The sequence below is a fragment of the Rhinichthys klamathensis genome, unplaced genomic scaffold, assembly GCF_029890125.1.
Source record: "Rhinichthys klamathensis goyatoka isolate OS25496 unplaced genomic scaffold, OSU_Roscu_1.1 h1tg000281l_1, whole genome shotgun sequence".
In the NCBI taxonomy this organism is placed as follows: Eukaryota; Metazoa; Chordata; class Actinopteri; order Cypriniformes; family Leuciscidae; genus Rhinichthys; species Rhinichthys klamathensis.
The window spans coordinates 6,894,496-7,182,853 of record NW_026606800.1 but is presented as its reverse complement, the minus strand read 5'-3'; the positions used below and the strand labels follow the sequence as shown (position 1 = coordinate 7,182,853).

At 41.3% G+C, this 288,358-nt stretch overlaps 5 protein-coding genes and 2 long non-coding RNA genes across 8 annotated transcripts; 1 reads left to right on the top strand and 6 right to left on the bottom strand.

Moving 5' to 3' along the window:
- Positions 1–156: 156 nt before the first annotated feature.
- Positions 157–957, top strand: LOC130102953 (uncharacterized). Its single transcript, XR_008809304.1, has 2 exons — positions 157–297; positions 730–957. It is a non-coding gene; the product is annotated as an uncharacterized LOC130102953 (long non-coding RNA).
- A 22,051-nt stretch (positions 958–23,008) lies between these two features.
- Positions 23,009–35,962, bottom strand: LOC130103057 (adhesion G-protein coupled receptor F1-like). The gene is made up of 10 exons (XM_056269242.1): positions 35,951–35,962; positions 33,108–33,172; positions 32,849–33,003; positions 25,891–26,063; positions 25,612–25,782; positions 23,843–25,195; positions 23,548–23,589; positions 23,361–23,423; positions 23,198–23,264; positions 23,009–23,109 (listed from the first exon to the last, which is right to left on the bottom strand). The coding sequence occupies exons 1-10, from the start codon at positions 35,960–35,962 to the stop codon at positions 23,021–23,023; spliced, it is 2,190 nt and encodes a 729-aa protein (XP_056125217.1). The 3' UTR covers positions 23,009–23,020.
- An 18,990-nt stretch (positions 35,963–54,952) lies between these two features.
- On the bottom strand, positions 54,953–245,950 carry LOC130103056 (fibrillin-1-like). The gene is made up of 23 exons (XM_056269241.1): positions 245,840–245,950; positions 244,909–245,055; positions 244,704–244,732; positions 242,579–242,696; positions 242,337–242,483; positions 235,949–236,095; positions 235,634–235,780; positions 229,079–229,225; positions 228,763–228,909; positions 222,545–222,691; positions 221,949–222,095; positions 219,808–219,954; positions 219,419–219,565; positions 219,104–219,250; positions 75,381–75,527; positions 74,968–75,114; positions 74,517–74,669; positions 74,248–74,406; positions 73,741–73,887; positions 73,481–73,639; positions 73,189–73,335; positions 55,285–55,431; positions 54,953–55,116 (listed from the first exon to the last, which is right to left on the bottom strand). Exons 1-23 carry the CDS (start codon positions 245,898–245,900, stop codon positions 54,953–54,955), a joined length of 3,195 nt encoding a protein of 1,064 aa, XP_056125216.1. The 5' UTR covers positions 245,901–245,950.
- Positions 156,733–179,545, bottom strand: LOC130102939 (adhesion G protein-coupled receptor F5-like). Of its 2 annotated transcripts, none has more exons than XM_056269083.1 (10): positions 179,351–179,545; positions 163,072–163,275; positions 162,830–162,970; positions 159,322–159,500; positions 159,046–159,216; positions 157,552–158,898; positions 157,415–157,456; positions 157,230–157,292; positions 157,070–157,133; positions 156,733–156,964 (listed from the first exon to the last, which is right to left on the bottom strand). In XM_056269083.1, the coding sequence occupies exons 1-10, from the start codon at positions 179,541–179,543 to the stop codon at positions 156,876–156,878; spliced, it is 2,493 nt and encodes an 830-aa protein (XP_056125058.1). In that variant the 5' UTR covers positions 179,544–179,545; the 3' UTR covers positions 156,733–156,875. The 2 variants fall into 2 exon arrangements, with proteins under 2 accessions (XP_056125058.1, XP_056125057.1); XM_056269082.1 differs by having other exon boundaries at positions 157,067–157,133; positions 179,351–179,544.
- LOC130102952 (uncharacterized) lies at positions 179,701–218,396 on the bottom strand. Its single transcript, XR_008809303.1, has 4 exons — positions 218,128–218,396; positions 215,989–216,098; positions 179,920–179,984; positions 179,701–179,831 (listed from the first exon to the last, which is right to left on the bottom strand). It is a non-coding gene; the product is annotated as an uncharacterized LOC130102952 (long non-coding RNA).
- Positions 245,951–250,617: 4,667 nt separating the features above from the next.
- Positions 250,618–262,185, bottom strand: LOC130103055 (protein jagged-1b-like). The gene is made up of 14 exons (XM_056269240.1): positions 262,048–262,185; positions 261,592–261,744; positions 261,323–261,481; positions 260,848–260,994; positions 260,588–260,746; positions 260,292–260,438; positions 256,299–256,445; positions 255,864–256,010; positions 255,409–255,561; positions 255,140–255,298; positions 254,665–254,811; positions 254,405–254,563; positions 251,721–251,852; positions 250,618–250,628 (listed from the first exon to the last, which is right to left on the bottom strand). Exons 1-14 carry the CDS (start codon positions 262,082–262,084, stop codon positions 250,618–250,620), a joined length of 1,857 nt encoding a protein of 618 aa, XP_056125215.1. The 5' UTR covers positions 262,085–262,185.
- Positions 262,186–262,505: 320 nt separating this feature from the next.
- LOC130102938 (fibrillin-2) lies at positions 262,506–277,889 on the bottom strand. Its single transcript, XM_056269081.1, has 23 exons — positions 277,802–277,889; positions 277,263–277,370; positions 276,801–276,910; positions 276,127–276,175; positions 275,771–275,914; positions 275,490–275,654; positions 274,667–274,816; positions 274,394–274,567; positions 274,267–274,296; positions 274,000–274,143; positions 273,817–273,923; positions 270,580–270,628; positions 270,101–270,247; positions 269,841–269,999; positions 269,544–269,690; positions 269,116–269,262; positions 268,630–268,776; positions 264,265–264,417; positions 263,996–264,154; positions 263,517–263,663; positions 263,257–263,415; positions 262,960–263,106; positions 262,506–262,678 (listed from the first exon to the last, which is right to left on the bottom strand). The coding sequence occupies exons 2-23, from the start codon at positions 277,273–277,275 to the stop codon at positions 262,521–262,523; spliced, it is 2,805 nt and encodes a 934-aa protein (XP_056125056.1). The 5' UTR covers positions 277,276–277,370; positions 277,802–277,889; the 3' UTR covers positions 262,506–262,520.
- Positions 277,890–288,358: the final 10,469 nt, after the last annotated feature.

Sequence of the window (288,358 nt, the reverse complement as noted above, 5' to 3'; positions counted from 1 at the left end):
CATGTCCTCTATTTCTTCACTGTCACTTTCCCTTCTGTGAGTGTCCTCATCATTTTTTCCCTCAACCTTTGAAACTGATAGAGGCAGAATACATGGTATTGCTAATTTTAAATATTCAAAATATCACATAACTTCAAAATTAGAAATATTACTAGAAATAGTTCTTACTTATTATATATGTCACCTGTAATACTATAGCTGTGATCAGCTGTGATGTGCTGTATGTTTACAGTTCTAGGGGTGCATCGTGGTGCAGGGGCCCTCCTCTTTTTGACCACAGGACGATGCACAAAGATGGTGGGAATAGCATCTGGTCTCAGCCTACTCTAGAAATTTTTGGTCATGACAAATAGGTTTGCCTCAATGTGCCTGCAGAGAGTGACTTGAGTTTAGTTTCCACACACAACTATTTTTTTTCTCTTTTTTTTTTCTACCCACATACTGTACATATCACATGGTGGTTAAAGGCACAGTTATAGGTAACACTGATGACTCCCTGCAATGAGACTGCACCCTCACCATGAGTCTCAGCTCCCTGGGTTTTGCAAGGCTTTGCTTGTTCCTTATTTCTAGTAAATCATTTTCCCATTGGGGTGTTTCCATGTGAAAAAGTGCAAATAAATTTAAGTATAATTACCTCGCAATTTTTTTTGTTGTTGTAATTTTTATTTAGATTTAGATTGCTCCTGCTGACTTGAGCCAACCATTTTTTTATCCTCTTCATGTCAGTGGGGAAGCCATACATTCACACACCTTTCTCTGAGCGATTGGAGCATCCCTATGCAGCACAGCAAACCATGGTGGAGACTATGCAAGGACAACATGAAAGAAAGGACACATACAAAATGCTTGGCATGCTACCGGTATTCAATTTATTAGAAATGTATTCATGAATTGCTGTAAATAGTTAAAAGCATTTATTTGAATAAAAATACAAAAAAGTAATATCGTAATATATTATTACAATTTAAAATAACTGTTTTCTATTTTATGTATTTTAAAATGTAATTTACTCTTGTGATGCCAAGCTGAATTTTCAGCATCATTACTTTTGAACGGCAGTGTACGTTTATATATGAGTATGCTTAAGTTGTTTTAAACCTGAATATATTGTGTATATGAATAAGTATTGTAAGAATTATACATAGATATATAATATTTATAATAAATAATTATATTACTATATATAATTGTAAGAATTGTAAACAATAAGCTTAATTTCACAAAAGTTTACATTTATTTAACATCACGTTACTGCTGCTAATAGTTCATTGACCCATTGTGCGGTGCGAGCTGAAAATCACCTGTCACCAGCCTGTCTCTGTACTATCTGAAAGTCATAAATATGACATTAGTTACCATGAGATTAGTAAAAACAATGAACACGAGGTAACTTAAAAAGGCAACAGCAACCCTAGCCTGAAATAAGTTAAGGCAAATAACGGTAATCGAACCTCCGCTTCGCATCGGGGTCCTCATCATCCTGTCGGGGGTTATTTTGAGAGAACCACCGGCTGGATGTGCGTTATCCCTTACATAAAAATTAGTAACCTGTGAAAATGAACCTTAATGTAAAGTGGAAACCTTAACCCATTTTTTCATGTGTTATGAACACTAGTAACCTGTGAAACTGAACCTTAATGTAAAGTTGACCCACCCAGGGGAACTCTCTGCACATACTGTAGCCTATCTGTGCGAACTAGGAGAAAGAATGCACTCATGCTGTAGAATCCAGCAGCGTGAAGGAGGTGAATGAATTGGGAGGTGAATAAATTGTTTCTCTTTTTGAACTAAGAGACACTGACATTCGGCTCCGAAGAATAAAGTTAAACGAGTGAAGCATGCCAGCCCTCTTTTATGTAAGGTGATGTGAACTTTTTTCTTCTAAAGAGTAGGAAACTCAGAAGCGAAGACCAGGAGACTTGGTTATACCTTCAGCAGGATTCTTTATTGAGAACACAAGCCGTGGGTAGCTGCAATCATCGTCAAGTCTAGTCTAAGGGAATCTTACATTGTAGTTTATATACTACATGGTATATATCTTGGATCGTGATGTGGCGATCCAAGATGGCGTAAGGTGCAAGACACACTATTTTCTGTCCAGTGTATAGTCCCTGTTTGTTATCTTTATTTATTGTATCCACTTATTTCTTTTTACGATCCTTCCCAAAAACACAACGGATCACAACGGATTTCTTTTGGAAACTTATTTTTACCACACCGGGAACCTTTTCAAATATATGCCCAGCCGGCATACCTGTACAACTCCGGCCAGCCAGCCTGTGTGGTATACTATTACTTTAGTGCCTTCGGACTCACACTTTACCTTTCATCATCAGGAACACTCACGGCTAACCCAGCTTATCGACTATCCGCGTTGTTAACAGAGCTAACAATAACATCACTGGCTAACGACATGGCATTAATGCCGAGTTCAGACTGCACGATTTTCAAAATAATCGGGTCACTGTTGTTTTCACACTGCATGACTATCTGGGGTAACATTCAGTTGCTGCTGTGTTCACACTGCACGATGGATCGGCGACAGTTTCACACTGCATGACTTTACAAAAGAAAGAATCGCCGACAACTTCTGCCTGGTCCGCAAAACTACGTTTCACAACCAAACAAACGCGAGAAGTGATTGGAAATAACGGAAGATCACGCGTGCGTGAGACCGGAGTTCTCGCGCGACACTGAATTTATTATTAAAAATGATAGCCTACAAATTGTCTGTGCACTGATTTGTAGCGAAAATGAAAAAATAATAATAAACAGTTTATGCAGGAAATGGTTGGGAAGACGAGGGGAGCAATGACTGTTTTGCAAAGAGAGTTGGGGGTAAATAAATAATTTTGCAAATGTCCTGCTGTTGCTGCTGGTCATGCAAATGTTTGTGCTTTGTTTCTGTTTGATATAATTGTAAATATAGGCCTATCTATTAAAATACTGATAGTCTGGTCTATAACTCCTCTTCCTCCTCCCTATATCTTGCTCTCTCATTGGCTGTCGGTCATCGCCGATGTAGTTTTCAGTCAGAACCTGGTCAGAACACATTCACACAGCAGGATTGTGAATCGCCGACAGGTCCAGATATTTAGCATGCCAAATATCTCACGGGCGTCGGCGACTTGTCGGCGATTCTCTCAGATCGCGTCTTTGTTCATTCACACTGCGTGATTGTCACTCGCGTGAACGAGCACCGATTTGCCTGTGATTTCGGGCATTTGTCGGCGATTTCTCAAAACCTGTCGGCGAGCCAAAATCGGGGCTAAAATCGTGCAGTCTGAACTCGGCATAAGTTCGACATAACTTCCACCTGACCAACGAGGTGATTTGTCCCGGGGGATTCCCTGACGTTCTGGTGCTGTGCTCTTCGTTGCTCCGGCTAGTCCATCCGTTGCCCCGCTTGATAGCTGACTGCCGTGGCGGCGCCGTTTGCCCGGCTGGCCGCCCCTGTCCGGGCCCGATTCGGCGGCTCTCTGTCCTGGACTCTTTGGTCGGCCGGTCGGCTGCCGGTCCCTCTTTGTTGGCGGGACGCCTGTACTCTGTAGGTCTGACTATTGCCTGGATCTCGTAAGCCAAAGACATTGCTAATTGTTGCGAGCTAGTTTTGTGCTGAAGTATTTCTTTGATTTTCCACGCACTGAGTGCGCATGCGCAGTATACTCTAGAAATAATTGTTGTTATTGTCAAATTGTCATTGGACATAATGGCTTGCCTTTGGTTGCTTTAGTTAACTTTTATAGTTTGTCTTTATTATATATATGTCCTTTTCACCAAACCCGAGATAAATTTATGATCCCTCCTCCAATTTTTTCTGTGACTTATTCTACCTCATTTGTTTTTTCCAGAGAGGCGGCCTCCTTCTTCATTACTAAACACCTTGGTTTACCATCACCCCAGGGGGGGTGGCTGTATTTTGTAGGGATAGTTTACAGAGTTCTGTTGTCCTATCTAAGTCCATGGCTAAACAATTTGAGTTACTCGTCTTGAAAATTAACCTTTCTAGAAATAAGTCTTTCATTGTTGCTGTTTGTTACAGACCACCTTCAGCCCCTAGTTGTACCCTTGACACCTTATGTGAATTGTTAGCCCCTCACTTATCCTCGGAGTTCATATTATTAGGTGATCTAAATTGGGACATGCTCAACATTCCTGCAAATGTACAATCTAAATTAGATGCCCTTAACCTCACACAAATTGTCAATGAACCAACCCGGTACAACCCGAAAAACGTGTCCAAGGGAACCCTTATTGATATTATTTTAACTAATATGCCCTCAAAATATACCTCTGCTGTTTTCAGTCAGGATTTCAGTGACCATTGCCTCATTGCATGCATTCGTAATGGATCAATAATCAAACCACCTCCACTCATTAGAGTGAAACGCTCACTGAAGCACTTTAGTGAACAAGCCTTCCTCCTTGATTTAGCCTGGGTACCTTGGAAGAACGTTGACCGTATACTGACAGTTGAGGATGCATGGTCATTTTTTAAAAATGCCTTCCTCTCTGTTTTGAATAAACATGCTCCTCTCAAAAAGTTTAGAACCAAAAATAGATACAGTCCTTGGTTCACTCAAGATCTTTCTGCCCTAGCCCAGTACAAAAACACCCTGTGGTGTACTGCTCTAGTCTAAAAAAATCCATACGACATGCAACTCTTCAGAGAAGTAAGGAACCGGTAGACACAGGCAGTCAGGCACGCCAAGAGTAGTTTCTTTAAACAGAAATTTCAGCCTGTAGTACCAACTCAAAAAAGTTCTGGGACACTGTAAAGACCATGGAGAATAAGAACATCTCCTCCCAACTGCCCACTGCGCTGCGGCTAGACAAGATCATCACTACTGCCAAAACTGCTATAGTTGAAAATCTCAATAAGCATTTTGCCATGGCTGGCCACGTGCTCAATTTGGCTACTCATACGGCCATACGTTTTTCACCCCCTGCATCACCTTGCCTTAGTTCCCCCAATTTCTCCTTCAGGCAAATTCAACCAGCAGATGTCATGAAAGATCTGCAAATGCTTGACCCTTTTAAATCAGCTGGACTAGACAATCTTGACCCGTCCTTCTTGAAACTCTCAGCAGCAATCATTGCAACTCCCATTACCGGTCTGTTCAACCTTTCCATCGTATCCTCAGAGATCCCTAAAGATTGGAAAACAGCAGCAGTCATCCTCCTTTTTAAAGGTGGTGACACGCTGGACCCCAACTGTTATAGACCCATATCCATCTTGCCCTGTCTCTCCAAGGTTTTCGAAAGCCAGATCAACAAGCAGATGATCAAACATTTTGAATCCCACAACACACTCTCTGCCATGCAATCAGGTTTCCGAGCTGGTCATGGCTGCACTTCGATTACTTCAACTACTTCGATTGGTTCTCGATTGGTTCACCAACTACTTTTCTGACAGGGTTCAACATGTTAAATCTGAGGCTCTGATGTCTGGACCTATTGTTGTCTCAATGGGGGTGCCACAAGGTTCGATTCTCGGGCCAATACTACTCTCAGTGTATATTAATGATGTTGCTCTTGACACTGGTACCTCTCAGATCCACCTCTATGCAGATGACACTATTTTATACACATCTGGTCCTGCATTGGACACTGTGCTAACCAATCTCCAAAAGAGCTTCGATGCAATTCAACATGTATTCTGGGGACTTAAGTTGCTTCTAAACTCCAGCAAAACTAAATGCATGCTGTTTAATCGCACACTGCCCGTACCCGCCAACCCGACTAGTATCCTGACTCTGGATGGATCTAGACTAGATTACGTGAACAACTATAAATACCTAGGCATCTGGTTGGATAATTCACTTTCTTTTAAGTTCCACATTAACGAGCTTCAAGCCAGAATTAATTCTAGAATTGGATTTTTGTTCCGAAACAAAGCCTCTTTCACTTATGCTGCGAAACATACGCTGATAAAAATGACTGTACTACCAATATTGGACTTTGGCGATGTCATTTATAGATCTGCTTCTACCTCTCTTCTGAAAAGGTTAGATGTGGTCTATAATAGTGCCATCCGTTTTGTCACCAATGCCCCTTTTAACACCCACCATTGCAACCTATATGTATTAGTGGGCTGGCCCTCTCTAAATACTTGACGCCTGACCCACTGGTACCATCTAAATCAATTCTACGCAAAACCCCTCTGTATCTGAACTCTCTACTCACCATTGCCCTACCCGTCCGTAACCTGCGCTCTAGCAGGTACATCTCACTAGTAATCCCAAAAGCAAATACTTCTTTCGGCCATAGCTCCTTCCAGTTTGCAGCTGCATCCGACTGGAATGAGTTACAAAAGACTGAAACTTGAGAACACCATCTCTCTCACTTCCTTTAAAGCACTATTATCAGAGCTTCTGCCTGTCCGTTGCACATGTTGATCCCCTTCCTATAATTTCACACTCAACTTACCTATGCTCTAGTGTCCTTTAGTCCTTTGTCCTTTGGTGCCATGCTTGCACTGTCTTGTCCTACGTATTATCATATGTGTTGTATGTTATTTGCACAATATCTACTTGCACAATTATGCCCAATATTACTTACTACTTATGTAGTTGCCCTGCTAGATAACAACCTGATCCCTTTATTATAGATTATGTACCGACCCTGTTTATTCCATTGTACAGAAAATTTGTATTTTACTTAAATTTTAATTTCCTTGTGTATTTAATGTGTAATTTGTTTAATTTTATGTGTAACTATTTGTTATCTCGCACCTTCGCTTTATCTTGGCCAGTTCGCCGTTTCAATTGAGAATGTGTTCTCTATGTGCTTACCTGGTTAAATAAAGGTTAAATAAAAAAAATAAAAAAATAAAATATATATTTCAACTAGGTGGGATCAATTACATAAAAAATTACATAAATTACATACATTATCAATTACGTAAATGAGTCCTGATCTCATCAGCATAACAGTGTCATGTATAGATGGTGATCCAATCAACCTGATTAGATCACTCAAACCTTAACATTATCATGGAGACAAAGGCCCAGCTGTACTTTGAGAAGTGACAAAGGGTTAATGTCAGCAGGCAGGATTGCTTGCATTAAATCTCATCATTCATGCCTCAAAGTGGAAAACACTGTGTACATTTTAAATACTATTGTATTGGAACCTAATTAAACATTTAATACATTTCTAACACTACATTGTACATCCAGCCGGTGGTTCTCAAAGAACAGGGTGATGAGGATCCGACGGTCTTAATCACCCTGAAGAGGGTTATTTTGAGAGAACCACTGGCTGGATGTATATTATCCCGCTTATTACACAGCTACTTGCCACATAAGTAAATAATTAGACACAAAATATTGATCTGAGTTGAAATATTTTATTATATTAAATATCGTTCTTAAAGCATCCGCGGAAAAGTATAGTTTGCAAAAAACTGCTTTGAACCTTTTTAGTTCAGACAAGACGGACAATAAAGGCATATCGTACAGTCATAAAGGCATACAGTCGTAACACTAAAAAAAATTGGACACAAAATATTGATGCAAAAGATTTTATTAGCTCATTTGTAACTAATTTAAACTATGCCCTGTCACGGTCATAATCTCTCTGGTTTCCAGTCGTGAGAGGAGTTGCAAAGCCGTGCTTCTCAAGCTGTGGTTCGTGTGAGAGTCCAGCTGCTTTGCTAATTGCAGACATCATCATGGCAAGGTAGTTATGTCCCATTGGTTCCCTATAGAGTACCACACTGTTCTTTCATTCAGTACATCCTGGTTTTGTCGTAGTGGATGGAGATAAAAAGAGTCTGCGTTCGGCGGACAGAGGTCCAGGAATTTTTTTAAACTAGCAACGGGGCACTGTGGGTTCTTGGGTTCTGCAAATTCGCAACCCCTGTAATTTTCCTTACATGGATCTTTCGGGTCTTTATGGTTCTTGGTCTCCGCATTATGTGACAGAGTAATGTAGCATTTTTGATAAATGAGTCTCTTCTTAGGTCTCGGTTTCTGGTGACAGCAGGTCTGAATTTTTAATGTATAATTACATTGTAATAAATGTATAATAACACTGTAATAAATGTATAATTACATTGTAATAAATGTATAATTACATTGTAATAAATGTATAAGACTGTAACAAATGTATAATTACATTTTTTACACTACTTTTTTCAAATAGAATTGCTACTTTTTCAAAAAGAATAATGTAACAAAATAATAATGTAACAAATGTATAATAATAATAATGTAACAAATTTATAATAATAATAATGTAACAAATGTATAATAACACTGTAATAAATGTATAATTACATTGTAATAAATGTTTAATTACATTTTAATAAATGTATAATATATTTTACATTGTAATTTACATTGTAATTATACATTGTAACAAATGTATAATTACATTTTTTAACTACTTTTTTCAAAAATCACTACTTTTTCAAAAAGAATCGCTACTTTTTTCAAAAAGAATCACTACTTTTTCAAAAAGAATAATGTAACAAAATAATGTAACAAATTTATAATAATAATAATGTAACAAATGTATAATTACATTGTAATAAACGTATAATAACACTGTAACGTATAATTACATTGTACTAAATGTATAATTACATTTTAATAAATCTATAACATTGTAATAAATGTATAATAAGACTGCAACAAAAGTATAATTACATTTTTTACACTACTTTTTTCAAAAAGAATCGCTACTTTTTCCAAAAAGAATCGCTACTTTTCCAAAAAGAATAGCTGCTTTTTTCAAAAAGAATCGCTACTTTTTCAGAAAAGAATCGCTACTTTTTAAAAAAAGAATAATGTAACAAAATAATTTTAGTGACAATGACTTGTTTTAGGGAAATTATTAACTCAAATGGGGGTATTATTCATAAGATAATGACTATGTATTATCGCATACACCAATTAAATTATCCCAAATAGGGAATAGGCTAAACCTCCCGTATGTGAATAATTAACACGATTGCTCGTAGTAATTATTACTATAGGTCGGTAAAACCAGATCAATTATCAGGGTAAATTTTAATGTGATTCAAATTTAGTTTGTCACGCAATCTGTCCGTCCGCCGGACTGGAGGCGAGACTTCCCTATCACACTTTACCGGCCTGTAAACAGCGACAAATAACCCTAATGTGGCCACAAGGAATGATATTAATCGTGTAAGGCACTTTAGATATCTCAAAAGTTTAACCAAGTAGAGCTTTGTAGCTTAAATCAACATTTTCAGGGACTTCAAGTTTATGGAACAATGAGACAGATTCAATTCAAAGGATTATGGAATTTAATAAAACAAACAACTAAAGATTACATGGACTACTTGAGTAAATATGCATAGCAAAACAAACAATTTCCAAAATGATTGCAATACGAAGTGTCATGATGCGCTGGAAAATAGTCAAGGATTCAGATGCGAGTGAAAAACGCGTTTAATTTTGGAGACATGAAATGCGGGATAAATTCTCTTGTACGCTAGAGGCAGGTTGAGGCGGACTGTCACCGGACTAATAATCTTGGTGATAGTGAACGGGCCAATGAATTTAGGAGCTAACTTATTGCATTCGCTAACTTACATTCGGTTAACCGTCAGCACATCAGCTACAAATACCAAGGATTCACTCTAAGCATGGAGAGTCTGCTTTTAGCTATTATGCCAGCCGCAGCTGGAACCAGCTTCCAGAGGAGATCAGATGTGCTCCTACAGTAGTCACATTCAAATCCAGACTCAAAACACATCTGTTTAGCTATGCATTTACTGAATGAGCACTGTGCCACTGTTCGTCCGACTGTTTTTACTGTACTTTTTTATTTTTTATTCTAAACTGTTTTAATTATTCTTATTTGTTTTGATTATTTTAATTTATTTATTCTAAACTGTTTTAATTATTGTTATTTCTTTTTATTTTATTTTATTTCTTCTATGTAAAGCACATTGAATTACCATTTTGTATGAAATGTGCTATATAAATAAACTTGCCTTGCCTTGCTTTGCCTATTAGAGATGGAATGGAGAGGAATGTTCTTAGTAGAAAGCCACACCTTTTGACCAGCGACGTATACGGGTGGCCTCGACCGGTGGCGAACGGCCTTAGCCTTGGTGCGTGCCCCCACTTGGAGCAGAGTCTCACGGGCTCTGGTCCATGTGCGGTGACACCTCTGGACGAACACGTGAGCGGAGGGGACCGCGACTTCGGATTCCAGACTGGGAAAAATTGGTGGCTGGTAACCTAAACTACATTCAAACGGAGATAGGCCCGTGGATGACACTGGTAATGCATTGTGGGCGTACTCCACCATAGAGATATGTTGGCTCCAAGAGGAAGGATTCCTGGCGGCCAAACAACGCAACACTCTCTCCAAATCCTGGTTGGCTCTCTCGGTCTGGCCATTGCTCTGGGGGTGAAACCCTGAGGACAGACTAACGGTCGCTCCCAGTGATTTACAAAACTCTCGCCAAAATTTGGGAGGCCATGTAAGCGAAAGACGTGATCTACAACGATCACCGCTGTCTCCTTGGCTGAGGGTAATTTGGGCAAGGGAATAAAATGAGCCGCCTTCGAGAATCGGTCCACCACGGTCAAAACTACCGTGTACCCTTGAGAGGGTGGGAGGGCGGTGATAAAATCTAGCGCAATGTAGGACCAGGGTCTCGAAGGGACAGGCAGCGGTTGGAGTAACCCATCTGGGGGTCGATTGGAAGTCTTACCAGTGGCACATACAGAGCAAGCCAAAACAAAACTGTGAATGTCGCGTGCCATAAGTGGCCACCAGAATCGTTGCTTGACCATAAAACTGGTGCGACTAACTCCTGGATGGCAAGCTACGTTGGAACAATGCCCCCACTGAATGACGTCTGACCGTAATCCCTCCGGCACAAATAAACGATTCGGTGGACAACCGGGCGGAGGCGTTACCCCTTCTAAGGCCGCCTTGACCTTCGATTCGACCTCCCATGTGAGTGTGGAGACAAATAGGGTCTCGGGTAAAATGCACTCGGGAGTAGACGGGCGTTCGGAACGTTCAAAAATACGCGATAAAGAATCGGGTTTGGTGTTCTTGGAACCCGGGCGGTACGAGAGGGAAAAATCAAAACGTCTGAAAAAAAGTGCCCACCGAGCCTGCCTGGAGTTCAGTCTCTTGGCGGTTCTGATATATTCCAGGTTCTTGTGATCGGTCCAGACGATAAAAGGTACCCCCGACCCTTCTAACCAATGACGCCATTCTTCCAACGCTAACTTCACTGCCAACAACTCTCTGTTACCAATGTCATAGTTGCGTTCGGCAGGAGATAAACGGCGAGACAAAAACGCGCAGGGATGCATCTTGTCGTCCGTGAGAGAACGCTGGGAAAGCACTGCTCCTACCCCCACCTCTGATGCGTCGACCTCCACCACAAACTGACGTGAAGAATCAGGAGCTATCAAGATGGGAGCTGAAACAAAGCAGCTTTTCAGTTTGGCAAACACAGCCTCAGCTGTGTCTGACCACCTGAACGCAGTTCGGGGGGAGGTCAAGGCAGTCAGCGGCGCGGCTAGTTGGCTGAAATTGCGAATGAAACGCCGGTAGAAGTTGGCGAACCCCAGAAACCTCTGTAGGGCCTTAAGGGAATCTGGACTTGGCCACTCCACCACAGCCTTAACCTTCTCAGGATTCATGCGTACTCCCTCTGATGAAATGATGTACCCTAGGAAAGGAACAGACTGTGCATGAAAAGCGCATTTCTCCGCCTTGACAAAAAGCCCATTTTCTAGCAACCTCTGAAGCACTCGTCTGACGTGTTGAACGTGCTCCTGGAGAGACGAAGAAAAAATCAATATGTCATCCAGGTAAACATATAGAAATTGATCAACCATGTCTCTCAACACATCATTGACAAATGCCTGGAAGACCGCTGGGGAGTTCGATAAACCGAATGGCATCACCGAATATTCAAAGTGTCCCCTGGGAGTATTGAAAGCGGTCTTCCACTCATCCCCCTTCCTGATGCGAACCAAATGATATGCATTACGTAAATCCAATTTTGTGAAGATAGACGCTCCCTGCAACCTCTCGAAAGCCGAAGACATCAACGGCAAAGAATAAGTATTCTTAACCGTGATGTTGTTCAACCCCCGGTAATCAATACAAGGTCGCAGAGAACCATTCTTCTTCCCCACAAAAAAGAATCCCGCTCCCGCTGGAGAAGAGGAAGGGCGGATGAACCCGGTAGCTAGAGAATCAGAAATATATTTCTCCATAGCCTCCCTTTCTGGAGCAGATAGTGAATATAACTTACCCTTAGGCGGAGACGTACCTGGCAGTAAATCTATGGCACAGTCATAGGGACGATGAGGAGGAAGAGAAGCAGCCCGAGACTTACTGAACACCTCCTTCAGGTCGCGGTACTCCGGTGGCACGTTAGACAGATTCACTGACTCCTCCTGCAACACAGAACGAGAAACAGACGGAACGGCAGACAAAAGACATGAGGCATAACAATCATTACTCCAAGCAGAAACAGAGTTTTGGCCCCACTCTATCCTAGGTCCGTGCTTCACCAGCCACGGGTGACCCAGGACAATAGGAGCATGGGGTGACTGAGTGAGGTAGAGTGAAGTCCTTTCAGTGTGGTTTCCCGAGGTAATGAGTGTAATAAGTCCAGTGGAGTGAGTGATACCCGGGAGTTCTTGCCCATTGAGTGCGTTGATGGTGATCGTGTTCTCTAACGCAGTGATGGGGAGGTGAAGTTTGCATGCCAGTGAGAAGTCCATAAGGTTTCCTTCTGCTTCAGAATCCACCAACGCTTGACAGCTGAAGGAGTGTTCCGCCCACTGGAGTCTAACCGGGAGGAGAGTGGCGCTCGAGGGTCCGATCATGGAGAACCCGCCCGACAGTAGCCGCCGTCCTACCGCCGGGCTTGGTCTTTTAAAGGACAGGTGTTGATGAAATGGCCGGCCTCCCCGCAGTAAAGACATAGACCCCTCGAGCGGCGGTGTTCTCTCTCCTCCCGGGAAAGCCGAGCTCGACCTACCTGCATGGGCTCAGGATCGTTAGGGGGACTGACCGCGTTCATACTCCGGGCACTGGAACTCATGGTGAAATCGGCCGTAGGCATCCGGTACGGTCGGCTCTCTCTCTGTTGAAGACGAGCATCGACTCGTAATGCTAGCTCGATCAGTCCATCCAGTGTCTTGGGCAGCTCCAGGGTATAAATCTCCCTCTGAACGTGATCAGCCAGCCCATGCAGGATCATGTCCCACTGCGCCTCCTCGTTCCATTTGCACTCGGCCGCCAATGTCCAAAACTCTATGGAATAGTCAGAGACTGACTGTTGGTCCTGGCGAAGGTCGGCGAGTTGGCGGGCCGCCTCGCGTCCAGCGACGGCGCGGTCGAACACTCGTGTCATCTCTAGCTCGAGTGCCTGGAACGAGGAGCAGCACTGATGTTCGTTCTGCCACTTTAAACATAACATAATGTTAACATAATAAACATATAATTACATTGTAATAAACGTATAATTACATTGTAATAAATATATAATAACACTGTAATAAACATAATAAGACTATCAAAAAGAATCACTACTTTTTCCAAAAAGAATTACTACTTTTTCAAAAAGAATCGCTACTTTTTCCAAAAAGAATGGCTACTTTTTTCAAAAAGAATCGCTACTTTTACAAAAAGAATCGCTACTTTTTCAAAAAGAATCGCTACTTTTCCAAAAAGAATCGCCACTTTTTCCAAAAAGAATCGCTACTTTTCCAAAAAGAATCGCTACTTTTTCCAAAAAGAATCGATACTTTTTCCAAAAAGAATGATGTAACAAATGTATAATAACACTGTAATAAATATATAATTACATTGTAATAAACGTATAACACTGTAATGTATAATTACATTGTAATAAACGTATAATTACATTTTAATAAACGTATAATTACATTGTAATAAACGTATAGTTACATTGTAATAAACGTATAATTACATTGTAAAAAATGTATAATAACACTGTAATAAATATATAATTACATTGTAATAAACGTATAATTACATTGTAATAAATGTATAATTACATTGTAAAAAACGTATAAATACATTGTAATAAATGTATAATTACATTGTAAAAAACGTATAAATACATTGTAATAAATGTATAATACATTTTACATTGTAATTTACATTGTAATTATACATTGTAACAAATGTATAATTACATTTTTTAACACTATTTTCAAAAATCACTACTTTTTCAAAAAGAATCGCTACTTTTTCAAAAAGAATAATTTTACAAAATAATGTCACAAATTTATAATAATAATGTAACAAATATATATTTACATTATAATAAACGTATAATAACACTGCAATGCATAATAACACTGTATGTATAATTACATTGTAATAAATGTATAATTACATTGCAATAAACGTATAATTACATTGCAATAAACGTATAATTAATTTGTAATAAATGTATAATAAGACTAACAAATGTATAATTACATTTTTTACACTACTTTTTTCTAAAAGAATGGCTACTTTTTCAAAAAGAATGGCTACTTTTTCAAAAAGAATGGCTACTTTTTCAAAAAGAATCGCTACTTTTTCCAAAAAGAATGGCTACTTTTTCAAAAAGAATCGCTACTTTTCCAAAAAGAATCGACTTTTTTCAAAAAGAATCGCTACTTTTTTCAAAAAGAATGTAACAAAATAATAATGTAACAAATGTATAATAACAATGTAACAAATGTATAATAACACTGTAATAAATGTATAATTACATTGTAATAAACGTATAACACTGTAATGTATGCAATAAACGTATAATTACATTGTAATAAACGTATAATTACATTATATTAAACGTATAATTACATTGTAATGTATAATAACACTGTAATAAACAATTACATTGTAATAAATGTATAATTACATTGTAATAAACGTATAATTACATTGTAATAAATGTATAACACTGTAAACAATGTATAATTACATTGTAATAAATGTATAATTACATTGCAATAAATGTAAAATAACACTGTAATAAACATATAACACTATCAAAAAGAATCCCTACTTTTTCAAAAAGAATCGCTACTTTTTCCAAAAAGAATCGCTACTTTTTTCAAAAAGAATCGCTACTTTTTCAAAAAGAAACGCTACTTTTTCCAAAAAGAATCGATACTTTTTCCAAAAAGAATCGCTACTTTTTCAAAAAGAATCGCTACTTTTTCCAAAAAGAATCGCTACTTTTTCAAAAAGAATCAATACTTCTTCAAAAAGAATCGATACTTTTTCCAAAAATAATTGATACTTTTTTCAAAAAGAATCGCTACTTTTTCAAAAAGAATGTAACAAAATAATAATGTAACAAATGTATAATAACACTGTAATAAATGTATAAATACATTGTAATAAACGTATAACACTGTAATGTATATTTACATTGTAATACACGTATAATTACATTGTAATAAACGTATAATTACATTGTAATAAACGTATAATTACATTGTAATAAATGTATAACAACACTGTAATAAACATAATTACATTGTAATAAATGTATAATTACATTGTAATAAATGTATAACACTGTAAACAATGTATAATTACATTGTAATAAACGTATAATTACATTGTAATAAACATATAATAACACTATCAAAAAGAATCGCTACTTTTCCCAAAAAGAATCGCTACTTTTTCAAAAAGAATCGCTACTTTTTCAAAAAGAATCGCTACTTTTTCAAAAAGAATCGCTACTTTTTCCAAAAAGAATCGCTACTTTTCCAAAAAGAATTGCTACTTTTTCAAAAAGAATCAATACTTCTTCAAAAAGAATCAATACTTTTTCCAAAAAGAATCGATACATTTTCAAAAAGAATCAATACTTCTTCAAAAAGAATCAATACTTTTTCCAAAAAGAATCGATACTTTTTTCAAAAAGAATCGATACTTTTTCAAAAAAAATGTAACAAAATAATGTAACAAATGTATAATAATAACAATGTAACAAATGTATAATAACACTGTAATAAATGAATAATTACATTGTAATAAACGTATAACACTGTAATGTATAATTACATTGTAATAAAGGTATAATTACAGTGCAATAAACGTATAATTACATTGTAATAAACATATAATTACATTGTAATAAATGTATAATAACACTGTAATAAACATATAATTACATTGTAATAAACGTATAATTACATTGTAATAAATGTATATTTACATTGTAATATATGTATAATTACATTGTAATAAATGTATAACACCGTAAACAATGTATAATTACAGTGTAATAAACGTATAATTACATTGTAATAAATGTATAATAACACTGTAATAAATGTATAATTACATTGTAATAAATGTATAACACTGTAATAAACATAATTACGTTGTTGCAAACATAACACTGTATACAATGTACCGTATATACCCGAATATAAGACGAGGTTTTTGTCCTAAAAATAGGCTGAAAAATGGGGGGTCTTAAATTCAGGGTCATCTTATATTCAAGTGGAGGAATCGATTGATAGCCTTTTTCTCCCGCTTGGAAAAAACAAGCATTATAAATATATAATTACATTGTAATAAACGTATAACACTGTAATGTATAATTACATTGTAATAAACGTATAACTACATTTTAATAAACGTATAATTACATTGTAATAAACGTATAGTTACATTGTAATAAACGTATAATTACATTGTAAAAAATATATAATAACACTGTAATAAACATATAATTACATTGTAATAAACGTATAATTACATTGTAATAAATGTATAATTACATTGTAAAAAACGTATAAATACATTGTAATAAATGTATAATTACATTGTAAAAAACGTATAAATACATTGTAATAAATGTATAATACATTTTACATTGTAATTTACATTGTAATTATACATTGTAACAAATGTATAATTACATTTTTTAACACTATTTTCAAAAATCACTACTTTTTCAAAAAGAATCGCTACTTTTTCAAAAAGAATAATTTTACAAAATAATGTCACAAATTTATAATAATAATGTAACAAATATATATTTACATTATAATAAACGTATAATAACACTGCAATGCATAATAACACTGTATGTATAATTACATTGTAATAAATGTATAATTACATTGCAATAAACGTATAATTACATTGCAATAAACGTATAATTAATTTGTAATAAATGTATAATAAGACTAACAAATGTATAATTACATTTTTTACACTACTTTTTTCTAAAAGAATGGCTACTTTTTCAAAAAGAATGGCTACTTTTTCAAAAAGAATGGCTACTTTTTCATAAAGAATCGCTACTTTTTCCAAAAAGAATGGCTACTTTTTCAAAAAGAATCGCTACTTTTCCAAAAAGAATCGACTTTTTTCAAAAAGAATCGCTACTTTTTTCAAAAAGAATGTAACAAAATAATAATGTAACAAATGTATAATAACAATGTAACAAATGTATAATAACACTGTAATAAATGTATAATTACATTGTAATAAACGTATAACACTGTAATGTATGCAATAAACGTATAATTACATTGTAATAAACGTATAATTACATTATATTAAACGTATAATTACATTGTAATGTATAATAACACTGTAATAAACAATTACATTGTAATAAATGTATAATTACATTGTAATAAACGTATAATTACATTGTAATAAATGTATAACACTGTAAACAATGTATAATTACATTGTAATAAATGTATAATTACATTGCAATAAATGTAAAATAACACTGTAATAAACATATAACACTATCAAAAAGAATCCCTACTTTTTCAAAAAGAATCGCTACTTTTTCCAAAAAGAATCGCTACTTTTTTCAAAAAGAATCGCTACTTTTTCAAAAAGAAACGCTACTTTTTCCAAAAAGAATCGATACTTTTTCCAAAAAGAATCGCTACTTTTTCAAAAAGAATCGCTACTTTTTCCAAAAAGAATCGCTACTTTTTCAAAAAGAATCAATACTTCTTCAAAAAGAATCGATACTTTTTCCAAAAATAATTGATACTTTTTTCAAAAAGAATCGCTACTTTTTCAAAAAGAATGTAACAAAATAATAATGTAACAAATGTATAATAACACTGTAATAAATGTATAAATACATTGTAATAAACGTATAACACTGTAATGTATATTTACATTGTAATAAACGTATAATTACATTGTAATAAACGTATAATTACATTGTAATAAACGTATAATTACATTGTAATAAATGTATAACAACACTGTAATAAACATAATTACATTGTAATAAATGTATAATTACATTGTAATAAATGTATAACACTGTAAACAATGTATAATTACATTGTAATAAACGTATAATTACATTGTAATAAACATATAATAACACTATCAAAAAGAATCGCTACTTTTCCCAAAAAGAATCGCTACTTTTTCAAAAAGAATCGCTACTTTTTCAAAAAGAATCGCTACTTTTTCAAAAAGAATCGCTACTTTTTCAAAAAGAATCGCTACTTTTTCCAAAAAGAATCGCTACTTTTCCAAAAAGAATTGCTACTTTTTCAAAAAGAATCAATACTTCTTCAAAAAGAATCAATACTTTTTCCAAAAAGAATCGATACTTTTTCAAAAAGAATCAATACTTCTTCAAAAAGAATCAATACTTTTTCCAAAAAGAATCGATACTTTTTTCAAAAAGAATCGATACTTTTTCAAAAAAAAATGTAACAAAATAATGTAACAAATGTATAATAATAACAATGTAACAAATGTATAATAACACTGTAATAAATGAATAATTACATTGTAATAAACGTATAACACTGTAATGTATAATTACATTGTAATAAAGGTATAATTACAGTGCAATAAACGTATAATAACACTGTAATAAACATATAATTACATTGTAATAAACGTATAATTACATTGTAATAAATGTATAATTACATTGTAATATATGTATAATTACATTGTAATAAATGTATAACACTGTAAACAATGTATAATTACAGTGTAATAAACGTATAATTACATTGTAATAAATGTATAATAACACTGTAATAAATGTATAATTACATTGTAATAAATGTATAACACTGTAATAAACATAATTACGTTGTTATAAACATAACACTGTATACAATGTACCGTATATACCCGAATATAAGACGAGGTTTTTGTCCTAAAAATAGGCTGAAAAATGGGGGGTCTTAAATTCAGGGTCATCTTATATTCAAGTGGAGGAATCGATTGATAGCCTTTTTCTCCCGCTTGGAAAAAACAAGCACGTCGCTTCCATTATGAGCGCGCATACTGGGCGCCTACATTTGAAATAACGAACTTGAGCGCGCAAAAGACGCGATATGTGAACAGGGGGGGGGGGGGGGGGGGGGTCTCTGCTCGCTTGTCTCCGTCCGCTCTGGCATCCTCTGTGAACGGCGAGCAGAGGGAGAGAGAGAGAGCGGGAGCCGGATGGTCGTCGAAAACGGCCAGAGGACCCGTTTTCGAGGATCGCAGGTGTCAGGGCAGCCGCAGTCATGGCCAATCAGGAAGCGCATATGTGCCGGTCTCCGCCGACGAGCGGGCCTCTACACGAGGGACAGGTGATGCGAGGCATTTGGAACAACGCCTCGGAAATTTGCTCTTAAAATTATTTTCTGTTGAAAACCAGATTTTTTTCCCAAAAATCTATTTTTCCCCAAAAATAAGTCTGGAAAATGGGGGGGTCGTCTTATATTCAGGGTCGTCTTATATTCGGGTATATACGGTATAAATACATTGTAATAAACGTATAGTTACATTGTAATAAATGTATAATAACACTGTAATAAACGTATAATAACACTGTAAAAGAATGTATAATTACATTGTAATAAATGTATAATTACAACCTTGAAAAGAATCGCTAAATTTCTCGAAAAGAATCGCTACTTTTTTACTTCAGAAGTATACAGTGTAGCTGACTTAAAGGGATAGTTCACTTTGAAATTAATTTTTGGTATGTTTTAGCTTACCTCAAGGGCATCTAAGATGTAGGTGTCTTTGTTTCCGCAGTAGTTTCAATTTTGATATTTTTAGGTCAAACCGTTCTTGTCAGTCAGTCATGTAATGCAGGTCTATGGTCACCACCTCAAAGAGCATGCACAGAGAAGTCCAAATTAAACATGATTTAATGACTCGTAAATGTAAGTACACATTGATGGCCTAAGACACGATACGAGCAGTTTGTGTGAGAAAACGAACAGTATTTATCGTTTTTACCTCTTGTAACCACAGCCACGTCCAAGTAATCTGAGGGCGCGGGCGCTTCGGTCTGCGCAAGCGCTGGAAAGCGCAGGAAGTTTAATGTTTAGCTGACAGAATGTTTTTTTTAAACCACAATTTTTAAACCACAACCCTCTCTAATGTCAGAATGTTTATTTTTAAACCACAACTTCAATGTATGCTTCTTTTACAGATATATTTAACGATATCTTTTGCATTTCTAATCCAAACAATGTAAAACTCGGCACTGCACTTACTCGTGCCCTAGCAAGACACCTGTCAAGTTTGAAATCCATCGGACTAACAGTTCGAGAGATATTCGAGTAACAGACAGACACACAGACAGACAGACGTTCCTGTAATTTATAGATAGAGACATGAACATGACTGACATTAAATATTTTATTTTACCTGTATCTTGGTCATCGAGTAATTTACTCTTCATGGAGTTTAAAAGGTTATGATAAAATAAATGACTCTTTTCATCACCACTGCCACAGGAAAAACCGCACATTGCACCCTGTTTCAGAAAATTGTTTGGTGCCATACAATTCCAAATTTAGGGGAGCCAAGCTTGTTGACATGGGGACACTTTTTTTTTACTCATTTAAAGTTCTTAATTCATAATATGAATCATATGTAAGGATTATTCAATTCATATTTGATTGAATTTGACTAAACAATTCAAATTCATAAATCTTAAAAAACGGGCTTATGTTTGTATTCATGTTCATGAAGAAATTAGGAGACATTTTTGTTCAATAAAATTATGATTTTTAAAAAAAAAATAATGTGCTTGACCATATTTAATTGATGATGACTGTTTGCATATCATCAGAGCTGTTGTGCAGTGAACTATGCACATGCTGGGGACGTTTATGAACTGGGATCACACCAAATACTAAAGGCAAAGCTTCACATTTGCTAAAATATATTAAAGTATTCCTCTACTTATTGTTTTATAAAGATCTAATGCCAAAATATACTTACATTTTGTAAAGGTCATCAACTTTCTAGCACAACTGTAAAAAAAAAAAATTCTATAAAAAATGTAACATTATAATTGACAAAGCTTTTAGGCTTACTTGTTTTAGTTGATCATTAAGGTGTGTGTATGTTACAGAGAGTCTGTGACTGTATGCTCATCAGATATGATCAAAAGTGTTAGTTTTGCTTTAGGGAAACGGGGTTTTTAAATACATACAGACAGAACTAAAAGAGATGCAAATGATTCAGAATCAAAGTCCTCACTTATACTTAATGTATAATATTACGCAGGTGAGGTTGACCAAGCTCAAATAATTGTGAAAATTAATAAGAAACTCTAACCTTAATACTGTGATGGCTTAAAATAATAATCAATTATTTGGAAACATGATCTATTTCATTATTATTGTAAAATGCATTGAAAAATAATACAATACAAGAGAGCTACAATGCCATGATTTTCAACTCCAAAATAAATGTAAAATAAAGAGGCATTTCATTTCTGGTGTACCTAACAATACAAATTGTATTTAAAACAAAAACAAAAAATCCATACAGTGTAGAACAGCATAATACATGTAATGACACCAACTGGACAAGAAAACAGATGATTTAAAATGGCAAAGAAAAAATACATTAAAACTATTTCTCTAGATCTATATTATTGATATAATTGTTCTGTTATAAATGAAAGTGCATACAATCATGCAAATCACAGCATTACAATAAAATGTGTCATTAATTACAGGTTTTCTCAGTCGCTTTGGTACATTTCTCAGATCAGAATTGAAATGCTCAAAACTCTTCACTGTTCAATCTTCACATCATCATTGTGTCACTTGTGCACATCAAAAAAGCAGTTTCTAATTTCTTTGAACAAGTTGCAAATGCTTTGGTACATCCATGCAAATGATTATGTACAATTCTCTGCTGTTTCCTACATTATCAATTGCTAATGTGATGTTGATCAAAATGTCTCACCCCCCACAACTTTTAGGTATTAGTTCATAGCATAAGTCTTTACATGCAAAATGTTTGAACAAGTTGTCATAATATGTCAAGCTTATTTATATACATTTCCATTAGACTTTTTTTTTCTAAATCTGTCCTATTCACTGTTCTTTTTTTTCTTTGTGCTATGCAGTCTTTTCCTTTCTGTATCGCAATGATATGGTCATTCAACAAATTACAGTACAAACAGTAAAAGTGTAAATGTGAATCTTGCAATCAAACTCCCACATACACTAAGGTGTAACCTACAATTTACAATAATTGTCATCAAAACTTTAGCCATAGTTTACATCAGAACATTCCTCCAGCACTGTTATATTGACAACATGACTAAGCAATTTGACTTATCCGTACACAATGACACAAGGACTTGTCATTCTGATGGCACTGACATGTTCATTGACACAGATATTTACTTTTGAGAGATGAACTAAGGGGTTTGAGCAAGAGACTGGCTTTTGAAGGTAATCCATGGTGTTTTGCCATTTTTACAAATTGTTTTGAGAAATGCACTTACTGTTTTGCAAATGTCGAGGATGATTCGAGAGATGTACCAAAGCGACTGAGAAAAACTGTAAAACATTAGATCTGTAGACTGTAAGCCATTTTTATTAATACTTCAGAACATTCTTTTTACAATTTACTTCAGAAATTAGTAACATTGTACAGTTTACATATACTTGCAGTGTTGAAAACTTGTTTGGAAAAGGCTGTTTAATATTTAACAAAGTAGACTAATAGTTAATAATGAAGTAGCTGATTATTGATTCATAAAAGTATCTGAGCCACCAGAGCTGTTTGAAGATGTTGCTGCTGAGATAGCGCTGGCTTCAGATACGTTGAACATATCTGCAAATAATTATTTGCATGTTACTTAAAGTAATCTTGTCATATCATAGATAAATTAAAATGTATCAATTTTAATTGCAAAACTTACTTCTTCTCCTACGTATCCTTTCAAAGAAACCCGGCCCGCTTGAAGATGATGGTCCTGCACTAGTACTCTGTAATACAGAGATTTAAGATATCAGTTGTAAACTGAGTACATCTATCATTAGGAAGAACTCACGGATCAGATGCATTGTTTTGTTGGCATTTACCTTGGTACGGTTAGAGCTGGTAAGGTTCCTTAGTGACAGCCTTTCTGCCAGTGCCTCACGGATCTGTAACCATACGTGACAAAATGAATTAAAGCACTGCAGTAGAACTGAATGCTTATAAGATCATTTTAACAATGATTGACACAATGGTTTGTCAAATTGCAAAGTGATAAAAATCCATTCATACCTTGCTGTCTAAAAGCGTTCCAAACACCAATATAAAGAATCCCTGCAGAAGTGTTACAAAAATATGAGAAAAATATTTTTGAGTAAATAACAATAGATGCAATGCTGATTAATTTCATATCTCACAACATTGGAAAAAACTTATTGCATTTTTGTGAGGCTTTAAAATGGATTGTTGTAATTACAGAATATCATAATTGTTGCATTATTTGTGTAACAACTATTGCTTTAAAGTTAGCATTTAAAAAAGCTAAATATTACCTATAAAGTCAAAACAAAAAGACAGAAAGTGATACCTGCAGTGAATTGAGGAGTGCAAACACCACATGAATGCCTACTTTACGGGACACCATGGTTCCAATTCCAAATCCCCATGTTAGACCAAAGATAGGAGTCAATATGGCCACACATCGGGCAATGACCACCAGGGCATGTTTCTCATCCGGTTGAGTTGTGGTAATAACTCCTCTCCTCAACATCTTATACAGAACCACAATCAAAACCACAAGGTTTATGGCTACAATAGTGAGAGCTGGAATCACAAATGCCAGCAGGGCCTTAGACTCATCCCAGTTCAGCCAGCATGCATCTTTTTTCATGATATATTTCTGAGGTCCAGCTGTCGACGCAACAGTAATGGCCGCTATGAGCAAAGGTGCACCATAACCGACTATGAAGGCAATGGCCATCATTCTGGCCCTTGACATTTGGGAAAAGACCATGACTGTACGGTAAAAGAGCAACAGCGCTGAAATTAACATCCAGAAGAAAAGGGCCAGGTAAAAAAAGTGCATGAAGAAAACCACTGAACTGCAGCGACCCACTGATGTTGGCTGCTCTTGTTGCGCGACTGCGGCTCCAATGATAAAACAGATGTTTGCGAACAGCAGGGACACAGCAATGTTGACTATGGACACATGTCGAATGTAGGATGTGTCATTTCTTGTCATTGACTTCCACACGATAATCTCAATAATGAGGCACAAAATCAAGCTGACCATTGAAATAGCTACGCCAATATATGTTATGTAAGCCAAGAGATCACTTTCATCAGGAAATGGGGACATCAGGATTGAAAAAGAGGTTGTGTGGTTGCATTCACATGTAATCTTGCCAGGTTTGTTCACTGAGGGCTTTACTTCACATCCACTGGAATCCCATGCGTCAAGACTGAAGTTCCAAAAGACACACTGAGGATTTCCCAAAGATGCATTCGTAATGTCAAAAGTAAAATAAATGTTGTTAACCATTTGGTTAACCTTAACAACTACCACATCTCCATTGATGAGGGAAACTGATTTCTTCCTGTCATTATTACTAATATTACGAGTAGGTAGGATTTTGTCAAGATTTGAGAAGACGATAATGGTTAAGGAGGTTGGTTTAAAAACCTGTGGTATCAGAATCTCAGTAGTTGAGTTTGACAGTTTTGATGTTCCACTATATGATGTAGTTACTACTGTTCTGTTCAACTCAAGGGATTTTGTGCTATTAATCGTAAAATTGTCCTCTGCGAGATTTTTACTCATATTCTCAATAGCGGCCAGAAGTTCAATGCTGGTGTTTCCTGATGTGCTGTTATTATTCAATTTTTTCCATGAATTAATGGTATCATTTGATACAAGGATGTCCACTGTTTGAAGAAAACCCTGTAAAAAGTTATTAATGTTTAGTAGAAACAGTTGTATTTAATCAGATTGAACAATAAAGATTATTCAAATCCAGTAGTTAATTGACATTTTGTAATGCATAAATATATATTCGATTTTAAAATAGAGAAATGATAAACATTTAACTCATGAGAATCAAAAGAGTTCAAAAGATTGTTTTAAAAAAAATCTGTATGATGCATCAATATGACTAATGACCTTTTTTTCAATGGAAACTGAAAAGATTTGCATTATCTTTTTGCTTTTGAAAAATACTGCTCATGTTATATGATATACATGCTATATGTATTCAATATTCATATTCAATACACTAGATACAACAAGCAAGTTTTATACAACACGTTTTTTTTCTGTGAGGAACACACAATTTGCACAAAAAACTTGAATATACATACCTCTATCACAATCTTATCGATGGTAATTTTTTGTGAGACTTTAGCAATTTGTACAAGTATCTCAACAATTGTTTGGACAGTCACAGGAGACTGTGTTATCTCCTGATTATTCTTCACTGTAGCATTACTGAGCTGAGCCACAAAATCTGGTATCTGAACCTCAGTCAAGAACTAAATTACAAATATAAAACAAGAAATTTGAGAAATATTTCAAATCGATCATATTTTTCTTTCTTTCTTTTTTCTTTTTTAATAATAAATAGACAACCAATAGATTACCTCAGCTTTCCTTTGAAGGTCTTTGATGTCTTTAACTACACAGTTGTCCTCCGTTTTACTCCATCCCTCTGATGTACACAGATAAGTTATGTTGCCTTCTTTGGTGTTTTCACAGGCTCCTGTTACAGTTTCACCTATTTTTCCAACTCCATTCAAGTCACTACAGGCAAATGCTGCAAGTCAGAAAAAATCAATTATTTGTTTTAGACAACTACAACAGATAAATGAACTTGCTGCTGAATCATGTAAATAATGAAACACTTAAGGCTTACTTTCTTTGATTGTGCCAACTGTGACACTTTTCCAGCTATAACTGAAAGTTTGTACTGCTGGTTGGTTCTTGATTCGACATGTAAAGATGTTTTCCCCACAATTATCACTGTGGATTTGATAATTGAATACGAGACATCTGCTGCCATCTGATTGCATAAAATGGGTAAATACAATCGTTAAAACATATTTAAAACATTCCCTGATTTTTTTCAGTTTTGTAAGACTATATTGCAATATATATAAATATCTGTATGTACAACCTTTTGAAGTCTCATTATCCCACACAACACCGTAATTATCTTCACAGCAAGACAGTTGAATTGTCTGGGCAGTACACTGAAGCTTTGTATCCATCATATTCAACAGGATATTGGGACGTGGTTCAAGAGTTATATTTTGCCACTGAATATAAGGTAATGGGGCCCTTTTAATAATACAGGAGTATCTACCTGCAAGTGAAAAAATGCATACATATGTGGTGGCAATTTTAATGATATTCATTGATCTTTAGTTAAATATAGATGATTCAAAGAATGTCACATGTGTGTCTCTCACTTGTAGTGAGAGAATATTCTGTTTATGTACCTGGGGAGGCAGAAGAGGGAGACACTCCAGAGAACAGACGAACAAGGACCTCTGACCTAGATGTCAGAAGGCCATTTAGTGCAGGGGAGCTTAGTGGGCCAACTAGTGACGTCTATGGAAAACTACTGGGAGGAAGGCTCTGGGGGGAAGAAGGCCTTGAAACTAAGATAAAAGCTAGTTCAGTCTGTCTGGGGGTGTGTCACTCTTCTGCACAGGGTAACAACTGTGTATTAGACTGCTCCTATTCTTGCAAGAATAAATACTTCTATTTTATATAATTTGACTCTGAGTGTCTCTTACGCAGTGATGTTTGTTTGAGATGAATTTTTGCCACAACAGTTTTGGTGTCAGAAGTGGGATTCCTTGGACGTGCCTCCTGGACCTGAGATCGGACGGTGTTTGGCCACCTGGACTAAGTAAGTTCCAGCTCTACCTCGTAAACTTGAGAGAGAGGGGCCGACCGATATCAGGGCCGGGAGAATCGACCACTGGAATCTAAAGAACCCGCAAGTGGCATGAAACAACGTCTCTGGTAAGGGTCATTTAAATTCGGTTTAATGGGAAGAAGAGTGAAATTGAACCATATTGGCTGAAGGCTGTTTCTGTGGTACGTAATCTGAGATTAATTGAGATCTATATAGATCAAGAAATTTCAAACAGATACGAGGGAAAAATCTGAGATTAATTGAGGTCTGTAACAGAACAAGAAATTTCAAGCAGATAAATAATCTGGGATTAAGTGAGAACTGTAACAGATCAAGAGATTTCAAACAGATAGGTACCCTGAAAATTAGTTGTTCCACGACGGAGAAAATTGTTTTTAGGTACTGAGGCTAATTAGGGGGAACCAGAACAGTTTTTGGTAAACCTTAATTAGGAGGGCACTAATAGTGCAACCCGACCGATTTGGGTTAAAAGAAAAGAATCGGATTTGTTTAGGGACGCCTAACAGATTAAAGAAAACGCGCGTTGAAGAGAAATCCACAGGGAACAGAAAACAGCCAGTATGGGGATGTCTCAAAAGCAAGCTTGCGAAATTTGATACACCGGTTTTCTGTAGAACTAGGAAAGTATGGGGGAAATGTATGTTTTAGATATTGGGGAAAAAACTGAGAAAATACCATGATCATGAGCTACCATGAGCACAAATAGACTAAGAGTGTGCGAGAATCAGTGGAACAGGGCAGCGGGACAAAAGGTTGTTGTGGCTGCGTTCAACATGTGTGTAAAAAATGTGAACAGATAATGGATTGTTCAGTTGAAGATAAAATGTCGAACTGCCAGGAGAAATAATGTTTTTTTTACTTCTTCATCCAGTAAATGGATGCATGACATTAGATGTCTATAGAACTTAAATTTATATGACAAGGATTGAAGTAGCAAGAAGCAATAAGGCTGTCTGTGTGAAATAGAGGGAACTGTAAGTGAGACTTGGTGGAAGAGGGAAGTGAAAAAACAAAAAGGTTGGTGTGTGAGACGTGTGTGTGGGGATTGTTCAAACAATCATGTACTGGTTAGATAATGAAGGAACTGGCATGTTTGAGAAAAGAAAGGAGAGGATAATGAAGGAACTGGCATGTAGGGAAAAGAAAGGAGAAATATAGTAGAAAACTATATGTGATGAAAATAGACATGGTCTGACAGAATTTATGGAAGTCAAATTAACTGTTTAAATGATATGAAAAGTTTTAGAATAAAATAAGGCATTGTATGATTGACAGGGATTAACATGATATGAAGAATGTAATATTTTTGTTTCAGAGGCAGAGAAAGATGTCTGGAGGGAATTTGTCTGAAGGACAACGTTTGGGTTAGTGTTAAATTGATGCTTGAGTGTTGTGTCGTGCATCAAGAGGGAGATGGTATAACAATTGCCAAATATGGTTTATTAAGGGGTTAACATTTGCTGAATAAATGTTGGGAGAACACTAGGGGTAATTTGATAAAAGCCCTGAAAGAAGCCATTTTTTCTGCCTAACAAAATTGATGTCTGTGAGTGTGCACACACCAATAACAAAGATTGTTTCAACAGGAAACGCCAGGGCATCGAAGGACACGGGAGAACAGTAGACAAAAGAAACTACGTACTTTACTATCTGACAATAACTTCGAAATTTGTTTCTCTTTACAGAGACCATGCAGGATTGGGAGACAGGGCAAAATGTGCCAATAAAATAATGGTTATGGATGAATTTGGCTAACTATCCTGGCCTGGGTTATTATTGTGGCAGAAAGGTGCTACACCTGCGCAGCGCATAACTTAAAATTTTCCTTTTACAGAATGTCAGGATGGATTGGATCCAACAGAACTAATTCTGTTCCAAATGTATAAATATTGTGTGGACATGAGCAAAGTGGGTTGAGTGTTTTTCAGGGTAAAAGGACCCCGAGTGCTATTAAGTGAGCAAGAAATTATCCGGAGATAATGTTTCAGGTTGTTGATTCCACAGGTCACACCAAAGGGGACGAGCGGCTGTGAAGCGGTCACTAACAAAATACTTAAGGTCTCCATTCACAGGTGACAGTTCACTCCAGTGTGGGTGTGGTCGTGATATAAGGGAAAACCTTATAAGGATCAGAAAATGGTTGGAGAATGTGTCACCTGGGTCCAAGCCTCTCACCTTAGACAACACCAACAGGCCTCAAGCATCCAATAGAGCACAAAGTAAGGGATTCAAGGACGTGCTAGTAACGTACCTCCCGAACCTACGAGGGAAAGACCATTGCAACGGCACGCAAAGTGTCACCCTGGCGAACACGGAACGTCTGTGGGGCGAACGAGATGATCAACACAACTGATGGTTTAAGTTTAATAGAAGAATCTGTTTTTGTGATGATTTTGTTTGATTGAATCAAACTAGGTATTGATTTGATTGTAAATGTAGAAAATATATTGATTGTGTCTGTAATGGAAATATTAGAGTTAATATTGAACTGCATTGGTTAGAAGAATGGATAAAATTATAAGACTTCTCTGGTTAGATTTTGTTAAATATGGCATTAAATAGGGCTTACTAAATTGAATTAGAAGTGAACAAAATATGGTTAGGAAAACCAAGGTGAAATATGGAGATGGGCGTAGATTAATGGAAAAGGCTTAATGATAGGAGTTAGGATTGTTATTGTGATAATTTTGTTATTCATGGGTGAATATGATTACAGAGACAGGTGAGAACCTGCTGTCTGTTCAATTGGTAAAAAATGACAGTCTATCCCAAGGATGAACAAAATTATGCGACGATACAGTTAGCGGGAGCTACAGTGAGATGTGTTAAATGTATGTTCTGTTTGTTTTTCTTCTATTTGTTTATTTTCTGAGAAAGATTAAGGGCAAAAGATTTAAAGAGGGTTAAAAGCAGCAGTCATCCGTGTTACGAGATGGCGTACAAAGATAGGGTTTGAAACTGAGTGATTTTTATTATACTTTTATCTGTTTGTTTCCTTACTATGTTATAACTACCTTTTTCCTTACTGGTGTGACTGAGGGTCTGTTTACAGGAGCGCAGGAACAGAGATTTCTCGCTTAGCCCGGCACCGTAAACATGTTTACTTGCTAGCTAAAATATTACGGGGCCTTTCCCCCACAAAAACAGCCTTATGCTTCTTCATTCTAAACTTTTCTTCACAGGTTCAAGGAGAGTGATCATTTATGCAAAAATCAGAGATGAAGAGTATAAGTGTGATGATATGACTTAAAATTTGTCTTATTGTTTATTATTGTGATTATGGGTAATCAGAATGATAAAAAGTGAGGAGTTGTGGTGGCAATTTTAATGATATTCATTGATCTTTAGTTAAATATAGATGATTCAAAGAATGTCACATGTGTGTCTCTCACTTGTAGTGAGAGAAGATTCTGTTTATGTACCTGGGGAGGCAGAAGAGGGAGACACTCCAGAGAACAGACGAACAAGGACCTCTGACCTAGATGTCAGAAGGCCATTTAGTGCAGGGGAGCTTAGTGGGCCAACTAGTGACGTCTATGGAAAACTACTGGGAGGAAGGCTCTGGGGGGAAGAAGGCCTTGAAACTAAGATAAAAGCTAGTTCAGTCTGTCTGGGGGTGTGTCACTCTTCTGCACAGGGTAACAACTGTGTATTAGACTGCTCCTATTCTTGCAAGAATAAATACTTCTATTTTATATAATTTGACTCTGAGTGTCTCTTACGCAGTGATGTTTGTTTGAGATGAATTTTTGCCACAACACATACATAAGTTATTATTTTCTAAAGCAAAAAAGGAATGATTTTAAATTGGTTTACTTTCTTTAGTTTAGTTCTTCTGTTTAAGATTTTTTATTAAATATGCTCAAAATGAAAACAATACATGCCTGAAGTTGTACAATAGCATGATAATTCTGTCAATATTTACCTAACTTCTCATAACTCTAACCCTGTATGATTTTTGTGTGCGATAAATCCTAAAATTAATGTTGTTATTCTCTTATTTACGGTCATGTGACATGCGATTACATTTTCTCCCCCGAAACACACTTTTCTTTTATCTCACATCTTTTTCGGCTGATATTCCTATACAGTAAGCTACAGTAGGCTCTCTAGCTAGCAATAAAAAAAATAAATAAAAAAAAATCTGCTACAGGATATAAGTCACTATGGTTTTAACACCTGGCATTATTTAAAACAGCTAAAGGTGCCTTAATATGCCCCTTACACTATCCAAGTGTCTATTCATGCATCTATTTAGTCAACTAACTTATCAAACTAGTGAAAACATAAATAATGTTTTTTTTGTGCTTGTGAATTGAGCAAAAATAACATTACTAATCAAATTTATTTATTTACATTTCAAGTGAACTTTCTATTATTTCTAATCCAGCCCGTTCTCATCCCAAGGCGTCATCTAACTGACACTTTTGACCATGCGTCAACATGCCGACGCACATGGTACCCCTTAAGCGTCAATATGAGACGCACCTCCTAGTGGTCTAACCCTAACCCTGCCCCAGACCTAAACCTACCCATAAGGGAAGCATCATCTAACTGACGCTAAAGCGTGCCATGTGCATCGGATTTAGACGCATGGTCAAAAGCGTCAATTAGATGACGCCCGAGGATGAGCGTCTCATATTGACGCTTAAGGGGTACCGTGTGCGTCGGCATGTTGACGCATGGTCAAAAGTGTCAGTTAGATGACGCCTTGGGATGAGAATGTGTTGTTCTAATCATATCCTAATGTTAAATTGTGGACATTTCAGTTTTGACATTTCTCCTTCTAAACTGATCTCTGGGTTATTTATTCATTGATATTAAAAGATTAATATAAAAACTGAGTTTAAAACGTGGCTTAATTTTTGCAAGACAATACATCTCAAGCACATCTGCACAATACACAGGATTTCAGTTTATGAACAGTACAAGGGGAAGGACTGACTTATTAATATTAATTAACCCTTGTGCGTCAATTTAAAAGAAAATGTCTATGTTAAGAAACTAATAAAAATTTGAAGCTTGGGAGCACAAACTTAAGTTTGGTATAATTTTAAAGAAGAGCACTGGCAGATTGTTGAAGTAAAACATTTTTTTTTTTTAAAGTGAAACAAAAAAAAGTTATAGAGGTTTAAGTTTATGAATATGATTTATGAACAATATTTTATATAATGTTATAAAACATTTAATACAATATTTTATATAAAATTTAATCTATAATTATATTTTATGAAACATGTTAAACTCTAAAACTGCTAGAAAATCAAAGCCATAAATCTAAACAAGTCGTGTTCCAAATTTGAGGTTGATATCTGATCAGTCAGTCATGTAAAATATCATTGATAGGACAAAGATACATTATGTGTGACTCACCATTGTCTCTCTCGGTAGCATTGTTCACAATGAGAGTGCTACGGTCAGGTGAAATGAAGTATCTAAGGGTGTCTAGTGTAGGATCTTGGCCATTCACTGTCCATGTCATTTCACCCTGAACAGACGCTGGGCGAATACATCTCAGCTCCATCTTTTGAAAGGGATACCATTTTTCTGCAGTTGACAGGTTCTTTTGTTCTGAAAGCAAAACTCATACAGATTCATAGGGGAGAATAGAACTGTGTTTAAAATGTTTAAGATTAGATAATGACAACCCTTACCACTTTCAGAAAAAGCACTCAGAGCTACAGGGATTCCAGCCTCCTGGAGAGTTTTAAAAACATTTAAGTTTGCTGATGTAAAATCATCGCCGTTGAGGTCGCTGAGGCTGTTGGTTTTTACATTAAATTCATAGTCTGCTATAATGCTACCAGGCCTATGGAGTAACACACAAACCACAACAACGAGAAAACACTGTTTTAACAAGAGGTAAAAACTAAAATGGAACTTTTTGAGTGAATGTTTAATTATAGACCTTACCTGAAGCCAGTGACTCTTACTGAATCCTTACTGTAGGAAGACACAGTTTTGTAACTTGTATCAATCTGTAAAAAGTAAGTGTAACCAGTGTACATTAGAAAGTAAACCAGATCAATGATAAAACTGAAAAAAAAAATATGATATAGTTTTCAAGATTTAATTACGAGAACCAGAGATATATCGATTTTTATAAATTATTTATCTAATTAATTAATTTATCAAATTAGAGGAGTGTAAAAATGACTTTAGAAAGATGGCAGCATCATTATTTTATTTTTACACAGAGATTGGTAGGTCTATTTGTAAAATCTGTTGACTTTAGCAATCTTTGTTTAATTATATGCCAACAGTGACAAAAATGACAAAAAGCACCTTTTTTTTTGCCTCAAGTTTGCATGCCTGTAACTCAATAATTATTAAAGATATCTTTATATCCTTTTAGATTATGGTTTTTAACAAACTTTTCTTTTGGTATCTTCTTTTAAAGGCCCTCAATGGTTCAATCCCAGAGAAACGAGTCTCTGTAAATGAGTCATGAGTAAATTGGTCAATTTTCAGTGGTCAAAAACCAAATGTGGGTCACTTTGCATACAGCTGATACATTTTTCTTTTAAAGAGGAATATCTCCTCTTAGCACAATTGCATAGAACATACCTGTCTGAGTGCCATAATTTTTTTTTTCTAAAGTTGCCATGCCATGCCTGGAACTCTAAAAGTATTCAATATCTTAACATCCTTCTAGATTCTCATTCTTAAAGGGATACTCCACCGTTTTTTCATATTAACTGTTATTCTCTTATCTAAGACGAGTTGATACATACCTCTCTCGTCTCAGTGCGTGCACTTAATCGCTCTGTCGGGCGGAGAACTTTGAGAGCAGTTAGCTTAGCCCCATTCATTGTACATGGGCCAAACAGAGATGAAGTTAGAAGCGACCAAACACATCCACGTTTTCTCTATTTAAATATAGTTACACGAGTAGTTACACGACCAAGTATGGTGACACTAAATAAAATGTGGCGCTTTTTATAAGCGGGTAAAATGGATAACTATAATGTATGGCGGAATAGCACTTATTGGGAGCACTTCGACTCGGCGCTGTAATATCTTCACTCGTGAAAAGTCCTCTCCCCCTCTCCCTCTCCCTGATACTTCGTCAACTCTGCACAAAAAACTACTACTACTGCAGGCGTGCAGGTCACGTTGGTTCTATTGACGGAAATGACAGGGAGAGGGAGAGGGAGAGGGAGAGGGAGAGGGGGGAGAGGGGGAGAGGGAGAGGGAGAGGGGACTTTTCACGAGTGAAGATATTACAGCGCCGCGTCGAAGTGATTCCAAAAGAAAAAAGTATTAGCTGTATGCAAAGTGACCCTCATTTGGTTTTTGACCACTGAAAATGTGTACAATTGACCAATTTACTCATGGAGCCGCATTAAGACCTCAATATCTATGGGATTGAATGAACCATTGAGTCCCGTTAAAATGAAGATACCAAAATGAAAGTTTCTTAAGAACCAGAATCTGAAAGGATATTAAGATATCTTCTTGAGTTGCAGGCATGCAAACTTGAGGCAAAACAACACAAGAACTCACTGTTGTCATATAATGAAACAAAGATTGCTAAGGTTAACCGATTTTACAAATAGACCTACCAATCTCTGTGTAAAAATAAAATAATGATGATTCCATCTTTCTAAAGTAGTTCCCTTTCAAGGGAACTTCGAGCTGCGTCAAACGCTGTGGGAACGCCCCTGCGTTGTGCGTCATGAAGCACGTATGGAATCAGCCCAATGGAGAGACGGAACGTCATAGGCGGGTGACATCATCGACCAGGAAACTATAAAGCACCCCAAAAACACAAGCGCATCAGCTTCTGTGCCTTCAGTCGCGCTATATGTGAATCTGTCTGAGTGTAAACACTGTGTCTGTCTTTAGTATTTGCTAGGCAGGAGTTATCACATTTACACCACACAAACAATTTTGTATGAGAGACTATGGCGAGCGAACGGCATTTAAGAAGTGTGTTCCTCCCTGCTCGCGCTATCTAACGGGCGGGGATACACACGTTCTTTGTGTCGTTTGTTTGGAAGTGCAGCATGCCCAGTCAGCTCTCGAGGGGCTGGCTGCGAGCATTGCGAGCGTCTGCCTTTATGGACGCTCCGCTACCGCCGGGCGCTCTCTGAGGAGAGTGCTCGGTGCGCGCTCCCCGCGGTTCGAGTCCCGCTTCTGCCGAGGCTGAGCGGCGACGCTTATCGTGGGGATCGCAAATGGATCTTTCAGCGGGGTTAGAGACGGGCTCTGCCTTATCTCTGCCTTTACCTGTTAGATCCAGTGTCTCAGCCCGGTTTGGAAGCACGCTCTGCGGTTTCTTCCGCCCGGGCTGAGGCACCAGTACTGCAACTATCGTTATACAGTTATAAAAACTAGGAGATAAAAATAGCAGTATTGACGAGGGAGATGTGGAGGACTCGCCACCTAACACTCCCGAAAGCGAAGAGCTCATGGAGGTTCTCACTCGAGTTGTATTAAAACTAAGCATTGAGTGGCCAGTGGCTAGGCAGGAGTCTGTTATTAAATCTAAGTTAGATGAAAGATTTCTCCCTTCCCGTGTGCAACCTCCATGCCGGTGCTTGCCGTTTTTTCATGATCTCCATACTGAGGTGTCGAGATTATGGAAGAAGCAGGCTTCTGATATAATTTTAGCCCCCAATCATTCACATATTCAGATTTAACGGGGGCTAGGTTTTTGAAAAGAAAAGACGGCGCTTTGCCGCGGGTAGAAGAGACGCTTGCGAGCTATCTCTCTTCCGAGGCTGCATTGTCATTTAAAGCACCGGCATTACCTTCCAAGCCATTATGAAATATTTCGGCTTTGTAAAGTGTATTTGGCGGCAGGTCAGGCTGCAACGTGTCTGCATACAATGTCTATATTGCAGGCATACCAGGCTGATTTGCTAAAGGACGTGAGTGAGGAGGCAGTACTGACGTGGTTCGAGAACTGCGTCAGGCTGCCGATTTGTGGTAAAATGATTTTTTTTTCCAACATGAAACAGAAAGAGAAAGCTTTCTTTTAGATGATCCTCTCTCCCTTGCGGGGTTATTCAGTGACTTAGTTAATACTGTCATTGATAATTTCAGGAAGAAAAGAAGCAGGCAGCAGCTTTTAAAAGGTTTCTTCCATTAAAAGTTCACGTCCACGGGGCTGCTGGGCGGGAGCAGCCCCGGCCGTCCACGAGCTCATCGCATAGGCGCAGCAAAGCAGAGTATCGCGTCCCGCGCTCCCCCTGCATGACAGTGGGACCAGACGCGGCACCCTCAGCCAAAGCTTTTTGAAAAATAAATATAATATTATATATATATATATATATATAAAAAAGCAATAGAACTGATTTGAGGACAGTTATATTGGCTATGCTGAGGGCGGTCCCCACCGAGGGAGAAAGGTGTTCACCTCTTTTTACGGTGCCCATTCTTCCTCGGTGCCCTCAGGGGCCCGTTCTGCCAACCCCGCCTTCATGCCGGGGCGCAGACGGTCCCGGCGAGCGCTTTCCCGAGGGACGCTCGCCTCCTCTGACACCGAGGGTGGTCCCCATCGAAAGAGAAAGGTGTTCACCTCTTTTTACGGTGCCCATTCTTCCTCGGTGCCCTCAGGGGCCCGTTCTGCCAACCCCGCCTTCATGCCGGGGCGTAGACGGTCCCAGCGAGTGCTTTTCCGAGGGACGCTCGCTCCCTCTGAGGAGGGTCTCAGAGCGGTCAAACCAGTTGTTCCCTGCCGGTGCGCCGTTACAGGGCGCTGTGTTTGCTGCTCAAATTACACCAGAGACCAGTCTCGAGAGACTGGTACCCTTAGTAGAATATGTTTGGCAGAGTGGAAAAGCCTTCCAAGAATATCTCAGTGGGTCCTGCAGACAGTAGTAAGAGGTTATGCGATCCAATTTAGGTGTCGTCCACCGAAACTCAGAGGGGTTCTGCCCATAGTGTGGGCCCCGAGCAGGCTCTGGTAATGGAACAAGAGGTGAAAACGCTCCTTCAAAAGGGGGCTATAGAACGGGTTCCTCCTCCCAGTTTGGAGCTAGGTTATTACAGCCGATATTTCATCGTTCCAAAGTAGGATGGGGGGTTGCGTCCAATTTTAGATTTGCGCCTATAAAATAGCTCGGTAGGGAAGCTCAATTCAAGATGCTCACTATCAAGCAGGTCGTGTCACAAATCAGGTCCGAGGGCTGGTTTGTCACGATAGATCTAAAGGACGCTTACTTCCACATTTCCATCCTTCCACAACACAGGAAGTTCCTGAGGTTTGCCTTCGGGGGCGAGGCATTCCAATATAGGGTTCTTCCGTTCGGTCTAGCTATCTCCCCGTACTTTACAGAGCAGATGGCGGTTCGACATCGAGATGTCGTCCTCGCGCATATCAGGAAGTTGATGAACGCGAAGAAAAGTGTTTATCTCCTTCCCTGGAGACCACTTTTCTGGGCGTTGTTTGGGATTAGGTCACCCGCATCGCTTCGATTCTTCAGCCTTGAAACAGTAAAGCTAGACCAGCTACTCACTGTAAAGCAGTTTCAGAAACTGTTGGGTTTGATGGCAGCAGTGTCCAACGTTATACCTTGGCCTGTTGTACATGAGACCGCTGCGGTGGTGGCTCAGGACCAAGGGATTCTCCCCGAGGGGAAATCCACTCCACACGATCAAAGTCACGCGGCGCTGCCTTCGTGCTCTGGTCTTGTGGAAAGAAACTTGGTTCCTATCCAAAGATCCTGTGCTGGGGGCTCTTTGTCGTCGCATAAAGCTAACGACGGATGCTTCCCTCACAGGGTGGGGGGCGGTCATGAGTGGTCGTCCAGCCCAAGGTCTGTGGCAGGACCATCATCTATCATGGCATATAAATTGTCTAGAGATGTTGGCAGTGTTTCAGGCTCTGAAAAACTTCCTGGCAGACCTGAGAGGTCATCATGTGCTAGTTCAGTCAAACAACATGTCGGTGGTCTCTTATATAAATCGTCAGGGGGGCCTGCGGTCTCGCCGGCTTTACAAGTTGGCCCGTCAGGTCCTCCTGTGGTCCCTAGGGAAGTTACTATCACTAGCAATGTATCTTCCTGGGTATTTGAATTTGGTAGCGGACTCTCTGTCGAGGCAGGGGCCGAGGCCGGGGGAATGGAGACTCCACCCCCGAGGTGGTGGAGCTCCTTTGGTTGAGTTTCGGTCGCGCCGAGGCAGACCTATTCGCTTCCAAGGAGATATCGCACTGTCGTCTGTGGTTCTCCATCAGTCATCCAGCCCCTCTGGGGTTGGACGCTATGGTGCAGCCGTGGCCGAGGTCACGTCTGTACGCTTTTCCCCCGATTGCTCTGCTACCAGGAGTTCTGGAGAGGGTTCGCCAGGACGGGGTCAGCCTACTATTAGTAGCCCCGTTCTGGCCGGCCAGAGTATGGTTTGCGGACCTGGTTTCTCTCCTGGACGGCTCTCCTTTGGAGCTCCCGGTCAGGAGGGATCTACTCTCTCAGGCGGGCGGCATGATATTTCACCCCCGCCCAGAGTTATGGAAACTGTGGGCTTGGCCTCTGAGGGGGCCCAGCTCTTAGATTCCGGTCTCTCAACCGAGGTTGTTGAGACCATCCTTCACTCCAGAGCTCCATCCACGAGGAAGCTATATGCCTTTGAAGTGAAAACTTTTCACTTCTTGGTATGGAGAACACCTGTAGGACCCAGTTAACTGCCCAGTGGGTGCAGTGCTGGAATTCCTGCAGGAGCGTTTCTCCACAGGGTTATCCCCCTCCACACTAAAGGTGTATGTGGCGGCACTGTCTGCTTACCACGTCCCTTTCAGTGGAGTTTCTCTTGGGAGACACCCGCTTATAACTCGTTTCCTTCGTGGCACTTTGAGGCTGAGGCTAGCAGTTCGTGCCTGGAATTTTCGCCTGGTATGGTTAAGGCTTTTCTATACCCTAGGCCAGGTTATGTTCCTAAGGTCCCTACTAATGTTGTTAGACCTACAGTTCTGCAGGCTTTCTGTCCTCCTCCATTTCTGTCGTCAGACCAGGAGAAACTTAATTTGCTCTGCCAAGTGAGGGGGTTAGACGCTTATGTCCACAGAGCTGCCCTGTGGAGGAAATCAGAACATTTATTTGTATGTTTCGGGCCACCCAGGAAAGGGTGTCCTGCGTCTAAATAGAGAATGAGCAAGTGGGTGGTCGAGGCTATCTCACTTGCTTATGAGTCGGCTGGTCAGCCTTCGCCTTTGGCTGTACGAGCCCGCTCTACTAGGAGTATGGCTGCATCCAAAGCTTTATTGTCAGGAGTTTCCCTGAGTGAGGTTTGTGATGAGACTGGATGGTCTTCACCGTGCAGGTGCTCTCGTCCGCTGTGCGCTAGATCTCACATGACGGTCACTTGGTCCTATGGCGACGTGGGTATTCGCGTTCCCACAGCGTTTGACGCAGCTCGAAGTTCCCTTGAAAGGGAACGTCTCGGTTACGTATGTAACCCTAGTTCCCTGATAGGGAACGAGACGCTGCGTCGTTCTGCCATACTCCCGGCATTCCCGTTAAGCGCTCCTTCAGGCCTATCAGAAGCTGATGCGCTTGTGTTTTTGGGGTGCTTTATAGTTTCCTGGTCGATGACGTCACCCGCCTATGACGTTCCGTCTCTCCATTGGGCTGATTCCATACGTGCTTCATGACGCACAACGCAGGGGCGTTCCCACAGCGTTTGACGCAGCGTCTCGTTCCCTATCAGGGAACTAGGGTTACATACGTAACCGAGACGTTTTTAAACCCCTGTATTTTGGCACCAAATCTCAGGTGAAAATTGTAATTTTGAGCTCCCTCTACTGGATTACTCAGTAAATATACATCTGTGACATTTAATATTTTGGCTTTCATCAATCATCACTATTTATGTTTGTCTTTGTACAGAAAAACAAAATAAATTTTTTTAGCCATGGGAAGTTTCTGAAATTTGATTCATTTGACATGGAAGGATTGTGATTTAGCATGACAATTTCCTTAAAAAATGGCTCTGTTCTGGCCAACACTCTGACTAGTTAGACTGTGATGTACATTTTTATTTACATGAAACAGATGAAAGGTTAAATAATAAAAATTTACCTAAAAAAATACACTCTGTATTATAAACCTTGCATTAAAGGGATAGTTCACCCAAAAAAGGTCAATTTTGTCATCATTTACTCACCCTCAAGTTGTTTGAAACCTGTACGAGTTTCTTTCTTCTATTGAATACAAAAGAAGATATTTTAAAGAATGTTGGTAATCAAACAACTGACGGTAGACATTGACTTCCATAGTAGGAAAAACAAACAAACATGGAAATCAATGGCTCGTCAACTGTCTGGTTACCAACACTCTTTAAAATATCTTATTTTGTGTTCAACAGAAGAAAGAAACTCATACAGGTTTGGAACAACATGAGGGTAAATGATGACAATTTAAATTTTTGAGTGAATTATCCCTTTTTTTATGCAGAAACAATCAATATATTTAATATGCAAAATTTGAAATACTTACCGCTGACTCAATTGTTTTAGCATAGAGTTTGTACTTATTACTATTGGGGTAGCTGAGACTGGTGTCAAAAACTTGATCTATTGTCATTGACCCTTTACGAACTAAAAAACACACAAAAAAACAAACAAGTGCATTTATTTATCTATTTCAGTCATGCGATTATTTCTGTTAATTCGCCATATTTATGACAATCAGTAGGGTAAAATAATGGCAGTGAATATGAAAACACTTTTTTTTTTGTATTTACGGCCATATTGAAGCCAGTAAGCAAATTTACATTTAAAAAACCCGCTTTCAATTAAATTTTGTGCAAAATTAGCACTTTACTTTAAAGAGTTGACGGGACCGCTATCAAAATATGAAGCTATTATTGACATTTTAATAACTACAATTTTTTTTATTTATTATATGTGTTGTCATGACATTCATTTTCTGGTCATTTGATTTTACAGTACATACCTGATAATGGTTCTACAGTTGCAGGTGGTGGTTGTGGTGCTAGTGTCAATAAAACCAAAATCAATCAATCAAAAAATACTAATTCTGTGCAAAATTTGCACTTTACCTGAAAGAGTTGACGGGACCGCTATCAAAATATGAAGCTATCATTGACATTTTAATAACTATAAAAAAAAATGTATTATATGTGTTGTCATGACATTCATTTTCTGGTAATTTGTTTTTATGGTACATACCTGATGTTGGTGCTGCAGTTGTAGGTGGTGGTTGTGGTGCTAGTGTCAATAAAACAAACACAAAAAAAAAAGGAAAAAAGAAAGAAATTATCCAATAAACAATAAAGACATCTGACCATTCCTGAACATGTTAACAATAAATCAGTTTCAAAGTAAAACATGTTTGCATTTGTGCAATTTCTTGAATTGCACGAAGCCAACTATCCAATTTATGGTTAAAAATACAAACAACAAATTGGTACTTCATTTCATTAGAGATAGGATTGATAACTAAATTTGAAGCTATCATTAATAACTTAAAACTTCTAATAACTGTTAAAAGGTTTAGTATATGCATGTTGTCATCAAATACAATTAATAATAATAATAATAATAATCGAATCTAATTACATTTATATAGCGGTTTTCTCAGAACACCCACCACAAACCATGCAGCTTATTGGTGGAGAGGAGACAGAGTGATGACGCCAATCATATGGTGATGAATGATTAGATGGCCATGATTATGGACAGAGGCCAATGGGCAATATGGCCAGGATGCTGGGGTTAAACCCCTACTCTTTTACAAAGGACATCCTGGGATTTTTTATGACCACAGAGAGTCAAGACCCGCGGTTTGACTTCTCATCCGAATGACGGTACACAGGGTGAGCGCCCCCTACTGGCCTCACTAACACCTCTTCCAGCAGCTACCTGGTTTTCCCAGGACATCTGGAATCATCCAGATTCTATTATATGTGTGTTGTCATCAAATACATTCTGTGGTAAATCAGTGGGGGTTTTTTTACAGTACATGCATTTGTGCAATTTCTTTATCTTTAATTCCACAAAGCCAAATATCAAATTTACGATTAAAACAAAAACAACAAATAGGTACATAACTTGTTAAAAGGTTCTATTATATGTGTGTTGTCATAAAATACATCATTTTTTTTTACAGTACATACCTGGTGTTGTATGTACATAAGGCAAAGCTAAAAACAGGTAGCATTGATACACGTTTTCCCGTTACCATCAGTTACACTGGGATGAAGGTGAATTTCGTGTAAGATTCATACAGTGTTTTGCATGTAAGAGCTTCCACGATAAAAGCACTGTTGGCTCTGATGAGGACTACACTCCGGAGACAAGTACCGCATCGTCGGCTCAAGGACAGGAGGGCAAAGCAGAATACTGTCTTCCTTTTTTGCCTTGTTTGCCTTCGCTGACTGTATATGCAGGTACTGGGAATTTTGACTGCTCTTTCTCTGCCATAATTGTGATTCTTCCTTCCGGCCGGTACGTGCCTCTTTCCCTCCTCAAGTCAAACAGGTGCATACATGTGGGCAGCTCCTGTAGCAGCTGGGGTGGTAGCCATGGTAGCAAGGGAGAGTGACAGTCACAGAGCCAATCATTTCATTCGTTCCGAATGGAAACAAGTAGCTGTGTTTATTGCAGCCCTGAGACTCTCCTTTTCAGAGTACTTGCATTTCAATTATGTATTGGTATACAAAGACAGTTTAAACAAATTTGGGAAAAAGTTTTTTAGAATAAACCTGCCTACCCTGCCTTTAATGCATTTTTGATGTCGATTTAGTGTAGAACTTTACTCTTTTTTTCACATAAACCAACGTAAATTTTATGTCACAAGCGGCAGGGATGCATGAGATAGAGCGCTGGTGTGCAGTCGTAGTGAGAAGCTGCTCACTGAGGAGCAACTGGTGGAGCTCACGTGGAGCTCCTCCTCGCTAGAGCTCCAGGGAGGAGGAGTAAATGTAATGTGGGTCTAATGGGTGGAGCTAGAATATCCAACCACACCCTAACCCTACCCACAACTCTACCCCTCTATCCCTCCACCCCCTTAAAGCTCCAGAGAGGAGGAACTGGAGAGGACGTCATTTGACTCAGTGAGTACCACTTGGTCGTAGTGGCTCGTGTAAGGGTATTCTAGGGCTGCATTATCAGCTGAATTTAAGCTGGAGTTTATAATAGGCCTACTTTTTATTGTGATCGGACGTTATCTGTAGCTGTCTGTGCGGTGATAAAAGCTATGTCCTTTGCATTCCATTAAACATATGCTTTATTCTCATGAAAATGCATTATATGTCTGGAGGAGAACAAATAGAAAATATATTAGGGCTGCACGATTAATCGAAATGAACGCACACGATTTGACAATGGCTGCGATTATTTTATGCGCAGCTTGTCAGTGAAGTACGGCTCTGTTCTCAGTACACTGTAAAAAGTGCTACACCCACAAAGTAGGTTTTATATATTTTAAATATTTGTAATCTAGTTTATTTTATTGGTTTTATACAAAAAAAGGATCAAAATACTTCCTCTCTACTTAAAATATATCAGTTTTTATATAACAATATATTTTAAATAAAACCCATGCAATTTATTTGGGTAGTTATTTGTATGTGGTTGTTGTGTACAATAAATGTAATAAAAGTGAGTTGACAATGCACAATTTATTTGAGCAGCTGTCGATGTGACAGGTGTGTTCATCAAACGTAAATATTTTAAATTTTATAAGTTGGCATTATCCCTTTTTCACTGGCGGGGACTCCAGGCAGATGCAATATCTTCCTCGGGACTTCAACTGTTTGGTCGCTGCAGCGGATCTGAATTTCAGGGTCTGATTAACACGGTAAGTTGAGCAAATTTAGCCGAATGACTGGTGATGTAAACTAAAGTCACGCAAAATCGCTTACTCCACTAGGGAGCTGAGGTTAGGTTTGCTAATTGTAGCTAGCTATCCTGCACACATGGTAAGCTAAGATGGCTGCACAGTGTGGTCGATCGGCAGACAACAGCAGCAGTGTTTAAAAACACATACAAGTTACGTATGTAATAATTAGTTGCACAAATGCCCTCAGTTATATTTTTAGATTGCACAGATTAAATTTCGGGATCATATGCGATCGAAACGGTCGCAATTTCGAGCCTTCAGGCAATAGTTGTGCGGGCAAATAAGGGAAAGTAAGATGTGGTGTTTTATGGACAACACTTTGTTTTGTGTGTTGTGTGACTTTGACAGGACTCAGAGATTATGTTATTATACTTTTGCATTACTAAAGCAGATGCACAGATTAGACTGTAGAGATGTATGTTTAGTAGTCTGTCTGATTTTAGAGATTTGATCCACGTTATTTTAATGCTGCATAGTCAATTAATGACAGATTTTTGGTCTAGATTTTTAAACAATTTCTAACCTATTACTTAAAGAAGTTACATTTACAACTGATTTTTTAACCTTATTTCTAACATCTAACATTTTCCTGGTCTTTAGATACCCAAGCACTTTTGTTACCTGGGGTCTTCGAGCTTCACATCCAGGTAAGACAAACTTCAGAATAGATTCAATTACAATTTGATCAGATTATACGTGTTCTGTAAGTCCAATAGACGTTCAGGGAACCTCCATACAAGGTTAAAAACTAGTTCAGATGTGGACATATTTTATGTAATTTAATGTCTCATTTAGACAATTTAAACTGTTTCTGGACCAAATAAACACTTTCAGGATGCATTAAATTAAAACACATGTTTATTTCAACGTAATTTCTAATTGCCAAGCAACTCACAGACAGTGTGTGTTTTTCCAAAAATCATGAAATCATTACTGTCTACTTAGGGCAGGCAGCTTAAGGTCCCTGGTTCGAATCTGATTTCTCTCACGATCCAAATATGTATAAATTAGAGATGCTAAGCTGTCTAAAGGTGTCAGTGCGTGTTTGTCCAAAAATCATGAAAAGAAACTTCACTGTCTGTGAATTGCTTTGCAATTACACATGGAAATTACATTGAAATAAATGTGAGTATTAATTTAATATATCCTGAGAGTGTTTATTTGGTCTAGAATAAGTATAAATTGTCCAAATGAGACCTTAAATGATGTTGAAAATTGTCCACATTGTCCACATCTGAACTAGTTTTCAACCTTGAATGGAGCTTCCGTGAACGTTCATTACAGAACACCTCAAAAAAAGTCGTAAAAACTTTCATTCTGGCTCCTCAGTGGACGTCTTTTCAATGTACGTCTTTGTGACAAAGACGTTGAAAAGATGTCTTTTGGACATAATTTTGCTTAGTGGGTTTATTAATATTGTGATGATATGGGGTGATTACGTTTGCTCTTGAAAGATATTTAAACTCTGTAGCTTAATTAACAGTAATGTGATGACCAATCAGGTACAGGCAAGGACAATTGGATTTGTTTTATTGTATGCTTTGAACCAAAAAAATACAACACTCATGCTAGAGATGTTGCTATGGCATTGTCATGGTAGACTTCACTCTGGTCACATGTTCTAGTCACAGTATCCATCTTGTATCCACCACCTTTAGCAACAAAAGTACAATTTGGACTTTGTGTCTTAGCCTATCTCTTCTACCTGTCTGCTATATTCATCTCATTTCCTATTTGTCTGACCAAACTCTTGTTTCTTTTTTTGTCTCCACCAATAGAGTCGGGCTGAAACAGAGGTGCACGCTGAGCTTGGCAGTTGCCCACTGAAAATGTACATGTGCCATCACCCCGACACGATTGGGATTATCATATAAGGACAGCCCGTGGTCAGAGGTGTGCCAAACCTGTCGAAAGCATGCTGCCTCCTGTTTGAACTTACCTATGCTCTCGACTTCAAGTATCCCTCAAAACTGCTGTATACTTGAGATATATCAGAGGCTTTTTGTAGGATTGGACTCTGTGCGTCCTAAACCATCATCATGTAATTTTTGACATTGCAGTTCCAGTGTGATACAATGTGATGTTATGGCTCACATTTACCTTGATCCAAACATTTCAGATTGGGCAGTTTGGATATTTTACTGTACTGTTCAGAACAGGTTGAAAATACACTTCTACAGTGTTTGTTTTATATTAGAGTGTACATGTGCGGCCACATTTATTTGCTGTTTTGTAGTCACTGTTAAAAGTGACACTGGTTGACATTGAATAAATTGAATATTGTCTTCAATCTATCTTCTCATCTTTTTCTTCTTCAATTGAGTTTGTAATTGTTATTGACAATTAAAATAAATAAATAAAATGTTTATTCACATATGATTAAGTTAAATTTACTAAGAAAATAAAGTTCATAAAACCTAATTAAAATGAGTACAGGTTACTTGTAGCAACCCATAAATAAGTTACCTGTACCAAGAAAAGTAGGTTTATCCAACTGAGTAATACTAGTACTATTAGTTAACTCAACTTGATTTTGTTGTGTTTGTATAAAGTAATGTTAAAGTGTTCAATATACTTAAAAAAGGCTGCAAGTTGAATCAACATAAAACATCCAATGCAGCCACTTGCCTCACTTTTTATAAGTTAGATCTAGGTATTACTTTTTACAGTGTAGTAAATGCTGCTCCATCGGAAAGCCAGAGAGCGCTCTCGCGCAGAAACTCCAAATTTGCCCCGCCGCAGAAGTAGATCCAGAAAATCCCTATAGGCAATGGGCATTATACTATCGCTGTAGCTGAATAACCAGAAGATTGAAACACTTTGATTGATTTATTGAATGTTGTCTTTTGTTGGACAAGAGGTTCATAAATGCTTCTCATGTTTGGGAAGTTGTTTGACGTGTGTTGCTTTTTCAAATGCATTTTAAGCAACTCAAACTCGCTGTGCATTGAGATGGAGCAGCATTTACTACTGATCACAGAGCCGTACGTTACTGACAGGCTGCGCATAAAAAATAATCGCAATAAGCCAAATCGGTTTAAACGCATTTTCATGTTGATTACGATTAATTGTGTAGCCCTAATTGTAGCAATCGTGCGCTTTGATTTCATGTTCCTTCATGTCTCTATCTGCGTTTTATTCTGATACAGTGGTATCTGGATTAGGGATTCCTAGAATGTCATAGTGTTAAGACTTGCCCTCTGGCTACAATTATGAATAAAACGTATATGTGTAATCTCGCTAAAGCTCACAACACCATATTTTGGGTATCTCAAAGGTTTGTACGCAATAAAGGTTTGACTTGCTTTTCGACAGCAGCACTAATTTAATTCCTTCCTAAATTCGACCAATTTAACATTAAGGCTATGTTTACACGGAAACGATCTGAAGAGAAAACGCAAAAGTGGCGTTGCGTTATCACTTTTTATTCTGCGTTTAGACGAGCGTTATGGTTGGGAAATCCGCGTGCATATGGTGGCGCAAAAGTGTGTGAAATTCGATGTAGTATGCACTCCAGGCGGCTAGGTGGCAATCACTGATCTATATAGAATGACTGGATAGCTCATGACGTCATAAACAGTGAAGCCACCGCGCCGCCATATTGTGATTCACTAGTGAGCTCGCGCGTTCAATTGAATCAATAGGAAATTGTATGATTTGACTGAGAAAACATTGCATAACGAGACACCGTCTTTAAATCTAAAGTCTCCCTGAACAGTCTTACAACGCAAACATCCTAAGCATTTAAATGGGTATTTGTTTAAAGTCGGAAATTATTCCTGCTTACTAAAAATTAAGTATATGTGAATTGTGAACTTAAAATTTAGCTCTTTCTGATTGTGTTTTACAGATAGATCAGTAGTCTGTTCAAGTATTTAAATAGTTAGCAAGAACATGTCCAGGAAAAGCATAATACAAATTGTATGGGTTAATGTACACCTGTTTCACCTCTTATTTACCCCTTATTTACACTGCACACGTCTGCGGCGCGTTTACAGCTGCGACACGGCTACTGGAGCTGATCGCGCCCACAAATCGGCAAATCACGTGGAAATGCTCCTGGTGTGAGTTGACACCGCGTGAAGGTAGGAATAAAACATTGTCGGGGCCATAATGCGCCGCAGATGTGTGCAGTGTAAATAAGGGGTTTACACATAGGCCTACTCCGTTTGCAGTGCATATTTTTACCATACCCATGTCAACAGGTTGGAGCTTTCACTGCACGCGAATGCCCGTCCTGTGCGGTGCGTGCAGAGATCGTTTGTGCTGCAGGCGCTGAATTAAAGTGACAGCGCATGGTTCGTGGTCAAACTGAACACGGATATACATGAAAATATTAAATATATGCATTTAATTAAATTTATAAGAAGTAATGCATTGAATAATACGTTTATTGGGTTTAAACTTGAATACGTCTGTGAAAGAATGCATAGTAGGCTATACATTTTTTTTAAACAACACGGAAATAGCGACAATTGTGCATATAAATTACTATATGGGCTTAAAGTACAACCTGTGAGCAGTTTTTCAAGATCCTTTTGTGATCTTCGTTTTACACTTGTTGATGCGCAGCGGGTCATCTTAAAAGTGCCGTCGGAGCTACCTATCTCTGTATAACGGCTGTTGGAGCCCTCTGCTGGTAGGGAATCGTAAGATGGCCGCTCGAACACTTCCGGTGGCTTCACTGCCTGGTGGCAGTTTAGAACGTCATGAGCTATCCAGTCATTATATAGATCAGTGGTGGCAATGTGAAGCACTGCCACACAAGAACACCAATATCTTAGAATATTTTGTACAACTGCTGAAAAGACTTGTATGTTTTTCAGAGCTGCTAGGGCAACTTGAAGGTCCGACGTATGGAAATAATCTGACATGTTGGTTGTTATTTTCCTGTACTGGCGCATGCCTTTGAAGTAAATGCGTACGCGACGAGAGCCACCGTGAGCAGATTTGCGTTTTTACTGCTTAGACGGGAACGCGACGGTGGAGCGTTTTTAAGATTTCCACTCTGGAGGGGGGTTTCACTTTTTTGCGTTTTTAAGCCCCCAAAACGCCGTTGCCGTGTAAACGAAAGGCACATCCGATAAAATATTTTTACGTTTTCACCCGGAATCGTTCTCGTGTAAACGGGGCCTAAGATTGCATCCCGAACCGCACCCAAAATAGCAACATTGGAACCATAATATTTATTTAAATTGTCTATGAATACAGAAAGCGAGCAATGTGCACTCCATTTATTAACAAACTGTCAAACGCTTGTTCAGCTAAATTCCTATTCTTTAGCGAAAACACCCATTATAGTCTAATCTGACTATACTGCACCATGAACAGGGTTGGGTATCGGTTGGGTTTTATCCGATACCAGTACCTACTCGGTATTTTTTAAACGGTTCCGGTGCTTAAACGGTTCTTGAAACGGTACTTAAGAAAACGAAACCGCACACACTTTATCAAAAAATAATACCCTTTTATTTACAGGGCCAAACTGGACACAATATTAACTTAAATCTTTAAACAATATAAATACAAATAATAATAAAACCAATATAAAATAAAAATTCACATTTACATAATATCAAATAAAACAATATTGTATCAAACAATGTAATAATACTGGAGATTAATAGAGATTACTAGCAGGCAGAGCTGCCAACTCTCATGCATTGACCGTGAGACTCACGCAATTGACCCTTTTCACACGCTCTCACGCACGCCACACATCCATTTCATCCATTTCATAAATTGGCTTGATTCTATATGGATTCAGACCATCGGCACACCCAGAGGGCGTTCTGACCCCAAGGGGGTAATCCACCAGCCGGAAACTGAAGTCTCCCCGGGCGCCGCCATTGGCTAACAAGCCTTAACCTGCTGTTAGCATTCCATTGACTCCTATTCATTTTTGCGTCACTTTGACAGCGAATAACTTTATATTTGAGACGTTTAAAGACTCCATTTGTCCATTATTTATTTCTAAAGAAACACGACAATGTATAAAATGCTCCATTACCTTGTATCTTACATTGTGGCCCCGTAGAAGCAGTTTTTGTAAAAATAGGCTAACGATTGGGTCATAACACGCGACTCTCTGTCGCATAGAAGAGAAATGACCGTAAAGACAGATGTAGAAGCTCACGCGCAATCGGGGGACGTGGAGGCATTAAGTCAAGGGAGAAGCCCATAGAGAGTCATAAAGTTGCTCCTGCTGCGAGCTCATGAACAGCTAATACTCACGATCTCCGGCTCTGCAAGATTCAGAAGGGAATGATTCAGATTAATCTTGGCACCGCTACTAGAAGGCGTACAACTGTCAGTCAGGTTGCTCACGTCACAACTACGTCTTCAAGCTCAGTTTGAGCCTGCGCAGTGCGCTTGGCAATCAGGAAGTGAGTGCTTCTATTTGACTTCACTTTTCTCCGTTGAAGTCTATGGGGTCGCTGTGTCCATTTCTTTTACTGTCTATGGTTCTGACGCGTAATTTTACACGTGAAATGCAGCCAAACCTTGCGAGCAAGAGCGCGCATGCGAGACAGAAGAGACTGTGCGTGTGTGTGTGTGCGTGTGTGCCTAATTAAGTCAGGCACCGAAATCAGGCACCGAAATTGTCGTTCTTATTCGGTCTGGTTACTACCGTTTACGTCGGAACCGGTCCCCTATTGGCACCGAGTTTCGGTACCCAACCCCTTACATCATGATCAACTGTTCAACTTTGTTGGTTATGAGTGTATTCACAATCAGATTTCAGCCAGTGAACAAGCGCCGGACCGCTGATCTTGATTGCGTGGATTCTGCACTTACGTAAATTCCTCCGATATGCCATTGCATTCATGCGCTCAACAGACTGTGGTTGGCTATGCTCAACACTGCAAAACGCATTGTAAACACAAACCTTCGACTGTCTTCAGAACACAAACACAATTTACACAAATATGCAGGGGGGTGTTTGAAAGCAGTTAGAATACATGATTGCATATAAAGAATACATGATTGCAGTCTTCTTTGACATAGAAAAAGCTTATGACACCTTGTGGAGGAAAGGTTTGCTAATAAAATTGGAATAGGTGAAACATTTTACAACTGGGTTTTAGACTTTTTATTTTGTGCACTTTTCAGGTTAAAATTGGATAAGAACTATCAGCTCCATATAACATTCTAAACGGAACTCCGCAAGGTAGTGCAATTAACCCAATATTGTCTAATTTAATTATTTGAAAGTTTAAAAACCAGGAATAGGATTAGCTCTTTATGCAGATGACGGAGCAGTATGGAAAAGAGGTTGTAATATTAAAAATGTAGTTAAAGGCATACATGAGTCGATTATGTCACAGTGTCTAGTTGTGTTTCCCTGGGTTATCACTAGAGGTCCTCGTTCTCACGGTGTCATTAGACTACAATTCCCAGGATTCTGTTCTGTCACTTATCTGATTATTGCACTCAGCTGTTTCCCGTCACCTTGTTAGTTCTGTGTGTACTGTATGTATGCCTGCCTGTTCCTTGTGTTTGTTACGGTGTCCTTGTTTACAGTCACCACACTTCGGTTGTTCTCGTTCTCTCTACCTTGTGTTTTGTTTCTTGTTTTGGCCTGCTTGCCTGGATTTTGACCTCTGCCTGAACTAGTTCCCTTCCGAAGGGAACTCAACAATACGTCATCGACGCTATGGGGAACGCCTCAGGCATGACAGGTGTCTGAAATCACTATCAAATCACGTCAATCACATTTACCGGCGACAGCCCGTGAATCATTAACGTGAATGATTAACGTGCGACCTGGAAGTATATAAGGGCGCCTTGCAAACATGACAAATCATCTTTTCGTCTTCAGGGACTGTTTTGTCTGTAACTGCTTTGAAAATCAGGTAATTATGAAATGCTTTCAGAAGTGTGCAGACCCGTCCTCAAGATATCTGAAGCCGGGTGGCACACGCGAACTGTGCATTTTTCTGTCTGGGAAGGAAGACGCACACAGGCAGTTCTCGAGGGAACTGCCTGTACAAATTGTGATTGCGCCTGTCCCTCTTCTCGAGAGAAGAGGGTTCAGCGTCTGGATGTCACAGATGAAGCCCGCCGATCGCCTTGAGAGGGATGTAATCCTCTCAGACGATGCGGCGGCTGATGAGAAGCTGCAATTGGATGAAGTTTTTCAAAAAAAAAAAAAAAAGGGGAAAACTTAGTCCGGCAGCAAGCGCTCTCCCGGACAAACAGGAGATGGCTGATGAGGGTGGTAATAATAAGATATTTTCCTGTATTTTCTCAGCCACCCTGCCCCGTGTATGCTGAGCTGGTTGGTATTATAGAACGCGCCGCGGGCAGGCTGCAGCTGCCATGGCTGCTCGTTGGGGGAGAAATCGCTCGCGATGAAAGCGTTTTTTCCCCGGTCATAGAACCACCAGCTCAGGTGAGCCTTTCATTTCTTCCCGATCTCATACAGATCGGGAAGAAATGAAATACAGGCTGTATTTCTGTATTTCTATGCTTACAGGCTGGCCCTCACCAGGGCCGCCTCTGTAGCTGGCCTAGGCTGTGCCAGGGATATTAGAGGCGTTCTGCTAAAATTAGCATTTCTTCCTCTGAACCTTTACTTTGTGAATGTAGGTTTCTGGCATCCCTGTATAATCAGCCTCCTCCCATGGGAGTCGTTAGGCCAAGGCCCGCCCCCTTCTCTGCATTCTGGGGTAACTAGAGTAATGCAGCGTGGTGCAGAGGATGGTTTATAAGGACGTGGTAGGCCTCAGTTAGGCCTCCGTGGTATATAAGTCCTTTTGAGGAGGGTTAGGCCGTCTTTTGCTTCACGAAGAAGACTGGGTTTAAACCTGCCCGACCCTGCCGTGCAGAACTGGCCTACGGATTTAGGCCGCCAGTATGGGCTTCACTTACCTTGCTGAGCTACTGCTCGAGCGCCGGGTTGTAGGTGGTTGGCTTTCATTCAAGCCCCACTCCCCTAGGTTGGCCACAGATACATTTCTGTCACCCCTAGAGCCGCTGGCAGGCCCGCCCCCTGGTAACCTCAGGGTGAGGTGTGAGTATTCCCCTGTGATTCAGGGTAGGTCTGAGTACTTCACTCCCAGTTCTATTTATCCTACCTCGCACCACTATGGCTCGGGTCGAGTATGAAATAAGCCTTCACTTCTTCTTTGGTCGAAGTACGCTCCCCTGTAGCCAGAGCATTGCCCTGAGCTGACGCCCATGCATAGATGGTAGGCCCCTGACTAACTGGGGCCTCCGTTGAGCCAGAGTGTCGTATGTTGTACTCCCCTTGTTTTTAAGGGTGCTAAGCTCTCTTGCTGAGTACACTGCCATGGGCAATGTGATTAGGCACCAGGATGCTGTAGGCGCTGTGTAAACAGCTTATCTGCCAACGAAGGCTGCACCATCAGGTAGTAGGCCTCAGCAGGCTTCCTTGTATGGGCAGCCCCCAATAAGGCGCTGTAGGCCACTTCTCGAGAGAAATGGTTGGCCTTGGTGGTTCAGGCAGTTGGCTCACCGGTGGGTAGTAGGCCTTAAACAGGCCTCCTCGGAGGTGAGTCCCAACATTGTGGGACATACTTTATAGCCGCTACAGGTAGCTAGCCGTACTAGGCCGCCTGTGGGTGGGCCCAATAGTTACGTTGGTGTAGTGTGGTTCCCAACAGTGTTCCTTTGTAGCAGAATTGACTTGCTATCAGCTAGTAGGCCCAACCAGGCCTACATGTATGGTCAACGCCGCCGCTGCACACGGGAATTGTCACAGATCGCTCGAATAATAGCTTGACTCCGGCGCATGTAGGCAGTTATAGCGTTGTAAAATGCAGAATTTACTTGTACAACAGCTGCTAGCAAAGATATATGCCATGACTGATGACACCCAATCATAGAGCCGAGCGTGAGCCTCTACTACGTCATCGTTTCTATAGTCCTCTGCTTTGACCCGTCTACACTAAAACGCCCTCCGGAGATTCAAAACGAAAAACGGATCGGCAGCGTTTCTAAACTTCTAAACTTTGTTACTGCTGTTCATGTTCATTTTGCTCAAGTTTTCTTAATAAAAGCTGCACATGGGTTCTCAATTTAACTCGCCTTCAGTTGACTTCTGTGACATTAGTATACGCAGATCTGAAAATAGATTGTACCTCTACATGTGTTATTGATGCTGATGGGAAGACTTGAATTTGTTGCAGTGAATCCATCCAAACATGAACAATTGTAACTTCCAATTACATTTGTACAGTTGGAATCTGGACCACATACAGATAGACTGACCAGACATTCAAGTGGTATGTATTAATATTAAAGTGGTAATTAAAAACAGTTTTCTTTAACACAAACACATAAAGACACGAAAAACATTTATCATCTCATGGCATTGATTTGTCTATATAAAAGGAAAATATAAAAGGGTCTCCAGAAACTGGAATATTTAAAGCACAAAAGGCAATAACAAATTGAAACTTATCTCCCAAATAATGAATGCTGGATAAAAATAGTATTTAAGCCCTAAACGAATAAGTCCAAACTGCATGTGCAAAACTAAATGAATAAATAAATAAATAATAATAATAGTATGAATCACAAAAAGGTTTGAGTATGTATATATATTTTTAAAGGAGAATAATTTTTTTCCCTAAAAATATATATGGACAAAAAATTATTATTGACATATTTTAAATTATATAGCAATCCAAACTTGAGCAGTTTCCAATAAACAATAACTCAAAAACCATGACAGAGAATATGACAGAGCAAACTTACCAATGCATGGGTTACTTTTGGTAATCGCCTTATTCCCATCTGAGACGTTATATCCTTCCCAACAAAAGCATGAGAAGCTTCCATTGTAATTGTAACAGTGAGAGTTCGCCCCGCACACTGATACTGAGTCAAGACATTCATAAATATCTGAAAAAATTATTGGTAAAGGGAAAGGTTCCATGTGACAGAAGATTTAGGCACTGCAAATATTAGCTGTTCAGGGCTTCAGCTGTCAATCATACCTCTGCATGGGTTACTGCTGTTTATAGGGAGGTTTGGGTCTGTTACATTATATCCACTCTTGCACGAGCAATTGTGACTCCCAACAGTGTTGTTGCAGATTGAGTTTGGACCGCAGACCTCTGATCTCTCAACACATTCATCCACATCTTTAGTAAAAGGAAGTTATGGGAAAAAGAACAATTTGGGTCAGTTTAATCTCATTCCTTGTCATCTTTACAATACAATGCTTTATTTACAAAATTCAATATAAATATTATATGGATACATTCTAGATAATTATGAAAGGTTAGACTAAACACAAATCTAAACTGTACCTCTACATGTGTTATTGATGCTGAGAGTGAGATTTGAGTTAGTTACAGTGAATCCATCCAAACATGAGCAATTGTAACTTCCTATTTCATTTGTGCAGTTGGAATCTGGACCACATACAGATGGACTGACCAGACATTCATCTATATCTAGAGGGGAACAATAATTTAATAAATACAAATACAGTATACACACAAAACATGAAAGACAAATAGTATCTCACAACATAATACACTAACATAATAACTATACAAAGAGAATACAGATTTAGAAAGTATAATATAAACATTTTTAAACACAAACTACTAAAAATTAAGATTTTGAAAAGCATCACGTGCAACATAAACAAACTAATAAAAATGTATTATACGCCTCCCAAAACTAATTTTCTTTGTCATGAATTTGTAATTCTAAGTTTTTTTTTTTGGTCAGTCATACCTTTGCATGTGTTATTGCTGTTTATAGGGAGGTTTGGGTCTGTTACATTATATCCACTCTTGCACGAGCAATTGTAACTCCCAACAGTGTTGTAGCAGATTGAGTTTGGACCGCAGACCTCTGATCGCTCAACACATTCATCCACATCTTAAAAAAAACAACAGTTTGTCGCTCATACATATAAGGTTAAATCATTCTTTGAGTTGGAATCTTTATAATCTAATACCACATTTACAAAATTATCTCTAAAAAATTAAAGACTGAAACTTTATGATGTAACTTTACAATTCAAAGCTGCATTTACAAAATTATAATTTAACACACAAAATGTAATTGGAACACATTAATTGTTTGTGTCTATGTAATCCTTAAAGAAAATTAGCCTTTGGAATGCAAGTGTTGTTAAATGAAATCAGCTTTATTACTTTTGAGCAGTAGGTGGCACTGGAAATATGGCAATGATGGTTAGAAAGTTTTTGGTGATGCAAAACAACCATTGCCAATATAATGTTTACTTTATGGTGTCTTCACCAGCAAATGTCTTACAATTTTTTTGGATAATGGTGTTAACACTGAAATCTAGTAAGTGACTTTACAGGGTTTGTAGATGTTATGGGCCAATTTTGGTACAAATCCACTGAAAATTAGCAATAGAAAGGAGTAAATTCATGATTAAATTCATGAATATGGAGGCATGAAGTTTGAGTTTGAGTTTTTATTAGGCTATATTTGCTCTTTTTGGAGTTTTGGGCCAATGTCTGGGCAAAAAAGTTCATCATGGGGGGTGAAAGAGGCTGTTTTTCGTCAGCCAAAGTACTTTCCTCAATTCCATGTTTCCTATTCACTAACAAGTAGGCTAGTATTTCCCGAGTATTTCGACTGGTACTGGCAATGTTTACAAATAACATAGGTTTTCTTGTATGATCACAATGCCAAAAAAGATGTAAGATAGTCTCTGGTTGTGAATCAAAAAAAGTACAATTTGCATCTATACTTAATTTAAATTTTGACACCATGAACGTTTTGACAGGATAATATCGATGAATAAAAACCTCGTTATATGAATAATCACACATTAATATATTATTCCAAGGTTGTCCAGTTGCCAGATCTTGTATCGCACAATCAACACATCATACAAATTTCAACCCATTTGTGAGCTCAACCTGGCAACCTACAACCCAGTTGCCCTGTTGACGTCTCCGCAGGTAGACGCGGGAAGTTGAATAAGCGTCAGTGGTAGAGGAGAAGACTCAGTGGTAAATATTTAACGCAATTAAATATTTAATTGTGTTAAATATTAACGCAATTAATATTTTTAATCCGTTAAAACAGCATCCGTTATTTCTGTCATCCTTTGGCAGGCGTTACATTATATAATGCGCTTTTATTCATACAAATTATTTTAAACTATTCAAGCCAAAACAAATTGATCGAGGTCTCTTTTGGCTTGAAGTTGAATGAACACGAACACACGCAATTATGCCGAAATGTCCGTTTTGTCGAGTATCGTCATAAGAGCAGACTGAACAGTGTTAAATGAGTTAAATAAAGTCTTAAATGTGAAGAGCTGTGAGAGAATGAGGCGCGTGTGAGATCCGTGTCTCTGTCAGCAGCGGCTGGTCTTAAAGGGACAGTAGCCAATGAAGCTTTCTGTCAGTAAAGTTAATCAAAGAACAAAGGGAACAGAGAAAATCACTCACTGCTCTTGACTAAAGAACTTTTGTAACTTTAATAACGATTAATCTGTATTGAGAGTGAGGAGTCACGTGCCGATTTGGGCGGGGTCTGAGCCGGTCGGCCATGATGGTAGGAGACGCTATCGGTTGCCAGGGGCAACGTCTTCAGAACTTCACAGAGGCGCGACTAAACATTCCAGATATAGCGAAAGAGAGACAGCGCAGCTTAGTATTTGTTTACATTTTACATTTTACTGATACGCCGCAGTTTCTTTGGAAGATATGAAGAAGGAAGAGAAATGAAACGGGTTCTATCGGGAGAGACTAAATAACAATGCTAGCCAGCTTAGAGAAACTGCTTGTCAATAAACTGACAGCAGCAACAGCGAGCAAAGCCTGCTTTCAAAAGCAACACATTTCAGCACAGTTCGCCTTTTATTTAACACAAACGAACGAAATAATACTCTGTTATTCAACTAGAGTTGTTTCATTTGTTATAGATATATCTGTATCACGAAATGTTTTAAAAAGACACTTTTTTTAATGACGTACGATTCGCATTGACGGGAATGTCCGATCTGTCCGCTTAACGTTGCACGGCAGGTGCAAATGCACGTGATTCATATCAGATTTATTTCCACATATGAATGAGGCCTGAATGAAACGTCAAGTATGACTGAACTCTCGCAGTTTAACGTTACAGGTTTGGGGGTTTCTAAGTCTTGCACCCAGCCGCAACAGACTTGTTCAGCTTCTAATGACTTAAAGTAACACAAAGGAATTTTTCCTCTGCGGTCGCCCTACAGGTTGGAAGCGGAATTGTCCATTACTGCTGTCGTAAATAATTTAGCCTACCGCAGCCTACTGTCGCACGCGCACGCTCGCTGTTTATCCAGCGAGCGTGCTGGAATCAACAATGGCAGACATCCCAATCTGCAAGAAGTCATTTCAGGGAGGTATATCTTGGTGACTGGATTGTTGACGGGGGGGCGACGGGTGACGTGTGGCGGGTTGACTAGCTTTCGTGAGGCACACTCGCAAGGTCTCTCGCAGTCTCGCTCTCTGCCATCCTCGCGCTATGTATGTTATGCGCGCAGTATGTTTTGTCTCGCATGCGCGCTCTAGATTCCGGCAGATTTGAACTAATTGTCGGGCTTCAGGGAGACGCTATCAATATGCGGGAGATTCCCGGGAGACTTGGGATGTCTGCAATTGCCACAGGCAATTTGAGGAAGTGGTGGGGGAAGTGACGTATGCCGTAAACCAGTCGAATTTTGTAGTTCTTTTTGTGCACGGGTTCCTACCCGAAACCTGAAGTTACATAGTGCCAGTAAAAGCGATGCAGAGTACAGACCACGTCAGGCTATGGCAGACGTGTCATTTAACTTATTTTAAGTCTATGTACCATCACAAGGGTCTTGGAAATATATTATGAAGGTTGAAAAACTACTTAGTGTTACTTTAAAGCTTCTGAACTCCTGCATTGTGTAGGCAGTAACGTTAGTCACTGATACCATAAACAAACCAGGTAATTAACTATGTCAGCGTATGTGAAAGGTGGTAGTGCTTTGGGTCTTTCGTCCATTCTGTAGCAGGTCGTACGGGTCCATGTTGATGTCAAGTAGTTTCTCTAAATAACGCTGCTTGGTGTTGTTATTTAGTCTCCCCCGATAGAGCCCCTTTCCTTTTGCTTCCCCCTTCTTCATTTATTCCCAAGAAACTGTGCCTTATCGCAAAAATGCAAACAAATTTCGAGCTGCTCTCTCTCTCTGTCGCTATTTCTCTCGGCCTCACGGTCGAAGTAACCATGACAACGGATAGCGTATCCTACCAAGATGGCGAATCCTTCCCACAATGCAACGCGGAGTGATACGCGTGACGTCACCTTCTCATTCTCAATATATAATTAAAAATGTATGCAGTGCAAACTGTTAGATAACTTTATTCAATTTCTGTATAGCCATATTTCCTATATCTGTTAGACAAATATTTAAATATACTCTCTTTATGCTTTTTCTACATTAATTTGGAGATTAACTGTGAAAATATTACATTATAAAATATATTAAAAACGTAAGATTTAAAGATTTTTAATGGCGATTAATCGTGATTAATCAGAAAAAAAGTTGTGATTAATCGAGTTAATTTTTGCAATCGATAAAAATAAATTAAAAAGAAAAATTTATGTTTTATTCATGTTTATTTTTATTGAATATTATGTATTTATTTATGTTAATATCTGTGCAATTAATGTGTATTTAGCCTGCCTCTGCCATCCAGCACCCCCCATAATCATCCCCTGGTCATGACGTTACCTGCCTATGACTAAGGGTTTAACAATACATCAATATGGATCGATCAAACGACTAACGATACGATGCATCGATGCCACACGTAAAATATAGATATGAGGTACATTTTGACTCTCCACATCTTTGCGTAACGTCCGTCTATGCATTTTCGTTTACTCACCATACTGTTTGCCTGTGTGTCAGATTGCGAATGTGATGGAGCAACAAAGCGGTTGTAGCAGCAAAAAGACAGACGCAGAAAACTTTGTGCCTGCTGTAGTATATATATAAGACTTTGAGCTTTATTTCAAGGATGTTTTGTTTGGGTTTTTCATTTTTGAGAATATTTTTTTCTTTGCAATTTAATTATTTTGCTTGCAAAATATTTTGTCCACAAATGTAAAACTATGAAAGTTACCCCCAATTTTTCTCACTTTCAAAATGATGTTAAGATTTATATAAAATCTTTATCTACCTCTTGTAACAAAAAGGCTACTAAAACTTTTAATGTATGCTAAATTTTTGGTGTTTTTGTATAATGTTTTCTATGGGTTTTTTTTATAGTTTTTTTTTATAATTTCTTTATTTTATTATTATTTTATGTTTTGGGTAGAATTGTTTGTAATTGATACTTCCTTTTTTTTCCTTCTCTGAATTCAAATGTGATATAATATTTAACAGTCCCTGTACCTCTGTCTCTTTTTCTGGCTTATGGATCTTCACTTATGTATCTCATAAGTAAATGTTTAATAAAAACAAAGAAAACAAAAAAACAAAAACTGGGTTGTAGGTTGCCAGGTTGAGCTCACAAATGGGTTGAAATTTGTAATTTGTATGTGTTGATTGTGCGATTAGGGTGCGTTTCATACCAGATATTGCAACTGGACAACCTTGGAATAATATATTTATTTATTTAAAGTTAAATATATATTTATTTAAAGTTTATTTGAATAGGGACAAGTATGTTACATAAGTTCATGTTCCATACTACAACATTTTAGCCAAGGCTAATTCTCAATGTTAGTCCCTCAATGTTGTGTTCATAATCATATTAATGTGATTATTCATATAACACGGTTTGGGACATACAAATTACGGTAGTTTCAAGGGAGAAATAACAAAACGGGAGGGGGGCAGGAGATGGGTGTGAAATACGGGAGACTTCCGGGGAAAACGGGAGTGTTGATGTTTGGAAGCGAAGTATGCACATCAGCTCTCGTGTGCGCTGACAGTGTTCATTCATAAAATTTCCTGACGTGTAAAAAAACATGCAGTTCGGGAGTTTTAGCTCCGCTCCTGTTGGCTTTGTTCTCGAGGGAATAAAGTCATGCAATAAAGAATCTAGTGGCTCGGATCCAGACTGTTTTTACTTGTCTGGTTGATATGTGGCTGCATTTAATTTTGAGGAATTAAATCAGGGATGGGCAACTTCAATAGTGACGAGGGCCAACAATTTTTCTCCTTCATACCAGATTACTAATTCACACTCACACCTTATACACCTTCTTACTCAATTTCCTTTTTATTAAGAGAAATCAATGTATCATTCATGTAATTTGTTTTTTAAAGATTTTATTACCTATAAAACTTGTGCAATTATGCGAATTCAAATGGGAAACTTTGTTAGCTGCATCCTGTCGAAACAGGCGCTGAGGCCCAGTGAATGAAGACTCCACCCCGAGGTGGAGTTTTGGTCGAGCGGAAGTAGATCTGTTCACATCTCTAGAGATGGCACATTGTCCTCTATGGTTCTCCCTTACACACCCAGCTCCTCTTGGGCTGGATGCCATGGTAGAGACATGCACGATGCTACGTCTGTATGCATTTCCCAGATTGCTCTGGAGAGAGTTCGCCGGCCCGTCTTCTCCTAATAGCCCTGTTCTGGCCGTCCTGAGCCTGGTTCTCAGACCTTGTGTCCCTCCTCGATCGACAGCTGTCCTTGGGAGATTCCGCTCAGGAGGGACCTTCTGTCTCAAGCAGGGGTGACAATCCTTCACTCCGTCCAGAGTTGTGGAAGCTGTCGGCCTGGCCTCTGAGGCGGCCCAGCTCATAGACTCAGGTCTCTCAACGAGGTTGTTGAGACCATACTTTACTCCAGAGCTCCCTAGATGAGGAAACTATATACCCTGAAGTGGAGAGCATTCATTTCAAGGTGCGGAAATTGCCAGCTGGACCCAGTCAACTGCACATTGGTACAGTGCTGAAGTTCCTGCAGGAGCGGTTATCTGTTGCGTTATCCCCTCCACCTTCAAGGTGTATGTGGTTACCATAGCTGCTTACCACACTCCCGTGGTGCGTCTTTAGGCAGAAACCCTCTGGTGACTCGTTTCTTCTGTGGCATTTTGAGGCTGAGGCCTGCAGTTTGCACAAGAGTGCCGGCTTGTGATTTGGCCATAGTGTTGGAAGGCCTTTCTATGGCTCCCTTTGAGCCTATCAAAGAGGTTCTAGAAAAGTTTCTCACTCTCAAAACTGCATTCCTGTCGGTATATACTTAGTGTTTAGAATTTGTGCCTTATATGGTGAAAGTCTTTCTCCACCCTAAACCGGGTTACGTTCCTAAACTCCTCACTCATGCAGCGAGACCCATTGTGCTGCAGGCCTTCTGTCCTCCTCCCTTTCGGACATCAGACCAAGAGAAGCAAAATCTGCTTTGCCAAGTCAGGGCATTAGATGCATGTCCACAGAGCTGCATTGTGGCGAGAAACTGACCAGTTTTTTGTATGTTTTGGGTCACCCAGGAACGGGTTCCCAGCATCTAAGCAGAGGATGAGCAAGTGGGTAGTCATGGCTATCTCACTTGCATATGATTCAACCGGCCAGTCTTCACCTACGGCTGTCCAGGCCCACTCCACTAGGAGTATGGCTGCTTCAAAAGCTTTGATATCAGGAGTTTCCCTCCAAGATGTTTGTGATGCGGCAGGCTAGTCCTCCCCGCACATATTTGTGAGGTTTTATTACCTAGATTTGGGCTCCACTCTGGGGTCCCAGGGGATTTTGTCTTAGTTTGCGCATTAGGACTTCACACAGACAGGCACTTGTTAGTACAGTGGCATGGGTATAAATGGTCCCATAGTGTTTTTGAAAACTGACTGTAACCATGGATTCCTTGAAAGGGAACAAGACGCTGTGTCATTCTGCCATACTACCTGCATGCAAGTATCAGAAGCTAGTGCCGTTTGGTCTGGGTGTGCTTTATAGTTTCCTGGTCATGATGTGACCCGCCTATGAACTTCCATCACGTCATTGGACTGATTTCACAAGTGCTTTACAAAGCAATCACACAGAGGCATTTCCACAGCGTCTTCAACACAGCGTCAACGCAGAGGTCACTCTTGCGCCGGAACTTGAACTTGCGAACAGCCTTTACCGGAAGCCAGTGATTATAGTTTATAAAGTTTTAAATATGGACATTTTTCTTACAAAAACGCATTGCTTCGTTATTAACACCCTGGAGCCATATGGATTACTTTTATGATGGATAAAAGATGGATTGATGGATTGTGTTTGCCTGAAAGAAGAAAGTCATATACTCCAAGGATGGCTTGAGGGTGTGTAAATTATGGGATCATTTTCATTTTTGGGTGAACTAAATCTATAAGTGCTATAGCAACATTGTTTGTGCTTATTCAAAGCCTAATTCAGCATGGAGTAGTGGGTATAATTGGTCACACTAAAAGAGTGAACAAATCTGAATATAAAATGTACCTCTACATGTGTTATTGATGCTAATGGTGAGATTTGAGTTTGTTACAGTGAATCCATCCAAACATGAGCAATTGTAACTTCCTATTTCCAGTGATGGGAATAACAGCGTTATAAATAACGCCGTTACTAACGGCATTACTTTTTCCAGTAACGAGTAATCTAATTGATTACTCTTCTCATCTTAATAACGCCGTTACCGTTACTGCCAAAAAAAACGGCGCGTTACTATAACTGATGAAGCTGTTTTTTTTTTTTCATCAGACCAACTAGATCTCTGAGCGAGAGGCAAATACTTTGTTTACTGTTCTTCCTTGGTTAGTGGGCAGAGCACGAGACAAGCGCATAAATGCTGACGATTGGCTGAGGTAGAGTAAAATGTCATTGTAAGCCAATCAGAGGTAGAGTTAGGCGGGTCTTCGAAAGCACGCATAGTAGTGATGGGCATTCGGCTCTTTTGACTCAGCTCACTGAGCCGGCTCTTTTGGCTCACAAACGGCTCTTTAAATGACTTTGACTATAATATTTCAATTTTTATTACATAATTATTTAATTTCTACAGGCTAAATTTGTAAAAATAGAGTCGGCTCTTCAGATATGCGAGATATGGCTCTTAGAGTCGGCTCATTCGCGAATCGCGAACGACCCATCAAAAGCTCATTCGCGAACGAGTCGATCCATCATCACTAACGCTCATTCGCGAACGACCCCTCATCACTAACGGCTAACGCTCATGAATTGCGAACGACCCATCATAACGCATAGTCGGACAGGACAGGACACACAAGGAACAACACAAGACAGTCAGTCTTTTTGGTATATTGCTTAACAAGCTTAATTTAATTTTGCCCAGTTGTGGCCTGTTGAGGGGCAATAAATATCAAAAGTTCCAAAACATCTATTGTGTTATTTGCATTGATCCACTATATAAACATAATATCTACATACATGGTATTTGACTGGAGGCTAGTCTCACTTTGTCCCACAACAACATTTTTTTTTTAGATGTGTGTACAATGTTTCATGTTTCTGTTAATAATGTAGGCCTATTGTATTAAGTGTCCATTTCATTATAATATTCAGATTTATCATAAATAATTGAACATGCACATGTATTTTAAGTTCCGTTAAAGAGGGGTAGAGGTGGGGTCACATTTGAGCATTTAAAATTTAATTTTACTTGAAAGTAACGCAATAGTTACTTTCTTAAGTAACTAGTTACTTTTAAAATTTGTAACTTAGTAACTAATTTAGTTACTTTTTGGAAGAAGTAACTAGTAACTGTAACTAATTACTTTTACAAAGTAACTTGCCCAACACTGCCTATTTCATTTGTGCAGTTGGAATCTGGACCACATACAGATGGACTGAAAAAACATTCATTTATATCTATGGGGGAAAAAACAAAAAACAAATGAAAAATAACAAAACTATATATTTTACTTTATTAAATAAGGCAAAAGAGCTAAAGACATGAAAGACCTCTGGTATTTAAACAAAAGTATTCACATTATAATTCCAAGATTGAAAAAAAAAAAAAATTTGGTGATGTTACAGCTCAAACAGGAACAGCTAAAACTCACCTTAGTATTCACCAGTGTTGGGGAAGCTACTTTGAAACTGTAGTTTGACAAGCTACAAGCTACTCGTAGGTTAAAGCTACTCGTAAGTTAAAGTAGTTAAACTACAGTCAAGCTACCCTTTTGGAAAAGTAGTTAGCTACACTACAAGTTACGATCAAAAAGTAGCTAGCTACATTGAAACTACTTTTGCTTTTTTTGAACAACATATATTATAAATAACTGAATAAGTGTCCGAGGAATGTTTTAAGTAAAATATTTAGTGTTTAAAACAATGCAATACAATTATGATTTTTATTGTTTTATTACACACAACACTCAAATATCTCAGAGACTGTGTGTCAAAAGTGCAAAGATGCAACAAATACAACATTGCAAGAACAAAATGTGCAGGACTGAAATTATTTAGGGTTCTCAGGTTTATTATTTTGAAAATGTCTATTCTAGTGAGGACTTTAATTTTGAAAAGCAGTCACAGACAACCTCTTAGTTCAGGAAGCAGGAAGTACTAGTAGTACTGCAATAGTTCAGCAAAATGTGGTAGCTATGTGACATCTTTGAGCATCACCTTTCTCTGCATCTGTTAGACGCAATGTCTGTAAGTACACAGTGTTAAATTTATTGTGTAATACATTTGAGAAGGTTATTTGATATTAAGATGTATATTTTCTTAGTTTAATTATCCTTACGTTGTCAATCTGTAATTTTCCAATTTCATTTTTAGTGATTGTATCTTTTGTATATTTTTACAGTTTCACAGTTGAATCATAAACTTCAGAAACGACTTGTGGTGTCCAGCGAGGTTTTTGAGTCACTGTTTAACTTACTGGATAGTTAGATGCCAGAGAAATCTAATAAGGCCAGTACAGTGAAAAGACATCAATACAACAGACTGAGAAAGACGCTCAAGAACTGTGTGGAATCAAGATTTAAACATTCCAAAGTCTCTATCACATCAATCAGATTTTTCTGCATGTGATTAAGTCGCATATAAACATGGCAGAAGGTCAGACAGACTCAGCAGATCTTAAAGGCACAGCTGAAGATGTGCACTCTGTCAGCGCACATTCCTTAAAAGCATCAAGTCGTTCTTCAAGGGCATCCAGTCGCCACTCAAGCGCCAGCATAGCGGTTTTCAAAGCAAGAGCAAAAGCGGAAGCCGCACAAGCCAGAGCAGCATATGCTAAAAGAGAAATAGAATTGAAAGTTGAACAGGCACGACTTAAAGCAACACTGGAGGCTTTGCAAGAGGAAAAAGAAAAGGATGCTGCTTTGGTAGAAGCTCAGGTACTGGAGGAAGCATTGTTAGAAACAGAATGTAGCGCAGCCAGCAGAGTATCAGTTCCTGTTCCCATCGAGGACAGTCGAATCAGAACAGCGGATTATGTGAAAACACAATCCGAAATCAGTAGTGGTACACTGCCATCTAGTGGAGGAAAGGAAACTCAACTACCACTTCAAGCTTCTCACTTAGTAAGTCCAATCAAAAATGAGTCAGATTTAAAAAATGTACCGATTAGTTCACAAAACATGGACTTTGAAGCAGACATGAATCAAAATGTCACAAAAATGCAGTATCCTCCTTATCACTACCAAATGCAGAGTAGACCTCCTGATAAAGGAGATTCCTTGTCCATTACCTATGACCTCGCAAAGTATCTAGCTCGTTCGCAACTTGTGACAGCAGGGCTTACTTACTTCGATGACAAGCCCATTAATTACTGGGCATGGAGATCATCTTTCCAAGGTGCTATTTCTGGTTTGGGTCTTTCCCCAGCAGAAGAGCTTGATCTCTTAATTAAATACCTGGGTAGAGAATCTTCTGAACATGCACGGAGACTGAAAGCGGTTCACATCAGAAATCCGTCAGCTGCACTGATAATGACATGGCAGAGGCTTGAAGAAATATATGGTTCTCCAGAAGCAATTGAACATGCTCTTTTTGCCAAACTAGAAGATTTCCCCAGAGTGACAAACAAAGACCCACAAAAGCTTCGAGATTTAGGAGACATTCTCTCAGAACTAGGAGCTGCTAAGCTTGAAGGATACTTACCAGGTCTGGCATACTTGGACACTTCTAAGGGGGTAAATCCTATTGTGGAAAAACTTCCGTATAACATTCAAGAAAAGTGGATGTCATTTGGATCCAAATATAAGCAAGAACATCATGTTGCTTTTCCACCTTTCTCAGTGTTTGCAAATTTTGTTCGTTCAGAAGCAAAAGCACGTACAGATCCGAGTTTCAGTACGTTTCCTCATGTGAAATACGAGAAAGGAGAAAGATTTGAGAGACAAAGACAAATGCCAATATCTGTTCACAAGACTCAAATTTATCCTTCAACTAAAATACCATCTGAACAGGAAAAGAGATCAGTTAGCCCGAACAAAAGCTGTCCAATACATGGAAAACCTCATCCTTTGAGAAGATGCAGAGGGTTCAGAGAGAAATCTCTACAAGATAGAATGCAGTTCCTGAAAGAGCGGTCTGTGTGTTACCGTTGCTGTTCTTCTACAGACCATCTTGCAAAAAACTGCACTGTAGAAGTTCAGTGCAAAGAGTGCGGTAGTGACCGTCATCCTTCGGCTCTTCATCCGGGCCCTGCCCCCTGGAAATCTCAGGCATCTACCCCTACCTCAGAGCATGGCGGGGAGAAAAACAAATCAGAAAGTCATGAGGTTACATCTGAGTGCACGGAAGTCTGCGGAGAAGGTCTGAGTGCACGGTCTTGTTCACAAATGTGTCTAGTTTCCGTCTATCCAGCTGGACACAAAGAGAAAGCAAAGAGGATGTATGCTATCTTAGATGAGCAAAGCAACCGCTCTTTGGTGAGAAAAGATTTCTTTGACATCTTTAACATCAAAACAACTCCATTACCCTACACACTGAAAACATGTGCAGGCCTTTTAGAGACAGCGGGGAGACGAATTTCTGATTTCATTGTGGAGTCCATTGGTGGAAAGATAAGTCTACCTCTCCCTACTCTTCTAGAATGTAATCAGATTCCAAACAATCGTACAGAGATTCCAACTCCTAGTGCAGCGTTTCATCACAGCCACTTGAGACAAATAGCACAAGAAATACCACCTCTCGACTCTGATGCTGAGATTCTTATGTTACTGGGCAGAGACATCCTGCAAGTACACAAAGTACGCAAACAAATCAATGGTCCAAATAACGCCCCTTTTGCCCAAAAACTGGATTTGGGCTGGGTTGTCGTTGGGGATGTGTGTCTCAGAGGAGCTCATAGGCCATCTTCAGTTCATACTTACAAGACTTTCATCTTAGATAATGGCCGTCACAGCTTTCTGAGTCCATGCTATAGTCAAATCAAGGTTAAAGAGAAGTTGGACGTTAATCCACAATGGCAACAACCTTTAGAAACCACATCTGAGGACATTCTGATAGTGCCTGATGGTGAAAGTGTTGGTCATTCAGTTTTCTCCTACACTGCAAATGATCATAAGATTGCTCCATCTGTGGAAGACACTAGGTTTCTTCAGATCATGGACAAAGAGTTTTTTCAAGACAGCTGCAATAGTTGGGTTGCTCCGCTACCCTTTCGTGAGCCCAGACAAAGTCTACCCAACAACAAAGACTATGCATTCAAACGTCTTCTCGCGCTCTGACACACTCTGAACAAACGAACACAGATGAAAGCGCACTTCCTGGATTTTATGGACAACTTGTTAAAAAATGAGCATGCAGAAATTGCACCACCTCTTCAGCAAGGTCAGGAAGTGTGGTACTTGCCGCTGTTTGGGGTGTACCACCCTAAAAAACCTGGCAAAATTCGAGTTGTCTTCGATTCAAGTGCGCCATATGAGGGAGTTTCACTGAACAATGTACTTCTCACAGGCCCTGATTTGAATAACAGCCTGCTAGGGGTCCTGATGAGATTCCGTAAAGAGCCTGTGGCTATTACTGCTGACATACAGCACATGTTCCATTGTTTTCTGGTTAGGGAGGATCATAGGGATTATCTTAGGTTCCTGTGGTACAGAAACAATGACCTTGATGGCGAAATTGTGGATCACAGAATGCGTGTGCATGTTTTCGGGAATAGCCCATCACCAGCAGTGGCTATCTATGGCCTACGGAGAGCAGCCAAAGCACATGAAGAGAGATTTGGCAGTGACACCAGAAAGCTAGTGGAGAAGGAGTTCTATGTTGATGACATGCTGAAATCATGCGCTACACAGGCAGAGGCGATCGACCTTCTCAAACGTACACAAGAAATGCTTGCAGTGTCCAACCTTAGACTGCACAAGATTATCTCTAACTGTCCAAATGTGATTGAAGCCTTTCCTTTGGAAGATCGTGCTGAGGGCATTAAAGATCTGCAGCTTTTCTCTAATGGCCTTCCCATCCTACGTAGTCTTGGTGTGTCCTGGAATGTTGCAACAGACTCTTTCATGTTTCATGTTTCGGATGATGACAAGCCTTTCACTCGGAGAGGAGTCCTATCTACCGTGAATGGCTTGTATGACCCTCTTGGATTCCTTGCTCCTGTCACCATACAAGGAAGGTTACTGTTGAGGGAACTTACCAAACAAGGTGAGGGCTGGGATTCCCCTTTGCCAGAGGACATGGAGGCAGAGTGGAAAAAATGGAAAAAATCTCTTCAAGATTTGAAAGAACTGCAAATACCACGTGTTTGTATACCCATTCCTCTGTACGATGTCCAGTGTAAAGAACTTTGTGTTTTTGCTGATGCTTCTGTCAAAGCCATAGCTGCTGTAGGATACCTGAAGGTGACAGATCAACATGGTCACACAGCTGTTAACTTCTTATTTGGGAAATCCAAATTAGCACCACAGCCAGACATTACTGTCCCAAGACTGGAATTGTGTGCTGCTGTATTAGCAGTGGAAATTGCAGAGTTGATTGTGGAAGAGATGGACATGACCTTTGATCATATCTGGTATTATACTGACAGCAAGGTAGTACTAGGCTACATTTGTAATCAAACACGGAGGTTCTATGTATACGTGAACAACAGGATTCAACGTATACATAAATCCAGTTTGCCTGCACAATGGCGATATGTTCCCACAGAGCTTAACCCAGCAGACCACGGGTCCAGATCTGTACCTGCAGCATCGCTAGGTGCCAGTTCATGGCTTACAGGCCCACACTTCTTGCATATTTCTCAGCTTCAGTCTGAATCACAACAGTCATTTGTGCTTGTGGATCCAACCTCAGATTCTGAAATACGCCCACATGTGGTTTCAAACCTTACTGAAGTTCCCAAGGTCACATGGAATTCTGAGAGATTTAGCAGATTCTCTAACTTTAACACTCTCATCAGAGCAATAGCACGTTTGATTCACATTGCCAGCTCTTTCTCCAAAGGCTCGCAAGATGATAGTTGCAGAGGATGGCATGTCTGCTGCAAAGGTCCTTCTGAAGAAGAGCTGGAGAAGGCAAAAATTCTTGTGTTGAAGAATGCTCAAAAGGAGAGTTATCCAACAGAGATTAAAAGCATCACTGCATCTCACAACCTTCCTCATAAGAGTGTGTTGAGGAAACTATCTCCTGTCCTTGACAGCAATGGCTTACTTCGAGTAGGGGGTCGTATTGTGAGGTCAGGTCTGGAAACTTGTGAAGTTAACCCTATTATCATCCCGGGTACACATCATGTGGCAAAACTCATTGTGCGACATTATCATGAGTCTGTGAAACATCAGGGCAGACACTTTACAGAAGGTGCTGTCAGAGCTGCTGGATTTTGGCTTGTAGGAGGTAAGAAGTGCATACGCAGTTTGCTTTACAAGTGTGTAATCTGCAAGAAGTTGCGAGGGAAGACAGAGCATCAGCAGATGTCTGATTTGCCAGTGGAACGGTTGACAGTAGCTCCACCCTTTACCTATGTGGGTGTTGATGTTTTCGGACCATGGGAAGTGACAGCCCGTAAGACCAGAGGAGGTCAAGCTAATTCCAAGAGGTGGGCAGTTATGTTTTCATGTATGTGCTCAAGAGCTGTCCACATTGAAGTAATCGAAGCAATGAGCTCCAGTAGTTTCATCAATGCCTTAAGGAGATTTTTTGCAATCAGAGGGCCAGTTAAACAACTGCATTCAGATCGTGGTACAAATTTCGTTGGAGCTTCTCGTGAACTCAAAATGGATGATTGTTGTGTCAGCTCAGAGAATGTGCAGAAATATCTGAGATAACACAATTGCACCTGGATATTCAATCCACCTCATGCCTCTCATATGGGTGGTCACTGGGAGCGAATGATCGGGATTGCACGTCGAATTCTTGATTGCATGCTACTTAAAGACCAATCTTCCCGTCTCACACATGAGGTCTTGACGACGGTCATGGCGGAAGTTACTGCAGTGATGAATTCACAGCCTTTAATCCCAGTGTCCTCTGACCCAGAATTTCCCTTTATTCTCACCCCTGCAACTCTTTTGACACAAAAGACAGGTGCAACACCTCCACCACCTGGAGACTTTGGGAGTAATGAGTTGCTTAAGGAAGAATGGAAACAAGTACAAAGGTTAGCAGATGTCTTCTGGACAAGATGGAAAAAAGAATACCTCAGTACTTTGCAACACCGACGAAAGTGGCAAGACAAAAAAACTAATTTGAAAGAAGGGGATATTGTCTTGGTAAAGAACATTCAAGTCACCAGAAATGGGTGGCCAATGGCAATCGTTGTGAAAACATCACCAAGCAAAGATGGATTGGTGAGGAAAGTTGACGTTAAAGTGACTAAGGATGGCATTCAGAAAATCCTGTCACGTCCTGTCTCTGAACTTGTCCTTCTTCTGTCTCCCAATGATAAGTTATAAGTTGATTTGGGATTCTAAAAACCCCAGGCGGGGAGTGTGCAGGACTGAAATTATTTAGGGTTCTCAGGTTTATTATTTTGAAAATGTCTATTCTAGTGAGGACTTTAATTTTGAAAAGCAGTCACAGACAACCTCTTAGTTCAGGAAGCAGGAAGTACTAGTAGTACTGCAATAGTTCAGCAAAATGTGGTAGCTATGTGACATCTTTGAGCATCACCTTTCTCTGCATCTGTTAGACGCAATGTCTGTAAGTACACAGTGTTAAATTTATTGTGTAATACATTTGAGAAGGTTATTTGATATTAAGATGTATATTTTCTTAGTTTAATTATCCTTACGTTGTCAATCTGTAATTTTCCAATTTCATTTTTAGTGATTGTATCTTTTGTATATTTTTACAGTTTCACAGTTGAATCATAAACTTCAGAAACGACTTGTGGTGTCCAGCGAGGTTTTTGAGTCACTGTTTAACTTACTGGATAGTTAGATGCCAGAGAAATCTAATAAGGCCAGTACACAAAATATACATCCAACGTAAATTGCATGTATAGACTTTTTCTCAAAAATACCGATTGTGAGATGGTTGCATTTTGGCAAGAAAATACATTGAACAACCGCTCACATGTGGGACTGACAATGCACGTTAAACACGCTCACACGCAGTGATGGAGCTCGCAGAATTTACTGTGAAAGAAGAACCTGAATCACAAGCTGTTTGTGAGCACAGTTCGGTTCGCTCTGGATCCAGTCACAACAAATCTATACAGCAATTTAATTAGATCAAAGCCTTTGTCGTGCAATAAACAAACTAAGATTACATTTTTTGTTCAACTGACAAACACGATGATGCAAACTTTAGTGGTCTTTTATGTTCATTACCAAACTGGCGGACAGATCATGGCGGTTCAATGTAATTAAATCAGAAATAGAAATTTGATGTAACATAGAGAGCAACAAAGCAGGATAATTAATACATTTAAAATGGCCATTAATCACCTGTATGTGCGTCCTTAAATTTGTGCTTGAGGTCTTCTGTACGTCAGTGAACCGTTAGCCGCAAGATGCGTGAATAAACAACAGGTGGCGGTAATGGCAAAAAAAATAGTTTGTAATCTAACAAGAAGAAGAATATCCTTGCATCGCGCTGATTCGCGCAGGCTCAACAACACGCAATGTAGCTTTTGCTCGCGCTACACCGCTACTTGCTGCAAAAAGTAGTTAGCTACTGGAAAAGCTACACTGTTTAAAAAGCTACTGCCAAGCTACTGAAAAATGTAGTTAAGTTAGTAGCGTCGCTACTTGTAGTTAACTACTCCCCAACACTGGTATTCACACAAACTGTAAAGATATAGCAGCTCTGCACTCTCAATTTTATGAGGCAAAAACAGAAAACAAAATCAGTTGATAATACTCACCCTGACATGAGTTGTTGCGGCTCACAGGACTGTCTTTATTGGAGGAATTAAATCCACTCCAGCATGAACACATGTGACTCCCAATGATGTTAATACAATCTGAGTTTTGACCACAAACTGACACTGCATCTACACATTCATTGATGTCTGGGGAAAAAACAGCAGTATTGAATAAATGTTTAAATTTAAAGTTTCCAAACAACCAAACTTGTGAAGTGTCACTGAGTAAAACCATACTGGTCATGTTACTACAATTACAATCAGTACATTTGTGATCTAATGTGATTCTTACCTCTCTGGCAAAGCGGACCCTCTGAAGGGAGAGCTTGAATACATCCACAAGTGCCTCCCACAATCTCATCACACTCATGATAGGCCCTGCAGGTGTCATTGGGCCAAACATGACGCTCCTCACACTTGCACTCATATTGTGTTCCATTTAACCCACACACTGTAATAGAATAGGATTTATTGATCTGTGCTCAAACTGTCAATTTGTCCTAATACTGAACTCATCTTAGTATGTGACTTGATGAAACATTCAGCGCTCACCAGTAGTCATGTCAATATCTGTGATATTTATGCTGCTGCTCAGAGTCAAAGGTAGGCTGATATTTCTGACGAGATCCCGTAAGTAGTTCACCAGGAACAAGTCAAAGAATCTCACATCAATGTCAATCATGTACTTAGAAGGCAGTACTGCAAGAACAAACAGAAGCAGTTTGAGCCGATCAATTAGTACGATTATATTCTTATACTGACAAAAACATCGGTTCCACTTGAGTAAACTAATATATATATTCAGTAATTTCAAATTTGGAATCAAATATGAAATATTTGTATTTATTTAACAACTAAACTCCATACAATAAACCATGTCTTATACAGAGTTATTAGCAACAACAACAAAAAAAAAAAAAAAACAAGCATATAATCAGTCTGTTAATCCTGGTAGCAAAATGGAGCAAAATCAAAACAGGAAAAAAACAACAACAAAAAACAACAAATGAATTAAAGGGATACAACTGATGTTGTCGTAGAATGATGCCAGTGTCTCACCTTGACAGAACTGTCCATCCACTGGAAGGGCATTGATACATGTACATGATGAACCATTAGTGATGACATCACAGGCCTCGTACGAGTGACACGTGTCATTTGGCCAAACAAACAGACCCTCACATTTACACTGATACTGCGTTTGGTTCAATGAACACACTGAAAAGCAGAAGAAGAGTCCAAACATCAAATAATTTATGTCAGTATTCATGACGTATAAAGTTTAATCTTAGCTATTTAACATTACAAAGCAGAGACAGAGCTCGTACCAGTAGTTATGTTGATTTCTGTAATGTTAGTGCTGTCACTGATTATGTAGGGCAAATTAAAAGACATCAGAAGAGTCCTCAGCTGATCAGTGACGCTACTATCCACACTATTGATCTGAATTTCAATCAGATATTCAGTCAAAGGTAGAGTCACTGTAAAAAAAAAGAAAAAAAAAAAAGAAATCATGACAATGCCTTTTACCTACGAATACAATAATCAAAGTTCACAAAAGAAAATTATTAACAGACAATGATTTTTTCAGGCCAATAGGATTTCATGTAACATTTTTTTATTTTTTTATAACTTGATTATTAAGCAGCTTTTATCATGGCTGAAAACAGAAACGACAGAAACACACACCAAACCATATAATAGATTGAATTTATATTTGTCAAATTTACTTAGAATATAAATCAAATACATCATGAAATATATTTTCTACATGCTCACCATTACATGGATTACTGATGCTGATTGGTTGATTCATATTTGTTACAGTAAACCCACTCAAGCAGGAACAGTTGTAACTCCCAACTGAGTTGGTGCAACGAGAGTTTGGACCACAGAACTCTGATGTCTTTAAACATTCATGAACATCTATATTACAAAAACAAATGAAAAAGAAATTGTTGCTATAAAAAATGAAATATAAATGTCACTTTAATTAAAAAAAAATTCTAATGTTTTTGTAACTTTATAAAATGTCGTATGCAACAGTTGAAAAATAAAACGAATTGCTGTTCAACTGTTAATTAAACAACAGTGTTAAAAATGATTTTATTGCAAAAATGAAAATGTTAAAAAAAAAAAAAAAACTATACTAGATTATTTTCCAAAATTAGATTATAAAGAAATGATTTTACCTCTACATGTGTTATTGATGCTGATGGTGAGACTTGAGTTTGTTACAGTGAATCCATCCAAACATGAGCAATTGTAACTTCCTATTTCATTTGTGCAGTTGGAATCTGGACCACATACAGATGGACTGAAAAAACATTCATTTATATCTATGGGGGAAAAAACAAAAAAAACAAATGAAAAAAATAACAAAACTATATGTTTTACTTTATTAAATAAGGCAAAAGAGCTAAAGACATGAAAGACCTCTGGTATTTAAACAAAAGTATTCACATTATAATTCCAAGATTGGAAAAAAGAAAAATTAAGTATTTGTTTGGTGATGTTACAGCTCAAACAGGAACAGCTAAAACTCACACTAGTATTCACACAAACTGTAAAGATATAGCAGCTCTGCACTCTCAATTTTATGAGGCAAAATCAGTTGATAATACTCACCCTGACATGAGTTGTTGCGGCTCACAGGACTGTCTTTATTGGAGGAATTAAATCCACTCCAGCATGAACACATGTGACTCCCAATGATGTTAATACAATCTGAGTATTGACCACAAACTGACACTGCATCTACACATTCATTAATGTCTGGGGAAAAAACAGCAGTATTGAATAAATGTTTAAATTTAAAGTTTCCAAACAACCAAACTTGTGAAGTGTCACTGAGTAAAACCATACTGGTCATGTTACTACAATGACAATCTGTACATTTGTGATCTAATGTGATTCTTACCTCTCTGGCAAAGCGGACCCTCTGAAGGGAGAGTTTGAATACATCCACAAGTGCCTCCCACAATCTCATCACACTCATGATAGGCCCTGCAGGTGTCATTGGGCCAAACATGACGCTCCTCACACTTGCACTCATATTGTGTTCCATTTAACCCACACACTGTAATAGAATAGGATTTATTGATCTGTGCTCAAACTGTCAATTTGTCCTAATACTGAACTCATCTTTAGTATGTGACGTGATGAAACATTCAGCTCTCACCAGTAGTCATGTCAATATCTGTGATATTTATGCTGTTGCTCAGAGTCAAAGGTAGGCTGATATTTCTGACGAGATCCCGTAAGTAGTTCACCAGGAACAAGTCAAAGAAGCTCACATCAATGTCAATCATGTACTTAGAAGGCAGTACTGCAAGAACAAACAGAAGCAGGTTGAGCCGAACAATTAGTACGATTATATTCTTATACTGACAAAAACATAGGTTTTCTTACAATACTAATGACAATTTTTAATTAAAGTATATTACAAACTTTTTATTTAGACCCTGAAGAATCATATTAACTTGTATAAAAATGGCATTATATGACCCCTTTAAAGTAAAGGACAAGATGAAACAATTCACAGACAAAATTACAAATTAAAATCATAATTTTTACATAAATAACATGTATTAGTAGAGGTCAAAACCATGAATCAGACCTGCGCTTATATTATGGAGTTGCCCTTCTATGTCGCTGGAATAAAACTATAGAAGAAAATAACACAAAAATACATTTATTTTACATATCAAATTGTATCATTTAATCATGTGATCATGGCTCTGTACTCTGTTTATATTAATAAAATAAAAACGCAATGTTAAATATTTTAAATTTGCGTTTAATGTGTACAAAACATTTTATTAAGAATGCAAATGATTGAAAGTTCTGAAAATGACAGCAATCTGTTGGTTTTTATATTATATGAATTTTATTTAGTTATGTTTCTGCGGTAAATAAAATTTCCCCTACCTGGAAATCCATACTTGTTTTTTGGAAATCAGTTGTTTGCCCAACACATTCATGGGTCAGCAGGAAAGCCATGATTACTGCAAAGTACTTTAATATTTGTCCTGTATCTGAAGAAATTAGAAATGAAACCGTTAATAAACAGACACCATTAGCAGGAAAATAAAACACTTATTAGCCTGTAGTCCAGAAACTAAAGGTCTCGGAAAATAAAATTAAACAGAATTGTACAGTAGTGCATGACTTCTGTCTTATAAGATTGAATGCAAATATGCAAACTTAGCCAATCATTTTCAATGATCTGGCAAAGTGACTCAAAATGAGCCAAGAACTGGGAGATCCGCAAAACTTGTTTGTCTGTGACTGATGGCGCAAAAACTTTGTGTGAGCAGCCTACACCCATTGGACGAAACTAGTATGTTTGCATAGCATACTTCTTAAAATGTTAACACATTTTGTCCCATGTGATATCTGTATTGTCCATGTTTACTGTATATTATGTCACCACTCTGTTACACACATTTTTTGTTATACTAATTTTTAAAATACTACATAGATTTAGTTATTTTCACTTGCTTGCATATTTGAATGATCAGTAACTTAAAGCTGCATTCCGTAACTTTCCCAAATAAATTTGAGCAAGTACATAACCAGCCAGTGTTCAAAACTATCTGCTTTTCTTAGCTCGATTCAAAACGGTAAGCTTGTAATAATGTTTTTAATAGTGGTACCATTACGTCACATCTGTACACATAAAGAAGGAGTCTCGGCTAGTAGGCTATATTGCGTGTGAGGATGCTGGAGGTGGAGATTTATAGCCTTTTCTCACAGCACTTGATATAAACTTATCAGTTTGATGGGGAATCCAGAAAGGTTCAAACGACAATCACAATTGACAACTTGAGATTCACCCGTTGTAAAATGCAAAAGACTTCGGATTTCGGAGTGGCTACAGAAAAAAAGAGACTGCTACCGGGCCCATGCGAAAACAAGGATAAATATCGAAAGGGCATTAAATGTAGTCACGCAATGCTGATGTTGTAAACATGAACAATTTGAGAACAAAGTATAATTTGCACGGTTTGACGTGATATGATAAGCGATCGTTGGATTCAATCAGCGCGATTTACTGCAATCCTTTTTTTTCCCTTAGTTGGTCAGAACAAAAGTGAATGTTACTTACTTGTTCAGATTACATTTACCGGTGAAAATTCCTACGTTGGTCATACTTCACAAAAGTAGAATCTGTGATTACGAATGACAGTATCCACACGGTGAATGACAGCCGCACATTCTCCTCAAAACATTGCACAACCCACTCAAGGCACAACCCACTTAAAGTTGATAATTTCGCGAATAACTGCCTTAGCAGATTTCGAACAGAGAGGAAAAACTACGGACTGCAGCTTTAAATTTATATTTACGTATACTGAAGTGTAATGTTTTTAAATGACGTGCATATAAGTTTTGGTAATAACATAACATGTTTTGGTACAGTACATTCACCTAAAGGATTATTGGGAACACCATACTAAAACTGTGTTTGACCCCCTTTTGCCTTCAGAACTGCCTTAATTCTACGTGGCATTGATTCAACAAGGTGCTGAAAGCATTCTTTAGAAATGTTGGCCCATATTGATAGGATAGCATCTTGCATTCGTACAAGTGAGGTCGTATGAATTTGTACGAATTAGCCACCTCGTAAAATTAGTACGAATTGCCGTGAGATCGGGTTGGGTTTTCTGAAAAATTATAAATACTTTACTTCTTTATACAGTATTTAAGTATATATATTATTTTTTGAAATATTTCGGAGTGCAAGAGTATGACGGGTGATAACAGGTGTAAACAAAGCCAGAAAATATTTGTCATTACACACTCTCAGGAACAAAACGTATAGCTGTCACAGAGGCATACCCTTTCAAAATGTGGATCTTTTAGAAGAGTGTAGCAAAACTAAAACCTGTTAAAGGTTCAAGCGGTTTAATATACAAAATGCACCATAGCATTTTTGTGACAAAAGTAGTAACAGTAAATTAAAAATAAGTTTATTAGTTGTTTATTGTACCTTGACCAGCCATGCTTCTCTCTGATGTACATCAGTCAAAATAACTTCAACTTATTCTTCAGAACAAAAGGCAATCATATGGCTCATCCAGACACCTTACAGCTGTAAAATAGGAAATTCTGTCATATAAAATCAGATAATAATGATGAAACTGAACAATCAATGATCATTTCATGCTGTTTTTGTCACAAATCAACAAAAACCTACTGACTTTGACTATTGAATGGAATTTTTAAATAAATTTAAATATAGATTTAATAAAAATCATAAAACATCTGAAGCACTAAATGTTGTATCCATTAATGTTTACAACAAAAATGTACATTACTACAGCAAAGGTCAACTCTTGTGTGGAAGTGCATTGGCATCAGTCAGAAAATAAAATGGAATAATTGAATAATAAATTACAATGACACAAAGTAACTGAATGAATTATTATTAATCTATGTAAAATTCTTGCTCTTTTACATTTATAACCTACTCCTGCATGACAAGATCGAGGACGATTTAAAAAAAGTACAGCATTGAACAGCACATTTTAAAATCAAAGAATTTCTAACTACACTCAAAAAATGTTAAGGCTTTTTAAAAAACAGATTTACGAACTTCAACTGAATAGCAGAATTCCATCAAAATGAATTGAATAATCCTTACATATTATTCATATTATGAATTAAGAATTTTAAATTAGTTAAATAAAACTAGAGCTTAATAAAACATTTTGTATAAATCTTAATGGAACAAGGGAATGGACTATTTCAGTTTATGTGATTTGTATTCATAAATAAAAAAATAAATTAAAATACGTCTACATTTATGAATATGAATCACATAAACTGAAATAGTCCATTCCCTTGTTCCATTAATGTACAAAAGGACCGGATGCCCTTAAATGTCCTGGACGATTTCGACCAATCACAGCGCACAAGGTTGCTATAGTGGCATTCGTGCTGAGGCGAACTGTGAGGGAGAGAGAAGATGCATCATAAATGTTAGTGAAAATGCTCCATAGTTTCAGTATAGTTAATCTGTAATGTTCGACGATTATTCAGCTGGTATACATATACATTGAGTCGTTGTGTGCGTATATGCCAAGTAAGTTCATATTTCCATGTTTGTTCCGTTGGTATTCAGAAACTGTTAGTCTATGTTTATCAGCGCGAGCGGTAGCCGATTAGCATAGAACTGCCTGTATTACTTCCTATTCAGTATCTTTTTGGAGTTTCTGTATGTTACTTTATGTTTATGTATTAGACATTATGTTATTATTGGTTGTACGGTTACTTTGGAGATGATTATTATCACGCGGTGATCAGTGTCTTATCCTGAGCATATGGCATGCCTAGTTAACGCATTTACGTGCTATTAGCGCCTTCTTGTGGCGATGTATAGAATAATTATTCTATCTAATAGGACTTCCTTAATGGGATTGTATATAGCCTGAATGCTGTTAATAATGTTTATGTTATGTATAATGTTTATGTATATTAATGTTTATCTCTTTGTTTGATTTGTTATAGAACCACACACGCATACTTACCTACCCATATGTAAATCTACCAGCTCTTCAGTAAACAAGTGAAGCTTGAACCTGCGTAGTGTGTCTGTTCAACTAAGTGTCAGCTCATACAGTTCTGACCGACTGCCTGCTGCGTTTCACATCCATTAAAATGAATCTACAATTGAACCTCTCCATTTCAAATGGTCCTTCGAGCCGGATTGTGAATCACAGCAGAGAGATGACATCCCACTTTGAGCTAGATACTCCTGTTGTTCGACCTAGACGACAGATAAGGCTACCTGCACATCTAGCAGATTATCAAGTTACTGATTCAGCGAATATGAAGAGAGTATTACCTCTGTTTCCGCCTACGGCTGAGAGCGTGTCACGATCATCCTCTCCAGAGAGCCAGTCACCGTATGCAGATTATCTACTACTATGTGATGAATGGCCAGATCCAGCAGAAGATGTGGCAGCAGAGTATAATGAGCTCCGCCTCCAAGACCAGCAGCTATACGATATTAAATCTATGTGGTCTGAGATGAAAAGAGATAGCAATGAGCTTCGCAGTCAGATCCTACCTGAGATATTGTCCACGCTGCGTGGGCTCCAGGCAGAGAATGTCACGTTAAAGCAGGAGATTCAGCAGATAGCCACAGGAAGAGGGAACCCTTATCGACCAGTAACACCAGTTCCAGCCCCTCGCACCCATGTGCCACTGTCCGCCCATAGACAGAAAGGTTCTGCAGAGTATGCTGGAAAGGTTTCTCTAGACGAATCTGCCCAGTGTAAGCAGCTGACAAAGCAGATGGGAGACTTCACATTTTCACCCAGGTCAGAGCACCCGTATGCTGGAAGGAGTCGCTCTGTCCCCTCTCAGAGGTCATACGCCCACTCAGCACAGCCTGTAACAGCTGTTCAGCATGACGACGAGACGCCTAGTGCCAGACGCGGCCGTCACCAAAGTGATAGAGACTTCTGCCAGACTCCATGCCCAGAGCTGACGCCTAGAGCAGAAATGCAGCATGTCTATGAGCAGGTATACCGAGGCCCTAAGCCTACCATCCCCAGTCTAACAGCAGCAGATCCCAGACAGTTTTCAAGATTACGGATGGCGCTAGAGAACCTTCTGCCAACGAATGTGAGTGAACGCTTTAAGTATCAGATCCTGACTGATCATGTAGAGCTGCAGATTCCTACTGTAACTCTGTGAGACCCTATACAGACACTATGCAAGCTCTTGTGAAAATGTATGGTCAACCCCACAAGTTGGTGCTGCGAAATATCGCTGAAGTACTAGAAGGTCCCAATCTCAAGCCAGGTGACGTTAAAGCATTCAAGTTCTTCGCCCTCCGTGTACGCTCATTAGTGAGTATGTTGGAGCAATTGGGGTCTGAGGGAGCATCTGAATTAGAATGCGGCTCACACGTGTCCAGACTCCAAGGCAAGCTTCCCCACGAGCTCCAGATCAGTTTTAAGAGATATGTCCACCCATCTAGGATCACAGTCCCCACCCTCATCGACTTTGCAGACTGGTTAGAGTATGAGCTCCAGGTCCAAGACGACACTGCTAAGACAGCTACTTATGCTCCACCCTTAACTATTAAGAAGCGAGAAGGTCGTTACAACCCCAAGCCTCCGGGGAGATCCACAAGTTTCCTGCTGGGTACAGAGAAGCCTGCTGTAGACAGTGAACACAGAGCGTCCGCTCCAGAGTCCCGGCCTAGCTCCGCCAGGTACCAAGAGAAGTTACGTGCCTACTGCCCTTATTGTGATAATGCCAGTCATTTCCTTAATGGATGCCACAACTTCAAAGAGTTAACTAAGGACCAGAAAGAGGCCTGGATTCGTAAGAATAATCGTTGTTGGGGATGCGGCCGCAATCATCACACTTCCAGATGCACACTGAAAGCCTTGTGCAAGACCTATAACAGGAAACACCTCCTTATATTGCATGATCTAAACGAGAGAGCTGCGACTGCCAGTACAGCGCCCAATCCCTTAGAGAACTCCTGTCTTGTGAGTACCATGAAAGACATCTTGTTCGTTGACCGTTCTGTCAGTAGCCACAGAGTTATGTTGAAAGTGAGTAAGGTGATCATCACGAATGGAGATATATCGTTAGAGACATATGCAGTGCTCGACGACGGATCTGAGAGGACTATCCTCCTTCAAGCAGCCGCACAGCAGCTGAATCTCAGAGGACATCCAGAAGACCTGATACTGAGAACAGTGAGACAGGATCAGCAGGTGCTTCATGGGGCAGCCGTTTCTTTCACAGTATCATCTGTGTCTCATCCCCACAAGAAATACCTCATCCAACATGCCTTTACAGCTGAGAGACTAGGTCTTGCTGAACACACCTATTCGGTGGCTTCCTTAAAGAAGAGGTATCAACACCTAACTGGCCTCCCGTTGCAGCAGATGGATAAAGTGCAGCCGATGTTGCTGATTGGGTCAGATTGCACACGCCTCATCACGCCTGTTGAACCAGTCCGATTAGGCCCACCAGGTGGACCCGCAGCAGTCAAGACCCGCTTGGGATGGACTCTTCAAGGTCCTACGCATGAGATTCGTCGTGAGATTAATACGCACCAGTGCTTCTTTACCTCTGTCATCCCTAATGCAGATCTATTTGCTCACGTAGAGAGATTATGGCAGATGGATGTGATTGTACCGCAGCAACAAGGTGGTGACGAGATCCAAGCTAGACCAAGAAGCTATTAGGCTCTTGCAGGAGAAGACAGTGAGAGTGGATGTGGAGGGGACGATGCGGTATGCTACGCCACTGCTTCGAAGGCAGAGCATGCCACAGCTGACCATGGCCAAAGAAGCCATTCTCCCTCAGCTTAGGAGTGTTGAGAGGAGACTGCTTAAGAATCCAGATCAGGGTTCGGCCTACCAGGCTGAGATCACTAGGCTGAAGGAGGCAGGGTACATAGCCAAGCTGGAACCGAGAAAAGTTGCAAGCTCTAGAGAGTCATGGTACATTCCCCACCATATGGTGCAACATAATAGCAAGAATCGGGTCGTCTATAACTGCTCCTTCCAATATGAAGGTCACCGCCTTAATGAGTTTCTTCTTACAGGACCCACGCTAGGCTCATCACTGCTAGCAGTTCTGCTCCGCTTCTGTGAGTATCCGGTAGCCATAAGCAGTGATATTCGAGGTATGTTTCACCAGGTGAGACTGCTCCCTGATGACATGCCTTTACTCAGATTCCTGTGGCGTAACTTGAAGCCAGAACAACCCCCTGACGTGTACCAGTGGCAAGTCATCCCCTTTGGTACCACATGCAGTCCCTGCTGTGCCACTTACGCCCTTCAGAGGCACGTCATAGACCACAGCCAGTCTGGAGACCCAGTCAGAGAGGTAATTAAAAGATCATTCTATGTTGATAATTGTCTACATAGTCTTCACTCCCCCCAAGAGGCCCGAGACCTAGTTGATCAACTATGTTCTCTCTTATCCACCGGAGGCTTTAAACTTAGACAATGGGCCAGCAATTGCCCGTCGGTGATTACTCACCTCCCTGTTGAGTCGAGATCCAATACCTGCGACCTCTGGCTTAGTCAAGGCCAACAGGACGTCCATGAGTCTACTCTCGGATTACACTGGCATTGTCAGTCTGACACCCTACGTTACAAGCACCGAGCTAGCCGCTGCTCCACTGTGACAATGTGCAGCATCTACCATGTACTGGCCAGCCAATATAACCCCCTCGGTTATATTGTCCCTTATACCACCAGGGCAAAGATATTGGTACAGCGATTATGGGATAAGAAGCTCGACTGGGATGATCCGCAGTTACCTGAGGAACTCCTTACTTCATGGTTCGAGTGGGAGAAAGAGTTGAGTGGACTAGAGAAGATATCCTTACCCCGATGCTATGTCAGCTCACAGATGGATCACCCGTCCTGCAGATATGACATCCACGTTTTCTGTGATGCATCTGAGCAGGCATATGGTTCCGTGGCCTATCTGCGGACAGAAGAGAAAGAAGGTCAAGTAGAAGTCATCTTTATCGCTGCCAGATCCCGCGTTGCGCCCCGCAAGCAGCAATCTATACCCCGCATAGAGCTGTGTGCCACTCTTACTGGAGCACAACTCTCTCAACTCCTGACTACAGAGCTTACAATTCCCATTCACTCCACCACACTCTAGTCAGACTCCACCACCGTGCTCAAATGGCTTACTTCCAGTTCATGTCGTGTTCGTAGGAACACGGGTGGCAGAGATATATAGAGAAATAACAGCTTCGTCCACCTGGTGCTATGTCAGATCCGCAGACAACCCAGCGGATGACATCACGCGAGGCAAGTCTCTTCGTGACCTTGCTACAGGGAGCCGGTGGAGCCAGGGACCGGCATTCCTCAAGCTGCCACCTGATAGTTGGCCTGGACAGCCCTCTCTGTCGTTTGAAGAGCCAAGCAGTGAGTTAAGACAGTCAGCCTTCTCTGGGTTAGTGACTGCAACTGCACACTCACATCAGTCACCGCACTATAACATGCTGTCGGAGTGCCTGAACGCCTATGGGCAGGAGCTTCACGGGGCGGCCTACACCTCCAGTGCTGATCTCTAAAGAGACGTTCAACAAGCAGTCCTTCACCAAGCTCAATCAGAGTCCTTTCCCGATGAGCTGAAGCTTCTAAAGTCAGGCAAGCCAGTGTCAGCCACAAGCAGACTGGTTTCACTCTCTCCTGAGCTTGACGCTGCTGCTGGATTGATTCGCGTAGGAGGTCGTCTCCGACACTGTGAGGTACTAGAAGTGGATGTTGCTCATCCGGTGGTTCTCGACCCTCGACATCCTACTACAGAGCTAATTATCAAGGATATTGATGAGAGACTGCGTCACCCCGGAACAGAGAGACTGTTCACAGAGATTAGAAGGACATACTGGATTCTGAGAGGCCGAGAAGCTGTCCGCCAATACCAGCGCCAGTGTACAGTGTAGAAGATGGAAAGGTCGTCCCGAAATTCCCCTCATGGCCGACCTACCCCTGACCAGACAGAGATATTTCCTTCCAGCCTTCTACTCGACTGGCATGGACTGTTTCGGCCCTTTCATAATTAAGATCGACCGCCGTAACGAGAAGAGGTGGGGCATAATCTTCAAGTGTATGACCACCAGGGCAGTTCATCTCGATTTTCTCACCAGTATGGACTCTGATTCGTTCTTGATGTCTCTACGGCGGTTCATTGCATGCCGAGGGAAGCCTTATGAGTTATTGAGCGACCAAGGCACCAACTTTAAGGGAGGAGAGCGGGAATTAGATGACTCTTTCGCCACCCTCAGTTCTGGTAGAGGTCGAAGGTATTCTCAACTCAAAGCCCCTTCGGTATACTTCCTCGGACGTGGCTGACCCTGATCCAATAACCCCATACTGCTTCATAATCGGCCGTCGAGACGCATCCTTACCTCAGGTACTCTACCAAGAGTCTGAGATCCTGAGTCGCAGACGCTGGCGCCACAGCCAACTGCTGGCTGACCATTTTCGGAGACATTTCCTCAAGTACTACTTACCTAGTCTCCAAGCACGACAGAAGTGGAGGACCGAGAAGAAGTCATTAGAAAATGGAGATGTGGTCATGATCGTCGACCTCCAACTTCCTCGTGCTCTCTGCCAGTAGGCAGGATCATCCAGGTATTTCCAGGCGCCGATGGGCGGGTCCGGACAGCTTTTGTAGATGTCAAGGGTAGGACTTATACGCGGATCGCAGCTCGCCTCATTCAGCTTCCAGCTCTACCTGAGGATGACCAGGACAAAATATAGACCTTTTCGAGATGATCGAATTCAGTTCTTGAATTCGGGGGCGGCTGTACAAAAGGACCGGATACCCTTAAATGTCCTGGACGATTTCGACCAATCACAGCGCACAAGGTTGCTATAGTGGCATTCGTGCTGAGGCGAACTGTGAGGGAGAGAGAAGATGCATCACAAATGTTAGTGAAAATGCTCGATAGTTTCAGTATAGTTAATCTGTAATGTTCGACGATTATTCAGCTGGTATACATATACATTGAGTCGCTGTGTGCGTATATGCCAAGTAAGTTCATATTTCCATGTTTGTTCCGTTGGTATTCAGAAACTGTTAGTCTATGTTCATCAGCGCGAGCGGTAGCCGATTAGCATAGATCTGCCTGTATTACTTCATATTCAGTATCTTTTCGGAGTTTCTGTATGTTACTTTATGTTTATGTATTAGACATTATGTTATTATTGGTTGTACGGTTACTTTGGAGATGATTATTATCATGCGGTGATCAGTGTCTTATCCTGAGCATATGGCATGCCTAGTTAACGCATTTACGTGCTATTAGCGCCTTCTTGTGGCGATGTATAGAATAATTATTCTGTCTAATAGGACTTCCTTAATGGGATTGTATATAGCCTGAATGCTGTTAATAATGTTTATGTTATGTATAATGTTTATGTATATTAATGTTTATTTCTTTGTTTGATTTGTTATAGAACCACACACGTACTTACCTACCCATATGTAAATCTACCAGCTCTAAGCGTCAGCTCATACAGTTCTGACCGACTGCCTGCTGCGTTTCACATCCATTAAAATTAATCTACAATTGAACCTCTCCATTTCAATTAAGATTTATAATGTTTCCAGCAACTCGTTTTTTTTACTCATTAAAAATTCTGAATTCATAATATGAATGATATTTAAGGATTATTCAATTCAATTTTATGGAATTTTACTATACAATTGAAATTCGTAAATCTGAAAAAAAGGCTTGGCTTTTTTTGTGTGTGAAAAGCCACACTGTAAAAAAAAATCTCTGGTAAATCTCTGGCAGCAAAGTTTCCAGACAGATTCCGTTAAATTACAGCAAATAACCATTTCACAAAATTACATGCAAAAACAGTAAACAGAATTTACTTTAGTCAAAATGTATTAAATTACAGTATATTACTGCCGATAAAGGCTTATTAAACTTTGAAAAATGGATAAATGTCAAATTACATTAAAAATACATTAAACTTTCAGGTTAAAATGTAAATTTAGCGTTTTAAAAAGTTATTTTATAATAATGCTGTCTATCTAACGTAATTTATAGTTTTTCTGTGTAAAATAACAATGAAATTATGTATAAAAATGCAATAAGTACATCAATTCAAACACAAATGTTTGTATATTTAGTTTTAATTTTTATTTTTACAGATCCAATTTCACAACTTTGACCCATCTCTAATTAAGTTCTTAATAATAGCAAATAATTTAACAGAAATTGAATGTAAATTTAACTAAATGTATAAGTACAGAATACCTGCACATTTACAGTATTAGTAATTGAACATAAACACTAAACATCAAGATAAGTGATTGATAGGATACAAGCTTAGTATATAATTTAGAACATGTAAAAATATCCACATTAAAAAGCAATTGCTGTATACCTTTATACTATGATATAACTTTTTTTTTAAACAATGACATTTTATCCAAAGTGACATGCCAATTACGATAACAATAAAAAGCAACAAGTGCAGTAACAAGTCCCAGTTAGTCTAGCACAGTACACATAGCAAGTTTTTTTTTTTTAAACAAAGATTTAGTATTATTGGGTCAAGTGTTTACGAAAAAAAGATGGATCTTTAGCAGTTTCTTGAAAATGTGTTGGGCAGGTCATTCCACCAGCAGGAAACAGTCCAGGTAAAGGTCAGTGAAAGTGATTTTGTGTCTCTTTGGGATGATGGCACCACAAGGCGCCGTTCACTTGCAGAATACAAGCTTCTGGAGGACACATAGATCTAAAGTAGTGAGTTTAGGTATAGGGTTACCTTTAAAGACCACTCTTGCTGCAGCATCTGGATCCGTTGCAGAGGTTTGACTGATGCTGGAAGAGCTGCCAAGAGAGCATTACAATAGTCCAGTGTGTATAGAACAAGAGCTTAGACCAGGAGTTGTGCAGCTCCGATAGGAAGGGCCTGATCCTCCTAATGATGTATAAGGCAAATCAGCAGGATCACACAGCAAGTATGGTTTGGCTGAAACCATAAGCAGTTCTGTCTTGGCAAGGTTGATTTGGAGGTGAAGGTCATTCATCCACAGCAAGCATTTTCCATCAGGTAGGCTGAGAAGCGAGCAGCTACTGTCAGATCATCTGGCTGGAATGAAAGGTAGAGATGTGTCATTAAGATAGCAGTGATAGAAAAAGCCATGTTTCTAAATCTAAACGACAGAGCCTAGTTATGGATAGATGGGTGGAATAACACAATCGTGGTCTTACTGTAGCAAAACCAAACTTGTGCACACTTTAAGTGCAATCATATGGAATCAGAAGACTCGGTCATTACGATTGTTTAAAGTTAATTCTTCCCATATACCTTGTTTGCCATGATCCTCTGCTTTCCACATGACCTGAAATCACAAAAACATAAGTTATTTTAAAATTCAGTATTACATTTACACATGTCAGAATATGTTCCATTGGGACAATGCAAAACCTCAACTGACTATGATCTGGAAACTGAGCAGGAAAGGTTAACATTATGTTTTGAGCTGCCATGTGATTTTAGCTACATTTTAGAAAGTGAAAATCCACAGTTCCCTTTTGAGAACGGTCACTTCGTATTGCGTAGCTATATGCAGTGAGGGAACTCCCTTTCCTCGAATTCTGAAGCTTAAAATGTAGAACGAATTTTGCAGCTGGACAGCTAGCACAGTGAGTGTCTGGCTCACTCATTGGCTGTGCTGCGGCAACTGCACATCCAATGGCGCGGGCGGCTCCAACGTGTGCGCCAATGAGCTATCATTACGTCATACACGTCAGAGCCCGCCACAAGGGGCGTGGCCAGAGCCCATAAAAGCCCCAGAAATAGCCATTATAGCATATTTCATCTCCTTCAGCGACATACTTCACGTCTCTTTATTGTCCCTTCCCCCTTCCTCAGAGGACGGGAAGGCTAATCTACTCTATCCTGTCAGAGCACTGAGAATTTATCTGGAGCATTCCGCATCTTTTAGACAATCAGAACAGCTCTTCGTCTGCTTCGGTGGCCGGTCCAAAGGGTCGCCCGTCACAAGGCAGAGAATATCCAGTTGGATAGTTGATGCAATGTCTCTAGCATACACCTCAGTGGGTCAGGTTTGCCCTATTGGAACTAGAGCTCATTCGACTAGACTGGCCTCTTCTTGGGGTTGGTCTTCTGGGGTCCCCATTCACGATATCTGGCGGCGGCCGGTTGGTCCTCGCCTTCTACGTTCGTGAAATTCTATAACATGGAGGTTCCTTCCCTGCAGGCAAGGGTCCTTTCCGTATGAATTAGACCCGACAGGTGTCCGGTCTTATCCACATAATGTATCAATGTCATAAGCACACATTCATTCATTATAAAACCCGCCTCTGGCCGGTTATCATTCCCTTTGTTTTTAAGACCCGACTGTGTCTGGTCTTTAAGTTATGGGGTTAAAAATGGATGTTTGGGCATTATATTATATAGGGGTATATTATGAGGCCCGACGGTGTCAGGTCTTATTATTATACACTGGTTTCTGGCTGGCTCTGTAAGCTCAGAGTTCTCGAGCTGCAGTTTCAACCAGTTTTGCATGGCGTCCCCACTGCGTATAGCTACGCAATACGAAGTGACCGTTCTCGAAAGGGAGTATTGCGTAGCCATGCCGCACTGAGTAGCATGGCAGTATGTCGCTTCAGTCGATGTAACCTGCTATAATGGCTATTTCGGGCTATGGCCACGCCCCTTGTGGCGGGCTCTAACGCGCATGACGTAATGATAGCTCATTGGCGCACACGTTGGAGCCGCCCGCGCCATTGGATGTGCAGTTGCCGCACTACAGCCAATGAGTGAGCCAGACACTCACTGTGCTAGCTGTGCAGCTGCAAAAAACGTTTTACATTTTAAAGGGATACTCCACCGTTTTTTTCATATTAAACTATGTTATTCCCTTAACTAAGACGAGTTGATGTATACCTCTCTCGTCTCAGTGCGTGCAATAAATCGCTCTGTCTTGCGGCGAAACTTTAATAGGGAGCACTTCGACTCGCCAGCCCTGAAGGGGTCACATGCGGAGCAGAAGCACTGCTGAAGCTGAGGCCATAAGGCCTAGCAGCCTCTGAAAACTTTTGAGAGGGAAGATACTGCCAGCTTTGAATGACTCCACTGATCGCTGAATCTGCAGCGTGCGCTGTGACGTCAGCCGTGCTGTCATGGACACGGAGTCTAAGTCTGTCCCCAGAAAAGAGATTTTCTGGCTGGGAGACAGCGAACTCTTGGTTCAGTTGACTTGGAGACCTAGATCTCGCAAATGGTAGAGCAGTAAGGCCCTGTGCGTTATCAGTTCTGTTTCTGACTGGGCGAGAATAAGCCAGTCGTCCAAATAGTTCAGTATGCGCATCCCCTGAAGTCTCAGGGGAGGGAGCGCTGCGTCCATGCATTTCGTGAAAGTACAGGCAAGCGAACTGCAGTGAATAACCTCGTTTTATAGTGTTTATCACCCACTCTGACACGCCCGGTAACATTTCCCAAGCTTTTAAACGCAAAGCTAGAGGGAGAATGATACCCGGGCTTTGGTCGCTGTGTCTGTGTACAACACAGTTCACAGCGCCTGTCAGAGGGCGCCTGTCTCTCTGCACATAGAGCACACTTTGCTCGGTTTGAGTGTGTGTGTGTGTGGTGGGGAAAACAGTGTTTATGTGTAGGGTGAGCACTGAATAGTGGGCACATTTACTACATTTGAAACACTGGCGGCGTGAGCCGTCTTTATTGATGTGGGCCGTGTATGAGTGAGTGTCACTGAACGGGCCGTGCTTATGTGTAGGGGTGGGCACTGGGAAGTGGGCACTTGTCCTACATTTAAGACACCTTCGGCGTGAACCGGGAAAAACAGACATGATGCTCTTTTTGAGAGTTATCTGGGTAGCCGTAAAAACAGCTTTTGGGTACAGGCGAGCGGGTCGTGTGACGGGCTCGTTGGCTGTAAAATACACTGCTCCAACTGCCTCTGCTGAGGGAGCTGTGAGAGCGATGCGCGCTGTTTTCGATGGCGGTCTGGCCGCGGCGGGACCCTAACCATCTTCATCTTCCCAGCGTGGTCAGGAAGACTTTGAGGGCTCGGACTTTAGCGCGATCTTGGGTCGGGTTCCCCTGGGGGGAGGCGGCCCGTGGCGGCTGGCCGAGCGCGAGCGCTGTCGGGAGTCTGTAGGACGATGCTGCTGTGGGGCTGGCTGCTGAGGAGGCGGTGGTGCTGAGCTCGGTGCAGGCGGCTGTTGTTTTGTCGCAGAACTAGAGCATCTGGTAGAAGAGGCCAGCAGGAGACACAGGCGCATCGAGAAAGGTGGCTCTGTCAGACTCTTTCATGTCGGACAGCGTTAACCACAAATGTCTCTCGGTCACGGAGACACCATGTTCCGACCGATGGCCTGCGCAGCGGACTTGGTGGTTCGCAGAGCTAAGTCCGTTGCACTCCTCAGATCCCTGAAGCTTTCTGGATTCAGGCCCACCTTGTCCAACATGCGGAGAAGGTTGGCCTGATAAATTTGCAGAACAGCCATGGAATGCAGCGCTGACGCGGCTTGACCGGTGGCGGAATAAGCGCGACCGATCAGCCGAAGTGGTCCTGCAGGGCTTTGAAGGCAACGCCGGCTTCGATTGCCATCCAGCAGGCGGTAGGCACAGATTTGTGGCCACCGCTTCCTCGACCTGAGGAATAGCGAGGTAGCCTTTGTCCTTCGCGCCGTCCACAATGGAGAGCGTCGAAGAAACAGAAGAGCGAAGCCTGGCCGAAAATGGCGCCTTCTAGCTTTTTGCTAGCTCCTCGTTGTGTTCCGGCAGGAAAGGGGCGGGCCTAGTGAGCTGCGACAAACGGCGTCCGGGCAGGAAGCAGCCATCCAGCCGACTGGGCGCGGGCTCCTCGGGTGGCGACCAATCGAGGCCGAGGTCCTCCACGGCCTTGTTCATGAGGCGGAGAAGTTCAGAGTCCACGCTCGACCGCACTTCGCTATGCGTTAGCACGGAAGGGGCGGCGCCCGGTTCGGGGACCGACCATCCTTCACTGCCTGAAGCGGCAAGGGAGCAGGCATCATCCTCCGCGTCGTCCCCTTCGGACTCCAGAGGCACGGCGGGTGGGACAGGCTGACCGGCCGCGATCAAGACGGGGGAAACAGAGAGCGATGCACACGGGAAAGGCGCCGGCGTGCATTCGCTCACAATGGTAGCTTCGGGCATCCTATGTGAACGGCGCTTTTTACGGCGCAGCCCAACAGAGAGAAGCGGAGTTGCAGGATCCACGTTGAAGACAGCGAGTCGAGCCCGCAGGGTCGACAAGTCCATTGAGTCGCATTCCGGGCAGCCGCCGACGGAAAGCGCGTGGTCCGTGTGGTTCCCCAGGCAGGAAACACAGAATGTGGTGGTCTCCGTCGCTGAGGGGGGCTCGGCAAGAGCTGCACTTGATGAAGCGAGGCATTTGCAACAACGCCTCGGCTCTTTTAGACAAGTTTTAAGAAGCAGTAGTGAAAAGGATATAGGCGCCGGATAGCGCAGAAGGAACTGCGGTGAAGCGGCTTCAAACTGCAGTGCAGATGGCTCATCCTCCTGAGATGCTAGTCGACGGCGCGGCTTCTTCTGGAGAGTCAGCGACGTGAAGAGATCACTTCGCTGAAGAGATGAAAAATCAAAGAACACCCTATCTGGACTCGGTTTATATAGAGATAAGCCACGCCTATTTCGGCGGGACATGACGCACAAGGGCGCCCGCGCCCTCATTGGTGTTTACGTCATGACCAGTCCATCGATAGGTTACAGCATTTGCCACAGAGCAACCAATAGGCGCGTGAGCTGCCTCGCCTAGCTCTGCTCTGTGCAACAATGCGTTTTACATAAAAGGAAAAATTAAAGGATAAATTTTTTTTTTCTTTTTTTTGGCTTCAGTATTCTCGAGAATAGGGATTTTCCCCGTAGCGGAAATAAGCTAGCTTATGCAACACGAGAGTACTCTCGTAAGAGAAGTGTGTCAACTAACACAAATGTAATATAAAATATCGTTCATAATTATGTAGTATGAGACTCTTACCTCAGCCGGTGATCGGTTGGCTTGATGTCCGCTGACCAGGCTCACTGAAAAAGGGCGCGTTATTTCCGAACGGACTGACTGACACCCGGACATGTGTTCAGCACGGCTACTCCTGACGAATACGATTATAGCTTTGAACCACTATGATCCCAATCCACTTCACGAGCGTAGACTGAATTAAAATCTCCCGCTTGCCCTTGACACAAATCCAAACTTGACGACAGATCTGACCAGCTACCCGTTGTGGGCGGGACTAAGCAACAGAAAAGTAATTCCAAATAAATAGATTATGATCCACAAATAAATGTAAAGAGTTTCACAAAAAAAAAAAAAAAACTCACAAATAAATAAAATGAGATTTGCAAATAAAAAAATATTTTTACAAATGTTTTTTATGCCATAAACACAACTCTGCCAGGCATTTATTTGTGAACCGCTTTCTGTGCATTTGTAAATCCCCTCACGTATTTGTGAATCGGTTCCTGTGCGTAAATCTCCTCGCGCATTTGTGATGTGAATCGGTTCCTGTGCATTTGTAAATCCCCTCACGCATTTTTTAATTTTGAAACACTTCTAGCGTCGAGATGCAGACAAATCCACAAGTGGACTCCACCCACCGTTTCCTCAAGCCAATCAGATAACGGCCACATTGAGCTGACCAATCATAGCACGTTCTCGCTACAACCAATCACGTTAGGCTTTACACTCGGGGCGGTCTTGCCCTGAATTAACTTTGCTCGTTCATCTCTCTCTATGGTTCATCTGCATTGGCTCATATAGGAAGTGTAAGGCTCATAATATTGCTACAGTAAAATATGTTTAAAATATTAAACATATTTTACACACACACACACACACACACACACACACACACACACACACACACACACACACACACACACACACACACACACACACACACACACACACACACAAAGCCAAGCAATGTGCAGCAACGCAGATTTGGAAAAATATTAATAAAAGACATAAAATATACATGAAATTAGGGGAAAATAATACAAATGGTGATCAAAATGAGCATCTATTTGCAAGACAAGATTAAAAGACTCTAATGATTCAATAGGCCTGCCTACTGTATGTAGCCTACTGTATGTACAAATACTATTATTTAACCCTTGTGCATTGCTCAAATTCACTACCCTTTCGTTATGTTTGTGGCTGAAAACAGCCACTACTTTAAACTGCTGTAAAAATGGATCAGATAAATATTTTTTTCAAATTCTTTCATAAATCTATTAATCAACCTCAGTCCTGAACAACTAAATGTTTTAAAAAAATGCAGGATTTTAACCCTTTAATTGCCAAATTCATAAATGATGTCACTGATTTGGGGAGAAAAACACACAAAATGACTTATTTCCAATATAAAATGTGATTGTGGATTGGATTTTTTTTTTATACCTTTTATCAGTCTTGGACATGTCAAAGATTAGAAACAACATTGGTTTTGATGCATTGTTAGTTTTTGTGCAGCATCAGATTTGAACTTTTTCTCCCTCATTTACTGCTCGTGGCTGTTTTTGCCCCATTGACTTAAAATTTGTAATTTTTGATAACCAGGTGGCACCATTAACCCTTTAGATAGGCCTGTGCAAAAAAAAAAAAAAGCTTTGTTTCTGGCTTTTACATGGAGTAATATGGAATATAATAGCATATTAAAGTGTGTGTGTGTGTGTGTGTTTGTGTGTGTGTGTGTGTGTGTGTGAGAGAGAGAGAGAGAGAGAGAGAGAGTGTGTGTGAGAACTCACCTTGATGCGTCTGAGAAAATCAAAATATGCACCTCAGCTCTCAGAACTACATGGAGTAAACAAAAACAAAGTAAGTTTATTTATGCATCTGCTGCCTTTTGATGGTGAGAAATGCAGCCTGCCTACTGTATGTACAAACACTATTATTTAACCCTTGTGCATTGTTCAAATTCATACCCTTTCGTTATGTTCGTGGCTGAAAACAGCCACTACTTTAAACTGCTGTAAAAAGGTAAAAAATGTATCAGATAAATATTTTTTTCTTTTTTTTCTCCATAAATCTATTAATCAACCTCAGTCCTGATCAAAACTACTAAATGTTTAAAAATAAAAGACATAAAATATGCATGAAATTAGGGGAGAATAATACAAATGGTGATTAAAATGAGCATCTATTTGCAAGACAGGATTAAAAGACTATAATGATTCAATAGGACTGCCTACTGTATGTAGCCTACTGTATGTACAAATACTATTATTTAACCCTTGTGCATTGTTATGCACAGATCTCCGTGCCTACATGGGGCTACTGATTTTGGCCAGAAACTAAGCTTTTTTTTGCACAGGCCTATCTAAAGGGTTAGTGGTGCCACCTGGTTATCAACAGTAAAAATTACTAATTTTACCTCTTCCCAACAGGGAAAACCACCAACAATCAGAAATGCATTATTATATGGTGTCATGGCTTTGCAATCAAAAAATGTGGTTATAATGGAAGTCAATGGGGCAAAAACAGCCACGAACGTAAATGAGGGAGAAAAAGTTAAAATCTGATGCTGCACAAAAACTAACAATCAAAACCAAAACCAATGTTGTTTCTAATCTTTGACATGTCCAAGACTGTGATAAAAGGTAAAAAAAAAATCCAGTCCACAATCACAATTTATATTGAAAATAAGTCATTTTGTGTTTTTTCCCCCAAATCAGTGACATCATTTATGAATTTGGCAATTGAGTTAAAATCCTTTTCTTTTTTTTTTCTTTTTTTTTTTTACATTTAGTAGTTTTGATCAGGACTGATGTTGATTAATAGATTTATGCAAAAAAAAATGAAAAAAATATTTATCTGATACATTTTTACAGCATTTTAAATTAGTGGCTGTTTTCAGCCACGAACATAACAAAAGGGTAGTGAATTTGCCCAGAATACTGAATTTGCCCAGAGTGTACTGTTGAGTTTTTGAAAATGTTCAAAGCATTTTCCCAAAATATGTGTCAAAATAAGATTTGTCACCAAAAATCATTCCATTTGCTGAAATACGGAAAACGTTATGGCCAAATTAAGACTCAAAAATACCCCATAGTGGCTGAAAACATCCCCAACAGCACATAAGGGTTAACCATAAAACTCACTTTAACACCCACATGCTTAATGATCTTCAAGGAAAACATGTCAAATGACTGCTGATTTCTGCAGTTATACCTTCTTTGTTGTCTAATTTCACAGAAAGAATCCGTAAAATATTACTTAATATTTATGTAAAATTACACATAATCCTGTAAAAATAAAGACAATTTCCTTTAAAAAAATGTAAAATTGATGTAAAAACAAAATACAAGCAATTACAGGCATTGTATAATGACAAAATGGCAAAATTCTGTAAAAAAATACAGACCGTTAACGTTAACTGTAAATTTACCTGTTTTTTTTACAGTCCAGTCTACATCATTTACACATTTAATAGAATAAACGGTAACACTTTACAATACGGTTCATTAGTTAACATTAGTTAATGGATTTACTAACATGAACTAACAATGAGCAATTTATTTGTTACAGTATTTATTAATCTTTGTTAATTTTAGGTAAAAAAAATTCAGCTGTTCATTGTTTGTTCATGTTAGTGCATTAACTAATGTTAACAAATACAACCTTTGATTTTAATAACACATTAGTAAATGTTGAAATTAATATTAACCAGGATTAATAAACACTAAAGAAGTATTGGTCATTCTTAGTTCATGTTAACTAAGGTAGTTAACTAATGCTAACTAATAAACCTTATTGTAAAGTGTTACCGAATTATAAACACACTGACTTATCGCTATACCTTACCTCTGGAAACAACCATGAAGTGATACTGAGCTGATTTGTGTCTGAGATTTTGCTTCCTTGCCAAATTATCCACCAACAAAGAACAAAATGATCCTGGAATTAATGTGTCTTTGTGTAGACATGTACCTATGTGTGGATCACCTGCTAAACAAGTTTGATTCCCTCTGTTATTTCCATGTTCTCTTGTGTGAACAGAGAAGAGAGACATCATAACAGAAACAATGTGGGCTACATTATATCAGGTGTAAATCACACATTATATATAGCATACCTTAATAAAATTCCCTTGAAATATAGGAAAATTATAAATGTACAGTATTATAAGTGCTGTGACATTTCATCAAGTAAATAATTTGATCAAAAAGCAAACAGTTACTATCATTGCATAATTGTATGACCACACCTAACAGTTTTTGTTCAAAAATACGTATGTGAAAGGGAGTATTTAAGATTAATTGCCCATGATTCATCAGATTCCTGTAAGCTCAGTGAACACTATTTATTTCTTATATCTATAAGATATAGGAAATGCAATAATAATCATTTGTGAAAACAGTACAATGGGGCGAAATTAATCTTCTCACCCTTCAACCACTGAACATCAAAAGGAATAAAAATTTAAAAGCATTAACAAATTACTATCAGAAGACCATGTATAACACTGAAAGCTTGGATGAGTCTTTCCTAGTTAAATATTAGCCTACTGTAGTAATATATGTAAGTCTACAGTATATTAAGTAATATAGTTATTTTCCGTCATTAACTTGAGCACTGATGGAAATTTCAAAGTGCTTTCAGTCACTTTAGCAGATGAAGAGCAGATCATAAGAGCACGGGTATCTGTTGTCTTTTTCATATTGTTTCTGTAACGCTTGGTGAACTAAAAAAACAAAGGGAGAGCTGGATCCAAATGCAAAAGTGTTTAATAATAAAAATTAATAATAAAAAGACCATACTAGGGAACAGAGAACCAGGGAACAGAAGACCAGAGACCAGAGACCAGAGGGAACAGGGAACAGGGAACAGGGAACAGGGAACAGAGAACAGAATGAGTAACACCAAGCGTACATCCATGTAGGACAAGATCCGACAAGGAACACAGGAAACACAGGGGTTTAAATACACAGGGGAAAACAAGCTTAACAGGTTAACAAGACACACCTGGGGAAGACAAATCAACAGGGAAAACGTCTTGGGTTGTGACTGTAACCCTAGTTCCCTGAAAAGGGAACGAGACGCTGCGTCGATGATGCTTTGGGAACGCCCCAGCGTGATTGCGTCTGAAGCACGTGTCAACTAGTCCAATGCGAGATTGAACGTCACGGGCGGGTGAATTCACCACCAGGAAAGGTTAAAAGCACATCCGGTCTGACCGGCGTTAGTTCCGATTTAGCCGAAGCTAGTCGATCACAGGGATGTAGGACATATGGCAAAGTGAGGCAGCGTCTTGTTCTCTTCTCAGGGAACTAGGGTTACAGTCATAACCTGACACGTTCCCTTTAAGGGAACTCGCGCTGCGTCGATGACGCTTTGGGAACGTGAATGCCCGAACGCCATACGGCCGAGAACCTGTCGTGTTCATGCTCCTTTACCATCGCTGATGTTAGCGACGTCTGGCACTAGCTTGTCCTGCTTCTGGTAATCACGAGTCCTGTGAGTTGTTTATTGTTATTGTGTTGTGGTTATGATTGAGCTTAACTGACTGGCACGCCAGCATTTTATCTTTGTCCAATAAAGAATATTTTTGTACTTTGTCATATCCACGTCTCAGAGTCTCTGTGTAAGGGAAACATCGAACCTGTGTGTCTTCACTAGGATACTTCCCTGGCTTAGTGATCAGGGTGGTGTTGTCAACTCTCTTCCACCTTTGCTCTTTCTCTCTTCTTGCTTTGTCTCCCTGTCTCTTTCACGCTCTTTCTCTGTCCATCAAACGTACCGCTCGCCACAAAGGTAAGACAAGAAACACAAAAGTACAGATCCACATGCGACAACACCTAGAACGATCTACTAACAAACAGGGGCAGATACATAGATATATACACTAGATGTCGCTTTGGCTACAGCAGTTCATTGGAACGAATGCGTCAATAGAGCCGCCATCATGGAACAGGGGAGCCCCTCCTCTTTAATGCATAAGCGTCAATGTAGGCAAAGTAGGTTTTTTTGGTTCGTTCCAATGGTCAGACATGTATTTATCATTGAGTCCAGAGAAAATTAAAAATTATTATTACTTTTAAAATTCTTCCTAGTTCAGATTTCGTTCGTGTGAACATCCATACGCAGCACAAAAGTCAGAAAATCCATGAATTCGAAAATACAGGCGGAGATAGCAGCGTTACCTAGCTGCTTCCTATGACAAGACCCCTGTTCCAAGATGGCGCATGCTTAGAACCGCAAGGCGACATCTAGTGTATATATCTATGGGGCAGACACAGCAGAAAATATAAAGGAAAATGGAACAAGCGACATGTGTGGGAAATCAGCTTGTGATCTGTGCGCAGCTGCACAGAATCAGCACTAATAGCCCAGGTCACAAGCTGCAGAAAATGACAGGACAAACACAGACAACAGGGAGAAGCCGATGATGCACCCTGAACCGTGACAGGCGGGGGGTGCCCCCCTCCAGCATGTTTGTGAGGCGGCAGGCTGGTCCTCTCCGCACACATTCATAAGATTTATAGTTTGGATGTTCATGCCACTCTGGGCTCTCACGTCCATGAGTCGACATCACAAGCTCATGTCTGAGACCTTCTTTGCGTACTTGTGAGCACACACTACACAACCTTAAGGGGTCCAGACATCCACAGTGCAGCAGCGTGGGTATTCTCGTTCCCATAGCGCTTAAATCAAGCGCAGCATTGAATGTAGCTTTTGAAAGGGGACGTCTGGGGTTACTTGACTGTAACCCTGTTCCCTGAAAAAGCGGAAACGAGATGCTGCTCTTTATTGCCGCACTAGGGATGTCCCAGGACTGCTCTTCAGACAAAATTATACCTGCCGATGCACCTGTGGAACATCTAACTATAGCCTTTGACGCGTGTGCATTCCAATGACTTCACTGTCCGACGCTATAAAAGTTAAAAGTCAATTCCATTGACGTGTTGCACAGATATAATCACAGCTGGTCACGCACAAAAGCGTTCCCATAGCTCTTAAATCAAGTGAAGCATCTCGTTCCCGCTTTTTCAAGGAACAGGGTTACAGTCAAGTAACTCCAGACATTACATACGTAACCGCAAAGTTTCCTCCTTACAATTTCCAGTATTATAGTTCTCTTACGAGAGAACTCTCGCATTGCGTAAGCTAGCTTACGCTACAGGAAAATCTTTTTTTCTCGAGAATACTGAAGCCAAAAAATTATCCTTAATTTTGCATTAATTTAAAACACATTTCTGCACAGAGCAGACCTAGGCAAGGCGGCTCGCACGCCTATTGGTTGCTCTGCAGCAACTGCTGCAACCTATTGAGGGACTGTTCGTGACGTAAGCACCAATGAGGGCGCGGGTGCCCGTGCGCGTCCCGTCCAGCCAGAATGGGCGTGGCTTATGTCTATATAAGCAGAGCCCAGATAGGGTGTTCTTTGATTTTTCATCTCTTCACCGAAGTGTACACATCGCTGACTCTCCGGAGAAACCTGCACCGTCGACGAGCTCTACAGCGGGACGAGCCATCTGCTTCGCAGACCAGAAGCCGGCCATCTCCTCGCCGCTTCAACCGCCATTCCTGCTACGCTATCCGGCGCCTATATCCTTTATTGCATTCCGTGTTCGCCCAGCGACACACCTTCTCCTAAAAGAGCCGAGGCGTTGTTTCAAATGCCTCGATTTTCGAAGTGCGGCTCTTGCCAAGCCGCCCTTAGCGACGGGGATCACCACATCCTGTGTGTTTCCTGTTTGGGATTCAACCACGGGGACCACGCGCTTTCCAAGGGCGGCTGCCCGGAATGCGACGCCATGATTATGTCGACCCTGCGTGCTCGACTAGCCACCTTCAGCGTGGACCCCGCCCCTCCGCTTCTCTCATCTGGGCCACGCCGTGAGAAGCGCCGTTCACAGAGAGCTGTAGAAACCGTTGGTCGTTGCCCGAGGAACCCGCGTCCAGCAGGCTTGACGGCTGTTTCCTGCCTTTACGACGCTCAACGCTTCACACAATGCCCGCTCCCTTCCTGCCGGAATTACACGCGAAGCTATCTAAAAGCTGGAAGGCAGAGCTCAACAGAGGCGACAGGAGAAGTGTATTTTACAGCCAACGTGCCCGTTATACGACCCGCTCGCCTGTATCCAAAGGCCGTTTTCACGGCCACCCAGATAAATCTCAAAAAGAGCATTATGTCTGTTTGTCCGGCTCACGCCGAAGGTAGGAAATGTGACCACTTCCCAGTGTTCACCCCTACACATAAGCACACATGACACACATTCATTCACAGCCCACATCAATAAAACCGGCTCACGCCGCTTGTGTTTTAAATGTAGGAAATGTGCCCACTGTGCAGTGCTCACCCCTACTCACCAACACAGGTTGCCCTGTGACACACACTCACTTAGAGCTCTTATCAATAAACACGAAATGTGTTCTGTGTGTAGAGAGCGCGTGCGCTTCACAGAGCGCGTGCTCGCTGGCAAACTCTGCATGCTGTGTGTCACACACATGCAGCGGCCAGAGCCCAGATACCATTCTCCCTCTAGCTTTAAGTATGAAAGCATGGGAAATGATCCCGGGTGTGTCAGAATGGGTACTGAACACTGTAAAGCGAGGGTATTCGCTGCAGTTCGCTCGCAGACATCCACGCTTACGAGCCAGGGTCGAAACTACGGTGAAAGACGAAGTAGCACATCTACTTCGTGCCGAGATAGCGAAACTGCTGAAAAAAGGGGCCATAGAAACCGTCCCTCTGAAACAGAGCGAACCAGGTTTCTACAGCAGGTATTTTTTTGTCCCCAAAAAAGATGGCGGTCTCAGACCCATCTTAAATCTCAGGTGCTTGACCAAAGCCCTAATGCAGAGATCGTTCAAAATGCTCATGACCAGACAAATCCTCGCGCAAATTCGCCCGAGGGACTGGTTTATCTCAGTGGATCTGAAGGATGCCTATTTTCAGATCCAGATAACGCCCCATCACAGGCCTTTCTTGCGATTCGCCTTCGAGGGCCAGAGCTATCAGTACACCGTCCTGCCATTCGGTTTATCTTTAGCACCCCGTACATTCACGAAGTGCATGGACGCGGTGCTCGCCCCCCTGAGACTACAGGGGATGCGAATACTGAACTATTTGGACGACTTGCTAATCCTAGCCTAGTCAGAGACAGAGCTGATAGCACACAGGGCTTTATTACTCAGCCATTTGCGAGTTTTGGGTCTCCAAGTCAATTGGACCAAGAGCTCGCTGTCTCCCAGCCAGAATATTTCCTTTCTGGGAACAGACTTCGACTCTGTATCAATGACAGCGCGGCTGACGTCACAGCGCGTGCTGCGGATACAACGCTCAGCAGCGTCTTTCAAGGTCGTCAGTTTTCTCCCTCTCAAAAACTTTCAGAGGATGCTAGGCCTTATGACTTCGGTCTCGGCAGTGCTTCGGCTGGGCTTACTTTACATTAGGGGTGTCACAATATACCGGTGTTGACGATAATCGTGATATTCAAAGCATGAAATATCGACATCGTGTTAATTTAGAGTGTGGCATTATACCGGTATTGGCGTTAATTTTAGGCCCATTGCCCGTACTTCCATCTTAAGAAAATGTTTTGAGAGAGTTATAAGCAAACATATTACAGCATCAGTTTCTAATAGCTTAGATCATCTCCAGTTTGCTTACAAAAGTATGAGGGGAACCGATGATGCAACTGTTAGTATGTTTCACACCATGGCAAAGCACCTTCAAGCCCCCTCCCACCTAGCAAGGGCCCTGTTTATTGATTTTACCTGCCTTTAACAGCATGCAGATCCACACCCTGCTGCAGAGACTTATCGATATAGGAGTAAATGGTGGTATTATCCCCCTTGTAAGGGACTTCCTCTCTGATCGCCCTTAACAGGTTCTGGTTAATAATACTCGGTCTGCCATCCTTGTGCTTAATACTGGCGCCCCTGAAGGGACTATTCTTTCCCCATTACTCTTCTCCATTTACACAAACGAATTCCAGTTAGATCGGGAAAATTTTCGCTTGTTTAAGTATGCAGATGATATGGCCCTGGTTGCTTTATTAAATGGGTCATATAATGGTACATGTACTTTTACAAGTTGATTGTACTGAAATGTGTGTTGGCAGTGCCTGTACAAAAACATCATAAAATTATAAAAATCCATCCAGTGTTTTTGTTTTAATCTCCTTATATGTTTTCCCCTGTCTCAAATCAAGCCGTTCGACCGTGTGATGTCACACGGTTGGACGCCCCTCCCACGATTGTTGATTGATTGATTGTCAATCATAGTCCGCGCGGACCGGCGCGGTCATTGTTGATACGCTGGAGCACTGTCTATGAGCAGAATGGCGTCTAAGAGATTGTGGTGTTCTGTTCTTGGGTGTAATAACGAACACAGCAGTCATTTTAATGTTCCTAAATCCGAACCGCTGAAGACGCAGTGGCTGAGTTTGTTTTCAAAGGGAATATTCCCCACGAGCAACGTCAATGCTTTCATATTTGCGCGAATCATTTCACACACCAGACTGCTTATAAACGAGGAGGGTCAGTATAAAGCTGGTTTTGCTAAGAAGCTGCTCCTGGACCGGTACCAACTATTCGCGTTCCTGCTGAACCTCCAAAATAACTGAAGTGAGTGTAACGTTTTATTAACCTTTAATATTTATATTAATCTTTGCAAATCGCTAGATGCACGCTTCACAATGAATGCGTCTAAGGTTTACACTCAGGGTACATTACGGCATGTTTTCTATGTACGACGTTCTCAATATAATTCATAATCCCACGTCTATAATGAACAACGCGTTGTGGTTATTGTGTTACAAACGGTGTACACAGAACAGAGAGGCGGGGTGAGCAAAGCTCGTTATCATTTAAAGTCATATGCACTGAAACGGCGTGCTGAAAACAGAGCTGTTTTTGACCAGGTAAAAGTGTTGTAAGTGTTTTCTTACAATACTAATGAGAATTTTTAATTAAAGTACATTACAAAGTTTTAATTTAGACTCTAAAGAATCATATTAGCTTGTACAAAAATGGCATTATATGACCCCTTTAAAGAGGGGGGACATAGTTGGAGCACATGTGTATAGAGCACATGTGTGATCTCTCCAGAAATGGTGCGATGAAAGTTCCTTAGAGATAAATGTAACAAAGACAAAGGAACTAGTCTTTCATGAAAAGGACCCTGTGCAGTCCCTTATAATTAGGGGACAAATAGTAGAGGTAGTAGAAAAGTTCAAATACCTCGGTACATATATTGAATCTAATCTAAATTTCGGTGAAAATACAGATTATATTTTTAAAACCTGTAACCAACGTCTCCATCTACTGCGCAAGCTCAACTCCTTCAGAGTGAGCAAGCACATTATGGAAATAGTCTATAAGAATCTGACAGAGAGTATTCTAACCTTTAACATGGCGATGTGGTATGGTAATTTAAACGTAAAAGGGAGAAACAAGCTGCAGAGAATAGTAAAAATCATCAAAAATAATAGGGACAATTCAGAAACAATTAAGTTCCATGTACGAGGAAGCTCTCAGGAAAAAAGCTTTTGGAATAGCAAACGATCCCTCTCATCCACTCAATAGGGAGTTTGAACTTCTTCCCCCTTCCAGACGTTACAAAGTACCTAGGGCAAATCGTAATATTTTTAAAAATTATTTTATTCCTAATGCAATTCGGACGCTGAACAACACGCCCCGTTGATGTATTGTAACGTAATTGCTATTGCTGTGCTGCATTTTGCCCCGAAGATGTCTGTGTGTTACTCCTGTTGTTCTTGTTGTTTTTGTTGTTGGTGGTTTGATTGTTGTTCTTATGAGACCGAAGGCAAATTTCCACATTGTGGACAATAAAATAAAATGAATGAATGAATGAACCACGATGTTTAAAACGACTGTTATGATAACATGACACGTAAATACTCCAGCCCGCGAGTACATGGTTGAGCTCTCAGGTGGCTGTATTGCACCCGCTGACACCTATCAAACAAGAAGACGCAGCTACTCTGAGGAGAACGCCGTTTGAGCGAGAGAGTGAAACACTCTGTCCACCCCCGAAAAAAAGTAAGCTCGCCTGTATGGGAGTTCTTCTGCTCAAAAGAAAACAGCACTTTAAAGGGGGTCGCACACCTGACGAGAAGCGCAGCGCCACATCTTTAAAATTCGAACACATTTTCTCTTTGAGTGTACACACACTGGTTACTTGTGCCATTCGGTGTCTGTCCGCGGCGCCCAGCAAATTTGCTCTTGTTCAAAATCCTGCCGCGACACAGAGCGCCATTTACATAGTTTTATATTAAATTTACACTATATTTGTCTCAAAATCATCGTAAATGACTTCACCCTGTGCTGCAATGTACATTTAGTTTTACATTAATTTACAGAAATCAGCTGCTTGAATGAAAATTCGGATCTTCAGATGATATTCTCAATTCATTCAGTTAATGGATGCTCTGAGGTAAAGTGTTCAGATCACAGACTTAGCAACTATTGTATTTAATTGTACAGTACAATCATGACATAGTACAGACATTATCTTAATTTCATAATCTCCTTAAACATAAGATTACTGCTGCTGGCCATAAACTGAGTAAGTGCGCGCCCGGTGTGCGATACCTCGAGTTGTCCGCGACGCGGCGCTGCAGAGCTGCAGAATGTGCACTTGATTTTTTTTGTTTGTACCCTTATGTTTGTTGGGTAAAAAAGAAAAACTATATAAACAAAGTAAAAATTAATTTGACTGATAACTACCCCCTTATAGATTCTATAAATATCATGATATATCGATATCGTGAATTATTTTGGCTACTACTACTAGTTTATATTACCCTACTTAACATGCGCCCCCTCCAGCACTGGCTGAAAGCGCGGGTCCCGCTTAGAGCATGGACCTCTGGCCGCATTCGCCTCAAGGTGACCCAGAACTGTGTTACAGCACTGGAACCCTGGAAGGTGTAAGACTGGTACCAGTCAGGCGTGGATCTGAAAAGTAATCTCGACAGACGCCTTCAACTCTGGTTGGGGGGGGGGGGGGGGCCCATGGTCTATTCCGGTCTTCGGCACATAAACTTACACATAAACTGTCTAGAGATGAAAGCGGTCGAGAACGCCCTGGGGCATTTTCTCCCCTTCTTAAAGGGCCACAATGTCCTAGTCCACACAGACAAAATGGCGGTGGTGTCTTACATAAACCGCCAGGGCGGTCTCAGATCTCGGAGCCTCCACCCACTGCCAGAACGCCTCCTCGTGTGGACTCAGCACAACCTGCGCTCGCTTATGGCGGCGCACGTGCCAGGCTGTCGGAACATGGGTCCGGACATGCTGTCCAGAGACAACGTTCCCCCAGGGGAATGGTCCCTGCACCCTCAGGTTGTCCAGTTACTATGGGACACTTTCGGCAGAGCGGAAATCGATCTCTTCGCGTTATCAGAGAACACGCACTGCCCAATATTTTTCACAAAGGACAGGAACGCGCTGGCCCACAACTGGCCCAGCCGCCCGCTATGCGTTTCCCCCTATCGCGCTGTTACCACAGGTGATCAAGCGAATCAGGGAGAACAAATGCTCTGTGCTTCTCGGGGCGCCGCTCTGGAGGAACCAAGGTTGGTTCCCGGAGCTGATGCAGTTAGTGAGCATGGCCCCATGGTCTATTCCAGTGAGGAAGGCCAAGGGCGCGGGTGTTTTGGAACCATTTGGCACCCGCGCCCCGACTTATGGGCCCTGCATGTATGGGCTATCAACGGTTACCCGCTGATCTCCCAGTAGTAGTGCTGAATACGATTACACAGGCTAGAGTGCCCTCTACGAGACGGCTCTACGCTTCTAAGTGGTCAGTGTTTTCCGGCTGGTGCTCGGCTCAAAACCTAGATCCACAACGCTGTGGCGTTACGGAGATTCTCTCCTTCCTACAAGAGCTTCTGGACAAGGGCAGGTACCCCTCCATGCTCAAAGTGTATGTCGCAGCCATAGCAGCGTTTACAAAACCCTTGCATGGCCAGCCACTGGGAAGGAACGATCTCATCATCCGCTTCCTTAGAGGGGCTAGGAGACTAAACGCTCCTCGACCCCCTCTGGTTCCAGTCTGGGACCTTTCCACCGACCTAGACGCTATGAAGGCCGGCCCCTTTGAACCACTACAGTCTGTGGATCTGCGGTGTCTCTCGTTCAAAACCGCTTTTCTCATGGCTCTCGCTTCAGTCAAGCGAGTGGGTGACCTGCACGCGCTCTCTGTGAGCCTAACGACTCTAAAGTCATTCTCAAACCAAGACACGGCTATGTCCCCAAAGTGCTCTCCACTCTGTTCAGAGCGCAAGTCACGCAACACGAGAGTACTCTCGTAAGAGAATGTAATCGGTTACCAACGTAACCTCGGTTCTCTCTAGATGAGGGAATGAGTGTTGCGTAACCCTGCCGTGCTTGTGCTGCGTTCTGGTTTCGCTTCAATATGAAAAACCAAAGAACACCCTATCTAGACCCTACCTAAGCCACGCCCATTCTGGCGGGACGTGACGCGCATGAGTGCCCGCGTCCTCATGGGTGCTTAAGTCACGAACAGTCTCTTGATAGGTTGCAGCAGAGCAACCAATAGGCGCGCAAGCCGCCTTGCCTAGGTCTGCTCTGTGCAGCAATGTGCTTTAAATTGATGCAAAATTAAGGATAATTTTTTGGCTTCAGTATTCTCGAGAAAAGGGATTTTCCCGTAGCGTAAGCTAGCTTACGCAACACTCGTTCCCTCATCTAGAGAGAACCGAGGTTACGTTAGTAACCGAGTACGTTTAACCACATTAACTCCACCATCCCGTATCCGGGATATAAAAACGTTGTTTTGACGTTCGTACGTTCTTTTTAAGGACTTCTATATTTAGCATTACTCAATTCTTGGTATCATTTGAAAGCTTAGAATCTATACTTTACAAAGAATACAATCACTTTCAGTTTTATGATACATATCAAATGAAATATTAGCTTAAATATGCATTGGTCCCAGGCAAATATTTCCGCTTTATGATTGCGAATAAATCTTTCTACAAATATTTATTTTTTATATATTTCACAAAACAGTCAAATCATATATTACAATAAAGCTCTCATTCTAAGGAATGTGTGAATATAGGTTATTACATTGTGAGACAATCATAGATCGAAATATCTTCAAAATAATCGCGGAGTGAAATAATATCAAACCGAAATGATAGATAAAAGTATCACATTCATGCTCCGATGTCGGCTTCAGTGAGCCGCAAACAGCCACATAATCTATATCACCTTTTAGCTTAGGGTGTTATCTTTCAAATGAGACCATTTTCACGTTTCTGTGAGCTTTCGTTGTTAAGAAAAAGCTTTTCGAATGAACTGAGAGGAGACGCGCTCTGAGCGCTCTCTCAGCGCGCGAGACCCCGAATCTGCAAATCATCTACACAGAGCGTCTATCCTTATTTTTGCTACTGAGACAGGCATTCTAGTTAGTATATAGATCTAAAAGGAACTAAGCTCGGGTCATATATCACGCGGACCGGTTCTCTTACGAGAGGTTCTCTCGTATTGCGTAAGCTAGCTTACGCTGCGGGAAAGATTCATCTTTGCTGAGATATTGAAGCCAAAAAATTATTTCATAATTTTGTATCCATACACAACGCAGTTCCTCTGCGGCAGACCTAGAGCGGGCTAGCTAGCAGCTCATTGGTTCGCTCAGAGAGAACTGCTTAAGCCTATGGGAGAGCGGGGCTGAACCCGCTTCCAATGAGAGGCGCCCGCGCGCTCATTGCGTCATGACCCGCCAGAATGGGCGTGGCCATGGTGTATATAAGGCGCTCTCCCAGGCTTATATGTTGATTCATTTCATCTTCAGCAAGCTGCACGCTTCTGCTGTTCCTGAGAAAAGCCATCGCCGTCGAAGAAGGCATCCTCTAGCGAGCTCAAGGACCCTGAAGAAGCCGGCCGTCTTCGCCACCTTCAGCCGCCCAGCAAGCTAGGCCATCCGACGATTGTATCCTTTCTCTATTTCTAAAAGAGCCGAGCGTCTTTTTAAAGATGTCTCGTTTTTCCTGCGGCTCTTGCCGCGCTCGTCTCGAGGACGGAGACCGCCATGTCATCTGCGCTCTCTGCTTGGGACTCGAGCATGCAGAACTCGCCCTCGCTGATGGAGGATGCGACCTCTGTGAAAGCCTGCCGTTATCGTCCCTGCGGGCACGACTTCTGGCAGTGAAAACCGCTCCCGCGCCGCCTATTCTCTCGCCGCGTAAAAAGAAACGCCGCTCTCAAAGGCCGCCGGAGCCCCCAGCGGAAACATGCGGGCCGCCGCCGCCGCCTCCCGCTTCCCGCTCTCCCTCCCCGCCCCTGCCGGACATTCAGTTGCCGCCGAGTGGCCGCTCTGTTGTTTCCGATGACGCCGCGGAGGAGAAGGACTCCTGTTCACTGCTCGCTTCTGACAGTGAAGACTGGTCATCTCTCGGATCCGCGAGAGAGTCGACGGGGACCCGCGCCGGGATAGAAGAGGAGCTGATGCGCCTCCTCTCACAGGCCGTCGAACGCCTCGGTCTCGAGTGGTCTCCTCCACCCGAGCAGGCCCCGAACCGAATGGACGGTAGCTTTTTTCATCGGCGCTCGACCCCCGCGTGCACCCGGGCCGCTCCATTCCTGCCTGAACTTCACGCAGAGCTGACAAAATCCTGGAATGCACCGCTCTCGGCTAGAAATCGCTCCGATGTATCCGCCTCGCTGCGCTCGGTGGACGGAGCCGCCGAGAAAGGCTATGCAGCCATGCCGCCCGTCGAGGACTTGGTCGCCACACACCTCTGCCCGCCCTCCGCTAGATGGCGTTCTTCACCCACGCTTCCTTCGAAGGCTTGCAGAGCGACCTCGAGCTTTCATGCTCGCGCTTACGCCGCCGCCGGTCAGGCCGCCGCTGCGCTTCACTCTATGTCTGTCCTCCAAGTGTTACAGAGCGATATTCTCCGTGAATGGGCCGAAGGCGGTAGAAAACCCCCCCCCGCCGTCACGGATTTGAGAAGTGCTACGGATCTCGCCCTTCGCGCCACTAAAGCCGCCGCACAAGCTCTGGGGAAATGCATGGCCAGCCTTTGTGTTGCTGAGAGACACTTATGGCTCACGCTCGCCGACATGGGAGATTCTGAGCGCGCCGCGTTTCTCAACGCGCCCCTCTCCCCGACGGGCCTGTTTGGATCTGCCGTCACGGGAATTGTCGATCGCTTTTCTGAAGTACAGAAAGCTTCTCAGGCGATGAACTTGTTTCTACCCCGCCGCGCTAGCTCTTCAGCGGGCCGCTCTCACGAGCCCTCCGCCAGAGCCCCATCACAGCGCCCCCCTCCGCAGACTCAAACAACTCAGCGCAGTCAGAGCGGCCGCCCTCGCCCTCGCTCTCGCTCTGACAGCCGCCGCAGACCGCCGCCCCCCCGTGGCCCGCGACCCAAGATCACGCTGAAGCCTGATCATCAGAAGTCTGCCTAACAATGTCAAGAAAACGACGGTGCTCTCCCGCCGCGGCCGGACCGCCGTCAAAGCTTCGCCCTCTGCCAGTCCCCGTTATTTCGCCGACTGCTGTAGTGTTGACCGCCACAAACAAGCCGGTGTCCCAGCCCGCTTGCGAGCGACAAAAAGCCGTTTTTACGGCTACCCAGAGAAATCTCAAAAAGAGAAATTTTGCCAGTTGTGTAGAAAATGTGCCCACAATCATGTGTTCACCCATACACACAAGCATAACATATCCCGTGTCTCTATCAGAGCCCCATCACATGAAACGGGCACAGCCCGCTCTAATATCAGAGAACATAAACACGCCCACGAGCTCGTGCACGTGTCCCCTCTCTGCTCGCTCTGTGTCACGGCCCATAGACTCCTCTCTGAGTGCAAATCCCGTTGCCACACACATTCAAAGCGCGCCCACACACTGTGTCCAGCCCGCTATGTGCAGCAATCAGGGCAATACAGCCATTCGGCCACTAGCCGCATGCTCCAAAGCGTGGGAAGCCATTCCAGGCATTTCCCCGTGGGTGTTAAGCATTATAAAGAACGGCTACCTGCTACAGTTTCGCCGCCGCCCGCCTCGTGCGCGCGCGCAGCTCGAATCTTCTGTCAGCCCGCTGGCCGCCGGCACGCTCCGCTCAGAAATTGCGACGCTGTTGCAAAAGGGCGCGATAGAGAGAGTCCCGCCATCTATGACCGAGTCGGGGTTTTACGGCCGTTATTTTCTGGTTCCCAAGAAAGACGGCGGCCTCAGACCGATCTTAGATCTCAGGTCTTTGAACAAAGCGCTCATGAAGAGACCGTTCAAGATGCTCACTACCAGGAAACTCCTCGCGCAGGTGCGCCAAGGGGACTGGTTCATATCTCTAGACCTGAAAGACGCCTATTTTCAGATCCAGATAAATCCCCGTCACAGGCCATTCTTACGTTTCGCCTTCGAGGGTCTTGTTTATCAATACGCCGTTCTCCCGTTCGGCTTATCTCTGGCGCCCCGTACATTCACGAAGTGCATGGATACGGCGCTCGCCCCCCTGCGAAGCCAGGGGCTGCGCATTCTGAATTATCTGGACGACTGGCTGATTTTGGCCCAATCACAGACGGAGCTTCTGTCGCACCGCGCAGTTCTCCTCGACCATTTGGAAACGCTGGGCCTCTCTGTCAACGGGACAAAGAGCTCCCTTCATCCCAGTCAATCGATTTCCTTCCTAGGAATAGATTTGGACTCGGTCACGATGACGGCTCGCCTGTCTACACAGCGCGCGCGCAGTGTTCAGCGTCTAGCCGCCTCGTTCCAGATGGGCACCCGCAGGCCTCTGAAAACTTTTCAGAGGATGCTGGGTTACATGGCCTCAGCCTCCGCTGTACTTCAGCTGGGCCTTCTGCACATGCGCCCGCTTCAGTTCTGGTTGAACAGCCGTGTACCCCACCGCGCGTGGAACACGGGTCGCCAGCTGATCAGGGTTACGCAAACGTGTCTCACGGCGCTGCAGCCATGGACAGTAGCAGAATGGTTTCGTCTAGGCGTCACGATGGGGACCTTTTCCTGCCGAAAAGTCATCTCGACAGATGCATCCAACACGGGTTGGGGTGCAGTCTGCGAGGGCTCACCGGCCTTCGGCCACTGGTCGATTCAGGAAAGCCCATTACATATAAACTGTCTGGAAATGCTGGCGGTCGAGAACGCGCTCTCGCACTTTCTCCCGCGCATCCAGGGACACCACGTCCTGATCCGTTCGGACAATATGGCCGTGGTCTCCTATCTCAACCGTCAGGGCGGTGTCAGATCCAGAAATCTCTGTCGACTGACGCACCGCATTCTAGTTTGGTCTCAGAGCCGCCTGCTCTCGCTCAGAGCGACGCACGTGCCGGGCCATCTGAACGACGGTCCAGACATACTGTCCAGGAACCTCATCTCCACAGGAGAATGGTCCCTGAACTCACAGACGGTCCAGTTACTGTGGCGACTATTCGGCAGAGCAGAAGTAGACCTCTTCGCGTCAGAAGAGAACGCTCACTGCCCAATATATTTCTCGAAGAGCGAGGACGCGCTAGCCCAGGAATGGCCTCGCCGCCCGCTCTATGCATTCCCTCCGATCGCTCTGTTACCACAGGTAATTCAGAGGATCAGGGACACACGCCACTCGGTGCTCCTCATAGCCCCGCGTTGGGAGAGTCAGAATTGGGTTCCGGAGCTCACGCAGCTGTCACAGACAGCCCCGTGGCCCATCCCAGTCAGAGCAGATCTCCTCTCTCAAGCTCCCGGCACGATCTGGCACCCCCATCCACAGCGCTGGGCGCTGCATGCATGGGTGATCAACGACTATTCGTTGATTTGCCAGAGGGAGTAAGAAACACTGTCATACAGGCTAGAGCACCTTCCACGAGAAGGCTCTATGCGTCTAAATGGTCTGTGTTCTCAAAATGGTGCACCGACAAACAGCTGGACCCACGGTCGTGCGAGGTGCCGTCTTTGCTTGTTTTCCTTCAAGAGATGCTGGACAAGGGCAGGTCCCCCTCCACTCTCAAGGTTTATGTGGCAGCCGTCGCGGCGTTCGCGGAACCCCGACGCGCTCAGTCATTGGGCAAAGACGAGTTAGTCATCCGCTTCCTCAGGGGAGCTAAGAGGATGAACCCTCCGCGGCCCCCGTCGGTTCCGGTTTGGGATCTTTCTATAGTCCTTGAAGCTATGAAAGCACCCCCGTTCGAACCGCTCGAGTCTGTGGATCTGAAATACCTCTCGCTCAAAACCGTTTTCCTGACGGCTCTGTCCTCAGTTAAACGCGTTGGGGATCTTCACGCGCTCTCATCCAGCGCCGCGTGTCTTGAGTTTGGACCGAATGATTCGATTGTCATTCTCAAACCTAGGCATGGCTATGTCCCGAAGGCGATTGGTACCCCGTTCAGGGCTCAGATTATCTCCCTATCGGCTCTGCCTTCATCCGATAGTGAGCGCGATGCCAATCTCCTTTGTCCGGTGCGGGCTCTGAGATTGTACACTACGCGCGCTGCCGCGTTCAGACGCGCTGAGCAGCTTTTCGTGTCGTTTGGGGGGCGCACCAAGGGTCTGGCCGCCTCAAAACAGACACTGTCTAGATGGATAGTGGACGCTATCGCCTCTGCTTACGCATCTAAATGCCTGCCCTGCCCTCTGGGCATCAGGGCGCACTCCACTAGAGGCATGGCCTCATCGTGGGCATGGTCCTGTGGAATTTCCATTCATGACATTTGTGTGGCCGCAGGATGGGCCTCCCCGTCCACTTTTGTCAGGTTTTATAACTTGGAAGTTCCCGCCTTGCAGGCAAAATTACTAGCTGTCTGACGAACAGCTCTCTAAGAAGCTGCATTTCTGGAGGTCCCTCACAACCGGTTCGCCCCTTGTGCTCTCCTGTAATGCTTATACACTTCATGTGCCCGCTCTGCTGGCCCCATACATGCTTATGTGTACACTTCATGAGCCCGCTCTGCGGCCTCTTTGTACATTCACTCCACGTTAAGAAATTCCCCCGGTATATCCCTGGGTTTTTCATGAGTGGATTCGTAGCGCGCACGGCGTTGGCCAGGTGTTGCCGCAGCGTAAGCTAGCTTACGCAATACGAGAGAACCTCTCGTAAGAGAACGAATCGGTTACCTAACGTAACCTCGGTTCTCTCTAGAAGAGGGAACGAGTATTGCGTTCCCGGCCGTGCTTGCGCTACTAGCGTTTCGCTTCACGCTGAAATAAATCAACATATAAGCCTGGGAGAGCGCCTTATATACACCATGGCCACGCCCATTCTGGCGGGTCATGACGCAATGAGCGCGCGGGCGCCTCTCATTGGAAGCGGGTTCAGCCCCGCTCTCCCATAGGCTTAAGCAGTTCTCTCTGAGCGAACCAATGAGCTGCTAGCTAGCCCGCTCTAGGTCTGCCGCAGAGGAACTGCGTTGTGTATGGATACAAAATTATGAAATAATTTTTTGGCTTCAATATCTCAGCAAAGATGAATCTTTCCCGCAGCGTAAGCTAGCTTACGCAATACTCGTTCCCTCTTCTAGAGAGAACCGAGGTTACGTTAGGTAACCGATTCGTTTTCCGACGGACGCGCAGCTGCTCCGTGGATCACTTCCGGGTCACTACTCTTTGTTGACAAAGTGAAATATCTGCGAGTTCGCGTGTGTTATTATAGTTTATATGAACTGTTTTGATTTCTATAATTGCATCTAGAAAGATAAAAGCATCAATGGCATTGATAAAAGCGATCTTTGGATGTGTAACTGGTTTGTAAATTGACCATTTGGAGAAGTTTGGACTTTGGAGAGGGCGCATTCTCAAGACTGCGTTTGGGTAAGTGTACACCCTGGTTTTCAGCATTTACGTTTACATTTTTACATTACATGTTTACTAACATAAAGTTATTGTTAATTTGAAATGTGAAAGCACAGCAACCAATCTGATAAACTATTATTTGAAAATAAATGTCGAATGTATTGGGAATGGAAATTGTGATTGCGCAATCGTTTCCAAGTTTGCATAAGTTGAATAAAATTGTCATTTCAGTAAATCTACATTTTGATATTGTGAAATGGATATTATTACAGTGCAGAAACTATGTATAAACAGTGATTTCTTTGTTTTAGGTTCTATTGGAGATTGAAGATGTGGCACTGTTGGCACAGTGTTGGCACAGCTGGCATCACATCTCCAGGAGGCTGGCCGGTGATGTTGAGGTGATGCACAACAGAGGTGTCAAAACTGATGCCCATATAATGAATGATATAAATCTGGAGGATGAGGACCCTGTTCTAGATTGTAATAGACCACAGATTTTAGGCAAATAATATGTCAAATGATAAGTCTTGTATCTTCTGAAAGAATAAAATTATCAAAATCATAAAGCGCCTATTTGTTTCTTTTTGTTTACTATAGCACAGACAACATATACTATAATATTTATCACATTCAGCAGTGTTTTATATAATTTCAAAGGGTTTTCTGTCAAATTACACTGGAATATTGCATATGGACCACTGTGTATGTCTATGAGCAGAGTTTAGATTTGGGTAGGTGGAAATTACATAAAAAAAGGTAATATTCCTCCCTTCAGATTTATTTGAATATCTTTTTCATTTTTTATTATAGAGAAAAAATTCTTTTTTCCAGTGTTTGCTGTCATCTAGAGGAAATAGCCATACTTGTCTGCAGGTAGCTAGAGCCCACAGGGCCTGAGTTATACACTTTCAAAAATGAATTTAAAATAAAAAAATTAAAAAGCGCCTCTTTTTTTTGGTGTTCATTAAAGCTCAGACAACATATACTTAAATGTTTATTACTTTATGTCTATCACTGTTTTATGAAAGTGCAAAGGGTTTACTGTAAAATGACACCAAAACTGTGTATTTAGGCCAAAGTATGTGGGAATGGGAAGCTTTTTAATTTGGGTAGGCCAAATCCAGGCGGAAATCCCCAAAAATGGCAAGGATTGTAAGAGGTTAATATGATACTGTCAGATCGTAATGCATATAGAAAACATGTTAGTAACATAGACATAGAGGATTTTATTGAATGTTTAAGTGACAAGTAACTTGTACTGACGGTTTGTATGTACAACCTGAAGCTTGTACTGCTTAATTTAGGACCCACTCAATACTGTAGCCAGCATCAATAGAACATCTCAGTTGGACAATGCAGTCTTCACATGGAAAAATGCGGTAATTATCATCTACATTGATATTGGGGCATTGTTTAATAACAATGTTTTTCCATTGAATGTAGAGTACTGTTTTTATTTGTATGATGCATGAGTATCGACCTGGATGTGGGAGAAATATCTATGGAAAAAAAACTATTAATTTAAGCATAATACTTTGTAAATGAGAAATCGTTAGTAGTAGTATATATAAGGCACCATATGTCAAAGGGAGGAAGGGGAGGGGTTTTATGACAGGATATGAGCATGGGGGATGGTTTTATGACAACAGGTGGTTTTGTGTGCCCTTTTGGCCGTGCTTGGTTCCGGTGTGTTTATGATGTGTGTTTACGACCCGACAATCTGCTTTGGGTGACTGTTAGGAATGTTTTCAGTAAAAATTTTTATTATATCAGGATAATATCCACAGAATGATGAACAGAGTATCCATGGATATGATTTTACGGATGGATCAACGTTGTCTGTGGGAGAGAATGAAACAAATGAGTTTAAAGAAATAGCATTGACAAATAAAAGCTTATAAAATAAAAACTAAATTTAGATGTTAAGTGTATTAAACATTTTAAACATGTGTTGAACTTAATGAGGATGTATTTATCTGGTTAGTCACAGACTCTTAAACCTTTCTGATCAGATGAAATGTCACAAAATAGGTTTTTAGTATATAAATAAAAAGCAATGTACTTGAATAAAACACATAAATAGTGATTAATTTTATTAAACATTTAGAGCAAAATTTTAACATGTCTTGAACTTAATGAGGTGATGTTATGCGTCTAACTAAAGTCGCAGTCGCCTTAAATTTTTCTGAGCAGATGAAATGTTATAAATTAGGTTTTTCAGAAATAAAAAGCATTGCATATAAATAATCATATAAATAGTGATTCATTTTATTAAACATTTAAAGTAAGTTTTAAACAACTTGTTGAGCTTAATGAGGTGATGTTATGCGTCTGACTAAAGTCACAGACTCTTAAATCTTTTCTGATCAGATGAAATGTCACAAAAATGAGTTTAAAGAAATCGCTTTGATGGTGTATAAACATAAATAGTGATTAATTTTATTAAACATTTAAAGTAAGTTTTAACATGTGCTGAACTTAATGAGGTATCCTTTATGCGTCTGAATAATGCTGCGGATTCTTAAGTCTTTCTGAGCAGGCGAAATGTCACAAACAGTTTTAAGAAATGAAAAGCACTGTGCTTGAATATAAAACACATAAATAGTGATTAAATGATGTAAGATGTTGAATTGACTATATGCATTTTAATCAAATACACCCCAATATACGGTCTTAAAACATATAAATTAGTGAGTCCATATTATTTGACACGTATAAGTATTTTAATCTATTACACCATGAATTACTGCCTTACACAGTTTAATAAAACATAAAATTTTGAATAATAGGGGATATTATGTGAAATAAAATGTTAAATTAACAAGCATTTTAATCTAATACACTATACTGACTTACAGATAAATAAGCCATATAATACTGAATAATAGTGGATATTACGCGAAATAAAATGTTAAATTATCAACTATAAGCATTTTAATCTAATACACTACAATATACTCACTTACAGATAAATAAACCATATAAAATAGTGAATAATAGTTGATATTATATTAAATAAGATGTTAAATAACCAAGTATACACATTTTAATCTAATACACTACGGTTATAGGGTCACACTGCGATATACTGACTTACATAAAACCCATACATATTAGATAAATGAAATAATGTATTAAATTACCGAGTATACACATTTTAATCTAATGCACGACAATAAACTGTTTTACACCAATAAATAAAATAGTGAATAATAGGTGATAAGAACATCATGTGGATACCGCAATATACTGGCTTACAGATAAATGACCATATCAAATAGTAAATAATAGTTGATATTATATTAAATAAGTAGTTAAATTACCAAGTATACACATTTTAATCTATTACATCCGGAATATAGGTCCACACTTTAATATACTGTCTTACATAGCTAAATAAACATATAAAACAGTGAATAATAGTGGATATTACGTGAAATAAAATGTTAAATTGACTAAGTATTTGAATCTAATACATTATGATATAATGCCTTACACAGTTAAATAAAACATAAAATAGAGAATAATAGTTTATATTATTTGACATGCGCTGTTAAATTGACTAAGTATTTCTGGCTTATAAATAAACCATATGAAATTGTCAATAATAGTTCATATTATTTGAAATAAAATGTTAAAAAGTATTTTAAAATTAGTTTTAAACATGTGATGAAGTGAACTTACCATTGGTGAAATTAGGAGGTCTTTTTGGCTCTGGTTAAAATCACAGATCCTTGAATTTCTGAGGTGTTTGCTCTCCGTTTGCTAAATTGAAAATGAAGATCGCTTCCATCATGTCCGGGGCAAGGGGTCCGCCCCTTCCTCTCTGTGTAGCTGCTATCTTATGGTAGGTAATAGCATTAGCAGTTTGTTTCAGAAAACATCAAGCAATTAAAAGATAGTGCGGCCACATGGTGTTTTACAATCAAAGACCACAACTGTCTCCAACCATAAAATCTTCTGATCTGAAACATTCCTGTCTGGCGGGGTGACCCCAAAATGGTGCCATTTTGACACTTCATACGGACCAGGCTGTAAGATCAATATAATTAGATGTTTATACCGGCATCTTCAGGAAAAAGTCAAAACAAATATGGTCGCAAAGTTACATATTATATAGCCTACTCTTATCCATTGATTGTGATAAGATAAATTGTCCTTATTTCCTGGGGAGTTGTCCCCATCCTGTTTTTCTTGACACCTCAATGACTCCTTTTGAAGAGCAGGTTTATGTTTCTAACATTTAAACTTACACATTAGAACACCCTCTTGTTACGGTTGTGGTAACCAGGAAGCACGAGGAGACAAGGAATAACTAGTAACAGGATTTAATCACAAAAGCTCAGGAGCATACACACACACACTTGACATAAACGAGAACCGACCAGGAGTGAGGGAGAACACAGGGTATAAATACACTTAGAACGGATAATGAGAACAAGACACAGCTGGGGCAAATGAACTGATAATGACAGGTAGACAGGTGAAGGAACTGAGAACTAATGAGGAGCGGGAAACTAACACAGGACTCAACCAAATCACAATGACGGGGGGAAACACAGGACACACATGTAACATAACGCCCCCTCCAAAAAGGCGCGTCCTCGCGCCGTATAACTTCAATAGGGGTGGGGGGGCGGGCGCCCTGGAGGCTGACAAGGGCGTGGCCTACCCTGAGCAGGAAGCCTCCAGGGCGGGGCAGGACGTGCAGGAGGCCAGGGCGGAGCAGGATGTGCAGGAGGCCAGGGCGGAGCAGGATGTGCAGGAGGCCAGGGCGGAGACTTTCCCTCGGGCGGCCAGGGTGGAGACTTTCCCTCGGGCAGCCAGGGTGGAGAGGCCACTTCAGGTGGCCAGGGTGGAGAGGCCACTTCAGGTGGCCAGGGTGGAGAGGCCACTTCAGGTGGCCAGGGTGGAGAGGCCACTTCAGGTGGCCAGGGTGGAGAGGCCACTTCAGGTGGCCAGGGTGGAGACTTTCCCTCGGGCGGCCAGGGTGGAGAGGCCACTTCAGGTGGCCAGGGTGGAGAGGCCACTTCAGGTGGCCAGGGTGGAGACTGTCCCTCGGGCGGCCATGGCGGAGACGCACCTTCAGGTGGCCTATATCCCCCCCCCAAAACTTTCTTGGGGGGAATCACAGGCTCTGGGACAGGCTCTGGGACGTGGACAGTCTCTGGGTAGGCAGACGGGACGTGGAAAGTCTCTGGCTGGGCTAGCAGTGAAGGCCCGGCTATGCTGGATGGAACCAGCGGTGAAGGCTCAGAAGGGCTGGACGGGACCAGCGGAGAAGGCTCTGAAGGGCTGGACGGGACCAGCGGAGAAGGCTCTGAAGGGCTGGATGGGACCAGCGGAGAAGGCTCTGAAGGGCTGGACGGGACCAGCGGAGAAGGCTCAGAAGGGCTGGACGGGACCAGCGGAGAAGGCTCTGAAGGGCTGGACGGGACCAGCGGAGAAGGCTCTGAAGGGCTGGACGGGACCAGCGGAGAAGGCTCTGAAGGGCTGGACGGGACCAGCGGAGAAGGCTCTGAAGGGCTGGACGGGACCAGCGGAGAAGGCTCTGGCTCGGCCGGTGTGACACGAAGCTCAGGCTCGGCAGGCGTGCAGGGAAGCTCAGGCTCGGCAGGCGTGCAGGGAAGCTCAGGCTCGGCAGGCGTGCAGGGAAGCTCAGGCTCGGCAGGCGTGCAGGGAAGCTCAGGATCGGCTGGGCTGGACGGAACCAGCAGTGAGGGCTTGGCTGGGCTGGACGGAACCAGTGGTTTGGGAAACTCGGGGCTGAGTTCATGGGCTGTAGCTGATGTTCGTGTAGCCCACACACACAGGATCGCCGCAGACATCACAACCAGCGCAGTGTCCTCTTGGATGTACTCACGTACGGTGTGCTCAGTCTCTAACGGGCAGGCGACGGGCTCGGGCTCTGGCGGGCAGGCGACGGGCTCAGGCTCTGGCGGGCAGGCGACGGGCTCAGGCTCTGGCGGGCAGGCGACGGGCTCAGGCTCTGGCGGGCAGGCGACGGGCTCAGGCTCTGGCGGGCAGGCGACGGGCTCAGGCTCTGGCGGGCAGGCGACGTGAAGCTGCGGTGCAGGCTGCTCTGAACGGACGGTCTCTGGCTGGACGGTCTCTGGCTGGACTGATGTTACCGTGAGGGATGAACCACAGACCCAAAGCGCCCTGTCCAGAAACTCCGAGAATGGTAGATGTAGGTCATCGAGCAACAGTATCTGGGCTAAGGGATCATCCAAACCTCTCCAGAACCGCTGTTTAAGGAAATCTTCCTCCCAGTATACGTCCTGGTGCAGGTGAAGATATACCTCTGTGAATTCCTCCAGTGAGGCCCCATTTTGGTCAAAGAGGAAAGCCTCCATCTGGTCGTCCATTTTTGTGGTCGGTTCTTCTGTTACGGTTGTGGTAACCAGGAAGCACGAGGAGACAAGGAATAACTAGTAACAGGATTTAATTACAAAAACTCAGGAGCATACACACACACACTTGACATAAACGAGAACCGACCAGGAGTGAGGGAGAACACAGGGTATAAATACACTTAGAACGGATAATGAGAACAAGACACAGCTGGGGCAAATGAACTGATAATGACAGGTAGACAGGTGAAGGAACTGAGAACTAATGAGGAGCGGGAAACTAACACAGGACTCAACCAAATCACAATGACGGGGGGAAACACAGGACACACATGTAACACTCTGACTTTACGAATACACATAAATGACATCTTAATGTTTTTTTTTTTTTTTGTCCATTCATTTAAAGTATGCATGCGGGCTTACCATTCACTAGTGATACCTTACTTCTTTGATAATATTAAAGGTTTTATGAAATATCATTTCTAATTTTTTTTCAGCACATGTAGTCAGAGTCACAGAAAATAATATTAGTGCAACAAATACGGAGATTATGTTTTATTTATTTTGATCAGGTTTGTTAAAAGTATGCCTGAATGATGTTAGTTAATCTGCACTGATGATGCATTCCTTTAAATCTTAACTTTGAGAGCATCAAAATTAAATAGATGTAAAATTATTATAATGTCACATGTGACATTAACATGACAGAAAATACACTAACACAAATGACACAACGAATCACCAATGCCACACCATAAGACCATAATTATGACCACTTATGGGCCACTTATGGGCCATAAGACCATAATTAGATGAGACTAAATTGTTACATTTGGTATACAATCTAAATTTGAATAAAGTTTATCTTTAAATGGGGATTTTACTTAACAGTATCTGCTCAAAAACTTTACAATTTTAATGCAAAACTGTGCTTTGTCGTTAATTTATACAATGATATGTAAGCAGTATTTTGTCCATCGACACACAACAGCAAACAGTATTCCTGGTACCGTAACTGTTTGGCCTTTTCCACTATCAAAACATTTCAAATGGAGGCATTCGACAATATAGGCCTACGGCTTTTTACGGTAATTTCAGGCTTTCCGCCAGCAAATGACGCCAGCTTTCTGGCAGAGCGGGGTCGCGGAAGGATTTGAATGTTGAACAGAGAGATACGGAGCGCAACAGGGATAGGGTGTTTTGGACAGCGTAAATAATAAAAGAAAGAACGAACAAAAACATCGCGATTCAAGCGGTAGACAACAGGTGAGGCGTTTGGGATGATTTTTGATGAAACCTGGGAGGTGGATGGCCGAATACTCTTTCAAGTAACTTAGCATGCGGTGTATGTAATTGATGCATTGAAGATGATATACTACTGTTGAATCAGATCAAATGCATTAATATTATGAACAGCAGCTACGCTAATTATTTCCCATCTGCTTTTCTGCTGTTATCTCGGGACGCTAGTCCCGAGGTAAATAGCGTTCGTCAGCTCCAGTTTGTATCCAGCCTCTCACGGAGACTTCAGATGCCCCAACACCTGCGATGAGACGACTCGACGCCTGTGAAGAGACGACTCAACGCCAGCGATATGTTATGCCCTAAATTAATACATGATGATTAACTAACTAAATTCTTCTATGTACATTTCTGAAATGCACTTTCTGTAAAGCTGCTTTGAAACAATATGTATTGTGAAAAGCGCTATACAAATAAATTTGAATTGAATTGAATTGAATGTCCGATGAACATAAGTATCCAGTGCTCGCACTGGACACAAGAGGTTCAGCCTTTCCTGGTCCGCAGATGTAAAAGGAGGAGGACAGAAAGCCTGCAGCACAATAGGCCTCGGAATCAAGGTCGGCACCTTAGGGACGTATCCCTGTTTCGGATATAAGAATGCCTTGACCATCCCCGGTGCAAACTCAAGGCAGGTGGGGGAAACCGAAAGGGCCTGAAGGTCTCCAACTCTCTTAAGGGAAGAAATAGCTAGCAGAAAGATAGTCTTGAGGGTAAGAAATTTCTCTGAAACCGAATCTAAGGGCTCGAACGGAGCCCTAGACAGGCCTTCTAGTACTATAGCAAGATCCCAAGCTGGCACCTTAGTGCGAGTTGCAGGCCTCAGCCTCAATGTGCCACGAAGGAAACGTGTAATCAGGGGTTCTCGACCCAACGATGTACCCCCCACCAGGGCGTGGTAAGCCGCAATGGCCGCCACGTAGACCTTGAGCGTGGAAGGACATAGACCTGACGTAAAGCGCTCCTGCAGGAACTCGAGTACTGTGTTCACAGAACAGTTAACTGGATCCCACTGATGTCGGTGACACCATACAGAAAAAACTCTCCATTTAAGCGCATAAAGTTTCCTAGTAGCTGGAGCTCTGGAGCTTAGGATGGTCTCAGCAGCCTCAGCTGAGAGACCACTCTCTATGAGTTGGGCCCCCTCAGAGGCCAAACCCACAGGTTCCAAATCTCTGGTCGAGGGTGAAATATTGTGCCCCCGGCCTGAGACAGAATGTCTCTCCTGATCGGGATCTCCAAGGGAGGACCGTCTAAGAGATGGATCAGGTCCGCAAACCAGATCCGACTCGGCCAGCGTGGTGCTACAAGCAGTAGGCTTATTCCGTACTGGCAGACTCGTTCCAGAACTCCTGGGAGCAGAGCAACAGGGGGAAATGCGTACAGACGTAGCCTCGGCCACGTCTGCACCATAGCATCCAGCCCCAGGGGGGCTGGGTGAGTAAGGGAGAACCAAAGTGGACAGTGCGTCGTATACTGAGACGCAAACAGATCCACCTCTGCTTGGCCGTAAAACTCCCAAATTTTCTCCACCGCCTCGGGGTGGAGTCTCCAGTCCCCTGGCCTCAGCTCCTGCCTCGACAGGATGTCTGCCCCCATATTCTGGTCCCCAGGAATATACACTGCCCTCAGGGAGAGTACCTTCCCCAGAGACCACAGGAGGATCTGGTGCGCCAGTTTGCAAAGCGGACGCAACCGCAGACCCCCCTGACGGTTCAGATAAGAGACCACTGATGTGTTGTCTGTTCGTACAAGCACATGATGGCCCCTCAGGTCTGGGAGAAACTGTCTCAACGCATTGAAGACAGCCATCATCTCCAGGCAATTGATGTGCCACGAAAGATGATGACTTTTCCACAGACCCTGAACCGAGCGGCCTTCCATTACCGCTCCCCAGCCAGTGAGGGAAGCAACTGTCGAGATAGTAACACGATGGCAAAGAGCTCCCAATACCGGACCCTGGGTTAAGAACCAATGTTTCCTCCATATAATTAAGGCACGAAGGCACCGCCGCGTGACCTTGATCATACGAAGTGGGTTTCCCCTCGGGGAGAACCCTCTGGTCCTTAGCCACCACTGTAAAGGTCTCATGTACAGCAGGCCAAAAGGTATCATGTTGGACGCTGCCGCCAAGAGACCCAACAGTCTCTCGAACTGTTTCAAAGTGCGTGACTGGCCTAGCTTTAACTCTTTGGTGGCTGTCAGGATAGCAGCTACACGAACGGGCGATAGAGTGGCCCGCATCGTCACTGAATCCCATACCACACCAAGGAAAGTGGTTCTCTGTACTGGAGAAAGAACACTCTTCTTGGCATTGAGCCTCAACCCCAACATCTGCATATGAGCGAGAACGACACCTCGGTGCCGAACCGCCAACTGCTCTGATTCCGCCAGAATCAGCCAGTCGTCGATGTAGTTCAGAATACGTATGCCCTGAAGCCTGAGAGGGGCTAGAGCTGCATCCACGCATTTCGTGAACGTGCGGGGTGATAAAGCTAGACCGAAAGGAAGAACCCGATATTGGTATTCTTTGCCCCCGAAAGAAAACCTTAGGAACTTCCTGTGCTGAGGGTGGATGGAGATATGGAAGTAAGCGTCCTTCAGATCTATCGTGACAAACCAGTCCTCGGACCTGATTTGAGTCACGATCTGTTTGAGTGTTAGCATCTTGAACTTGAGTTTCTGTACTGAACGATTCAACAGACTAAGATCTAAAATGGGACGCAACCCCCCATCCTTTTTTGGAACAATGAAATAACGGCTGTAAAAACCAGACTCTCTGTCGGGTGAGTACACCTGTTCTATAGCTTCCTTTGCTAACAGGGCCTTTACCTCTTGCTCCATTACCAGAGCCTGCTCGGGATGCACCACTGTGGGCAGCACCCCGTTGTAACGAGGAGGACGAGAACCAAACTGGATTCTGTATCCTTTCTCTACAATCTGCAGAAGCTTCCACGCTGCCAGAAAATTTACTAAGGGAACCAGCCTCTCGAGGCTGGTCTCTGGTGTTATCGAGACAGCCAATTCCGGAGCCTGAAACATAATGGCAGGAACTACCTGAACTGGCCGCTCTAAAGCCCCCCTCAGAGGGCGCGAAACCGATGCTGTGCCACAGCATAGCATCAGCGACTCGCTGGAGACCGCTGCGCCCTGAAGCACCGAGGGTGGCAGGGTTGGTAGAACGGGCTCGTGAGGACCCCGAAATGGAACGGGCACTGTATAATGAGGTGTACACCGCTCTATTTCGGTCGGGGCTGTCCTCACAGGCCTGATGCATGAACATCAGGACCTTTTTTTTTTCTGAGCCGAGCCGGCTTCGACTTAGAAGACTTCGGCTGAGAGGGTTGCGTCTGTCTCCAGTTTCCACGTGGAGGTGCACGAGACGCAACACTCTCTTTCTGGTGCACACGATATGATGAGCTTGATGGCTGGGGCTGCTCACGCCCAGCAGCCCCAGGGGGCTGGACACGGCGAGGGATAAACTTTTTGAAAGCGTCCGCTTGGTTTTTTGATTCCTGAAATCTCTCGACGACCGTGTGGACTGCGTCACCAAAGAGACCAGAAGGTTCAAGCGGAGCATTTAACAAAAAAGCACGATCTTTTTCTTTAATCTCCGAAAGATTCAACCATAAATGTCTCTCAGTAGCTACCAAAGCTGCCATAGACCGCCCAATTGCTCTGGTGGTCTCTTTAGTAGCCCTGAGAGAAAGATCGGTAGCCCGACGAAGTTCTCGAATATTGTCATGACTAACTCCCTCATTATTATCCAGATCCCCCAGCAGGTCAGCTTGATAAGCCTGAAGCACTGCCATAGTATGCAGACATGCTCCAGCTTGACCTGCTGCCGTATAAGCTTTGCCCACTAACACCGACGTGGCTTTGAGCGGTCTAGTGGGCAAAGCCGAGGCTTTCAGAGACGATGCGGGACCAGGGGAAAGATAGCTGGCTACTGTAAATTCTGTTCCGCCTGGGGCATCGCCTCATAACCATACTCTTTCAGCCCTCTAATTTTTGAATAAATATTAACTTGAGGGCTGAAAAGTCGTGATGAGTAGCCTATGGCTTATTCCATGATTTAGAAATCTCATTGTGAAGATCAGGAAAAAATGGAAGCCCTCGTGGTGGAGATGAAGCAGTAGAAGATAAAAAGCGCTCATCTAATTTACTCTTAGGACGTGCGCCCCTATTATCAGATGGCCATTCAATCTTTAATTTATCTACAGCCCGCGACATAACATCCACCGGCTTATCATATGCTGGGGAAATAAATTGTGAATCTCTTTCCCCCATGTGTGTGCTTTCACTCTCCAAACTCATAGCATCGACCTCCTCGGAGGAAGAGCAATGAAGTAATGGAGGGCTCTCTCCCCGGGCGGAAGAAACCGCAGAGCGTGCTTCCGACACCGGGGGTGGGGGGGGGGGGGGGGGGTGGGGGGGGGGGGGGGGGCTGGGGGCGCTGGATCTTTCGGGTAAGGAAGGAGAAAGAGCCCTCGGACCCGTCTGTACTGGTAAAATATACTCTGGTTATGATGATTGAATGCAACGATGAGATTTAAATCCCCGATGTACTTTTACCAGTACAGACGGCGGCACAATACCGCTGACATATATGTTTGATAATTCGCCCCAAGAATTAGGCGTACGTCTTATCAATGTCATATGTTTCTTGTAGGGATGGTAAGATTCATCGGCATAAAAGCTAACGTAACGATGCGATGCATCGATTTAAATAAGTGTGCATCGGATACAAGTTGGCATTTGTATCGCGATGCATCGTTTCTAACATCTGCATCGGTAAAAAACGATTTATTCATATATAATTATTAGTAGATGCGCTATACTTTTACTATTTAGAAAGTGACCAATCATTTGTGACCAATATTTTATTATGTAACTGCTGCGTTCTCACACCGAACGCAAATTGAGCGTCTGTAGCGAGTGATTTCCATGTTAAGTCAATGTAAAGACGCGTTGACGCGGGTCTGGAGGTCCTGCGGCGCGAGACTCGTTTAGCGCGGTGCGATGGACACGATTTCGCCTCATTCGCGCGTCCAGGTCAACTAGATTGATTTCTCCTTTCTGAACTGTTGCTCAAGCGCGTTCTCTCATCACGACTGCTGCAGCTGCTACATGAATATGACGTATCACAACACTACGGAGTGCGAGGCGTGTCCTGAGAGTCACCAACCTTTAAACCTTAAAGTAGGACATTTGAGTTAATCTGGTTTACAGCAGCCTGTGACTGGCAAAAATAGTTTTTCATTTTTTTTTTTTTTTTTTACATTTGAATACAGTTATGAAAGACCTGTTTTTTTATTTTTGTAATTGTTTGTTAAAACAGCACCTACTTTTATTTAATCTTTTGGTTTTGTGAAAAAAGATGAAAGAACCATGCGTTAAAAGTCAGATGGCACTTAAGCTTCTTTATGATTTGCTGTATGTCTGAATAAAATAAATAAAAGTTAACTATCTATACCATATTGAATTGCATTATATTTTTCTCCATTGCATCATATTACATTGAATCGCATCGCGTTGAATCGAATCGAAATCGGATCACACCGCATTGTATTAGTAGTGAATCGTATTGCATCGCATCGTTAGCTGCTTATATGTATCTTTAATGTATCGTATCGTTGGCTATGCATCGAGATGCGTATCGCATCGGCCTCAGCTATGGAGATGCACATCCCTAGTTTCTTGAGATTTCTTACACGCCTGTTTTCAACATTAACGTCGTCATCATCATCATCATCCGATTCACTTGAATACTCGATGACTCTTTCCATTAATGAAATCAGTTGGGTTCTGTAATGTCCTTTAAACATGAATTCCATGTAACTCTTTCGGCTAAAGGCATCAGCCATGCTGGTGGGGGTTTGGTCACTAGCCATTGACGATTGAGAATCCTTGACTTGAAACAGTGGCTTAACTCAATATTTTCATGTTGAAAGAACATGTTTCAGGTAAGTAGACCAAAAATAACATTTGATGCTTGATCAATTTACTTAAGTAAATGGAGTCAACCATTTTACTTAATCCATAGGTGTTGTGATTACATAAATGAGTTTAGGTGTGTAAAAATAGTAATATAGAAAACTAGGTACAGGATTTACCCTTCCCATCATGCTGGATAGGGGTGTACATTTTGAAATAAAACGTTATTTATGTGTGTTTTACAGCAAGATAAAAATTGTTGACTTGTTAATGCCCTTTTATGTTTATATTTAAAAGAGTTTCTGATATGTTAATGTTTTACCATCGTGGTAAAGTGTAGACCATGTGTTTGGAAAGAAGAAGTGCTAACAATAATTAACGTGATTTCAATAATTATAAAAACAGCTACTTTGGGCAAGCATTGGATGTGACAAAACCACAGCAAATGCCTAACAATAAGTAAATAATTTGTAAAAGGTTATCTTATTAGATAATATTTGTAAAGGTTGTTGAACATAATCACTGAATAAACTAAACAATTTGATTATTTGTTTTAATTTTGTTTGATATTAATTTAGGATAATTGAACTTAATATAGTTTTGGCCAAAATTAAGAATGTAAACCTGATTCCACTAAATGGCATTGAATGTATCTTATGTAATAAACTTAAGTTTACTGAAATAAACAATGTTAATTAAATGCAACATTACCCAGTTACGTAGAAACTGTTAATCCACCATATATTGTCCAACAAAATTTTGATTAAACATTACAAGGTCAAAACATACGCCCTGGGTGAATTGTTCGCAATAGATGCATAGTATGCATTTAGAATGGATAGCTAGGATGCAGTGAAACAAAACGTGAAAACGTGATTGTTGCATAAAGATTATGCTTAAATTTGATCCATAACCTTTACAAGGACTGGTAACGTTACTCCTCAAATGTGTTTGCATTACAATAATGTGGTACAGGTACTCTGACAAAACTGTCAGAATCTATTAACATTTTGTAAATGTTTACTATAATTTATGTGAGGATCTGGGGTGTTTTGTTTATGTCAACTTAAACTATTTGTATTATTGATGTTTTTTTTGTTGTTGTTTTTTTTGCATAAAGAACTGCTTCTTCAACTCTTGGACGTTAAACACCACGGGTGAGATTATTTGAATTGTAGATTTGTCAAAAGAAAAATTATCTGTATTTTAGAAGGTGTATTTTAGATCTGTATTTACACTGTATTTTAGCGTGTCAGACGTATTTGTAGCATTATTCACTTGCTTAATTGTGTATTAACTCAAATTTATCAGACTGCTATTTGTAGAAATAAGAAAATTGTATTTATAAAACAAAAAAGTATTGTCAGAGCATTGTATCAGAACACAACATGTATGAATATATGTTTGGATATAACTTTTTATTCTAACTTTAAAGCTAGATTAGCATTTAAAAAGTGTAATACAAACATACAGTATTTGCTTTTAGGGGATATTTGGAAAACGTCTCAGGTTACTACTGTAACCATAGTTCCCTGAGTAAGGGAACGAGACGATGCGTCATCGACGCTTTGGGAACGCCCCCAGCGTGAATGCGTCTGAGCATCAATTTCAACTAGTCCAATGGAAAGAATGAGCGTCACGGGCGGGTGACGTCATGACCAGGAAGGCATAAGAGCACATCCGGTGAAACGCGGCATTAGCTTCAAAAAGTCGAAGCAAGCCGATCACAGGGATGCAGGAAGTATGGCAGGGTGACGCATCGTCTCGTTCCCTTACTCAGGGAACTATGGTTACAGTAGTAACCTGAGACGTTCCCTTTCGAGGGAACTCGCGATGCGTCATCGACGCTTTGGGAACGAGAATACCCAAAACGCCAGAATTCCAAGTACCTGAGTGTCAGTCTGTTGGAACTAAGCACTAAGCACCTGAGAACCTGGGGCAGCATCCAGGTCCAAACTGTAAAACCTGACGAATATGAGCGGTGAGGAGCAGCCTGCCGCATCAAAAACGTCTTGGAGAGAAACCCCAAATAACAAGGCTTTAGAGGCCGCCATACCCCTCGTAGAGTGAGCTCTGACCACCAAGGGACACGGATGGTCAGAGTACTCGTACGCAAGTGAAATAGCCTCGACTATCCACTTACTAACCGTCTGTTTAGAAGCAGGAAGACCTTTCTTAGGTGATCCAAAGCAAATAAATAACTGGTCGGACTTCCTCATTGAAGATGTCCGATGAACATAAGTATCCAGTGCTCGCACTGGACACAAGAGGTTCAGCCTTTCCTGGTCCGCAGATGTAAAAGGAGGAGGACAGAAAGCCTGCAGCACAATAGGCCTCGGAATCAAGGTCGGCACCTTAGGGACGTATCCCTGTTTCGGATATAAGAATGCCTTGACCATCCCCGGTGCAAACTCAAGGCAGGTGGGGGAAACCGAAAGGGCCTGAAGGTCTCCAACTCTCTTAAGGGAAGAAATAGCTAGCAGAAAGATAGTCTTGAGGGTAAGACATTTCTCTGAAACCGAATCTAAGGGCTCGAACGGAGCCCTAGACAGGCCTTCTAGTACTATAGCAAGATCCCAAGCTGGCACCTTAGTGCGAGTTGCAGGCCTCAGCCTCAATGTGCCACGAAGGAAACGTGTAATCAGGGGGTCTCGACCCAATGATGTACCCCCCACCAGGGCGTGGTAAGCCGCAATGGCCGCCACGTAGACCTTGAGCGTGGAAGGACATAGACCTGACGTAAAGCGCTCCTGCAGGAACTCGAGTACTGTGTTCACAGAACAGTTAACTGGATCCCACTGATGTCGGTGACACCATACAGAAAAAACTCTCCATTTAAGCGCATAAAGTTTCCTAGTAGCTGGAGCTCTGGAGCTTAGGATGGTCTCAGCAGCCTCAGCTGAGAGACCACTCTCTATGAGTTGGGCCCCCTCAGAAGCCGTTGTGCCCCCGGCTTGAGACAGAATGTCTCTCCTGATCGGGATCTCCAAGGGAGGACCGTCTAAGAGATGGATCAGGTCCGCAAACCAGATCCGACTCGGCCAGCGTGGTGCTACAAGCAGTAGGCTTATTCCGTACTGGCGGACTCGTTCCAGAACTCCTGGGAGCAGAGCAACAGGGGGAAATGCGTACAGAGATAGCCTCGGCCACGTCTGCACCATAGCATCCAGCCCCAGGGGGGCTGGGTGAGTAAGGGAGAACCAAAGTGGACAGTGCGTCTTATGCTGAGACGCAAACAGATCCACCTCTGCTTGGCCGTAAAACTCCCAAATTTTCTCCACCGCCTCGGGGTGGAGTCTCCAGTCCCCTGGCCTCAGCTCCTGCCTCGACAGGATGTCTGCCCCCATATTCTGGTCCCGAGGAATATACACTGCCCTCAGGGAGAGTACCTTCCCCAGAGACCACAGGAGGATCTGGTGCGCCAGTTTGCAAAGCGGACGCGACCGCAGACCCCCCTGACGGTTCAGATAAGAGACCACTGATGTGTTGTCTGTTCGTACAAGCACATGATGGCCCCTCAGGTCTGGGAGAAACTGTCTCAACGCATTGAAGACAGCCATCATCTCCAGGCAATTGATGTGCCACGAAAGATGATGACTTTTCCACAGACCCTGAACCGAGCGGCCTTCCATTACCGCTCCCCAGCCGGTGAGGGAAGCATCTGTCGAGATCGTAACACGATGGCAAAGAGCTCCCAATACCGGACCCTGGGTTAAGAACCAATGTTTCCTCCATATAATTATGGCACGAAGGCACCGCCGCGTGACCTTGATCATACGAAGTGGGTTTCCCCTCGGGGAGAACCGTCTGGTCCTTAGCCACCACTGTAAAGGTCTCATGTACAGCAGGCCAAAAGGTATCACGTTGGACGCTGCCGCCAAGAGACCCAACAGTCTCTCGAACTGTTTCACAGTGCGTGACTGGCCTAGCTTTAGCTCTTTGGTGGCTGTCAGGATAGCAGCTACACGAACGGGCGATAGAGTGGCCCGCATCGTCACTGAATCCCATACCACACCAAGGAAAGTGGTTTTCTGTACTGGAGAAAGAACACTCTTCTTGGCATTGAGCCTCAACCCCAACATCTGCATATGAGCGAGAACGACACCTCGGTGCCGAACCGCCAACTGCTCTGATTCCGCCAGAATCAGCCAGTCGTCGATGTAGTTCAGAATACGTATGCCCTGAAGCCTGAGAGGGGCTAGAGCTGCATCCACGCATTTCGTGAACGTGCGGGGTGATAAAGCTAGACCGAAAGGAAGAACCCGATATTAGTATTCTTTGCCCCCGAAAAAAAAACCTTAGGAACTTCCTGTGCTGAGGGTGGATGGAGATATGGAAGTAAGCGTCCTTCAGATCTATCGTGACAAACCAGTCCTCGGACCTGATTTGAGTCACGATCTGTTTGAGTGTCAGCATCTTGAACTTGAGTTTCTGTACTGAACGATTCAACAGACTAAGATCTAAAATGGGACGCAACCCCCCATCCTTTTTTGGAACAATGAAATAACGGCTGTAAAAACCCGACTCTCTGTCGGGTGAGTACACCTGTTCTATAGCTTCCTTTGCTAACAGGGCCTTTACCTCTTGCTCCATTACCAGAGCCTGCTCGGGATGCACCACTGTGGGCAGCACCCCGTTGTAACGAGGAGGACGAGAACCAAACTGGATTCTGTATCCTTTCTCTACAATCTGCAGGACCCAATGAGAAATATTCGGCAGAAGCTTCCACGCTGCCAGAAAATTTACTAAGGGAACCAGCCTCTCGAGGCTGGTCTCTGGTGTTATCGAGACAGCCAATTCCGGAGCCTGAAACATAATGGCAGGAACTACCTGAACTGGCCGCTCTAAAGCCCCCCTCAGAGGGCGCGAAACCGATGCTGTGCCGCAGCATAGCATCAGCGACTCGCTGGAGACCGCTGCGCCCTGAAGCACCGAGGGTGGCAGGGTTGGTAGAACGGGCTCGTGAGGACCCCGAAATGGAACGGGCACCGTATAATGAGGTGTACACCGCTCTATTTCGGTCGGGGCTGTCCTCACAGGCCTGATGCATGAACATCAGGACCTTTTTTTTTTCTGAGCCGAAGTCTTCTTCGCCTGAAGAGCGGTCCTCAGATCCGGCTTCGACTTAGAAGACTTCAGCTGAGAGGGTTGCGTCTGTCTCCAGTTTCCACGTGGAGGTGCACGAGACGCAACACTCTCTTTCTGATGCACACGATATGATGAGCTTGATGGCTGGGGCTGCTCATGCCCAGCAGCCCCAGGGGGCTGGACACGGCGAGGGATAAACTTTTTGAAAGCGTCCGCTTGCTTCTTTGATTCCTGAAATCTCTCGACGACCGTGTGGACTGCGTCACCAAAGAGACCAGAAGGTTCAAGCGGAGCATCTAACAAAAAAGCACTATCTTTTTCTTAAATCTCCGAAAGATTCAACCATAAATGTCTCTCAGTAGCTACCAAAGCTGCCATAGACCACCCAATTGCTCTGGCGGTCTCTTTAGTAGCCCTGAGAGAAAGATCGGTAGCCCAATGAAGTTCTCGAATATCGCCATGACTAACTCCCTCACTATTATCCAGATCCCCCAGCAGGTCAGCTTGATAAGCCTGAAGCACTGCCATAGTATGCAGACATGCTCCAGCTTGACCTGCTGCCGTATAAGCTTTGCCCACTAACACCGACGTGGCTTTGAGCGGTCTAGTGGGCAAAGCCGAGGCTTTCAGAGACGATGCGGGACCAGGGGAAAGATAGCTGGCTAAATTCTGTTCCGCCTGGGGCATCGCCTCATAACCACACTCTTTCAGCCCTCTAATTCTTGAATAAATATTAACTTGAGGGCTGAAAAGTCGTGATGAGTATGGCTTATTCCATGATTTAGAAATCTCATTGTGAAGATCAGGAAAAAATGGAAGCCCTCGTGGTGGAGATGAAGCAGTAGAAGATAAAAAGCGCTCATCTAATTTACTCTTAGGACGAGCGCCCCTATTATCAGATGGCCATTCAATCTTTAATTTATCTACAGCCCGCGACATAACATCCACCAGCTCATCATATGCTGGGGAAATAAATTGTGAATCTCTTTCCCCCATGTGTGTGCTTTCACTCTCCAAACTCATAGCATCGACCTCCTCGGAGGAAGAGCAATGAAGTAATGGAGGGCTCTCTCCCCGGGCGGAAGAAACCGCAGAGCGTGCTTCCGACACCGGGGGGGGGGGGGGGGAGCGCTGGATCTTTCGGGTAAGGAAGGAGAAAGAGCCCTCGGACCCGTCTCCAACCCCTCCGAAAGATCCTTTTGCGATCCCCAGGAATGCATTCTCCGCGCTGCCTCGGCAGACGCGGGTCCTGATCCCTGCGGATCGCGAGCCTGCCCACTCTCTTTATCAAAGAGTGACAGGCGAGAGCGGAGCATGCGATGCGGTAACATCTCACAATGCTGGCACTCAGCCCCCTCGAAGGCTGAGACCGCATGCTCCACTCCCAAACAAATGACACAAAGCTCGTGTGTGTCCCCACCCGTTAAATAACGCGGGCAGGGAGATGCACAATGTTTGTACACTTGTTTAGTTTCCATCCTTTTCCGCAACAGACAACAGTAAATAGACAGAGACAAAATGACACAGATCGCTTGCTGAGACACAGAAGCTAATGCTGCGTTTCACCGGATGTGCTCTTATGCCTTCCTGGTCATGACGTCACCCGCCCGTGACGCTCATTCTCTCCATTGGACTAGTTGACATTGATGCTCAGACGCATTCATGCTGGGGGCGTTCCCAAAGCGTTGATGACGCATCGCGAGTTCCCTCGAAAGGGAACTACCTTACATATGTGTCGTTTTCACCAATTGACCATGCTTGTGTGTTGAGCTGTTTGGAGTATTGCGGCATCTATTTCTTAAAAACACTGTAAATATGTGACAGACACAAAAACAGACATATATATTTTTAATATTTTTTTTACATTATGTTTGCTAGGAAATGAACTGAGATTGAGCCTTTGTAGAAATAAGAAAAAGTACATTTTATAAAAGAAAAAGTATCAAGACATGGCGGAAAGACGATGATTTAAAATAAATATGATTTGCTTAGTCTTAAACACACTCATATAGAAGGACTGTAATGTAATTCTCTTTATGCTATATTTGTTAATGATTTTCATAAATTCCTATATGAACATGTTTGAACACGCTCGGAGACTGTAGTTTTTGCACACTGTGCAAAAACAAAAACAAACAGGAGTGTAATCGAGTAGTATAAAAAATGCCAATTACAAATATTCAAACTGATCACAAGTGGCTTTTCTGTATTCATTTAAATGGTTCATGTGTTATTTACTTTTTAGCAAGTGGACCTCTAGAATGTACTTTTGAGCCATTGTATCTGCAGTTTTTACCAGAGTGTGGAACTTTAACAGTCTCAAACTTAAATTAGCATGCATTAGTCATAACTGCATTGGGCATAACATCTCTCAGTGCAATAGTCAGATGTGCCGTATAGTTTAAAACAGCATGCGCTTACTTTTTGTGTTAATACATTGTGTGAGTCCACATCATAGATAGATGGAAAGTTGCACTAAACAAAGTATCAATTTAGTTAAAGATCCTCAAACAGAAAGACTATCGCTTAAATTCTTAATGGTCATTTATTCCTATGTGGTGATGCGATCAATCCTTATAGTGATTAGGGGCGGATACGGCACGTTCAAGGGACATAAAAGGAGATGAGGTTGACATCATTAAGCGCGTCTTTCTGGGTCCTGGGAGTGACGTCATTTCTTGTGCGCCGTGTTTATGTCCAGGAGGTAAGAGCTACTGGTGGCAAGTCTCATTATGAATGTTTGGTGTGGAAGGGTAATTTGACACTCATGTGATTTACAGTGTGTGGCTGAGGAGTACTTTAGACCCGTCGAACTAGTATTTATTAATGTGAGGCCATAATTGGCACGCCATCAAGTGCACTGGGCGGGGCGAGTTACCATACGCAGGTATGTTAAGCTTATTTTAACGTTAGGTTCACGAGACGGTGATTTTTTAAATTGAAATGTGTATTATATTTTTACAGTGACACGGGGGCCAGGAGGTGTTGCAGCAGGCTTTGTGGGCGCTGTTAGGCTTTATGCGACCCATTTGATGGTCCTGTGAGGATTACCTGCATCCGGTAGTCATTCGAACTGGAGCGCTTCCGAACTGAGTTGTATTCTCCTCTGCAAGCTGTCTTCGACCATTCCTCTGCCTTTTATTGGAACGAGGCATCGACCGTCGATCTGTACCTTTCACTCTAACTACCGGACGATCTCATTTCAGCGAACGAGGGTCTCCTTGACGACCGTAACGACGCATTTGTTGCCGATCTGTACTGTATATTTATTCTAACTGTTGGACGATCTCATTCCAGCGAACGAGGGTCTCTTTGACAACCATAACGACGCATTTGTTGCCGTTCTGTACTGTATATTTATTCTAACTGTTGGACGATCTCATTCCAGCGAAATAGGGTCTCTTTGACAACCATAACGACGCATTTGTTGCCGATCTGTACTGTATATTTATTCTAACTGTTTGACGATCTCATTCCAGCGCACGAGGGTCTCCTTGACGACCGTGACGACGCATTTGTTGCCAATCTGTACTGTATATTTATTCTAATTGTTTGATTGTCTCATTTTTAGCGAACGAGGGTCTCCTTGACGACCGGATCGATAGTGTGTTCACAGCCTTTGGTGACGCTTCTAAATTTAGTCTTTAATATAATTGACATTCAGACCTGAGTACAGTGGCGAGAAGCTACTAGTTTTGTCGCTACTACTGTGTTTCATTGTGAAGATTATGTCACTGTGGATGTTGCTTGTAAATGTGTTTTGAGTATTGTGTTGTGCTGACAAGAGTTCACCAGTGTCAGCCAGTGAATATTGTGACAAACTGATTCCTTCTGGCAACATGTGATGAGTGTTTAATTGACAGACCATTACGTGGAATGTGTATTTGTTTGGTTGTATCTCATACTGCTTTCTCTTCTACTCAGAATTGGGATTCCAGTATTAGCCAGAGTCCTCTGTGTGTGGTGGTGGTTCGGCTATCGGTCTGCAGTGTTCACAGCGGGTGATTTGGTGTTGTGTGGTGAGAGCACGAGTAGTTGCTGTGTTTATTGGACAGGCAAGATGAATCCCCCAGTTCTGAAGTGGTAGTGTGTGTGTGTGTGTCTGTCTGTCTGTGTAACGTGTTTTATGATTGATGCGTTCTTTTTGCTGTTTGCATATTAAAAGATACCAGTTGCATTTTATTGTATGTATTGAAGAATAAAATCTGTGAAGCGATTATCCTTGTCTGATACCTGACTCAGCCACTACGAATCTGTGTGTCTTTGCAAATTATCTGTGGGTCCCCGGCCAATTTCCGGGGTGGCGTAGTCGGTTTAGTGCCATAACTGGCCTTGTAGTAAACTCCTGATCGCAAGCTGCCACACTTGGCGTATAGTCGGCAGGGTGTTGTGGCTGTTGTACAGATTCAGACATTGTGATATTGTTTCTTTTCTCTTTGTGTATTTTTCTTGTTTAGTTGTGACAATACAGTAGAGCTTCGCCCGGTAAGTACCCCTTATAGTATTTGGCTATGGAGGCTGAATTACAGGAAATGAGAGATCTTGTGGCCCAGTTGAAGGCTGATAATGAGCGACTGCGACAGGAACGGGTGCCGGTTGAGCTGCCTGATCCTGGTGCAGGCTCTAGTAGTGCGTCACGGCCAGCAACGCCTAGTTTTGCTGAATCCAATGTTGGTACCGTTGAACGTTTCGTGTTTATTCCCCGAGAACGGCGTTGTCCAAAATTCAATGGTAGGTCCGGTATAGGCATTGAGGGATGGGTCGAAGAAGCTGAGGCGTGTATGCGTATGCGGAACATGACAATTGCTGAAAGGGCGTTCTTTTTGTTCGATCATCTTGAAGGAGAGGCTCGAGACGAAATTAAATATAGACCTAGTATGGATAAAGATGACCCTGAAAAATTTTTCTCAGCACTGCGTGAGCTATATGGGTGTGCAGAATCCTACGTTGCACTTCAAGAGGTTTTTACTCGCGGCGACAATTGGAGGGGGAAACATTACAAGAGTTCTCCCTGGCACTGTTGGGTCTCTTTGATAGACTTAAACAACAGTCACCACATGTCATTTCAAATGCAGATGTAATTGTAAGGGACCAATTTATTGAATGCGTATTAGACAATGCGTTACGTAGGGAGCTAAAGCAATTAGTTCGGCGTCAGCCTGCTGCAACACTGTTGGAGGTGCGAGGGGAAGCTATCCGCTGGGAACGAGAGGGAATGCCAGGCAGTGCAAGGGGGCGAAGTCAATCTGTTCCTCTCGTGCATGGGATTCAATGTGGGGTTCAAGGCAATACTGGGTTGAGTCCTAGGCGTGGGGAGCGTTTGTCGGAATTGGGTGAATTGCGGGAAATGCTGAATCAGCAGCAAAAGCAACTTGACCAGCTTACTCAAATGTTTGCCAGTAGCCAAAGTCCCCAGTTTGGTGGTCGTTCGCCCCGTTCCGCTTCTGTGATTTGCCGACGGTGTCAGCAGCCCGGTCATTTCGCACGGGAGTGTAATTGGCAACCTCGTTCTCCTGGTCCTCCAGTCCATCCTCGTGCTGATTTTTCATCTAGCAACACAAGGCCAGTTAGGCCCAGTTTCCCTAATCAGCCGGGAAACTAGTTCCCACCGGGCTACAGAGCCACAGTCCGGTTGGGGGTATGTATGGCTCCCGTGTTTTCCATAAGGGCGTATCAGTGTCTCGTTTAGTCTCCTCATGCCCACACCTCGTTGTTACGATTGGGGGTGTCTCAGTACCCTGTTTGATCGATACTGGTTCCATGGTGTCGACAATTACAGAGAGCTGTTTTAGGTCACGGTTCGAACCATGGGGCCAGGATCGTTTGCAGTCATGCCACTGGTTACAGCTCAGAGCAGCCAATGGACTGGAAATCCCTTATATTGGGTACATAGAATTAGACATTGAACTGTGTGGTTGCATGGTATCAGAGTGTGGAATACTGGTGGTTCGTGATCCTCCCGGCAGCAGCTCTAGCACTCCTGGCATTCTGGGAATGAATGTTCTTAATCGCTGCTACCGTGAGCTATTCGGGCAGTACGGACCCACCTTATTTGAGTTACCACTTGTGACGCAGGAGGTGGAATTGTCTCAAGCCTTTCAAACCTGTCAAAAGGTAGATGGCGTTCTCATAGGCGGAGGTAACGTAAAAGTCCGTGGTCGCCGAGTGTGTCGTGTTCCAGGCGGCACGTTGAAATTTGTTACTGCAACGTGTTCATCCGTTTTTGGTGGTAAGACCGTGTTATTTGAGCCCCTTGAGACCGGGTTGCCTGTTGGTTTGTTGGCCTCCCCGTCTCTAGTGTATGTGCGTGGTGGTACGGTTTTGGTGCCCATCGTTAACGTTGGTGTTCTCGACGCTGTTTTATATCCCACAACTATCCTTGGGAAGCTGCGGGAAGTGTATTTTGTAGATCTACCTGTTGGGCTGTCTGAGGTTTCAGGTGTGAACGACTGTATAGCAACCTGCGATAGCGTTGTTGCATCAGGGGCAGAGCGCGTTGAAAGTGTAGAACTACTAGGGTTGTCTGACGAGGAGCAGGTACAGGTAAGAGCTCTTCTTCAGGAATTCCAGAGTGTGTTTTCCACTGGTGAGGGAGACCTGGGTTGCACGGACCTCTTGTCTCACGAAATTCCCTTAATGGATGAGACTCCAGTCCGACAACGTTATAGACGAATCCCTCCGTCCGAGTATGAGTTAGTTAAGACTCATATTAGCCAGCTTTTAGAGACGCAGGTGATTCGAGAAAGTTGCAGCCCATATGCTTCCCCACTAGTCTTAGTCAAGAAGAAGGACGGTAGCCTACGCATGTGCGTAGACTACCGTCAGCTCAATGCAAAGACTCGAAGGGACTCCTTCCCGCTGCCTCGAATTGAAGAGACATTAGATTCTTTAACAGGGGCTCGCTGGTTCACCACGTTAGATCTGGCCAGCGGGTACAATCAAGTCCCTGTTGCTGAATCTGATCGTCATAGAACAGCTTTTTGTACCCCCTTCGGGCTATATGAATGGAACCGTATGCCCTTTGGCCTGTGCAATGCTCCAGGCACCTTCCAACGTTTGATGGAGCGGCTCTTTGGCGACCAGCGACACCAGTCTGTCTTATTGTATCTTGACGACATTATTGTGTACTCCTCATCCGTGCAACACCATCTGCAGAGATTGAGGATGGTGCTGGGTCGCTTACGAGCCGCTGGCCTCAAGGTCAAGTTGGAAAAGTGTGCATTTTTTAGGGAAAAGGTGCAGTACTTGGGACACGTAATATCGTCCCAGGGGGTAGCGACAGACCCAGGTAAGGTCGAGGCTGTGGCTCAGTGGCCATGTCCCAAAACTGTGTCAGAGCTGCGGACGTTTCTTGGCTTTGTTAGCTACTATAGGCGGTTTGTAGAAGGATTTGCCCAGGTAGCAGCTCCATTACATCAGCTAGTGACCAAGGCAGGTGGAGGGAAAGTGAGCAGCCGGAGACAGGAATTGGCAGCGTTGTGGTCCGAACAGTGTGAGCAAGCATTTCGTACCTTGAAGCAGAAGCTTACTACTGCACCGGTCCTTGCATATGCCGACTTTAAGCTTCCATTTATCTTGGAGATCGATGCCAGTCATGTAGGATTAGGTGCAGTGCTCTCCCAAGAGGTTGATGGTAAGGTGAGGCCAGTGGCTTACGCTAGCCGAGGTCTTCGGCTAGCGGCTCGAATTTTTGGCCTTAAAATGGGCCATGGCCGAAAAATTTCGTGAATACCTGTTGGGACATCGATGCATTGTACGCACAGACAATAATCCGCTCAGTCACCTGGCTACTGCAAAATTGGGCGCCACAGAACAGCGGTGGGCGGCCGAACTAGCGGCCTTTGATTTTGAGGTGCAGTATCGGTCAGGTAGGTCTAATCAGAATGCGGATGCATTATCGCGCTTGCCTTCTGGGGGACAGCCCATGGAAGAGAGTAGTCAGTTGGGAACAGTAGTTCCTGAATTATTGAGGCGTGTGCCTGTTGTGGATCCGATGGGACCCACCACTGTAAGAGCAGTGCAGGCCATGCCAAGTCGATCTGGGCCAGAACTGGTGGTGCTGCAGGAGGAAGATCCCATTATTGGTGCAGCTCTTAAGTATTGGCGCCAAGGGCGAGGCCCTGGGCCCAATGAGCGACGATTGCTGCCTAAGCTGGTGTTGGTATTACTTCGGCAGTGGGACCGTTTGGAGGAACAGGAGGGCCTGTTACATCGACGGGTTTGTCGTTCGGATGGCGGCGACGAGGTGCTGCAGCTTGTGCTGCCTGCTGTGTTACAGCCTGAGGTACTGACCCAGTTACATCAGTGCCATGGGCATCAAGGCACTGAACGCACACTGGAGTTGGTGCGACAACGGTGCTACTGGCCAGGGATGTCGGCCGATGTAGCCCAGTGGGTACAGCAATGCGAGCGGTGCCAGCAGGCTAAGGAGGCTGCACCAGTTGCTCGGAGTTATATGGCACACCTACTTGCCTCCCGCCCGAATGAGATAGTGGCCCTTGATTTCACGGTCTTGGAGCCCTCTCACTCAGGGCAAGAAAACGTCCTGGTAATGACGGACGTATTCAGTAAGTTTACAGTGGCAGTCCCTACTCGAGATCAGCGGGCGGAAACTGTGGCCCGTGCCTTGGTGGAAGAGTGGTTCTATAAGCTTGGGGTCCCAGGGCGGATTCATTCCGATCAGGGCCGCAATTTTGAATCCCGTCTCATTCAGCAGCTGTGTAGCCTTTACCAGGTGGGTAAGTCCCGCACAACCCCATACCATCCAGCCGGTAACGGCCAGTGCGAACGGTTCAACCGTACATTACATAATTTATTGCGGACACTGCCGACCGGAAGAAAGAGGGACTGGGCTTCCTGTTTGTCCCAGGTGTTGTTTTGTTACAACACTACTCCCCACCAAGCCACTGGAGAATCTCCTTATTACTTAATGTTTGGACAGGAGGCTAGGCTCCCTGTGGATTTTTTGCTTGGACGTGTGCAGGAGCCAGTGGCCGGTGGAGTGCACCATTGGGTGGAAGAGCATCAGGCCCGGCTCCAAGTGGCCTTTGAGGGTGCCCGTGACCGGCTGCAAGTGGCAGCCCAACATCGGAAGGCCAAGCATGATCAACGGGTAAGGGAGAAGCCGCTGTCTGAGGGCCAATTGGTCTATCTGCGAGAGCATGGATTCTTGGGACGGCATAAGATCCAGGACCTATGGAGCTCGACGGTATACCAGGTAGTTCGGGCTCCACGAGATGGTGGGTCAGTGTACACGGTGGCCCCAGTACATGACCTCAGTAAGGTCCGTCAGGTGCACCGGATGTCCCTAAAATCCCGTATTCAAGGTAATCCGATACCAACAGAGTCTCTTGGGGATCGGGCAGAATTATCAGCACCCCTGGAAATGGAGAATGAATCCGAGGAAGGGGACTTGGCTTATGTGGTGGGAGTGGCCCCACCGGTCATTCAAGGGGGTGCAGCGGTGAGTAGAGCTCCTTCAGAGGCAAGGGTCCGTCCCACCTCTGGATTTGAAGAATCAGGCAGTAGGCCTATAGTGGGAGTAAGTGGGGGTGGTGCAAGCTCACAGGCAGAGTTAGGATCCGTCATTCTTGGACCACCTAACAAATCTGGAAGGGCCACAAGGCGAACTGGACGGGTTGGGGCAGGGCAACACTCCAACGTGCACCACTTGCCACGAGCTGTAGGAAGTGAAGCTAGTCAAAATTCCATGTCTACCTTAGGGTTTAATTCTGTGGTTACCTGGTTTAGACCTTGGGATCAGTAGAGGTGTTCATCGTCGGGACTACGATGACTAATGGGGGGGTAGATTGTGGTGATGCGATCAATCCTTATAGTGATTAGGGGCGGATACGGCACGTTCAAGGGACATAAAAGGAGATGAGGTTGACATCATTAAGCGCGTCTTTCTGGGTCCTGGGAGTGACGTCATTTCTTGTGCGCCGTGTTTATGTCCAGGAGGTAAGAGCTACTGGTGGCAAGTCTCATTATGAATGTTTGGTGTGGAAGGGTAATTTGACACTCATGTGATTTACAGTGTGTGGCTGAGGAGTACTTTAGACCCGTCGAACTAGTATTTATTAATGTGAGGCCATAATTGGCACGCCATCAAGTGCACTGGGCGGGGCGAGTTACCATACGCAGGTATGTTAAGCTTATTTTAACGTTAGGTTCACGAGACGGTGATTTCTTAAATTGAAATGTGTATTATATTTTTACAGTGACACGGGGGCCAGGAGGTGTTGCAGCAGGCTTTGTGGGCGCTGTTAGGCTTTATGCGACCCATTTGATGGTCCTGTGAGGATTACCTGCATCCGGTAGTCATTCGAACTGGAGCGCTTCCGAACTGAGTTGTATTCTCCTCTGCAAGCTGTCTTCGACCATTCCTCTGCCTTTTATTGGAACGAGGCATCGACCGTCGATCTGTACCTTTCACTCTAACTACCGGACGATCTCATTTCAGCGAACAAGGGTCTCCTTGACGACCGTAACGACGCATTTGTTGCCGATCTGTACTGTATATTTATTCTAACTGTTGGACGATCTCATTCCAGCGAACGAGGGTCTCTTTGACAACCATAACGACGCATTTGTTGCTGTTCTGTACTGTATATTTATTCTAACTGTTGGACGATCTCATTCCAGCGAAATAGGGTCTCTTTGACAACCATAACGACGCATTTGTTGCCGATCTGTACTGTATATTTATTCTAACTGTTTGACGATCTCATTCCAGCGCACGAGGGTCTCCTTGACGACCGTGACGACGCATTTGTTGCCAATCTGTACTGTATATTTATTCTAATTGTTTGATTGTCTCATTTTTAGCGAACGAGGGTCTCCTTGACGACCGGATCGATAGTGTGTTCACAGCCTTTGGTGACGCTTCTAAATTTAGTCTTTAATATAATTGACATTCAGACCTGAGTACAGTGGCGAGAAGCTACTAGTTTTGTCGCTACTACTGTGTTTCATTGTGAAGATTATGTCACTGTGGATGTTGCTTGTAAATGTGTTTTGAGTATTGTGTTGTGCTGACAAGAGTTCACCAGTGTCAGCCAGTGAATATTGTGACAAACTGATTCCTTCTGGCAACATGTGATGAGTGTTTAATTGACAGACCATTACGTGGAATGTGTATTTGTTTGGTTGTATCTCATACTGCTTTCTCTTCTACTCAGAATTGGGATTCCAGTATTAGCCAGAGTCCTCTGTGTGTGGTGGTGGTTCGGCTATCGGTCTGCAGTGTTCACAGCGGGTGATTTGGTGTTGTGTGGTGAGAGCACGAGTAGTTGCTGTGTTTATTGGACAGGCAAGATGAATCCCCCAGTTCTGAAGTGGTAGTGTGTGTGTGTGTGTCTGTCTGTCTGTGTAACGTGTTTTATGATTGATGCGTTCCTTTTGCTGTTTGCATATTAAAAGATACCAGTTGCATTTTATTGTATGTATTGAAGAATAAAATCTGTGAAGCGATTATCCTTGTCTGATACCTGACTCAGCCACTACGAATCTGTGTGTCTTTGCAAATTATCTGTGGGTCCCCGGCCAATTTCCGGGGTGGCGTAGTCGGTTTAGTGCCATAACTGGCCTTGTAGTAAACTCCTGATCGCAAGCTGCCACACCTATAACCACTGAGTGTTGACCGCTCTCAAAGAAAAGTCTTCACCTAAAACAAAAACACTTTTGTGCATTTATTATAACCGGTGCTTTTCCATCCCTCTTTTCATAGTGATTTGATCTTATGAATCTTGCGTGTGTGTTTTGGACACATGTGATTCCTGTATAAAGATTATGTTTTAAAGTTAGTCATATAGGCTTTAAAATTGTGTGGTACTTTGCATGTGTAAAAATACAACCAAAGCTTTAAGCACAACTATTTACACACATACAATAGTTTATAGTGGGAGAATATCTAACTGTATATTGTACTGTAGATTGTGAACGCTCCATTACCTGTTTATTTGGGTCAGAGAACATCCTTAGCTTATACATCTCGTTAATTGCGTGCTGGATGTTTAAGTGTTAGTTAAAAACAAAAAGGTACTAGTTAATAACAAACAAATAAAAACTATAAATAAACATGAAACCATTATATTAGTAAATATGGTATTATTACAGTTTTGAAAATGACTTCCATAATATTTTCTTTTAGTAAAGCTATGTCTGGATCACCCAACACAATGTTTTGCGTTTGTGGGTGAGACCTCACATAGATTCATATTTATCATGTTTTTACGTTGAACCTTTGTAGACATAAGAAATGTAAATTTTATAAACGCAGAAAGTATCAATGAATGACATTTTGTCAGGAACCCTGCAAATATCTCAGGAGCCCCATTGACCCTGAAGCTCTTAAGATGTGTACAAATAAATATTCACTCAAGACAAACTTTACCTATGATGTCTCATGGACCACAGAGACACATCTCGTCTCTGAAAATGTGCTGCTATTTTCTAAAAGATACAAATTAACCCTTTAGAACCCGAAGAACTAAAATAGGATGATTTTCACATATTTTGTTTTGGCTGTAAAATTAAAACCATTGTGCTATCTTCAAGTGCTAGGAATTATCTTTTCAGAAAAAGATGACTTTCAATAAATTACTGTTATTGGCCATTAGTGTGTGTGTGTGTGTGTGTGTGTGGTGTTTGTAAATGTATAAAATTGTTTAATTTAAATAGACAAATGATAGAAACTTGAATAAATTACTGATTTTATTGAGAAAAAATCGTAATAAATAAAAAAGAACGCGTTTAAGTTGAAAAATTAACTATAATGCACATATAGCCTACAAGTATTTTGTGTGTGTGTGACATGGAGTTGCATAGTTCCCTTTCGAGGGAACTCGCGATGCGTCATCGACGCTTTGGGAACGCCCCCAGCGTGAATGCGTCTGAGCATCAATGTCAACTACTCCAATGGAAAGAATGAGCGTCACGGGCGGGTGACGTCATGACCAGGAAGGCATAAGAGCACATCCGGTGAAACGCGGCATTAGCTTCTGTGTCTCAGCAAGCGATCTGTGTCATTTTGTCTCGGTCTATTTACTGTTGTCTGTTGCGGAAAAGGATGGAAACTAAACAAGTGTACAAACAGTGTGCTTCTCCCTGCCCGCGTTATTTAACGGGTGGGGACACACACAAGCTTTGTGTCATTTGTTTGGGAGTGGAGCATGCGGTCTCAGCCTTCGAGGGGGCTGAGTGCCAGCATTGTGAGATGCTACCGCTTCGCATGCTCCGCTCTCGCCTGTCACTCTTTGATAAAGAGAGTGGGCAGGCTCGCGATCCGCAGGGATCAGGACCCGCATCTGCCGAGGCAGCGCGGAGAATGCATTCCTGGGGATCGCAAAAGGATCTTTCGGAGGGGTTGGAGACGGGTCCGAGGGCTCTTTCTCCTTCCTTACCCGAAAGATCCAGCGCTTTTATCTTCTACTGCTTCATCTCCACCACGAGGGCTTCCATTTTTTCCTGATCTTCACAATGAGGTTTCTAAATCATGGAATAAGCCATACTCATCACGACTTTTCAGCCCTCAAGTTAATATTTATTCAAGAATTAGAGGGCTGAAAGAGTATGGTTATGAGGCGATGCCCCAGGCGGAACAGAATTTAGCCAGCTATCTTTCCCCTGGTCCCACATCGTCTCTGAAAGCCTCGGCTCAAAGCCACGTTAGTGGGCAAAGTTTATACGGCAGCAGGTCAAGCTGGAGCATGTCTGCATACTGTGGCAGTGCTTCAGGCTTATCAAGCTGACCTGCTGGGGGATCTGGATAATAGTGAGGGAGTTAGTCATGATGATATTCGAGAACTTCGTCGGGCTACCGATCTTTCTCTCAGGGCTACTAAAGAGACCGCCAGAGCAATTGGGCGGTCTATGGCAGCTTCGGTAGCTACTGAGAGACATTTATGGTTGAATCTTTTGGAGATTAAAGAAAAAGATCGTGCTTTTTTGTTAGATGCTCCGCTTGAACCTTCTGGTCTCTTTGGTGACGCAGTCCACACGGTCGTCGAGAGATTTCAGGAATCAAAAAGCAAGCGGACGCTTTCAAAAAGTTTATCCCTCGCCGTGTCCAGCCCCCTGGGGCTCCTGGGCGTGAGCAGCCCCAGCCATCAAGCTCATCATATCGTGTGCATCAGAAAGAGAGTGTTGCGTCTCGTGCACCTCCACGTGGAAACTGAAGAGACACACGCAACCCTCTCAGCCGAAGTCTTCTAAGTCGAAGCCGGATCTGAGGACCGCTCTTCAGGCGAAGAAGACTTCGGCTCAGAAAAAAAAAAAGGTCCTGATGTTCATGCATCAGGCCTGTGAGGACAGCCCCGACCGAAATAGAGCGGTGTACACCTCATTATACGGTGCCCGTTCCATTTCGGGGTCCTCACGAGCCCGTTCTGCCAACCCTGCCTTCAGGGCGCAGCGGTCTCCAGCGAGTCGCTGATGCTATGCTGCGGCACAGCATCGGTTTCGCGCCCTCTGAGGGGGGCTTTAGAGCGGCCAGTTCAGGTAGTTCCTGCCATTATGTTTCAGGCTCCGGAATTGGAATTGGAATCTCGATAACACCAGAGACCAGCCTCGAGAGGCTGGTTCCCTTAGTAAATTTTCTGGCAGCGTGGAAGCTTCTGCCGAATATTTCTCATTGGGTCCTGCAGATTGTAGAGAAAGGATACAGAATCCAGTTCGGTTCTCGTCCTCCTCGTTACAACGGGGTGCTGCCCACAGTGGTGCATCCCGAGCAGGCTCTGGTAATGGAGCAAGAGGTAAAGACCCTGTTAGCAAAGGAAGCTATAGAACAGGTGTACTCACCCGACAGAGAGTCGGGTTTTTACAGCCGTTATTTCATTGTTCCAAAAAAGGATGGGGGGTTGCGTCCCATTTTAGATCTTCGTCTGTTGAATCGTTCAGTACAGAAACTCAAGTTCAAGATGCTGACACTCAAACAGATCGTGACTCAAATCAGATCCGAGGACTGGTTTGTCACGATAGATCTGAAGGACGCTTACTTCCATATCTCCATCCTCCCTCACTACAGGAAGTTCCTAAGGTTTTCTTTCGGGGGCAAAGAATACCAATATCGGGTTCTTCCTTTCGGTCTAGCTTTATCACCCCGCACGTTCACGAAATGCGTGGATGCAGCTCTAGCCCCTCTCAGGCTTCAGGGCATACGTATTCTGAACTACATCGACGACTGGCTGATTCTGGCGGAATCAGAGCAGTTGGCGGTTCGGCACCGAGGTGTCGTTCTCGCTCATATGCAGATGTTGGGGTTGAGGCTCAATGCCAAGAAGAGTGTTCTTTCTCCAGTACAGAGAACCACTTTCCTTGGTGTGGTATGGGATTCAGTGACGATGTGGGCCACTCTATCGCCCGTTCGTGTAGCTGCTATCCTGACAGCCACCAAAGAGCTAAAGCTAGGCCAGTCACGCACTGTGAAACAGTTCGAGAGACTGTTGGGTCTCTTGGCGGCAGCGTCCAACGTGATACCTTTTGGCCTGCTGTACATGAGACCTTTACAGTGGTGGCTAAGGACCAGAGGGTTCTCCCCGAGGGGAAACCCACTTCGTATGATCAAGGTCACGCGGCGGTGCCTTCGTGCCTTAATTATATGGAGGAAACATTGGTTCTTAACCCAGGGTCTTGTATTGGGAGCTCTTTGCCATCGTGTTACTATCTCGACAGTTGCTTCCCTCACCGGCTGGGGAGCGGTAATGGAAGGCCGCTCGGTTCAGGGTCTGTGGAAAAGTCATCATCTTTCGTGGCACATCAATTGCCTGGAGATGATGGCTGTCTTCAATGCGTTGAGACAGTTTCTCCCAGACCTGAGGGGCCATCATGTGCTTGTACGAACAGACAACACATCAGTGGTCTCTTATCTGAACCGTCAGGGGGGTCTGCGGTCGCGTCCGCTTTGCAAACTGGCGCACCAGATCCTCCTGTGGTCTCTGGGGAAGGTACTCTCCCTGAGGGCAGTGTATATTCCTGGGGACCAGAATATGGGGGCAGACATCCTGTCGAGGCAGGAGCTGAGGCCAGGGGACTGGAGACTCCACCCCGAGGCGGTGGAGAAAATTTGGGAGTTTTACGGCCAAGCAGAGGTGGATCTGTTTGCGTCTCAGCATACGACACACTGTCCACTTTGGTTCTCCCTTACTCACCCAGCCCCCCTGGGGCTGGATGCTATGGTGCAGACGTGGCCGAGGCTACGTCTGTACGCATTTCCCCCTGTTGCTCTGCTCCCAGGAGTTCTGGAACGAGTCTGCCAGTACGGAATAAGCCTACTGCTTGTAGCACCACGCTGGCCGAGTCGGATCTGGTTTGCGGACCTGATCCATCTCTTAGACGGTCCTCCCTTGGAGATCCCGATCAGGAGAGACCTTCTGTCTCAAGCCGGGGGCACAATATTTCACCCTCGACCAGAGATTTGGAACCTGTGGGTTTGGCCTCTGAGGGGGCCCAACTCATAGAGAGTGGTCTCTCAGCTGAGGCTGCTGAGACCATCCTAAGCTCCAGAGCTCCAGCTACTAGGAAACTTTATGCGCTTAAATGGAGAGTTTTTTCTGTATGGTGTCACCGACATCAGTGGGATCCAGTTAACTGTTCTGTGAACACAGTACTCGAGTTCCTGCAGGAGCGCTTTACGTCAGGTCTATGTCCTTCCACGCTCAAGGTCTACGTGGCGGCCATTGCGGCTTACCACGCCCTGGTGGGGGGTACATCGTTGGGTCGAGACCCCCTGATTACACGTTTCCTTCGTGGCACATTGAGGCTGAGGCCTGCAACTCGCACTAAGGTGCCAGCTTGGGATCTTGCTATAGTACTATAGTACGTTCGAGCCCTTAGATTCGGTTTCAGAGAAATTTCTTACCCTCAAGACTATCTTTCTGCTAGCTATTTCTTCCCTTAAGAGAGTTGGAGACCTTCAGGCCCTTTCGGTTTCCCCCACCTGCCTTGAGTTTGCACCGGGGATGGTCAAGGCATTCTTATATCCGAAACAGGGATACGTCCCTAAGGTGCCGACCTTGATTCCGAGGCCTATTGTGCTGCAGGCTTTCTGTCCTCCTCCTTTTACATCTGCGGACCAGGAAAGGCTGAACCTCTTGTGTCCAGTGCGAGCACTGGATACTTATGTTCATCGGACATTCAATTCAATTCAATTCAAATTTATTTGTATAGCGCTTTTCACAATACATATTGTTTCAAAGCAGCTTTACAGAAAGTGCATTTCAGAAATGTACATAGAAGAATTTAGTTAGTTAATCATCATGTATTAATTTAGGGCATAACATATCGCTGGCGTTGAGTCGTCTCTTCACAGGCGTCGAGTCGTCTCATCGCAGGTGTTGGGGCATCTGAAGTCTCCGTGAGAGGCTGGATACAAACTGGAGCTGACGAACGCTATTTACCTCGGGACTAGCGTCCCGAGATAACAGCAGAAAAGCAGATGGGAAATAATTAGCGTAGCTGCTGTTCATAATATTAATGCATTTGATCTGATTCAACAGTAGTATATCATCTTCAATGCATCAATTACATACACCGCATGCTAAGATACTTGAAAGAGTATTCGGCCATCCACCTCCCAGGTTTCATCAAAAATCATCCCAAACGCCTCACCTGTTGTCTACCGCTTGAATCGCGATGTTTTTGTTCGTTTTTTCTTTTATTATTTACGCTGTCCAAAACACCCTATCCCTGTTGCGCTCCGTATCTCTCTGTTCAACATTCAAATCCTTCCGCGACCCCGCTCTGCCAGAAAGCTGGCGTCATTTGCTGGCGGAAAGCCTGAAATTACCGTAAAAAGCCGTAGGCCTATATTGTCGAATGCCTCCATTTGAAATGTTTTGATAGTGGAAAAGGCCAAACAGTTACGGTACCAGGAATACTGTTTGCTGTTGTGTGTCGATGGACAAAATACTGCTTACATATCATTGTATAAATTAGATCTAAGACGACAAAGCACAGTTTTGCATTAAAATTGTAAAGTTTTTGAGCAGATACTGTTAAGTAAAATCCCCATTTAAAGATAAACTTTATTCAAAGCTATTAATTTAGATTGTATACCAAATGTAACAATTTAGTCTCATCTAATTATGGTCTTATGTGTGGCATTGGTGATTCGTTGTGTCATTTGTGTTAGTGTCTTTTCTGTCATGTTAATGTCACATGTGACATTATAATAATTTTACATCTATTTAATTTTGATGCTCTCAAAGTTAAGATTTAAAGGAATGCATCATCAGTGCAGATTAACTAACATCATTCAGGCATACTTTTAACAAACCTGATCAAAATAAATAAAACATAATCTCCGTATTTGTTGCACTAATATTATTTTCTGTGACTGACTACATGTGCTGAAAAAAATTAGAAATGATATTTCATAAAACCTTTAATATTATCAAAGAAGTAAGGTATCACTAGTGAATGGTAAGCCCGCATGCATACTTTAAATGAATGGACAAAAAAAAAAAAAAATCATTAAGATGTCATTTATGTGTATTCGTAAAGTCAGAGGGTGTTCTAATGTGTAAGTTTAAATGTTAGAAAAATAAACCTGCTCTTCAAAAGGAGTCATTGAGGTGTCAAGAAAAACAGGATGGGGACAACTCCCCAGGAAATAAGGACAATTTATCTTATCACAATCAATGGATAAGAGTAGGCTATATAATATGTAACTTTGCAACCATATTTGTTTTGACTTTTTCCTGAAGACGCCGGTATAAACATCTAATTATATTGATCTTACAGCCTGGTCCGTATGAAGTGTCAAAATGGCACCATTTTGGGGTCACCCCGCCAGACAGGAATGTTTCAGATCAGAAGATTTTATGGTTGGAGACAGTTGTGGTCTTTGATTGTAAAACACCATGTGGCCGCACTATCTTTTAATTGCTTGATGTTTTCTGAAACAAACTGCTAATGCTATTACCTACCATAAGATAGCAGCTACACAGAGAGGAAGGGGCGGACCCCTTGCCCCGGACATGATGGAAGCGATCTTCATTTTCAATTTAGCAAACGGAGAGCAAACACCTCAGAAATTCAAGGATCTGTGATTTTAACCAGAGCCAAAAAGACCTCCTAATTTCACCAATGGTAAGTTCACTTCATCACATGTTTAAAACTAATTTTAAAATACTTTTTAACATTTTATTTCAAATAATATGAACTATTATTGACTATTTCATATGGTTTATTTATAAGCCAGAAATACTTAGTCAATTTAACAGCGCATGTCAAATAATATAAACTATTATTCTCTATTTTATGTTTTATTTAACTGTGTAAGGCATTATATCATAATGTATTAGATTCAAATACTTAGTCAATTTAACATTTTATTTCACATAATATCCACTATTATTCACTGTTTTATATGTTTATTTAGCTATGTAAGACAGTATATTAAAGTGTGGACCTATATTCCGGATGTAATAGATTAAAATGTGTATACTTGGTAATTTAACTACTTATTTAATATAATATCAACTATTATTTACTATTTGATATGGTCATTTATCTGTAAGCCAGTATATTGCGGTATCCACATGATGTTCTTATCACCTATTATTCACTATTTTATTTATTGGTGTAAAACAGTTTATTGTCATGCATTAGATTAAAATGTGTATAGTCGGTAATTTAATACATTATTTCATTTATCTAATATGTATGGGTTTTTTATGTAAGTCAGTATATCGCAGTGTGACCCTATAACCGTAGTGTATTAGATTAAAATGTGTATACTTGGTTATTTAACATCTTATTTAATATAATATCAACTATTATTCACTATTTTATATGGTTTATTTATCTGTAAGTGAGTATATTGTAGTGTATTAGATTAAAATGCTTATACTTGATAATTTAACATTTTATTTCGCGTAATATCCACTATTATTCAGTATATGGCTTATTTATCTGTAAGTCAGTATAGTGTATTAGATTAAAATGCTTGTTAATTTAACATTTTATTTCACATAATATCCCCTATTATTCAAAATGTTATGTTTTATTAAACTGTGTAAGGCAGTAATTCATGGTGTAATAGATTAAAATACTTATACGTGTCAAATAATATGGACTCACTAATTTATATGTTTTAAGACCGTATATTGGGGTGTATTTGATTAAAATGCATATAGTCAATTCAACATCTTACATCATTTAATCACTATTTATGTGTTTTATATTCAAGCTTTTCATTTCTTAAAACTGTTTGTGACATTTCGCCTGCTCAGAAAGACTTAAGAATCCGCAGCATTACTCAGACGCATAAAGGATACCTCATTAAGTTCAGCACATGTTAAAACTTACTTTAAATGTTTATAAAATTAATCACTATTTATGTGTTTATACACCATCAAAGCTATTTCTTTAAACTCATTTTTGTGACATTTCATCTGATCAGAAAAGATTTAAGAGTCTGTGACTTTAGTCAGACGCATAACATCACCTCATTAAGCTCAACAAGTTGTTTAAAACTTACTTTAAATGTTTAATAAAATGAATCACTATTTATATGATTATTTATATGCAATGCTTTTTATTTCTGAAAAACCTAATTTATAACATTTCATCTGCTCAGAAAAATTTAAGGCGACTGCGACTTTAGTTAGACGCATAACATCACCTCATTAAGTTCAAGACATGTTAAAATTTTGCTCTAAATGTTTAATAAAATTAATCACTATTTATGTGTTTTATTCAAGTACATTGCTTTTTATTTACTAAAAACCTATTTTGTGACATTTCATCTGATCAGAAAGGTTTAAGAGTCTGTGACTAACCAGATAAATACATCCTCATTAATTTCAACACATGTTTAAAATGTTTAATACACTTAACATCTAAATTTAGTTTTTATTTTATAAGCTTTTATTTGTCAATGCTATTTCTTTAAACTCATTTGTTTCATTCTCTCCCACAGACAACGTTGATCCATCCGTAAAATCATATCCATGGATACTCTGTTCATCATTCTGTGGATATTATCCTGATATAATAAAACTTTCCCTGAAAACATTCCTAACAGTCACCCAAAGCAGATTGTCGGGTCGTAAACACACATCATAAACACACCGGAACCAAGCACGGCCAAAAGGGCACACAAAACCACCTGTTGTCATAAAACCATCCCCCATGCTCATATCCTGTCATAAAACCCCTCCCCTTCCTCATGACCTGTCAAATCCATCAATCAAGGGTCATATATCATTTTTGCATTATGGTGCCCTATATATACTACGGTTAGTGGCAACGTCCTGGAAGTGTAGCTTAATTGTGATCGTTTGATCTATGTCATATATGGTATAGTATCATCTTATGCTATAGCATATCAGTGCTAATATACCTAAATAAAACTATAGTAAAGTTTTACAGTAGTCTGCTTTTTAAAACAGGATTAACAGCAATCAGGCACTTTGCCATGTAAGATATCAGACTTGACAAAAATAAACCTGTCACTCACCACTGTCACTTTCACAGTGTTTTTCACAGTGAGAGTGCTATTGTTGTTTGAAATGATGTATCCTGTGTTGTCCAGTGCAGGATCTTTGTTATTCACTATCCATTTTATTGATCCTTTTGCAAAGTTTGACTGTATGCAGTTCAGCAGCTTTTGCAGAGGATATAATTCATCTGTTGTGAAGTCCTTTTGTTCTGAAAATAAAACCCATACAACTCATGTCACCCAACAATGAAGAAAAAACAAACAACATAATAAATATGATGGACCTAACAAATGTAAAGGGTTTTACATTAGGCATTGACTCTTACCACTCAAAATAATCCAAATAAATTAAAATATTCATGTGCTTATTGTTTTATAAAGATCTAATGTCAAAGTATACTTACATTTTGTAAATGACAAACTTTATAGCGCAACTGTAAAAAAAAAATTGTAACTGTAAAAAAAAAAGATTTTTTAGGCTACCTTGTTTTAGTGGTTAATCATTAAGGTGTGTGTATGGTACAGAGAGTCTGTGACTGTATGCTCATCAAATATGATCAAAAGTGTTAGTTTTGCTTTAGGGAAACGAGGTTGCTGAATACATACAGTACAGGAACTGAAAGAGATGCAAATGATTCAGAATCAAAGTCCTCACTTATACTTGTATAATGTATAATATTACGCAGGCGAGGTCAAGCTCAAAGAATTGTGAAAATTAAGAATAATGTGATGGCTTAAAATAATGATCAATTATTTGGAAACATGATCTATTTCATCATTATTGTCAAATGCAATGAAAAATAATAAAATACAAGAGAGCTACAATGGCAAATTTGATTATTATTATTCTTTTAATAATCCATACAGTGTAGAACCGCATGATACATGTAATTACACCAACTGGACAAGAAAACTGATGATTTAAAATGGCAAAGAAAAAATACATTAAAACATCAAATAAAGCTATTTCTCAAGATCTATATGAATGATATGATATTTCTGTTATAAATGAAAGTGCATCCAATCATGTAAATCACAGCATTATAATAAAACGTATCCCTAATTAAACATTAGATCTGTAGATTGTAATCTACAGCGTGTGATTGCATTTTTTATTAATACTTCAGAACATAGAAACACTTCTTCCCAGAAATTAGTAACATTGTACAGTTTACATATACTTGCAGTGTAGAAAACTTGTTTGGAAAAGTCTGTTTAATATTTAACAAAGTAGACTAAAAGTTAATCAAGTAGCTGATTATGCATTCATAAAAGTATCTGAGCCACCATAGCTGTTTGAAGATGTTGCTGCTGAGATAGCGCTGGCTTCAGATACGTTGTACATATCTGCAAATAATCATTTGCATGTTACTTAAAGTATTCTTGTCATGTCATAAATATTAAAAAAAATATATATTAAAATGTATCAATTTTAATTGCAAGACTTACTTCTTCTCCTACGCATCCTTTGAAAGAAACCCGGCCCGCTTGAAGATGATGGTCCTGCACTAGTACTCTGTAATACAGAGATTTAAGATATCAGTTGTAAACTGAGTACATCTATCATTAGGAAGAACTCACGGATCAGATGCATTGTTTTGTTGGAATTTACCCTGGTAGGGTTAGAGCTGGTAAGGTTCCTTAGTGACAGCCTTCCTGCCAGTGCCTCACGGATCTGTAACCATGTGAAAAAATGAAGATTAGAAAAACTCTAAGATCATTTTAACAATGATTGACACAATTTGACACAATGGTTTGTCAAATTGCAAAGTGATAAAAAAATCATTTTATACCTACCTTGCTGTCTAAAAGCGTTCCAAACACCAAAATAAAGAATCCCTGTAGAAGTGTTACAAAAATATATGGAAAATGTTATAACACTAGAGTAAATAACACAAGATGCAAATTCAAAACAAAAAGACAGAAAGTGATACCTGCAGTGAATTGAGGAGTGCAAACACCACATGAATGCCTACTTTACGGGACACCATGGTTCCAATTCCAAATCCCCATGTTAGACCAAAGATAGGAGTCAATATGGCCACACATCGGGCAATGACCACCAGGGCATGTTTCTCATCCGGTTGAGTTGTGGCACCAACTCCTCTCCTCAACATCTTATACAGAACCACAATCAAAACCACAAGGTTTATGGCTACAATAGTGAGAGCTGGAATCACAAATGCCAGAAGGGCCTTAGACTCATCCCAGTTCAGCCAGCATGCTAATTGTTTCGTGATATATTTCTGAGGTCCAGCTGTCGACGCAACAGTAATGACCGCTATGAGCAAAGGTGCACCATAACCGACTATGAAGGCAATGGCCATCATTCTGGCCCTTGACATTTGGGACAAGACCATGACTGTACGGTAAAAGAGCAACAGCGCTGAAATTAACATCCAGAAGAAAAGGGCCAGGTAAAAAAAGTGCATGAAGAAAACCGCTGGACTGCAGCGACCCACTGATGTTGGCTGCTCTTGTTGCGCGACTGCGGCTCCAATGATAAAACAGATGTTTGCGATCAGCAGGGACACGGCAATGTTGACTATGGAGACATGTCGCATGTAGGATGTGTCATTTCTTGTCATTGACTTCCACACGACAATCTCAATAATGAGGCACAAAATCAAGCTGGCCATTGAAATAGCTACGCCAATGTATGTTATATAGTCTAAGGCGATGTCATCAATGGAAAATGGTGACATTAGGATTGAAAAAGAGGTTGTGTGGTCACATTCACATGTAATCTTGCCAGGTTTGTTCCCTGAGGGCTTTACTTCACATCCAGTGGAATCCCATGCGTCAAGACTGAAGTTCCAAAAGACACATTGAGGATTTCCCAAAGACTGATTAGTAATGTCAAATGCAAAAGAAATGTTGTTAACCGTTTGGTTCACCTTAACAACAACCACATCTCCATTGATGCGCACATCTGAATTAGTGTTATTTTTATATTTAATATTACGAGTAGGTAGGACATTGACAAGATTTGTGAAGACTATGATAGTTATGGGTATGGATTCAGAAATCTGCGGTATGAGAATCTCAGTAGTTGAGTTTTCCAGGTTTGATATGCCACTATATCTGTCTGCTACAGTTCTATTTAACTCAATAGATGTTGCATTAATTGTAAAATTGCCATTTGTGAGACGGCTACTTATATTCTCAATAGCGTTTAGAAGTGCAGTGCTGGTGTTGTCTGTCCTGCTGTTATTGTTCAAATTCTCCCATGAGTTAATGGCAATGTCTGAAATAAGGATATCCACTGTTTTAAGGAAATTCTGGAAATGAAACAGAAAATCATGTTTAGTAGAAGCAATTTTTCAGCAGAGTGGATAATGAGTATTATGTACAAATATTTTATTATGATAAATGTTTTTTTGATTAGCAACAAGTTGACTAATGTCTTTCATGCATAATGTACATACCTCCATCACAGGCTTATTGATGATAATGGTTTGTGCTGTATCAGAGATTCTTATAAGTATTCCAACAATTGTTTGGACAGTCACAGGAGACTGTGTTATCTCTTCTGGATTGTCTGCTGTAGCTTTTTTGAGGTCAGCCACAACCAATGGTATGTCTTTTGGAGCCAAGGTCTAAATAACAAAGTAAAGAAAGAAATGTAAATATCAGAAATATTTTAAATATACAGTTGATTAATTTGTATTTTTTTTTTTTCATACATAGATGATAAAAATTACCTCAACTTTCTTTTCAAGGTCTTTGATAACTTGAAGCACACAGTTTGTATCGTCTTCCACTTCCCACTTCCCTGATTTACATCGATAAATTATGTTGCCTTCTTTGCCTTTTTCACAGGGCCCTTTCAAAGTTGCATCCTCTTTTCCATCTCCAAGCGTTGTATTTTTACAGATAAATGCTGGAATATATATTTGATTAAGTTACAGGAAAAAAAAAACGTCTAGGTTACTAATGTAACACCTGTTCCCTGAAGGAGGGAACGGAGACATTACATCGGACTGACGTCATTGGGTGTCGCCTGGAAGCCCATTCACCTCCAAAAAGTAACAGAACGAACCAATAAACATTGGCCACTGAGATTTGAATGCCGAGTTACACCTGGACATACTGTACGTGTAAAAATAGGACCGGCATTACTCACTTCATTCATGTTTTGCTGAAGAGCCCGAGACAAGATTCTGGCCATTCAGTGGTGGTGGTTCAGGGCTATGGCAGGGGAGACGTAACGACTCTGTTCCCTCCTTTAGAGAATGGGAGTTACATTAGTAACCTAGATGTTGCCATTCAGTCAGTCATGCCGGTGGTGAATGAGGGTGTGGTCGAGAGTGAGGAAGCTGAAACCGTCTCAGGGCCGCTTTGATGTGCACTTAGAGGGTTTAGTGGTCTGCACGGGCTGTGCCAACTTCCTGCGGGATTCCCTCGGCGAGAAGCAGGCTGGGAACTGCTGGGCAAAGTCCTCGACAGTGTCGCCGAAGAGGCCGGCCTGGGAGATGGGGGGGTCGAGAAACTTTGTCTGCGTCTTTCATCTCGGCCAGGTCCAACCAGAAACTACATTCCTGGACCACCAGAGTGGACATCGTCTGGCCGAGGGCCCGCGTCATGACTTTCGTCATTCGCCGTGCGCAGCTCCTGCAACAACCCTGGCTCAGAACTAGCCTTGTGAAGCCCCTTGAGAGCTTTTACCTGATGGCCTTGCATGATGGACATGGTATGCAGGGTGGAGGCGGCCTGTCCAGCAGCAAGGGCTGCTGTCGTCTTACCCGCCTTGGACATGAGTTGCGGACAATTCTGCCAGGTGGCGGCACTTTGCGGGTACAATTGACCGTTCGCAGGCCCCTCCCACAAAACGGCCATTGTCCAATCACACATCATAGCAACCGTTACTATGTGAGCAGGTCCGTCAAACATTGACTCCAAGCAAGATGGTGAAGCGGTGCGCCCACGGCGTTTGTAAATCGGACACTAGGTACCCCGAGAGATTGTCTGGAGGAGTTGTGTTCTTTCCGTTTCCAAAGCCGAAAACACAACGTGAGCGGTGCCTACAATGGATAAAACAGTGTGGACGGCCCCACTCCCAGTTAAATGTGTCGAACATGGTTAACTCGTGCGTGCGTGAGACTGAGACACTGAGATTAGTCAAAGAAACATGGAGAAAGCAGATCAAGAGGATCCACAAAGGAATTACGTTTTCTAAAGGGTTGTTGTTAACATGATATTCTCGGGGGGAAATGAGCAGCAGTCAACTAGTTAGCAGTGCAGCACCTGTAGACTAACAGTTTAGACTAGAGAAGTGCACGTTCGCAACGGGGAACGCATGAAGCTTACTTGACAACATCAGTTCATATATCAATATCGTAACGAATATAAATAACCTTAAATAATGTATGGTTATCTGAATCTTCCGTCTCTCATTTATAGTTACTTTTTAAACATGAAAATCGCATTCAGCACCACACGCAAGCGGTTGCCGTGGTAATGAACAACCTGCTTGTTAAAGCGAATGTATAATCCTGTATCTGAGGCAAAATGACTAAATATGCAGCGCGAGTTATATATTTCTAACTCCAAACAATTAGCCACTGAACCAGCTTATAAAATCTTCTTCAAGGCTGTGCTGGTTGCATTTGAGGTACAGGGCATGGGGTTTCTCAGATTTAGCTTGAGACCACTATAAGCATTCGCCTCGATAGTAGTCGTGTCTCCTTCCTTGCGTATTTTTATATTTTGAATAACTGTTATATCCCTCCACTGCATACTGTAACCCCTTTTGCCTCGATCCGGAGGATATCGCTGAGGTATTGCTCCAAAAAAGGTCACTGACACGCGCGGGGAACGTTAACTTATACCTCTTCCCGTCATGGGAATCTGTCGCGCTGGTCGTGTTTGACCATTTGTTTGATGGGCGTAGTAACAATAACTAGGGGGCGTGGCTTTTGCGAACGGTCAATTGCACGCTCCACCTGTGAAATATGGTAGTGAGAGTGGAGGAGGCAGAAGAACGGCTTAGGGCAGTAAAAGGTGCCTTTCACGTTTTCTGAACCTCCCAATGCACCTCCGGGAAGAAAGGCACTGGAGCGGCACACAGCTGTGAACCACGTACCACATCCAGGAACCAATCATCCAACCACGGAGCCTCAAACCTGATGCCCGCAGTGGCCTGGGAAAGCATGGTCGTCAACTCTGAATCCGATTCAGCGTAAGCAACCACCCCAGATAGGGGCAGCTCAGCTTTCTCATCCTCTCCGCAGGACAAAAGCCCACTCCCCGATGCAGCGATCGACATCTAATCCTCATCCGGAGCGTAGAATGAGACACAGGGTGACCCCCACCAACATTCGGCATCTCAACAGCACATGGTATGCTAGAGGAGCGGGAGGTTTAAGGGGCCGGGCCCGACGAAGAAGCTCCCACTATAACCCTCAGATCTCCCAGAGTGCTAACCAGACCCTTGGCTCTACTACGAGAAGAGGCAGGGGGCTGGGTAGCAGCAGAGGGGACTTGTGCCTCCGTATTGAAGGAGAGTAGTGACCGCAATGCCAATATAGACATGCTCTCGCAGTGCTGTTTGTCCAGACATGAGAGACAACGATCGTCGACGTCAGATGAAGTCAGGAAACAACCGCATCCAGAAACACAGAAAGAAATCTTGAAAAAGATGTTGACTGCCCGTGCTTGCTCTTTTAGGGAACTGCCCTTTTAGCCAAAAAGCCCAGGGGTGAATGCTGCACTGTATGCACAGCAAGCTGGATGCAAACACCGCTGGAATGTGCTTAACCACCAGCAGATAGATCCCACAACGAGCTGCAAGCAATAGCAATTAAAATGGCTGTTTTCGGAGAAGCTCTCCTTGTTAGCAATTAAAATTGCTGTTTGCTCTTCTCTTTGTAGAAATTTACTCTTTCTCTTGAAAGATGAATGAAATGAGCAATCGCTGTACAACCACTCGGCTCCGAAACAAAATATGAATGAAGTGAGTAATGCTGGTCCTATTAATACCTGTATGTCTGGGTAGGTGTGACTCGGCATGCAAATCTCATTGTCAGCAATGTTCATTGTCTCGTTCTGTTACCACTTGGAGGTGATTGGGCTCCCAAGCGAGACCCCATGACGTCAGTCCGACGTAACGTCGAATGTGACTGACTGAATTACAATTATTTCTTTCGGACAGCTGAAACAGAAAAACATGTGGCTGCGTTAAGGGTAAAAAAAATAATAAAAAAAATTCACCTTCCGTGCTTTTCAGAACTTTGATACTTTTACTGCCATAGCTGAAAAGTCGTAGTGCCTCGTTCTCCAGCTGGCATGTAAAGGTTTCACTCTCACATTTTCCATTTTCAATTGAATGTATCAATGTGATACATCTGTCCCCTGAGAGCATGAAACAGGTAAATACAATCATTGAAATAAAATAACTAAAAATAGCACTCAGTAACTTTTATAAGAATACACTGAATGTCTGTATGTACAACCTGAAGATGTCAAGCTGTAGCCAGGAGTTGTTGATTTCCAACTAAATTCATTTTTTGCTTCACAGCATTCAAGTTTAACTTTTTGATCTACACACTGGAACGTTCTTACGCTTTCACCCACTATGATATTGGGAATTGGTTTAATATCTATATCTTGCCACTGAATGTAAGGTATTGTCCTTTCTATAATACATGAGTACCGACCTGCAGTTGAAAAAAAAGCATATATACACGTTTATTTATGCCTTTATTATTTTCTAAAGCAAAAAAACAGATTCTGTCATTTACTCATCCTCATCTCATTCCAATCCAGTTTGACTTTCTTTCATCCATGGAACACAAGAGGAGAAATGTTAAAGAAAGTACTAGCCACCAGGGTCGTATGCAGGGTTTTATAAATACAGAGGTCCTTTTTAAAGTGATGTTGCCACCCCCCAAGACAAAACACAATCACAAACGGGAATGCCCATAAGTAAGAAATGATTCAAGGATTATTTTGCATAGATGTTACATTTCAGTGTCCAGAGGCAAATGAGCCATTTATATGAGCATCAACGATTGGTTTCAGCAATTTATTTTTTTCCTTAATTGATCCATGTTTTTGAACTAATCAGTTCAATTAAGCTGCAGTGACGCAATGATTTTACCAATCGGCGATTGGCTCTGATTTAGAAGGCGGGACTTATTCCGCCATATTGAGCGTTGTGACGCGTCTTGTGTTATTCTATAATATTTGGTACAGCCCTGCTAATCACTCTTTTCCATAAAAAGAAAGTGAATGGGGATCCAAAATGACACAAAATGCCACTAAAGTTTCATAAAAGTACTCATATGACTATTCATCTTCTCTGATATCATTAATTTTAGTGAATCTTCACACATCATCACTGTAGTGTATCTGGACTGTGCCAGTTTGACTCAATCAATTCTACATGTGAGAATGCTTTTAACCCTTCGACTCTTATCCGTAACTCTCTCCTCTGGCACCACCGAGTCTGCGTTAAAATTGCCAGTTCACCTGTATACGTAGTTTCATTTATTAAATACATTATATTCATTTGATTGACTGTCTCGTGCGCATATTTCAAAGCCCCTTTAAAGTTGTGATCAAGCTACAACGCTTAAAAATTTGTTGATACTTAAATAGTATTGTTATAGAACAGGAAAGTTAATCCTCGTGGCCAGAGGAATAGCGTCTCCTGAAAGTCTATCAGAGGGATAATTTTTCATGGGGTGATAAAGATCGGATGATCAGTTTGCTGGACAAAACAGATTAGTCGGTACTAAATTAATCCCATGGGGAATTGTCCTTAGAATCGATCTATTTTAGACCATTGACATATTTATATTTAATTATAATTCGTTGTGATTGATTATTGATAGTACAATTGTCCTATTTTTGCCTACCTGTATGGAGAACTGAAGATAATTCGTTGTATTCAGTCATTCATACAGAACATTGGCAACTTATTCCCTTACGGGTAATTTTATAATTTGTAGGTGATTCCCGATCATGTTTCATGATTCGTTATTACAATTATATTCCCTGTATCTGAGCTAATAGGAGTATCCCTACATCACACAAAGCTTAATTTATCTGGTAGAACAAAATTGCCTGATCCCTTTTCTCTTCTTAATTTGGTCACATGGCACATGGCACATGGCACATACTGAATTCGTATGCTGAAAATGTGAGAAAGCACAATAAACCAATATATCAACACAATCTTTTGAAATACACTTGCTGAAATGCTGTTTATGAAACAGCACAAAATAATAGAGTTAACTATTCACCCATTACTTGACAAAAGGATGTCTGCTGGGCTTAATGCAATTATCATGCAGTGACAGGCACACAACAGGTTCTATTCAGGAAACACGACTGAGACTAAGAATGTTCTTTTCTGTAATTCGAGGTTTGGTTTCTATTCAGTGTATCTGAAATCTGGTTCTGCTCCAGACATAAATTATATTTCATAAAAAATTAAGTATGTATTTTTTCTCAATATCACACTCCCAATAAGCATATTTTAATTTATGGTTGTGATTAAAGGGAGTACTGGTAACACTTTATTTTAAAGGTCCAGAATAATGCATTAGTTAAGCAGTAATTAATGATTAACTTGTTCACAATTATGCATTAGTTAAGCATGGACACAATAGTAATTAATGATTAACTTAACATATAGTAAGGGCATATTAGCCATTATTTACAAATTATTAAACATTTGAATGATACACATTTATGCTATAAAAAAATAAAAATAACCTAGTAATTAATGATGAATTGGATATACAGTAAATGCCTTTTAGCCATTTAATTATTAATAACTTAAGCCATATATTATTTTTGTTTAGTGATGTAATTATATTTCTAAAATAGTGTAATAAAGACAATTTGACCCCCTATTCTAAAGTGAAAGTTACATCATCATTAGTTATGGCAGTTATTGAGTGATATTTAAGTTTAAAGTTCGGTTTCGAGTTCGCTCGGACCGTACGCTCTTCTGTCAGTGTGTGTTGTGTTCTGTGTAGCACGCGGTTCATGTTTACATTGGCCACGTGCTTTCATGTCAGGTTTTGTCTTGTGCTGTGCATCACACAGACACAGCTTGTTTTACAATAGCTGTGTGCTTTCATGTTGTCATGGTTTGTGTGAACAAGTGGCTTATGAGTGTTCTCATTAGCTGCGTGTTCATGTCTCATTTTCTGAGCACATGGCTGGTGATTTGTTTTACTGGCATGTGATTGTGTTCTAGTCCCGTTTGTTTTGAGCACATGGCTTGTTGTGTGTTTGCTTGTGCCATGTGCTCTCCTGTCATTGTCTAACCCCGCCCATCTTGTTACCTGATTATTGGTTCATTTGCCCCACCTGTCCTCCCTCGTTACCTGCCTTGTTTGCTCCCTATTAATTCTTCCTGTGTTTTCAGTCCTTTGCCAGATCGTCGTCGTATGTACACCATATGTTTCCCTGCTGTGTGGTTCTGTCAAGTCAAGTTAAGCCAAGCCAAGAGTAGTTGTTTAAGTCAAGTCTGTTTTGGTTTCCCCCTCGGGGTAGTTTTTGTTGTCTGTTTTGTTTTATTTCATTATCATTAAAAATCCCATCAACTCTGCACCTGAGTCCTCGCTACTTTCATCACACCCATACCTAACATTTGTTTGCTGTAATCCACATCTTTAGAATCCATAAGACTGGGAGGAACAGATCCAAATTCAATTGTGCATACTTCATCTCCATTCTCAACAGCGACAGTAAACAAATCTCACACTTATGAATTAAAAAATTGCCGCCTCAAAAAGCTAGACGCAACACGTTTTACGGCAGATATCAAACGCTCATTCGATTTCGCCTGCTTCGTCACAGATTGCAACATGCCGTGAAGTGGGATACCATTTTCATGGATTAATAACTTAAATTCTGCTCTGTACCTGATACAAAACTGTTATATATCACCAGAATGGACTGCGACACCGTCCTTTGGACTACTATTGGTACCGCTTTTGACATTTTCTTAATAAAGAAATTAATGTGATTACACTTTTCTGTCTGTTATGTTTTTCTTTATAACTCTATATTTTTAAGAAATTGTTATGGGTAGGTTTAGAGGTTTGAGTGTGATCAGTGGCTCAAAATATCTTTTTAATACTATATTGTTACTAAAATGGTAATTTTCCTAAATATTTCTGTCCATTACATTGTGTATCATTTTATATTCTCAATCAAATGGTTAAGTTTAGGGATATAACATTTATCTATAAAATGGTAAAAGGGAAATTATACAGATATCTTTATGTTCCCTTTCGAACGGTCACTTCGTATTGCGTAGCTATACGCAGTGGGGAAACTCCTTTTCCTCGATTTACTGAAACCTATATGTAAAACGCATTTGCAGCTGCACAGCTAGCACACTGAGCGTCTGGCACGCTCATAGGCTGTGCTGCCGCAACTGCACAACCAATGGCGCGGGCGACTCTGACATACAGCCAATGAGCTAGCTCAACGTCAGAGCCCGTCAAGGGGGTGTGGTTTAGCCTATAAAAGACCCCCGAATTCGCCATTATAGCAGATTTTACTCCTTCAGCGACAGTACACATGTCCCTGAGCTTTTTACTGTGAATTCGCCGTCGAACAAGCCTTTCAGCCTGAGCGAGCTTCTCATCAGCAGACTTCGCCTGCACGTCGATTGTCTCCTGACGCCGTCTCACCTGTGGCTATCCGGCGACATCCTATATCCTTTATATTATTGTGATTTGTTTCAGAATGCCTCGTTCATCCTGCGCCACGTGCGGAGGCCGTCTGCACGAGGCAGACCAACACGAGAGCTGCATTTCCTGCTTGGGTGTCGACCACGCGGAGAATGCACTCTCTGCCGGCGGATGTGCGGCCTGCGACTGCATGCCTATCTCCGTGCTGCGCAATCGGCTAGCTCTCTCTCGAGACGGCGATGCCGCTTCAACCACGCTTTCCATTCCGAGGAAGAAGAAGCGTCGCAGCCAACGGCAACCGGAGGGTATGGAGATTTGTGAACGCACGCCGGCCGCGTCCCCGCGTGCTTCACTTTCTCCGACTCAAACGCCATCACCGGTCCTGTTCACAGGAGACCAACGCCCCCCCCCCACACGTGGCGGGCCTCGTCTCCTTCGGCGGATCTCTCGAGCGCGACGACAGCATATCCATCGCCGCTTCTGAGGACGAATGGCCGGGCTCTCTCGACCCCGTCACCGCTTCTCAATCCGTGGCCAGTGGATTAGCGACCAGGACGAACTCCGACGCCGAAATGCTTCGGATCCTGACGAAGGCCGTCGCGGACCTCGAGCTAGAGTGGGCCTCGCCCGAGGAGCCGCCTCGTAGTCGACTGGATGGATGGTTTCTGGAGGGGCGCCAGCAGGCCCCGCGTCACAAACCGGCGCCATTTTTCCCCGAGGTCCACGAGGAGCTAACCAAGGCCTGGCGCGCTCCTTACTCAGCACGTGTGGGTTCTGCAGTTTCCGCGACGCTCTCCTCCGTGGATGGCGCAGCGGAAAAGGGTTATGAGTCTTTGCCGCCCCTCGAAGAGGCCGTGGCAGCTCATCTTTGCCCGAGCACTGCAGCTAGCTGGCGAGCTAGAGCCGCTCATCCCAACAAACCCTGCCGAAACACCTCAGCCCTCGCTGGACGCGCATACTCCGCCTCCGGTCAGGCTGCATCGGCCCTGCACACGATGGCCGTGTTGCAGGTCTACCAGGCCAAACTCCTCCGGTCCATGGACGAGTCTGGCCCGGACCCGGAGACCTTTCGAGACCTGAGGAGTGCTACAGACTTAGCGCTGCGTGCTACTAAGGCTACAGCACAGGCCATCGGAAGAAACATGGCGAGCTTGGTCGTGCTCGAGCGCCATTTTTGGCTTAACCTCACTGAGATCAAGGACGCCGACAGAACGAGGTTTCTCGACGCCCCGGTGTCCAGCTCCGGTCTCTTCGGCCCGGCGGTGAAAGGATTCTCGGAGAGGTACACAGAGGCACAGAAAGCGTCCCAGGCCATGCGACACTTCTTGCCGAAACGGTCGAGCTCCGCGACCAGCAAGCCCAAGCCGCCGCCTTCGCCTCATCCAGCCAAGCCGGTGAAACAGGCCTCTCAGCCCCGCCCTGCGGCTGATAGCCAACGCCAGCTAAGGCCCGCGAAGCGCTACCCGCTCCCCAGGCGTCAAGGCCCTCGACCCAGCGCCACGGCCGACCAGGTGCCTCCGAAGTCGTCCTAGCACGGAGAGGAAAGAGAGAGGGCTCGTGTCTCGCGCTAGCCGGACCACCCTCGAAAAAGCTGGCAAAACTTCCCACAGCTCCCTGTTCAGTTCAGGCGGCTGGGGATTTTATTATTGTAAACAGGCCCGCAGCAGTGAGCGCGTCTTTGCAAACAAACGCCGTTTTCACGGCGACCCAAATAAAGCACAAAAAGAGTATGTTTCACAATCACATCACACGGGTTCACGGTCCCCCTTCACTAGGCGGCCCCCGCCCTGTTGTAAGACTGAAATCCCCCCGGGCAAAAGCCGGTATAATCAGTCAAACACTCAGTATGTGCACAAATCACAGTGTAAGGGTATCAGGTCCCCCTATGTTAGGCGGTCCCCCCCATTCAGTGTGTCAAGCCCTAGCCACACGGGTGATGGCCTGGCAAGCCATCCCCGGTGTGTCGAGTTGGGTCATAAACACTATAAAGCGAGGCTACTCGCTCCAATTCGCTCGCAGGCCCCCGAAATTCCAGGCGGTTATCGAGACATCGGTGAGAAGCGGCGTGGGTCACGTGCTTCGCACCGAAGTTCAGAATTTATTAGCAAAAGGAGCGATAGAGTCAGTCCCTCCCGCGCTAATGTATTCTGGGTTTTACAGCCGCTATTTTCTAATTCCAAAGAAAGACGGCGGGCTCAGACCCATACTAGATCTGAGACGTTTGAACAGGGCTCTCATGAGACGGCCGTTCAGAATGTTAACACTCAAACAAATTCTCGCGCAAGTTCGCCCGGGGGATTGGTTTGTTTCAATGGATCTGAAAGATGCATACTTTCATATTCAGATCGACCCTCGTCACAGGCCATTCTTGAGATTCGCCTTCGAGGGGAGGGCATATCAATACACCGTTCTGCCGTTCGGTCTGTGTCTGGCACCCCGTACATTCACGAAATGTATGGATGCAGCGCTTTCCCCGCTAAAAAGCCAGGGTGTGCGTGTGCTGAATTATCTCGACGACTGGCTGGTGCTAGCGCAGTCGAGAGACGAACTAATAGTTCACAGGGATTTGATTCTCGGCCATTTAAAATGCCTGGGTCTCACAATCAATGTTGCCAAAAGCGAACTGAACCCCAGCCAGACTGTGGTCTTTCTGGGAACGGTTTTAGACTCGGTGACAATGAAAGCGCGGCTCACTCAGGAGCGCGCGCTCTCTGTGCAGACACTGGCAGCCGCATTCAGGGCGCGCGAGCACGCGCCTCTGAAGAGGTTTCAGAAACTGCTTGGTCTAATGGCAGCCGCATCATCAGTACTCCACATGGGATTACTGCGCATGCGCCCGCTGCAGCACTGGCTGAAACGCCGTGTGCCAACCCTTGCATGGCAGTCAGGCAGCCTGCGCATTATGGTGAATCACGGGTGTTTAAGAGCACTGATTCCCTGGCGGGCTCAGGACTGGTACCACAAGGGGGTGACCATGGGGGTAGTTTCCAGGAGGAAGGTGGTTTTTACAGACGCATCCAACCTGGGTTGGGGAGCGCTGCACGAGGGCAAGCCTGCCTCCGGCCTCTGGTCGAGCACGGAGCAGAGCTTACATATCAACTGTCTGGAAATGAAAGCAGTTGGTTTGGCCCTGAAAGCATTTCTGTCAAACCTCAGGGGTCACCATGTCCTGGTCCGTACGGACAACATGTCAGTGGTGGCCTACATAAATCGCCAGGGTGGCATCAGGTCGGGCAACCTGTATGCTATGGCGAGGGACCTCCTCCTATGGGCACAGGCCAACCTGAGCTCCCTGAGAGCAGCGCACATCCCGGGCGTCCAAAATCTGGGCGCGGATATGCTCTCACGGGGCAACACTCCCCTAAGCGAGTGGTCTCTGAACCCTCAGACGGTCAGTCTGATATGGGAGAGATTCGGCGAGGCCGAAATCGACCTTTTCGCCTCGAGAGCCAACACCCACTGCAGGGTGTTTTTCTCGAAGAACAGGGACGCGCTGGCCCATCCATGGCCCAACCGCCCCCTTTATGCTTTCCCCCCCATCTCGATGGTCCCACAAGTCATCGAACGGGTCAGGGAGAGCGGATGCCCAGTCCTTCTGGTGGCTCCTCTCTGGAAATCCAGACCATGGTTTCCGGAGCTGGTTCAGCTGTCAGACACGGTCCCCTGGCCCGTTCCAATGAGGAGGGACCTCCTCACACAGGCCAAAGGGACGATATGGCACCCCCGACCCGATTTATGGGCCCTCCATGTGTGGCCCCTAAACGGGTACCCGGGGGCCTTCCTGACAAGGTCTTAGGCACTATCTCTGAAGCAAGGGCCCCGTCTACTAGGCGTCTGTATGCTTTGAAGTGGTCGGGTTTTTCCAGCTGGTGCTCGAAAAATCGAGTTGACCCAGAGTCATGTGAGGTATCGGTGGTACTCTCCTTCCTGCAGGAGCTACTGGACGCGGGCCGCACCCCGTCCACGCTCAAAGTTTATGTGGCAGCCATCGCAGCGCATCATGCGTTGGTGGCTGGTCAATCACTGGGAAGAAATGACCTGGTAGTAAGATTTCTGAAGGGCGCTAGGAGAATTAACCCCTCCAGGCCCCCATCAGTACCTCCCTGGGACCTCTCCACGGTCCTCAGGGCCCTGAAGGGGCCGCCTTTTGAACCGCTCCGGTCGGTGGGTCTAAAACCACTCTCGCTCAAGACTGCTCTCCTGTTGGCATTGGCATCTATCAAGCGAGTGGGAGATCTGCAGGCCCTTTCTGTGAGTCCGGCATGTTTGGAGTTTGGAGCGGATGACTCCAGAGTCATTCTCAAACCCAGGCATGGTTACGTACCCAAGGTGCTCTCAACGCCGTTTAGAGCGCAAGTTATCACGCTATTAGCCCTTCCCCCTTCTGCCGAGGATGGGGAGGTTAATCTTCTCTGCCCTGTCAGGGCGCTGAGAGTCTATCTGGAGCGTTCTGCGTCTTTTAGACAGTCAGAACAGCTGTTTGTCTGCTTTGGTGGCCGATCTAAGGGTGGTCCAGTTACCAAACAAAGACTGTCTAGATGGATAGTGGATGCCATTTCTATGGCTTATACTTCAGTGGGTCAGGTTTGCCCTATAGGTGTCAGGGCCCATTCGACTAGAGGCATGGCCTCGTCATGGGCTTGGTCATCTGGGTTTCCCATTCAAGATATTTGTGATGCGGCCGGCTGGTCCTCGCCTTCCACATTTATGAAGTTCTATAATATGGAGGTGCCTTCCCTGCAGGCGAAGGTTCTTTCAGTATGATTAAGACTCGATGCTGTCTGGTCTTGTCTACAAAAAATTACTGTGCATAATCACATACATACATATATAAAACCCGCTTAGGCTGGTTATGAATTGTACTAATAATCCTGACAGTGTCGGGGTTTGTTAGTATATTCTGTTGGTTGTTACTGACTCTTATATATTATTCAGGCCTGACAGTGTCTGGTCTGTTATATATATATATTCTTATATTGGGTTCTGGCTTGTTCTGTTAGCTCAGGGGGCCTGAGTTGCAGTGCAACCAGTTACTAAGGGTGCAGCGTTTTACAGGGCGTCCCCACTGCGTATAGCTACGCAATACGAAGTGACCGTTCGAAAGGGAACTACTCGGTTACTATCGTAACCTCAGTTCCCTGAGAGAGGGAACGAGTATTGCGTAGCCGGCCGCACTTAGTAACGGGTGAAGTTGTCGCTTCAGTCGTATAAACCTGCTATAATGGCGAATTCGGGGGTCTTTTATAGGCTAAACCACACCCCCTTGACGGGCTCTGACGTTGAGCTAGCTCATTGGCTGTATGTCAGAGTCGCCCGCGCCATTGGTTGTGCAGTTGCGGCAGCACAGCCTATGAGCGTGCCAGACGCTCAGTGTGCTAGCTGTGCAGCTGCAAATGCGTTTTACATATAGGTTTCAGTAAATCGAGGAAAAGGAGTTTCCCCACTGCGTATAGCTACGCAATACTCGTTCCCTCTCTCAGGGAACTGAGGTTACGATAGTAACCGAGTAGATATAAAAGATTTGTAAATAAATATATAAAAAAAATTTACTGTAAAAGTGCAATATGTTTACGTTTAAATGTTGCCAATACATCCATGTTGTACCTTTTACCGTTAATACAAACGTACAAAAAAAGTATGTTTTGTGTCTGTAAAAGTTACATATTAATACTTATATAACAATGAAACAGGGGGGTCAAATTGTCTTTATTAGTACTGTATTAATGGCAGTTTAGCCTTAATTATTGGCTAATTCTGGTCAATAAACTTTAACATCACTTAATAAGTGCCATAACTAATGAGGATATAACCTTCACTTTAGAATAGGGGGTCAAATTGTTAAAAATGACACAATTTTAGCAATTTATAACTGCAAAACCAGCAGTAATTAAACATAACAAATAGCTTATTGTTCAGTTAACTTAATATAATGGCACAAAAATATAATTACATCATTACACAAAAATAATATACGGCTTATTAAGTTAAATAATGGCTAAAATGCATTTACTGTGCATCCAATTAATCATTAATTACTAGGTTATTTTTGTTTATTTATAGCATAAATGTGTATCTTTCAAATGTTTAATAATGTGTAAATAATGGCTAATATGCCCTATATGTTAAGTTAATCATTAATTACTATTGTGTCCATGCTTAACTAACGCATTATTGTGAACAAGTAAATCATTAATTACTAGTTTATTTATGCTTAATTAACGCACTGTTGTGGAAAAATTAATATTTTAGTTTTCATTTGATTTTGTGTGGGTTTTCCTTTCTAATTCAATCCTGTATTTCTCTATAGAATGTATGCCTGTAGGCCACAGAACAAACACACACACACACACACACACACACACACACACACACACACACACACACACACACACACACACACACACACACACACTTAAGCAAATGGTCAGACAGAGCCTCTGAATTCATTAACATGGGTGATCAGGAAAGACAAAGGGTTATTATATGGCCAGCAGCCATATCACCCTGTAGCCCAAGACTGGTTGCCCACTGAAGCTAAGCAGGGCTGAGCCTGGTTAGTACCTGGATGGGAGACCTTCTGAGAAAACCAGGTTGCTGCTGGAAGAGGTGTTAGTGAGGCCAGCAGGGGGTGCTCACCCTGTGGTCTGTGTGGGTCCTAACGCCCCAGTATAGTGACAGGGACACTATACTATCAAAGAGCACCGTCCTTCGGATGAGACGTTAAACCGAGGTCCTGACTCTATGTGGTCATTAAAAATCCCAGGATGTCTTTCGAAAGAGTAGGGGTGTAACCCCGGCATCCTGGCCAAATTTGCCCAGTGGCCTCTGTCCATCATGGCCTCCTAATCATCCCCATATATATACACTGGTTGGCTTCATCACTCTGTCTCCTCTCCACCAGTAAGCTGGTGTGTGGTGAGCGTTCTGGCGCACTATGGCTGCCGTCGCATCATCCAAGTGGATGCTGCACATTGGTGGTGGTTGAGGAGATTCCCCCTTCCATGTGAAGCGCTTTGAGTGCCTAGAAAAGGGCTATATAAATGTAATGAATTATTATTATTATTATTATTATTCAGCTTTCGACCTCACAGGTGTAAAGCCCAGAGAGAATGGGGGGTCAGAGAGACCATCACGGAAATTTACAGGAGAAGGAACTCTGAAGGTATAAAGGCTGGTATGCTTGCTGTGTGATTTCAGGTCTTGTTCCTGCCACGAGGTAGCTGTCGTGGTATGTTTTTTGTGAACAACCTCCTTTAAATGAATAAACTTTCTTTTAAAGTACAATTGGAATCTGATGTCTCTTACTGTGATGCTTGCTTTGTTAATTATTGTTTTTGCTGCAACAGCACAATTCAGGACCCTTAAAATGTAAAGTTAATCATTAATTACTAGTGTGTTCGTGCTTAACTAATGCTTAATTTTGAACAAGTTAATCATTAATTATTGCTTAAATAATGCATTATTCTGGACCCTTAAAATAAAGTGTTACCGAAATACTAAATGTAGATACATAGAAATAACTATTACTTTAACACTGAAGTTGCAGCTCTGATACACAGCAGAAACACCATCAGTGTGAAAGAATAATACAAGCCTGCTGTTGTAGTAAAGCTGAAGCTTTGTGTTTGCAGGAGTACAAAACTCAGCTCCTGAAGGGCCACAGTCCTACAGAGTTTAGTTACAACCCTGCTCTAACACAAATACCTGTATTTTTCAAATTAGCCTGAAGGACTTAATTAGCTGGATCAGATGTATTTTATTAAGGTTGAAGATAAACTCTGCAGAGCTGCAGGCCTTCAGGAGCTGAGTCTTGCACTCCTGCAAACACAAAGCTGCAGCTTTACTACAGCAGCAGGCTTGTATTGTTCTTTCACACTGATGGTGTTTCTGCTGTGTATCAGTACTGCAACTTTGACGGCACTGATTTAAATGATATTATTTGTGGTAAGTTGCAGGTCTCTTTGCTAGTGGTTGACCAAATAAGCAAAATGACCTGCTGCTCGTGCTTTGCACTCAAGCACACACTCCATAGGGTGTGAGTGAGCATCGGCCAAAACAGTGGCGTAACAAATGATTCACTGGCAACATGTGAGAGATGTGGTGGCCCAAATGCAATTATACTCTTAGATTGTTTTATTATCCTCCAGGAATCAAACACCCTGTGATGTTCACTCTAGTGAACAAAGATTTATATTTTAGATGGCTATAAAATATTTTAAACAAATAATTAAATATAAAAAAAAAATAAATAAAAAAAAACTAACAACACAACACAACAGTAATCTGGTAAGTCTATGCACACTAAAGGTGATGATACACAGGGCAACATTTTGAGCAATGTTGCTGGGCAATCTTGCCGAGCGATTGTTGCTTGCACTTTCCCATTGAAAATGGGCAATACATTTCTATCTGGATAATTTAGATCGGTCGTGGACCCTGTGTCTCATCTGGTTGCCCGTTGACGCACAACATTGCCCAGCAACATTGCTCAAAATGTTGCCCTGTGTATCATCACCTTTAGAATAGCATTTTATCAAACAAAGATGAAGTAATGCTAATTATACATAAAGTACAAAGTGAGTATTCCATTAATATGATGGTGAACATGATTTCACCAAGTCCAACTTGTTCCTGGATCAATGTTGATCCAGGAACAAGTTGGACTTGGTGAAATCATCAACCAATCAGATTTTAGGGACAAGTTTAAAGTTTATGTCAAGTTTAGGCTTAAAATCAAGGTTAGGTGCTTCTTCCACTTATCATTTCCCTCTGATTTTAGGGATACGTTATGGGTAGGGCTAGGTTTAGGGGTAGGGATAGCCTGAGAAAACCCAGACAACTTCTGGCAAATTTAGATTTGCTCTGAAAGATAGGGTGCTTCTCATTTCTTATTTGTGCATCCTCGCTTCCTTTCCTCGCGTCTCAGCTCCACCCCCTGTAGGACGCGAGGGAAGGCTGCAAGGAAAAAAAAACGAGGACGGAGGAATTGAATGAAAGCTTTTTTATACATTGGAATACTTGATCACTCGAGCGTCACTCCACTGCGTCATCAGCAGTGCTCAAAGGATCTGCCTTTATGTTGTTAAAGTTTGTTTATTTAAGAAATTCATTAGAAATAATAATAAAGCAAGATACCTTGTTGAAATATGTGAGTTGTGTGGTTTATGTAAACTACAAAAGTAAAGTATAAATTCAAATGATTGTGACAGATGTGAAGGGGGAGGAGAATTGATACGTGCGTCATGTTTAGTCGATAAAACTCTTCCGCAAAGGGTACACCTGTGTATCCTCGCTCATAGCTCCTCTGGAAGCCTCCTCACTCCTCGATCCTCGCCTCCTCGCGGTGCAATTAGAGAATTGAGATGTCCTTCAAGATGGCTGAGCTCGATTGGTTTCCGGGTCATAGGATGGAGGACGGAGGAGCGAGGAGACGAGGAGGGATATTGAGAAGCACCCTTAGTCTGGCAAAGAGCTCATGCAAGCCCATTTCTAATCCGTCGAAATCGCACCATTAATCAGAAACGGTGGGGCGGGCTTTACACAATGACGACAGCACAGCGACGGTGAAGCAGATTTTGTACATTTACAAAGATGGATGCCGCAGTGGAACCCAATGCGTGGAACTAGGGGTGTGACGGTTATAGTTGAACACGTCATTAGAACTCTATAACCGCCAAAACCATGTTATTAAAAAAATTTTTTCACAAACATTTTTTATCATAGAGAATGTTTAAATACTAATATCAGCTTACGAGGGAAACGGAGGCGGAGTTAGTGGTTCTTCGGAGGATGCTACTGCTGGAGATGATTCGAGAGAGGTCTGTGCCCCTTTACCGATCAGAGCCTGCACGGAGTAAAAAGCCTTGTTTATACTCGACGCCTCCGCACAAGCAAGAAGGTGCGCGCGGCAAAAATGACGCGTTCGGTGCGCAAGACTGACCCCATTTCGCTTGGCTGTGTGCACGGCTTTTTTTGTAACAGCGCGCGCGGCGTCGCGTCCAAGGATGAACAACTTCAAGCCGAATCTGCTCGAGCATGTAGGGTAGGCTACTACGTCTCACCGCACCGGCACGCAGTTTGGGTGTCTAAATTGCAAAGTTCATTGCAAAGTTTTTTTTTGTTAAGGTTTTGTTTACTGTGTGTGATTTATTTAATGGAAAGCACATTCACTTCTAGTGGTCTTGCTGTTAATTTTAAATAAACATAGAGCAAGTAGCTAATCAGTGTCTGCTCGTTTATTCAAACAAAAGTTGTTCTATAACAAACGAACGTCGCTCAGCATATGTCATCTCCTTCAGCGCTCTGATTGGTTTTAGGTCTATCCAATTGTGCCCAGAGCCCAGAGGCATTTGAGCTACGTCCGTTGGTGACGCCCCTTTGGAAATGATTTGTCTATGAAGCTTTGCCAGACCGGCCCGAGACACACTGGCTGCGTGGCGTAAGCGCCTCAGCTGCGTGGCGTGTCTGTTTTTATTTTGGCTCCCATGTTAACAGGTTAGAGCTTGCACACTGCCTGCGTGGCATGAGCCGCATGGAAAACGCGTGCATGCTAGAAATAGAACCGACGCCTATTTTTCACGTGACACGCAAGCGTGTTGGAAGCGTTTCCAGGCAAAATAGAATAGGAAACGATGTTTATATGTCATTTTGTACACGAATACATATTAATAAATTACATTTTGATGTTTGAAAGTCTAGGTTTTGACATAAATTCAGATATCAATGTAATTTAAACAAATAATAATAATTATCTTAACAATGTGATTACATGAAGAAGAAAAAATACTTTTGAAAAAAAAAAAAACCTTCTGGGCCTCAAGGATATAAAGATAGGATAGGCTACAATAACAACATAGTGTGTCTTCTGATCAACGGCCCACCATCCGGCTAAATATAGGCTCTTTAAAGCTACACAAAATTTATAAATGTTATTGAAATAAACAGACACCCCACTTCCCTATTTTTCGGATTTTGGAAGATAACAGTTGAAATTGTTGTCGTAAAGGCAAGAGCAACACACCGCTAATCCAAATGTAGACTGTCCCTCTATGTCTCCTATCAGCAGCAGCGCCACGTCAGACACGTTTCTGGTGTGCAAAGACACAGAAAACGCGACGCTGCCGCCACGCAGCTGACACGCAACAGAAACGCCACGCTCACGCCACGCAGCCAGTGTGTCCCCGGCCTAACTCAGTTACAACTGAGAATGGCCTGGTTTTAACCAGGCTATAGGGTAGGTATAGAGTTAGGACTAAATTCTCAGACAGGAATGTTGTTCAAGGATCAACAAAAGCCTTCCTTGGCAAAATCACGGTAACCTAATATTACATAGCAGCCAATTAAGATATTGCATCCCAACATACAAACGTGGGATAGACTTAAGCATTATGAGTGTTTATCTGTGATTTGGTAAGCTTCTACATCAAAATATAAAAGTCCAGCTTCAAAAACGTATCAAACAAGAGAAACTCTGTCGAAGTGGGCAATGCTGTGACATATAGCGCAACAGTGCTGTGGACAACCCAAGTTCGAGTCCCAGCATGTGGTCCTTTTCCCATTCTGTGCCACTCTCTCCTCCCCCTAATTGCTCCCTGTCTTTCCTCAACTGCCCTATCCGTTAAGGGAAAACTGCAAAAACAACAACAACCAAACAAACCAAAAACCTCAATGGCTGATGCTGAAAATATAAAAAATGCCAAATAACGGCAGATATATTGGTCAAATATTAATTTTTGCCACCACAATGTGACATTAACAGGACTGAAGAGTCTATGGTATTTTTGTGTCTTTTTTTCTCTTTTCATTTTGTAGACTGATAGCCCAGATCCCTAGTCACTTTCACTCCATCACTGCATGGAAAAGAGTGGCCAACATTTCTTATTTTGTGCTCCATGGAAGAAAGAAACATTTTCATTTGCATTGATCATAAGCCAGATATTGTCTAAAGGTAGACTGTTATCTTTGGGTCAGATATCACAAAAGCACAATTGCCACATAGCTTTAATCCTGACCGAGGAACAGTCAACATGTAAGATATCATTGATACAGTAATACAAAGATATGTGTGACTCACCTTTGTCTTTCTCATCAACGTTTTTCACAGTGAGAGAGCTATGATCATCTGAAATTAGATATTTACTGGGGTCTAGTGCAGGATCGTTGTTATTGACTGTCCATTTCATTGTACCCTCAACAGACGCTGGGCGTATACATTTCAGCAGCATATTTTGCTGAGGATACCATTCTCCCGCAGTAGACAGGTTCATTTGTACTGCAAGTAAAATTTTAAAAACAATATTTTATCTTTCTCATTTATATTATAGGCTTGTTGGTACTTTCAACATTTCAACAAGCAATAGTCATGCTTATAAAAAAAATAAAAACATTTTTTTAAGATTAGATACTGACTACCCTTACCACTTTCAGAAAAACCATCTACCAACAAGATACCTTCGAGATTTTTGATAACCTGACTGTTTGCTGTTGCAAATTCAGAGTTGCTGGGGTTGTTGGTTGTTGCACTAATTTCATAGTCTGCTATAATGCTACCAGGCCTGTGAACAATGAGAAGACACTGTTTTATCACAAGACATAATAACCAAAATGGACCTTTTGAGTGAAAGTTTAGATAATAGACATTACCTGAAGCCAGTAACTCTGACTGAACCGTTGTTGTAGGCATTTATATTTCTGTAACTTTTTTCAATCTGTACAAAGTAAGAGTAACCACTGTAAATTAGGAAGTGTACCTACTGTACCTGATAAAACTGAAATAAAAGTATGCAGTTTGAAGATGACATTACTCAGTGGCAAGAACCAGATATATATATGAAGAGTTCAGATGCAAAAGCCTCTAAATGCCATCTGAAATTTTCTTCTAAAATGATCATTTTTAGCAAGCTCGTATATTTAAATTCAGTCATTTCACTTAAATGACAATTAATGGGTAATTTTTCTTGCCATTCAAGTGAAATTATTGAACTTAAATATACGAGCTTGATAAAAATTATCATTTTAGAAGAAAATTTCAGATGGCTTTTAGAGGCTTTTGCATCTGAACTCTTCATATATAGACCAAACCTGAGCATACAGAAAATGTTCCAATACACTAGTTAGACCATGATGTATACACTTTTATTAATCACGAAATAGTAGAAAGGTAAAATTTATATTTGCCTAAAAAAAGGTACTCAATGTGCACTTTTCCACTGCATGGTACGATTCGGCTTGGCATGGCACGGCTACTTTGGCCTTTTCAGAATATAGGCCACAACTAGGCTACATATAATATTTACAGCATATTTTTAAATGGGCCTATTTAGACAGTTAAAGGTGCACTGTAAGAATTTTGCAGTAAAATATTCAAAAACCACTAGGCCAATGGTATATATTTTGTTTAGTTGATTACTTACAATATCCCAAATGTTTCCAACTATTTGTAAATCATGAGAAAATTGCGCTTTTAACCAAGGAACTGGGACGTTGGGAACGCAAAAGATTTGGAAATAATAAATTGTCCCATGACAATTTTTTTCCACCCCCACGTCCCTTAAGGGGCTCCGTACTCCGTTAAAAAATGGACGTCACTGTTGAAATCTGGGTCAAATGAAAGCGAGGCTCGTTCCCTTTCGAGGCGGTAACTTCAACATTGCGTCAGCGTGACGTATATGGGAACTCCTCCCTTCTCCACTTTCGCTGAAATCTTATGGGCTAACGCCAGCTGGGGACAGCTGGCCAATTGACGCGAAGCATGCAAATACTGACAGGTTCGCGGGCAGTATAAAATGCATGGGCGCGACAATTACGTCAGAATCTCTTTCTTCACGCTAGAAGTTCATTTTACATGCCCTGACATTTGTGCTTTTTTCAGTTGCTTATAAACATATTTATGGCACAGGTGAAATTTATCTATTTAGCACAAACAGGACTACCATAATATGTGACAACATGTATGTACATGTTTGTATTTTTGAGAGAATATTTTTTATGCATGGTTATTGAAAAAACAAAAAATTTAAGTTTCTGAAATAAGTTCAAATACTAAATATCTGTCTTTAAATTGTGAAAAACATTTTTTTGTTTGGAAAGGCAATATGCGTGGGGGCGTGAATGGCCAAACCCCCTCATGAATAATTAGGTGATTCTCACCTGAGAAGACAAAGACCCGGATAATGAGCCTTTCATTCAGGTGTGTCACACAAGAAAGAATGCAAGGACTATTTATAAATATATATATATATATATATATATATATATATATGTGTGCTTTTGACTTTCATTTATATTTTGATTTTATATATATATATATATATATATATATATATATATATATATATATATGTGTGTTACAGTGTTGGTTATTTTTGTCATGTTTCTGGTTTGTGGTTCACTGGCTTTGGTTTTTTCATTCAGTTTGTACCTCGTTTCTCTGCCTTGTTCATTGTATTCTGTTATCTCCAGTCATGTTCATTATTAGGTCCCTTGGTTCAGGTGTGTTTCCCTGTTAATTGTTATGGCTCTGCTCGTTGTTCTGATTTGCCCCAGCTGTGTCTTGTTCCCTGATCACCTCTGTGTATTTAAATCCTGTCTGCTCTTTTGTTCGTGGTCAGTTATTGAATGAATGTATTTTCGAGTGTCTTGCCTGTTCTGAGTTTTCCCTAGTTTGTATTATTAAAGTCTACTGCTGCATTTAGATCCGCCTACTGCCTTTGCTTCCACGCAAATCGTAACAGAATAACTGACCCACTAGGATCTAGCAGCCATGCCTACCTGGAGTCCTGATGTCCAGATCCTCCGTCTTCGCCAGGGGAATCGCGCCATCGAGGATTATGTCGCAGAATTCCTCGAGCTGGCATATCTCGCGCAAATGAACACCCACGGCCTGAAGATCTTCTTCCGCGGAGGATTATCGGAACCACTCCGGTCTCTGATGCCCGAACCTGGTCCTTACGGATCTTTAGAATGGTACGTTGACCTGGCCCTGTTGTGGAGCGGTTCCCCGTTTACTGTGGGCGTGGAGGAGAAGCTGCGAGAGCCTGCGTTTAACGTCAGCCCGGTCGCGCCCGCGCTTCACTTCAGCTGCTCAGCCGAGACCACGCTCCACAAGCCTGCGCTTCACGTGAACCGAGTCGAGCCCGCTTTCCACGACATGCCTGAGCTTCTTCCTGCCGAGACCGACATGCCTGAGCTTCTTCCTGCCGAGATCGACATGCCTGAGGCTGAGCTTCTGTCTTCCGAACCCGCACGTCGCTTCAGCCTCGACGAACCCGAGTCAAGTGAGTCAAGTGCCGGCGAGTCAAGTGAGACCGCGCTTCCCGAGTCAAGCGAGTCAATTGCCGCCGAGTCAAGTGAATCAAGTGAGTCAAATGTCGAGTCAAGTGCCGCCGAGTCAAGTGAGTCAAGTGCCGCCAAGTCAAGTGAGTCAAGAGCCGAGTCAAGTGAATCAAGTGAGTCAAGTGAATCGAGTGAGTCAAGTGCCGCCGAGTCAAGTGAGTCAAGTGCCGCCGAGTCAAGTGAGTCAAGTGCCGCCGAGTCAAGTGAGTCAAGTGAGTCTACCGAGTCTACCGAGTCAAGTGAGTCTACCGAGTCTACCGAGTCAAGTGAGTCTACCAAGTCTACCGAGTCAAGTGAGTCAAGCCCAGTGACGCGTCGTCGCAGGAGGAGAAGGAAGTCTCGTTTGCCTCGCCAGGCTCCGAAGGGCGTTCCCAGACTCCTCGCCCTGCCGGCCCCGCCTCTGAGCCTCGCCCTGCCGGCCCCGCCTCTGCGCCTCGCCCTGCCGGCCCCGCCTCTGCGCCTCGCCCTGCCGGCCCCGCCTGTGCGCCTCGCCCTGCCGGCCCCGTATCTGCTCTTCGCCCTGCCAATGTCTCTCAAGTTCCATGAGACTGTCCCAGAGCCCGTTGCCTGCCCAGAGGTTGTTCCCCTAGGTCCTCCCAAGTATTTTGGGGGGGGGGGGGGGGGGGGGCAGTAGGAGGTCCCATGAGAGGGTCATGGAGGCAGCGCTGACATGGACCTTGTCGGTGCTATCTCCTCCTGAGCCTCCTATGCCCTCGTCTCCTGCCAAGCGTGCCCCGCCCTGGCCGCCGTCACGTCCTGCTCCGCCCTGGCCTTCGCCTCATCCTGCTCCGCCGTGGCCACCGCCACGTTCCGCGCCGCCGTGGCCACCTACACATCCCGCTCCGCCGTGGCCACCGGCACGTCCTGCTCCGCCACTTACTCCGGTACCGTCCTGTTCCGCCATGGCCACTCACACCGGTACCGTCATGGAGTCTATGGTTCCCGACTACCCTGTCTGGGACTCCATGACGCCCAACCCTCCCGCCCAGGTCGTGTTCTGAATCGGCGCGAGGTCGCGCCTTATGGAAGGGGGGGATAATGTTACAGTGTTGGTTATTTTTGTCATGTTTCTGGTTTGTGGTTCACTGGCTTTGGTTTTTTCATTCAGTTTGTGCCTCGTTTCTCTGCCTTGTTCATTGTATTCTGTTATCTCCAGTCATGTTCATTATTAGGTCCCTTGGTTCAGGTGTGTTTCCCTGTTAATTGTTATGGCTCTGCTCGTTGTTCTGATTTGCCCCAGCTGTGTCTTGTTCCCTGATCACCTCTGTGTATTTAAATCCTGTCTGCTCTTTTGTTCGTGGTCAGTTATTGAATGAATGTATTTTCGAGTGTCTTGCCTGTTCTGAGTTTTCCCTAGTTTGTATTATTAAAGTCTACTGCTATATATATATATATATATATATATATATATATATATATATATAAAATCAAAATATAAATGAAAGTCAAAAGCACATTTGTAGTCATACCTGGAAACAAATCCTGGTCAAATAGGTTATATGGGCCATCCTACAGAATTGGTTCAAAGTTAGAGTTGGAAACATCTTAAAAACAAAATTGTCTTTTTTCCATTGTCTTTATAAAGTATTATTTTTTAAAGTAGGCCAATACATTTCATCATACATATTTCAAAATTAAAGATTCATTATTTTGATATAGAATGCATTGGAACAAACACTATAACAGTTGATTAGTTTATTTTTGACAAAACATACTATATATTTAACATATGAGCAGAAACTGTCAAACAAAAGCTTATTTGAGGTCTATTTTATAGTAAAAACTTTATAATCTATCCAAAACTAGTCAACGAAATGTTGTCATTACAGACACTATTCTATATCACGATTAGAACAAATCTCAGTAGGCTATAGCAATATAGTTTGGATGTGTTCATAAAAATAATGTTTACTAATGTAGGAGCGAGAGTGAATGAACGCACAGATGCGATGTACATCTGTAGTAAACAACATCGCGCGCGTCTGTGCCATTCATTCATTTACACACAGACACGCAATTCATATTTAAACAGTCTTTGTGCAGTTTACAGACACTATTCAATAACGCGATTAGAACAAAGCACTTAAGAATAAATGACTTACTTCATCAGCTGAATCCGTGCTCCTCGAAATTAAACTACCAACACTTCTGAGGTAACTTTTCCAGGATTATTACGATTGTATTATTCCTCACAGCGCAGCAAGACGAGGTAAAGTACAAAATTCTTATTAAACTGGATGTTTTATCCAGCTGATGTGGGCGTTTTCATGGCTTGCCTCACGATTTGCGTTTGAATAGCGCGCGCTTTCCGTGGGCGTGGTCAGATTAACGTGTAATAAAATATAATGAGCTGAAAGGAAAAAGACTGACATCTCTCTCTTTTCATACAGATTACATAAACTGAGAATATTTGTTTTTTATATAAATTACTTCATTTAAAAGAAGAGAATTTCAGCTTCATAAAGAGAAATCTTTCGTGTCTCCGTGACAAGTATTTACTTAGCTACAGTTCATTTTCGGACGCGTTTCAGAATGAACTTCACTGACAAATAGAAGGCAAAATTCGCATCATGTTTATTTTTCTTTATTTGACAAAGCACAACACTTTGTTTTTATTGTGAGTATACACAAAAAAACAGACACTTAACAGGATCGAATGAAGTATAACACTTATATGTAAGATCAAAATCAGAAGAGTATTTTGAGTCTCTTTTGCACTTATAAGAAAAAAAGTGAGCTGGTATCGCCGGCGATACCGCCGACCCCAGAGGGTTAAGTCATTGTAGAAGTTGCAATAGAGGACTACCCACCCCCTGTTTTCCTGCTACATGCCAGATATGTGCGGATCCCATTGACCCGCCAAACCTTCACCAGTACTGTGTCACCTGTCTGGGCCTGGCCCACGCCGAGGCGCCACTCACGGACCGCACATGCACCCACTGTGCCGAGCTGCCAGTGCACGCTCTCAGAGCCAGAAAAGCAGGCAACAGCGGGGATGTGGCCCACTGCCGCCAGCGTGTGACCCACTGCCGCCACTGTCGTGGGCTGCACCCCAATCGGCGTGCACCCACTCCGCCACGCAGCTCATGTTCCTCTGTTGTCGCCACGCACCGGTCATTTTCACGGACGCGCTGGACTCGACGCAGAAGGCTCCGTTAAAAAAGTAACTAGGTCTGGTATATCAACCAGGCTGCTTTAACCAGTGTGATCTGCTCGCTTTTTTTCTTATCAGTGCAAAACAAACTCAAAATACTCAAAAAGATTTTGATCTTACATATAAGTGTTACCAAGGGCGTAGGTTTAGGGGGGGACGCTAGGTACTAGTCCCAATCAATATTTTGAGATGACAAATTTGTCCCCACCAATATTTAGCAAGCTCCTTTGAACTGCTATTTTGATATATGCGCTGCATTTGGATCTTTGCGCTGCTATTTGGATCGATTCCAACGGCCAGGATGACGACAGTACAAGATACGCCGTAATTTGATTGGCGGCGGGGTATCTGACAGGCAGGCTACACGCGCGGGCCTGGACTACTTTTTATGCTTGCACTCAGCGAGCGGGTGGTGTGTGCGTGTGTGTGCGCGTGACGACGCCGACGGTAAGTTACCAGGGCTCTCTGCCTGCCATATACAAAGGCCAGAGTAAAGCATTTTAATATTCCGTTTTTTTGTCCCTTTTTGTACTTTGTAGACCAGCTATGTCACCCAAGAATAAGAAAAGGGACATACGAAGCTTTTTCATAAAGCAGAGTGTAAGTAGGCAAAAATAACTAGCCACACAAATAGTGACTTGCCAGGCTTTCAAATGCAGATACTACTGTGGAAAATAGTATTAACTGGTGATCCTGGTTACCCAGGATATTGTTACAGTTAAACCTAGCTTCTGCAATCGTTCAAGGTTAGGAGCATTAATTAGGGGTGTGCAGCACGGATAGACTCATAGACGTCGCACTATCATGATAGAATGAGATTAGCAAGTCACTGAATGTTAATTAGCCTACCTTAACTTAGATTCTTGCAGTCATAAACAGTGGATCATCTGAGACATTTTTCGTTTCTACATTCTGTTTATGTAATGTATTTGTGAGTGTAGCCTAAGTTACTTGCTAGACACATGTGCTGGAAAAACATGTTGGCAATGTTAAAAAGGCAAAAGTTAACACTGTTGGTTATTCAAATATAATGAATCATTATTTGATTGATAATATCCAAATAACAATATCTGATAGGAGGGTTAAACTTGCTAGCCAGGATAGACTACAAAATTAATTAACCATTTTGTATGCAGGGAAGACAGCATCAAACCACAACAGATTTACATTAATTTAGCAGACACTTTTTATCCAAAGCGACTTACAATTGAGAACAATAGAAGCAGTAAACCTAGGATAACAATATGCAAGTTTTATGACCCTTCCCAGTTTAATCTAATGTACTTTTTTTTAAGAATAGAATATATCAATAGAATTTGATATAGAATAGAAGATACAATTTTAGTATTAATAGAATACTGTAATAATGGATAATAATAATAATGGATTTGTTAATCCACAAAACCATGTCCCCTTCATATTTAAATTGCTTTGAAATATAAAAATGATGTGTTGAATGCATACTATGATATGTGTGTATCACACGTGTGTATCACCCAGGTATTAACGTGAGTGTGAGTATTTGTTAGAGGTACTGGAGGGTAAAAAGTGTTTATAATAGAACAAGGTTATTATATTTATTTATTTAGATTTGTTTTGCTCCACAAGTTCTGAAAGTACTTCCTTGTGACAGTATTTTTTGTTAGTGTAAATACTAATGTACATAATAATTTATGTTAAATAAAATGTTTGGTTGTTCAGCATTACACAGTCTCAGGTTTTTATTGTTTGAGAGTGTATTTTTGAGATTATACAGTTATATTAGCTCTTTATTGACAGTATACAGGATGGTGTATCGGAGATGTCCCCACCAAAGCTGAGACCAAACCTACGCCCATGAGTGTTACACATCATTCAAAACTATTAAATGTCTTCTTTTATTTGTGTACACAGGGTTCGTACAGACTCTGTCAAATGAAATTCCTGGACTTTCAAGGACTTTTCAAGCACTACTTTTTTGGATTTCAAGGACTTCAATCAGCACTTATTTTATTTTATTTTTTTACTGAAATTATATATGGTATCTGATGTTTCACTTCATGGAGATCAATCCATTGACCACCGCAGTCAGGCATGGGAAATCCCCTTAACCATTGAAAGGATATTGAAACTGATTTTTTTCCCCCATGAATATATGATTGACCTGAAGAATGAAAGTTGTATTATATACTTATCATATACTTAATATCATGCTCATAGCCATGAGAAATACAGGGTTTCCCCAGGTTTGATCACCCCAAATTTAAGACTTTTTTAAGACCTTTTTAAGACCACTTTAATGAAAATTAAGACCTACGTCGCACCCATTATGCAGCCGTAAAACACCAGATCAAATCCCAATAATGACTATTACTAACAAATGTTTTAATTAAAAATACATTTATTTAAAAAAAAAACTAATTTAACAAAATGTTTTTGGTAAATTTCAAACATTCATAACAATAAACAGATAAACTAACAGATAGACAGATTAGATAGGAGACAGGAGAGAGAGAGAGCAATAGACAGATATTAGAAAGAGAGAGAGCAATAGATAGATAGGAGAGCAAGAGAGAGGTAGATATATAGGAGAGAGTTTTCAGTACATCACAACAACATCAAATCACTTAGTAGCTACAAGTTTCTTAGCTCAACACCTTTGGCAACAATCTCTTCGTCTATATTCTTAAGCTCAGCCAGTTTGTCTTTGTGGCTCCTTCTGAAAGCGTTCGATTTTACAATAAGTTCAGTCATCTTGCTTCCTTTGTAGGTTACAGTTTGACAAGAGTTTAGAGTGCGACAAAAGCACAACGTTGTGTTTTATTGCGAGTGAAACAAATAAGTAAACACTTTGCTGTTTGATTAACAAAATGACGGAGTATGTATAAGTAGATAAACCAAAAGAATATAAATCATATTAGTTGGCTTCATTTGTTCATCAAATATTATTTTCACATTTCACTTACTCTGCTGTGCATGAACATAGCTGTTCAATTTGTGTGTTTCCCATTTGAATGGTCTGCTAAGGAGGCGGCTACTTGCGCTGGGACCTAACGTTATAGGCTTTAGCTTCAATTTTGATGAAACTATTCTCTAATAAGTTGCATATTATGTCGTGGATATATCCCTCGAATGCATACTGCTATCCCTTTTGTCTTGCTCTCTCAGATATTTCACTTGTTTGTCAAAAATTACTAAATATCTCCTTGGGAATGTCTGACACCGGTGCATTCACACTGTAATAGACGTGGCAGCCGCGAAAGATTGACAGGCATAGCAACAGTAACTAAGGAGGGCGGGGCTTAGCGAAGGGTCAGTATTCGCGCGCTGAGACGCTGGTTTGTGTGGCGCGCGCTAATGTTTGCGTTCATGGAACTTCTTGACCTGTAAACGTCCAGTAATAATGTAGGGAGTCACTCGATCGTTATACATAAATCAGGTAACAGTTCATGTTTTACTTACATATACGATTTAGTTTTCATCCAAATAACACGTGCTGAGTGAACGATCAGCAATCAAGAGCATTCAACTGAACTGCGCTCTCTCTCGTCAGTTAACGTTAATAATAAGCTACATCACATGCCTCGTTTTATTTTCTTTGCCATTGACATCTGACTGAACTACAAACCTTCCACTGATGTCCGTTAAAAGGGGTGTGCTCGACCAGCTCGCGCGTCTGTGATATACAATTTTGAGCCTCCCAGGTGAGACAGATGAGGAGCCAAATAGAAATTTAAATAATTACTATCGAAGAAACATAAATATCTGGTGTGGAGAGTTGGGCAGGTGCATATAGGCATAACTTAGAGGTGGAACTGTAGGTAGATTGCAAAATGAGGCTTCCTGAACCACTGAGACCTCGCAGCCCATTGCTTCACCCAAAGGTTCATTACTCGAAGCTTCATTCAGCATTGCTCACTAGTGACACCTAGCTACTGAACAGATAAGTAACAGACAAATTAATTAATTCTGAACCAATGACCTGAGCAGACTTATGATGTCCGCAGTGCTTGGAGGGAGTTTAATAAAGTAAACTGCACAGAATAGTCTGGGGTGGAAAAAGTTAAGAATTGTTTCTGGTGTGTTTTGTGCAGTGAACTGTTACTAGTTTGAGTGCAGTGTTGTGCTTATGGGACTGTGGATATAGAGGAGCAAACTGCAACACTCCAGATAGGGGTGGGAGAAGGAAGGATTACAATAGATTTTTATTGAGAAACAAAAAATGTTTCAAGTGTGTTGGGGTTTAGACGATTCCTTTTTTTGGACAAAACCTCTCCAGCCTTGGATAAGATCCTTTCACAAGAAACAGAGGATGCAGGGAAACGTACTCGGTTACTAACGTAACCTCGGTTCTCTCTAGAGAGGAAACGAGTACTGCGTAATAGCTAGATACGGCTAGATACTGTGTGATACTGCGTATTTTTTATTAATGTAAAACGCTTTGCAGCAGCAAGCAGACACAGGCGATACAGCTCGCGCGCCTATTGGCTGCTCTTGCGGCAAATGCAGCAGCCTATCGAGAGAGACTCTGCGTGACGTAATGACCAATGGGGGCAACTCGCGCCCATATCGTCACGTCCCGCCAGAAAGGGCGTGGTCTCACTTTATAAATATGCTCGTTAGGCTGGTACAAGCTGGTTTTCATCGCTGAAGCGAACCAGAGCGTATTCCAAGCACGGCAAGATACGCAGTACTCGTTCCCTCTCTAGAGAGAACCGAGGTTACGTTAGTACACGAGTAGTTACACGAGCAAGTATGGTGACACTAAATAAAATGTGGCGCTTTTTATAAGCGGGTAAAATGGATAATTATAATGTATGGCGGAATAACACTTATTGGGAGCACTTCGACTCGGCGCTGTAATATCCTCACTCGTGAAAAGTCCTCTCCCCCTCTCCCTCTCCCTGATACTTCGCATAGACGATACTTCGTCAACTCTGCACAAAAAACTACTACTACTGCAGGCGTGCAGGTCACGTTGGTTCTATTGACGGAAATGACAGGGAGAGGGAGAGGGAGAGGGAGAGGAGGGAGAGGACTTTTCACGAGTGAAGATATTACAGCGCCGAGTCGAAGTGCTCCCAATAAGTGCTATTCCGCCATACATTATAGTTATCCATTTTACCCGCTTATAAAAAGCGCCACATTTTATTTAGTGTCACCATACTTGGTCGTGTAACTACTCGTGTAACTATATTTAAATAGAGAAAACGTGGATGTGTTTGGTCGCTTCTAACTTCATCTCTGTTTGGCCCATATACAATGAATGGGGCTAAGCTAACTGCTCTCAAAGTTCTCCGCCCGACAGAGCGATTAAGTGCACGCACTGAGACGAGAGAGGTATGTATCAACTCGTCTTAGATAAGAGAATAACATAGTTTAAAGGTCCCGTTCTTCGTGATTCCATGTTTCAAACTTTAGTTAGTGAGTAATGTTGCTGCTAGAGCATAAATAATAACTGTAAAATTATAAAGCTCAAAGTTCAATGCCTAGCGAGATATTTTATTTAACAGAATTCCCCTTTCAAAGCCTACAGCGAACGGCCGGTTTGGACTACATCCCTCTACTTCCGTTTTTAATGACGTCACTAAAACAGTTTTTTGACTAATCTCCGCCTACAGGAATATACACAAAAAAGGGGGGGTTGTCTTGTTGCGCTCCCACGGAGAAGAGGAAGAGTTTCGTTGATGTGAGTCAGTAATAATTTAATGTGCAGTCACGTAACATTCGACTTTTAATAAATAAATTATTGTAATGCATGGCAACGATTTCTTTTACACAACATAGCAGCTTTTAAGGATATATTCATGGTAAAAAATAAAGTGTATTTATATAAAGTTGTTTGGATGAAAACAATTTCAAAAGTTTTAATTAGGTGGTGTTACAGTACTTTTTGTATTTCTTTGCAGCAGATGTTTTCAACCTCCGTTGGCATTTTGTCACAGTTACCACATGTAGGACTACAACTATAAAACATATATTACTAATCAAAACTCGTGCTCGCGTGTAACTAAGGTAGGAATAAACAATGCACTTATTTAAAAAATTCAACAACACCATCGTTAATTCGACAGACGGACAAAACCATATACCACAAGCTTTTATAACAGTTTGTAACATTTAATATTACAATTTAACTAATTAAAGGTAACAGCCAAACATAAAAGTATGACAACTACTAAATAAACAGCTTACCACTGTGAAACATCCTGCAAAAGGCGTGCTTGAACAGGCTCTACTCGATTCTCTTCATCTATGTTCTCCGGGTCTGATTCCGGCTCAAATTGATACGGTAATATGTTTGACATGTTAACAATAATCAGCGCATGCATCTCCACGTTATGGTAAGAGGCGTGACCTTTCCGGGCAACGTGCGCTAAGCTGCTGTCGAATCACAACACAGGAACCGCTGGCACAATCAGAACTCGTTACGTATTTCTGAAGGAGGGACTTCATAGAACAAGGAAGTCATCAGCCCGTTTTTATGACAGGGAAAACAGCGGTATACAGATAAGTAAATTGTGTGAAAAATACTGTGTTTTTTTACACGCGAAACATGAACACATGTTATATTGCACACTGTAAACACAATCAAAGCTTCAAAAAAACACGAAGAACGGGACCATTAATATGAAAAAACGGTGGAGTATCCCTTTAAAATGAGTCATTCGTTTGGTTTGCATATCGGACGTGTCATTAGTGGACGTCTAGCCACGGCACGCTGTGTGATTATCTCGGCAGTTTAGGACATCGCACAAGATTTGCAATTTGTACAAATAGAGACATTTTTGTGAATATAAATGTTTTCTTTTGTATTAGTGTATCATAATTTCATTTGCGCATGCAACAAAGAAGACGTGCATGTGTGGATCAGATGACGCGCATGCATTCATTGACGTCTTTTCTGAGTCAATAGGCTTGTTTGAGATGCGCCTTGCCTCGTCTGAAATGTAGTCGAGAGTAGGCGGCTGCAGTGAGAGGAGGGGTGAAAAAAGCGCAGGCAAGCCGGACAGATCGCCCTTCTCGCAGTGGATCAGACACCTGTGAGATCACAGGTGGATATCGCGGGATTCACGCTCGTGCATGGTGTTGCTAATAAACTGGATGTCATTTAAGTTTTGTTGCTTTTATATGAAAATATAATGAACAAGACACCCAAAGTACTTATTTAATTCCATTTTAAATAGGCCTACGTGTTTATCAATAATTTTTTCTTTAATACAGACATGTGTTTTTATTAAAAAAATAGAATTACATCACATAGATCGCACTGTCAGAGAGTTTGGGAATATCCACACATAATTTATACACATAAAACATGATGTCAGAGTTTTAAAATCAAACATTTTAAAAGAGAACAATACATCACGGTTGTTTAAACCAATGAGCATTAAGCTGTGCCGTCAGCAAGTCGTTTCCCATCATGCTTTTGATCAGCGCAGTCGGTGGAGAGCAACTGCGAGCGACTGCAGAATCCGACACGTGCGCCTTGCAGTCGCGAGAGTTTTTTGACACACGTCAGCATGACATCAGAGCAAGGCGGACCGCACTCGGACACATTTCTAACCGGCATGCATCTCGCGCTGATCACCGGTGATCGGTTCTGCGCAGATTTTGCTCATCTCAAACAAGCCTATTCTCATTTGATTCATTTGGATTTTGAGACTTTCTTTTCGCAACTACAAATGAATAGGCCTGGTGCTAGTTATTAATGTGGGCACAACTACACATTTACAACTACACATTTGACAAATTCATAAATGTGCGTCAAACTAATACAATACAACTTGTGTGTGCAAAATCCAGAATTACATGAATGTGCAGCATTTTGTACAACTAGAGCCATAGTTGTTAATACAAAACCTCGATTTTGCATTAATGTAGCTCAGAATTTGCGCATGCAACAAGTAAGATGTTGATCAGGTTGCACGCGTGCATTCATTGACTCGTTTCTAGAATGCATGAATATATTATATTCATCCCATACGCTTTCGTCATTGGCGGAGCAGTCGGTCAATCCCACCTTTCCAGTAAATACGACTTGTGATTGGACTGTACGTCAGCAGACAGCAAAGCATTGGCCAAGAGCAGAAGGCCCTCCCTCCAGGCTTTTTTTTTTTAAGTTGCGAGGTTGCGAAGCTTCATTTTCGCTCAGTCTGAGTTTCAGAGTTTCAGAGCAGAGCTGTGTGACAGCTGCCACAAATCACGTGAGTCACAAGCTCGCAACTGTGTGGGCGTATCTCCGCAAAGTGGGTGTTGTAAACTCAGCTCTGAAAAAATAGTCTGCAATAGGAGTGCACATTTAATGTAATGTAATAAGTTTTGCCCTTTCGAACCTCAGTTTTCAGAGTTTCAAAACTTTTTTTCACCTATTCGCACACCAGTTTTCAGATCACCATTTACAAGGTTTCAAATCTGGAAAACAAACTATACACTGGGAGAACAGTGACAAATTCGAAACTCTGAAAAAATGATTGCACAACACCATAAAAAAGAGTGTTGCACTTCCGAAGAAGGAAAACTCAAAAACAAAATTATGTTTGCAGAGATTTCATTTTTTTTCCACTTTGCAAGCCTGCAAAAGTCTGTTTTCAGAGTTTCAAAACTTTTTTTTACACATTCGCACACCAGTTTTCACATCACCATTTACAAGGTTTCAAACCTGGAAAACAAACTAATACAGTGGGAGAACAATGACAAATTTGAAACAATTGTTTGCGCAACATCGTAAAAAAGATGTTGCAGTTCTGAAGAAGGAAATCTCAAAAACAACATAATGTTTGCAGAGAGATATATATATATTTTTTTTTACATTTTGCAAGCTTGCAAATCTTATTTTTCGATCTTGCAAAACTTTTTTTTGTAAGATTTTGAGTTTTCGAACACTTAGTTTCAACCTTTCAGAACTTTATTTTCAGCTTTGAATCATGGCAGGATATTAATCCCATAGTCCAGATCCAAAAATCCAAAGCAATCCAAATAATGTTATCTAATTAATATAACAAGACTATTATATAGCTACTATAATTATTAATAACAATATACTATAAGTATTCTAACCTGATATAATGTAATAATATACAGCCCTAACACATGGCACAATAACAACAATGCCAATGAGATTTCTCTAACTCTCTGACACTACTACAACTGCTTCTACTACTCCTGCAACACCCAGAAGGTGGCGCGAGTTTCGAACCCCCTTTATCCGGAAGCGACACTCAGACTGAACCGATGACGTTTTCACACAAACCGAGGCCTCGTTTGTCATTAGTCACGTGATTTTCACGTTAACAACACAAGCCTCGAATCGCGGCTTCATCTGGCACGCCCATTTTTTCTCGACACAAGCTCCGACGATTCGGTTCAAATGTCACATCACTAACTGTAGGCTACATGTAGCGCTATTTGTATTGAACCGAAACGGTATGGGCGTCAAGGTTCGGTGCATGAATATACACGGAGAATACACGGTATATGTAAATTAATTAATGCGGAACTACTGTTAGATACTAGGGTTATTAAGGGACACATAATCTGTAGCTCCGCCTTAGCTCTTAAGCTCCGTGGGCCGTGGCTATAATGAACAAAGGGGTAATCCACCCCTATTGGCTAACAAGCCTTCACCTGCTGTTAGCATTCCATTGACTCCCATTCATTTTTGCGTCACTTTGACAGCAAATAACTTTACATCTGAGACGTTTAAAGACTCCATTTGTCCATTATTTATTTCTAAAGAAACACGACAATGTATAAAATTCTCCATTACCTTGTATCTTACGTTGTGGCCCCGTAGAATCAGTTTTTGTAAAAAATAGGCTAACGATTGCGTCATAACACGCGACTCTCTGCCGCATAGAAGAGAAATGACCGTAAAGACAGAAGCAGAAGCTCACGCGCAATCGGTGGACGTGGAGGCATAAAGTCAAGGGAGAAGCCCATAGAGAGTCATAAAGTTGCTCCTGCTGTTAGCTCATGAACAGCTAATACTCACGATCTCTGGCTCTGCAAGATTCGGAAGGGAATGATTCAGATTCCTCTTGGCACCGCTACTAGAAGACGTACAACTGTCAGTCAGGTTGCTCACGTCACAGCTACGTCTTCAAGCTCAGTTTGAGCATGCGCAGTGCGCTTGGCAATCAGGAAGTGAGTGCTTCTATTTGACTTCACTTTTCTCCGTTGAAGTCTATGGGGTCGCTGTGTCCATTTCTTTTACTGTCTATGATAATGAACAGGCTGCGATGTCAAGATTGCAATGCTGAAATATGTTGGTGTGTGTGTGTGTGAACCAGCACTGAAGTGGGGAGAGAGAGCTCTCACGCATTCAGCGTCACGCCACACCCGCGATTTCTCACGCTGAAGTGTCAACCCGGTCGATCAAATGCCTGAAAGATAAGTTTATCTATAGATCTACCAGTTGAGCCATTCGTGATCGACTAGTTTTACCGCAAATTAGTTAAAATATCCTGTAATCTAGAGCAAGCGTGCATGCGAGACAGATGTGTTGAGCTCCTAACGGGGCGGTCCTAACTGCGCACGCGGACGACGGCAGAGAGAGAGAGAGAGAGACGCGGGCGCGATCATAGACAGTAAAAGAAATGGACACAGCGACCCCGTTGATTTCAACTGAGAGAGTTGAAGCCCAACATGGGCACTCACTTCCTGATAGCCAAGCGTTCTGCGCTGGCTCAAACTGAGCTTGACGACGTAGTTGTCACGTGAGCAACCGTTCTGACCTTCTAGTAGCTGTGCCGGGACAAATCTGAATTGAAATCTGAAACAAATCTGTTGTTGAAATATTTTGTCCCGTTGCTTTTATGAACTCTCTATCTATGGGCTTCTCCCTTGACTTTACGGTAATTTCTCTACTGTGCGACAGAGCATCCCGTGGTTATGACGCAATCGTTAGCCTATTTTTACAAGAATGGCTCCTACGGGGCCATAACGTAAGATACAAAGTAATGGAGCCTTTTATCCATTGTCCCGTTTCTTGAGAAATAAATAATGGACAAATGGAGTCTTTGGACGCCTCAGATGTAAAGTTATTCGCTGTCAAAGTGACGCCAAAATGAATGGGAGTCAATGGGATGCTAACAGCAGGTGATAGCCAGCTACAATGGCGGCCCCCGGAGGCAGCTTCAACTTCCGGCTGATGGATTACCCCCTTGGGCGCGATCAAACAGTGGAAACATAAAAACTGGAAGAAATGTGCGCTGCAAATGACCGAAGCCTTGGATACCGAAGCAAGCAGCACTGAAGTCAGCGCGTTTGGTCCGAACAAAGTTGACCCAGGCACGGAACACAGACCTGCTTTTTGGGAAAAAGTGGACTCTGACTGGTTTTTAACGGTGTTTTTGCACCCAGCACAAACGCAGTAATTCACCATCGTGAAAATACGCCTGCGTATACCTAACTAACTACCTAACTTAAAGCTGCAGTAGGGAGTTTTGAGAAAACGTTGACTTAGCCTGAAAATTTGAACAAGCACAGGTCCAACCCCCTTGCTCTCTGCTGCGCTACAGCCCTCCCTCCACAGCCAGTGTTGCCAACTATTTTCAAAGGAAAGTAGCTAAGGCCTTCCCTAAAAGTCGCTAAATGTCGCTAGATGACGTCATACGTCAATTAGCATATTAATGACGTCATCGCGTCTTGCGTTCTGTCAGCCTAGTGCGTTTTCTCTCTAAATTAATGCTCTATTCTATATAAGAGGTGTGCCCAACCCTGCTCCTGCCGATCGACTGTCCTGCACAGTTCATCTCCAACCCTAATCAAACACACCTGAAGCAACCAATTAAGGTCTTCAGGATCTGAAGCAACCAATTAAGGTCTTCAGGCTCACTTGAAAATTTAAAGCAGGTGTGTTTAATTAGGGTTGGAGATAAACTGTGCAGGACAGTCGATCGGCAGGAGCAGGGTTGGGCACCCCTGCTATATAATATAGCCGAATGTCAAATAAAGCTGTTCTCATTTCCTATTTTTTTGTTGTCAGACAATTGAACGAGTAGCTATAATATAGTGAATGATTACATTTTTTACAGGCCTATGTGGAACATTATCTGAATTGAGAGAGTTATGGAACCGGATGAACTAAGCTGTGATAGTGTTACAAGTAATAAGCACAAGAAAATAAATAAAATTAAAATGGTCAAACTAAATTCTTTAAATATAAAACAAAACAAAAGCAGATAAGTGATAAGTCCATGGAAAAACACTGCTCATTCGCGTCTGTCAGCGGCCGTGCGCTCCTCTCAGCCATTCACTGAACAGGGGGAGACGCAGCTAGAGAGAGTGACGACAGGGAGAAAGCAAGACCTCGCGCTCGCAGGACAGTACTGGCAACATTTGGAGGTTACTGAGGTTTGTCCAAAAAGTCGCTAAAATTGTCGCTAGTCGCTTTTTTGAAAAAATGTCGCTAAAGGGGTCTGACAAAGGCACTAAGTTGGCAACACTGTCCACAGCTCGTCCTCCACAGCGGAGCCTGTCGTGGACGCGCAGGCTAGTAAACAGGGCCACCGATGACAGCGGATAAAAAGTTATATGGCACATTCACTAATAGGGACTAAACATCAACAATATGCTTTACATTGACTATGGCCTACCCATACTTTGACTATAAACTTGGCCCTCAAATCATTTTGTATTTTGCAATACATGTAACTTTATAACGTTGCACTCTTTCTATAAGTTATAAATAGCTAAAAAGATAACGTTAATATAAGTAAGGGATAATCCACGGCTAGCCATGCATTAAAGGATTTTAATGCACGACGTAGAGGCGAAGAACCACCCGACGTGAAGCGGAGGTATAAATAACCGCTTATACCTCGGTTATTTGCCAAGTTAAAAAGAAGTTAAAGCAGTAACTGATGTTTACAATGTAATTTTTTTAACAGACGTGTAAAAATGACGGTTATTTTCTTAAGTTACGGCTCGTTAGTTCTAGCACTCCGTCCGCTTTAAATAAAGTAGAGCCATCGGATTGCTTTTATTTGAATGAATTATCACATTTATTTAAATTCTTTATTAAAAGAGAGAGACAGAGAACTGAAAGAGAAGAAAGAGAAGGAAGAGAGAGAGAGAGAGAGAGAGAGAGAGAGAGAGAGAGAGAGAGAGAGAGAGAGAGAGAGAGAGAGAGAGAGAGAGAGAGAGAGAGAGAGAGAGAGAGAGAGAGAGAGAGAGAGAGATGCGTGCGCGAGTTACCTGTGCGCGTCTCTTCTTTAAAGTCTACAGTCCCCTCGTTGCTTAAGCATAGCTAACTTAATGATTCATGGTTTAATTAAAATTATTTATGAATGACAGGCAACACTGACAGTGACAAGGCAATCTTTATTTGAACTAATCATGTCATTTATTTAAATTAATTAGCTGTATCTGTATGTCAAACCAAACTTTTACACGGATGATGAACGCTGGTGTCTTTTACATTTTTCCTGTAGCGCTTTAAAACTGATTTAAAGACGGCATTGCTTGACTTGAAGTCTTGAAGCCCATATGATGTTGTATTTTGTAATGTTACGGTTTATACCTGCTCTGAGACACATCAAACTTGCAACACTGTATTCGCGTCCAGCGGTAGACTGAACAGAGGCATAAAACTCCTGCAATGTCTCATTTAAAAGAGACGCAGAGTAGGTCTCGAAATCACAATTATTCTGTCTTTGACGCAAAAAGTCACTGAAAGTGTTAACTGCCCATTTAGTTGTCTTTTTCGTATTGACCTCATCTTTGTCGTCTTCGATCTTATCTAGCTCTGTCTTTTCCCTAAAAAAAGCCTAAAACTTAAGTAGCCTAATATACAGTATTTCGTTGTCACCCTGCCTCTCCAAATGCAAAACTGACATTAACAAACTGCAATAATGCAGTAACAGCTAAAAAAGTACTTGGGTGTGTGTTTTATTTTATATTTACCGGTCAATAATGCAATCGCTGCTGTCTGTCCCATAGAAGAACAATGACAGCCAGGGTATGTTTTGGAACTATTGGGGCTTACATGAACCACGTGACAGCCGTCGCGGCGGCATCAAAGAGCGTCGTAACTCTTTCTCTCTATGGCTCTGAGCCTACCTAAATAAACGTTTTCATATGTGTCTCTCTCTCACTCTTTTGCAAGTGTAACTCTGTTACTATGGTTACCAATGTTTATAGTAGCGGATTAATTTCGAACTGTAATCAAACTGACTGGAACTACCTGTGCATTAAACGGTTTTACTGCACACCTTCCAGCCAATCAGAATCGAGTATTTAAACAGCCCGTGGTATAACGATATATAATGCTAGATAAGGTGTGCTAGTACATTATTTCAGCAACATGACAAGCCAGTGAATTAGCAGGTTTCAATTGTTGCTTAGCAGAGTGCGTGACATTTTATCTACATGTTATGCAGCTAGAGTTTTGACACCGAATCAATGGGCTCTGTCTAATTCTTTCTTTTTCGCTTGTTTATCGTCATCGGTCTTTTTCCCTTTACCTCTTTGTTTTATGAGCAGGTGTCACTCGAGAATTGGCAGTTTAGGTTGTTTCTCCGTCATAAGCACAGCTGCAGCTCGCCGGCAATCTTGAGTTTGAATGACGGTACGCGCTTCGGCGCTCGCGCTGTGCAAGAGAGGTGTGTGATCAGCGCGTACACGTGCGTGATTGACACAGCTAAGACATTCCTCCTGGCTCTGATTGGTTGTTTCTGACCGGGAGCGTGTATTTCTGCAAATGGCAATAGGACCACTGGGAGGAGCCAGAGGAGCTTGATTTTTTCACAGATTTTCTGTCACATATTCTACTGTCAGGACATAATGACAGTTTTAACAAATATGTAAAAAATATTTTTTACAAAAGCTACCTACAGCAGCTTTAAATAGCTAACTAAATAAATAAATGTCCTAATCACTAATTCTCTCGCTCTATCACTTGTACTATTATCAATTCAAATTAGCTTTATTGGCATGAATGTGTAAAATAGCACAATATTGCCAAAGCAAAAGACATATACAAACATATAGATAAATAAAAGTGAACAATAAAAAATAAAATAAAACAATTACTAAAATATCAAACAATCAAAATAATAATTATTTGAAAATTTGTACAATTATTTATCCATCTGAGGTTCCACTGGTTGTCCTCATTTCATCAACACAGCTCACAAACTCACTTTCTCAGTGACCTGGGGAGACGTCTCCCTATGACGTCAAGCGATCCGTTTGGGGGGAGGAGCAATTTTAAGTGAGTCCTGAAAATAACGAACTTTTTCATCTTATATTCTGCCTTTAGGTATCGAAAACCATACAAAACAATACAACAACTTGTCAAACGTGTATTTCCCCTAACTATTTTGTGTTAATCATAATTACAAATTTAACCTGACATACGCACTTTAAATTTCAAAAAGTCAAATTCAAGTACTTCAAGCACCTTGTACGAACCCTGACACTCATAATAAAAACAAAATGTTGTGTTTTTTTGTAAAATAAAGAAAATAAACATGATGCTCGTTCTCCCGTCTCTCTCAATGTGAAGTTCATTCTAAAACGCGACAGAAAATGACCTATAACTCAGAAAATGCTTGTCACTGTGACATGAAACATGTCTTTACGAAGCTTGACGTCTCCATTTTTAAATGATGTAAATCATATCAAAAACAAATATTCTCTGTTTAAGTAATTCGTATGAAAGCAACGACATGTACAATTTCTTCAGCCCGAGCTCATTAACTCTAATATAATGACCACGCCCACTCGCGCGCGAGCAGTTCAAATTCAAATGATCCATGCGGAGGAACGCAGAGCTGATACCGCCCTCGATCATCACCTCTAAACAAAGAATCAGCAACTTCAGTACTGCTCTGCTTTTCGTTGAGTTTGGAAGTGTTTGGTCTGTGCACCTTGGATTTACCTCAGAAGAATTAGAAGAACACGATTTGATTGTGAGAACGATTTTTAAGGTAAGACACATAACGAATGGAAACGTTTGAGGTAACATGATAATCCATATATTTTTGTCTAGTGTAGTGTTACTGAAGTGTTCCTTTTTAACGATGTATAGGCTGCCTGCTATCTGTTATTATTTTATGCAGTCCTCGGGGCTTAAAGTATTCCGGCACCGTGCCGGATCTCCGGCGTGCGGCCGTGAGGAAAAAAAAATTTTGGGAACTTGCATGCGGTTTAATATTTTCGAGTCAATTGATTTCACCTACCAGCTCGCAGCTCTAACTAACGTTACAAGCCTATCAGAAGCAGAGCAGGGCGGGTCCTGGCAACACAGTGTGGTTGAGATCCATACGTCACATTAGTGTCGTCGGTGAAAGCATGGAGCGCAAGTTCATAAAGCCCGGGGATGATGTCTTACCCATGGGTGTAATTTCCCATTGCGGACAGGGGGGACATGTCCCCCCCACTTTCAAATTAGTTTGTTATGATTTTTAACCGCACGCCGTCATTGCCACGGAGGAGCAGGACCGAGCCTGTGTAAAATAGCTCACTGAAAGTTCTAATGCGCAGGTATAGCGGTTGCAACCATAGACTATAAAAAAAAAAATTGCGACACAGTCAGTGATGAAATGCCAGAAAGAACAACAAGTGACTAATGTCATCATGGATGAAAAGAATAATGGGTAACTTCAGACTGTTAGCTAAATATTAAATGTTGAACATTCTGTGTAGCTTACTAAAAAAACAAAAAAACATTCTGTGTAGGCCTAACTTACCATGAAAACGAGTCCACATCAATACCGCAGTATTTTCTGTCAGCAATGTATGACAAGTGCTGTCAACATCAATGCATGCGATTCATTTTTGTCCAGCTTTAACGTTTTAAAATATTTAACGCAATTAATGCAGCATCCATCTGTTCTTTCTGTCATCCTTTAGCTAGGGTTATGATCACGCTCTTATTCACGCAAATGCTTTAAACCATTCCTGCGCAACAAGACAAAAAGAGAACGCGCTTTCAGTGAATGTCCTCCTGACACGCGCGCACTCACACACACACGATGCACAGAAAGACGCGCGCCAGTATCGAGTTCTCTTAGGCGTTTGAACAAACAGTCAATAACACACACATTTATGCCATAATGTCCGTTTTGTCGAGTATCCTCACAAGAACAGTCTTAAATGAGTTAAATAAAATCTTAAATTAAAAAAATCTTAATCTATATTTAATTTATAATTTATGCAGTGCGGACTGTTTTATAACCTTATTCAATTTCTGTATGGTACAGGTAAATATTACATTTATTATGGGTTTAAGTGAGGATTGTTTTAAGTTCACTTAAATTAAATGTTTTTAAGCCTAACGTTTAAAATTTAGGGGGGAAATTATTTTCATCGAGACATCTGTACTATAATATTAGTGATACTGGCTTTCATTCATAAAAAGATGCCATTAAGATACAGCTGTAATACTTGAAAATAAATGGTGCCATTGAAGATAAGTCCGCCTGCCCCCTTATTCTGATCTAACTGCGTATATTCACAATTGTTGTCGCTAAGGCCACTGACGCTTTGTTAATGTATTCTGATATGTGATTATGATATGCAATTCCGGTGTACTTGAGCTGAGCTGTCTATCAGCTGTGAGCACTCCCAGAGGAGCAATGCTATTGGCTGTTGTTCTACAAAAGAGCGTCAGTATCCTCGTGGCGCCGAACTGGCCGAATCAGGCCTGGTTCGCGGACCTCAGAGAGTTAATGGAGGCTCCCCCATGGAAAATCCACCTCAGGAAGGACCATGCTGTCTCAGGCGGATGGCACAATATGGCACCCCAGCCCCGAACAGTGGATGTGTGGCCGCTGCGGGGACCTTGAACATTAACATTTATTCATTTAGCTGACCCTTTTATCCAAAGCGACTTACAATTGCTATATATGTCAGAGGTCGCACGCCTCTGGAGCAACTAGGGGTTAAGTGTCTTGCTCAGGGACACATTGGTGTCTCGCAGTGGATTCGAACCCGGGTCTCTCACACCAAAGGCATGTGTCTTATCCACTGCGCCATCACCACCCCCCACCTTGAATGAGCGGGACACTTTGCATTCACGAGTGCTGAGCATAGTCGACGAGGGGTGCGTGCCTTCTACCTGATCGCCTCTGCGCTCTGAGATGGGGAGTTTTTCTGCCAGGACATCGATTTGACCCGGGGATCATTCCGTGTCTGAAGTTTTGTGCTTTCTACAGCTCGGAATGGAGAGCGGGACTTTGCCATCCACGCTAGGGTGTAGGTGGCCGCTATTGCTGCTGTTCGTTCCCCGGTTGACGGGCAATCGATCAGTAAGCACGCTCTGGTGATCAGATTTCTCAGGGGAGCGAGGAGATTGTGTTCTTCACTGCCGCCCTCCGTGCTGCCGTGAGATCTAGCTCTGTTTTTGAGAGCTCTATCTCTACCACCGTTCGAGCCCCTAGCTTCGATTGCGGTTGAGGAGCTTTCCCTGATGACTGCCTTACTTGCTCTCGCCTCAGCGAATCGCATTGGAGACTTACACGCGTCCTCGGTGAACGACGATTGCATTTGTTTCGGACCTGACGACTGCAGCGTCACTCTCCGGCCGAGACCAGGCTACGTTCCGAAGTCACTCAACACCGTTTAGAGCACAGACTTCCCGCCTTTTCTGCTGAGCCGTCAGCCTCGCGTGACGCCGACGCTCAGAGCACTGTTTGCCAGGTCAGGGCTTTGCGTACATACGTGGATAGCTCGGCCGCCTTTTGTCAGTTGGACCAGCTGTTCGTGTGCTTTGGTGGATGTAATAAGGTACGTGCCGTTTCAAAAATAGAGACTCACTAGATTGCGGATGCTATTGCATTGACTTACGAATGCCAGGGGAAAGATTGTCCCCTTAACATCAGAGCTCATTCTACTAGGGCGATTGCTTCCACATGGGCCTGGGCTAGAGGTATGTCTATCCAGGATTTATGTAACTGGCTGGTTTTCTCAGAACACAGTGCTTATTGTGTTGTGTCTGCCCTATTCAGTGCAGTCTTCAGTTCCATTGCTTTGAGATATGCAGATTTTGATAAGGTCGGAGCAGGCGGAGCTCTTTGGTCTAGTTCCTCCTACCAGATGAGAGCGCTCTTAGCGACGCGGCTATTGGCTAGAACTGTCTTGCTTACGTTGGGTGTGGTTTGACCCCGTTCAGGGCTTATCTTCACTGCTCTCACGGCGGGATTTAATACAGTTCCCATATACGCCACGCTGACGTAATGTTGAAGTTACCGCCTCGAAAGGGAACGTCTCCGGTTACTATCGTAACCTCCGTTCCCTGAGAACATTACATGAATATTACATAGTAATATTAGCTATGTTAGCTACGTTAAGTTGACATTGATGTAAAACCGCCTACACAAGATCCGCGGTAAAACCCGCCCTGAGTCTAAAGAGTTGACTTTTAGACCACTGATCTTTATAAAGTTGTTTTGGGATTCAGTAGGCCTACGTGTATTTCAGCTGTCTTGTCTGGTGAAGCAAGGTGAGAGCTTGTTTGTTTTTGAAGGCAAATTATATGGGAAACAACAAATGAGCCAAGCTAACGTCAACAATAGAACTAGTGCAGATTTAGCTGCTAGCTGAAACTTTCACCGGGACATTCTAAACTTAACGTGAAAAAGCTTAACGTGGCTTAAGGTCGGAAAACAACGATCAATGACCACCAAATTTCTCATGGCCATATCTTGTCATAAACACTTAAGCCTGTCAAAAAAAAAACTAAACTAAACCGAAATCCAACGAAGTTATCTTACATTAACGTTTTCTTCTTCATTGGCGCCTATGGTGAGGAAAAGGCTTAAGGGAGTCGCATACTGGACGAGAAGCGCAGCGCCACATCTTTAAAATTCGAACACATTATTCTCTACGAGTGTACACACACCGGCGGCACCATTCGGCGTCTGTCCGCAACGCCCAGCTATGGCTCAGGACGCTGTTCAAAATCCTGCCGTGCCAAAGAGCGCCATTTACATAGTTTTATATTCAATTTACATTTATTTGTCTCAAATCGTCATTAAAGTCCCTGTAAAGGCAATTCTAAAAAAAATTCTAAACCCATTATAAATGTTAGAAATGTATTGCTAAAACATATTACAAAGACTGTGAACTGTGAATTACTGAATTGTGGAGTTAGACCGTTAAAGAGTTTTTCACCATTGCTATTTTCCGGATTTTTTGGGCGGGGCTAAAACAGGGCTCGATGACGCACTGGAGCCCCTGACCTCGTGGACACACCCCTACTTGATGACGCACTGAGGCCACTGAGGCTGGCCGCTCCCCTAACAATAGAGCACATTCGCTTCAGTTTGGCGCTCAATCGCGAGTTACTGTACTATTAGTTACTACAGCCTACAGTTTGCTAGCTAGCTATGCCTTTGACACGGAAATGCGTAGGCTACTACCTGGATGCGATCATGTACAAAACAGATCGGTGTCTTTATTTAAATTTCCTAAAAAACGATCACATCAAGAAGAGGTGGATTAATTTTGTGAAGAGCCAACCTTGATGGAGAGCTGAGGATCACAGCCAACACCCGCCTCTGTAGTGATAATTTTACACGGATAGTTTTATAAACTTTCGTCGGAGACAACTGGGATTCACTGATAATCCGCTGTTACTGGTGAATGGGGCCGAACCGACTATCTCCCGCCTCGGCCTTCATCTCCCCGTCCCGAAAGCAGTATCACCTAATATCAGCGTCGGCAGCTTTCCCGCGAGTGGGCGTGGTTTCAGCGCAGCCAGCGGACACGCCCCCAGCGTTTGAGAGCAGAGAATACTGCTCATTTTTTCAAGATTTTGATAGCTTATTTTATGTACTTGCCGGCTTTTTTTATCATTCAAATTTGGCTGGGTGGCTAATAACAATTTTTTCTTTGGTGTGACAAACTCAGAACACATACTTAATTTTGACTTTACAGGGACTTTAATGTATACTGACTTCACCCCGTGCTGCAATTTAGTTTTACATTCATTTACAGAAATCAGCTGCTTGAATGAAAATCACTAATGTTATCTCAATTCATTCAGTTAACGGACGCTCTGAGGTAAAGTGTGTTCAGACTGCAGACTTAGCAACGATTGTATTAAACTGTTCAGTATAATAATCAACATAGCACAGACATTATCTTAATTAATTCCATAATGTCCTTAAACGTAACAATATTGCTGGCCATAACCCCCTTTAACGTGGTTTAATTGACCTAAACAATGATCAATGATTACCAAATTTCTCTCTCATATTGCTCCTCATAACCACTGAAAACTGTCATAAAATCGAACCCAAAGTCCAATTATTATGGGCGTTATCTGACTTTAAGCGTTTCTGCTTCATTAGAGCTCATTGTAAATTGCTTAACGTGGTTTAATGTACCTAAACAACGATCAGTGATCACCAAATTTCAACGATCAGTGATCACCAAATTTCTCTCTCATATTGCTCCTGGGAGAGAAATTTGGTGATCGTTGTTTAGGTACATTAAACCACGTTAAGTTTTTTGATGTTAAGCATTAAGCATTTTAGAATGTCCCACTTTCTGCCTAGCACTCATTCAATCAGCCAGAACCAAAAAGCCAACTTAGCTAATTAAAGGATTGGTTCACCTCAAAATTAAAATTTCCTAATAATTTAACGTAGACTCACTGTATTCCTAACATCACGTTATTCCGGACACTTGACCTTTTCTCGCAAATTCTATAAATAAACACTTTCAGGTCACGGCATCCGTGTCATCTTTGCCTCCTCCTCTTTCGATTCCGACCAACCCTATGTTTCCAGAGCCAGTCGTTTCAAAGAAATCAACGTGAGTTTCTAACGTACACCAATGACTGTTCAGAAAATGGCTGTTCAGAAAATGGCGGGGGGAAGGTTTTCCGGCAGGACAAAAGGAAGAGGGGAGAATACCTCCGTAGAAAACGGCTCTTAAAACATGATCACCCACCAGAAAATGACAAAAAAAAAAAACATTCTTATGGTCCTATAAAATAATTATGAGTTACAATTTGCAAATATTTGTACATTTTAAGGGATTTAAAAAAAATGTAATCTTTAAAATTCTTAAATATAACGTTAACGTTACAATATAATGCTCATATGAGCAATTGAGTGTATAGACGCTTATACAACAAAGTTATAAAGATTAATATGATTATTTCCCTTTCGAGGGAACTCGCGATGCGTCATCGACGCTTTGGGAACGCCCCCAGCGTGAATGTGTCTGAGCATCAATGTCAACTAGTCCAATGGAAAGAATGAGCGTCACGGGCGGGTGACGTCATGACCAGGAAGGGATAAGAGCACATCCGGTGAAACGCGGCATTAGCTTCTGTGTCTCAGCAAGCGATCTGTGTTACTCTGTCTCTGTCTATTTATTGTTGTCTGTTCGATATTATTGGGAAGAGTTATGGCGAAACAACTTTACAAACTCTGTGATTCTCCCTGCCCGCGTTATTTAACGGGTGGGGACACACACGAGCTTTGTGTAGTTTGTTTGGGAGTGGAGCATGCGGTATCAGCCTCCGAGGGGGCTGATTGCAACATTGTGAGAAGCTTTCGCTTCGCATGCTCCACTCCCGCCTGTCACTTTTCGAGGAAAGTGGCCGGGTTCGCGATTCTCAGGGTGACAGGACCCGCGTATGCCGAGGCAGCGCGGAGAATGCATTCCTGTGGATCGCGAATAGGATCTCTTTACGGGGTTGGAGACGGGTCCGCGGATCTTATCTCCTCCCTTTCCACGAGGGATCCAGTGCTCTCTCTCCAGTCTCGGAAGCCCGCGCTGCGGTCTCTTCCGCCCGGGGAGAGAAATCAATGCTTCAGTGCTCTACCTCCGAGGAGGTAGATGTGCTGGGCATTGAAAATGTACACAATCATGGGGGAGGTGGATTTGCCATCTCTTTCCCCAGCGTATGAGAAATATATAAGCCTATATATATATATATGATAGTTTATATATTATATATAAAAAAATATATATATAAAAATAGGGTGGAGGTGTTTAGTAAGGCTGTAGATAATTAAATATTTAATGGCCTGCAGAAATAAGGGGGCACTCGTTCTAAAAAATAAAACGAGTTTCCTTCCCTCTATTTGTTCACCTCCATCACGGGGCCTTCCATTTTTCCCGATCTGCACAGCGAGCTGTCTAGATCATGAAAAAAGCCTTACTCTTCTTGTTTTTTAGCCCCCTCATTCATGTATATTCAGATATTAGGGGGTTAAGAGAGTATGGCTATGGGGCAATACCCTGGTTAGAACAGACGCTTGCGAGCTATCTATCTCCCGGTTCAGTATCGACCCTGAAGGCGTCGGCTTCTCTCACTAAACCATTAAAGAAAACTATTTTTAATCTAGTGGGAAAAGCATTTACGGCAGTGGGTCTAGCAGGAGCCTGCTTGCACACTATAGCAGTGCTACAAGCATATCAGGCTGACCTGCTGTGGTATTTGGACAGAAGTGAGGGAGTTTGGCCCGATGGGGTTTGAGAACTTCGTCGGGCCACAGATTTATCTCTCAGGGATGGCAGCCCTTGTGGTCACTGAGAGACACCTCTGGCTCAATTTGATGGGAATCATGGAGAAAGATACAATATAATCTCTCCCTCGCTATGTCCAACCCCCTGGGGCTGCTGGGCGTGAGCAGCTCCAGCCGTCTAGTTTCTCATACACAACACAGCAGCCAAAGCCTTCAAAGCAGAAGCCGGATCCGAGGACCGTTCTTCATGCTGAGAAAGCTTCGGCTCGAAGGAAAAGGTCTGGCGCCACCGGCGTCAGACCGGTGAGGGCAGCCCCAATCGGGGTGTAATGGTGTACACCTCATTATACGGTGCCCTTTCCATCTCGGTGCCCTCTGAGGGGGGTTCGAAAACAGTCAGTTCGGGTGGTTCCTGCCAGTTTGCTTCAGGTCCCCGAGCTGGCTGTCTTTATTACACCAGAGGCCAGCCTCGAGGGGCTGGTTCCCTTGGTAGATTTTCTGGCAGCGCATTAGCTACTGCCAAATATATATCTATGGGTCCTGCAGTTAGTAGTAAGAGGCAGATTTGGTTCTCGTCCTCCAGGCTACAACGGGGTGTTGCTCACGTTAGTGCATTCCGAGCAGGCTCTGGTAATGGAGCAAGAGGTAAAGGCCCTGTTAGCAAAAAAAGCTATAGAGCAGGTGTACTCACCCGACATTGCGTCGGGTCTTTACAGTCGTTATCTCATTTCTCCAAAAAAGGATGGAGAGCTGTGTCACTTACTAGATCTTCGTCTGTTGGAGTGTTTGGTGCTGGAACTCAATTCCAAGATGCTGACACTCAAACAGATCGTGACTCAAATCAGATCCGAGGACTGGTTTGTCACGATAGATCTAAAAGACACATACTTCCATATCTCCATCCTCCCTCAGCAAAGGAGGTTCCTGAGGCTTTCTTTGGGGCAAAGAACACCATTATCAGGCACTTCCTTTTGGTCTAGCTCTATCACCCCGCACATTCACAAAGCGCGTAGATGCAGCTCTGGCCCCGCCAGGCTGCAGTGCATACGCATTCTGAATTGCATAGATGACTGGCTGATTCTGCGGAATCAGAGCAGTTGGCGGTTCGGCACGAGGTGTCGTTCTCGCTTATATGCAGATGTTGGGATTGAGGCTCAATGCCAAGAAGAGTGTGCTTTCTCCAGTACAGAGAACCACTTTCCTTGGTGTGGTATGGGATTCAGTGACGATGCGGGCCACTCTGTCGCCCGTTCGTGTAGCTGCTATCCTGACAGCCACAAAAGAGCTGAGGCTAGGCCAGTCACGCACTGTAAAACAGTTCGAGAGACTGTTGGGTCTTTTGGCAGCGGCGTCCAACGGGATTCCTTTTGGCCTGCTGTACATGAGACCTTTGCAGTGGTGGCTCAGGACCAGAGGTTTCTCCCCGAGGGGAAACCCACTTCGTATAATCAAGATCACGCGGCGGTGTCTCCGCGCCTTGGTTATATGGAGGAAACACTGGTTCTTAACCCAGGGTCCGGTGTTGGGAGCTCTTTGCCATCGAGTTGCTATCTCGACAGATTCTTCCCTCACCGGCTGGGGAGCGGTAATGGAAGGCCGCTCGGTTCAGGGTCTGTGGAGGAGTCATCATCTCTCTTGGCACGTGAATTGCCTAGAGATGGTGGTCGTCTTCAATGCGTTGAGACATCTCCTCCCAGACCTGAGAGGCCATCATGTGTTGCTCTGGTACAGTGGTGGCTCAGGACCAGAGGGTTCTCCCTGAGGGGAAACCCACTCCGTACAATCAAGATCACGCGGCAGTATCCCCGCGCCTTGGTTATATGGAGGAAAATCTGGTTCTTGTCCCACAGACAACACGTTGGTGGCTTCTTATTTTGGTCTCTCAGGAAATTACATTGTCTGAGGGCAGTGTATATTCCAGGGGGCCAGAATATTGGAGCAGACACCCTGTCGAGGCAGGGGCTGAGGCCAGGGGGCTCCACCCCGAGGCGGTGGAGCAAATATGGGAGTTTTACGGCCAGCCAAAGTGGATCTATTCTCGTCTCAGCATACGACGCACTGTCCACTCTGGTTATCCCTCACTCAACCAGCCCCCTCGGGGCTGGATGCTATGGTGCAGATGTATCCGAGGCTACGTCTGTACGCATTTCCCCTGTTGCTCTACTCCCAGGAGTTCTGGAGTGAATCCGCCAGGATGGAATAAGCCTATTGCTAGTAGCACCACCCTGGCCGAGCCGATTTTGGTTTGCGGACCTAATTCTTCTCCTCGACGGCCCTCCCTTGGCGGTCCCGATCAGGAGAGACCTTCTGTCTCAGGCCGGGGGCACAATATTTCACCCCCGACCAGAGATTTGGAACCTGTGGGTTTGGCCTCTGAGGGGGCCCAACTCATAGAGAGTGGTCTCTCAACTGAGGTTGTTGAGACCATTCTAAGCTCCAGAGCTCCAGCTACTAGGAAACTATATGCGCTGAAATGGAAAGTTTTTTCTGTATGGTGTCACCGACATCAGTGGGATCCGGTTAACTGTTCTGTGAACACAGTACTCGAGTTCTTGCAGGAGCGCTTTACGTCAGGTCTATGTCCTTCCACGCTTAAGGTCTACGTGGCTGCCATTGCGGCTTTCCACGCCCTGGTGAGGGGTACATCGTTGGGTCAAGACCCCCTGATTACACGTTTCCTTCGTGGCACATTGAGGCTGAGGCCTGCAACTCGCACTACGGTGCCAGCTTGGGATTTGGCAATAGTACTAGAAGGCCTGTCTAGGGCTCCATTCGAGCCCTTAGATTCGGTTTCAGAGAAATTTCTTACCCTTAAGACTATCTTTCTGCTAGCTATTTCATCCCTTAAGAGTGTTGGAGTCCTTCAGGCCCTTTCGGTTTCCCCCACTTGCTTTGAGTTTGCACCGGGGATGGTCAAGGCATTCTTATATCCGAAAAAGGGATACGTCCCTAAGGTGCCGACCTTGATTCCGAGGCCTATTGTGCTGCAGGCTTTCTGTCCTCCTCCTTTTACATCTGCGGACCAGGAAAGGCTGAACCTCTTGTGTCCAGTGCGAGCACTGGATACTTATGTTCATCGGACATCTTCAATGAGGAAATCCGACCAGTTATTTATTTGCTTTGGATCACCTAAGAAGGGTCTTCCTGCTTCTAAACAGACGGTTAGTAAGTGGATAGTTGAGGCTATTTCACTTGCATACGAGTACTCTGACCAGCCGTGTCCTTTGGCGGTCAGAGCTCACTCAACGAGGGGTATGGCGGCCTCTAAAGCCTTACTATTTGGAGTTTCTCTTCAAGACGTTTGTGATGCGGCAGGCTGGTCCTCACCGCTCACATTCGTTAGGTTTTACAGCTTAGACCTGGATGATGTCCCAGGTTCTCAGGTGCTTAGTGCTTAGTTTCAACAGACTGACACTCAGGTACTTGGAATTCTGGCGTTTTGGGTATTCTCGTTCCTAAAGCGTCGATGAAGCATCACGAGTTTCCCTGAAAGGGAACGTCTCAGGTTACGACTGTAACCATAGTTCCCTGAGATAGGGAACGAGACGATGCGTCACCCTGCCATACTTCCTGCATCCCTGTAATCGGCTTGCTTCGACTTTTTGAAGTTAATGCCGCGTTTCACCGGATGTGCTCTTATCCCTTCCTGGTCATGACGTCACCCGCCCGTGACGCTCATTCTTTCCACTGGACTAGTTGACATTGATGCTCAGACGCATTCACGCTGGGGGCGTTCCCAAAGCGTCGATGACGCATCGTCTCGTTCCCTATCTCAGGGAACTATGGTTACAGTCGTAACCTGAGACGTTTACCAACTTATAGTTGTTAAAATGTATGTGTTTTATATTAGAAATGACTCCTCCTTAACTGTCCGAAACACAGTGAGTAGAAATTGTCAGCCGTCCGGAACATATATAAAAACATATGGGAAAAAAGAACTAGGAACTAGTTCATTTTTGGAACTGTGAACTTAGTTAAAAATTTTGAAGTATGAACTGTGAACTGAACTAGCTCATTTTAAAATTTGTGAACTGAACTTTGAAGTAGTTCATGTAGAAAGTGAACTTTCCCAACACTAACTACACAGAACGAGATTATGCCATATTTTCCCTTGCCAAAATGTTGGATAGATTGCTATTACACTCGTGATCTATCTATTCAGTTCCCTTTCGATAACGGTCACTTCGTATTGCGTAGCTATACGCAGTGGGGAAACTCCTTTCCTCAGATTTATTGAAGCTTATATGTAAAACGCATTGCAACTGCGGCTGATACCCACCGCCACTAGTGGCCAGCTAAGCACTACCCACTGCCTCGGCGCCAGGGCACCCGACCCAGCATTGCGTTGGACCCTAGGCCTCCGAAGAACTCCTAGCAACAGGAGTGAAAAGAGAGGGCTCGTGTCTCGCGCTAGCCGGACCACCCTCGAAGAAACCCGCAAATCTCACAGCTCCCTGTTCAGCTCATTTTATATTGTAGCAAATGGGCCGTCTGCGCTGTGTGCAGCCCTACACACGAACACTGTTTTCACAGCGACCCCAATAAAGCACATAAAGAGCATGTTTCAAGCACACTCCCGGCTAGGTGGCCCCCTACCAGTTGTACCGGGGTACCAGTCAGAGATACCGGGGAGTGCGCGTGCTGAATTATCTCGATGAGTGGCTGGTTCTGGCGCAGTCGCGAGCCGAACTATTGATGCACAGATAATTGATCCTCGGCCATTTGGAATGCCTGGGGCTCAAAATCAATTTATCCAAGAGCAAACTAACCCCCAGCCAGAATGTGATCTTTCTGGGCACAGTTATCGACTTTACAACTATGAGAGCGCGGCTCACACCAGAGCACGCGCTCTCCATTCAACAGCTGACAGCCTCCTTCAAAGCTGGCGCGCACACAACCCTCAGAGAGTTTCAGAAACTTCTCAGTCTCATGGCAGCCGCATTGCCAGTACTCAGTATGGAATTACTGCATATGCGCCCGCTTCAGCACTGGCTCAAACGCAGAGTGCCAGCCCGTGCATGGCGGTCTGGGAGCATTCGCATTACAGTGAATCCCGGTTGTTTACAGACCCTGATTCCCTGGCGGGCTCAGGACTGGTACCACAAGGGAAAGTGGTTTTCACAGACGCTTCCAACCTAGGTTGGGGAGCGCTGCACGAGGGCAAGCCTGTCTCCGGCCTCTGGTCGAGCACGGAGCAGAGCTTACATATCAACTGTTTGGAAATGAAAGCAGTTTGCTTGGCCCTGAAAGCATTTCTGTCGAACCTGAAAGGACACCACGTCTTAGTCCGCATGGACAACATGTCGGTGGTGGCATATATCAATCGCCAAGGCGGTCTCAGGTCGGGCTACCTGTACTCCATGGCGAGTGACCTCCTTCTTTGGGCGCAAGCCAACTTGAGCTCTCTGAGAGCAGCGCATATCCCGGGCATTCAGAATCTGGGTGCGGATATGCTTTCTCGAGACAACACTCCCCTAGGCGAGTGGTCTCTAAACCCTCAGATGGTTCGTCTGATATGGAGTGTTTCCGGAGAGGCAGAGGTCGACCCGTCTGAGGGTTTAGAGACCACTCCCCTAGGCGAGTGGTCTCTAAACCCTCAGACGGTTCGTCTGATATGGATTGTTTCCGGAGAGGCCGAGGTCAACCTTTTTGCCTTGAGAGACAACACTCACTGTGCAGTGTTCTTTTAGAAGAACAGGGACGCGCTGGCTCATTCCTGGCCCAGTCGTCCCTTGTATGCGTTTCCCACCGTTTCCATGCCCAGTCCTCCTAGTGGCCCCCCTCTGGAAGTCCAGACTGTGGTTTCCAGAGCTGGTTGAGATGGTAGACAAAGTCCCATGGCCTGTCCCATTGAGGAGAAATCTTCTCACACAAGCGAAGGGGATGATCTGGCACCCTCGTCCCGACTTATGGGCCCTTCATGTGTGGCCCCTCAACGGGTACCCAGGGACCTCCCTGTGAAGGTCATGAACACAATTACTGAGGCTAGAGCCCCTTCTACCAGGAGTCTCTATGCCATGAAATGGTCAAGTGTTCTCCGGCTGGTGCTCGTTTAGACACTTTGAACCTCATGTGAGGTATCAGTGATTCTCTCCTTCCTAAAAGAGTTGTTAGATGCGGGTCGTTCCCCGTCCACGCTCAAAGTATATGTGGCAGCCATAGCAGCTTATCGGTGCCTGGCCAATCACTAGGAAGAAATGACTTAGTCGTACGGTTCCTTAAGGGGGCCAGGAGGATGAACCCTTCCAGGCCTCCTTCTGTACCGTCTTGGGACTTCTCCACGGTCCTTGGGGCCCTGAAGGGTCTTCCATTTGAGCCGCTTCAGTCGTTTGATCTTAAACCACTTTCGCTAAAGATTACTCTCCTGCTGGCACTGGCGTCTATCAAGCGAGTGGGAGATCTCCAGGCACTCTCTCTGAGCCCCTCATGTTTAGAGTTTGGAATAGGTGACTCCAAAGTTACTCTCAAACCCAGACATGGCTATGTCCCTAAGGTGCTCTCAAAACCGTGTAGAGCACAGGTTATTACACTATTAGCTCTTCCCCCTTCCGACGAGAATGGGGAGGCTAATCTACTTCACCCCGTTAGAGCTTTGAAGGTCTATTTGGAGCAGCCCGAGGTAATACTATTTTAGTGAGCCGTACCGAGCAGTACCATGCAGTTGAAAAGCGCCAAAAAGTGAGCTGTACCGAGCCGTACCATGCAGTGGAAAAGTGCCATATATTACTCCATAAAACCTTGCATTGATCATTTGATTTAATTAAGCATAAACAATCAACATTTTTATTACACAAGATATGAAAAACTTACCGCTTCCTTTATTTGACCAGCATATCGTTTGTACTTCTCATCATTGGGGTCGTTGAGACTGGTATCAAAATCTTCATTTATTCTCAATGACATTTTAACTCTAAACAATTCTAAACAAGACAAAAAAAGTGCATTAATTCATCCGCTTCAGTCACTTTTTCCATTCACCCGCAATATTTATGACCATTAGCAGGACAAGTAATGGTGGTGGATTAAAAAACACATGAGCAGAGAAGAACCAAGAATCTCTGTATACCTGTTTACTGGTATGGAATAAATCTAATTATTCTCAACATCTCCGTTCATGTGTTTTTGTATTCACTGCCAATATTTTGCCCTGTTGATATTCATAAATATGGCGAATGAACAGAAAAATATGAATACACGTGTTGTATCAATAGCTTCATGGAACAATTAATAAAAAATAGAGTGGTAATAAAAATAATACAATATAAAAAAAAATCTGGCAGTCGCATTTAGCTACCTGCTGGTCTGCATTGACATAAAAAAATATAACAGTGTGTTCATAAAGTAGAGTGAGAAACATACACAAGTTTACTTAGCTATCTAAATGGGGACATTCCATAGATGTAATGGTTTTTATACAGTACAAACTGTATATTCTGTATATTTCTTACACTATCCCTAAACCTACCCATCACACAAAACTTTCTGCATTTTTACATTTTGGGATTTTACATTAACAAGTGTTGTTGAAATAGGTGTTATTAGTATCTAAAATTAAATATTAAATTAAAATTTAAATACATGAAATACAAAATTTAAATTAAAATTCTAAAAAAACAGGAAATACATCTAATATCTCTTAACTATATTTTACATCTACAAGGAACAAGCAGAAAAGACGGCATAATAAATAAATAATAATAATAATAATTTGGTTTTCCTAAACATGATAAATCCATTTCAGAAATGTTTGCAATTGTCATTTATTGAAGTGCATGAAGTTAACTATTAAACGTATGTTAAAAAAACATTGTTTTATACTAACATGCACCAATGCTATATTTTCTAAATGTCATAATCATTTGTCAACAAACAAGTATTCGTTACTTCAATGAGCTCATTATATCTGCATTAAATTATTACATTATTTAATTTTTTTTTAGCTATCTATGACTTTGTATATTTACATTTCTGAAATACTTAACTTAGACAGTTACCTCTGATAACAGAACACTCTAAATTGTAATATGCACTTTCTGTAAAGCTGCTTTGAAATGAAATGATGTGTATTGTGAAAAACGCTATACAATTAAACGTGAATTGAATTGAACTACTAAATAAAATAGGCACTTCACCTCATTAGAGATGGGACTGATATCAAAATGTGAAGCTACCATTAATAACTTTTAACTTTAAAAAGGTTAAAAAAATATTTCAATGGAGATAAAGTTAGTAATTATACACTTTTGTTTGGCAGGTACATTTTATCTTTTTAAACAAACGAACAAACAAAAAAATTAAAGCCTCTACGATGCCCCTACTAGCTCTAGAGCAACCTTAGTGTTTATGTAATATGGTGTGCAGCAAACATTAATAATGCATTCATCATTCCTCTGACTGACATATGTGATTTAAAAATCTTGCACAGCTCCTCTGGATGTTATGCAAAAATAATTCAACTGCATTCTAATAACTGTAAAAAGGTTATATTACTGTATAATGTGTTTTCATCAACAACATTTTGTGGTATATCAGTTTTCTTTCTACCCCAGAAAGCAATTTTGTGTTTAAAAGACGTCTAATAGCCGTCCAAACACAGCCCAGACGTCTAGGCTAAAACAAGGCTGAATTTGGGCTGTCAGTGAAAATGTAATAGACGTCTTAAACCATAGCTCAAGAATAGACAAGTCATCAATTAGATAACAAGAAATGAAATGAGTGAAGAAATGAAACCAAACACCTTGTAATCACTGTTAACTTTGCATACATGATGGAATAGCATACATCTTGCAAGTTATTTAGGAAAAAACGACATGTAACCAAATTCAAGGTTATTTTGGCTAGAGGTGTGTTACTTATAGAGGTGTGTTACTCCTAGATGGTGAAATGACGTCTATTGCTTGCTGGGACAGTGCATACCTGGTGTTGTTGCTGTTTTTACTGAAAACATACCTGGTGTTGTTGCTGTTGTTACTGAAAAAAAAAATGCAGAAAAAAACTAAACAAAATAGAAAAGACATAATTCTACCATGTAATTTATTTCTTGAAAAGATGACACTAATAAACAAATGTTAAACATTATAGAGCTAAAGGTGTAACAGTTTCATTGTGCTTGGACTTTGTGTTGTCTTTGTTCACAGTCTCCCTGCCTGAGTTTGTCAATTTGTCACCATGGTTACTGATTTGATTAGTCATTGTTTTCAGCTAATCAGTTCTTTGGTTTCTCCCAGTATATATCTACCTGTGTTTCAGTTTTTTGTTGTCGGTTCGCGTTAATGCCTATGTTGAGTTTGGTGAAATATTTCCTCTGTTACAGTAATAAAGTTAGTTTATTTTAATCTTCTTCCTCGTGCTATTTAACACACCAAGCTTAGCTGAAGCGTGACAAAAGGAGGACTAAGGATTTAAATGTCTATTTTTGGCTGCCAAGATTTTGTCTTCCTAAACAACAAATACAGAATGAAAGCATTAGCCTCTATACTGCACCTACTAGCTCTGGAGCAGTCTTAGTGTTTATGTTTATGTAATATGGTAATTTGGCAGGGTTATTAACCTGATTAGAGTGCAAGACCATGGCATTATTATTTTAAATTAAATTTATAACATTTATGGTTATCTTACATTTTTTTGCTTTTAAATGTTAAATCATTGAGCTTTTATTTTGGTGGAAAACTACAAGGAGACCTTAACCTTCTGTTAGTTGACAACAGTTTTAAAAAAGATTCTTGTCACGAATTTGGGAATTATGTTGCGTTCCCAAATGCAAATTATAAGCGAGTCAAACCCACAGCACTTTCAGAGTAGCATTCACTGTTAATCAAAACGGAAAATGTATAAGGTTACACTAAACACAAATCTAAACTGTAAGGTTACTGTTAACAGAAGATTAGGGCAGTTCAAACAGTAATGCATCAACTTTCAATCATACCTTTGCATGGGTTATTGCTGTTTATAGGGAGGTTTGGGTCTGTTACATTATATCCACTCTTGCACAAGCAATTGTGACTCCCAACAGTGTTCGTGCAGATTGAGTTTGGACCGCAGACCTCTGATCTCTCAACACATTCATCCACATCTTTAGTTAAAGGAAGTTATAGGGAAAAGAGATGTTTGGGTCAGATTAATCCCATTCCTTATCATCTTTACAATACAATGCTTCATTTAATAAAATCAATGTAAATGTTGTATGGATAAATTCTAGATAATTATGTAAGGTTAGACTAAACACAAATCTAAACTGTACCTCTACATGGGTTATTGATGCTGATGTTGAGATTTGAGTTTGTTACAGTGAATCCATCCAGACATGAGCAATTGTAACTTCCTATTTCATTTGTGCAGTTGGAATCTGGACCACATACAGATGGACTGACCAGACATTCATCTATATCTGGGACACACACGCACACACACACACACACACACACACACACACACACACACACACACACACACACACACACACACACACACACACACACACAATATTATTAAAACAAGCAATTATTTAAAACAATTTTTTTCATGCAATTAAAACTACAACAGTACGAGATTTGCCAAAAAACTGTTGGCGAGTCAAAACATTAATATTGAATATCTGACATAAAATAATTGATCAGCTGTCAATCATACCTCTACATGGGTTACTGCTATATATAGGGAGGTTTGGGAATATCACATTATATCCACTCTTGCACGAGCAATTGTAACTCCCAACAGTGTTGTTGCAGATTGAGTTTGGACCGCAGACCTCTGATCTCTCAACACATTCATCCACATCTTTAATAAAAGGAAGTTACAGAGAAAAGAAATGTTTGGGTCAGATTAATCCCATTCCTTGTCATCTTTACAATACAATGCTTCATTTAATAAAATCAATGTAAATGTTATATGGATAAATTCTAGATAATTAAGTAAGGTTAGACTAAACACAAATCTAAACTGTACCTCTACATGGGTTATTGATGCTGATGTTGAGATTTGAGTTTGTTACAGTGAATCCATCCAAACATGAGCAATTGTAACTTCCTATTTCATTTGTGCAGTTGGAATCTGGACCACACACAGATGGACTGACTAAAACAGTTATCCAGCCCTTGTTTGTCAGCTGATGTAAGCGATGGTTACAAAGTCTCTGACGAACCTCCTGTAATAGGAGGCCAGGCCCAGGAAGCTCCGCAGCTCAGTGATGTTGGTTGGTGGGGGCCAATCCCTCACCACAGCCACCTTTCTTGGGTCGGTAGCCACTCCGGTCTCACTGACCACGTGCCCCAGGAACTGCGTCTGGCGGGTGAGCATGTTGCACTTGGCCGGGTTCAACCTGGCGCTACAGATGGCTGTCAGGACCTCCCGTAAGTTGTGGACAGCCTGGTCAAAGTCTCTGGCATGGACCAACAGATCGTCCAAGTAAACCACCCAGCGGGTGCGGGGAATGCCTTTAAGGACCCGCTCCATCAGCCTCTTTAAGGTGGCTGGGGCATTACACAGTCCAAAGGGCACCACTTTAAACTGTCACAGTCCTTGCCCTATGGTAAACGCAGTTTTGGGCCCGGCCTCTGTCGCCAGCTCCACTTGCCAAAAACCGCTGTGAAAAGTCCAATGAGCTGAACCAACAGGATCCAGCTACATAATCCAATGCAGCGTGCAGTAGTGGTGGCTGAGATGCACTGGTCTGGGCTGCAATACTCCCCCGGGGCTCCCCCTCAGTCTCTGCAGCTCTCGTATGGCGGTTGGGCGCCGGAGCCGGCGAGCGCTGATGTCTGGGCGGCGGCGGCGGCGGCTTCTCCATAATGGCTCCAGCCCAATCGAAGCGGCACAGTCCCGTTACCTAGGCATAGGGCGGCCCCTGACACATCGACACGTGCTCCCCAGAGAGCCATCAAGTCCAAGCCAGCAATGCACTCATCGCTGATATCGGCAAGCCAGAACTCGTGGCTCATCTGGCTCATCCCCACCACCACAGAAAACAGCTTCTTCCCAGGCATTACTGTCCTTTCACCCGTGACAGTGAGCAGTTTGGTATTGGTAGGGGTCCAGTCCTCCGGAAGAGGACCGGCCATTCCTGACAACAGTCCTTTTCGTAGCAAGCAAAATGGTGGACCCTGTATCCACCAGGGTGCTGCATGGCTGCCTGTCAACAACACAGTCCAGGTACAGTCCTCTGGCAAACCCACAGTGCCCCACAGTAGGGAGTGGAGCATCGGTAAAGCATGCCAGCAGGAGGCAGTACCGTCTTCTTTCTCCTTTTTATTCCGAACACAGGTAAGACCCCATGAAAAAAGTCACTCCCTTACGCATCTCTCTCCATGACGGTGAGAGACACATTTTTACATAACAAGGCAATAAATGAACCAAGCACACCCAAAATAACTTAAACATAAACATACGTAACTTTGCTAACACAAAAACCCAACCATCTTGCTTAACGCATAAATCAACTCCAAATTAACAATTACCCATAATGCACCCGATTGCCGGGTCATTACAATATCAACATTTTTAAACACATACGACCTCATTATTTTGAAAAGCAGCATGTGCAACAGAAACAAACCAACACACATTAATTATACACCTCAAAAAACTCCCAACACATTCATCCACGTGTTTATTAAAAGGAAGTTATGGGAAAAAGAACAGTTTGGGTCAGTTTAATCTCATTTCTTGTCATCTTTACAATACAATACTTCATTTACAAAATTCAATGTAAATATGATATGGATAAATTCTAGATAATTATGTACGGTTAGACTAAACACAAATCTAAACTGTACCTCTACATGTGTTATTGATGCTGATGGTGAGATCTGAGTTTGTTACAGTGAATCCATCCAAACATGAGCAATTGTAACTTCCAATTTCATTTGTGCAGTTGGAATCTGGACCACATACAGATGGACTGAACAGACATTCATCTATATCTAGAGTGGAAAAAAACAAAAAACAAATGTAATGTATAACATGCAGATATAAATACCTAAAACATGAAAGACATCTGTATCTATATAAGGTTAACAAGAACTGAGAACAAATTTTTAAAGAATTCTGGCTTATGTATGTCCAAAACACTTGCATAACTCCTGCGTGATGAAAACAATAACATTAAATGTCTGAGATGAAAATAATTATTAGGGAAATGTGGGGAGTTTTTTGTGAATCTTCACACAACAGACCTCCACAATAAAACATTTCCAGTTTTAAGCAACATCTCAGATTTAATTTTAGAATACATAGACATGGGCAATTTTACTGTTAACACTTCATTTGTAAAAGAAATAAATAAAAATAATAATAATAATAAAAATAAATTCATTTTCATTTTCTTTGTCATGAATTTATTGGCACTAAGTGCTTCATCTGTTAATCATACCTCTACATGTGTTATTGCTGTTTATAGGGAGGTTTGGGACTGTTACATTATATCCACTCATGCACGAGCAATTGTAACTCCCAACAGTGTTGTTGCAGATTGAGTTTGGACCACAGACCTCTGATCTCTCGACACATTCATCCACATCTTTATTAAAAGGAAGTTATGGGAAAAAGAACTGTTTAGGTCAGTTTAATCTCATTCCTTGTCATCTTTACAATACAATGCTTCATTTACAAAATTCAATGTAAATATTATATGGATAAATTCTAGATAATTATGTAAGGTTAGACTAAACACAAATCGGTAATGCTTCCTTTTACAGTCCTGTTACCCATAAACTTACTATGTACTTATTATAGTAATTATAATTACTGGGTAATAACTACGTACTAACTAGGGGTGTGCAAAGCAGCCGGTATTTGTATCTGTATTTGTATTTGTTGAGGGGGGAAAAGTATTTGTATTTGTATTCAAGTAAAATTCAAAATAGGCGTAAAATCCAGTTTTTTTGCATTACACTTCTAATTTACGTTATAGTGTAAGTATTCTTTAATTATATCCATTATAATAATTATGGATATGCAATATTCGTTTATGTTTTTCTATAAATCCAGCAACGAAAATGTAACAAGTACGTCATTGAAAAGGAAATAACATAACAGCCATTACCTCATCCATGGTTAAACCAACAACGAATAAAATACCATTGTGAACATTATGAACCCCACCACCACCCGTCCTTGTTGGAGGACGCTGATCAGACAGAATGGGATAATGTAACTTATTGAGAGTGAGGAGTCATGTGCCGATTTGGGCGGGGTCTGAGCCGGTCGGCCATGATGGTAGGAGACGCTATCGGTTGCCAGGGGCAACGCCTTCAGAACTTCACAGAGGCGCGACTAAAACATTCCAGAAATAGCGAAAGAGAGATAGCGCAGCTTAGTGTTTGTTTACATTTTACTGATACGCCACAGTTTCTCTGGAAGATATGGAGAAGGAAGAGAAATGAAAGGGGTTTTATCGGGAGAGACTAAATAACAATGCAGCCAGCTTAGAGAAACTGCTTCTCAATAAACTGACAGCAGCAAGTGCGAGCAAAGCCTCCTTTCAAAAGCAACACATTTCAGCACAGTTCGCCTTTTATTTAACACAAACGAACGAAATTAATACTCTGTTATTCATCTAGAGTTGTTTCATTTGTTATAGATATATTTCTGTACCGCGAAATGTTTTAAAAAGACACTTTTTTTAATGACGTACGATTCGCATTGACGGGAATGTCCGAACTGTTCGCTTAACGTTGCACGGCAGGTGCAAATGCACGTATCTGATTCATATCAGATTTATTTCCACATATGAATGAGGCCTGAAACATCAAGTATGACTGAACTATCGCAGTTTAACGTTACAGGTTTGGGGGTTTCTAAGTCTTGCACCCAGCTGCAGCAGACTTGTTCAGCTTCTAATGACTTAAACCTTCTGAACTCTTGCATTGTGTAGGCAGTAACGTTAGTCACGGATACCATAAACAAACCAGGTAATTAACTATGTCAGCGTATGTGAAAGGTGGTAGTGCTTTGGGTCTTTCGTCCATTCTGAAGCAGGTCGTACGGTCCATGTTGATGTCAAGTAGTTTCTCTAAATAACGCTGCTTGGTGTTGTTATTTAGTCTCTCCCGATAGAGCCCCTTTCCTTTTGCTTCCCCCTTCTTCATTTATTCCCAAGAAACTGTGCCTTATCGCAAAAATGCAAACAAATATCAAGCTGCTCTCTCTCTCTGTCGCTATTTCTCTCGGTCTCACGGTCGAAGTAACCATGACAACGGATAGCGTATCCTACCAAGATGGCGAATCCTTCCCACAATGCAACGCGGAGTGATACGCGTGACGTCACCTTCTCATTCTCAATAGCGTTGATTATGAGCCCGACGCGAAAGTTATAAACTGCCTCCGGAACCCAGTTAAGGTATAAAATTCTATAAAAAAATTTGGTGATGCAGTTAAGTGTTTTTTCGCTCAGCCGAGCGTAAATTTTATGTCTGTTGCTGTGTGGAGCAGCCTGTGTCAGTCACCTCTTCCTGAACGTCACTCACTCACTCACTCTAACTCACTCATCCGGGCATGCACTGCAGGTCTTGTGAGGAAACGCAGCTTTTTGATATAAAGTTTTTCTTGTTACCGAATACAAATATTTTTTAAAGTATTTGTTCGAAATAAGTATTCGTAAAAAACACGTTATTTGTGCCTTTCCGAATACCGTATTCGGGTTCGGCTCCACCACTAGTACTAAAAAAAAAAACACTTAACTGCATCACTATTTTTTTTATAGAATTTTATACCTTAACTGGGTTCCGGAGGCAGTTTATAACTTTCGGGAAGCGGAGTTTGATCGGGAGATTATTCCTTTACGCTGCATTATTGACGTCTGCAGTCGGATGCTCTCATGTTCGCTCTGTTTACGTAGCTCTGTTAGCTCGGTTGTTTTTATTACATGGCTTGGTTGAATTCTAATGTAGAATGAGGTCTGTTATTTCCTAATAACAGACCGCTGCTAAGTATAACACACCGTTGCCATGAAAAACAACGTAGGGAACGAGTATTGCGTAGCTATACGCAGTGGGGAAACTCCTTTTCCTCGAAATTTTGAAGCTTAAAATGTAAAACTCATTTTGCAGCTGCACAGCTAGCAGATTGAGTGAGAGACTCACTCATTGGCTGTGTTGCGGCAACTGCACATCCAATGGAGTGGCCGGCTCCAATGTGTGCTCCAATGAGCTATCATTATGTCATACACGTCAGAGCCCGCCACAAGGGGCGTGGCCAGAGCCCATAAAAGCCCCTGAAATAGCCATTATAGCAGGTTACATCGACTGAAGCGACATACTGCCATGCTACTCAGTGCGGCCGGCTACGCAATACTCTTTCCCTACTCTCAGGGAACCGAGGTTACGTTTGTAACCGAATACGTTCCCTTTCGAGAACGGTCACTTCGTATTGCGTAGCTATACACAGTGGGGACGCCATGCAAAACGCCGCACCGAGTAGCAGGTTGAAACTGCAGCTTGAGAACTCTGAGCCTACAGAACCAGCCAGTACCAGTATATAATAAGAGACCGGACACCGTCGGGCCTCAAAATATACCCATATATAAATTTAATGTCCATACATCCATGTTTAACCCAATAACTTAAGAAAATAAATAAAGGGATAAGATAAGGGTCTTTAAATAAAGGGATAAGATAACCAGCCAGAGGCTGGTTTTATAATGAATGAATGTGTGCTTATGACATTGACATATCATGTGGATAAGACCAGACAGATGTCGGGTCTAAATCATACAGAAAGGACCCCTGCCTGCATGTACCTGTACCTCCATGTTATAGAATTTCACGAACGTAGAAGGCGCACAGATATCGTGAATGGGAAACCAGGAAGACCAAGCCCAAGACGAGGCCATGCCTCTGGTCGAATGAGCTCTAGTTCCAATAGGGCAAACCTGACCCACTGAGGTGTATGCTAGAGAAATAGCATCAACTATCCATCTGGATATCCTCTGCTTTGTGACGGGAGACCCTATGGACCAGCCACCAAAGCAGACAAAGAGCTGTTCTGATTGTCTAAAGATGCTGAACGCTCCAGATATATTCTCAGTGCTCTGACAGGACAGAGTAGATTAGCCTCCCCATCCTCTGAAGAAGGGGGAAGGGCTAATAAAGTTATCACCTGTGCTCTAAACGGAGTTGAGAGCACCTTAGGCACATAGCCGTGTCTGGGTTTAAGAACGACCTTCGAGTCGCCAACACCAAACTCCAAACAGGAGGGGCTCACAGAAACCGCCACCAAATCTCCTACTCGCTTGATAGATGCCAGTGCCAGCAGGAGAGCAGTCTTTAGCGAGAGTAGTTTGAGATCAACTGACTGGAGCGGTTCAAATGGTGGGCCTTTCAGGGCCCTAAGGACTGTGGAGAGGTCCCAAGACGGAACAGACGGAGGTCCGGAGGGGTTCAGTCTCTTGGCTCCTTTTAGAAACCGTATCACCAAGTCATTTCTTCCTAGCGATCGGCCAGCCACCAGAGCATGATAAGTTGCGACGGCTGCCACATACACTTTGAGCATAGACGGGGTCCTACCCGCGTCAAACAGCTCTTGCAGGAAGGAGAGCACCACAGGTACCTCAAATGACATGGGTTCAAACCGTTTATCCAGGCACCAGCTGGAAAACACTGACCATTTAGAAGCATACAAGCGCCTGGTAGAAGGGGCCCTGGCTTCATTGATCGTGCTAAGGACCTTCTCAGGGAGGTCCCCGGGTACCTGTTGAGGGGCCACACATGGAGAGCCATAAATCGGGTCGTGGATGCCATACCGTCCCTTCCGCCTGTGTGAGGAGATCTTTCCTCAATGGAACAGGCCAAGGGACTCTATCCACCATTTGAACCAGCTCCGGAACCCACGGTCTGGATTTCCAGAGGGGGGCTACCAGGAGGACTGGGCATCCGCTCTCCCTGACCCGTTCGATAACCTGGGGTATCATTGAGACGGGGGAAATGCATAGAGAGGGGGGTTGGGCCAACATCCCTGTCCTTCGAGAAGAACACTGCGCAATGAGTGTTGTTCCTTGAGGCGAAGAGGTCGATTTCGGCCTCGCCAAATACTTCCCATATAAGGCACACCGTCTGAGGATTCAGGGACCACTCGCCTAGGGGAGTGTTGCCCCGTGACAGCATATCCAGTATACTCAAAAACAGCTGGCCAGTAACAAAAGTTATTTTTCGTGGATTATATTGCTTTAACTGCATTTGCTGTTATATTGCTTTAAATTGGTCTTCGTGAGTAGCCTACACTCTAAACATAGTCGGTTTTGTCTTTAATAAGCATAAAACGCATTCCAGTATAATGAACACAGGATCCGTGCACTAGCTCTTAAAGTGATGGCGGCCATATGTGTCTGTCATTAATTTTGTTGTCAAAACAACAAAAGATAGCTTTAAGTTAAAGGAATCAAGATTAATAGCCTATGTATTTAATTTATTCAGGACTAAAATAGTACCCAATGTTATTTTCCATTTGATTATGTTATTCAGTTTCTGTATATACCTATTCAAGGTATATACCTATTAGACCTATTCAAAAACTTTTCTCTTTATTTGTATCTTTATTCTATTGTATTTATTTGTGCTACTTTTTTCAATTTAATTAAACAATTTAAATCAAGCTTCCTTGTGTTGTGTAAATTTTTAACAACAATATTACCCCATTGTAAAAATGCAATGAGCGCAAACATTTAGGCAAGATAAATGTAATAATTTTGTTTGGAAAAATGACCCCCCCCCCCCCAAGAAGTGGTTCTTTTTCCTCGGCCGAAGTACAGCGGGAAAAGGAAGCGCAGGGGAAGCGGCGTCGCCATCTTGCGAGAGAGCTAGCCGCGACCGCAGCGTCGAGACGGGCATGCCTTCACAGACCGAGCATCCCCCAGCAGAAAGTGCAGCTTGAGCATGGGCGGAACCCAGGCACGCAACGCACTTGGCATGTCCGTCCGCCTCGTGCAGGAGAGAGCCGCACGTGGCGCATGTCAAGCGAGGCATTTTAAACAACGCTCGCGTTCCTAAAAAGCAAGAGCAAAAGGATATTGCGTTGATCGCCGGATAGCGACAGCAGAGAGGCGACAGGGGAAGACGGCTTCTCAGTTGAAGGCGAAATCCGCTGCAGAGATGTTCACTCTAACCGTAGGGCCTGATTCGACAGCAAAGCTTTCAGAGGACTCAGAGACGTGAGGTATGTCGCTGATGGAGATGAAATCTGCTATAATGGCTATTTCGGGGGCTTTTATGGGCTCTGACGTGTATGACGTAATGATAGCTCATTGGCGCACACGTTGGAGCCGCCAGCGCCATTGGATGTGCAGTTGCCGCAGCACAGCCAATGAGTGAGTCTCTCACTCAATGTGCTAGCTGTGCAGCTGCAAAATGCGTTTTACATTTTAAGCTTCAGAATTTCGAGGAAAAGGAGTTTCCCCACTGCGTATAGCTACTCAATACGAAGTGACCATTCTCGAAAGGGAAAATAAATATTATTAAAACAAGCAATTATTTAAAACAGTTTTATTTCAAGCAATTAAAACTACAACAGTAAGAGTTTTGCCCAAACACTTATGGTGAGTCAAAACATTAATAATGAATATCTGACATAAAATAATTGATCAGCTGCCAATCATACCTTTACATGTGTTATTGCTGTTTATAGGGAGGTTTGGGTCTGTTACATTATATCCACTCATGCATGAGCAATTGTAACTCCTAACAGTGTTGTTGCAGATCGAGTTTGGACCGCAGACCTCTGATCTCTCAACACATTCATCCACATCTTTATTAAAAGGAAGTTATGGGGAAAAAAAACAATTTGGGTCAGATTAATCTCATTCCTTGTCATCTTTACAATACAATGCTCAATTTACAAAATTCAATGTAAATATTATATGGATAAATTATAGATAATTATGTAAGGTTAGACTAAACACAAATCTAAACTGTACCTCTGCATGTGTTATTGATGCTGATGGTGAGATTTGAGTTTGTTACAGTGAATCCATCCAAACATGAGCAATTGTAACTTCCTATTTCATTTGTGCAGTTGGAATCTGGACCACATACAGATGGACTGACCAGACATTCATCTATATCTAGAAGGGAAAAATTATTTTAATTAGTTTTTATACATACAAATATAAACACATAAAACATGAAAGACAAATGGTATCTTACCAAATAATACACTAACATAATAACTATACAAGAAAAATACGGATTGAGGAAGTATATCAATATTTTTAAACACTAACGACCACAACTTATTACTTTGAAAAGCAGCATGTACAACAGAAACAAACCAACACACATTAATTATACACCTCAAAAAACTCCCAACACATTAATCTACATGTTTATTAAAAGGAAGTTATGGGATAAAGAACAGTTTGGGTCAGTTTAATCTCATTCCTTGTCATCTCTACAAAACAATACTTTATTTCACTTGACTTCACTTCCTGCTCAGCTACTGTCCGGACGCTCTTGCTTACTGCTCCGCGCTTTGCTCTATCGCTTTTATATTTTTTATTGCTCTATCGTGTTTATATTTTTATATTTTATTTCCTTTTATCACCTAATTTTAACTTCAGCAAATCAGCACAGTGCTCAAACGCTTGTTTACTAGAAAAAAGCTGAATTCTTTTCTTCGACCAGCCTCTCACTGAAAGCTTACATTCCGGGGAAGAGAAAACACAACTGCCTTCATTCATAAGGATAAGAGAAAATGCCTCTTCTGGCAATCTACTTGCTGCACTAAATGCCAGAGACTTTTACAAAGGATTGCAGTTCTTGAAACAAAGTTACTTGTGGGACCACCAAACCAGACGGAACACACAACAGAGCTTCATCATGGACGCCATCAGCATACAGCCGGTGAGTCCCATGAATCTAGTGCTCCAATACAAGCCATACTGAGTGTAGAGAAACAAGCCGATCGACTTACAAATCGATGGCGCAAACAGGGAGCGAGACCCAAAGGCACTCGAGACATCAGATTGTCACGAGCATCACACATTGCCGCAGTAGCAACCTCTACCCCAGATACGGCTCTGACAAGGATTGCAAACACTGGTCTCCTACCACGGCCTATACATCTTGAGAACAGATTTGAAGTATTAATGAATGAGGAATCCCTGAATGTGATGAATGTGATCGAACACAGACTGAATAAGCCAGTAGCTAACACTGCTAACTGGCGCTCAAGGTCGAGCAGACAGCGGCACTCAGCTCAGAGCGCAGCCAAGCCCAGGACTCTGATAGTGGGTGACTCTATAATCAGAAACATTATTAGCAGGGACACAACTACATGCTGCCTTCCACAAGCAACAACTTCTGATGTAAATAGGGAACTTCAGAACATTCTGATGAAACATAAGACTGCAAATCGACTCATCATTCATGTGGGGAAGAATGATATTCATAAAGAGCAGTCAGAACTCCTTAAGAAGGATTTCAATGAACTTATTGAAACACTGAAAAGACTGAAAGTTCAGACATTCATCAGTGGACCACTCCCAGCAAGAGGAACAAACAGGTTTTCACGGTTGCTTGGGCTTAACACATGGCTGCAAAAAACCTGCAATATAAAAGGAGTGAACTTCATTGACAACTTCAATCTTTTCTGGAGTCAGAGGCAACTGTTTCAACAGGATGGGCTCCACCCAAACAAACTTGGTTCAAGAGTGCTAAAGGACAATATCTACTTCTCCCTCCATCATCCTTCTGCAGTGTGTGCCAATCCACTCAACCTGAATGGCACACACACACCTGGGTAGGGTTGCACCAGCTGTTCGTAACTTCTTTCTTAAATTGTAACGTAAAGTCCACACTAGAGGCTTAGTAACTACTAGCTAGTTTGTAACTAACTCTGTACTTTATTCCGTAGCACCATTTGTTTGTAAGGTAGAACTTAGCTAGTAGGTCGTAAACTCTCCGTAAAGTAATGCGTAGTCGCATAATATGACGTTTAGCCTCGATGAACCAATAGCAGCCTTCAAATATGTGAGCAGAAGTTGTGTTGAAATGCCGTGAATTTCAGTTTATCCTTCATTCTAACTTCTTTTGCCTCACGTTACTAACGGTAAAAATAAGTTTCTATTTAATACGATACTTGATCATGAATAACATAAGTGTTTTTATATATAAATAACATTCAGAAACTGTATTTGAAATGAAATTAATAAGGATCAATAAATAAATATTCATACAAAAAACAAGAAATTACGTTTATTGATTATGACTGATATTTGACATGCACAACATGGACCGATGCACACAGCGGCGCTGTTTAGGACCTATTTTTTACAGTCTATGTTTAGGACGGGTTCGTGTTAAAGAGCTGCTAACAAAGTAATCTTTTCACATAATGTTCTCTCTCTTAGAATGTAAGCGAGTGTAAATGTCAGCATTATCATATATGTCTAAAGAATTGAAGTCTGTCAGGTAAAAGAAGAGCTTATTGATGCAGTTCAGTCTGTCTGATATTTTATTCCAACCGTTACTCCTGATCGGAGCTGCCGTAAATATTTAGTTGGAACGTAGAGTTACGTTTAAACTAAGTTTAATGGTGCAACGGAAAAATATTTAGTAGTGCGTAAGTTGTAACTTAGTGCCCATTTACGTCAAAACTAGGCTAAGTTGTAACTTACGCACAGCTGGTGCAACCGGCCCCTGGACACAGTATGAATGACCACAGGACTTCACTTCTGCACCTGAATGGACATGTGGTTGACAATGATAACACCACTCAGCCACAACAACCTCTGCTCATGGACACAATCTTAGCTGAGCCCTGCCCACAGAGCTCACCACAGACTGTGACATACTAGAACTGCTAGAAGATTCAGCACCCAAGGACGACTTTCTGGAAAACAGCCAGGAAATCCAGGACAGCATATTACAGCCTCCGATAACACCAGCGCAACAGCCCCTCTCACCAGACACGTTATCCCTCTCTCCAGCAACTCCACTTCTGTGCTTCTCTGAGAAAATGGAACAACTGGTGTATGCTGGAACCAAACTATCCCACTCTTTTGCTGCAAGCCCCCAGATGTCAACCAAAAAACGGCAGGCCCCACAACCACCAAAGCCTGCGGGCCCAGCTCGCCCTCCTCCTGTGAGAGCTCTTCGGCCTCTGCCACAGCGCCAGGGCCCACACCCTCCTCCAGCGGCTCGAGGTGAACCAAAAACAACTGATACCAGCTCTCAGTGATACGTGTCGGGTCCCCGCTATGATAACAGTAACTTTCTTAAATGTTTACAAAACAAGCGGGAACCCAGTGTGCCTGAATCTTTCTCTATTGCTGTTCAATTAAATGATAGAAAATCTATGGCCTTCAAAAGCCGTACAGCAAACCCATCTAATCTGGTGCCTATTACACGCCAAACTAAGATCGCTGTGGGGACAAAAAGTAAGACTGTTAAGTTAGCACTTTTAAACATCCGCTCACTTAAAAATAAATCACTTCTAGTCAACGACTTAATAACCACATACAACCTGGACTTTATGTTTCTAAATGAAACTTGGCTAGAAGACAGCAGCAGTGCAACAGTCCTCAATGAATCATCCCCTCCTAACTTTACTTTTATGAGTGTTTGCAGAGCGGGAAAGAGAGGCGGGGGCTTAGCTGCTCTTTTTAAAGATGTCTATCAATGTAAGCAAATATCATTTGGGAATTACCCGTCTTTCGAATATCTGGGTATTGTGTTAAAAGGTGCTCCACGTATTTTACTTATCATAATTTACAGGCCTCCAAAATACTCTCCAGCCTTTGCTGAGGACTTTACAGAACTGTTTTCAACAATTTCCTCTGAGTTTGACTGTTTTGCCATTGCTAGAGATTTTAACATTCACATAGATAATGCAGAAACCAATATGGCAAAAGAAATCAAAACTGTTTTCAAAACTTTTGATCTGACTCAGCATGTACATGGACCCACACATAATCGTGGACACACTCTAGATTTACTTATCAGTAAGGGTCTAAACATCTCATCGATTGTTATTTAAGGATGTAGCACTGTCTGATCATTTCTGTATTTTCTTTGATATATTGATCTCTCCTGCCATTGAAGCTAGATCTGTGTCTGTCAAGAAGAGATGCTTAAATGAGAACATTAGTGTGCTATTTATGAAGGCTAATATCTTTAAAACCAAGCATATCTGCTGACTCTGTTGATTTTCTCCTTGAATCTTTTAACTCAAAAATTAAAAGTGTAATTGATGATATTGCTCCTGTGAAAGTCAGGAAAAATAGTGGTAGACAAAAAGCACCTTGGAGAAACTCAACAGCTGTGCAAAACATGAAAAGACAATGCAGAAGAGCAGAGCGCATGTGGCAGAAGACAAAACTTGTAGTCCAATAACATCTACAAAGACAGCATCCATGCTTTTAATATGGAACTAGGCAAAGCTAGACAGACTTTCTTCTCGAATATTATAAACAGCAACTTAAACAACACACGCACTCTTTTTACTATTGTAGAGAGACTGACAAACCCCCCAAGCCAGATTCCCAGTGAAATGCTCTCAGACAGCAAGTGCAGTGAGTTTGCTTCTTTCTTCTCTGAGAAAATCAATACTATCAGAAAGGTGATCAGCTCATCCTTGAGTTGCACTGGGGTCAAACAGATCAGACCACTACCTGAGAAAGTAGTTACTATGTCTGTTTTCGAAGAAATTGATGGCAAAATTTTGGAAGAAACCGTACAGCACCTTAAAACATCAACCTGCGCCCTTGACACACTTCCCACATATTTTTTCAAAAGTGTGTTAAACAGCTTAGAAGCAGATCTCCTAGAAGTGGTAAATGCCTCACTTCTCTCTGGGAGTTTTCCAAACTCCCTGAAAACTGCAGTTGTCAACCCCCTCCTGAAAAAGAGCAATCTGGATAAGACCATCTTAAGCAATTATAGACCGATCTCAAATCTTCCTTTCATAGGCAAGATCATTGAAAAAGTTGTCTTCAATCAGCTGAACAAATTCTTAAGCTTGAATGGATATTTTGACAATTTTCAATCTGGTTTCCGATCGCATCACACCACAGAGACAGCTCTCATAAAGATAATAAACGATATTCGCTTAAATACTGATACAGGCAAATTATCAGTGCTGGTACTACTCGACCTCAGTGCTGCATTTGACACTGTCGATCACAACATACTTCTTGACAGGCTGGAAAACTGGGTGGGGCTTTCTGGGATAGTCCTAAAATGGTTCAGGTCATACTTAGAAGGGAGAGGTTATTGTGTGAGTATAGGAGACCATAGGTCTGAGTGGACATCCATGACATGCGGAGTCCCCCAAGGCTCAATTCTTGCACCACTCCTATTCAACCTGTAGCTCCCAATGAGCCAAATAATGAGAAAGAACCGAATCTCTTACCACAGCTATGCAGATGACACAGCTCTACTTAGCCCTATCGCCTAACGACTACAGTCCCATTGACTCCCTGTGCCAATGCATTGATAAAGTAAACGGTTGGATGTGCCAAAACTTTCTTCAGTTAAACAAAGACAAAACTGAAGTCATTGCGTTTGGAAACAAAGATGAAGTTCTCAAGGTGAATGCATACCTTGACTCTAGGGGTCTAACAACTAAAAATCAAGTCAGGAATCTTGGTGTGTCTATAGAGTCAGACCTTAGTTTCAGTTTCAATTAGATTCAGTTTTAATTATTCTTATTTGTTTTGATTATTTTATTTTATCCTATGTAAAGCACTTTGAATTACCATTGTGTATGAAATGTGCTATATAAATAAACTTGCCTTGCCTTTATTTACAAAATTCAATGTAAATATTATATGGATAAATTCTAGATAATTATGTACGGTTACACTAAACACAAATCTAAACTGTACCTCTACATGTGTAATTGATGCTGATGGTGAGATTTGAGTTTGTCACAGTGAATCCATCCAAACATGAGCAATTGTAACTTCCAATTTCATTAATGCATTTGGAATCTGGACCACATACAGATGGACTGAACAGACATTCATCTATATCTAGAGTGGAAAACAAATGTAATGTATAACATACAAATATAAACACACACAAGCATGAAAGACATCTGGTGTCTAACAACCTCTACATCTATACTAGGACAATAAGAACTGAGAAAGGACAATATCAACATTTTAAACACAAAAGACCAGGAAACTAAGATTTTGAAACTTTTATCTTTGTCAAAACATTGTTTTAAAGAAAATTAACAAGAATTACAAAAAAATATGGCTTATTTATGTCCAAAAAACACTTGCATAGCTCGTGTGGATAAAAACACATGCAATGAAAATTAATTATTAGGGAAAATGTGAGGAACTCTGAGATTTTTGACTAACATCTCAAACTATGTTTTGAATACATAAATATTGGCGATGTTACTGGTAAGTTAACAGTGTATTTGGGGGGGGGCTAAAAAAAAAAAAAAAGATTTATGAGCTTCTCAATACTCGTGTTCTTTGTCATGAATTTGTACTATGAGCTTTTGCTGTTAATCATACCTTTGCATGTGTTATTGCTGTTTATAAGGAGGTTTGGGTCTGTTACATTATATCCACTCACGCACGAGCAATTGTGACTCCCAACAGTGTTGTTGCAGATTGAGTTTGGACCACAGACCTCTGATCTCTCAACACATTCATCCACATCTTTATTAAAAGGAAGTTATGGGAAAAAGAACAATTTGGGTCAGGTTAATCTCATTCCTTGTCATCTTAACAATACAATGCACAATTTACAAAATTCAATGTAAATATAATATGGATAAATTATAGATAATTATGTAAGGTTAGACTAAACACAAATCTAAACTGTACCTCTACATGTGTTATTGATGCTGATGGTGAGACTTGAGTTTGTTACAGTGAATCCATCCAGACATGAGCAATTGTAACTTCCTATTTCATTTGTGCAGTTGGAATCTGGACCACATACAGATGGACTGACCAGACATTCATCTATATCTATGGGGGGAAAACCAAAACAAATGTAATGTATAACATACAGATATAAATATCTAAAACATGAAAGACATCTGTATCTATATAAGGTTAACAAGAACTGAGAAAGAATTTTAAAAGAATTCTGGCTTATTTATGTCCAAAACACTTGCATAATTAACCTATGGATAAGCCACGCCCCCTTCACTCACTCGGACAAACAGTCAACATTCGGTGACAGGCGCTGTCATAGTAGGAGACATTTCACAGGAGGCAATTGATGATTTTTGGAGACAGAAGGATTTGGAAACGTCTCTTTTACTGAAAACAGGGCCAGTGTCCGAACAGAAATAAAACGACACACAGGATATACGCTCGCTTGACGGGTTTAGCGGTCTTCCCAGCACCCAAAGCTGCCGCAGGGGGATGCCCTCAGTAAAGAGCAGGCTGGGGGCCAGCCAAAGGTGGCTCAGTGGCAGTGTCACGCCGGGGGAAAATGTGTTTTATGGCCTCCGTCTGATTTTGGACTCCCAAGAACTGCTGGGCAAAGTCCTCAACAGTGTTGCGAAGAGGCCGGCTTGGGAGATAGAGTATATTGGAATATTCGTTCGGTGGGTTGGTATTCGATTTTCAATTTTGGTATTCGAATATTCTTTTTTTTCCTGCACACCTGGCATCCCCCTCAAAACGGCTCTCATTTGCGTTTGAATAGTTTACACTATAAATGCAAAATACAATACTGCAAAATACTAGTCATGCACGATATAGGATTTTGGCCGATATTCGATATGCCGATATTTTCAAACTAATTTTGCCCGATACCGATACCGATATATTTGTATTTTTTTTTAAGTGCAAAAAAAGTTTATTAAAGCCTCTATTAAAGTTCTCAGTCAAGAGCAGTGAGTGATTTCCTCTGTGTTTTGTTGTTTTATTAACATTAACGGGATAGTTCTCCCAAAAATTTTAATTGTCATCATTTACTCTCTCAAGTTTCTTTCTTCTGTTGAAAATAAAAGTTATTTGGAAGAATGTGGCTAACCAAACAGTTGCTGTACTTCAGCGACTTCCATAGTATATTTAATCCTTTAGGCGCCAGAGGTTTTTTACTAAAACGTTCGATTTTGACATCTTAATTTCAAAGGCTATAACTTAAAAGTGTTAAAAGATAGAGACTTTCTGTAAATTAGAGAAATATTAAGGATGACCCAAAGTTTATGTAGGGATTACATTTTCCCATCTAATTTGCATATTATGACGTCATATGGTGGTGGCAATCTTGGATTATAGAATTTTCATGAAAAGTCACATGTTTAAATGATAAAATGCAGCACATCTTTCCCCAAAAAATTTCCATCACCTTCTGTATGCTATATTGCACAATACTGAATGCTCAGGTATATAGTAAGTAGTAAACAAACTGTGTAAATCATTACTAATAAATGGTAGAAACCAGTGTTGGGGAAGTTACTTTTTAAAAGTAGTGTAACTCGTTACTCGTTACTTCTTTAAAAAAGTAATCCGTTACTTTACTTAGTTACCCCATATGGAAAGTAACTTTTCACGTTACTCGTTACTTTTACGTTACTTTTATGTTGCTTGACTTTGGGCAGAACCCAATATCTGTTCCTAAATGTGTAGGCCTACATAAAGTTCTACTATGCATAATGCCATATATAATGCCATAAATGCATAATGCGTCAATTTTAATATTTATGAAGAAATGCCGGTTAATGGATAGGCATATGCATGGGCGGCGCTAGGGAGGGGCTAGAAAGAAAGCCCCCAAGAAAGACCAAAGCACCCCGTTAGCACCCCCAAAAATCATTTCTGGAAGTAATTATATTCAGGCTGTATTCTATGGAAGTCCTAAACCGCATGGTGAAGAAAAAAAAAAGAAAACTTATCTTGTTATTTAGACATAATAAGGGGACATTCTAATCTGCATTAAGCCAAATTAAGCGTTCTTATAATGGTTTTCTATGGGAGGAAAATGCTTAACGTGTAAGTAAACACGTTGCGTTCATATTCTGGGCTCATCTGATTTTTTGTACATAGTATAGCCTACTTTATTATGATTTTAGTATCATAATGATTAATAAATGCACGCACAATTATCCGTGAACTTGATAAATGTTGCAGATATGTTTTATGCACGTAAACAAATGCCTTTCAACTTATGTGTGCAAAATTCTGAATTAAATGAATGTGCAGCAATATAGAGAGTCTATAGGCCTACTATAGCCTACGTGTTGTAGCCATTAAATAAGCGCATTTAGTTTCATATTTGTTAAAATATTATAATGTTATTTTTTTTCCATCTATGCTGATTATGAAAAGTGAACAGCGCGAGTAAGATGGATGCGCAATATATCGGGAGACATTGAGTCAATCAGACTCAATGTCTGATTTTGAAATGATTTTGAAATGATTTTGACCGTTTTGTTTTGAAGAAAGCCTTTCTTTAAAGCGAATTTCGTTTTGTATAAATTGTATCTTAATTTTAATCAATTTTTTATCAACCAAATGCCTGCAAGTAAGAAGCAAATATAGGAGACAATATAATCATGGAAGCGCCGGCGTGGTCACTTGCATTGCACGTGAACTGGAGCATCTCATCATAAATTAACCGAAACTCAACGTATAGAATTTAAGCTTGAAATGTCTTTAAACGAAACAATTCAAAACGAAAAGAAATAGGCTACTCTCTGATTATGTAATCCATCATGTGCATTTCTCTCTGGGGCGTTCACTACGGAGATGGCGATCGCGGTTTCCTGTCAAATACCAGGGACAGATAATCTGTCCCTGGGGAAAGTAACGTTGCGCCGAATTGAAAAAGGAACTACGTTTCGTTACCAAATTTTCAGTAGTAGCGCGTTACACTACTTTTTACCCGAAAAGTAGTTACGTTACTGTAACGCTTTACTTTGTAACGCGTTACCCACAACACTGGTAGAAACAAACCGAATGCATGTAGTGGTTGGCCTTTTGCTGTAGAGATTTTCCATTTACTAAATACAGTATAGGCACTCTGATTCCATGTATGGGGCACATATATATTATTTATATGACACACAAACACAAGAAGACAAGACCTGTTTAGTTCAAACGCTTACTCGCACAGATCACGAGTGAGATGATACGAGCAGCGCGGCCAGATCTGCCTCGCGCGCGCGCCGAGTGTGCACAGCTCGGACTACTGTCATTGTCATTGCGACTCCACACCCTGCCTCCACGTTGCCTCCTAACTGTCCTATGAATACTTCGACCTCGTCTAACGGACCAGTGGTATTAGACAAAGTCTCCACCACAGTACTGTCGCCGCGATTGCGGAGAGGATCTGATAAAATGGCTCACTCGCACACTAGCTCCGCTTTTGATCGCACTGATTTAATGCGCTCTAACTCGAACATTTTGTATAGAAACATGACGTTTTTTTGATTCGGGGATGAAGTATGACATGTCTGCCATCCAGTGGAGGGGAGGTCGAACGAAATTTGACACCCAATTTGACAAAATCGGCCGTTTTATTCAGTGCCGCATCTTGTCGAGTAAACTCGACCGTGGCGCCTAGAGGGTTAAGCACAAGAAAGAAATGAATACAGGTTTGGAACAACATTAGAGTGAGTAAATAATGACAGAATTTTTATTTCTGGGTGCAGTATCTCTTTAAGGACAAGCGGCAGCATATTATTACTGTCTCTTTAAGAACTGCACGCAACGCGTCTAATATACACGCATTTGACAAGCAGATTTTCTCTGTTTGCTTTCACTTTAGACGTAACCAACTTTGTTTACGAAACCTTGTGTGTATTTGACAGTATCAGCGCAATAAGACTCGAAAGATTAGTCCAGTGTGCAGGCGCTGTGACAGGCTTTTAGTTCCTGTGAGTGTCGCGTGTACGCGCTCAGAAAAGCACATGTTAGAACAGCGCATCAGCACGTGAATGACATGTTTAACTAGCAAGACTTTGACGCACATGCAAATAATGAACTTTTGTGAATTGCGGTGTCCCGTGAGTGTAACTCTACCTCTGCGTTTACATGTGATGTGATGTGATGTGAATGTACGTCGCGTTGTACAGTATGTTGAGATGAAGGCGCCAGAATTGAACTGATAGAATGCACGATACTATGATTTTTCTTTAAAAGCAGATCGTGGAGACATTTTAATCATCCACGATCAAAAAACGCGTGAAACGCACACCCCTAGTTGGAAGTTTAAGTTGCTGGCGCTCATGCTTCGTTCACGGTCGTCACGTGCGCATAGGAAACATGCCACCCTATCGGCAAGGCTCATCGGCAGAAATATTCATATCGGCCGATGCTGATGATGGTCATTTTAAGCTTTTATCGGCCGATACCGATGTTGTCCCGATATCATCATACATCCCTACAAAATACAATACTCTTTTTTTACAATTATTTTATATAGCCTAGCCGTTTTTATTAGGATGGACAGTTGAAGGAACCCAACCTCGCTTTACTTAAATATATTTGCTTCTTCTTAGCCTTCTTAAAGTGTTCCCTGCAAATGGAGTATTCTCTGTCTAGAGGGCACAACTGCATGAGCTTGTATTTCGGCTTAAGTTGCTTTGACATTGTGGAAACTAGAATAATAGAAACAAAATGTAATAGCCTTTTTTCCCCGTTTTTAGGGTGGCTGAGTAGCACCGGCGGTGGTCTGCCAAAACACAATTTTTTGTATGTTAATGCTGTTTAACTGTTTTACATGAATATTATGACACGAGTGAAGCACAAAGCTTTGTTTACAAAATAAATAATAGGTTAGAAATTAAATGTTACATCGCAGCCATGGAAACATTTGGATTCATGACGAATGAGAGAGTTGTTTGTGAGCCCATACATTTAAGCTTAGTCGGCTTTGTATTTTGCGATCTAGTCTCCCGATTATCAGCGAATTTAACAATATTCCATTAGTTATTCCACTGGATATGGAATCTCTTGTTTCTTTTCTCAAATCTTCACTCACGTTTCACCCGTTTTCACAGGGGATTATAAACGTTTCTTTCTTTGGGTCGCTTTTAATTAGGCCTATTATATTCGCATTCTTTACTGTGGTAAAGTAGAAAAACGCTGTAGGACAGATAACTAACTTTTTACTTGCACGTTGAATTATTTTTAACACAGTTTGTGCTTGTTATTAGACTTGGTAAGGCGCGTCAAGTTTATTTGTAAAGCGCGATTCACACGCACAGGTGATTTTTAGATTCGTTTTCTCTTGCAGCGCAAAATCAAACACAGCCTAAATGTCTTGCCCTTGTGGAAGATAAAATCAGACCTTCTACAAAGATATTAGAAAAGAGATGGTCTTTTTCCTGCTCGTGTCCCACATCCCTCTCAAAGCGCAGAACGGTAGGTTATATCACTTTATATTTCTTTGTGTGGAAATATAAAACGAACGTTTTTTAAAATATTTAACTTTATTATATTATTTAAGTTACCATTATTTACTGATATTTATTTCAATGCTTTACAGGCTTTAGTGTGTTGCTTCATTGACGGGAGTGCTCAAATAAACACGCATGTCTGTTACTAATGGATGTTGGAGCCTTGTTTATTATAAAAAAATTATTATTTCCCCCCCCCCCCCTTCGCAGCTTAAAAAATGGTATTCGGACCAGCCCTACTGAAAATCAGCAATCGCTTGACAACCGCTCGGCTCCAAAGCAAAATATGAATGAAGTGAGTAATGCCGGTCCTAATTATACCCGTATGTCCGGGTAGGTGTGACTCGGCATGCAAATCTCACTGGCCAATGTTCATTGGCTCGTTTTGTTACCACTTGGAGTTGATTAGGCTGCCAGGCGAGACCCCAATATGTCAGTATCTATCTATCTATCTATCTATCTATCTATCTATCTATCTATCTATCTATCTATCTATCTATCTATCTATCTATCTATCTATCTATCTATCTATCTATCTATCTATCTATCTATCTATAAAGTGATTATTTAAAAACAATTAGATTGATAAAAACACCAAAAGGCATGGAAGACATCTATAGAATGAGTATACAAATTAAGTAGTAATGTTAACATTTTCCAATCTTTTTTAAATAATAAAATAAATAAAATAAATTAAATCTATCTGGATCATGAATCTATTCTAAAACTATACATTTTGAATCTCTTAAAAAATACATTTTTAAATTATGCAATGACCAAAAGTTTAAAAACATGACAATTATTTTTATTTGCAAATTGCAATTCAGAATATCTAATAAACAAAAACTTACCAATGCATGGGTTGTTTTTATTAATAGCTTGATTACCATCTGCGACATTATATCCATTCCAACAAAAGCATGAGAAGCTTCCATTGTAATTGTAACAGTAAGAATTCGGCCCACACACTGATGGTGAGTCAAGACATTCATGAATATCTGAAACAAAGTAATTCATAAAGTGAATTGTTGGCCGAAGATTAAGGAAGTACATATTGTAACAAAATGTTCAGAGTATCAGCTGTCAATCATACCTCTACATGGGTTACTGCTGTTTATAGGGAGGTTTGGGACTGTTAAATTATATCCATTCTTGCACGAGCAATTGTAACTCCCAACAGTGTTGTTGCAGATTGAGTTTGGACCGCAGACCTCTGATCTCTCAACACATTCATCCACATCTTTAGTAATAGAAAATTACAGACATCAAAATAACAGTCTCCTCGGTAACACTTTACTTGAAGGGGTGTGCATGAGACTGACATGACACCTTCATAACCATGACATGACATATGTCATGAATATGAAGTAGGGTTTATGCATGTTTATGACAACTGTCATTAAGTGTCTTTCGCTCAATAATGACATTTTGAATGCAAATATGACATTGTTTAAGATGTCTTTGTTATGACATCTTGACATAAACCATAACATCATAACCTGTCAGTGTATTTGTCATGACAACTTGACATTAAATTAAATTAAACTGTCATGTGGTTGGTTTTGACACTGGCTGTCATGAAGCCATTATACCTGTGTCATGAATATTTTTCGTGACCTCAACTACAGTGGTACAAATTGAATTTGTCATTAAACAGTTATAATGGCTTCATGACAGCCAATGTCAAAACCAACCACCTGACAGTTTAATGTAATGTTAACCAAAGTGGTTTCTTAAGTTTGATAATTAATCTGCTATGTCATGTTTATGACAGGTTGTGTTGTCTTAGTAATGTCAAGTTGTCATGACAAAGACACTGACAGGTTATGATGTATTTGTTTATGTCAAGGTGTCATAAAGACATCTCAAACAATGTCATATTTGCATTAAAAATGTCATAACTGAGTGAATGACACTTAATGACAGTTGTCATAAACATGCATACAACTTCCTTCATATTCATAACATGTGTCATGTCATGATTATGAAGGTGTCATGTTAGTCTTATGCACACCCCTTCAAGTAAAGTGTTACCGTTTCGTCTTTAGATCACTCAAACAGAAAAATGTAAGGTCAATTCATTCATTGCCTAACATTACAATCTAATATTCCATTTAGAATATTTTATTCAGAGTATGAAACACTGAAACTTCATAATTTTAGCATTAAAAACATATTTGCTATTTATTTTAATCAAATTGATTGGACTAACGGTGCACAAAAATATTTAGTTTATTATTCAATGTTAGAGAACAAAGAGATCTAAATATAGAATGTACCTCTGCATGTGTTATTGATGCTGATGGTGAGACTTGAGTTTGTTACAGTGAATCCATCCAAACATGAGCAATTGTAACTTCCTATTTCATTTGTGCAGTTGGAATTTGGACCACATAGAGATGGACTGAACATGCATTCATCTATATCTATGGAAAAATATTTAAGCAATAGTCTAAAGAAAAATCATTAACATTAACAACTAAAGGCATGAAATGCATTTGTTATCTCATTGCATTCATATGTCTATAGAAAGGAGAATATAAATCAAGAAGGTAGAAACTGGAATAAATGTAAACGTACAGTATCTCCCAAAGAAAAAGTGCTGGATAAAAATAGTATTAAAAAAAGATAAAAATAGTATATTTGATACATATCTTATCATATCTTGATATCATAGATACGTAAGTCTACATAGACTTACAAAGTGTTTTATGCATATAGAATTGTTTTAGGAGAATGAAAAGTCAACTGAGAATTTTCTATAAAAAAACTATTTAAACAAACAATGATTATCAACATATCTGAAATTATGCAACAATCATGACAGATAATATTACATAGTGCAAACTTACCGATGCATGGATTACTTTTGGTAATCGCCTTATTCCCATCTGAGACGTTATATCCTTCCCAACAAAAGCATGAAAAGCTTCCATTGTAATTGTAACAGTGAGAGTTCGGCCCACACACTGATACTGAGTCGAGACACTCATAAATATCTGAAAAAAATTATTGATAAAGAGAAAGGTTACATTTGATTTGACAAAATATTTAGACAGTACAAATATAAACTGCTCAGTGCTTCACCTGTCAATCATACCTTTGCATGTGTTATTGCTGTTTATAGGGAGGTTTGGGAATGTTACATTATATCCACTCATGCACGAACAATTGTAACTCCCAACAGTGTTGTTGCATATTGAGTTTGGACCACAGACCTCTGATCTCTCGACACATTCATCCACATCTTTAGTAAAAGGAAGTAAGAGGTAAAAGAACAGTTTGGGTCACTCATACAAATTTGAATAAATACTGAGAATACTGAGAAGTAGAATGCTTAGTTTACAAAAATGACAAAAAATGACATGGATAAACTGTACCTTATTCAAAATTAGAGTAAACATATCTGAATATAAAATGTACCTCTACATGTGTTATTAATGCTGATGGTGAGATTTGAGTTTGTTACAGTGAATCCATCCAGACATGAGCAATTGTAACTTCCTATTTCATTTGTGCAGTTGGAATCTGGACCACATACAGATGGACTGACCAGACATTCATCTATATCTATGGAGGGAAAACACAATATTATTAATATAATCAAGTATTTAAAAAGAAAATGTTTCATTCCCTGCAATTACAATTACAAAAGAAATGTTGCCTTTACGGGCTATCGTAAATGTTCTACTTTCAACTTCTGAAGTCATGATTATGAGCTTGTTCGCATTCAAGAGCTTTGTTGTCAGAAAGAACAGGAATCATGGAGGAAACCAGGTTTATTCTTGCTTATTGATTGGGAAAATCTTATTGGGCCAAAATGATATTTAGCGTCGTATTCATTGACAATAATATAAATATTCTCCCCTCTATCTAGATAGTCAGCTTGCTAAAGATTACGGAATTTCTGTCAAATACCATACAATATGCTTCAAATGAATATTCATATATGTAAATATGCAGTACTTAAACAACAAAACAAAATGATGAAGATGTTGTGGGAAAAACTAATAAAAAAATAACAGTCACAGCTGCAATCGTTCTCCCCTCCCCATGTTTAAAGCTTATGGTACAACCAAGTCGGGAACTTGGATATCAAAATGATCCCAGAGCTTCCCAGTGATAAATACGACTTGAGAGGGCATTCATGTACAAACTTTTAATTAGTAAACTCATATTCCCGATAATTCTGATAGCACTAGAAGGCAGCATTAGAGTTTGACTCACACACTGATGGTGAGTCCAATAATTCATGAATACAGACATAAAATAATTTATAAAGTGAACAGTTAACAGAAGGTTCGGGCAGTTCAAACAGAAACAAACTGTTCAGAGCTTCAGCTGTCAATCATACCTTTGCATGTGTTATTGCTGTTTATAGGGAGGTTTGGGTCTGTTACATTATATCCACTCATGCACGAGCAATTGTAACTCCCAACAGTGTTGTTGCATATTGAGTTTGGACCACAGACCTCTGATCTCTCGACACATTCATCCACATCTTTAGTAAAAGAAAATTACAGAAAAAAATAACAGAACCTCTTTAATTCACTGGTACAGAATGTGGGGGTCAACTCATTAAATGGCTAACATTACAATCTAATATTCCATTTAGAATTTTTTTATTCAAAGTAGGAAACACTAAACCTTTATAATGTTAGCATTAAAAACATCTTCGCTATTTTTTTTATATAAAATTAATTAGACTAATGATGTACAACAAACATCCAGTTTATTATTCAATGTTAGAGAACACAAAAATCTGAATATAAAATGTACCTCTACATGTGTTATTGATGCTGATGGTGAGATTTGAGTTTGTTACAGAGAATCCATCCAGACATGAGCAATTATAACTTCCCATTTCATTTGTGCAGTTGGAATCTGGACCACATACAGATGGACTGACCAGACATTCATCTATATCTATGGGGGAAAACACAATGTTATTTTAATTGCATGAAATAAAACTGTTTTTAAATAATTGCTTGTTATAATAACATTGTGTTATTATAACAAGCAATTATTTAAAAACAGTTTTATTTCATGCAATTAAAATTACAACAGTAAGAGTTCAGCCCAAACACTTATGGTGAGTCAAAACATTTAATAATATCTGACATAAAATAATTAATGATCCGTCAATCATACCCTTGCATGTGTTATTGCTGTTTATAGGGAGGTATGGGTCTGTTACATTATATCCACTCATGCACGAGCAATTGTGACTCCCAACAGTGTTGTTGCAGATTGAGTTTGGACCGCAGACCTCTGATCTCTCAACACATTCATCCACATCTTTATTAAAAGGAAGTTTCGAGAGAAAGAACAGTTTGAGTCACTCATTCATATGTAAATAAATTAGAATAACATGTTTACAAAAATTAAATAAAAGAATAATTACATGGAAAAACTCTAGCTTATTATTCAAAAAGTTAGAGTAAACAAATCTGAATATAAAATGTACCTCTGCATGTGTTATTGATGCTGATGTTGAGATTTGAGTTTGTTACAGTGAACCCATCCAAACATGAGCAATTGTAACTTCCTATTTCATTTGTGCAGTTGGAATCTGGACCACATACAGATGGACTGACCAGACATTCATCTATATCTATGGGAGTAAAACACAATATTATTAAAATAAGCAACTATTTAAAAACAGTTTCCTTTCCTGCAATTATAATTACAATAGTAAGAGTTCAACCCACACACTGATGGGGAGTCAAAACATATCTGACATAAAATAGTTGATCAAATGTAAGGTTACTCTTAACAGAAGATTAGGGCAGTTCAAACAGTAATGCACCAGCTGTCAATCATACCTTTGCATGTGTTATTGCTGTTTATCGTGAGGTTTGGGTCTGTTACATTATATCCACTCATGCACGAGCAATTGTAACTCCCAACAGTGTTGTTGCAGATTGAGTTTGGACCGCAGACCTCTGATCTCTCAACACATTCATCCACATCTTTAGTAAAAGGAAGTTACGAGGAAAATAACAGTTTGAGTCACTCATTCATATGTAAATAAATAAGAATAAAAATACAATGAATTAACCTTTAATAATTAGCTAGAGTTTGAGTAAACAAATGTGAATATTAAAATGTACCTCTACATGTGTTATGGATGCTGATGGTGAGATTTGAGTTTGTTACAGTGAATCCATCCAGACATGAGCAATTGTAACTTCCTATTTCATTTGTGCAGTTGGAATCTGGACCACATACAGATGGACTGACCAGACATTCATCTATATCTATTGGGGGGTGCACACATTATTATTAATATAATCAAGTATTTAAAAAGAAAATGTTTCATTTCCTGCAATTACAATTACAAAAGAAATGTTGCCTTTACGGGCTATCGGAAATGTTCTACTTTCAACTTCTGAAGTCATGATTATGAGCTTGTTCGCATTCAAGTGCTTTGTTGTCAGAAAGAACAGGAATCATGGAGGAAACCAGGTTTATTCTTGCTTATTGATTGGGAAAATCTTATTGGGCCAAAATGATATTTAGCGTCGTATTCATTGACAATTATATAAATATTCTCCCCTCTATCTAGATAGTCAGCTTGCTAAAGATTCCGGAATTTCTGTCAAATACCATACAATATGCTTCAAATGAATATTCATATCTGTAAATATGCAGTACTTAAACAACAAAACAAAATGATGAAGATGTTGTGGGAAAAACTAATAAAAAATAACAGTCACAGCTGCAATCGTTCTCCCCTCCCCATGTTTAAAGCTTATGGTACAACCAACTCGGGAACTTGGATACCAAAATGATCCCAGAGCTTCCCAGTGATAAATACGACTTGAGAGGGCATTCATGTACACATTTTTAATTAGTAAACTCGTATTTCCGATAATTCTGATAGCACAAGAAGGCAGCGTTAGAGTTTGACTCACACACTACAGACATAAAATAATTTAACAGTTCAAACAGAAACAAAATGTTCAGAGCTTCAGCTGTCAATCATACCTCTACATGTGTTATTGCTGTTTATAGGGAGGTTTGGGTCTGTTACATTATATCCACTCATGCACGAGCAATTGTAACTCCCAACAGTGTTGTTGCAGATTGAGTTTGGACCACAGACCTCTGATCTCTCGACACATTCATCCACATCTTTAGTAAAAGAAAAATACAGAAAAAAATAACAGATCCTCTTTAATTCACTGGTACAGAATGTGGGGGTCAACTCATTAAATGGCTAACATTACAATCTAATATTCCATTTAGAATTGTTTATTCAAAGTAGGAAACACTAAACCTTTATAATGTTAGCATTAAAAACATGTTTGCTATTTTTTTTATAAAATTAATTAGACTAATGATGTACAACAAACATCCAGTTTATTATTCAATGTTAGAGAACACAAAAATCTGAATATAAAATGTACCTCTACATGTGTTATTGATGCTGATGGTGAGACTTGAGTTTGTTACAGTGAATCCATCCAGACATGAGCAATTGTAACTTCCCATTTCATTTGTGCAGTTGGAATCTGGACCACATACAGATGGACTGACCAGACATTCATCTATATCTATGGGGGAAAACACAATGTTATTAAAACAAGCATTTAAAAAAAAAAACTGTTTTATTTCACGCAAATTAAAATTACAATAGTAAGAGTTCAGCCCAAACACTTATGGTGAGTCAAAACATTCAATAATATCTGACATAAAATAATTAATGATCCGTCAATCATACCCTTGCAAGTGTTATTGCTGTTCATAGGGAGGTTTGGGTCTGTTACATTATATCCACTCATGCACGAGCAATTGTGACTCCCAACAGTGTTGTTGCAGATTGAGTTTGGACCGCAGACCTCTGATCTCTCAACACATTCATCCACATCTTTAGTAAAAGGAAGTTTCGAGGGAAAGAACAGTTTGGGTCACTCATCCAAATAAATAATAAGAATATAAATAAAATGGAAAAACTCTAGCTTATTATTCAAAAAGTTAGAGTAAACAAATCTGAATATAAACTGTACCTCTACATGGGTTATTGATGCTGATGGTGAGATTTGAGTTTGTTACAGTGAATCCATCCAAACATGAGCAATTGTAACTTCCTATTTCATTTGTGCAGTTGGAATCTTGACCACATACAGATGGACTGACCAGACATTCATCTATATCTATGGGGGAAAACACAATGTTATTATAACAAGCATTTATTTAAAAACAGTTTTATTTCATGCAATTAAAATTACAACAGTAAGAGTTCAGCCCAAACACTTATGGTGAGTCAAAACATTCAATAATATCTGACATAAAATAATTAATGATCCGTCAATCATACCCTTGCATGTGTTATTGCTGTTTATAGTGAGGTTTGGGTCTGTTACATTATATCCACTCATGCACGAGCAATTGTAACTCCCAACAGTGTTGTTGCAGATTGAGTTTGGACCGCAGACCTCTGATCTTTCAACACATTCATCCACATCTTTAGTAAACGGAATATACAGAAAAAGAAAAAAGATAGTTAACTTGAATCACTCATTCTTGTAGTATATGAAGGTCAAAAATTATGTCCCAAGTAGGAAACACTGAAAATAAGATGCTGTGCAAGTTTACAATTCAAGACAAAATGTACAAACTAGCATTTCTGTACATTGTAAAAAATGTCTTTAATTTTTACTGAAAAAATACTCTAAAAATGCTTTTTTTTACCATATATGATGCAGAATTGTAAATGGTTTAACATCACATTATAAGTAATTTTTAAAACAATGAATTACCATACCATTTACGGTAACACTTTATTTTGATGGTCCCTTTTGAAAATGCTGTTGACTATAAGTTACTTTGCAACTATATGTTAACTAACTCTCATCAGAGTATTAGTAGACTGTTTGCTTAATATCTGCAAACACTTTATTGTGATGGTCCTTCAACAGACACTCTACTGACTATAAGTAATTTTGTAACTACATGTCAACTTAATCTAACCCTAACCCTGCAGTCTATTAATACTCAACTAACACTCAATGAGAGTTAGTAGACATGTAGGTGCAACGTTACTTATAGTCAACAGAATGTGTTAAAAGGACCATCAAAATAAAGTGAAACCCAATTTACAGTAAAAAAACAAAACAGTAAGGACATTCACAGAAGTCCTAGTAGTACACAGCACATATGATTACAATTTTTATAAATTATTTCTTCTTATTTTTGTTATCAGTAATGTACATTAGTGTATTTTGTTACATGTTATTGTTATTGTTATGTTATTTAGTTAATGTTTATTGCATTATTTTTGGTGTCATATGTGTTATCCTGATGGTGTTTTGTCTTTGTGTGTATGACCCTGTGCACTGTACGATTATTGACCATGTTTAATGAAAAGGCCACTTACGATGAACTCTGATTCATCATTTGACTTTCTATTGTGCCACCACACCAGTATTATTGTGGTCGTTATCTGTACATTTCAAGGTAAAAATGCAGATTTTGGAAGTAGCTATATTAACAAAATAACTAAAAAAATAAAATAATAATAATAATAATAATAATATATATATATATATATGTGTGTGTGTGTGTGTGTCTGTGTGTCTGTCTGTCTGTTAACCACACATCTCTCGAACCGTTAGTTCGATGGATTTCAAACTTGACAGGTGTCTTGCCACGGGCACGAGTAAGTGCAGTGCCAAGTTTGACGTTGTTTGGATTAGAAATGCAAAAGATATCAGTAAATATATCAGTAAAAGAAGCACACATTGGCTTTTGCCGCTCTAGCCGCTGGCTCACACTGCACACTGAGTGGCCACTCCCCAAAATAAACATTCCGACATTAGAGGGTTGTGGTTTAAAAATATCTGAATATTATATTTTATTCACAGCCATCATTTGTAGTAGCCTATTCACAAACTGTTTGCTCAAGCGTAGCGTTTTCTCGGAGTTCACTGTGTAGCTGAGTTTAGGCTCCTGTGTAAAATTAGCCTAGGCTATTCAGCAACTCAAACACACCAAACCAACAATTACTAAAAAACACACAAAAACAGATTTTGCACGGGCATTGCACTAGCACATTATAATTGCATGGATGGAAAAGACAAAAATAAATAATTAGTTTGGTGATGTTACACCTCAAACAGGAACAGCTAAAACTCACTCTAGTATTCAAACAAACTGTAAAGATATGGCAGCTCTGCACTCTCAATTTTATGAGATAAAAATGGAAAACAAAATCAGTTGATAATACTCACCCTGACATGAGTTGTAGTCTTTATTGGAGGAATTAAATCCACTCCAGCATGAACACATGTGACTCCCAATGATGTTAATACAATCTGAGTATTGACCACAAACTGACACTGCATCTTCACATTCATTGATGTCTGAAAAAAAAAAAAAAAATGTGAGAAGCTATTGCAATAATGTTAAGATTTCTAAACCACCAAATCGTGTCAAGTGTCACTGAGTAAAATCATTCTGGTCATGTTTGTAGTGTATCTGGACTGTGTCAGTTTAGACTCATTCAATTCTACATGTGAAAATGCTTTTAACCATTTGACTCTTATCCAACTCTCTCGTCTTCTGGCACCACCGAGTCTGCGTTAAAATTGCCATTGACACCTTTATGGCATGCAAATGTTTACACCCAGCCATGGGTTCAAGCCTCAAAGAGATCAGTATCTCCTCAGAGCAATGCCAGGTGGCCAAGAAAAGCTCCCTCCAAAACGCACACACACAAACCCTTCATTGAAATCTATAATTTGACTAATTCTGGAAAGAATACGATATATTCCTGTATGTTTGCATGTTTACCAGTTCATATTAGTCTAGTTATGATTTTCTAGTGTATCAGTGGAACTCTTAAGTGCTTGTAATTATGCCGTAAGCTGTATCTTTGTAATTCTTTTTCATGTTTTATTTGGTACCGTTGTAATCCGCTTAGTCTCACTGAATTAACCAGATACAGGAAATTACAGTAAAATGTATTATTCTATGCACAACAGCTTTCTGGTTAGAAATTACATCTTTTAGCAATGTCATAAACTATGCAGATGAGTTGGCTGTGACAGGACAAAGAAAAAGTTTCCCTCTCGAAATCCTTAAAGGAGATTGGCCGTTCACCCCAAAAGAGGTATAAACTCCGGTTTCCACAAAAGTATGGAACGCCAGTTCCTCCTCGTCTTCAGTCTTTAGTGCTTTTCATCTCTTCCTTCTTCATCTCTTGGACGCTCTTCAAGATCTTCTCATCGGTCCCTTAGTTTAGTTTTTCTTTTGTTTCCTGTTTCGTATTCTACTTTGTTCATTTCCACAGATGAGTGGAATGAACGTAGCCTGAATTATTTTTCTTTGAGTAACTTCACTTCAAGAGACCTTTGAATTCGCTGCTCCTTCGCACACCGGAAGAACCTCGGAGAGCGTCCGACGCTCAGAAGGAACTATCACTCACGCAGCCTTGTTCAGCAACATAAGAGAACCATATGCAAGTATTCGTTTTATCGAGCTTTAATGCGTTTATAATTCGATATCTTGGTGTCTCTCTGTCTCAAGGTTCCTGTCTCTGTGATTTTGCCATACTGTTGACCACTTCCTTTTTCTTTCACTTTCATTATCTTTCATTGTTTGTTGCTTTAACCCGTGTATATACATGTATTCCGTGTAACTTTACTTCACCTGTATACGTAGTTCCCTTTCAAGGGAACTCGAGCTGCGTTTGAGACGCGGTGGGAACGCTCTGCGTGATTGCGTCATGAAGCACGTGTAAAATCAGTCCAATGGAAGCCCGATACGTCATAGGTGACGTCATAGACCAGGAAACTATAAAGCACCCCTGAAAACAGACCGCGACAGCTTCTGTTGTCTTCAGCAAGCGCTCTCTGTGATTCTGTCCTTGTCTATTTATTGTTGTTTGTCAAGCCCAATATATATCACTATCTATCATTATGGCGAGCAAGCAAGATTATAGACGTTGTGTTGTTCCCTGCCCTCGTTACATCATGGGTGGGGACACACATCGGCTTTTTGTTGCTGTTTGGGAGTGGAGCATGCCAACAGTCAGTTCTCGAGGGAGCTGACCTCCACCTTTTAATATCCCAGATTAGGAACAACTGAACCTGTTATGTCCAGTTCGGGCATTAGATGCCTACGTTCACAGGGCTGCCCTGTGGCGTAAGTCTGAACAATTATTTGTCTGCTTTGGGTCACTCAGGAGAGGGTGCCCTGCATCTAAACAGGTGATGAGCAAATGGATAGTCAAGGCTATATCATTGGCTTATGAAGCGGCCGGTCAGCCTTCACCTATGGCTGTACGGGCCCATTCTACAAGGAGTATGGCGGCCTCTACGGCCTTAATTTCGGGTGTTTCCCTTCCTGATATTTGTAATGCGGCAGGATGGTCCTCTCCGCATACATTTGTTAGGTTTTATGACCTTGACCTCTCCACACCTGGGGCTAGGTTGCTTGCTTCTTAGTGTGCGCCTAGGACTTCACACAGAACGGGCATTTGACACTATGGCGTAGTGGGTATGGGGTTCCCACCGCGTCTCAAACGCAGCTCGAGTTCCCTTGAAAGGGAACGTCTCAGGTTACGTATGTAACCCTGGTTCCCTGATAGGGAACGAGACGCTGCGTTCGTCTGCCATACTTCCTGCATGCCCTGATCGACTTGCTTCAGACTTTTCAGAAGCTGTCGCGGTCTGTTTTCAGGGGTGCTTTATAGTTTCCTGGTCTATGACGTCACCTATGACGTATCGGGCTTCCATTGGACTGATTTTACACGTGCTTCATGACGCAATCACGCAGAGCGTTCCCACCGCGTCTCAAACGCAGCGTCTCGTTCCCTATCAGGGAACCAGGGTTACATACGTAATCTGAGACGTTTTCCTTTATTAAATACATTATATTCATTTGATTGACTGTGATCTAATGTGATTCTTACCTCTCTGGCAAAGCGGACCCTCTGAAGGGAGAGCTTGAATACATCCACAAGTGCCTCCCACAATCTCATCACACTCATGATAGGCCCTGCAGGTGTCATTGGGCCAAACATGACGCTCCTCACACTTGCACTCATATTGTGTTCCATTTAACCCACACACTGTAATAGAATAGGATTTATTGATCTGTGCTCAAACTGTCAATTTGTCCTAATACTGAACTCATCTTAGTATGTGACGTGATGAAACATTCAGCTCTCACCAGTAGTCATGTCGATATCTGTGACATTTATGCTGTTGCTCAGAGTCAAAGGTAGGCTGATATTTCTGACGAGATCCCGTAAGTAGTTCACCAGGAACAAGTCAAAGAATCTCACATCAATGTCAATCATGTACTTAGAAAGCAGTACTGCAAGAACAAACAGAAGCAGTTTGAGCCGAACAATTAGTGCAATTAATCAAATTCTTAAAATAACAAAAACGTCAGTTTTTTATATGACCTTCTTTGTAACCTAAGCATTATAAATTAAAAGAACATCAATGTGTTGTTAATATCTTTATGACAAAACTCCATACAACAATAGACCATGTGTCTTAGAGTTATTTGCAAACAAAAACAAGCACATAATCAGTCAATCCTAGTAGCAAAATGCAGTAAAATCTAAGCAGGAAAAACAAAACAAATTAATAAAAAGGGATAAAACTGATGTTGTTTTAGAATGATGCCAGTGTCTCACCTTGACAGAACTGTCCATCCACTGGAAGGGCATTGATACATGTACATGATGAACCATTAGTGATGACATCACAGGCCTCGTACGAGTGACACGTGTCATTTGGCCAAACAAACAGACCCTCACATTTACACTGATACTGAGTTTGGTTCAATGAGCACACTGAAAAGCAGAAGAAGAGTCCAAACATCAAATCATTTATGTCAATATTTATGACGTATAAAGTTTAATCTTAGCTATTTAAGATTACAAAGCAGAGACAGAGCTCGTACCAGTAGTTATGTTGATTTCTGTAATGTTAGTGCTGTCACTGATTATGTAGGGCAAATTAAAAGACATCAGAAGAGTCCTCAGCTGATCAGTGACGCTACTATCCACACTATTGATCTGAATTTCAATCAGATATTCAGTCAAAGGTAGAGTCACTGTAAAAAAAAAAGATAAAAAAAAAATCATAACAATGCCTTTTACCTACAAATACAATAATCAAAGTTCACAAACGAAAATTATGAACAGACAATGATTTTTTTCAGGCCAATAGGATTTCTTGTAACAGGTTTTTTCTTTTTAAATAACTTGATTATGTATTTAAGCAGCTTTTATCATGGCTGAAAACAGAAACAACAGAAACACACACCAAACCATATAATAGATTGAATTGATATTTGTCAAATTTACTTACAATATAAATCAAATACATCATGAAATATATGTTCTACATGCTCACCATTACATGGATTACTGATGCTGATTGGTTGATTCATATTTGTTACAGTAAACCCACTCAAGCAGGAACAGTTGTAACTCCCAACTGAGTTGGTGCAACGAGAGTTTGGACCACAGAACTCTGATGTCTTTAGACAATCATTAACATCTATATTACAAGACAATATGAAAAAGGGTATTGTTGTTATAGGAACACTGAAATATGAATGTCACTTTAATTAAAATCTATGTTTTCTTATGTTTTGGTAACTATAAATAGAGGACGAATAAGATTAAGTATGCAACAGTTAAAAAAAACGAATTGCTTTCAATTGTTAATTAAACAGTGTTAAATATGATTTTATTGCAGAAAAATTAAAAGTAAAAAAAAAAAAAAACCTACACTAGGTTAATTTCCAAATATTAGACTATATATATATGTGATTCTAGGATTTACCTCTACATGTGTTATTGATGCTGATTGTGAGACTTGAGTTTGTTACAGTGAATCCATCCAAACATGAGCAATTGTAACTTCCTATTTCATTTGTGCAGTTGGAATCTGGACCACATACAGATGGACTGACCAGACATTCATCTATATCTATAAAAAAATAAATAAAAAAATATTACGTTTAGAGTTTTAAATTACGTACAAAGTCTAAAGACATGAAAGGCTTCTGGTATTTAAACAAAAGTATGGATATTATAATTCCAAGACAGTAAATTTTTTTTAAATAATTATTTGTTTGGTGATTTCCATTACACGAGAGTAGATGTTAAAACTTCATGCTGATTTGTCCTCGGCTTTCGCCAAGATAAGCAACACTAAGACGTAGCTTTACAGTAAACTATGCTTCACCCATTTACGCTTCTTTCCATATGGTGGTGTGACTCCCCTTCTGTCCGGCGTTAACGACTGCAGTGTACGGCGCGTCAGCACACATGACGGCTGCAACTACAGTGTGGTCTCCCCAGTGGACCAGCACGACAACCGTCTGGATTGAGCCAAGTAGGGGACATCTCTAGGGTCTTCAAGTGGGCACCTTCCGTCCTCAGTGTTTCGTCGACTAGCCCACGACACCTCAAGAGGGCTCGACAGTGACTCTGGCGTCCCAGAGTCACCCCCCTCCGTCCCCCACTCAACTCAGCCCAGCTTACTGACCTCTACATCCCTCCTGCTGCTGAGACCTAACCACAATCTCACAATCTCTCCGCAACCCAACCATACACGCCAACCCGTTTGACCAAGGCTGTCGAGCCCCACTGGTGCGTTAATATGCCGTTTCAGTGGCAACAGTTCCATATGGCATATGGAGGACCAACTCTACCATATTTAAAAATAAATACAGAAATAAATAAATGCTTAATAAATAAATAAGCATACAATTAATTGCCCCAAAAAAATACAATAAACAAATAAATGTAGGTAGAAATTAAATTATACAGTGAGACATAAATGTATATATCTCTTTTAATTAGCTTCTTTATTTATTCACCTTTGTAATAATTACCTTATTTATTTATTATCCATTATAATCTTCAACTTTATTTATTAATTACTTATTTTTTGAAGTATTTATTTATGTGCATGTTATAATATTTTTGTCTGTTTTATTCTTCCTTTGTATTTTTTTACCCTATTTATTTCTTCAATGCTATTTATTTCTGCCTGTCGTTTCTACATTTCTGTATGCATTTCTGCCTCATTATGCAAATGAGGAGGGGCTGTGTCTTAAGGGGTCAACTTCTGCCCATAGAGAGCCTAAGCCCCTCCCCTCCGCTTCCGGCTCATGGATGGGACCTTATTTCGGAAAAAAATATGTATGGTAGTCAATGGCGAGAGACAACTTATCTTCTTATTCCGTCTGAACTGTGCCCTGAATTACACATATGATGTTTGTCAATTTAAAAGATAATTATGAAAGTCAAGAAAGTCGCAGTTTGTCATAAAACAGAAGAGTGCCATTTAGTTTTATGTGAAAATCGCTCAATGAATTACATCTCCCGGGAGGCGAAACAACGAGCGAAATCCCCTGCTCGTGTGTGTGCAGTCTGGTACAAAACACTCAGGCATGACGGCGTAACGTTACGATTATAACGTAAGACTATAGAACAAATGACAGACGTTAGCTTCAGTAAAGTTAGCTTCATTCATTGAGAGAAAATGTGCGCCTTTTGGGTTTGTAGTCTTTTTAATTACGTATTTTCACAGTCTTATACCTCAACAGTTTTACATCAAACTGCGACTTTAAAATGTATCTTTTAACTTGACAATCAGGGATGAGTTCCCTAATGAATATTAATGAGTCTTCCCCTACCACCCTGCAAAAAAAAAAATCGTGGCCGGTGGCATGTAGATTCGACCGATGCAGTAAAATGCTAACCAACCAATGGGCAGAAGTTGACCCCTTAAGGCACAGCCCCTCCTCATTTGCATAATGAGGCAGAAATGCATACAGAAATGTAAAAACGACAGGCAGAAATAAATAGCATTGAAGAAATAAATAGAGTAAAAAAATACAAAGGAAGAATAAAACAGACAAAAATATTATAACATGCACATAAATAAATACTTCAAAAATAAGTAATTAATAAATAAAGTTGAAGATTATAACGGACAATAAATAAATAAGGTAATTATTACAAAGGTAAATAAATAAAGAAGCCAATTAAAAGAGGTATATACATTTATGTCTCACTGTATAATTTAATTTCTACCTACATTTATTTGTTTATTGTATTTTTGGGGGCAATTAATTGTATGCTTATTTATTTATTGAGCATTTATTTATTTCTGTATTTATTTTTAAATATGGTAGAGTTGGTCCTCCATAATGGCATACCACCTACCGCAAAACACAATATCTGCCCAACCACCCGTCATTCACGCAATATACACAGGAACGCAATGACCGTAAATACTATACAACCTATACAAACAAACCAACAGACTCTTCAAGTTTTCAAGAATTCTACGAAACCGTAGCGGGGCGGCCTGTACACAGCCAGCTAGAATCTTTCAGTCTCAACCACAGCCAGTTGCTGCTCCTTTCTGCTGCTTCAGATAAGTTTTTTACTGTGCGACGCAACTCTTGGCCACTAAATCCGACGTCTCTGAGGAACCGGGTTGTAGAGTGTGCCACAAAACCTCGACAACCCACTTCCACTGGATAAACCTGGACTCTCCATCCTCGCTGTTCTGCTTCAGTGGCCAGATGAGCATACCGCAGTTTCTTCCTCTCATATGCCTCATCTACCGCATCCTCCCATGGCACTGTTAACTCTATCAGTTGAACAATGCGTGCTGATCCAGACCACAAAACAATATCTAGTCGTAGGTTAGTGGTGGCAATCTCAGGTGGAAAAATAAGCCGTTGATCAAGATCAGCCAGCATCTTCCAGTCCCTAGCAGCTTTCAGTTGTCCTGGGCGAGAATTGGTGTTAGCACCTTTTCTTGGTGGTTGCTCGCCTGGGCGGAGGAATATTGTCTTTTGCGTGTAATGTTTTGCTAGAACAGGCGGCAACTTATTGGTCATACTACGCTTGCCTTCCAATGCTAAAGCCAAACATCGCAATACTTGGTCATGGCGTCAAGTAAACCGACCTTGGCTAAGAGCCACCTTACACATACCTGCCAACTTTTGAGTTTTGCTCGGCGTGAGATTTGTTGACGGGGGGGGGGGGGGGTGGGGGGTGGGGGGTGGGTAGAGACGAGTGAGATTTGTTGACGGGGGGGGTCTCGCTCGCGCGCGCAAGGTCTCTCGCTCGCTCTACGCGGTTTGGAGCACAATCTCTGTCTCGCATGCACGCTCGCTCTAGATAACGGGAGATTTTTAACGAATTTGCGGTATAACTAGTCGATCACGAGTGGCTCAACAGGTAGATATATAGATAAACTCATCCAGGCATTTGACCGCCCGGGTTGACACTTCAGCGTGAGAAATCGGGAGTGTGGCGTGTGAACGTGTGAAACCAATCAAATGCGGGTGTCTCACGGCCAATGCGTGAGAGTTGGCAGCTATGCCTTACATCCTGTCAAAATGTGCCTTAATGTGGCAGGTGATGAACACAAAGGACAAGAGGGATCCTCTCCTACCCAGAGGTTTAGGTTCTGCGGTGATGGGAGAACATCATATGTTGACCTAATGAGGAAACTGATCCTACTCTCTTCCATTGACCAAAGGTCTTGCCAGCCCATCTTGCGTTGTTCCACACTCTCCCATCTCATCCACTCTCCCTGCTTGGCCTGGGAAATGGCCTTTATACACCTCATCCTCTCCTCCTGCTTTCGCACCTCGTTGACTACCAGCTTCCTCCTTTGAGCTGGGGCTGCCTTACAGCTCAAACAGGAACAGCTAAAACTCACACTAGTATTCACACAAACTGTAAAGATATAGCAGCTCTGCACTCTCAATTTTATGAGGCAAAATCAGTTGATAATACTCACCCTGACATGAGTTGTTGCGGCTCACAGGACTGTCTTTATTGGAGGAATTAAATCCACTCCAGCATGAACACATGTGACTCCCAATGATGTTAATACAATCTGAGTATTGACCACAAACTGACACTGCATCTTTACATTCATTGATGTCTGGAAAAAAAAACAGAGAGTGAGAAGCTATTGCAATAATGTTAAGATTTCTAAACCACCAAAACGTGTCAAGTGTCAATGAGTAAAATCATACTGGTCATGTTACAACAATTACAATCAGTACATGTGTGATCTAATGTGATTCTTACCTCTCTGGCAAAGCGGACCCTCTGAAGGGAGAGCTTGAATACATCCACAAGTGCCTCCCACAATCTCATCACACTCATGATAGGCCCTGCAGGTGTCATTGGGCCAAACATGACGCTCCTCACACTTGCACTCATATTGTGTTCCATTTAACCCACACACTGTAATAGAAATGGATTTATTGATCTGTGCTCAAACTGTCAATTTGTCCTAATACTGAACTCATCTTAGTATGTGACTTGATGAAACATTCAGCTCTCACCAGTAGTCATGTCAATATCTGTGATATTTATGCTGCTGCTCAGAGTCAAAGGTAGGCTGATATTTCTGACGAGATCCCGTAAGTAGTTCACCAGGAACAAGTCAAAGAATCTCACATCAATGTCAATCATGTACTTAGAAGGCAGTACTGCAAGAACAAACAGAAGCAGTTTGAGCCGAACAATTAGTGCAATTAATCAAATTCTTAAAATAACAAAAACGTCAGTTTTTTATATGACCTTCTTTGTAACCTAAGCATTATAAATTAAAAGAACATCAATGTGTTGTTAATATCTTTATGACAAAACTCCATACAACAATAGACCATGTGTCTTAGAGTTATTTGCAAACAAAAACAAGCACATAATCAGTCAATCCTAGTAGCAAAATGCAGTAAAATCTAAGCAGGAAAAACAAAACAAATTAATAAAAAGGGATAAAACTGATGTTGTTTTAGAATGATGCCAGTGTCTCACCTTGACAGAACTGTCCATCCACTGGAAGGGCATTGATACATGTACATGATGAACCATTAGTGATGACATCACAGGCCTCGTACGAGTGACACGTGTCATTTGGCCAAACAAACAGACCCTCACATTTACACTGATACTGAGTTTGGTTCAATGAGCACACTGAAAAGCAGAAGAAGAGTCCAAACATCAAATCATTTATGTCAATATTTATGACGTATAAAGTTTAATCTTAGCTATTTAAGATTACAAAGCAGAGACAGAGCTCGTACCAGTAGTTATGTTGATTTCTGTAATGTTAGTGCTGTCACTGATTATGTAGGGCAAATTAAAAGACATCAGAAGAGTCCTCAGCTGATCAGTGACGCTACTATCCACACTATTGATCTGAATTTCAATCAGATATTCAGTCAAAGGTAGAGTCACTGTAAAAAAAAAAGATAAAAAAAAAATCATAACAATGCCTTTTACCTACAAATACAATAATCAAAGTTCACAAACGAAAATTATGAACAGACAATGATTTTTTTCAGGCCAATAGGATTTCTTGTAACAGGTTTTTTTCTTTTTAAATAACTTGATTATGTATTTAAGCAGCTTTTATCATGGCTGAAAACAGAAACAACAGAAACACACACCAAACCATATAATAGATTGAATTGATATTTGTCAAATTTACTTACAATATAAATCAAATACATCATGAAATATATGTTCTACATGCTCACCATTACATGGATTACTGATGCTGATTGGTTGATTCATATTTGTTACAGTAAACCCACTCAAGCAGGAACAGTTGTAACTCCCAACTGAGTTGGTGCAACGAGAGTTTGGACCACAGAACTCTGATGTCTTTAGACAATCATTAATATCTATATTACAAGACAATATGAAAAAGCGTATTGTTGTTATAGGAACACTGAAATATGAATGTCACTTTAATTAAAATCTATGTTTTCATTAACATCAACACTATATTACAGAAAAAGATTAAGTGTACGTATGAATTTATGTATGTATGTATGCATATAAAGGATTATTAAAGGATAAATAAAATTATGTATGCAGCAGTTGGAAATTTTGTTTTTTGTTTAATTGCTGATTAAAACAATGTACTGTGTAAATATGATGTGATGTTAAAAAATGAAAAAAAGCACAAAATATAAGCTACGTTATTTGACTAAATTAGTTTCTGATTCTAGGATTTACCTCTACATGTGTTATTGATGCTGATGGTGAGACTTGAGTTTGTTACAGTGAATCCATCCAGACATGAGCAATTGTAACTTCCTATTTCATTTGTGCAGTTGGAATCTGGACCACATACAGATGGACTGACCAGACATTCATCTATATCTATGGGGGAAAGAAAATGGCAAAAATTAATAAAACTATTACGTTTACAGTTTTAAATTAGGTACAAAGTCTAAAAGACATGAAAGACTTCTGGTATTTAAACAAAAGTATTGATATTATAATTCCAAGACATTAAAAAAATTAAAAATAATTATTTGTTTGGTGATGTTACAGCTCAACCAGGAACAGCTAAAACTCACACTAGTATTCACACAAACTGTAAAGATATAGCAGCTCTGCACTCTCATTTTTATGAGGCAAAATCAGTTGATAATACTCACCCTGACATGAGTTGTTGCGGCTCACAGGACTGTCTTTATTGGAGGAATTAAATCCACTCCAGCATGAACACATGTGACTCCCGATGATGTTAATACAATCTGAGTATTGACCACAAACTGACACTGCATCTTCACATTCATTGATGTCTGGAAAAAAAAAACAAAGAGTGAGAAGCTATTGCAATAATGTTAAGATTTCTAAAACACCAAAACGTGTCAAATGTCACTGAGTGAAATCATACTGGTCATGTTACTACAATTACAATCAGTACATGTGTGATCTAATGTGATTCTTACCTCTCTGGCAAAGCGGACCCTCTGAAGGGAGAGCTTGAATACATCCACAAGTGCCTCCCACAATCTCATCACACTCATGATAGGCCCTGCAGGTGTCATTGGGCCAAACATGACGCTCCTCACACTTGCACTCATATTGTGTTCCATTTAACCCACACACTGTAATAGAATAGGATTTATTGATCTGTGCTCAAACTGTCAATTTGTCCTAATACTGAACTCATCTTAGTATGTGACTTGATGAAACATTCAGCGCTCACCAGTAGTCATGTCAATATCTGTGATATTTATGCTGCTGCTCAGAGTCAAAGGTAGGCTGATATTTCTGACGAGATCCCGTAAGTAGTTCACCAGGAACAAGTCAAAGAATCTCACATCAATGTCAATCATGTACTTAGAAGGCAGTACTGCAAGAACAAACAGAAGCAGTTTGAGCCGAACAATTAGTGCAATTAATCAAATTCTTAAAATAACAAAAACGTCAGTTTTTTATATGACCTTCTTTGTAACCTAAGCATTATAAATTAAAAGAACATCAATGTGTTGTTAATATCTTTATGACAAAACTCCATACAACAATAGACCATGTGTCTTAGAGTTATTTGCAAACAAAAACAAGCACATAATCAGTCTGTTAATCCTAGTAGCAAAATGCAGTAAAATCTAAGCAGGAAAAACAAAACAAATTAATAAAAAGGGATAAAACTGATGTTGTTTTAGAATGATGCCAGTGTCTCACCTTGACAGAACTGTCCATCCACTGGAAGGGCATTGATACATGTACATGATGAACCATTAGTGATGACATCACAGGCCTCGTACGAGTGACACGTGTCATTTGGCCAAACAAACAGACCCTCACATTTACACTGATACTGAGTTTGGTTCAATGAGCACACTGAAAAGCAGAAGAAGAGTCCAAACATCAAATCATTTATGTCAATATTTATGACGTATAAAGTTTAATCTTAGCTATTTAAGATTACAAAGCAGAGACAGAGCTCGTACCAGTAGTTATGTTGATTTCTGTAATGTTAGTGCTGTCACTGATTATGTAGGGCAAATTAAAAGACATCAGAAGAGTCCTCAGCTGATCAGTGACGCTACTATCCACACTATTGATCTGAATTTCAATCAGATATTCAGTCAAAGGTAGAGTCACTGTAAAAAAAAAAGATAAAAAAAATTAAAAGCCTTTTACCTACAAATACAATAATCAAAGTTCACAAATGAAAATTATTAACAGACAATGATTTTTTTCAGGCCAATAGGATTTCTTGTAACAGGTTTTTTCTTTTTAAATAACTTGATTATGTATTTAAGCAGCTTTTATCATGGCTGAAAACAGAAACAACAGAAACACACACCAAACCATATAATAGATTGAATTGATATTTGTCAAATTTATTTACAATATAAATCGTCTCGGTTGCGGATGTAACCCTCATTCCCTGAGTAGGGAACGGAGACGTTCCGTCGAATGACGACGAATGGGGGTTTCGCTTAGAAAGCCAATCGACTTCGAGTACTACAAAACGAGCCAATGGCAAAGAAATGCCATGGGTCTGCGGAATTTGCATAGCGTAACTCCGCCTCACCTCGTGGGTATTTAAGGAGAACGCTGGCAGCAAATAGGCATGTTTTCTTCGCTGAGGAGCCAAGACTGAGCTCAGGCGATCCCCGCGGTACAGCGGAAGTGGCAGGCAGACGGAACGTCTCCGTTCCCTACTCAGGGAACGAGGGTTACATCCGTAACCGAGACGTTCCCTTTCGTTGTCACTCCGAGTTCCGTCGGATGACGACGAATGGGGATACCAGTCTAATCACGCCACCTTCTCAGCTGTCTACCAGTGCCCTGCGTAAATCTGAGATCCCTGTCGTGAAACCAGCACGGACGAAGGATTCCTATTTAGCACAGGAATACCAAGGTACACTGGGGAGCATATCCCAGATTTTAGGGAAGTATGCAATTACTGCCAACCCAGAGGGGGGGGGGGGGACTTAAGAATACACATATGACCCGAGGGATGCATATAGGGAATCACTGGGGTGTCCAGCCGCAGGTGGAATATTTCAACCCCAGGGGTGGCAAGGTGGCTTGCCAAGGGAAAGACACATGCTCAGAGAGGCTTACAGTGGAAATACACATGTGGGGGTAGCTCAGAGGAGGAACCATGCACACGGAGGCACCTAGCCGACGCGCAGGCAATAGACACTGGCGCCAGCGTCAGCAGTGCTGGAGGAGCTCAGGGCTTTCGGGGAAGCTCACCTGAGGAGAATATCGCACGTATCCAGTACGTGGAGTGGCATGGCGAGCAAGCGAAGACACCTAACGGGTCCCATGTTAGCTTGAAAAAGACAGTACATGGGAGGAGACTGGCTCCACTCGGAGATTGTAAAATCTGGCGAATGTGTTAGGTGTCGCCCAGCCTGCAGCTCTGCAGATGTCTGCTAGCGAGGCGCCATGCGCTAAAGCCCAAGAGGACGCGACACTCCGGGTGGAGTGGGCGGTCACACCAAGGGGGCACGGTCGACCTTGCTGCTGGTATGCCAAAGGTCGATCGCTGCAAACCAATCCTGGTGCCGCACACATTCGAAAACGCGTTTGGCGGTGAGCATCTTGAACGGCAGCCTGTGAAGGGAGCGGTTCAGAACGCGCAGGTCCAGGATTGGCCGTAACCCACCGGTTTTCTTCGGGACAATGAAGTACGGGCTGTAGAAGCCGGTCCTCATTTCGGCTGGAGGGACAGTCTCGATCGCACCCTTCGCCAGCAGGGTGGCAACCTCCGCTCTCATGATAGGGGCATTGCCACCGACCATAGTGGAGCGGACTCCCCTGAAGCGGGGAGGAGACCGCGCGAACTGAATCGCGTAGCCGAGCCTGATCGTTCGTGCGACCCAGCAGGAGAGGTTGGGAAGCTCTAGCCAAGCTCCCAAGGACTGTACCAGCGGGGTCATGCGAACCACAGACTTCCCGTCGGTGGGGCAGCGAGGCGGTATGGCTGACCCAGACGTGGACGGCATAGCGGCCCGGTGTGGGGGTACAGCCATAGACCGCGTCCTGACAGAGGAGACCAGGGAAGGACGAACGTTCCACGGGGGTCTGCTCTGCCAGGGGTCTGGCGACAGAGGAGGATGAGAGCGGCACGGTCCGGGGACGGCACGCACTGTCATCCGGCTCTGGGACAGAGGAGGACGAGGGGTGCACGGCCCGGGGGGCGGCGCACCGTGTCGTCCGAGAACTCTGTGTGCTCAGGGATGAACGTGTCACTTCTTTCTTTAACCACATAAGGGTGCTGCCCACCCGAGGGTGAGCAGCGGGGAGTGGAGAACAAAAGATTCTCCCCCGGCCCTCCACCGGGGGAAGGAGTGGTCCTGCTACCACCTCCTGAGAAGTGCACATCATCCCTGAGCAGCCCATCTCAGGAGCGCCGCTTGGCCCGGCGTTTAGCGGGGGGCGGGGCTGGAGAGGGCTGGGGCGCCTTCTTACGGCTTCCTCCGCGACCGGGCTCAGGTGAAGGCTGCTGCTTGGGCCGGGCGGGAGGGGCGGGAGCCGTAGGAGGGCGCCCTCGGCGGCGAACAGACTGAGTATTCTGCCCGGTCGGCTGGGTGGAGGCAGCAGCGGGCCGTCGGGGCAGAATATGCTTAATAGCCTCAGTCTGTTTCTGAGCAGTCGAGAACTGTTGGGCAAAATCCTCGACTGCACCGCCGAAAAGGCCGTCTTGTGATATGGGGGTGTCGAGCAGCCGGGACCGCTCGGCATCCTTCATATCAGCAAGGTTCAGCCAGAGGTGTCTCTCCTGGACCACAGCTGTGGACATCACCAAACCCAGGGAGCGTGCGGTCACCTTCGTCGCTCGGAGAGCAAGGTCGGTGGCGGCGCGCAACTCATTGAAGAGCCCTGGGTCTGTCCTACCCTCATGCATGTCCCTGAGCATCTGGGCCTGGTAGACCTGCAGAATGGCCATGGCATGCAAAGAGGTGGCTGCCTGTCCCGCCGCTCTGTAAGACTTCGCCACTAATGTAGACGAGTACCTACAGGCTTTGGATGAGTGCTTAGGCTCACCACGAGAAGAAGCGCTCTGAGGACACAGTTGCATCGCAACAGAGCGTTCAACCGGGGGGAGCCCAGTGTACCCACGGGCAGCGGCCTCATCGAGGGGAGGAAAGGTGGATGAAATCATCGAGCGGTCACGGGAAGACATGGGGGTCCTCCAGGACTTCGAGATCTCATCATGCATGTACGGGAAGAAAGGTATCGGGGCCTGACGCGGACGGGGGTCCGCAGCCTGACCCAAATACCAATCATCCAGCCGCGAGCGCTCGGGGCAGGGCGGAGGGGTCCACTCTAACCCGATGCTCGCGGCGGCTCGAGACAGCATGGCCGTCATCTCCGGATCAGACTCTAACACAACTGTGCTCACACCCGAAGGTGGCAGCTGTGATGAGTCTTCACTTCCAGAAGATTCAGACCCACCTTGTGATGCCGCGATAGACATCGCGTCCTCCTCTGGAGCGCCAAAGGAAACCCGCGGGACACCCGAGGATGATCCCTCAGGAATCCCCTGAGCACTCACGGGTTGCAACACTGGAGAGGGTGCGGCTGGGCACGGACTGATAGTCGGCGCTTTGTTCCAAACCGTCACCCTCAGATCACCCTGGCCACCAGCCAAAGTACTAGCTCTATTTCTAGAGTCAGTAGATCGGGGTGTGGATGAGGGGACTCTCACTCTTGCGAGATCACTGAGTCTCGATCGTAGTGCTGCGATGGTCATGTTCCCGCAGAGAGAACATGAGTCATCCACGAGCGCTGCTCTAGCGTGATCCATGCCCAAACACACTATGCAACGCTCGTGCCCATCAGAGTCGGCAACGAGTCTACCGCAACCAGAAGTGCACGGGCGAGGCATCTTTAAAAAGACGTGCCGCGTGCAAGCTCTTTTGTGAGAGAAAAGAAACTCTGACTGTGTTGAAGCGCCCGGGGAGAAACACACTCGCTGTCAAATCACAGACAGATAAGCAGGAAGTGCGCGCTCGCCGGAGATCGCCGTCACACCAACACCAGAGAATCTCGCTCGTCTTGAAGAACTGACAGTACAGGAATGGCTTGTGGAACGAAGGATCAACTTGGCTCCGAAGCGAAAACATGCCTATTTGCTGCCAGCGTTCTCCTTAAATACCCACGAGGTGAGGCGGAGTTACGCTATGCAAATTCCGCAGACCCATGGCATTTCTTTGCCATTGGCTCGTTTTGTAGTACTCGAAGTCGATTGGCTTTCTAAGCGAAACCCCCATTCGTCGTCATCCGACGGAACTCGGAGTGACAACGAAAGGGAACAAATACATCATGAAATATATGTTCTACATGCTCACCATTACATGGATTACTGATGCTGATTGGTTGATTCATATTTGTTACAGTAAACCCACTCAAGCAGGAACAGTTGTAACTCCCAACTGAGTTGGTGCAACGAGAGTTTGGACCACAGAACTCTGATGTCTTTAGACAATCATTAACATCTATATTACAAGACAATATGAAAAAGGGTATTGTTGTTATAGGAACACTGAAATATGAATGTCACTTTAATTAAAATCTATGTTTTCATTAACATCAACACTATATTACAGAAAAAGATTAAGTGTACGTATGAATTTATGTATGTATGTATGCATATAAAGGATTATTAAAGGATAAATAAAATTATGTATGCAGCAGTTGGAAATTTTGTTTTTTGTTTAATTGCTGATTAAAACAATGTACTGTGTAAATATGATGTGATGTTAAAAAATGGAAAAAAAAGCACAAAATATAAGCTACGTTATTTGACTAAATTAGTTTCTGATTCTAGGATTTACCTCTACATGTGTTATTGATGCTGATGGTGAGACTTGAGTTTGTTACAGTGAATCCATCCAGACATGAGCAATTGTAACTTCCTATTTCATTTGTGCAGTTGGAATCTGGACCACATACAGATGGACTGACCAGACATTCATCTATATCTATGGGGGAAAGAAAATGGCAAAAATTTATAAAACTATTACGTTTACAGTTTTAAATTAGGTACAAAGTCTAAAAGACATGAAAGACTTCTGGTATTTAAACAAAAGTATTGATATTATAATTCCAAGACATTAAAAAAATTAAAAATAATTATTTGTTTGGTGATGTTACAGCTCAAACAGGAACAGCTAAAACTCACACTAGTATTCACACAAACTGTAAAGATATAGCAGCTCTGCACTCTCATTTTTATGAGGCAAAATCAGTTGATAATACTCACCCTGACATGAGTTGTTGCGGCTCACAGGACTGTCTTTATTGGAGGAATTAAATCCACTCCAGCATGAACACATGTGACTCCCGATGATGTTAATACAATCTGAGTATTGACCACAAACTGACACTGCATCTTCACATTCATTGATGTCTGGAAAAAAAAAACAAAGAGTGAGAAGCTATTGCAATAATGTTAAGATTTCTAAAACACCAAAACGTGTCAAATGTCACTGAGTGAAATCATACTGGTCATGTTACTACAATTACAATCAGTACATGTGTGATCTAATGTGATTCTTACCTCTCTGGCAAAGCGGACCCTCTGAAGGGAGAGCTTGAATACATCCACAAGTGCCTCCCACAATCTCATCACACTCATGATAGGCCCTGCAGGTGTCATTGGGCCAAACATGACGCTCCTCACACTTGCACTCATATTGTGTTCCATTTAACCCACACACTGTAATAGAATAGGATTTATTGATCTGTGCTCAAACTGTCAATTTGTCCTAATACTGAACTCATCTTAGTATGTGACTTGATGAAACATTCAGCTCTCACCAGTAGTCATGTCAATATCTGTGATATTTATGCTGCTGCTCAGAGTCAAAGGTAGGCTGATATTTCTGACGAGATCCCGTAAGTAGTTCACCAGGAACAAGTCAAAGAATCTCACATCAATGTCAATCATGTACTTAGAAGGCAGTACTGCAAGAACAAACAGAAGCAGTTTGAGCCGAACAATTAGTGCAATTAATTAAATTCTTAAAATAACAAAAACGTCAGTTTTTTATATGACCTTCTTTGTAGCCTAAGCATTATAAATTAAAAGAACATCAATGTGTTGTTAATATCTTTATGACAAAACTCCATACAACAATAGACCATGTGTCTTAGAATTATTTGCAAACAAAAACAAGCACATAATCAGTCTGTTAATCCTAGTAGCAAAATGCAGTAAAATCTAAGCAGGAAAAACAAAACAAATTAATAAAAAGGGATAAAACTGATGTTGTTTTAGAATGATGCCAGTGTCTCACCTTGACAGAACTGTCCATCCACTGGAAGGGCATTGATACATGTACATGATGAACCATTAGTGATGACATCACAGGCCTCGTACGAGTGACACGTGTCATTTGGCCAAACAAACAGACCCTCACATTTACACTGATACTGCGTTTGGTTCAATGAACACACTGAAAAGCAGAAGAAGAGTCCAAACATCAAATCATTTATGTCAGTATTCATGACGTATAAAGTTTAATCTTAGCTATTTAATATTACAAAGCAGAGACAGAGCTCGTACCAGTAGTTATGTTGATTTCTGTAATGTTAGTGCTGTCACTGATCATGAAGGGCATGTTAAAAGACATCAGAAGAGTCCTCAGCTGATCAGTGACGCTACTATCCACACTATTGATCTGAATTTCAATCAGATATTCAGTCAAAGGTAGAGTCACTGTAAAAAAAAAGATAAAAAAATCATAACAATGCCTTTTACATACAAATACAATAATCAAAGTTCACAAATGAAAATTATTAACAGACAATGATTTTTTTCAGGCCAATAGGATTTCTTGTAACAGGTTTTTTCTTTTTAAATAACTTGATTATGTATTTAAGCAGCTTTTATCATGGCTGAAAACAGAAACGACAGAAACACACACCAAACCATATAATAGATTGAATTGATTTTTTTTTTTTTATTATTTATTATTATTTCATTTGTCAAATTTACTTACAATATAAATCAAATACATCATGAAATATATGTTCTACATGCTCACCATTACATGGATTACTGATGCTGATTGGTTGATTCATATTTGTTACAGTAAACCCACTCAAGCAGGAACAGTTGTAACTCCCAACTGAGTTGGTGCAACGAGAGTTTGGACCACAGAACTCTGATGTCTTTAGACAATCATTAGCATCTATATTACAAGACAATATGAAAAAGGCTATTGTTGTTATAGGAACACTGAAATATGAATGTCACTTTAATTAAAATCCATGTTTTCTTATGTTTTGGTAAATATAAATAGAGGACGATTAATATTTAGTATGCAACAGTTAAAAAAAAACTAATTGCTTTCAATTGTTAATTAAACAACAAACAGTGTTAAATATGATTTTATTGCAGAAAAATTTAAAGTAAAAAAAAAAACTACACTAGGTTATTTTCCAAATATTAGACTATATATAAATGTGATTCTAGGATTTACCTCTACATGTGTTATTGATGCTGATGGTGAGACTTGAGTTTGTTACAGTGAATCCATCCAAACATGAGCAATTGTAACTTCCCATTTCATTTGTGCAGTTGGAATCTGGACCACATACAGATGGACTGACCAGACATTCATCTATATCTATGAAAAAAAAAAAAAAAACTATTACGTTTAGAGTTTTAAATTAGGTACAAAGTCTAAAGACATGAAAGACTTCTGGTATTTAAACAAAAGTATTGATATTATAATTCCAAGACAGTAATTTTTTTTTTAAATAATTATTTGTTTGGTGATGTTACAGCTCAAACAGGAACAGCTAAAACTCACACTAGTATTCACACAAACTGTAAAGATATAGCAGCTCTGCACTCTCAATTTTATGAGGCAAAATCAGTTGATAATACTCACCCTGACATGAGTTGTTGCGGCTCACAGGACTGTCTTTATTGGAGGAATTAAATCCACTCCAGCATGAACACATGTGACTCCCAATGATGTTAATACAATCTGAGTATTGACCACAAACTGATACTGCATCTTCACATTCATTGATGTCTGGAAAAAAAAAAACAGAGAGTGAGAAGCTATTGCAATAATGTTAAGATTTCTAAACCACCAAAACGTGTCAAGTGTCACTGAGTAAAATCATACTGGTCATGTTACTACAATTACAATCAGTACATGTGTGATCTAATGTGATTCTTACCTCTCTGGCAAAGCGGACCCTCTGAAGGGAGAGCTTGAATACATCCACAAGTGCCTCCCACAATCTCCTCACACTCATGATAGGCCCTGCAGGTGTCATTGGGCCAAACATGACGCTCCTCACACTTGCACTCATATTGTGTTCCATTTAACCCACACACTGTGAAAAAAAGAAATGATGGCGACTTTTTGGCTATATTCATACAATCAATAGAAGTCACTTAAATTGATTAAGTAATTATTAAATTATTATTAAATAATTATTAAAATTATTATATAAAGCATTTCTGAATCTTTGCATTTGTAGGTAAAAATATATGAGAGTAACTTTGTGTTCATGTGCATGTTAATATCCAAAGACATTCAGTGGCGCAGAAGGAAATATACAGTCTATCTAACATACATGATTAGAAATATAAAACTAATCGTATTAAAATTACTAATTTTTGTGCAAACACTGATGTAACGAAGCTTTCTGCTCTCACCAGTAGTCATGTCGATATCTGTGATATTTATGCTGTTGCTCAGAATGAGAGGCAGGCTGATGTTCGTGATTATACTTCTTAAGTAGTTCACCAGGAACAGGTCAAAGAAACTCACATCAATGTCAATCTCGTAGTTAGAAGGTGGTGCTGCAAAAAAAAAAGTATAGCAGAACAAAAGTAAAACTATGTACCCTCACTGTCAAAAACAGGTTTTTCTTGATGCCACGGCCTTCTTCTGGAATGTTGTTGTGACTCTGATTCAGATTATTTTTATACACTAATGTCCAATGTCCAATAACTGATATGCTGAACCAATTTATATGTGATTTCTGCTTTTTGACACAACATCTGTATGATAATTTGACTACCAATATAAAAAAAACATTATATTCATTGCCAATATTTTATTAATGAATTCATTTTCATCTATGTTTTGGGTTATGGCAAAAAAAAATATTACACATTTCTCAATTTAATAATTGCTGGGTTTTTTTGTTTGTTTTTTCCAAATTATCCAAGAAATTATCCAAACACTTCATTAAATAAGTTACTGTGAAAACTGTTGTTGGAAACTTTTCTTTAGAGACTCACTAAAATGGTTACAATTATCGGTATACCAGATATTAAGAAAAGATAAGCAATTAAGTTTAAGATCAAAAGTGTGCTTAAATTAAAAGTGTGAAATCACTGTCCATGATATTTAGTTGCATTGGGTTGCTACAAATCAAATGTCAAATATAAAAAGTTAACAGGAGAATGCTGTTGTTTTCCAGATTTATGAATGTAATGGCTCACCTTCTTTTAACTGGCAGAACTGTCCATCGACTGGAAGGGCATTGATACATGTACATGAACCATCAGTGATATCATCACAGGCCTCGTACGAGTGACACGTGTCATTTGGCCAAACAAACAGACCCTCACATTTACACTGATACTGCGTTTGGTTCAATGAACACACTGGAAAGCAAAATCCACAAGTTAGCAGAATATATGATGTATAAAGTACAAGTCAAAGCAGAGACAGAGCTCATACCAGTAGTTATGTTGATTTCTGTGATGTTAGTGCTGTCACTGATTTTGTAGGGAAAACTGAAAGACATCAAATAGCTCATCAGCTGATCAATGATGGAAGTATTCTCGGCATCTATCTGAATTTCAGTTAGATATTCAGCTGGAACTGGAGTGAGTGTAGGAAAGATAAAAAGAGTTAGGAATATTCAATAGAATATTATCTTCCAATATGCATGAAAATGCTGCAGTTATATGGACTTCGGGATTTAAATCAGATGTTTGTATGTACCTGTTGGTGGTTTCCCACATGCAGTGTTATCTTCCAGGAAAAGGGTGAGAATGGATTAGAAATAATCTGTAACAATAACCAAGGTGTTCTGTGTGATCACAAACAGAAATGTATAAAACAATTTTACTTGTTATCTCGTTGACTGGTTGACAGAACTGTCTGTCACTTGGAATATCATTGATGCAGCTGCATGTGTTGTTAGTGATGTCATCACAGCTCCCATATTCTGTGCACTTTTCACACGGCCAGAAATACTGATCCTCACATACGCACTTGTATCCACTGTCATTGAAATTGCACACTAAGAAAGGATAAAACATAAACGCAAGGTCATTTTTAACAGACCAGAACTGCTGTGTTTGTGTTCAGAAGCTCATGAAGGTCATGTGATGTTCTTCACCTGTCGTGATGTCCACATCTAATACTTCAACCAGCTCATCTAACTGAAGTGGAAAGGTCATGTTCTGAAAATATCTCCTCATCTCATCGATCACAGAGATGCTTGATGATTCAATCTCAATTTCAAACAATAGGTCTGTGAAGGGAAGTTCTGTGGCAGAATCAACAAGCATATATTATTGTACTTTGTATTTTTTATTACAATGTACATGTTTATGTAATTAATTCAATAGCAATGTGTAATACATTAAAAAAAAATCAAAAGTAGTTCCAACAGATGTTAATAGACTACATTTTTTGGTTAAATTTACAGTACAAAACTTAAACTAGTGACTGTGCAATTTCACTGTAAAACTTTCTAGGCATCATGAGAGGCATTTTGGTGTCCATATACTTTACAGAATATATTTGTACATTTTGTTAACTGAGATGTTAATGTACCATACAGTAAATCTATTGTTTTACCTTAAAAACCACCATAACACTATCCATGTTTACATAATTAATCATAACTATTAAAAAATATATATATTGAAATGATGCATTTGGGAACATTCTTAAATAGCTTTTCACCATAAATTATAAGGAGACTCCTTAAAATATATTTTAATGTAAACATGCATACAGTATATTGTCTTGTTAAATAAAATATAGATTTTCACTAAATTATATGCATATTCATACTTTTTACTGTAAATGTTAAGGTAACTTACAGTATACCATTTAACATTTTTTTCTCTTTTTACTGTATGATTTTTTACATAAACATTAATACAGCTTTTTAGAGTAAATTTGCAGTTGGCTTGTTTGGTCATGATTCTTACCGCTCTCCAGCACACACATCTCTCCATCACTCGGAATACCACTGATACATCCACATGAGCCCAGACTGATGTCATCACAGGCCTCATATGTCTTGCAGTTGTTGTATGTCCATGCATAACCATCTTCACATACGCACTGGTATTCGGTCACATTTGGCTGGCACACTAATGTAAATATAACAGAACTGGTTAACAACAGATTGTTTGCACAACATGAAAGATGATAATGGATCAGTAAGAATTACATAAATAGCTTTTGATCACTGGTTTAACTGGCTCACCTGTTGTGATGTTCGCAGCAGTAATTTCAGTACTGTTGTCCAATTGAAGAGGGAATGTGATGGAAGCCAATGACACTCTGATCTGTTCAATCACCACAGCTTGGGATGCATTCACTTCCACAATCACAATGAACTCCAATAGCTCTATACATGAGAAAATGAACGAGATTTTAATCATCATGGGGTCATAAGGAGGCCTGTACTCTTGAAGGAAAGGACAAGACAAAACCATTGACAGACAAAATCCCAGACAAAAATAACAAAGCATATTAAGTTAATGTGTCTTGATTCTTATATAAATAACATCAAACAATTATTATAACAGTGTGAGTAGAGGACAAAACAGTGAATCCGACCTGCGCTTCTCGGTAATCTATGATGCAGTTGCCCATCAATGTAGCTAAACTGTAAAAATAAAACAACACAAAAATACATTTATCTATCTATATATAAACTTTTATCATGTGAGTTGATCATGTGACCATGGCAGGGTTAATAACATTAACTAAATGAAATAAAATAAAATATAAATTAGTTGAAAAACAAACTAAACGGAAACTAGAAATGTTGTTGTGGTAATAATCTGACACAAGTTTATGTTGAAGTACTAAAAAGTATTAGCTAGAAATAAATAAAAACTAAATAAAACTAAATCTGAACGAAAAATAAATTAAAACTAAATAGCAAAATTTAAACAAAAACAAATAAAAAGACAAAAGCACATAACGAAATTACTACAAAATAAACAAATTAAAATTATAAAAATAAATGCACATTCAAAATATGAATACAACTATAATAAAACTAAAATAACACTGGACCATGGCTCTATACAATACATTTGTTTTATGCTATAAATTTCATGTTAAACACATAAAAGTGCTTTTAATGGTTACAAAATATTTAATTATTAGTGAAAACTATATTATAGCAAGTTAATCTTAAAAAGACAGGATTCTGTTGTTTTTCATACAGTACATGATTTGTGTTTATGTTCCCACAGTGAAAAAAAAAAAAAACCTTTCCCTACCTCTAAATCTATACTTGTTTCTGGGAAATCAAGTGTTTCCACAACACATTCATGCGTCAGCAGGAGCGTCATTATGATTCCTGCAAAGTACTTTAATATTTTTCCTTTATCTGAGAAATAAAACATAAATATATGGCGTATAAACAGATATCAGAAAAACCAAACATTTATTAGCACAGTCTCGGAAAAGATAATAAAATTTACTGCATGAAGCACTGTCTTCAATGCAAATTTGTAAACTGATAGTTTCAACAGTGAACATTTTTGCAGGGTAAGAGCACCAAATTCGATCAATTTTTTAGTGAGATATCGTAATCAAACCCAGAAAATATTTGGCATTATATAAGATCTAAAACCTAAAGGCACAAGTGGTTTGAGATAATTGACTTCAATGACTTGCATTACAGCATTTTTGTGACAAACGTAGTTACAGTGAACCAAAAATAATTTAGTTGATCGTACCTTGACCGGCCATGTTTCTCACTGATGACACTGATGTTAGTCAAAATCACTTCAACATATTTCTTCAGAACAAAAGGCAAATATATGGCTCATCCAGACACCTTATATCTGTAAAATAGGAAATTATGTCATAGATGATCAGTGGACAATGATAAGACTACATTTTGATTAAAGATGTTTAAGGTCTTTTGTAATGTCCAGTGCTCAAAACAGTCAAATTTCCATGCTATTTGTCACAAATTGTAATGGAAGTACAGTACCCTGCAATAAAAAAGGGTTGTTTCATAATAAATTACAATGACACAAACTGCAAGCACAAATAAGTATTGGTTGCGCACCAGTCAACAGCAATCGCACACCTGAATGTAGGTCAAATTTCTGCTTGTTCTGCTTGTAGACAGAAATTACAATTTTCAAAAGTAAAGCATTGAACAGTACATTTTAAAGTCAAGGCTTTTTATTAATGTAGGCCTACTTCAAAAATTTAATTTAAAGCAGTTATACATTCAAAAGAATAAACATTGATTTGTCACACTTACCTTACTTCTGGAAACAACCATGAAGAGATGCCGAACTCGTTTCTCAGGGTCTGAGATTTTGTTTCCTTGTCAAATGATCCACCTACAAAATCTTTGTGCAGGTCACCACAATAATGTGACTGCGTGTGGGTCACCTGCTAGACCAGTTTAATTCTCTCTATTATTTCCTTGTTCTCTTGTTCTCTTGTATTATAGTTACACACTTTATCAGGCCTTGTCTCTGAAATTCGATCAACAAAGCAAAACAGTATCATATTTGAACAGCTGATAATAAATAGATTTTAATATCTCTTTAATCAACTCACTGTTTTACATTTGTATAAATATAGGAAAGTGAATTTTCATGGTCGGAGTATAAAATATATTATCGTCATTGCATAATAGTAAATTCCTACCAGTATCTATGAATCGGAGTGTTTGAGAGTTGTTGTTATGCAGGATTCATCAGATTCCTTTACACTCAGTCAACATTATACTATCCTGGGCCCTGTGCGGAGTTGGTCCCACGAAAGTCAGATGAGGATGAGGCCCACGCATTAGTAATCCTGAAGACCTTTATTACTTTATTAGCTTGTTCAGGTGTGCTTGATCAGGGCTGGAGCTAAACGGAGCTAAACTTTGGGCCTGATTGATACTATATGTGATAATATATAACTAAGTATTAAATAACTAAGACAATAAATATTTAAGTAAACTTAACTGAATTACATATAGTTATACTATGCATGATGACTGCACGATTAATCGAAATGAAACCCGCACGTGATTTGACAAAGGCTGCGATTATTTTATGCGCAGCTTGTCAGTGAAGTACGGCACTGTTCTCGGTAGTAAATGCTGCTCCATCTGAAAGCCAGAGGGCGCTCTCACGCAGAAAAACTCCAAATATGCCCTGTCGCAGAAGTATAACGCAAGTTATTCCAGGAAATCCCTATGGGCATCATACTATCGATGTAGCTGAATAAACAGAAGATTGAAACACTTGGATTTATTTTTTTAAATGTTGTTTTTTGTTGGTCAACAGGTTCATAAATGCTGCTCGTGTTTGGAAAGATGTTTGGCGCGTGTTGCTTTTCCAAATTCACCTTATAAGCGACTCAAACTCGCAGAGCTTTCAGTTGGACCAGCAGTTACTACTGCTGTTCATCACTGACAAGCATAACAAATAATCGCAGCCTTTGCGATTTCATAATCGCAATAAACCAAATCGGTTTAAGCGCTATTTCATGTTAATTGAGATTAATCGTGCAGCCCTACTATGCACATGAGATATAGTAAGGCTATATAGTAATTTTACACTACGTAACTTATTTTATTTTTCAAAATTTGCCAAATTTGAATGACTCAATACATCATCAATCCTTCTACCAAAACTTTTTTTTTTTGTCTAACCCTGATTCACTATAGTAAGCCTATTATAAGTGTTTATATTTCGAACAAGCAGGATGCTTTTCACTGGAAATTGCATACATGCATCACTCGCCCGTGCATGTATTGTCATATCTGTAAATAGAGAAAAGTTGCTCCGGCTACTTTGACGCTTGTATGGTGTGAGAGTGGCATCGGTTAGTTGTCACGAGCGAGAAAGGTTGACATGGTGCACGCTAAATCCCAAACCGGGGAATAACCCGTTTTAAAAATGCAGAACAGAGGAGAGTCTGCAGGCAGAAAGAGAATGCAGCAGAGCTCGTAATAAAACGAGAATCAACATTGGCTTGGCTTTTTGGAGAAAGGTAGTAAAAGCGACTCAGAGATGGCGTTTTTATTACTCAACAGGTGAGTGAGGTATTTTATTAAACAGATAAATTGTCTTTTAACAGAGTTCATTGTAAAGCATTATTCATTTCGAAGGGCGATTTCATTACGGTTGTTGTAGCGCTGCGCTACAATTATTTTCAAAGAAGTACCGTTTCTATTAATGGGTATAGCTACAGTAACGTCTTCAGCTTTAGTCAGCTTGAGATTCTTTCCATTTTAACTGGTTATAGGCTATCCCTTAGGCCTAGTAGTGAATGTTTTATGAGCAGTAGGATAACCATATTCATCCGCACAGTCATGCAAAGCCGAAGCACAACCAAAACAATGTTCTTCCGCAAAATGCATGTAGTTTTGCTTTTTAACCGCTAGAGGGCCAAAAGTTTACGTTTGACTCTTAGGGCTAGATATTCTAAACAGGTCAAATTAGCGTGAGAGAACAATTCCAAAAAACGCCAATGAGAGTGCAATAAGGTCAGCCGCAAAAATAACCCTGTCCATGCCTTTTCAGAGCTAATTTTTCACAGTATCTTTAGTAAATCCTAACAGTGATTTTTATTAACACCAAAAGAGGGTTTGTGCCGGCGCAAGCTGTTAGTAAATCTGGCCCTTAATTTATAAAACTGATTTTTTTCTTAAAATGAAAGTATGGTTTGAACAGGACAGCATAAAGTCCTTGTGCAGCTGACAGTGTTGGTTCTGCTCTTCTATCTGAAAGCTGTTGCAAAGACATGACAAAAATCCTGACTGACAGCATTATTATTTCAAAACTATTTTACTTCCGTAATCATTCACATGTAACAGGGCCATCAAGGTTATCCTCTGTTATGCAACGTTGACAAATCTGCCAAAAAAAACCAGCAGGAATAATTTTTTTGTTGTTGTTTTTTTGTTTGTTTGTTTGTTTGTTTGTTTGTTTGTTTTAAACTGGAATTAATTTTGTAGGACCCATGGTTAATATCATTTTAATATATTACAATATTGTAGACGGAAAATAACCCCAAATTATCAGTGATTTTAAGACGACTGCAAAAAGATTACACCTGCTGACATAGCAAACACTATACATCAAAATAAAACTTAACTCAATTCTTAAACTAAACTTCTGTCAATATATATTATTGGCAGGCCAGAACCAGGAGAATGGAGACAAAATTTACATACACGCATTATCTGTAATGTAAGCATATATTATATTTTAGTGAGCGGTCACAAGGATAGCAATTTGCAGTGACAAAGCAATGGAAAGTAATTTATTTTCAATGAGGTAATATGAGCAGAAAACATGGTGGATTACTTATTGAAAAATTAATTAGAGAAAACACTACATCCCCTTTTAGAATTTCTGTATTTAATGTAAATAAGAAAAATGCATTATATAATCCAAGTGACGGATAGTTTTGTCTTCCCTATTGTGATGTGTCCCAGTGAAACGGGTTCTCAAAATAAATAAATGAATTATATATACATATATATATATATATAGAGAGAGAGAGAGAGAGAGAGAGAGAGAGAGAGAGAGAGAGAGAGAGAGAGAGAGAGAGAGAGAGAGAGAGAGAGAGAGAGAGAGAGAGAGAGAGAGAGAGAGAGAGCTACCATTCAAAAGTTTTAGATCAGTAAGATTTTTTAAATGTTTTTTTAAAGTCTCTTCTGCTCACCAAGGCTGAATTTATTTGATACAAAATACAGAAAAACAGAAATATTGTGAAATATTTTTTACAATTTAAAATTGTTTAACTTTTTGGCAAAGTTAGATTTTCAGCATCATTACTCCAGTCTTCAGTGTTACATGATCATTCAGAAATAATTCTAATATGCTAATTTGCTTATTATTATTATCAATGTTGAAAACATTTTTTTTTTTTTTTCAGGATTCTTTGATTAATAGAAAGTTTAAAAGAACAGCCTGTGCTTGCAAAGATAATATGGCTGTCTGTGTCTAAGTTAACTTTTTTTATGTTTAGCCATTTTGCTTCCACATCTGTGTGTACTAGTCAAAAGTTCTTTGGAAACATTACTATTTTTAATGTTTTTGGAAAAAAAAGTATCTTATGCTCATCAAGCCTGCATCTATTTGATCAAAAATACCGAAACAAAAAACAGTAATATTGTGAAATATTATTATAATTTAAAATAATGCTTTAAAAAATAATGCTTACTATCACTTTTTACCAATTTAACACATCCTTGCTGAATAACAGTATTAATATCTTAAAATAAAATATAAAAAAAACCCCAAACTTTAGTTTGGTAGTAAATTGTTACAAAAGATTTGTATTTTAAATAAATGCTGGGTTTTTTTTTATTTACATTTACATTTACATTTAGTCATTTAGCAGACGCTTTTATCCAAAGCGACTTACAACTGAGGACTAAACCAAGCGAGTCATCTTGAAGAGGCAAAAACAACGCAAGAAGTGCTCAAAATACAAAGTTCAGACATAGCTCGGAGTAGCATAAGCCAGGCAAGCAAGGATTTAGAGGAAAGGATTTTTATGTTATGTTAAGTGCTCCCGGAAGAGATGAGTTTTCAGTTGTCTTTTGAATGCTGTCAGGAATTCTGCATTCCGGATGAGGGTGGGGAGATCATTCCACCAGCATGGAACCGTGAATGAGAATGTTCTGGAGAGTGATTATTCATCAAAGAATCCTGAAAAAAGTATCAAAACAGGTTATAAAAAAATAAATAAAGCATCACAACTGTTTCCAACATTGATAATAAATCACATATTATAAATATATATAAAACCAATATCGAGAACAATTATTACAATTTAAAATAATATTAATTATATATGTATATACATATATATATATATATATACATATATATATATATTATAATTACTATTATTTTAAATTGTAATTATATATATATATATGTATATATATATATATAGAGAGAGAGAGAGAGAGAGAGAGAGAGAGAGAGAGAGAGAGAGAGAGAGAGAGAGAGAGAGAGAGAGAGAGAGAGAGAGAGAGAGAGAGAGAGAGAGAGAGAGAGAGAGAGAGAGAGAATAACCTTCAGAGCAGGTTATGTTCAGTGAATTACTATGGCTATACTTACCCTGAAAGTTACCTCAGGTTCTGTAACCGAATAAACAAGAAGAAGAAGAAGAAGAATTGTTGTGTAAACTAAGCCAGGTAAGTCGCAAAACCTGCTTTCTAAGAATACCCCCTTAGAGAAGAGAAGAGATGTGACAGCACAACAAAATTTAAAAAGCAAACATAAGTTCCCAACACAACGGAATCAAGCCACAAAACAACAACATCAAGACACAGCACAACGGAAATAAGACACACAACATTCGTTTTGACTTGCCAATATTCTATAGAGTCGAAAGTCTTACAAAGATATCAATACCACAATTAGTTTAACAATGTAACCATTGTATATCGACATGAAATATTAATTCAAAATCACCTACGTGTATTATAGCTCCATATATATATATATAAATTTCGTTGTGTTATGCACTACTGGGCCACCGTAGGGGGGAATAGAATGGGGGTCCTATGATCTGCCAACAATGTAAGGAATCCTGCAGTAGAAACACTTGGGAGACACCTGAAACAATCGACTAACAATACAGCAAATGTGTGTTAGCTTAAAAGTCACGAGTGAAAGCTTGCCACATAATAGACATTCAAACACTGGAAAGGAAGATGATCAGTCTTATCTCAAGCATTAAACCTCTGAAAATGCATCCTGTGTGAACTTGAGCCAAATCCGCTTTGTTCAGCAGTTTAAATGCTTTTCACCGCAGGCAAAAGTTGATTAAGAATGGCTGCTTTGTAAATGCACAACAGCAATACGATTTGTGCAATACCTGTCTGGCAGTTGTGTCTGGATGAGTTTTAAACTACATTACCCATAATGCTTTGGGGTATATGTAATGAATGTGACTCAAGCATGGAAGTTTAGACAATATGGTACTGCATGTGAGTGTTGAATGAGCTGTTGCTCTCAATAAATTCTCTAAAGAACATATACCTGACGTGACTGTATATGTGACATGGTGTCAGAAATTCATCATACCCACTGACTAAACAAACAGAGATGTTGACGTTTCGAGCTCTGGAATCGTTTGATTTTAGCCAGCCCTCCACATGGCCTCTGGATTGAACGCTTCACACGATTTCGGATAACTGCAAAGTTGGACAAAGAGGAAGGTGGCGATCTCGTTTTGGTTCACGGAGCCTGCTCATTCCAGTGATTATAAGATGGTATAGAAACGTTTAACGAACATTTCATACCGTGCAGGAATGTTATACATGAACATGCATGCTTTAACCAATGTGCGCAAAAGACAGGTGAATCAGTGGAAGTGCTAGCCTGGGAAAACCCAGACAACTTCTGGCAAATTTAGATTTGCTCTGAAAGTTAGTCTGGCAAAGAGCTCATTCAAGCCCATTTCCAATCCGTCGAAATCGCGGCACCAATCAGAAACGTTGGGGCGGGCTTTACACGTTGACGACAGCGCTGGGATTTTGAAGCAGATTTTGTAGCCTACATTACAGAGATGGATGCCGCCGTAGAACATCACTCGTTCGAATCAGCTATCGCGTCTGTTTTAAGCGATTTGAACGTTTCCTTTTAGTTAAAAACCAGGCAAAGAACAACACTCTGAGATGTTTTTCCGCCGCTCTGCATACGTAATCTCCTTCATCTCTCTGGTTGGGTTTAGGTCTATCCGCGACGTCCGTTGGTGACGCCCCTCTGAAAATTATTTGTCTATGACGCTTTGCCAGACCATAACTCAGTTACAACTGAGAATGGTCTGGTTTTAACCAGGCTATGGAAGTGCAGAAGTGCTTGGAGAAATTGGCTGTCTGAACTGCAAGCCGATAAAAATTGAACTGAAGCCAGACGCACAACCTTACAGTTTAGTCGCACCGCAGGGTGCCATTTCCATTAATACAGAAAGTTGACGAAGAGCTATAGTGGATGCAGTCCATGTCACGAGTCAATGTATTGAAAAATAATGTAGGAACTAGATTTTCTTTCAAATATACTTATAAATACGCTACAGAAGCTTCAGGAGTTGTTTTTGTGAGAAAATTTTACTTCGGCATCTGAAAATGGGCGTGGCGGGTGTGACGTAACGGGCAGGAGAGCGGTCGATTCAAGCAACAGGAAAACAATGGACAGGCCGGAGTTTTTGCAACCTCCACAAACACAATAATTTGCCATGACGATGATAAATTGAGATAAATCGAAATATAAAAACTACCTAAAACACACTGACTCACGGCCGCTCTTGCTGAATACCAGCCTACTCTGCACTGAGCCGAGGCTGAGGCTCCCTGTCGTGACGTAAAATGATGTGATGTTGAAAAAAGCCGTTTTTACGAGCAGTCAAAGAAACGCTCACTTTATCTACTAAATTAGTGCTCTTATGTCGTTTTAAATCATTTTAAATCCTGCATTAATTTTTTTTACCTGCAATATGCTCTTTAAAGCACCTCAAAAAAGCTGTGAAGAGAGAAAAATTCATGCTGCCTACTCTGGAGGATGTTGCTGTAAAGCTGACAGTGGCTAAAGTTTTCTCAACACTTGACGGATCATCAGGATTCTGGCAAATCCCGTTGGACTACAGTAGTTCGATGCTTACAACATTCATCACTCCAAAAGGCAGATTTTATTTCCAGAGACTTCCTTTTGGGATTACATCGGCTTCTGATATCTTCCAGAGGGAAATGACCTAGCTGTTGGAAGGACATGAGGGCTGTGTGGTGGTCATGGATTATGTTCTGATGAATGGCAGAGATCAAGAGACACACGACAGGAATCTAGAGGCTGTTTTACAGACACTCCAGGAGTCTGGACTAAAGCTCAATAAAGACATTTCAGTAAGACAGAACTCCATTTCTTTGGGCACATCAGCGGTGATGGAGTTAAACCTGATCCGGACAAAGTGAAAGCGATTACAGACCTGCCATGCCCCAAAGGCATCACTCAACTCTGACAAGTGCTATGGTAAATTACCTTGGAAAGTTTCCTGACTTGTCCACAGTGCTACACCCACTCAACTGCTCAATAAAGATTCTGCATGGCTGTGGGACACACAACAACACAAAGACAATGTTGTCCTCAACTCCAGTTTTGGCCTTCTATTTGAAGTCACGAAACCTATAGGCTTGTTTGAGATGAGCAAAATCTGCGCAGAACCGATCACCGCGAGATGCATGCCGGTTAGAAATGTGTAGGGATGGGCGTATCGATACATGGCAAGCCGTTTTAACATTTAATCATTTAAACCTTCTAGTCTCTATTTTCTTGCTACTACTTTTCTTGTGCTTATTTTTTAGATACTAGTATCTGGGTCATTCCTGGTATGCGGTGACTTTTCCTGTCCCAATGATTTATTTACTCATATTTTCTCTAAAATGAGTCACATATTTATAGTAAATGGCTTAAATTGTAGATTTAAGTATTCTTTACCATTTAAACAGAGATAATAGACATTAAAAATACTATTTTGTATTTTACACAATTTTAATTGATGTATGCATTCAATTATATCATGTCCTCAGTGCACAGTAATCAACTTCTGCAAGAAATATAAACCATGAAATGACAAAAACCTCAAAATATTTTTTTATTATGTTATAGACTAGGCTAAATTGCCTCTAATCATACATATAAATCATGTGAAAATATAGGTCTTTTTCTTAAAATTTTCTTCAATTACTGCGTCCCTGAAGTCATCTTCCACCCTGTTAGTATGTACTTTTTTGCCTTCCAAATCCGACTGCAATTTCATTGAGACCATTTTCAAGAAGTGACTTAATTTCTTTTACCCGCTGGAATTCAACAAACTGAAGTAAGCTTCAACTCTCACTCCTAACTTTTTTTTAGTTTTTGAAATGTTATCCTGCTTGTCCCACCCTTAAAGTTCCACCCTGTTAGGCTATGTTATGGAGAATGTTTGTCCTATCAAAAAAAATGTAAAAACAAATCTGACATAGTTATAAAAGTTATATTCATCTGTAGAAGGTTAGCTAGCTAAATGTTGATCACTCAAAGACCTATGGCTAATTTAGCTCAAAATTTTCCACCCTGTTAGGTCTATAAACCTAACAGGGTGGAATGTGAAACATATTCTATTCATCAAAAAATTTTTTGCTTGTTTCAAGAAGAAAAGAAAAATCCAAGATGGCATAAGGGACATATACTATCCAAGAAAAGCTCATTATTGTTTAACATTTACATTATTAACATGTTGTGATAACTATGTAGGATGTCCCTAACAGGGTGGAATATTTTCATGGACAGTGTCTGAACAAACTACCCATTATTATTATAGAGTCCCTGAGCTTGACCAATATGTAGGCTATTCCTTATAGTTAAACATGTCACTATTTTGGTAGAATGCTAAAAACATGAAAATCATGTTCTTTTTTTTTCAAGACTTATGAAGCCAAAATGTCACCGCATACCAGGAATGACCCATCTATTGCATTAAGTACTAGTAGCCTACTTATTCATTAGTAGGGATGGGAATTGAAAACCGGTTCCCTCGACGTTAACGAGTCCTCTCGATGCTCCTGCTCTGAGTCAGCCATAAGTAGGGTAGGCTACAGACCGTGAACTCACAACTGTCCCTTTTGTCCTTTATCAAGCACCATAGCACGGCATCCAAAGCGAATTTTTGTACCGCCAAAGTCTTATTTGATCGGTGAGTAATGTAGATGAACTGCTGCGCTTGTGACAGGGTGCATGTTTAACTGAACGAGCAGAGAGAGAGAGAGAGCCCCGGTCGTGCGCGCGCACTCTCTCTCTTCGGAGCAAGGCGGCTTCACCGTCTCAAAACTAAGCGCTGTCTTGCTCTCTCCCTCGCATATATTAATCAAAATAAACGACACGATGGTAAGGTCGGGAGACTAAAGTTTCATGTGGAGGCAGAGATTTGTTTTTCCTGAATTAGGCTACCGCTGGGTGTGAATTGTGCTAAAATACGTTGCCTTATCTTCTCTGAAAAGCGTTCCACACATTCAGCTGACATAAACCACACTTTAAATAAACGAAAAAAAACTATCCAGTGATGAAATGTTTTCTTTGATGACACATCTTGTGGGATGTCCAAGCCTGGCACACGTCCGATATAATGACACGTCCAATTCGCGAACTAATGACTCATTTGAACCGATTCGTTTTAATGAATGGTTAAAACCACAACTGACCTTTCCAACACTGAACTCACGGTACGTTTAATCGGTGTATAACTAATCGGTAACACTTTACAATAAGGTTCCATTTATTACATAAATTACATAAAAAGTAAAAGAAACCCCCCCTCCCCAAAAAAGCATGAAATCTACTGAAATTGCCACCATAACAGTGGAGTGTGATGTGTTAGACGTAGGGCTACCACATTTTAAAATTACTATTAGTATTATTTTAAGTTAACACAATAAAATACGTAGACCTACACCAAAAAAACTAGTTGAGGATAAATTCTTTAAAGGGGTCATATAATGCCATTTTTGTACAAGCTAATATGATTCTTTAGAGTCTAAATTAAAACTTTGTAATATACTTTAATTAAAAATTCTCATTAGTATTGTAAGAAAACACTGATTTTACCTGGTCAAAAACAGCTCTGTTTTCAGCACGCCGTTTCAATGCATATGACTTTAAATGATAATGAGCTTTGCTCACCCCGCCTCTCTGTTCTGTGTACACCGTTTGTAACACAATAACACAATAACCATAACGCGTTGTTCATTATAGACGTGGGATTATGAATTATATTGAGAATGTCGTACATAGAAAACATGCCGTAATGTACCCTGAGT

Bases quoted from the DNA above. Each gene is read 5' to 3' on its own strand.
- LOC130103057 (XM_056269242.1), bottom strand. The intron at 23,424-23,547 runs GTATGAATGGAT...GTATGGTTACAG, and splicing joins GAACGCTTTTAGACAGCAAG to ATCCGTGAGGCACTGGCAGA. The intron at 23,110-23,197 runs GTAAGTTTTGCA...AATTATTTGCAG, and splicing joins AAGGATACGTAGGAGAAGAA to ATATGTTCAACGTATCTGAA.
- LOC130102939 (XM_056269082.1), bottom strand. From the start codon at position 179,543: ATGAACCTGTCTACTGCGGGAGAATGGTATCCTCAGCAAAATATGCTG. The intron at 163,276-179,350 runs GTGAGTCACACA...TTTCAACTGCAG, and splicing joins CGTTGATGAGAAAGACAAAG to GTCGGTACTCATGTATTATA. The intron at 158,899-159,045 runs GTATGTACATTA...TTTCATTTCCAG, and splicing joins TCAATAAGCCTGTGATGGAG to AATTTCCTTAAAACAGTGGA.
- LOC130103056 (XM_056269241.1), bottom strand. From the start codon at position 245,900: ATGAGTGGATATAATGTAACAGACCCAAACCTCCCTATAAACAGCAAT. The intron at 242,484-242,578 runs GTATGATTGACA...ACTTTGTTTCAG, and splicing joins CAGCAGTAACCCATGTAGAG to ATATTCATGAATGTCTTGAC. The intron at 55,432-73,188 runs GTGAGTATTATC...GTTCCCCTCTAG, and splicing joins CCGCAACAACTCATGTCAGG to ATATAGATGAATGTCTGGTC.
- LOC130103055 (XM_056269240.1), bottom strand. From the start codon at position 262,084: ATGAATCAACCAATCAGCATCAGTAATCCATGTAATG. The intron at 261,745-262,047 runs GTGAGCATGTAG...TTTTTTTTACAG, and splicing joins CATCAGTAATCCATGTAATG to TGACTCTACCTTTGACTGAA. The intron at 260,439-260,587 runs GTAAGAATCACA...TTTTTTTTCCAG, and splicing joins GGGTCCGCTTTGCCAGAGAG to ACATCAATGAATGTAAAGAT.
- LOC130102938 (XM_056269081.1), bottom strand. The intron at 270,248-270,579 runs GTGAGACACTGG...TTGTTCTTGCAG, and splicing joins GGATGGACAGTTCTGTCAAG to TACTGCCTTCTAAGTACATG. The intron at 263,664-263,995 runs GTGAGACACTGG...TTGTTCTTGCAG, and splicing joins GGATGGACAGTTCTGTCAAG to TACTGCCTTCTAAGTACATG.